We start from the raw sequence: 280,147 nt of genomic DNA, 5'->3' as shown, positions 1-280,147 counted from the left end.
AAAGCTCTGACAAAGTCTCGGAAAGCCCTGACTGCTGCAGTGATTCTTCCCCATCCTCGCCGTGGGGCTGGTTGAGAGGAGAGAAGGGGTGTATATACAGTACCTAGCAACACATTTTAATTGTTATTGTTGTAGCGATGAGACACTTGGGCATTTTGTACCACGATTTTGCTGTTACTCCGAGTATATGAGTCCACCCCTGCATGTGCAGTGTTTGTGTGCGACAGTCAGACCCTCTTTGTGTGGTTCCAATTAACCTGTGTTGCCTCTGGACCCAGCCCTGCAATCCTGGCTGGGAGGAACAGGCCCACTGGACTATGCTCTGGAACAAGAAGCACTCAGGCAGTCAGGAATGCGGCATCCTCTCCGTTGTGCGCCAGTTACACAGTGGAATAACAGCCGAGTAAGGGCAGGGAACCTTCTTTCACTCAGAAGGAAAATTGTATCCCTCAGCCCGCACTGGCTAGCTATTTATGTTCTCTATGCGATGTATGTGTGTGTCGGTTGTGATACCAGCTGTGACTTCTAGGACTGTAACACCAGAAGTAAAGTGACTTTACTGGCTAATCATTTCTCTTTGGAAGTGTATTGCGTATAGGTGTCTGACTGTAAAACCAACTCCCCTCCAAAGAGAGAGGGCATCTCGTAGCCTGGCTGTACACATGGAAGCTGAAAGCTGGTTGGGGTGTGTGTGTGTGTGAATACAGTTTCTGGTTCCCCCTCCCCCCCAATGTTATTTTCTTGATTATAAGAAGGGATCAAATTTTACCTCAGGGGGAGATTGGGGTGGTAGGCCCAGCCCTGAGCACAGGATGGGGCATACAGTGCACTAATCTGGAGTAAATGTGACTTGAACATCCGCCTGAGTCAGTTCCTCCTGGATTGCTCCTTGTTCCCAGGGGCAGCTATATATACTGCTCACCTAAGCCACCAGCAATCCTACTATATCCTCCCCCCTAGCCCCCCGCCCGTTGGCTGGGTTACTCTGGCCAGTAGGGGCCTGGAGCAGAAGCTCTGCCCACCTGCCCCCTGGAGGGAGTAAGTGGGCTGCACCCAGATCCAAACTCCATGTAGCCTGTGCAGGGGTGCAAGGATGTATAGGCATCAGTTACATATTGTAAACTCCTTGCAAAGTCTGAGTCTGGCCCTACATGATTAACTGAAAGGTCAGGGAAAGCCATGGCAGGGGGTGAAAATAACCCCTCTGGAACAGGCTCTCCAGCTGTAGACATCACTCCACTCCCTAGCCAATGCACCAGAACAGGGACTAGATATACACCGCAGATTCAGGACAAACCTAAGATGATGTATTTGGGGGCAGAGATTGAGCTCGTGTCACCTCCCAGCTTTCCTCCCTCCAATATTCTCCCCTCCACACTTAAATAAAAATCCCAATTGCTGACAGTTTTCCCCTCCACTTCTGTTCCCCAAAAGACTGGGATGCTGGCTCCTGGGGCTGGAGCCTGCTTCCCGTCCTGCTAGGTCACTCCTCAAGCAGCCCTATGGCAATCCACTCCTGGGATGGAATACAGAGCAAGCTACTAAGCAAGGTGAGTGACAGTGGAAGGATCTAGCTCGTAACTACAGAGATGAAGGGAAATTCCCCTTGTGAAACATTTACCACGGAGTCCAGCCTCTGCCCCAGTTCAGCTCCACAGCGAAGATTCCATTGCAATAAGACTCAGTGTGAACGGCTCGGAGAATGCTTCGAGCTATAGGTGAACTTGGTGCATTGAAATGAACTGAGGAGACAAAGAGTTGCGTGCCTCACTCCCATAAAAGTGATTTGGGCACCGATCACCCTTAAGCTCTTGGGAAGATACCAGGCGGAATGGTTATGACAGGCACCGGGCCACTCGCTTATGTTCATGAAGAATGGTGTGTGGGGGTGTGCATGGGAGGTGGGGGAAAACTGGAATTTTGTTCCTCTCTCTCCCCTCAACCCCTATCAAAAGCTGAATTTCCTGCCTGCCCAAAACTAGACTCCCATTCATTGTATTGTTGCTGAATTAGTCAAGAAGATAAACTGACAGGTGAGTGGTGGTTTAATAGCTACAGAATGCTGGGTGTCACAACCCTGGAGAATAAGAATGTCCAGTTATAATAATTAGGGCTGGAAGTTTGTCGTAGCATTGTTTAAACTGAAAAATCAGGGAGCAATCACGGTAAATGTAGGAAGAGTCCTGGGCTTAGTGACTGCTCTGTGATTTCTGATAAAAAAAGTGCCCTGATAAATGAGAGGGCACTGAGCACCCACAGCAACACCCTCTGGCCTGGTACCGCAACTCTCATCCTGGCTGGGTGAAGCGGCAGGGGGGAGGGTGCCTGGAGAGTGAGCAGAGTGGACAGAGTGTCATGTTTGGTGAGAGGAAGGAAGGCAGGTGTCTGTGCCAAATTTGAGTGAGCGGTGCTGCAACGCCACGCGGCAGGTCGCAACACCCAGAGCAATGAGTCAAGCCCAGCCCTGGGGGACACAGGAGCCACCATTGTCGGATGGACTCTCTCCAGCCCTCCTCCCCCACCCAGGACCTCCCCTCCACACTGGGCTGGTGACCCACCTAAAGCCTTCCTGCAGGAAGTCACAGACAAATGGAGAAATCATGGTATCCATGACTTTTTCTGCACTGTGACAAATCTGCTGCCCTAATAATGATGCCCCCTCCCCAAGAAAAGGAAGGGAGATAAAATCTCAGGCTTCAGCCACTCTAACTATTAGGATGAGACCCACATGCGGGGTGGTATGGTTATTATCCCACAGGTGCCTCATGTGGGCCTTCTTGCACCTTCTCCCGAAGCATCTGGCACTGGCAACTGTCAGGGGCAGGTTTCAGGGCTAGATAGACCTTGGATCTGATCCAGTCTGCCAGTTCCTAGGGTAGCTCCTAAAAAAGTATTGCATGAAACAAGAAAAATACAAATTCAACCAGTTTTGCTATAGATGATTTCATTAAAACTGCAGGAAATTCTGGTTTTTCAAAATAACTGGTTTTGGGCTGTTTTGGAGCAGCAGAATGTGCCTGAGATTTTCAAAAAAAAAGAAAATCCAACAAAAAATTCTGAGAACGTGTTTTTCCTATTAAACATTTTTCAACCAGCTCTAATCGTTAGAAAGATTATTGCAATTGGACCGATTTAGCACTGGGAATGCCATGACATTTCCCAAGGCTCACCAGCAAGTGAATGCTCAGAGAGCACTGGTTCTGGAAACCTGGATGACCCAAACACACAGAGTACAGACTGGTTTGAAATCTTTTCCTAAGAAGTTTTGAGCCTTGAGAACAAAGTTACTGGCCTTCAAGGAAAGAGATGCCCAAGGGGCCAGTTCTCTGCATCCTCGTTTATCAGCCTTCAAGTGCTCCCTACAGGGGAAGGGTTCAGCTGGCACACAGCATGTTAAATGGGTATGTTCATCTCTGAATGAAGCAAGGTATGGTGTAACGAGAGCACGTTTATGAACGTTAAGCAGGCCCACGCATGTCACTTGCAAGCAAGTGGTGCTAAGACTGCTTTTCGTCTACAAACTATTGTAACATTACAGTCATGGGGAAGCTCATCTGTTGGAAAAAGAGAGTGTGTGCCTGTGTGTGAAAGAGAGACATACTGTATTATCAGGGAAATGAATAGAGAATAGTTACTGCAATTGTAAATACATTGGCCTTCCTATGACTTATTAAAGAACAGCTAGCTCTGCAATCAGAGTGTGCTGATAATAAAGTCATGCTCTGCACCAATGCCTGTAAGAAGCCTTGAAGAGAATAAAGCCAGTGAAGTGAACCTACTGTCAAAATCGGTCTAAGCTACAAAGTCTGGATCAGAGCCAGATCTGAATGTCCGCAAGGTTCAGGAGAAGGTTGGTTGGTTCCATTACAAGCCAGCTATGAAATTTTGATCTGTCTTGTAAGTGCACCGAACTCTGGGGGCTCTTTGGACCCTAATATCATAGCAGGGGCATCTCTCCAGAGGTCCTATTCTTTCACCACACGACAAGCATGGCCCATTGGGTTCAAGTGGAGTTTGCTCTTTTTCCATGGTGGGGGAGAAGGGGGAAAAAAGCATTAGGAAATGGAGTGTTTCTACAGCATGCTTCCTTCCTATTCCCACTCCCTTACTCCACAAAATCTGCTTCTTTCAGACCATCACCATAAAAACAAAACAGGTAATCTGTGAGCATGCACCTGTGGGAAAGCACTTTGCATACACATTGATACATCACGTAATATTCCTGGGGCAGAGAGTACTACCTGCTAAAGACATGCATTTATTTAAACTAGAACAGGGGTGGGCAACCTATGGCACGCGTGCCAAAGGCAGCACATAAGCTGATTTTCAGTGGCAATCACACAGCCCGGGTCCTGGCCACCGGTCCAGGGGCCTCTGCCTTTTAATTTTAAAATTAAGCTTCTTAAACATTTTTAAAAACCTTATTTACTTTACATACAATAATAGTTTAGTTATATATTATAGACTTCTAGAAAGACCTTCTAAAAATGTTAAAATGTATTACTGGCATGCGAAACCTTAAATTAGAGTGAATAAATGAAAACCTCAGTGGTTTGAGCATTGGCCTGGTAAACCCAGGGTTGTGAGTTCAATCCTTGAAGGGGCCATTTAGGGATCTGGGGCAGATATTGGGGATTGGTCCTGCTTTGAGCAGGGGGTTGGACTAGATGATCTCCTGAGGTCCCTTCCACCCCTGATATTCTATGATCATATTCTATGATCAAAACTCGGCACGCCACTTCTGAAAGGTTGCCGACCCCTGAACTAGAATATATGTGCATTAGCTCTACAGGTTTCTTCCAGGCAGACTCATATATATGAAATCTGACAAGTCAGACACCTTTCTGCTTCAATCAGAAGGTGTTAACCCTTTGTAACAAGGCATAATCCAATAACTGTCCTGGGAAGCTCTTGCAAATCGAGCAATTATTAGAGCAGGCTGGTTTCATTGTGTCTTTGCAGCATTTCAGATGTTCTCATCCTATTCAAATATTTCTGTGTTGCAGTTCTTGAAAAATGTGGTTCGGGGGTGGGAAATTCTTGTTTAGGAAAAAAGGACAAAAATAAACTAACACACACCCAGGTATTTTATGCTCAAACAAGGCAATATTTGCTCATACCTGAGAGCAATGCATTGTTGCAAAGCTGTTTCTTTAACAATTGTTCTGTTGAAAGCCTTCTTTAGCATGGCAAACTTTATCCTACTGTGCAAGTGCATATTTGGCAGTGTTCATAGTGTACATATTTACAGAGGACAGGGTTAAATCCAAAATTGTAATTCTTCCTTTCCTTGATCGGATTGGTTATTTGAGATACAGAAGGGGCTACTTTGTATTTAGAGAGAAATGAAAAAGAAAGAAAGAAAGAAAGAAAACCTTGCTTCAGTTGTCCATTTTAGCATATCCTTTCCTTTTAATTCACTGTACTATTTTGGAAGTGACTGTGTTAGATACTGATTTGATACGTAACCATGTTGACTTCAAGTGTCTGGCCCCAGCAGTTATAACAGCTGGCTACTTATTGCTGAAAGACATGTGCGTTCTTCTTGGTGCTCAAAGTACTGGGTTCCAGTCTCCATTAACTGCTGAAGTATCTGCATGTAATGAAACATACATGCAGTGTGCTATTGTTTTAACAGCGGTGTGGATTTATTGGCTTGCATAAGTCAAAGTCCTTTAATTTATTAAATTTATAAACACCAGAAACGAATGGTCTAGAAACAGAGTAATACATGGAAATAATAAACAGACACCAACTGGAGGGTCCAAGTTCAGTTCTAAACTTGCTGGCTGGCAAATCAGGTCTACCCCTATGTGATGGGCAACCTAGGTTTTCAGTTTCACTCTGTTTACAAAAGCACAGATGTTCCAGCTTCTAAGTAAGTTGTGCACAAAGTGAGAATGAAGGAAGGAATACAAGGCCTAGTACCTGAGCCCAAATCATTTTGAAATGATTTGATTATGGGCCACAGGTAACATATCTCCAAGCACATAGTAAGTAACTGGATAAATTCATTGGGGTTAAGTCCATTAATGGCTATTAGCCAGGATGGGTAAGGAATGGTGTCCCTAGTCTCTGTCAGAGGGTGGAAATGGATGGCAGGAGAGAGATCACTTATGTTCTTATGTAGTCCCAGCCTTTTCATAGAATATCAGGGTTGGGAGGGACCTCAGGAGGACATCTAGTCCAACCCCCTGCTCAAAGCGGGACCAATCCCCAATTTTTGCCCCCGATCCCTAAATGGCCCCCTCAAGGATTGAGCTCACAACCCTGGGTTTAGCAGGCCAATGCTCAAACCACTGAGCTATCCCTTCAGCTTTTGCCATGGAACAGGAGTCAGAGTCCGGAGGCTGCAGGATACTAGATACCATTGGTGTTAAACTTGTACCACTCAAGTTGCAAATTCATCCTGAAACCTTCCACTGGGGACACGAGGAAGGTTAATTGGCTTGCTGAGCATCTACAGGCTGCTAGGACTGTTTTGTACCTAAGGCAAATGGCCTTCAAGCAACAACTAACCAAAGACAGGAGGGGAAACACACAGTGGAGTTCCAGTGCCTCCTAACCTTCAGGTACCTGTTTCTGGAACGGCGCCAAGTTAGAATACTGTACTTTGAAATGCCTGTCCCATTTTCCCCAGCCCATCACAGCTGCCTTAGCTTTAAGGGAGATTCTGTGCATTTCATGTATGAAGGATTAGATCCAATCATCCATCCTTGCCCTAAACTGAGTAGAGCATTCAGAGCCCACTGCACCACCAGGAGGAATTTAAGGTGCCCATAAGTGGAGCAAGAGTGGCATCTTCAGGACAGTGAGATGAACTATCCAGGATGGGAAGTTAACAGCTGGAAGGGCTCCCCCAAGAGCAGATTTCACACGTTCACTTCCTGCAGGAGCAGAGGAGTACTGTTAACATCACTTGTTCCTTTAGCTGGTGCTTGGAACATGTATGATCACATACAGTCTCAATTAGAAAACAAAACCAACACCTTCAAAAGAGGAGCCTGGGAACTTAAATTCATAACTCTGCTGGACACTAAAAACCGCAGACCTAACAGAGATGCTGGCTGTATGGCTTATTACAACAAATTTTTAACACTCCCTGCCTCTTACCACCCCCTTTGTCCTATGAATGCAGAGGTGTTAATTACCCACTTCATTTTAAGTGTTCTCCTGCAACATGGGTGCATCTATTATGTTTAATCTGGCCCACTTTGTATATAGCTGTGACACTAACTGGTTATCTTCTCCAGACCTGAAGAAGAGCTCTGTGAAGCTCGAAAGTTTGTCCCTTTCAGAAACAGAAGTTGGTCCAATAAAAGATATCACCTCACCTACCCTGGGACCCCATCCACGCTGCAAACAAATGTACTCCACAAACTCTGTCAGAGTCATTTTGAAAGGCTGAATGGAGTAAGACAAACTATCACAATTCGTTTTACATGTAGGGACAGAGTGTGCAGCTATTTTTTTTTATGCGACCATCATCTGACCCCATATTTAGGGCCTGATCCTGACTTGAGACACACAAACACCTTCATAGATTCATAGAACTGAAGGCTAGTAGGGACCATTTAGTCTCACCTCCTGTATATCACAGGCCATTAAATTTCACCTGTTACCCCTATATTGAGCCCAATAACTTGGTTTTGACTAAAACAGATCTTTCGTATTTCTACCTTGATGCTGGCAGAAATATTTTAAAAATGCATACAAGTACATATTATAAGGCAGTACTATGTGTTAATTAACTACGATTTAAAAACTCAATATAACCAGGTTTTAGATTGGATTTAGGCCTCCCCCTGCAATGGGGAAATACATACGTTGACTAAAAACCAAAGCAGACCAGTCTATTCGTACTGCGCAAGCTCCAAGTAGAATGGTAAAAAACGTCAACGAGCAGCATTTTAACTGATCAACGTTAGGCGCTATACGAAAGGAAGAGGTGGACTCCAGGCTCTCAGAGATGAATCTAAAAAGTCAAGGGAGACAGCCTTGTTGTAAAACAAACGCTTGTGAAAAAGTGGACGACGACTAAGCTTCGAGAACTCAGGGAGGGTGGGGTTTTTTTTTATTGTGGTGGATTATTGCTTTGTGGGAATCGGGGTCGAGGTTCCACGACGATGGGTGCGTTAGAAATGCAGGAAGAGCGGAGGGAGGAAAACAAGGGAGTGGGGGCATTTCTGGTATGAACAGGAAATCGGAGGAGTTCTTCCAGGTTTAAAATCTCTCTGTGACTTGCTCCATCCCGGGGCCCGGGAAGCACCCGCACAATGGCCCAGGGGGATGGGACAGGATAACGTCAGCCTCTCTGAGGGGGCCAGGACAGCAGATCCTGCCCCTTGCTCTGGCAGGAAAGGCTCTGTGGGAAGGCGATGGGGCTGGGGCTGGGGCTGGGGGGGGGAGGAGGTGAGCACCCCATGGACAGGGATGGTGACATGAGGGAGCCCTAGGGAAAGGGATGGGGGGCGGGGAAGTGAGGGTGCCCCTAAGGAAGGAGTTGGGGGAGGGGGGCGGGGCTCAATGGGGAGGGTGCCCTTGCCCCTCACAAAGATGGCGGCTCCTGAGGCAGATGAGCAATAACCGGAAGTCCCGCGAGCCCTCACAAAGATGGCGCCGAGCGATGCCTCCCCCCCCCCCGGTGCCCGGAAGTGTCGCTGCCGTCCCCCCTCGGACACGTCACGGGCAAAAGGACACGCCCCCGCCTCGCGAGACGGACGGTGGCCGCCCAGGGTCGCGCCCAAGATGGCGGCGGCGGCGGCGCCCGGGCTGCCGCGGGGCACGGAGGCGGCGGCGCTGTTCGAGACCCACACGGCGGCCGAGCTGCGCGAGGTGGAGCGGCGGCTGCGGGCGGGCATCGAGCAGAAGCGGGAGGAGCTGCGGCAGATGGTGGGGGAGCGCTACCGGGACCTCATCGAGGCGGCCGACACCATCGCCGAGATGCGCCTCAGCGCCGAGCACCTGCTGGGGGCGGTGCGGGGCCTGCAGCGCGGGGCGCCGGGGCCGCGGGGCGCCCGGGGGGCCCAGGTGAGCGAGGGGGCGGGGCCTGCGCCACCAGGTGAGCGAGGGGGCGGGGCCTGCGCCACCAGGTGAGCGAGGGGGCGGGGCCGGAACAAGCCGTGGTCGGGGCAGCCTTGGCCCAAGGGCCGGCCCCCGACCTATAGCCAGGCAGCGGGCGCCGGCTACACCCTAGCGTCACTGCTGGAGCCCCGCAAGGGCTAGGGGGTGCCCCTGCCCCACAGCCCCTCCTCCTCGTCGGCGGTCGGGGTTGTCCTTGTGAGACCCTGCTGCATCGCAGCGCCACTCCTGCCTGGTGGCCCCTGCACCAGCTCGGCCTTTTCCTTCCTGCCAGGGTGGATAGCACAGCCTGTGAGACGAGCTCCTGAGCTGGGCATTGCTGCGGTGGGGGTCGCGTTGTCAGTTTACCCAAAGCCTGGGTTGCAGGACTGAGTTCTGTCCGGCTTTCGCCTGTTAGGGGTCACGTCACGGAAACGTACAGGGACAAAGCTCGGGTAGCTTCTGAAGTTAGCAGAATTACTGCGGGGGACCGTTGTTGTTCCCTCGGCAGTGTGATTGTACCCACAGTCAAAGCCTCTCCTTTCACGCCCAGACTATGCGGCACTCGCAGGAGAAGTTCTATAGCACCGCAGCGCGGATCAAGCTGCTGCTGGAGATTCCGGAGAAGATCTGGAGTGCCATGGAGGCCTCTCAGTACTTACGTGCCACTCATCTCTACCTGCTCTGCTGCCATCTCCACAGCCTCCTGCAGCTGGATTCCTCCAGCTCCTGTTACAGTCCCATCCTGGCACGCTTCCCCATCCTTGTACGACAAGTGGCAGCAGCCAGCCACTTTAGGTAAGCAGCGTGGTGGTATTTGCAGGCCCGCCAGAGCCAGTTTGCAAATGCTGTCAGAGCATTGCACTGCCGTAATATATTAAACCTACTTGAAGGCCCGATACAAACATAGCCTCCTATCCTCTTTTTCCTAGAAGTAGGGATTATTGTTCCACAGCCACAAGAGCTGAGAGACAGAGGTGAAGCAGCTTACCCAACATCATACTGACTGCCACTGGCAGAACTGACAGTAGAACCCAGGAGTTTTGACTCCCAGTGCCGTTCTAGATTTCTCCTTCCTCATGGGAAGAAGTGTGGTGGTGGTGAATATTTTTTTCCTCCCCTATTTTCTCTCTCTTAAGAGAAGGGCTGAACATAGCTCCCTCTATGCTTGTCAGGCATCACTCTTGAAGGAATTGCATAAAGTGAGCTGTTGCCTTCCCACTAGCAGACGTGTTTCCATCCCCTGAGCAACTCAAGATGCAACAAACCTTTTATATGCAGGACAGTCCATTCCAGTTGGATGGCTGAATTAGCTTTGGCACCTTTGGCAGTTTCCTGGTAGAGGGTTATTACTTTGAAAGGTTCAAAATGCTGTGTACTAGAGTAAGAATGTAAGCAGTGTTAGTTTACCAAGCTGGCAGGATCATGGAATTTAAACCACCCTTTTAAGATTGCACTGTTCCACCTTATACTTTACAGCTACTGGGGTAGGAAGGGTTGATGAGGTCAGGTTCCAGGACTGAGCCAGACAATCAGCTGCCCTAGGTGCCTCATAGGTGACTCCTGTTGATTGCACCCATGGATATAAAAAAAAAAACCTGGGAACCTTCTGTTTCCCATAGGTTCTATTTAGTCTCTTGCTCAGCCAGGGCCATCTCCTACTTGCATCTCATGGGCAGGCAGGCTCTGCATCAGGCTGCAGCTCCGGAGTAAAGGGAGCCCAGCTGGCAGTCGAGGGAGGGATGTGGAGAGGATCCAGCTACGGGGAAAGCAGCGAGTGACGAACGGGGTGTGTGTGGAGAGGAGCGAGCAGGAGATGGCCTCGGGGGTCTCGTTGTCAGTAATTAGAAAGCTGGCAACCTTGTTCAACACCTGGTGACTGCATCTGACTTGTTTCTTTATTAGATCCACCATATTGCATGAAAGCAAATCGCTGCTAAAATGCCAGGCCGTTTCTGACCAAGCAGTGGCAGAGGCCTTATGTTCCATCATGCTTTTGGAGGACAGCTCTCCACGCCAAGCCCTGACAGACTTCCTGCTGGCCAGGAAGTCAGCTGTTCAGCAACTTCTGAACCAGCCACATCACGGTCAGTACAACTTGCTTCGCTCCTGAACTAATATTAAAGGAAGCTCTAAGGTCTCTTTCCCATCTCAAGAAAAGAGCAGAAACTGAGTGGAACGGGGTTTATCCTATTTTGTAGCCTTCATGGGAACTTTGTTGCATTGAATCAGGGTTAAGAGACAGCTAATTATTTCCCTTGGTCCTTTAAAAACAGTAGTGGCCAAACAGGATAGCTTGCAGGAGACTCCTTTATCACAAGATGGGGGGTGATTGGCTCAGAGGTACTTCTGTAGCTAACTGATCCATCACAATAACTCTGCTTTGTTGCATGTATTAGTTACCCCATGCTCAGTTGCTTATGTTAGGCCCATCTCCATTATCTATGGGAACAGATAGCTGGTATCTTCACTGTAAATACACAGCTGCCTTGGAAAACTTTGTCCTTTCTGACCAGCATTGTTCTTATTATGGGACTGCTTTAATGAGGAAGGTTAGGGCTGCTGCCTCTCAGTAAGAAATTTTTCTTTTTAGGTGCTGGAATAAAAGCTCAGGTGTGTTCATTGATGGAGTTGCTAACCACCACCTTGTACCAAGCTCATGCCCTGTTTTACACTCTGCCTGAAGGGGTGCCCTCAGATCCATCCCTGCCCTGCAGCTTGCTCTTTTCAATGCTGGAGAGCACAACAGGCCAGGATCCAGCAGGTGAGCAGCTTGCTCAGGCAATGAGGTTTGGGATTGGCTTCACTATCTAATGGTCATTTGTGCATATTCCTCATACAAATGGGGCTTAGTCAAGACCCCATTGAACCCACCCCACTCATGTGGCACAATTCTTCTAGGTAAAGGCATCAAAGTTTTGAAAGAGGAGATGCAGCTGAGCAGCTGGTTCAAATATCTACCACTGTCCATTATAGAGTTCCAGCCAACCCTCCGAACCCTGGCACATCCAATTAGCCAGGACTACCTGAGAGACACTCTTCAGAAGTGGATTAACATGTGAGTGTATAGCGGGAGCTTCTTTTAAGGGATGGATTAGGACAGTACTTGTTCTGTCACTGTATTCCTCCTCTAGTGAAAGGGAGTGAGGCGCCATCGGACACCACTAGATCCCTCTAGCAGCATAGAGGGCTTCTGCAGCACCTAAGCAGCTCTACAGCAAGCCTTGGCCGGGGGTCATAAAATGGAGCCAAGTCTACTCACCTGCCTGTTATACCCATAGAAGCGTATCAGGACACCCTTGTCTGCCACAGAAATGCTGAGATAAGGGATGATATAGACTAAAAGCTTTCTTGAAAGCCAGGTTGTTCAATACATCAATAAGGCAGCAGATTATAACCAGACCACTTCCCTGCAATGCTGAGTGATCTGTGTCTAGTGTTCCTGCAGTATTACAGAAAATTAAAGTCTCCCAAATTCTTATTCAAGTAGAAAAATGCCTCTAGGTCCTTACCTGTACTCTTCAGTTTTTCTTTCCTGGGGTTGTTCTCATTCCAGCATCTCTTTTTTCTTACTGCTATCCTCCTGAGATTGTGCAAGAGAGCTGGCAGAGCCTACATTATAAAGGTCCCAGCTCCTCCCCTTTCCCAGCATGCCTTGCTAAGAGGAGAGTAACAGTCTGGCCTCCCTTTCCTTATGTAGTGGCTCAGTCAGCCCCATGTGACTCTGCCCTCTACCTATGAAATGCATGAAAGTGTAATCAAATGGTAGCTATTAGCTGCAGTCAAACTGAAGTCTGAAGCCTTCTTTGGTTGAGAGGAATTCCTACCCCCAAATGTCTCCCTGCCTGGCTGCCCCATTTTATTCTCCAAAGAGCACCTCCGTCAAGGGCCCACGTGCTAGGTTGGCTAGAGGGGAATTGTTGCAGAGTAATGTGATGGTCTTTGCCCAACACTGGTACAGCACTCCTTGCCTGTGGTCCAGGGCACTGAGATACATGGGCTGGGACCCTGTAGGAGAGCATGATGTGCTGCTAGTAGTTCCTGGGGAAGATATAACATGTGGGTTAACGTGGCCAGGAATGCAAGTGGCTGGATCACTGAGAGGTGGCAGGTAAACTTCCTAGGTCATTCTCAGCTGGGCCAGAGGCCTCCTTGCTGCATCCTTTCACACAGCAATAAGAATCCCTTTGTAGTCCAGCCTAGAACAGTAAAGTAAAAGTTCTTTGCTGCATTGCCTGGAGCTGTGATATGAGGGAATGGGACTGAAATGAATATTGCTTTCAGGTGTAATGAAGATATCAAATCTGGGCTCATCACTCTGCTGGGCTATGTGAAGAGCTTGAAAGGCCTAGCCGGCATCCGTGACGCTGTGTGGGAGCTGCTCACTGGTGAGTCCATGAGCCAGAACTGGGACACAGTGTGTCACCGACTCTTGGACAAGCCCATCTCCTTCTGGGAGGACTTGCTGCGGCAGCTTTTCTTGGACAGGTTACAGGTGAGATGCTGTCGGGGCTTAACCAGGCTGACTTTGGAAGTGTTTAAGTGCTGTCTGCTTCCCTAGCCTGGCAGTCTCAGCAGAGAACAGGTCATGAGGGGCATACATTAGGTGGGGGGGTAATGTTCCCTCTAATTTTTTGACAGGCCATGTGCCCAAAAAATTTCTTCTGTGTACAGTTTTGTGCGCATGGTGCTTCACTGTGGGTGCAGGGTTTAGGATCTGTGTGTGTGCGCGCACACATGCACAGCGTAGAGGGAACAGTGGGGGGAGGCGGGGGGGAGGCTGGTGCTGCATGGGGAAGCTTGCACAGCTGCTCCCCTTGCGGTACTGTTTGGGGAGAGAGGTCTTTGCTCTCCAGGGCCATCCACAGTACCTTTCAGCAGCCATAGAGGCACTCTTAAAATGGGTGATGGGGCAGTCACTGAGACCTGAGAAAGGAAAGTTCTCTTTTCCAGACCCTGACGAAGGAAGGATTTGACTCCATCTCCAGCAGTTCGAAACAGCTTCTTATCTTAGCTCTACAGGAGCTTGAAGTCAAGTCCAGTACCTCCGCCCCCAGTAAGCACATCCAGTTTGAACACAACATGGCTTTGTTTCTGTGGTCAGAGAGCCCCAGCGACCTGCCTTCTGATGCTGCCTGGGTCAACGTGGCAAACCGCAGCCAATTTGCAAAGAGTGGCCTCTCTATGAAGGCTCAGGCTCTCACTCCCTGTGTGCAGAGCTTCTGTTCTGCCTTGGATACCAAACTGAAGGCCAAACTGGATGACCTTCTGTCCTACCTTCCTTCTGACTCTTCCAAACCCAAAGAGATATTGGGTATGCAGTCCAGGAACTCTGCTTTTGATAGATATGCTGATATTGGCACCGTAGAAGAGCTGCTCCGTGATCACTGCATTACCTGCATTCAGTACGTCTTGGGCTGTGTTAGAGAAGAGCTGCAGAGTGCTGAGGACAAGCTGAAAGGAGACACAGACGCTCTGAATGATGCCAAACTTAATACCGTCCTCTTCATGGCAAGACTTTGTCAGTCACTAGGTGAACTGTGTCCTCACCTGAAGCAGTGCATTCTGGGTAAATCAGGCAGCACAGAGAATGTAATGAGGGAGACCCGGTCTTTTAAAAAGCTGGGGAAAGGGAAAATCCAGGAGGTGAATCCCCTGCAGGCCAAGTGGCAGGAAGTGAAAGAACAACTCCTGCAACAGAGCCTTTTTGCATATCAGATTTGGACTTCAACTGTTTTAAAAGTAAGTAGCCAGTTTTCTTTGGACACATTCCTTTCCTATTTAGGTTTCTCTTTCACTGCTGCCCACAGCCACCACTGTGCTTGTAGTTCTAGTTCTTCAGAGACTTTCCATTCATTAGAACACTGCCACTACAAGAATTAGGTACCTAATCAATTTCCAATGAATAAGGCTGAGCTATGGCTCTGAAATAGTCACTCTCTGAGGTGCCAGATCCCCTTGGTGTGACGCTCTTAAAGACAAATGGAAAATACTTCGCCCACCTCAGTCTCCTCAGCAGATTCACTAAATGAAAAACACAAGGGAGCCATAAATAGACTGCCTGACCCCTAGTACCTGCATTGGCCTGTTACTGAATATTTGTATTTTTCCCTTCTAGGTCCTGGTTCACAGTTTCACCAAAACTTTGCTGCTAGATACAGCTGGCTCTATCTTAGCTACAGCCACCAACTGGGATGAAATTGAAATTCAGGAGGAGACAGAAACGGGAAGCAGCGTAACATCAAAGATCCGACTCCCTGTACAGGTGTGAGCTATGTCCTCTGGGTGAATGGAGGGAAATCTTTCGGGAGGCCAAAAGCTGCTTGTTAAATAGTCAGTAAACCTGCATTTCACTCTAGGAGGTTTCACTGAATTCTGTCCTATCTTATGAAATCTTCCTGCACTCACGGTCACATATCCAAGTCTTAGGGGGCAACTTTAAGATCTTAGGATTTCTGCCAAAGAATACGTATGCAGTGTTGTTGCTCTCTGTCTCAAGATATGAGAGAGAGCTTTTATTGAACCAACTTCTGTTGGTTAGAGACTTTTGCACTTCCACAGAGCTCTTCTTCCTGTCTGTCCTATAGAATGTGAATGTAAATACGCTGTAAGGGATAAGCCCCAGCCAGCCACTGGCTAACATTCCCTCTCTCACTAAAAGCAGTCCCTAAAGTCCATGTTGCTGACTTGGTGCTGTACCCAGAATGGTTGGTGTATAACACTGTTACCACATCACCTGTATCCCAACTTTTTGGCTTTATTACTAATTTGCAGTACCTTTCATTGTGTGCTGAGTAATGCTTAAGGAGAACAGTCCCTGCCCTGAGATGCTTCCACTGTAGAGATAGTCAGGGAAAGGGGAATTAAAAAAGGCAGCTTATAATGTACAAATCAATAAGATTCCTTAAAGGCAGTGCAGCAGAAGTGAGTTTAAGACAAACTCAAAGGTGGACTAGGATGAGCTGTAGGAAAGAAGGCAAGGTGGTGATTGTATAAATCTGACAAACAAGTGGATGAGATTGGGCAGCATTAGTGGAGCAGTAGGGACAGGGGTAGGAAAGTTGGGAGAAACAAAGCTATGTAGACTTTTGAAGGTGGTGACAAGCAGCTTAAACTTGATGCAATATTGGCTGGTAAGTCAACTGAGGGATTGAAGAAAGGGAGGAGTTACATGATCAGACAGGCAAGAAAGAGGAGTTTAGCAGCAGCATTTTATATAGACTGAAGGAAGTGGATGTGTGAGAGAGACATTGGGGTGAAGAGGGAAGATACTGCAGTAAGCAAGGCAGGCTATACTGAGGCCTGAACAAGAGGCAGGGCTGGGTGGGGGAAAAGCAAAGGATAGAATGAAGGAAGTAGCATCAAGTTTTGGAATATCTTGCAAGTGTGGGGTAAGGGAAAAGGAGGAGTAAAAAAATACCCCTCAGATTGTAAGCCTGAGTGACTGGGAGGATGGTGTTGTGAACAGTGATAGAAAAAGTGGGAAGACAAGTTCAGTTTTTGTCTGTATTCAATTTAAGATCTGTCTTAGTACAGTGATGGAAGCCAGACAAGTACTTATCTGAGCACCTTATAACCTTTAATGTATTTAATCTCGATGCCTATGAGGACATCAGACAATTGAAATGTGGGATTGGATAGGAGACAGGCCAGTGGTAGAAAGAGATTTGTGAGTTATCAGCAATACAGATGGTGGCTAAAACTAATGGAAAGAGCAAAGGGAAAGCCCTGGGGAACCCCCACCAAAAAACACAGAGGAGAAAAGATAGTATCTCAGAACCCTGCTGAGGATAAGATGTCAGGAAGGAGGGGTTGAGCTGCAGCTCTAGGATGAGGATAGAGTAGAAGCCTGGAGGTTTGACCAGGAAGAGGTAACTGAAGACCAAAATGAAACCAGTTTCAGTAGAGTGGAAAAAAGTTAGAAGCCCATCTGGAAGGAAGATTAGGCAGACCTAGAGGAGGGAAAATCAGTACGTTGGTCGTAGATTGCATATTTCCTGATTTTAGAATAGAAGGGATGATAGCCCCATCTGCCTTTCCAGCTAACAGATGGTTCTGAAGATAGTGGAGACCAGGACATGCTTCATGGAGGGGAAAGATCCAGAGGATGATGAGGGAAAGGGTATGTCGAGAGTCAGTAAGGGTAAGGAGGTAGGATAGGATGGGAGCACTGAGGCAGGGTTCTGTGAGGGGAGAAGGCAAGAGACCAAGGTTGGTGATGAGGAAGGAGAAGATACCAGGAGAAACCCAGAATTCACATAACCTCTCTCATTCACCTTGATAATGCCAACATCCCATACAGAAAGGTCAGGAACATATCAGCTTGGTGTCATGTGTGTGGTTTTTCCCCCCCCAACAGCCATCCTGGTATGTTCAATGCCTCCTATTCAGCTTGTGTCAAGAAGTCAATCGGGTTGGAGGTCACGCTCTACCAAAGCGTACCTTGCAGCTGCTGCTGAAGACCTGCCTGGCGGAAGTGCTGGGTGGCTATGAGAAGCTTGTTGAAGAGAAGCAGGAGAAGGTATGCAGCTGGGATTTTGTTCTACACCCTGGATTTATGGTTGTACTAAAAGCTGTCTGCAAGTGCAGTCACGATTATAGTCTGTCTTTCCTGCTGATCAGGAAACCCCAAAAATTCATCCCTGAGAAGCCCCTAGAAATTTAAGCATGTTTTATGGGACATAGCCTGGGACTGGGATCCAGCTCAATGCGAAATCTCTACACTCCGGTGCCTCAGTTTCCCCACCTGCAGTTATCATCCAAGCCTTCCTTTCATGGGTTTTGAGACTGTAAAGTGCTGTAAGACCTTGAGAGCCTGTGCAGGAAAGGGAAGTAGCCGCTTGCATGCTCTAGTGACAATGCTCTATTTCTTCCACCTGTCTGCCTGGATTGCCAGCAAAGGCCTCTGAAAGGGAAACAGAGCTTTTTAAGGCCCTACTTTCCCATTAGCATGATGCTAAGAGAGATGGCTGCAGTTCCAGGAGAGCCATGGTGTTACTACAGTAATAGACTAGACAGGAGATCTTCTTCATATTCAATTTTAGAAACTGAAGTGAATGCTTTTTGTCCAATACACGTGTCAGAACATACTTAAGTCTTTTCTTCTGCTTCGGGAGATGCTTGGCATGACTGGTTTGGTCATTTCTTTTCAATGTGGCTTTGCTAATGTGTCCAGAAGCCTTTAAAAGAGTTAGGGCTAAGACGTTCATGGCACTTCACAAATGAGACCGTGTCTGCCCTGAGGAGCATACAATATGAGTCAACATACAAAGAGGATGTGACAAGCAGATGTGGCATAGGATAGTTAACTGAACTGTCGGACTTAAGCCTGCTGCTGATTGGTCTGAGTATTTTGTGTGTTCTGTCTTGAAAAAAACCTTTGGAAACCATTATTATAAAAAGAAAAGGAGTACTTGTGGCACCTTAGAGACTAACAAATTTATTAGAGCATAAGCTTTCGTGAGCTACAGCTCACTTCGGAAGTGAGCTGTAGCTCACGAAAGCTTATGCTCTAATAAATTTGTTAGTCTCTAAGGTGCCACAAGTACTCCTTTTCTTTTTGCGAATACAGACTAACACGGCTGCTACTCTGAAACCCATTATTATAAAGAGAATGTTGAAACGTACCCTTCTGCCTTCCTTACAGAAGGAAGGCACATTCCCAATGACTCAGAACAGGGCGTTGCAGGTGCTCTATGATCTGCGTTATTTGAATATAGTCCTAACGGCTAAGAGTGAGGAAGCAAAAACCAGCAGGAGCAAGCAGGACTCCAGGTACAGTGCACTGCCAGCGTTCTAAGCCAAGCATCAGAAAGGCCGTTCAGGGTCTGAAGCAAGTTCAGTCCAGTTCTGACATCCTACTTCCTCACACACAATCACAACTTAAAGGCAGTCTAAACAGAAAGTGGCTTATTCAGCCTTGCTCTATGACAGAAGCCACCTACAGAAGTTCTTCAGGGAAAGCTAGAAGCCCTACAGGGCAACCTATGGGACATTGGTATGTCTGCCATTATCCATCATCTTTTCACCAACTCTTAAGCACAGTCTAAAAATGTCAGAGTGGGATGAGGGTGGGGTATTGGAGCTGAGCCAGGACAACCAGTCTCCTCCACGGGGGTAGACCTGGTATAGCTAACTGATGCCTCCAGAGAACTCTTCTGCCTGGTCATGGAACTAGTCTTGAAGAACCTTACTTCTAGAAATCACACCTGTTTAGCAACAGGTTTGTGAAGCCGAAGAACAGGGAGCACAAATCCCACTCAGCCACTTGGCTCCCGCTCTGAGTGTTCTGTAAATAGGAACGGAAAAGCCTTCAAAGTTCCACTAAAGTACATTCCCCTCTTCCCTGTCACAGATAAGTGTTGACACAGTAGGAGGCTAATTAAATGCAAGTTTTCCTTCTGTCACAACAAACTGGGGAAGCCCCTTGTGACACTGAAAACTGCTGCTCCTCTGATGCATGCTGCCTGCTTGTACTCAGACACAGGTCAGCTGCGAGGGGAGCAGCTCAGTTTCATGTAGGACCACTGCAATAGCAATTTCCACTTACCCCCATCATAAGCATATGTCCACCTTGTAATCTGCTTCTATTTAATACGAAGATCCGTAATGGCATCTTTTTGGCCTTGTTGCAGGATTGAGAAGGTGACAGACTTCCTAGAAGCCAACATCGATCCATTTGACTTGGATGTTTTCACTCCACATTTAAATAGCAGCCTTAACCGCCTGGTGCAACAAACCTCTGTAAGTTTAGGGGAAAGTAATTCCCTACTATAGAAGTAAATGTTGCAAAACCTGTTTGCTGCTTTATTCTACTGCAAAGTCATCAAGCAGGCTGATCATTTCCTCCCATTATGCAGTTCAACTGCAGCTAACTATTGGCCTGCACTCAGCATTGCAGATGGGATATTTAAAGTCAGCTGGAGCTAGGCATAGCTTGCTGAGCAAGTTCTCTATAACATGGTAGATACACACCCCTACTCAGATCTCTTCCTTCTGTAACCGAAAGGGAGAGTCATTAGAATTTGTGAAATACAAACTGCCACACAGACAGCCCCAGATTCTGCTACTATAGTAGCAGGCAGCTAGCTGAGGCATGGTCTATACTAGGAACTTATGTCAGTATAACTACATCACTCAGAGGTGTGGAGCGATGTAGTTAGTGCTATTTTTCACAGATCTTCTATCAACCTAGGTACTGCCTCTAGGGAAGGTGGAGTACCTATACAGACAGAAGCAGCTCTCCTTTTGCCAGAAGCTGGGAATAGGTGACAGGGGATGGATCACTTGATGATTACCTGTTCTGTTCATTCCCTTTGGGGCACCTGGCACTGGCCACTGTCGGAAGACAGGATACTGGGCTAGATGGACCTTTGGTCTGACCCAGTATGGCTGTTCTTAGTGAAAATACTACCTATAAGCGCTGCAGCTGCACCACTGTAGCCCTGTAAGTTAGAGAAGCCCTGATTAAAGGAAACAAATTTAAGAGGGCACGGGCAGACAAGTCAGCGGCCTTGAAATCCAAAAATTAAGTTAATGTTTGGGGAAAGAATTCAGCATTAAAGACAATTCTGTGTGTATTTGAGAGTTTCTATATACAGGCAAAAAGAAAAGGAGTACTAGTGGCACCTTAGACTAACAAATTTGTTTGAGCATTAGCTTTCATGAGCTACAGCTCACTTCATCTGTAACACAAAAGCTTATGCTCAAATAAATTTGTTTGAGTACTAGTGGCACCTTAGAGACTAACATTTATTTGAGCATAAGTTTGTGAGCTACAGCTCATGAAAGCTTATGCTCAAACAAATTTGTTAGTCTCTAAGGTGCCACTAGTACTTTCTTTTTGAGAATACAGACTAACACGGCTGCTACTCTGAAACCTGTATACAGGCAGGTGCTGCTTGTTACTTGAGCAGTTTCTGTGTTACAGAATCCTCAGCCACCTGAAAAAAAAAAATGGCATTTATTTCCTGTCTTCTAGGTCCTGTTTGGCTTACTCACTGGGGCAGAGAATCAGTATACCAATAGAAGCAATAATCTGAGCTCCCAGGAGCCTTACAATATCTTGCCATTAGCATCTAGTCAAATAAGGTAATTTGCTCAGTGATGCAGATATCACTTTTTAGAAAGCAAGTGTCTTGAACTGAACGGTATGACTGAATACATTTCCTTATTTCTCTCTCTAAGATTTGGACTTCTACCGCTTAGTATGTCAAGCTCTCGAAAGACTAAATCTGCTGTTAAAAACACAGAAAATCAGACTCAGGTTGGTGAAGTTGTTATAAACCATCCTAATCTTACCACATATCCCTACTGTTATCAGAGCAGGGAAGTAGCATTATAAATAAGGGTTCCAGGCTTGCTGAGACATTTAAAAAAAAAAAAAAAAAAAAAAAAAAAAAAAAAAAAAAATTGGTTCAGGGGTGCTTACGAAGGGAGAACAGGTTGAGTAAATATTTAAGTCAGCAACCCCTAGTAAGAGACAAGTGCTTTTCAAACAGTCTCAAGCAGGGCTGCTCTTAAAAATACTGTACAAATCCTAATCCTCACATTAGTTTTGCAAGTAATCACACCCTCCCCCCCCTTTTAAAAAAAAAAAAGCCAACAGAAAACCCGATTAGCTCATTTTCCTTAAGTGATTTGCTAAAGGCCAAAAGGAAGTCCAGAAGCACAAAATGCCAGACCTCTAGCCCCCAGCTGACAGACCATGTCAGTGCAGTGGTGACTTAAGTTTATGCAGTGACAACTTAAAATTTAGCTTCTTCATCTGTATTTAAGGGAAGTAGCAAGGCATGTTAAGCTGTTAAGGGATGCTATCTAACTATTTTATAAACTTCATTCCAGTGTGATGGTGACCTGTACTCCTGAAGAAATCTTGCTTGGGTATTTAAGCTTGTGTGCATTCTGAGTGGCTTGCTTCACCTACAACGGCATTTAGTGTTGTCCAGTTGCTCTGTATTAAATTTTATATTAACCTAAATTGTACACATTGATACCCGTTCCCCACTGTTTAAATGTCTATTTAGGCAGGACTCCTGGGTGGAGGACTGGGAGAGCCAAGGAAGACCAAGCCGCTACAGGAAGCGGTATTCTTAAATGCACTCATCCCTCCAAGTCATTACTGAACCCATACTCTACCATGGTGCAATAGGGCACAGTCCTGACTGATTTCATTCAATAAAGATCCACTTCTCTATTATAAGAATAGAGACATTTACCTAAATGGGGGCCAACCTATCACATTCTGCTCCTTCATGTAATTCAGGGGAGAACTTCTTGGCTTTAATTGTTTCAAAGAGCACACTTGTTTCAAAACTATTCAATTTTAGAAAAGTTATCTACCTCTTGCTCCCACGGTATCTAGTATAGTTTAGAAACAGTGTTTCTTCCATACCTGCCCCTGTGTGTTACTAGTTGTGGCTGCAGTGATGCATGTATATATAGTTTAATAGAAAGCCCCTTTTCTGAATTACTAGCAGATATGCTCTCCCCCTTTTCTCAGATCCCACTATGTAATAAATCATGTAAGATTGTGCAGAGTACTTAATCAAAAACTATTGGCTAGGTATAAAGACAGTGGTATTTTATCATTTCTAAAGCACAGGAGAAAATGGAGTTAGCCCCTTTCCTGGGCTAGTCAGTAAAAACAATCACATTTAAGCGATTCTTATAAATCTTTAGTTAACAACATACTGATCTAGTTTAAAAAGTTGCACAGGGAGAGAGGGAAGCTCTATGATGCCAGAACCTAGAACCCCTCTCTAGTACTAGAAATCTAGGGTAGACAAGGCTTTTTAGGCTGAGTAATCCTGTATATGTAGCCAGAGAGGCAGGGGTTCAGGTTGGACTTAGTTCCTACTCAATTACATATAGTTCTTAATTCTCTTACCCTACCATGCCTCCCTGCAGCTGCTAACAACTGGCTGTATGTGGAATCAATGTAAGAAGCACTATAGCAGTCACTGATCCTCTTTTTTTTTTTTTTAAACAAAAACAAAACAGGTTCCACCTCCTTCAGTCATAAGAGCAGAAGAGGAAACATTCCGCCCCGGTTCCTTGTTCAGACAGCTTGCAACAGAGGAGGAAGACACAGCTGCACCATCCCTGTTCAAACTGGGTTGGCTCTCTAGCATGACCAAGTGATCTAATAAAAAGATGAAACACTTAAGTTTGCCTGCACATTCATTTCCATTCAGAACACACTCTCCCAGGCCTGTACTGGCTAAACTGTTCAGCATTAGTTACTAAGAAAATAAGACAGCATGCTCTTATCCCTTTCCCCTAGCCACAGTATATTTGTTATACTATTGTTTAAACTAGAAGTAGGTCAAGATATTGCAGCGTGACTGCTGAAGTAAAAAAATTAACAAAATGCACTTACCCTTCCTTCTCCCCCCTCACAGTTTTATCAGGTAAAGCTAGGTAAGGGAAGAAGAAAAGTTAATTCATATAACCTCAACACCTTCTGGAGTGTTGAAATCAGCTTTCCTTTTTACTGTGCATCTCAGAGTGGCATGGCAGAGCATGCTTTCTGAACATACCCAATGCTACCTGTCTCTCAAGTGGTTATACTGCTGAAGTTCTTTTCATAGCTTGAATTTCAGCTGTTTAAGTTTTCTTCCTAGTTCTAGAGAAGGATTTTCTTGTATGTCTTACTGCTGTGTGAAAGACTAAACAAGGTAAAGTTTAGCACGCCCACTAAACTACATGAGATGTTCTCCAGTCTTCCAGGTACAGTAATACTCAGTGATGCTTGTAACACTAGACATTTTCAGTGAATGTCCTTTTAATTACTTTCAACCTTTGCAAATAATGCTTGACCATGGAAACTTGTTCACTAGTTTATTGAAATTAAAAAAGATTTATAAAACTGAAGATGAACGTTTGAAAGGACTTTACATAAAGCAACAGCTGCTAACAAATAGATTAGGCAGTCAATCTGAATTGGACTCATTATGCACGCCTATAATACCGATGTGGGTTCCTCAGACTCATCGTACATGTATTTGATACCAACCCCAAAAAATAATCCTATAAAAATTGCTTCAAAGCCCCTTTTGCATTGCAATAGTGCAGCAAACCACAAGTAAACAATTTCCTGTTAACCTGTTATTTCAAATATAGACTGAAAAGGCAACAGGCGTTTTGTGCAATTTCATTTTAACAAACTTTAAGTTGAAATATCAAATCTACACAGTGCTGTCCCTTCACAGAAGGCAAGGAACTGCTGGTTCATCATGTAGGAGGGCGGCCACGGTTCTGTAAGCTGTGAAAGTGTGCCTCCTTCAGGATCTGGTTGATGTGGAAATAAGGACCTTGACTTAGTGCAGACTGCTCATGGAAGGATGGGGGGGTGATGGGACTGGATGCTGCAATTATCTGGTTTAAGCTGGTTTCTGGACCACTTCCTCTGTCAGGGCTGTTGATGCTACTGCTACTGCAACTGCTGCTGCTATCACTGCTGGAGGACTATGAAACAAAGAAAAGGTTAACAGGAAGGTAATATTTACATTTTTCTCCTATGCATATTTATACAGCTTGATTAAGAAAGAATTCTCAATATCTCCCTCTCACAGTTTCATGGTTCACGTGTAGTCCAATGGACATTTCAGGAAGTAAATCCACTGAATGCCAAGAAGGCACATTCAGTTGCTTTAGTGACTGTCAGACCAATGAGAAATTTCAGGAAGCCCAGGTGATGTGCAATTGTGTCCACTAACCACTAGGGCTATTTGACCCAACTTATTAGAAAACCACAGGTTAACAGTTCTTTGTAATCAGGTGGTCAGACTTCAAGTGAATTTTAATAAAAATTTTGGTCTTTTAAGAACTAGAAAAGAATGAACAGGATTTTAGTAAATTTCATACTTCTCTAGAGCTAGGTGAAAAGTTGCATAAAATTCCCCCTTTTCCCAGGTGTCAAAATTTGGTTTGAAACAAGTTCAGAACAGCTATGCATATCACACGAAGCACATATGAAGTGAAACACCCAAAGTGACGTGAGACTTGGGGAAAAAAAATGCAACAGGGTATTCAGTATACTTGTAGCACATTTCCACTATGTATTTGCAAGTTAGATTTCAGTCCTGGTTCTTAGTTTTCTGCAACATAATGCACTTTACAGTGCAGTATTGCAGTGAGGAAGTTACCCACATATCTATGTTAGCCTCAAGGCTACTAAGCAGCAAGCCCACTAAATCACTTTCACATGCAGAAAGTAAGACAGAACTCATGATTTAGCTTGCATAAGATGACAGTGTTTTTCTTTAAACCAGATTAAAATGTATAAACGCTTTTAATGGTCATGACACCAATAAAGTGTTGTCAGTATTCCACACACAAAGTGTATTTTCTGCGTTTCAAGAGACATCAAGTGGTTTAGGCTAAACAAGTTTAAGGATAGCTAATATTTTCATGGATTTGCTTTAGTTGCAGTTAAACACAGTTTCCTGTTTTGTTATTCTCATGCATTGTTCACAATATTGCAGCATTGTGCTAAGTGCTTAAGAATCAGAAAGTGAAAATATCTAATTTATCATCCACTCTGAATTAAATTTAACAAGTGAGCATTATAAATAGACTTTAAACATTCTTTAATCGAAAGGCATTGTTAGTAAATTCAAAAAAAAAATTTACATTTTAAAGAGTTTTTCCACCTGAAAATGTCCTTTGATCTTGGCGTACATTACTTTGATGAAAAGGAAAAGAAATGTTGGCAAATATATACATATTCCTGTAACAAGTCCATATTGTCCCCAACCCTTAGTTTAATTACAAGGCCACTTCAGATTTTTTTTATGAAGTACCATCATACAACTAATGTTTGTACTGTATAAATCAAGGTTTTTTTTGGTGGAATACCGTTTCTTTAGAACGGTCAGCAGCAATTTCAATGATCAGAGTCAAGCCCAATAAGATACATCTAGTGTGTGTTTGTACTCAAGGAGGTAAAGCCACATTGCATAACCTTGAGAGAGTCTACTACTGAAGAACAGCACACACTGTGGGGTTTACTCCAAGATCTGGAGCAATGCTTGCTCACAAATCTCAGACTGCAGCTTACATCATCAGCCAGAATTATCCAGGCTCATCAGGTTCACTAAGTAAGTAAGTGTTTGACATGGACTATGACACCAAACTATAAAGGCAGAGTGCATAACATTGATTTATACAATAGGTTATATTGCTTCCACCAGAACAGCAATGAATTCCACTTTGTTTTTGAGCCCAACTGTAACAGAAAAGCAAGAAAACACAGCTGAGGCTGACAGAATTGTTGAGTCTGAATTATGGGCATTTGAAATTAATGCAAGAGCACTGAGTGTTGGAATTAACCAGGTCAGCTAAAGAGAAAGATTTCAAACATACTCTGTTAAGAATGCAATGATCAGTCAATGCTGTATAAGTGACTGGCTATTTTTTCTACAGGTATTATACAAAGGCAGAGATTACACAAGAAGGGCATGTAGTGGCGACTAATCCACATTTGCTAAATCACCTTATTTTTCATAAACTACTTAACGCATAAAAAATAAACTGTGCACTTTTACACTCAGCAAGTTATGGCAGCCTTTGAGAGAAACCCACCGCACAGGACACTTTGTTTTCTTTTAGTCTGCTTTCCTTACAGTTTTTCGTTACAGGCACCTTCTGAAAATCAAGGTAAAAACTATGATCAGTACTTGGTAATAATCAATATTTAAATTTCAAGTCATAACAGAATACAATTTTTAGGGCCACTAGTACTTACTAAAGACGGTTTCCAGTATCTAAAAGCATTCTAATTTTAACTGTTAGGTGAAAATACAGCAGAACTTGTGTCCTGGGATGTGTTTCCTACTTCTAAGGCTGTTGACAGGTCTCTCCAGTCATCATATCATTCTCCATTTTTTTCTCTTTTCTTTTTTTAAAAATCAGATACAAAAGTCACTAGAATGTGAAGCTCTTTACTGCCCAAATCATATTAAAGACCTACCTTGTGATCAGGTTGTTGTAAATCAACAATTCCTTTATATATAGGACCATAATGAAGCAAATAATGTCCCTTATAAGATCACTGCTGAAATCATGATAATTATCTACACAACAACAGATGGCTATCAAATGCAAGATCAAAGAGAAGTATCTGGGGAAGGGTTACAAACATCTTCAAAATTCCTCTGTTATATCTATCCCATTTTATATATCAATACATATACCAAGTAGTTGTAATGCTTCAGTTTAGCAACAATTATAAAAAAGAAGTCAAACACAAATGATCAGTTAAGTGTTTTGGCTTTCTTTGCTGTTCTGTAAAGGAGAACCAAGCAATGCCTGAATCACAGAAACTGAAGCATATAGCCATTTAGACCAGCGTTTCTCAAAATGTGGACACCGTGGCCACAAGGAGCTTTTTGTGTGGCCACAGTCTCCTGGGTGGTGAGGAGCGTGGCCCTCACCCGGGGCCACAAATGTCAGAGGAGCAAGCAGCTGGTGTGAGTTCCTCACCTTCCCGGGGACGGTGGGGCTTGATCTTCAGCCAGGGGGTGGAAGGCTCCGGCCCTAGGCTCACACCTCTTCCACCCCCCCACCATCAACTCCAGCCCCAGGTTCCAGATGCCCCCATTGCCCCTTGCCCACGCTGCATTCTCGGCCCCAGGTTTCAGCCGCGCGCTCCGTCCCCCAGCTGTGTGGTGGAAGGTGCTGGCCCTGGGCACACCCGCCCCCTGCGTCCTCTGGCCCGGGTTCCCAGGATCACACCCCATCTCCCGCTGCCTCCCCCAGTCCAACCCCATCCAACCCCCCAGGCTCCTGCTACCTCCCTACCCATCTCCCCATCCAGGGCTTAATTTGTCCCCCAGGGCTGAATAAGTCTGTTACGAAAAATGATATTTGTTCTATTTGTTACAGAAACAGACTTACTAGCTAGCTAGTCTAAAAAATACAAAAGAAATAAGGTGCTTTACATGTTCTTCTCTTTCTTTTTTATTTGTTTCTCTTTGATTTAAGTCCAGTAAAGCAGTGGTTCTCAACCCGGGGTATGTGTACCCCTGGGGGTATGCAGAGGTCATCCAGGAGGTACATCTACATATTTGCCTAGTTTTACAAGAGGCTACATAAAAAGCACTCTAGTCAGTACAAACTAAAATTTCATACAGACCATGACTTGTTTATACTGCTCTATAAACTATACTGAAATGAAAGTATAATATTTATATTTCAATTTATTTATTTTATAATTCTATGGTAAAAATGAGAAAGCAAGCAATTTTTCAGCAATAGTGTGCTGTGACACTTGTATTTTACATCTGATTTTGTAAGCAAGTAGAAAAGGAGTACTTGTGGCTCCTTAGAGACTAACAAATTTATTTGAGCATAAGCTTTCGTGAGCTACAGCTCACTTCATCGGATGCATCGGGGGGCGGGGAATATCCTGCTAAACTTACTTTTCAGTTTTACTAATCTTTGATATTCTAATACTAGTAGGTATAGTCAAATATGTTTTCAATTTGAAAACATCCCTTTAAGTAAAATCAAGCTCTGTATGATGATTGGAAGACAGAAGTTAGATATGTCTTCAAACTGAAGGCAGGGGAGAAGAAGTCAGAATTACTTACTTACCATTTCACTTAAATACTTTGAGTGCATGTACTCAGAGGAAAAGCACTCCCTTCCCCTCCATTCTTACCAAGTTTAGAGTTACAACTCCCCTCTGCCCATCGGATGCATCCGATGAAGTGAGCTGTAGCTCACGAAAGCTTATACTCAAATAAATATGTTAGTCTCTAAGGTGCCACAAGTACTCCTTTTCTTTTTGGAAATACAGACTAACACGGCTGCTACTCTGAAACCTGTAAGCAAGTAGTTTAAGTGAGGTGAAACTTGGGAATATACAAGACAAATCAGACTTCTGAAAGAGGTACAGTAGTCTGGAAAGGCTGAGAGCCAATGCAGTAGAGACAGACAACTGTACATTATTTTTATGACTCTGCAAAAAAAACCAAAACCCAACATAAATAAATTACAATGATTTGGACAGGTATATGTGCATACTTATTTGTTTTTCCTTAAGTATTTTAGGAAAAATTGTCGGGGGTGGGGGAGGGTCTGATTTAGACCATCAGTCTCAGTCTTCTGAGACAAGTTTGGAAGTAGGACTAAGTAAATCATTTTGGGATCAGAATTAATAGCTGCAGATACCACAGTAACATTTGTGGGAGCTAGCCTAGCTGCAGTGCTTGGCAGAACCATGTTCAGATTCTCAGAGCAAGTATCAAAATAAATAATGTCACAACAGTAACCCACTCAGTCGTTGAAGCAATATTTCTGAAATCCAGGGTGTCCTGTCCTCAGCCTGACTAACCAATGACAGGAGGACCATTAGGAAATGGGGTTAACGAAGAAAAAGATTATTCAGGAAGGAAAAGCATAAGTCAGCCAAAATAATGAAGATCCCCATTCTTCCTCAGGAGAAAAAAGTTCTTATTGCTCCTCATTGATGATTCTGTTCCTCATTAAGGGTTCCATCCAACACCCCTATAAACCACTGAATTGGCCACTTGACACCAGGCAACTTATAAGATCAGCTACAGCACTGTGCAAATCCATATATGCTATAACAGACTATATAAGAGGTAAAAATACACGCATGTGCATCTGAAGGCAGGACCGACATTTCTAGTTTATAAACGGATATTTTTAAGCAAGACTAAGGATACAGAGCTAACTTTTAGCAAATGCAAAACCACAATCCTGAGCAGGACAGAAAACACGATGTCAAAGCATTCAGAGTGCCAGTGCAATAGCCAAGGTTTAACATTTGCAATATGCCCTAATACAGCTATTTTCTAAGGTGCATTTGCAGACTGAACTGTACTACAGAAACTTCAGCTCATCCTCTGAGTTAGCAGAGTCTAGGAGTGTTGTGCAAGTAGCATGCTCAGTTCTAGGAAAATGGAAGAACCCTACATCACTACTTAAATTTGCCAATCAGCTGCGCTTACAGATTGAAGAGACTCTTCCAACTTCTTCTGATGGAGGATTTTGTGTAGCTGGAGTCAACAGCATTGTCTATGTGAAAGGATAGTCCAACAGGATGGAACAGCAAAGATCCTTTGGACTGGATCTAGCTCACCTAGACAACTGAAGACAAATCTACTGGCCAAACATGAGGGCTACTTAAAGTCAGAAAAATCAATACCCTGTTTGAACGGCCACTAACAAAATCAAGTGATTTCTCTTCAGCTACAACAGTGGTTTTCAACCTGTGGTCCGCATACCCTTGGGGGTCAGCAGACTATGTCTAGGATTTCCAAAGGGGTCCACACCTCCATTTGACAATTTGTAGGGGTCTGCAAATGAAAAAATGTTGAAAGCCACTGATACACAGGAACCACCACCTTGATTTTTAAAACAGTATCTAAATTGCTGTCAAGTGACCCAAATAAACAAATGGGGGGGGGGGGGGGGAAAATCTTGCCAAACTTACTTTTTAGTTTTACTAATCTTTGATAGTCTAATATTAGTCGGTATAGTCAAATAGATTTTCAAATTGAAAACATCCCTTTAAGTAAATCAAGCTCTGTATGATGATCGGAAGACAGAAGTTAGATATGTCTTCAAACTGAAGGCAGGGGAGAAGAAGTCAGAATTACTTACTTACCATTTCACTTAAATACTTTGAGTGCATGCACTCAGAGGAAAAGCACTCCCTTCCATTCTTACGAAGTTTAGAGTTACAACTCCCCTCTGCCCCAAATTCAGTAGCCTGGAACTGTTCTGAAATTCCGTCAAGCAGAGGTCGCCTTGTTTTCATGGTGATTTGTCAGTTACAAAGCAGAGATGTTACATATGGTCAGCACCCTCAAAGTGATATAAATTAGAAGTATGTTCATGCACCATAAGTACAAGATTCAATTTCACAACTTGGCATGGGAAGTTCTTAGAGAGATACTGGAATAGTATTAATCTAATTTCATGGCATGCTTGATTCAGTGATCTAAAAATCTTGGTGAGACTAGGAGAAAGACAGAAAAGCCTGAAAATCAGGCTCTTGCATAAACTGCATGCATCAGAAGCAGAAATTGTGAAGTTTAGTTCATATGGGCAGAGGTATTTTTAACTCTACTGCCAAAGCTGCAAAGACTTGCAACGCAGGTGTATGTGTGAAATAGCAACTTCAATATTAGATTCAACAGTTTGATTTCACTGCTGGAATGGCAGGTAGAGAATCCACTCAAAGCTCATGTCTACGCTGTCTGTTTGCGGACAATTCTTAGAATCATAGCAGATAGCGACAGCAAACCTTTATTGCATCGTCTACTCTCTCTCTCTTCATGCCTACTACAAAATTATTCCCATCTATGTTTTTACTGTTTTGCCCAGTCTAATGTTACGTGTTCATACGACAAGCAAAGGTGCTTCAGCCACTCAATTATTCCCTGCCCCCGATATTTTTAAATTTAATTGTTCCTAATTCAAACCCTTGCTACACATTACATTCTTTCTCCTCCCTCCACAATGTTTGGTTCGTTCATAGCAGCTTGACACCCCTGCAGAAATGTTTCTGTTGGGTAAGTGATTCGATGTCAAATGGAAAGCAGATGTTTTGTGTACTGCTGTTATACCAAAGGGCAACCTAATCCCAGAAAGTCTTACTTCCAGAGAAAGAATAATCAAGAAAGCCCATGGCTTCTATGATGAACAGCTTGATTGTGTGGAAAAAGTTTAACAAAGTCATGGTCTGCCACACCAGCCACTCCTTTAAGGAGCAAGACTCATCAGTTTAAAATTATATAGTTTAGAACTATGACAATAAAATAAAGAACATTTTGCTTAAAATAACGTAGCACACAACTTTTTGTATGACCAAAATACAGCTTATACTTATTGAAATGCGTACCAAACCATTTTTTTTTTGCCATGACAAACAGCCAGGCTTAACAATAAGTGGTCTACACACAACCTCCCCCACACACAACATTGAACACATTTAGAAAATCATCTTATTACCATCCCAAACATGAAGGAGTCTCCTTCCTTTGCACACCTTTCCCAGTCCATTTACAGGAGAAAGTTACTGCAATTCAGAAATAGGCACACTAATTTCTCAGTAAAAAGAAAAGGAGGACTTTTGGCACCTTAGAGACTAACAAATGTATTTGAGCACAAGCTTTCGTGAGCTACAGCTCACTTCATCGGATGCATATACCTTCCTTGTGCGGATCTCAAAGTGCTATGAAAACAACTAATTTAAGATGCAATCCAATGCCCACTGAAATCAATGGAAGCCTTTCCACTGATTTCAGTGGGCATTGGGACCTCAATATTCACACTACCCCTGTGAGTTAGGCAACTATAAACAATGTTCTACTGATGGGGGAAACTGAGGAACAGAAAGGTTAAGAGGTTACCCAATGTCACACAGAAAACACATGGCAGAGGTAGGAGGAGAATCCAGCAAGCTAAAGTTCAAGTCCCATGTTAACCACAAAACTCTCTCAAAAAACTGAAATACTTGGCATCAATCAAGTACTTTGCAAACATTAAATGAGCGCTATTGCTTATTAAGAACACTGCGTAACGCTTACCAGGACAATAGAACCACTAGCATAGGGAACAGTGCTCATTAGTTCGATCACTTTTCAAATCATTTGTTACTAATTAGTATTAAAAAAAACAACGGAATTCGTAAGTAATGTGTACAGCCAGACAAAGCAACCACACGTTACTTGTTACTGAAGCCTTCGATTTGTCATCTTCCCGATTATGTTACATCTAATTTCAGACTGTAAACTCTTTTCTAGCTGTAAAGTACTTAGCTTACTTTGAAAATATATTTTTGCACAGCATCCAATAAAGTAAATTAGTAGTTATAAAACAATACACACACACAAAACCATTTAAATGAAAAATAACCAACCTCAATGGAAAACATGCTGATTTCCAAATTGTGTTAACAGAATCCAATACTTGAAGCGCAATTTTGTGCCAAGCCTCAGAATTTTATATACAAAATATGTAATGAAAAAAACTACCAAGTTTTACTTAGCTGTTTTCTATAAATGTGATTATACACACTGCAGTAATTATTCCAGCTTATAAAATTAAGTGAAATGTGTAATCTAATTGGAAAACATTTCACCTCAGTATCCCAAGAGTCCTGAAGGACTGCATTTCTGGTACTACGCTTTGTCTGTGGGATGTGGCCATCTTCTTCATTGCCATTCCGTCTCCTCTTCCTAAAGAAATTTATAGGGGAAAAAAGTAAAAAAAAGTCAGCAGCCCATTCACAATTTATTTTATTGACTACCTTATTTTGTAGTCAACCCCATGAATCTGTGACTGAACAAACAGCAAAAGCCATATACTATAAAAGTACTTATTGGATTCCTCAAGAAAACAACAACAACTGCTTATGACTTTTCATATTTTTCTTCAACTGCTCACCACAGAGCACTGGGAAATACATCTCCCTCTCTATGTAACCTGCTGGACGTTTTCAAGGCAGTCCAGGGGATTTGGACTCATCTTCCATTAAAATGAGAGAAAAATACATTTAAATTCTTTAGACTGCTTTTAAAGTCTTAGCCATGCATATAAGACACTTATCTAATACTCAGACATTTCTAAAAATGAGCCTGGTGTTTCTGAATGACATCCGACGACAAGGAAAGCAACAGGGGAAAGGATGGGGGTGACTAAGTTTTCAGTAGCTACCCAATTAAATTCATCTTGCTTATACAGATCCTGCAGTTAGACACCCATGACGACTTGCTTTATTCTCTCAACTCTGACAGCATTTGGAGTTAAATAAGGTTCCTGGTCAACATTTCTTTAAACACTGAATGAAAGCATCCCAACTGAGGCTTTGAAAAACATAACATTAAAGGCCAGTCCTGTTAGTCTCTCACTGTTTGGGATGGTTTTGCCATCCTCTTATGACATCATTGTTGCTTCATGATATTATGAAAACAAAACATAACAGCAACCAAGAGGTATTTAACATTTTAAGATGCTGCCATCTCTTTATAAATTGGCAAAACCTTAATATTAGTGGCACATAACTCTTTCCCATCATTTATACATTGATGATAGTACCCAGCAGGTAGTCAGAATCAGAGCCCCAACATGCTGGGTGTTGTACAAAATCTAGACAAAGCTATTCTAGCTTCTAGAAAACAATACACACCACATGATGGGCTTAAACAAAGCACTTATATTGGAATTTGTTTATAAGGACAGAATCTATACAAAAGCCAAGTTGTTATTTGGTCAGTACCAAATCACAAAATAATAGTGCAGCTTTATTTGTATTATTGTGGCACCTAAGAGCCCCCAGTCATGGAGCAGAAAGCCACTGAGCTACATGCTGTGCAAATAGTACAGAAATAGTCCCTGCCCCAAACAGCTTATGTTCCAAGTGTAAGACAAGAGATAGATACAGATGAACTAACAGGGGTGTAAAAGGAAGCCATGGGAAAAGACTGATCAGAACGATATGATGAGGTCTCAGCACACCAGCAGCCTAGCCCTTGTCAAGTTTTCTGTAGCACTGTGACAAAGGAAAGTTTTGAGGAGGGATCTGGAGAAGGATAATGAGGTTGCTTCATGGATATTTATGGGGAACTCCCCTCAAATATGAGAGGCAGCAGGGGAGAAAGGTGCTAACACATGGGTGATACAGGCTGGCATTGTGAGCCATCAGAGGTGGGAGTCAACATTATTACACTGAGTATAGGTAAAGTGGGACTGTGTAGTGAAGGGCCTTGGAAAGTAAAGACAAGTAGCTTTTTTGATATAATCAAGAAGAGGGAGCCAGTGGAGGGATAAGAGAGGAAAGACATGATGAAGGTGATGGGCTAGGAAAGTGACCTTTGCAGCACCATTCTGAAAGGATACAAGAACGGGGAAGATTGAATTTGTCAAGGCCAGAGGAAAGGATGTTGCAGTAATTGAGATGCGAGAAGTGCCGAGAGCCTGGACAAGATTTTTAGCTGTTTAGATGGATATAAAAGACTGTATTCTAGAGATGTTACGTGGAAGGAATCTGTAAGATTTAGACATAGTCTGGATTTGAGGACCTAGAGAGAGAGATCGGGGTGGGGATAACAACCAGGTTATCGGCAGGATGGTTTTGTTGTGCACAGTGAGCAAGCAAGCAAAGACATAGTAGAAAGGGCTTGGAGAAGGGGGAATGATTAAGAGCTGTTTCAGCCATGTTGAGCTGATCACTAGACATTCACTAGCTGTCAGAGAGAGACTGTGTAAGAGTACACTGCCCCCAGGCCCTGCTGTGAACTCCTCCACCCTTATGCTGCCCACCTAGGGTATGTCTACATTGCAATCAGACACCTGCGGCTGGCCTGTGTTAGCCGATTCAGACTCCTGGGACTAAAGGGCTGTTTAATTGCTGTGTAGACATCTCCCATGAGGCTCAGGCTGGACCAAGTGAGGCGGGAGGGTCCCAGAGCTCAGGATGCAGGTTGAGCCCAGCACCTACACAGCAATTAAACAGCTCCTTCATCTGAGCCCTCAAGCCTGAGTCAACTGCAGGCATCTGACTGCAATACAGACATGCCCGGGGGTGGGGTGGGGTGGGGGCAGCGTAAGGGTGAGGCAGTTCCCAGCAGGGCTTAGGGGCAGTGTAAATGGGGGACCAAGGCCAAGTGAAGGGGCAGGGGCCAAAAGCAATGTGCCCCCTCCCCACTGCCGCAATATTATCAGCTCTCCCCTCCCCCATGCGGTCCTGCCCCCCCCGCGCTGCCCAGGGGGACCCGCCCCCCCCGCGCTGCCCAGGGGGACCCTCCCCACCTTGGACCCCCCCCCGCGCTGCCCAGGGGGACCCTCCCCACCTTGGACCCCCCCCCGCGCTGCCCAGGGGGACCCTCCCCCCGAGGCCGGCCGCCCCCGCGCTCACCTCTGTCGCGCTCCCCGCTCGCTCGGCAGCGGCTGCCGGCAGCTCATGGCGGGGCTCCGGGGGGGGGCTGGGCTCAGAGGCGCGGGGTGTCTCCGGCCGGAGCCCAAACCACGGCCCCGTTGCCAAACCTAAGCCCCCGGCCCTCCTCAGCTCGCTCAGCCGCTTCCGGCGTCTCCGCCTCCTACGCAGGCGCAGTGGCCATACTCAGCCCCCCGCCCCCGCCCAGCTTTCATCTGCGCAGGCGCACTGCCCACAGTCGGACCTCCCCGCAGGCGCGCTGTCCCGTCCTCTCGGCACTGCCCTTCCTGCGCAGGCGCGAGCACCGCAGCTCTCCCGTCCTGCGTAGATACACTGACCTCGCCCCCACTGCCCTACGCAGCATTTCCGTACTGCGCATGCGCATTGGCTACGTGCCGCTTTTATGCGTGTGTCTAAAGGCCAGACTAGCGACCTGGTGCTCATGCGCATTCACCACAGCTGGTCCTTGAGGCTTCTGCGCATGCGCTGCACCTCCACCTAGCTGGGTAGGTGACCAGTGTCTTGCCTGTCTGGAAATGTTATTTTTATTGAATCGTAGATGGGAATTCCAGGCAGGAATCTGACTCCTCCCAGCGACTCAGCCAGGCTGGTACAGTAGCACAGTGTCAGAAAATGGTATTTAGTATCAGGCAGGATTGATGTCACCCCGCTGAGGGGGAGAAGAGGCCCCCTAATGCTTGCGTTGAGGGGGTCCGCGCAGCGGCGGAACGGGGAGGAGGACTTGTGGCACCTTAGAGACGAACAAATTTATTAGAGCAGAAGCTTTCGTGAGCTACAGCTCACTTCATCGGATGCATTGGGGAGGGAGATTAATGTGTGGGGGCCCTCGCAGGGCCTGTGCTGAGTCCCCCTTCAACAACAGCTTTATTGACACCCTCAGGCAAACAGCTCCCGCCGTGGACCCCCTTCAACAACAGCTTTATTGACACCCTCAGGCAAAACAGCCCCTTCATGGACCCCCTTCAACAACAGCTTTATTGACACCCTCAGGCAAACAGCCCCCCCATGGACCCCTTTCAACAACAGCTTTATTAACGCCCCTATGGGACACCTGTAACCAATGGCTTTATTCTGTTTCTTTTAGAGGCTGCGTCTGGTGCCCATCACCCTAGCCTCTGAGCATCTCCCATGCGAGATTTGAGACTGGCAAATGAGATAACAGCAAGGAGACTGGAGGGGTAGATATTGTCACTACCCTCCCCAGGGGAGGAACTCAAATCATCAGGATACCGGCCTGCCTCCCCTTCTTGTCCTATTTTTTCACATTGAAAAGCTGGTCACTAGCTGAACGCCTAGGTTCAGCAGCTGCTTTCAGCGTTACCCAACTCCTGATTGTATCCCACTTGTCATGGTGTTTTGCTTAAAGCCCCAGCTCCTGAACTCCCGATGCGCTCAGCTTTCATTGAAAAACAAAGATACGTTTCCAGCTCTTGCTTTTGCCTAGGAAAGCTGGAAAAGGTGATTCTCCCCCCAGCTCCAACCCCAGAAGGCAAATTAAAAAAACAACCAACCACCCCAACCCCCAAAATGTATTCTTTTTAAAATCTCATGACTTTTAGGCCAATCTCACAACGTGGGAGGGCTTTGGAGGGGCTCAAGTTTTTTTTGAACTCTTGTGGTTTCCTTTGTAACACGGATGCAGCAAACATCACAACCCGGGGGGATCGAGCCCCTGGTTGCTGTCACGTGGCAGGGTCACGCAAGCTTCAACAAGAGCTTTATTAACACCACCACGTGAGACAGCAGAGCCCCTCTCAGAGCAGGGGGCAGAGGGTGGATAGAGGAGCCAGGCACCACGCTCCAAGGGCTCGTGTTTCCCCCGGGAAATGCTGTTGCTGCAGCCTACAGGCTGCTGGAGCACAGGGCGGGAACTAAAGCTGCCCCCAATGCCACGTCCCCGCTGAGCAGGTAGGAATGAGAGCAGCTGGTCCTGCTGCAGGAGGAGGAGGAGGGATATTTTGGGAGCAGGGAGCTGCTTTCCCAGCCACAGAAGGGGAGGGAAGAGAGCTCAGCCATTCCCCCTCCCCCCCCCCCCCCGCTGCTGGTGATGGCTTATCTTAAGTGATCACTCTCCTTACAGTGTGTATGATAAACCCATTGTTTCATGTTCTCTGTGTGTGTATATCAATCTCCCCTCTGTATTTTCCACCGAATGCATCCGATGAAGTGAGCTGTAGCTCACGAAAGCTTATGCTCTAATAAATGTGTTAGTCTCTAAGGTGCCACAAGTCCTCCTTTTCTTTTTGCGAATACAGACTAACACGGCTGCTACTCTGAAACCAGCCAGGAGGTTGTGGCTCTCAGAGCGACTGTCACTGGGACAGAAGGCTGGAGTAGGGAGGTGTTTTTTATTTTCACAGATGGCTCACAGACAGATCAGGCAACACTCAGCCCTGCTTTCTTCTCCCCACTGCCCCCAGTGCGTTTATCGTTTCAGGGGGCTTAGGAGTCAGGAAAACATTGCTGCTTTTTTACTTTGAGGTTTTGTGCCTCTAACTGCTCGAGGAGGGGGAAGGGAAACACTTCAGCAGGAGCCCTCGGTCATTGCAAAACTCAATCTCCTTCCACCATGGCTGAGGGTTTTTTTTGGTTTTTTGGTTTTTTTTTTGTTTTGTTTTTTTTTTTTAGAAGGTGCAGAAATGGCAGCATGAATGAGTTATCCTGCTCAGGGACCCCTACCGTCACAAGTGCAAAGCTCACACATGGCTGAGGCGAGGATCAATCATTCAAGGTTTAATGCAGGACATAGGCAAGTGCCATGCTTAGTTAAGGACATGTTTTATGCATGGGACCCTGGCAAGTTGCATTACTGTATCTCCTCTCTGTTTTTTCCACCAAATGCATCCGATGAAGTGAGCTGTAGCTCACGAAAACTTATGCTCTAATAAATTTGTTAGTCTCTAAGGTGCCACAGGTACTCCTTTTCTTTTTGCGAATACAAACTAACGGCTGCTACTCTGAAACCTGTATAAGTCTTGCAATTTTGGCCAATCTAAGGCTTTTTCTACCTTTGTACCTCAATCTCACTCAGCCACTGTCTTTTTTACTTGGGAGTGTTTTTTTCTCTTCAATGGTGTGTGCTTTCCTTTCTGTTTACCTTGTCATACTAAACAGGATAAAATGTAACTTCCTCATGCTAACTAGTCCCTGTAGTGGCCTCATTTCCACTCCTACCTACCTTTCCTGAGCAGCATCTCACCCTAATTCCTATCACAGGAGCTGTTCTTGCTATGACACATGCTAGTAGATAATGCTTTTTATTTTTCTTTCCAGACAGAAAGATGGCAGATGTCCCCCCAGGAATGGAACTGTGTCCCTATTGTAGGAAGCCATTTAAGCGACTGAAGTCCCACCTACCACACTGTAAGATGGCAGGAGACACGAAAACTGCTTTTGACTTAGGCAATGTGGCCTCTCCTGACTTGAAAGCGTCTCATTCCAAGCCAGTTGGACTCTTGGCCACTGAGAAAAAAAGGGGACAAAGCAAAGAGAAGATCACAATCCCAGACAATAGCTCTGAAAGAGAAAGTAAGAAAAAATCCTTTGACACAATAGGGAACAAAGCAGAAAGGAAATTAAACCCCTTACAAATAGGGAGTACGGCTGGATCAGAAATAGCTAGCAACTTGCCTGCAGAAAAGCTAGGTAAAAATACAAAGTGGCAAATTAAACTGACTTCTGAAAAGACACACAGAGATGCAGGAATGACAGTAGTTCAAGAAGAGGCCAGAATGCACATGAATGCGGCAGAGAAGAGGACTTCAAAAGCAAAGCAGTTACCCACCAAACAGAAAAGCAGAAGTAAAAATACTACTCACGATGAAAATTCAGCACCTGGTGGCATTTTGGAGCTTTCTTCTTTGAATAAGGATGGAAAATCTGCTTCAAAGTTTCCTAATGACCCAATAAAATCTTCTGCAAAACAGAAACAAAGGAAAGTAGCGTCTCCAACACAGGAGGTGGCTGGTTCTCTGGATTTACCCACTTGTGATCTTGAAAGTACTCCTAGGGCAGCTATTGAGGGAGTGAAAGTAGTTATTGAGAAACATCGTGTCAAAGTGCTAAGAGGTAGGAATGAATCCAAAATTCAGGGCACTCTGGCAGACAGTGCTACCACACGTAATTGTACGACCCAGGGATGGTATCCGGAAATGCTGGCTCCAGACTGCTCTGAAAGCCATGCAGACATAGTCCAGTCTGACCATTGGAAGAACAGGAACGGTACAGGGGCCATGAACACAAATGCTTTTAGTCTGGAGGTTGCAGAAAGTAATACCTTGAGTGGAGAGAGAGAAAAAGGCAATTGTTTAACTGCAACTGAAATGCACGAACTCAGCGATCCTGGCAAGGCTGACTGCAGAAAGAGCCCTCATGGTCTCATTCCGCTGGACAGAGTGGCTAAAAGCGAGACAGAAGAGAAGCAGTTTTACTTAAATGGTGATGTGGATTCTAAGGCCTCTTTCTCTGCTTCCCTCACCAAGAAGTCTCACCCGTCAGTGAGAGAGACTCTCAGAGGAGCCAGTGAAGGAATAGCCAGCAACTACCTTGCCTGTGTGCAACAGTTTCTGGTGGATGAAAAGCAGATTGCCTTACTTTCCGAGTCTGTTCTGAATACAGGGAGAAGAGACAATGAGCTGGCTTTGAAACAACACTTGTGCGACACCTCTGAAAACCAACCTACTTGCCTCTTCCAATTGTCTGGCAGGAACATACAGGCAAGATCTATTGGACTGGAGTGGTTTCCAGAATTGTATCCTAGTTATCAGAGGCTGAGCATGTTTCCAGGGAGACCTCTCCAGAGGGACGCAGAGATCAAGATGAAGATAAAGCCTGGTTTCTTGGAAGGACCGCAAGGTAAAAGGAGGCTTTCAATCACCACTTGTGAGATGTACTGCATTGCGACCACTGATGGGCTACATCCATTATATAAAATCAGGATTCGGTCGGGGGGAACTTATTGGTTGACTGTTCTTTAAGTGAGCACTCATTTACAAGCTTTTCTCCTGGGACCATAACTGCATTCACTAGGAATAGCATGGCTTTCCATGGAAAAGTAAGGTTGCTTCCCTTAATGTGGGCATTGTTTTTCTAGGCAGGACACACATCTCAGTACAGCATAAGATCTCTCCAGTCCAAGGGGAAGGGATGTATGTTTTTCCTCCCTGAAAGTAGCAGGGAAAGCCGCATTATTGGAATAATTTTGAACTATGCTAGAGAACAGTCCGTGCGTAGAGTACAGTATGCAGACTGTGGTGGTTGTGGGCAAAATATCCAGCCCTGTTTTCCCACCTGACTTTTGTGACTATTTTGTAGCTCCCCTCGTAGAAAGATGTCTGATGGATGTAAAGCTCAGGGAGCTGCCTGCCTGGCTGGCAGCTTGCGACTTCTCTCCAAAGGGACTGCTCGGAGCAGTGCAGAAAGGTGAGCCTGGGTCACTTGCTTCTTCTCTGTATGTTAACTTGGCTGGAGCCTAGTCTAAAAAAAACCAGCAGTATGTTGATGTGAGAGACAAGAGGAGTTATTTGCCATGAGTTATCTTAATGTAAAAGGGAAGTGGCTTGATTGATCCAACCATTTGGCTTTTAAAATTATAGTAGTCTATCAGCCCTAATTTGAGATGAATAACCAAGCTGGCCCTGTTTCTATTTCAACAGCCTGGAGCAGTTACTACAACAAATACATCGACGTAAAGAAGGGTGGAGCTGCTGGAATCTCCATGTTGTTGGCTGGATATTGCATCCTCAGCTATGGCTGGAGATACGAGCATCTGAGTAAGGTTTTCTTTTTGGCATGTGTCTCTTCCAAGCAAATCCTTCTTTTGTTTTAGAGGGGAAAAAAAATCTCTTCATTAGCCAAGTGATTTCAGGATTATGAACACTAATACTGGAGCTCTCTGTCAGGCAACTGACAGGAGCTATCCATTATTTATGGATTTTAAAGCTTTCGGGGGGGAAAGCAAAAGCTGACATGGTGGTGAACATTAGCCTAGGCTGGTTGGTGGTTTCATGCCCTGTGATTAATACCCTGCACAATAGGAACCAAGCATGTTACAGAGGCAGTGGTCTCATTCCCCAGCTGGTAGAAGGGAATACCCTACGTTAGTCAGCTGGTCTATGAAGGGAGTGATGGGCTCTGAAGAAAGTGATAACTGTTCCTACCTGTCCAGAAGGCTGGTGACGATGGTGCTGGCTTCGAGGGACTGAGAACATACTGCATTCCCTTCCCCCTTGGGAAATACATAGTTTATCTTGCATACTCTCCTGTTTCAGGTAGTTTCTAGGACAGGGCTTTCCTCACACTGCTGAATTTAAGCAACTTCCCGTCATGCATCTGTTTTTGCAAGAGCTGCTGTAGGACTCTGAGTTAAAGGTTAACGTTGTAAAACGCTTTGAAGACCAAACGCCTTAAGTTATTTAAAAACGTAATTTCCAGCCACCATCCCCTTTCAGTCATACAGCTCGTCAAAAAGGCCAGTGCCTGCTGCACAAATCCCCATCTCAGCACCTTCCTGTACTGCATTGAGCAACGTGACTACACAGCTGTCTCGTGTTTGTTCACTCATCCTCTCCCCTGCGGGAGAAGCATGTGCAGTGAAGTATCTTGGTTTGGTAGGATAATGGGAGGTGGGGATTGTGTTAATATACATGTGTTTATGTTGGGGAAAGCTCAAAGAAGCGCGCTTTGCACTTGGGCTGGGCACATGCACAGATACATGGAAACATCTAACCCCTTGAGCTTGATGTGTAGGAATACTCTTATTGCTACTAGCTGGGTGTAATTAGGATTTAAACCTCTTCATTCCTGCCACTGTGTTCTCCTCCCTTCCTCTTTGAACTATCATGCTTCAACTGTCTGGCATAGCAGAGTCAACCTGCAGGAGACCATTATGGTAAACCAAAAAGATCAGTTAAACCCCACTCCAATAAAGCAGCTTAGACATTTATGGTCATTTGAATAGCTAGGAGGACTTTAAACACTACCAGAGAAACATTACTATTTTACACTGGGGTAACATATTGTAGCGTTAACTTTGTATTTCTCACTCTGTAAAGAACAAGATCGCTGGCGCAGGTATCACTGAGGAAGGCATCACTGCATTCAAGGACCAGAGACAGAAAATACCAGACTGCTGCGTGAGAATCAGGCATAGATCGTACGATCTGCATTCGAACACAACACAAGGGATTGCAGGACAGCTCTCTCGTCTGTTGTAATCAACAACATTAATTTATTGCTAAAGGGAATGCTTTTTATTTACCCTCGTGTACCATTGTACTATTAGCCAGAGGGGGTAGGGGCACATTCTGCATAGACTGACAGTTTCCTTAGAGCACTAACAGGAAATTTGAGTTGATGTTTAGTATCTAAGCAGCAAGAGCTGGATTATAGAACAGAAATGGGAGGATCAAAACCCAATAGCTACTGCTTTTAGCCCGTATCAAACCTGAATCTGGTTCCATATGTTCTAGGCCCATGAGCACAGCTCTGGGAAGGGGGAGAATTACAGGCTCTTGCTTCCAGCTGTTTTAAATTTGAATTTCAGGTTCCAGTGTAAATATTTGGCAGAGGGTCCCAGCCAATAAGAGGAAGAGCAGTAGTTTGGAGGGACTAGTTGCTCCCATCCCCCAATTCAATTGTAAAACAAGGGGCCTGTTATGGATGCTTGGAGGGGGGAAGTATTTTAACCCCTGGTCCCATTCCAAGTCCCCCATCGCATCGATGCAGATCAGTGTTAAGCAAGGCATGCTGTTTGTCACTGGGCTTCATGAAAGTGTAAGGGAATAGGGTTAGGCCCAGATTTCACGCTCTGCAAAGCCTGGCTTGTTTAAGAATAATGATGTTGGCAAGTCAAGCATTGTACAAGCTAAGACAGATCTGGTCTGGAGAGTTACAAACCGGTAGTTTGACAGCGTAGAAATCAGAGTAGGAAAAAGCCATTCTCCACCACACTTCGCCTACCCCGTGCAATGCAAAGATGGCATCCACACGGCCCGGTTTCTCCTTTGTACATAACATGCTGGCCTGTCAAGGGCTGCTTCAGTAATGACCTGTAAAGAGGCACTAAAGCGAAGCAGGAGTAACATTAGCACTGCAGCATCCTATTGCTGGCAGAGGACAAGCCATAGTATTTAGTATTCAGGCTGCCCTTTGGGTAGGCATCACCCTTCTAGAACAAACAAGAGCGAGTGATTGGAATAGTGTTGATTCTAGCCTCCTTGAGCTGGCTAAGATTTTGTTTCCTCTCCAGGACAGAGGGCTTGTAAAAGTGTAATGCAATCATGAGAGGTAGAAGAACTGTTGGCAAAAAGCTTTATTACAAATAAGTTACAGAAGCATTCAAAAAACTCCTCCCCTTTGGAAGAAGAACAAGAGTAAAACCACATTTCACCAAGAAATGACTGTCCCCTGCAATAAGTTTCCAGTGTATTCTAACTCTGACTTTGTACTATGTGTTCTCTTAAAATGCGATACTTATCACATCTTCCACTGGAGGCTTAATTGCAAAGCAGCTAACGAGCCTTAACACCTCTCTGAGGTAGTTTAGCCCCATTTTACAGATGGGGAAACTGAGGTGCACAGCTATTAAGTGACTTGCCCAAGGTCACACGTCAAGTCGGAGTCAGTGATGAAACCCAGTTCTGGTACCCAGCCTGTACTCTAGCCACTCCAAACTACAGAAAAGTCAGCTTCCTTCTCAATTTCTTAGAAAAGCCTTTGACAGAAAGTTACATGAAATTTTCAAGGGAGACCATCTCAGGTACACGGAGAGGGAATAACTTTGATTTTGCCTTGAGTACAAGGCATCCTGCCAAGTGTGATGAACTGTAGTTTAGAAGCCACCAGCTACTCTTTCAACTTCACTCCTGCTGAAACACTTCCTTATCCCTGCATGCACCAGTCTCCTGAATATTAACCAGAATCCAGACCGACTGTTCTACTGTGCCTTTTAAAAAACATGTTGTAGTATTGGCATGATTATCAGTGTCTGACACACCAGGCTGAGAGCTGAGCCACCTGCCAACCCAGCAGCATGGGGTCAGAAAATAAACATCCAATTTACAGTTACATTAGAGCAACTGCATTTCCCCCCCTTCCTGTTCTCTTAGCAAAGAGCTGCAAAAAACTGTATGGAGCAGGATGGCTCTGACTGGGCTCTACAGTGAAAGAAATCAGCTACCCTGATTGGCCTCCTGTTGATACTATATCACAACACAGCATCTTCCTCTGGATTTTCTTCCCGGAACACTCGCAAATCATTTCCCCAGTTGGATTCCTAGCCGACTCTTGCTGCATTTGTTGGCATAGTGACCCTTATCTCCACACTGCAAGGGAAACAAATAGGAGGACATTGACTTTGTGTAGCCCCTATGAGCAAGATCAACCCAGTACAGCAGACAGCCGTTGTCCATGATGGAGATTTAAAACAAAAACTACCCCCCCCCCCCACAACTTGTCCTGGCGTAAGAGATGAAGATAGTGGCTTGGTATGATCTGGCATGGCTCTTCTTATGCAGGAATGCTGACAGCCCAGCCTGAGCCACTCTTGCATAAATTAATTCCTGCTCCCCGGCGGTAGGATTGATAGTCTGTCCCATGTGTGCCATGAGCGGGTCACTGAGGCACTCAATGTACTGACCAAAAGAACGTACACACTATTGACAAAAGTCCCCTCAGTGGCATTAGTGTCCCATCCTGCCTCCTCGCTCCTATAGCACTGCAGTCTAAGAATATTTTGACTTTAAAGACAACTGCCCCCTTCCTGCCAATCCAGATCCCCCCAGTCCTATGGGCTGCATGAGAAAACGGTTGAGAAACCCAGGAGAACAGAGAAGTCTGAGGAGCATGTGATGACAAGGGGCTAGTGGGCTGAGAACTGCTGCAAATCAGTAAACCCAAGTGATTTTTAAGTTGAAGTAGAACATTGTTCTATCCACTGAGGAACAGCAGTGGGGTGGGAACACCTTAGAATTCACTGGTCCCTCAACGGCAGTAGCCTAAGGAATAAGGCCACAAGTCTTACTCCAAGTACTGACGTCTCTGTTCGGGGGGGTGGGGGGGATCACTAGTTGCAATATAAAGAGTTTCCCAGCCAACCAGCTCCAGACGCTCACCTTGAAGCATGTGACCTGCCCAAGGGGCCGGAGCATTCCATAGGGGTAGCCACCAGCCTCAGGTGCCGCCTTCCTCTGGCATTGGGCAGCCCTAGCCCCAGGCTGACGAGAAAGCAACAGGACTTCCGGGGCCTGCTGCTCGTGAACGCTCTTGCTATCAGCAGCCTGGGATGGCAGCAGCAGTCCCTGAAGAACACAAGAGGAATCAGTCAAGCGAGGTGGAATCAAGGCAGGACCGGGACCACTTGGAGCACGGATACAGGGCAGGAGCATTCAGGGTGTCAAAGCAGGATTTCCAGCCTTGGCAACTGGTGTTTTTGTCAATGTTTTTTCCCTCTTAAAGACCCAGCTGCTGGAGTCATGCTATTACCCAAGATCTCAACTTTCATGGTCATGAATGGCAGTGAGTTGCCACTCTGGATGACAATGGATAGTCGCTGGGACAGAGAGAGCGCGAATGACTCGATAGCTGGGTCGCGAGAGCACGCACGTTCCTGTTCCAATGACTGACTATTTGTAAGAAGCGCCACAGCTTCAACAAGGGAGATTGAGAAAGACCCTTCTCCAGAATATCCCTGAGCCCAGTGGCTGTGACACTGGCCTGTGATATGGGAGACCCAGTTCAAATCCCAGCCCCACATCAGCTGGAGGGGGGGTATTGATCACAGGTCTCCCATATCTTAGCAGAGCGCCCTACCCTCCAGGCTAAAGGTTACAAGGGGTCGGCACCACCTCCCAACCCCACAATGTTTTGGGAATGTAGTCCTTGGGCTTCTGCAAAAATTCCCAACATTTAAGTGACAAATTTGGGTTCAGTTTCACCCTTACTGAAACATTTCAATTTTTTTGGTTCACCCCAAACTTTTCAGGGAACTTGACATGAATTTGTGAATAGTTTCGGTTCGACAGAAACAGGATTTTGGGGGAAAACAAGCAAGTCGCTGGGGAAAAAAAAATTATATATATATATATATATATATATATATATATATATATATATATATATATATATATATTCATTCCACCCAGGTCTCCTTGGGAGAAGAGCGCTTTGGCGCCTTTCCATGCCTTACCTGGGAGAGATCCGAGTTACACAGCATCAGGTCTGCCTTGGGGCTATTGCAGGTGTGGAAAAGAAAGGCAGTTAGCTCCTTTGAAATACTCATCTATCCAAACCTTAACTGCAGGCCTCTGCTCCCTTTCAAGGGAAGAGACTGTCTCAGGGCTAAGGTTGACAGAGGCCTCTAGTTGAAAACCGGCGCTTTCCAGTTATATCAAGCAATAGATTTGATAAAGGCTGGCACAGGACTGGCAGGTACTATGCTAACCTCTGCCATATGCAGCTCTGCTGGGCTTGGCCGGGATGTGTTGTGCAGACCTGGGTTTAAGTTTCAGAGGGCGTGAATGCTGGTGGGAGGCGAAGGGCAGAAAGGATGCCAGCCACAGAGGGTTGGCGTTCCCAGAAGTTATATTTCTAGGATGCATGCTCCTTTCTACAGTCACTTGCCCTGTCCAGCAGATGGCACCGGGATCACAGAACAGACTTGGCAGGGGGTGCCTGGGGAATCACCAAGTTTTAAGAAGCCACAAATCAAGTTGCTTTGCAGAGAGGAAGGTCGCGCCCAGGCTGGGGCTCAGCTCATCTATCTCAGTCAGAGACAGACTGACAGCCCACTCTCTGGGCTTTGGTAGAGAGCTGTCCATGGCCGTGCAGGCCAGAGACCCCCACAAGGCCTTGCCAAGGTCACGTCCACTCTCCTACCCCTCCAGATACGTACTGCATGAATTTGCATTTGGGTCCTTCGGGGCAGAAGCCAGCTAAGTAGTTGACACACATCACCCTCCTGGTGTGTTTGTATTTACACAGAGGACCTGCCACATACGCACATCCAAAGAGGGAGAGATTTCAGTCAGCCTAGAAATCTACCCATGGCTACAAATTGGGCTGGGTCAGTGGTGGGCACCCGTTCACTTAGTTACCGAGTGCAAGGTATTCACCCTGTTTGCAGAACCCTCTGTCATACCAGGGACAGTCTTTAATTCTGGACGCTGGATCAATGTGAAGGAAGGGGCACTCTCTATTGCTGCACTCGCCTGGAGAGAATATTTATGGAGATGAAAGATTTTTAGCAACCCTGTTGTACGCTTGCCCCTTGAGATGAGAGCAGGCAAAGATCTCCCACCCCTTCAGGCACTCCCTGCTTGCAAAGTACCACAACAGCAGCAGTTTATACAGCACCAAAGTTCTTCAGTGCTGCGCACACAGTGCCACTGAGAGGCAGCCACTTCTGGGCTGGAATGCAGCCCCCAGCTAGCAGAGACCGTGCTGCACAATAAGAAGGGGAGAGGAGGTTTTTGGCCACAGACACTGGGCCGAACCTCAGCTCTTTGGAAAACGGGCGCATGTTCACACAAAGCTAACAGGACTCTGGACCTTAAAGTCCCAAGGCAGAGACACCCTTCTTCCCGCCCCCCAGCAAAAGCATGAAGGGTCAAGTCAGTACTGACACAGCATCGAACTTGAGGTGACCGGAGGGCAGGGGGGGGAAGAGGGTCCAGGTGCTCCCTACCTGATGCTCAGAACACTTCCCTCCTTCTCGGGCTCCTTTCTGGAGCTCACACCCTGAACAAGAACAGGTCCCTCTGGGGTGCAGCACTTTGCTCTGCTAGAGGGGCCTCCACCTGCACGGGTGCATTGACATCAGGGCCAAGCCCCCTGAACCTGGCCCACGGAACCGACGTTAACATTAAACGCCTGGCTGAGAAATGCACCTCGCAAAGGGACTGGCTCTGCTGCGCTGGGGGTAGCTGGCTCAGGGCAGGGTATGGCTGGCAGGGAATTCCCATACCTCCTGGCGAAACGGGAACCCGCTGCAGAACAGGGGCTGGCTCCTCGGCAGAGACAAGCAAGGAATCCAGAGGGCAGTTCTCTTAAAGACAGCAGGTGGCACTAGCTTACCATTCTCAAGCATACCTAGAATTCGGGCATTGGGGTGGGTTAGAACTCAGTAAGGTCAGCCAGGGCCGGAATGTGCTTTCACCAGGGCAGTTCACCCACTACCACTGCCCTAGAGAGGCCCCATTACCCACCCGTGCTGGCAGAGCTAACATGGGCCCCAGACAGGACAAGAATTGGCTCAGATGGAGTCGGGAGCGTCTGAACATCTGCTGGTAGCTGCACACCCCCGCCTTGCCCCAGACAAATCTGGATCTGCTAGAGCTCTCCTAACCCCACCCCGAAACTGCCAGGCCTCCGCTCGGATCCCAGCACCTACCAAACTTGGAGTAGAAATAACACTCCGGCATCTTGGTCATGTCGTACTCGTGCAAGAACTCGCACTGGTCTCCCCGCTTGCACAGCCCCCGCAGCCAGTGCTTACACACCACCGTCTTCTCACCGCGGATGTGCCGGAAAGGACACATCAGGCCTAGACACAGAGCAGAGCAGACACCTTGGTCCCTGCCTTGCCCAGAAGAACCCACTCCCCACACCTCCCGCAGAGTCACCCTGTCCTGCTCCCAGGACAGCCAGGCTATATTCCTCCTCCGAAGCCTGGTGCTACTGCTTCTTACTCAGCCCGAGCTCTCATCATCACTCCTTGGGAGAGGATCCCCCTGCCCGCTCCGGCATCCCAGCAGCGAGCAGCCAGGGCTGTCCCTGGCACAGCTGACAGCACAAGAATCCTGTTCTTCGCAGGGTTTCACCAACTTCGCCGGCATCTCCAGACACAGGATAGAGAGACGCTCCCTCGCTCTTCAACTCCTGGAGGTGGAGCACAAGGCTCTGGTGGAACCCAGGAATCGCACTCCGCTGAGCTCACTTCTCTGATGCTCCGAATTCCCTGCCTAGGGGCTTCTGTACCACCCCCATCAGCGTTGTACCTGTGCATCCTCCCAGCATCCTTGGGAGGTCAGGGAAGGGCATTAGCCCCAGGCACAGATTGGGGCCGGGGGATGACACGGGCACAGAGAGCAGGAGTGACAGAAACAGAACCCAGACCTCTGGAGCAGCAGCCAGTGTCTTGGTCACAGCTGGGAAGTGCCCCTTCCTCCTCGCCAGCACCCATGGAGAGGGACTGTCCTGCCTGTGCACTCTGTCAGGGCCAACCCCGGTCTGGAGGGGCCCCCCTCAGTCAAGGAGAGGTAGTGTTGGGCTCCAAGCAGCTCATTCACTCTGGGCCATGGCTGCCAAGATGGCTGGCAAGGGGCCAGCTAATGCCAGCTGTGATGGCTGTTTTCATGGCGATGGCCCTCGCCCGCTGGCGGTCGGGCCGAGATCCACCAACCCCTAGGACGCTGGCCATTGAGCAGGGGGCAATCCCCAGGGGCTAGTGCTGGAATCTCTAGGGATCTGGAGAGGAAAGGCTCCCTGTCAGGCTACCGATCCCCGAAATAACAGCATCCCTACTTCCCCTGGATGGACGCTCCCAGGCTCCCCATTACTCACCCTTCGCACACAGTCCTCGGAGGAAGAACTCACACACAGACGCCCCTGACTCTGGAAGGGGAGAGGCAGTTATGGGGGGTGGGTGTTTTGCCCACTTGTAACCACCCACAGGACACCACAATCCCAGGGCATTGCCTGCTGCTCTGCAGAGATAGGACCCCTGGGCTGGGCCAAACACATCAACTAGGATGGGGAACTCTTCCATCTATCCCCATTCAAGTCTCTCTGGGATCTTGGGGTGGGCCCATCACCATGGTATCTGTGTGCCAGTCACTGCTAGTGTCCCCACCTGCAGAGAGGCTGGATGTCAGGGGGCTCCTTCTCTGCTCACCACGCCCCACGCAGCCCTCGTCCCCGTGCTCCAAGCCCCACGGCCCTGCCAATGCCAGCACTCCTCCCTGAGCCCCTCGCCAGCCCTAGGCTGGGCAAATCCTACCAAGCCTCTCTGCATTGCGAGCCAGAGCCCTCTCTGGGCCTAGCAAAGGGGGCTGGCTGGAGGGGAGTGAGATGCTCCAGGAAGCTGGGAGCATGAACATAGAGCTGGGGAAGGACTTGGGGTAGGGCTATCAGGCCCCACAGCTGGGAAGCAGCAAGTCCCATCCCAACTTACTGTCCATGCCTGGGAAGGGCAGGAGCAGGGCCCCTCGCTGGTGCGCCACATCCCGCTCTAAATTGAACATGAGCTTCTCCACCCCAGCAATGAGCTCCTGCATCTCCTCCCAGTCAGCAGGACTCGGGAGATACCCCCAGCCAAGCCCCAGGCCCAGAGTGAAGCCAGGCCAGCCTTCCCCCTGTGCCTCAGGCAGGCTGAAGAGCCCCAGCTGAGGAATGGGATTGAAGAAGGGGCCAGCTACAAATTCCCTCCCTCCCATATCTGCCCTTCCCCTCCTTCCTACTGCTTGCTCAGAGTTAACAGCCTGGGTGCTGCAACCCCTCTGCGGCCTTCCTCCCCAGCACCTCCCATCACCCCCCTTCTCCGATCCAGCTAGGAAACCGGGCTGAGCCCCCATCTGCTCCCAGCTCCCTGTCCCTGCTGAGCCCCCAGGAATCTGCATCCCCTTCTCTGGCAGCAAACAGAGGGACCTGGGGAAGGAGGCCACAGTTTGGAGGGAGCAACTCCCAGCATCTGGTCTCAATTTGCAGCTGTAATTGAGTGGGACTGCGCCCCAGCTGTAGGGAAATCATCCCTGGGCCCTAAGCAACCCTGCCGTATTAACCCCCCCACATTGCTCTCTGCACAGCCATCTGCTTTTACTGCGTTAGCCTCCAGCCCTGGCTCTGCCTGGAGACCAGCTGGCCAGCATCTCCCCCAAGAAACCGCAGGGTCCCCCTGAGCGCTTTGCATTAACTCTTTCACTGCCCGGGCTCCGTGCTGCACAGAGCTTAGCTGTGGGGCATTAAGAGATTCCAAAGCTCAGTCATTGGGTGGGGGCTTGGCTGCTGGATTCTTTCAGGGGCCAGTTCTTGCAGAGCCCATCTGTAGAGCCGCCTGGGTCCAGGTCCAGGGAGCAAGGAACAGGCCTACCTGGTTACTATCGCATCACCTGATAGCAGCTTTTGTGGTGAGCTGGTGACTTGTTACTGAACCCACCCAATCTGGATCTGGCTCCAAACTTTGTGGGGCAGAGCCACCTCTGTTTCTGGCGTGTGTTATAACAGCCAAACACTCTCATCTCGCCAGAACTTGTATTAGTTATTACTTGGGTCATGTGCGAGCCCAGGAGCTGCAGTCGTGCCAGGGCCCTGTTGCACGTGGTGCTGTCCAAACACCACACTGCAAGATGGCCCCTACCCACTGACACTTAAAAAGTGCCATGAGCCTATGTCACTACTGCGCCCACGAGCGCCCAAGCTGCAAGGTGGTACGGCTGCCTCCCCTGCCCCAAAACTCAGGAGGGCAGCGACCTGCCACCCAGCACTGTGTGTATTGAGGGCTTCTCAGTGCAGCCTGGCTAGACCCAGCTCGAGCGCTGCTGAGCCCTGGGAAGCTCGTGCCTGGCTTCTGAGCAGGCCTGGGCACCACCTTGCTAATATGGGCATCATCCAAGCGATACCAAGGCCTGAGGCAGAATCCAGCTGTCAGCTCCAGGCAGGGATGGAGGTACCAGCGTCTCCCCAGCCCAATACAGCCCTGCCCATGTCGCCTCTTCTGTACAGAGCCTGATGGCCATGGCCTATGCCATGTGGCACCTGCTCCCGCTTTGTCCTGTGCCAGACAAGTGGCTGAATGACCAATGAGGTGCTGGCATGGATATTAACCCTCCCACCATGCCCTGACAGAGGCTTTCATCTGTGTGGGCATCTCAGCCTCCACCGCCATATTCCCGGCACTCCTGCTGGCACCGGGCACGGCAGCCCTGTGTGCTCATGCCAGCGCCTCCCTCTCCGGAGCTGAGCACAGGGCTCTCACCGCTGCCTGCTCAGCCAGCCGTGGTGCGCGTTCTGCCCTGTCAGCGCGAGGCAAGTGGGTGCTCTCGAACGGGCCGCTGAAGGTGACAGGCGTCGGAACAATAGCGGGCAGCCGCTTGATGTTTGAAGGGGGTCGCGTGGCGGGCGCCTTGGTGCTGCTCCCGCTCCACCCCCAAAGCGAGGGGCATCTGGCTTCCCGTGCTCAGGCTCGAGGCAATGCAGCAGCTCTGGGGCGGGCTAGCCACAGGAACAGAGGGCAGAGTGGCTGGGTTCCCCTATCCTGATCCCGCATGCGGTGAGAGCCTCATTAAGATACAGAAGGAGACAGAGCGAGTCCAGCCGGGTGGCAGGAGAACAAAGGGGGACATTCACTTCAGAAATGCATGGCCCTCTTTGCCTGGGATACCTGGGCCCTAATACTGCAAGTGGCGCCAGTCCACAAGGTGGATTGGGGGGAGCAGACCCCGCTTCCTCGAGCACTCAAAGCCAGACAGTATGGTCCCTGGGGAACGGATCCCCCCCTCCCATCCCATTAGGAGCCCAACATAATGACACTGGGAGCCTGTTTTTCAGAGGCATGCCCCCCTCCCCCCCCGCAGCTCCTACTGACTTGGCCAGAGTTGTGGCCTCCCCACGCTTGTGGAAAGCATGCTTTGCCTAGGTGACCAGGCCCAGCGGCTACAGGCCAGGGGCAGAAGGGCTGAGATCTTGCTTCTCTCCAAAGAGTAACTGTGAGCGAACCTGGCACACATGGCACCATTCGGGGAGTGCGCAGAGCACAGGAGACAGGGCCAAAGGAAGATATTCTGTGGTTATTGGGATGGCCAGGTCTCCAGTATGCAGTGGTGGTAGGGCTTACAGCCACTGTAGGCAGCAGCCCCTACAGGGCTGTGATGAAGTGGGAATTTGCTGTAAGAGTTTTATGATGCCTATGTGTGCCTCAGTTTCCCCTATATTTTACCTGGCTACTCAGTGTTTGCTCTCTGGGCATGCCTAGCTGTCTGAGGCAGGATGAGTCATTAAAGGCCAAGGCCAACCCCACATCAATGGAGAGTCTGAAAATGGCAACTCCCACCACCGGGACATTGACACCTCGCAGCCAACACCCCAGAGGGAGCTGGATTTCCCCACGTCTCAGCAGGGAAGCTGGGCAAAATCCCCCAGCTCACAAACAAAAGGAGGCAGAGGTGTGAGTGTAAGAGCTGGCACCTGGAAGCAGTCCGGGCTCTCACCTGGGAGCGGATCCAGGAGATCAGACTGAGACAGAGAGAGCCTGAACAACGGGGCTAGGCTTTAACCTTCAGTTCTCTGGGCTGACCTAAGGACCTCCTAGCCTGTGTGCCAGCTGACTAATAAACCCCACTCTGTGAGTGTCCCTGCTAACCCTTGGTGAGGTGCATTGATCCCTGCAGCACAGCCATATCGCTGCTAAACAGAGCTCACATGGTGTGAACCAGGAGAGCGGGAGCCCCACGGGAGGCAGGCCTCGCCTGAAGGAGGAGTGAGACCCCTTGGGAATCCTCCAAGAGACTGTTCCAAAGCCGGAGGTGTAGCCCCACTCCTGTGGATCTGTGACAAGAGCGACGTGATCACTTATGCAAACCCCTACCCGGTGCTGGGGTAAACACTTGCCCCACCTCAGCGCCTGCTCCTCTCTGCCCTTCCCCAACACACCAACCCCAACTCCCACCTCTAGCTTTGCCTGATCTTGCAAAGCCACCAGGTGATCCATCTCCCTGACCAACTCTGCTGAGGCCAGCCTGCTTTTCCCCACACGTGGACCTCCACCCATGCATCAAAGGGCCCATTCGCCCCCATAGGCTGTTGGGGAGCGAACCTGGCCAGCTGCCATGGTGGGGTCCAGCTCTGGGGCTCTGGAAAGTGAAAGGCAGCCTCGAGGAAGGTCTGAGGGAGACACTGCACCCACAAACTCACAAGCCTGCCCCTAGGGTGCTGAGGTTTTAGAAGACATTGTTGTCCGGCTCTGGCAGGGAACCGAGCTGCCACAGACTGTCAGGCTGGGGCAGAGACGTTGGCAAAGGGATCAGGACGTGAGGTCGTAGGAGGAAGCTATGAGCGAGGAGGGCTTCCTCACCTGCATGGAGCTCCAGAGAAAGGGCTGCAGCATCGCCTGGGGATTTAAGGGAGGCTGGGATGGGAGTGTGGAGCAGGGAGGCAGTTTCATTGGGGTGGGGCAGCCTCTTTCTGTCCCGACTAGCTCCGTGGGGCTAAGCAGGGAGAGACCTGAACCAACCCCCTGGATCCAGAGCCACCCGGCTGGCGGCTGCTCCAGATTCTGCAGCTTTGCCCTAGCTCCATTTGCGCCGGCTGGGGCAGTAAGGGGGCCTGGGCTGGGTAGGAGCAGGGTCCCCTTTTCATACACGCCATTCATGAACACATTCCAGGCTACCCCAAGGCGACATGAAACCTCCCCAGTGAGGTACAGCAAGACCCTGGGCCTTTAAGAAACAACAAAGGGCTAACCTAGCATGGAGCCCGGGCCAGCTGCCGATGTTCTTTCCTCCCCAGAACAATAGGCCAATGTCCCAGCCCAGCGCTCCCATTGTATGGGCTGCTGCCTTGTGCAGAGATCCTGCCTTGTGCTTGAGTGCATTTCCCTCACCCTAGCCCCTTACCCGCCCTGGCTCCTTGGAGGGTTGGGTCCAGGCCTCCGATCCTGCCACCCCCCCCCCTTTCACGCTCACCCATTGCACATCGCCCCTTGTGGTTTGGTCTTTCTCTGGCCTCTCGCCTGCTTTATAAAGTGAGGCTTGTACAGAACAGGCTGAATTTCTATGTTGGGACAGACCAACAGCTCCGCTGTGCCCCCAGAGTGGCCATATCTCCCCCATCTCAGACCTGGTATCTCTCCCCACCCAGCAGCCTTGCCAATGCCCCTCAGTCCTGACCCACAGTCCCCTGCTACTCCACCCCCAGACTTCCCCCCCCCCCCCCCCACACACACCGCTCTTACAATGCCCCTCACCCCCTGGCTCCGGTAGGGCACCTCAGTCAGCACTTGCCCCACGCAGCGCCTGCTCCTCTCTGCCCTTCCCCAACACACCAACTCCCACCTCTAGCTTTGCCTGATCTTGCAAAGCCACCAGGTGATCCATCTCCCTGTCCAACTCTGCTGAGGCCAACCTGCTTTTCCCCACACGTGGACCTCCACCCATGCATCAAAGGGCCCATTCACCCCCGTAGGCTGTTGGGGAGCGAACCTGGCCAGCTGCCATGGTGGGGTCCAGCTCTGGGGCTCTGCTCTGTGGCTGGGCCCAGGGCCCGAACTCCATGCTGGGAGAGGCGCGGGAAGCAGATAAACAGCCTTGCGGGGTTGAAGGTTATGAAATCAGCAGCTGACGTCCAAACACTGGCTGTGTTGTGCACAGGTCCAGCTTCCCTGAAAGAGTTTCTTTATGCGCCGAGGCCAAGCGCGCCTCGGGGAGGGACAACGAGGCCGGAGCCTGCGAAGCAGCATCTGCAGCTAGAGCCATCTTGGGCCAGTTTCCCCTTTGGCTGGTCTCTGGTGCTCTGGAGCAGCCCCAGGCTCAGACGCTGCAGCACCAGGAATGCGCTTACAGCAGGGCTGGTTGCAGCAGACATGCCAGGCACTGGTCTGGAAGGGGCGTGGGGGTAGGTGGCAGAGGCTAGCAGACAGCACAACCTGAAAGGCCGAGAGATACATGCCGCAGGGGCAGGAGTGCTACTGGCACGGAGAGTCACTGCACAGCACTTGCATCTGAGCAAGCTGGCGTTTCTTTCCTGGAGTCCCACAGCTCTTGCCCCTGCCAGCTGCAGGCTCCAGGTTCTGCGTGGCAGCCTCATGCCTCAGATTAGCAGGGATGGGGATGGAACACGCTCAACCCTCAGGAGCCAACGCCTCATGCCCCCCCCCCATCCTCCCAGTGCAGGCCACGTTGCTGCACCCAGACTTGGCACTCCCCCTCCCACTCCATTGCAGAGAGGAGCACAGCGGGAGACTACCCCCATGGGCACAGGAGAGCCCTTGCAGTGGTCCCAAGCACAGCGGGGGGCAGCGGCAACGTAAGAGTTTCCAGGGGGGTATCAGAAAAGCCTCGCAGAGGCAGAGGGACCCTTATCTGGCTCCAGGCGGTGCCAAGTCCTGCTAGAGTCCCATGTTACAAAAAGGCAACCAGGACCCATCACTGGGTACAGGGCAGCGCTTGAAGCTCATAGAGGCCACGTGGTGCTGCCAGGGGCCACCTCCCTGGAGGGCCATGGTTCAGAGGCTGGCACCTGGCAGAGGGGTGGTTAAGAGCAAGGCTAGGCTCACCGTGTGATGCCAGAGGGAAGTGCCATGGATCATCGTCTGCTGGCTAGTCGGGTCTTTGCTTCCCCAGCTCCATTCTTCTGTTAGCCAGCTGATTTCTCCCACTTGTACCTGCCCCATAGTGGCACTGCTGATCCCCTTTCCCCTTCAAACATACGGCCATAATCCCTTGGAAAGGGAGTCCGAGCCAGAGGCCGAGGCAGGGTTCAGTTGGCTGGGCTGATCTCCTGCCAGGAGGAGAAATCCCCAGAAGGAGCGATTAACCTGGTGGATTTCTCTCACCTCTCCTTCCACAGGGCAAGAGACCTCTGCACTCCAGCAGAGGAAGGTGCAACGCTTCGAGCAGGGTGGGTGGATTTGCTGGGCAGCCCTGGGGACGTTACCAGTAGGCATGGGAGCAGCTCCTGGTTACTCACCCTCGGTCTCTGCCCTCCATGCTAACCCCACCCTCCCCTGCCAGACAGAGGTTATGGTGGCACCAGAGGTCTCTGCCGCTTGATCAGGGGGACAGCCCCTGCAGCTAGGCCAAGTAGGGGCAGGGGCCAGGCTAGGAGAAGACATTTTCACCGTCATAGCAGAGGTGAGGCCTCAGAAACCGGGACAGGGAAGAGTCTCTGGAGTGTGAGAGACAACACGCCCCCAGCCGGCATCAAAGACCCCCAAGGAGGCAGGCACTGCTTTCACTACCTGTTTAATTCTGTTCTGCATTTTACATACATCATAAAAAAAAAACCTCCTCCATTCACCTGCACCGTACAGCTCCGAGCACATGGGACAGAGCCCCGGTCACAAGGCAAGGCCTCACCACGCCCCAGGGCACCCAGCTGCTGCTTTCAACCTGGGGGGGGGGGGGAAGAGGAGATCTAGCGCAAAACATTTAAAAAGAAAATAAGTTAGAAAAGGTCCAAGTTAGTGTTTTATTGCTACCCGCGAGTGTGCGAAGTGCGGAAGGCAGGGCAGGGCCGGACCCAGGGGACGAGGACACATCTCTTCAGCGTGGTGCTGACAGCCCCGTGTCCTAGGTAGGATGGTTCCCACCACCAGTCAGGCCGCACCTAGCAGCTCTTGGGCTCAGGAGTGTCTGCCCATGGGACATCTCCCTGGGGAGGAGACCGGGCAGAGGAAAGCGAGTCTGCGTCTCCTGTACACGCTGCCCATTCCAGACCGCTGGGCTTCAGGAGGCTGTGCCAGTGCTCCAAACCCATTGTGCCCACGTGTGCAGACTGGCTCCTATGGCTCGGAGCCAGACGTTATCCCCCTCAGCTTTCTCCCTGCCCCTCTGTTCCATTCCTGCCAGAGGGCAGCTGGGTCTCACCCCACCAACAGTGGGCTGCAGCTGCCTCCGGGCATCCCATCCGCTCAGCGGCGGAGGAAGGGCACTGAGGGGTTGGGGTTGAGGGCAGGCCAGGGGCCAGCGATAGGATAACTGCGGGGGCAGCCAACATTTCTGCCCCAGTCCTGTTAATCCGGATAGCAGGGGCTAAGAGGATTCCCCAGGAGGCACCTCCAGCTCCTTCCACCGTAACCCTCCACACACACCAGGTAACAGCACCATAGTCATGGGTCCCGCTAGTAGCATGCCAGCCTCTGTTACAGCTCTGCGTTGTACCGTGGCAAAGGGAAGAGGGGGCATGGCTGGCATCGCAGTGCCAGAGACATGATGCTGTGGCAGGGGCAGGAGAGGGTTTCTCAAGAGGAACCCATCTGAGAGGAGGTCTGGGTCCAATATGTGGGAGCAGAGTGGCAGGCTGCAGGGAGCCCATGTGCGTGAAGGTGCCGCAACATAGGACACTTAAAAAAAAGAAGAAAAAAAGATACAAGAGTAAAAAATCCCTTCCCCTGCCTCTGGAGCTGCAGGCCCACCCAGTGCTCTGCCCAAAGAGAAGTACCGTCAATTGCAGGCTCAGAAACTGCTGGCTTTCCAATGCCATTTCGCTCTACAATATGCAGAAGTCTAAACTCTTGAACCAAGTACTTGCAGACTGGAATTTCCCCTCGTCCGCAGTTAAAAAGAGTTACAAGTACAAATCAGGGACCAATAAAAACACAAGGGGGAAAATATATATTACTAAGGGCACTGGGGCTGTAAGCCTTGTCCTTGTAACTTGACTCTGTATTGCTTGATGTGGGCAGTAGATCAAGTTAATATCCAAAGTCCAATGGAAATGAAAAGTATGTTTCCCCCTTGCAGTACACACTGGAGTTTTCTTCTGGGAAAGGAATTGTCTCCAGACTGGCTAGTGGGCTCTTCCCCTCTCCCGACTGCTGTTCTTCCCCGGCTCGCAGAGATCGACAGCCTTACAGGAAGAGGTTGTTCGACGTAATACTATGACTTTATACCCAAGTTTCTCGCTCTCCCACAGCGACCTCAAAATAGCAAAAACTAACCTCAACATCATCTATCTTCCTGTTTCACAGGTTCACCCAGTCCCTGGAGTGATGTCAAAGAGGAGCTGAGGGGAATCTGGCCACAGCCCGGGGGGGAAGGGGAAAGGATTTAAGAGTTAAGTGTCTCCCGGTGCCATTTCTTCTGACATTGTCAGTTTCAGGTTATCCCTTCTTGTGCCCAAGCTTCCGCAAGTTACCAGACCCGTTGGATCAGCCACCTTCCTACACTCGGATCTCGTCGTCCTCCTCATCCACGAAGGAGAACTCTTTGTCATGCTGTTTGGGGGGGCCGTGCCGGGCGCCATCCGGGATCCCGTAGCTCTGTCTTTCGGGAGATGGGCGGCGCTCCTCCTGCCCCTGTGCCGTGCAGCTAGAAACCGAACTGCTGTCCCTGCGGCCCTGGCTCCGGACAGAGTCCAGGCTGTAGGCCACGGCCCTGCTCTCATCCTGGCAGGCTGGCGCCATCAGCAGGGAATCTGGCAGGGGCTTCCCTTCCTGGTTGAGCCGGTGAGCTGCAGGTACCCGGGTAGGGCCTCCATCCCGTTGGGGCTCCTCAGGTACCATGGCGCCCAAGTCTTTGTCCTGGTCCCATTGGTCTTTATCCATGATGCTCAGGACGTCCCCCAGCATGGAGGGCCCCAGGTCGATGTGGAAGGACATGATGGACTCGGCGTGCTTCATGCCATAGCTGCTCTTTGGCACCACGACGGGCAAATCCATCAGGTCCCCAAAATCGCGCTCGTCCAGGCCGGGGCTCTGAGGCCGGTTGCCTGAACCGTTGGGGCGCGGCTTCTCCTCCGGGGCAGCTGCCTCCTCTGGGGCCTTCTTGACAGGGCTCGAGGAAAGGCTCTTGGGCAGCTTCCCGGCGCTTTTGTCGGCCTCCTTCTCGGTGAGCTGAGGCAGGGAGACAGCATTCTTCACGAAGATGGCCGAGTCTCGCAGGGAGCCCAGCATGTCCCGCCGGTCGCCGCGCGTCACCGACTGCGACCGCTTGCTGCTGCGGAACTTGCGGGACAGCAGGCTGGGCTTGGAGGAGCCCAGCTCCTCAGGGGACTCCGGCTCGCCGGCCTTGCTGTTGAGGAAGGAGGTGTCCCCGAAGGCGTCCCCTGCTCTGCCCACGTGCATGGTGTGGCGGAAGTCACCCAGCGGGGCGCTGATCATCTCAGCCGTCAGATCCGCCCGCGAGCGCCGCTTGGAGTGGGCCGAGTTGGAGACGAGCTGCTTCAGGATCGGCATTGTCCCAGCAAGGGGGGCTGGGCTAGGCAGTGAGGTCTCGCTGTCCTCCTCCGCAGCAGTCACCTAGAGCAGAGAGAGAGAGAGAGGACGCAGGTTAGCCTGGAGGAGCCAGACGGCAGGTTATGCTGCCCCACTGGCGCCATACAGTCAGCGGGGAGAGCCGCTCCTTGGAGCGCTCCCCACAGGAGCCATGGCTACCGTGTCCCACTCCCTGCACCACTGAAAGCGCTGGCCGCTCTACAGAGTATTTCCCCCCGCCCCCACAACCCTGAGCAGCTTCTCCCTTGTCAGGCCAGCCCCCAGCCCTGTTTCCTGCTCGGCCCCCTGGGGCCGGGAAACGTGCATTCGCTGCTGGAATGCGCTGGCCCCGAGCCGCTCAGCTCAGCTCCTGCAACAGTGAATTTGAGAGTCTCTCCCCTGCCCCCTCCCTGCAAACAGGCCTCCCCCACCTCTAAAATCTCCCCCCCGGCTGATACAGGGGGGCCTGGCTTAGTCCAGACTGCAGTCCCCCACCACCAGGCCCCCTTCCTTCCCATCCTGGTGTCGGAGGACAGAGACCGAGCGGGTATGGGAGGGGGAATTGCACCCACCAACAAAGTTAGCCCCAAGCAACCGATTCTGCAGACAGTGCTGGCTGGGTGAGGAATCCAGGGCAGGTCAGCTGGGCCACAGGAACCAGAGGCTCAGGGGGATGATGTTATCACCAGCAGTGGGTGCTGCTTTGGACAGGCTGTCCCTGCCCCTGAGAGCGGTCAGCGACATGAGTTTTATCCACCAGTTTTCCAGCCTGGCAGATTCCCCCAGCGTTGGAGCTGGCAGCAGCTGCCGTTAATCACGTTCCAGCTCGTTCTCGGACCCTGCCCTGCAGCGTCGCTTGGATACAGGGTTTGTCTCCACTTCCTGGGCTAAACGGCCATGGACTGATGTGGCCTGCCGAGAAGCCACCACGCCCCACCCCCGAGCAGTGGGCTCCCTGCCTCTGTCAGTTCACTGAGGGTGCTGGGATCGGGGTAAAGTTTCCATCATAATTATTGGGGGTAGGGTGAAAGACAGTCATGCTGCACCCCACGGCACAAGAGAGGCTGCCCACAATACAGGAAAGTCACAGCTACCCGGAGCTAGAGTTGGTTAACATTCAGCGGCTGTGTGAACCATCCTCACCCTGCACCAGAGAGGAATGTGAGCACCAGAGAAACTGAGGCAGTGAACCCAAGGAGGGGTTTTGAGGAAGTCAGAAACAAGAGCCCAGTGTGCTCCGCAGAACTGGCCGGTCAGGATGGTTCACCCCACTGTGGTCCTGCGCCTCTTACCACGGGCGGGTGGCAAGGTGGCGGCTTTGTTCAAAGCCACATGGAGAAAATGCTTTGGATTTTTCTCACGTAAAGCAAGCGGCGAGCAGCGGACGCTGGGAGGAATTGGAAACAGACGGCAGGAAGTGCATGAGGAGGGCTGGAAAATGCCGAGAGGCCCCGCGAGCTCAGGGCTGCGCCACGCAGCTAGGAGAAAGCCAGTTGCCTTCAATTGGAGGGAAAGGGGCTCAGAGCTTCTGGGACCTCTGGAGAACTGGTAGAAGGGATCCCTCCAGCTCCCCATGCTGCCATCTTGGGGCTCGTCACACCAGGGCTGGAAGGCCGCGTGCAGCCACCACATCGAATGGGAATTATCCAGAACACAGTTCTTAGCCTTTTCCATCCCCGCCCCCGCAACGAGCTGGGAGCTAGCCCAGAACCCCGCTTCCTGCTATACATGGAGGGGGCTCTGGCTGGCTGGCTGGCAAGGACAAACGGCTCAGGATCAGAGACTGACCGGCATAGGCGTGTCTACCCTAGGAAGTCACCCCATTGCACTAGCACGGGTTCAGCTCCACCAGGGGGAGCACTTAGTGCAGACAGGGTTTAACCCCCAGGATCTAGGTTTGCTCTGAGCCTCACCAGCCATGGCTTCCCCTGGTTGAGCTGCCGTGGCAGGAGCATTCCCAGCAGAGACTGGTGCAGACCCAGCCCGAGATTCTCAGCCCTGGGCTAACTGCAGCCCCACACGGACAGAGGCTGGGGAGCAGGATGATGGCGGAGCAGCATTTGCAGCGTCGCAGGAGAGAAACTGGCCCCACAGGAGGCCAGAGCTCCCTTGCTGGTTCCCAAGGGCTCAGAGCAGCATGACCTGGGACCTATCTCCCCAGGTGCCTTGGTAGCAAGGGACAAAGGACACGTTTCCTTTCCACCCAGCCCCAGGGGTCTCTAGAGCCGCTGAAGGAGCTGGGCAGCCACGACAGGCCAATCACCGCCCCCCGCCCCCAGGCCGGGGTATTCAGCATGACGAGCCATGTGGAGTGGGGCAGAAAGAGACCATCCGAGCTGCCCCAGCATCTGCGATGCAGGGGGAGCTATCCTGGCTCCGGCTCCCAGCTGAGTGGGCTTCTGTCCACCGGCCTCCCCCATCCCACTGCATTTGGCCGCATGCACTGGATTCCTTGGCGCTCCGACGCAGAGCAGCCTAGCAGCCAGCGTCGGTGGAAGGGGGATCCCCTGGGTCAGAGTTGGCTTCGCTGGGCTCTGTGTGGGGCTGCACCGGCTTCCACAGCCCTATTGAGAGACCGAACCACCCCAGCGGTGATATAGCTCCGTGCCAGCTCCTCATTTCAAGGGCCCCTGCACTATGCTGTATCCTCACAGCCTGATTATCTAGGCAGATGCTGGTGGCGGAGGTTGGCTGGGAGCACAGGGTCTCGGACAATGTTCTGCCCGGTCAGTCTGTGCATGAAGCATCCAGGACTGGAAAGGCTGAAGGTGGGATCGAGGGGCGCTGGCAGAACTGCAGATGGGGGCAGATTGCACAGTTCTCCCTCCTGCCCCATCACTGCCGAGTCATGCTACCTAGAGACTGTTTAAGCACATCCCAGGGGCTTGGGGCGATTCCCTGGCCAGGGAGCTGGGACTTTCCTGAGAAGGGTTGGTGATAAGGCCTCCGCGGGGGGCGGGGGGGTGCGCCTGCATCAGCAGAAGTGGAAGCTTTCCCCACTGCGGGCTGGCGGACTGAGATCACATGCCGCCCCATGGCTTGTACAGAGGTAGCAGTTTTGGCTCGGGAGGGGACGGGACAGGAGAGGACGGGAGGCAGGTGCTGCTGCAGTGCAGAGAGAAGCACGTCGTGACTGGAACGCAGATGGGCCTCAGAGAGAAAGGGAGACATATACATGCATATACACAAGGCAGCCCCACGTCCCTCTGTTCGGCTTCGATTCAACCATCCCATAGCTGATTTGAAAACCTCCCTCCCCATCTTAGGGGCACCCAGTGATACCCATCCCCAGTTAAAGGGACAGACCCTCTGTCCCCATCACCCCTAGCTCACCAGGGTGTCGAGATGGTCTCCTAGTGTTTCTGGCTTTCCAGTGCTCCCGCCACATGCCAATACCACTCACGGCCATGGCACCAGCGCGCCAAGATGCCCGCCCTTTGTACCCTCCAAGCCCCTCCTCAAACACTTAGCAAGACCCGCGGCTCAGGACACAATGCGAGGTCACCAGAAGCCAGAAAGCAGCACGTGGGAGCTGGACTGAAGGACTGGGCCAGAAGTCTATGCAGCTGGGTTCCCCTTCCCCGCCCCCCCCACTCTCCCTCCAGGGGCCCGTCTGTTAGAGCAGCGCGGGAATCGAGCTGTAGACATCCCAGAGGCTGCGGCTGCTGGGACTCTGGCTAGAAAGGTGCAGCCAGAAGCTTTGGCAGACCCCCCCCCCCCCGCCTGCTGTTTTGGTTGCTATGGGAAAAAGGTTCCTTTCTCTCTACCCCTGGGGGTGGGGGTGGGGAATTAAGGGCACAAGCTGCCCTGGCCCACATGAGAGGACACAGGATGCATCAGAGGCTTGTTTCCGCTTGCTGATCGGCTGTCCTGGTAGCCTTTAGCACACATGTAGCCTAGCGTTTGGCACACATCCCCCCCGCCCCCTTGGAACAGACTCGCAGACTCTGAATGTTTCATTTAGGAGCAATAACTAGTCCAGAGACACCAACCCCGTACTGCAGGAAGCATACGCAGGGCGTCTGGCTCCACTGACCCTTTGCCTGGGTCTGCGGGGAGAGGAGAGCAGGAAGAGTGAGAAAATGCGTCCTCCACGCCCCACAACCCCAGCTCACGCAAAGCCACTGTACCATTTCTACGAGTGGCACCTCCTTAGAGTCCCACTGGCCTGCCGAAGGCCGTAGGGCTGCCCGCCCCACGGGGAAGGGAGCCACGCTCCAGTCACCAGAGGGTCACCAGCACTCAGCAGAAGGTGGCCGTCTTGTGTGCCCATCTCCATGCCCCTTCACGCGAGGCAGTTCTCCCTGCTCTCTGCAGTGCTCTGCCTTTCTTCCCCACCTCTGCAGCATTAACCCTGCCCCCTTACCAGCCTCAGATTCCCAGCCCCACGGCATCCCAGCCTGCGACTCTGCAAACACAGTCCAGACCCCAAACTTTCCCCTCCAGACCCTGGGGCAGAGTCGGCGCTGCCCGGCTCAGCCGCAGGGAAAGGACAGAGCTGCCTCATGTTCACCCCCAGAGCAGGGGCTTGGCAGAGCAGTGCAGGAACCTGCACAAGTACCAGACTCCGAGGTGGCTAGGACTCTGGTTAGGAAGATGGGGTGTGTCCGCCCCCCCCCCGGCCAGCCCAGCCAGCTGTGGAGCAGCTCTTCCAACAGCCGGAGTTCAGGACCCCTTCGGCCTCCTGGCACGTAGTGGCTCCAGCTCTCACGTGCTCCAAGCAGTTCTAAGGAATGGGGAGATCAGCAATGGGGTACGGAGCCTTTTGCTGCCAGGCAGCCGGTTCAGATTTAGCCCAGCTCAGCCGTGCCCCCGGGCAGAGACAAGATGACTCTGCAGGGGCTAATGGGATACAAGTTGGGAGCTTCAGAACAGCTCTCTGCAGCGAAGCAATGACACCACCTGCCCAAGGGTCCTCTCAAAGCTGGCGGTGATCAGCCCTCTGCTCGCGAGTCTCAGCAGAAGACCAAGGACTGGCCGTGACATGGGAATGCCACTGCCTTCTGGCTAATACGCAGGGTCCCTCCAGGCCAGATCTTACCCACAACCACAGGGTGTCATGGGGAAGTCGCTCCCCATGCTGTGCTGGAGAACATCAGCAACCAGAAACATGCTCTTTTGGTTGAGGCACCAGGTGAGGATGGGTTGGGTTCAGTTCTTGACTCCACTACTGACTTCCTGTGTACCTTGGGCAAGTCTCTTCACCTCTCTGGGACTCCCTCCCCACCCAGGAAACAGGGAAAATGAGACAGCCCATCTTCAATCCATTGTCTAGAGGGACAGCACCAAAGCCTTGTCTAAACAGACAACTGGAAAAGCTCTTTGGGACCTGGATGGTCTCTCACTTGTGCAGCACCCAGCACAACGGATCTGTGATTTCAGTTGTTGCCTCTGGGGTAGGAATCAATCTTCCGGGCTTTCAGTCCAACCCGTTCTCCACACTCTGAATAACGGGATATACAAGAACTGGCCTGTGCTCGGATGGTCCCCAGAAGCCTGCCCCGGCCTGCACCATTGCAAGTTCCCCTGCTTTCCCCCCACAGATACAGGGTATGTCTACACTGCAATCAAACACCCGCGACTGGCCTGGAACTCAGGCTGCGGGGCTATAAAATGGTAGTGTAGATATTTGCACTCTGCGGGGCTCTGGGATCCTCCCCAGCCTGAGCCCCCAAGTCAGCCGACACAGACCAGCGGAGGGTGTTTTATAGCAGTGTAGACATCCCCAAAGACATACCCTGCGTGCTCCTCTATTGCTCAGTCGGAGCAGGGCAGACTTCCTGCTTTGCAATCACTTCCATCTCGCCGCTCTTGCTTCACAGAGGGTACAAGGCTCAAACTGTTCTCCGGTTTCTAACCCAATTAAACAATAACCTGTTAGACAATCTCTCCCTACAGCGCCAAGTACTTGGGCACACAGCTCTTCTGAGCAAGGCTGCAACTCCTCCCGCTCCCCAGCGTCCTTTGAAAGGTTACAGAAAATTAGCTACATGGAACATGCCAACTGCCTGCCCCTCCCAGGCCACGCAGAGGAATCAATCCATCAGCCACTTCCAGTACTTGCGTGTCCCCCATTGGTACAGCGTCTGAGCACCACACAAACTGACCTATCGATCCTCAAAACACAGGTTTAGGTTCCTCATCTGACCCTGCGTAACACAGGCCAGGGACCTGCCCCGTAATCCTTCCTAGAGCACACCTTTTAGGAAAAGCACCACCCTCGTGAGAGAGGCCAGTGCTATATTATCTTCATTTTACAAATGGGGAGCTGAGACATGGACGTTCCCTTCATCTCTTTACACAGCAAGCGAGTCTCGGAGCCCGGATCAATTGACTCAGGCTCGTGGGGCTCACCCCACAGGGCTAAAAATATGTCGATGCTCTGGCTAGCGCCTGGGCTCTGAGACCTTCCCCTCTTGCTGGGGTTCAGAGCCCAGGCTGCAACCTGAACCCAAAACATTGACACTGCTCTTTTGAGCCCTGTTTCAGTCAGCTGACCCGGGCTCTGAGACTCACGTCTGGGTTTTAGGCACCGTGTAGACAGACCCTAAGTGACTTGCCAAGGAGGCTTGTGGTAGAGCAGAGATTTGAACACCAGGCTCTCAAGGTGCTGTGCGTGGTATCTGAGAAAATACTCCATATTCTGATTTCAGTTTCTTGGTTCCTATGCCTCACTGTACAGATTCAAATACTACAGAGTCTGTTACTGGACACTGGACTGTGAGCATTTAGTGGCTGAGGAAGGGAATGGGAGCCAGGACTCCTGGGTTCCACTCAGTTGGTGGCTGGGTTGAAGTGCAAGTTGGCACTTCACTTTAATTTCTCTCTCTCTCTCTGTCTCACACACAATTAGCTTGCACACTTCTCCTTTTGGTGTCAGTTTCCTACCCATAAATTAGGTTTAATGTACCCGTGCAGGGTAAAGTCTAACCAATTTCCCCCTGGCTGGTGTGTCCGATTTCCTTATCTGTCACTAACATCTCCTTGGACTGAAAACCAAGCCTGCTTTTTTCGATCCTTCTCCAGCCAGGAGTTACAAGTAATGGAAAAATCGTCTCGTCAGTTTCTAATCAGTTTCACTGCCAGGTTCTCATGCCCTAGCTCATTGCTGCATGCAGGGAGAGGATTACACACTCACCCACACATCTTTTTCCTTATTTCATTTCTATTGGCCTTCGGTTTCATACAAGACATGGAAACCCCCCCAGGCCAGCTCCCCAGCTGGTATATGTCGATGAGAATCCACTGATTTAAGGCAGCTGGGGACCTGGCCCTAACAGCTAACTATGAGGGCAAGTTTGCTTCTTTAGCATTCCTATGAGACTTTGAAAGCCTCGGCTAAGAGGCAGCAGGAGACTCAAGTGTTACTGATGTTACTGAGTAGCTTTGTCCTCCTCCAGAGGCCTCCACGCTGCTAGGGGCCCAGAACAAGCCATTGCCTTCCTCCTTCTAGCTAGCAGGAAAGGGGCGAATTCTTAGGGCCTTCTCTCTCCTCTGGCAAGCTTCGCTCTAGAGACCATTGTGTAACATGGAGCGGAGAGGGGATGATTTCGCAGAGTGGGTGACTGTAGGGAGCTCTTCTGCATGCTTCCACAGCTCTCTGTCTGCAGCCGAGGCGCTGGGCTTGCCTATGCCGGGAAGAGGGGGAAGAGCCCCTTTCTCTGCTTCTTATTCAGTGAGGAAGGAGACAAGACCCCGTGACATTCCCGCTGCCGCTTTTATAAAAGCAGAAAACCAGCCCAGAGAAGCTTAACAGCCGCCAACTAATAATCTGCTGAGAAAGCGCAAGTGTAACCCGAGACGAAGTTAAAGACGCAGAGCCTGTGTCCAGGGGCAGGCGGCTCCAACTGCCCTCCCAGAGCACAGCCTCGCCAAAAACCAAAACTAGTGCCGAAAACCCATTTCAGAGGGTGGGCGGCTTGTCTGCACTGGTGTAACAAGGGGGAGGTCAGAGGGGAGCAGAGATCAGTCACCTGATCAGTCAATTACCCCTTTTCCTCCCCCAACTCAGGCCTGCTAAATTTGCTGTCTAGATCAGGGGTTCTCAACCTTTTTTCTTTCCGAGGCCCCCCCCAACATGCTATAAAAACTCCCCGGCCCAGCTGTGCCACAACACCTGGTTTTCTACAGATAAAAGCCAGGGCTGGTTTTAGGAGGTAACAAGCAGGGCAATTGCCCAGGGCCCCATGCCACAGGGAGCCCCATGAAGCTAAACTGCTCAGGCTTCAGATTCAGCCCTGGGTGGTGGGGCTCAGGCTTTCTGCCCTGGGCCTCAGTGAGTCTAACGTGGATCCTGCTTGGCAGACCTCCTGAAACCTGATCAAAGCACCCCAGGGGGCCTCAGACCCCTAGCTGAGAACTGCTGCTCTAGGTGGTTTAGGAACTTGGATTGCAAGCTCCTTGGGGCAGGAACCATCTGTTCGTTACGAATCCATTCTCCATTACACACACCTTGTGGCCTTTTACACCAGTGCAGCACTTCACACCGGTGCGAGCAGCTACAGGAGGTGCTGGGTGAGAGACTGTTCAGCCAATAAGTCCGTACAGCACCTGGCACTATCGGTCAGAGTCTGCAGCAGAACAAGGATTGGAACCCAGGAGCTCCGAAATCCCAACCCCTGGTCCGTGCCATGCTGCCTTGCTTCCGCCCCATAGAGCTGCACAGATGGCAGGCTGTCACATGGGGGCATGCAGGAGTGACAAGCCGGAAGTCAATAGCAATCAAGGGCCTTGACTCCGGGCTTTCCTGACGCACTAACTTAAGCTGGCTCTGACTCGCCCCGTCACCATGACTCGCACTCTTTGCCATCCCTACCAAGGCTGGCTGGCTTGAAACTAGAGCTGCCAGCTTTTGCTCCGTGTTTTGGTTCACAAGGCAGCGCCCTGAAGCTGGGAGATTGCAGGAGGTTCTACCCCACCCCCCCTGCTTCCGTCAGACTCACTGGAGCATGGGCTGGGCTGCACAGTGAGAGTCCTATCTGAAACCTGGTAGAGGGAAAGAGAGTCCAAGAGATGATCAGCTCTCTACTAGCCAACAAGAATCTCTGCTCACCCCCGCCTTACCCCTTTACAGCGCGTCTGCACACATGACCTTAACACCCAAGCAAAGAGCCACCTCCGACCCAGAGCTACCAACACAGAATAGCTGCAGGTGGAGAGTTGCATAATCATTTTATCTCACTGCAGACAGAAGCTGCAATCCTGGACTACCCTTTGCCAAGCAGGCCCCATCCCTGAGACAGAGGCTTATCCTCCAGCCATCAGTGCAAAGACATGGGCGAAGCCCAAGACATCCATGCGGAAGAGCGAAAGGAGACAGTTTTGCCCCCTCCCTTGGAGGTACCGGTGTAGGACTGACAGACTAGACTTTCAAACAGCTGATATGTCAAACCATCTATCCATTTATCAGAAGCATCTGCAGTACCTATTGCAAAGCGGGTGAAAAATATCAGGCAGAGGAAATTAGATTCCTATCCAGAGTGTTTGACCAGAGGGAGACAGGGATCTTGGGCTCTTGCCAGCATAATTTTCCACGCAGACAGACACAATTAGCCTGTGGAACTCACTGCCACAAGATATCACCAACCTGAAGAGCTTAGCAGGATTTCCAAAAGAACTGGGCAGTTCTTTGGATGACAAGGATATCCAGATGCATCCGATGAAGTGAGCTGTAGCTCATGAAAAGCTTATGCTCTATATAAATTTGTTAGTCTCTAAGGTGCCACAAGTACTCCTTTTCTTTTTAAGGATATCCAGAGTTGTATTAAGTACTAACAAAGACAATAGGAGATAGGAAAGGCTATAAACATTCATGCTTCAGGGGATGAACCAGCCTCTAATTAGTGCGGGGAGGGGATCAGGAGGAAACATTCCCTGGGGCAAGGTTATCCCTTACCTGTCTTGATTCCCTCTGAAATAGCAGATACTGGCCAGTGTCTTTCACAAGATACTGGACTAGACAGGCGGCTGCTCCGCTCCAGCCTTACCATTCCTGCGTCCCCATATTGTGGCTGTGGGGGGGTGAGGAGCGAGCAGCCAGATTTCTCAGAGCCCATTCAAGACCAAGACAAGACAATTTATGTGTTGGGAGACTGAAGGCAGTTCAGAGATATCTCACCAGGGAGCTGGTTAACCAGCTCACCAGCCCTAGAACAAACACACAGAACAATGGGACCCGGAATGCAGCAATCAGCAGAAATCACTCACATCAACTGAAGCCCTTTTAAAGGGCTCTCAACCTGGATACAATACAGTCAGGAGGGTCATTAGAGGATTCACCTGAGTTACAGAACCGCCTTGCCCCAGCCTGTTAGCAGAGGGCATGCAGCTTGCAGGTACTGCCTAGCAGCAGGGAAGGCAGGTCATTGCTCCCCTTCACAGACATAGGCTGATTGGAGCTGCTGTGGCCAAAAGGTGGCAAACCCCAGCTCTGCTCCCAAGTAGAATCCAGTTTGGATTCCATCAAGACCCAGACTGGTTTGCCAATTGCTCGCCACATAAAGCATGGCCCGGGCACTGCTTGCTGAGAGCCATCCCAGGGCAAGGGCTCCGCTGGGGGTAAGTCAGGCTCCGTGCCAGCCTCTGACACAGAGGCACACACCTTCCGACTGGGGGCCCAAGAGGGAGGCACTGAATCATTTTCACCCTGGACCTCACCTGGAGTCAAGTCATGGTGCTAGCAAGAACAAAGATAGAGCACCAAACATGGCCCCGCCTCATGGCCTAGTGGACCGGGCACTAGACTAGAACTCAGGAGACCTGGGTGCAGGTCCCAGCTCTGCCCCTCCTTTGCTGGCAGACCTAGGACAAGTCACAGCCCTCCCTGTGTCTCCGTTTCCCTACCTGTAAAACAGGGAGAACGTGGGCTTGGAGATTTAGGGATGAAGAGGGCTATCAGATGCAGCTACATCCACGTTTTCACATGGGGGCAGATGTCTAACCCAGACAGGGGCGAAGCTGCCGTTCATTCCCATTTCTCATGCTGCTGGCAGCTAAGGCCCTGCGCTGGACTGAGCTGCCGAGCGCAGAGCAGATACTGCCCCAGAGCTCTCCGCAGCTTGGCAGAGCGCCAGGTTCAGAGCCTCCCCACCATGGAAGTCAGTGCACTCACTACGTCCCCTGGAGAGACATGGAGCCAGAGAGGAGCCTGAGCCTCGAAGCTCAGCTCCAGCCCCCTGAACTCAGAGTGCTCAGGCTGAAGTCTCGATCGAAGCTCTGGCACAGCTCTAATGAAGACAATAGGCTGCAGACACCTTCACCTAGCCCCCTTCTCGCCCTGCATCAGTTCAGAGCACAGCACGGGCCAGGGGATGTTGCCAGACAACCCAACATCACCAGTCCCAAGCATTCCCAGGAGGGGCCAATATGTCACAGGGTGAAAGGTATCTCGAAGGCGCCTTTAACCAGACACTGCAGCCAACTCTCAGCATTGTCGCACCCTGGCCCCTCACTCAGTTATTCACAACTGATCCCGCAAAGATGCTCCCCAGAATCCCTTGCACTGGTTCCCACCTCCCTTTCCATGGCAAGATGCTCCTGGCCCCCCAGCTGGCAAGCAAGCCAAGTTGTGACCTCCACGTCTAGCTTGAGGCAGGCTCACACCCATGCACGGGGGCAGAGATCAAAGCCTGCTTCTCGCAGCAGGAGAAAGCGGAGAGGGCAGGTGGGATGGAGAGAGGGTGTGATTCCTTGGCCCCCTATTTAGTCAGTTACACACACCCAGAGCACATTTAAACACATCAGATATTCCTGGAGGATAGGTCCATCAATGGCTATTAGCCACAATGGGCAGGGACGCAACCCTATGCTCTGGGTGTCCCTCGCCTCTATTTGCCAGAAGCTGGGAAGAGGACAACAGGGGATGGATCACTTGATTATTGCCTGTTCTGTTCCTTCCCTCTGGGGCACCTGGCATCGGCTGCTGTTGGAAGACAGGATGCTGGGCTAGATGGGCCATTGGTCCGACGCACAATGGCCACCCTTACCCCTCTGCACAGCTCTAAGAGATGGTACTCCTGGCATAGCCATGGAAAAATCAAGCTCAGACTAGGAGCAAGCTGGTAACCCACCTCCCTCTGCCAGCTGCGGGGTCCCCACCAATTAAGAGCTGCTGTGGGCCCCATGGTGACAGAGGCCCAAGTGGTAGCTAGCCAGACCAGGCACTGACACCGCAAAGGCAGTGTTCTCCCAGCATCTATTTTGAACCCTTCTGGCATCCCAAGAGGGGCCAGCTAAATAATGCATGGTGGCTGGGGCTGCCCCAGCTGACAGGCCGCAGAGCAGTTAAAGAAAGCCAGGCTAAGAGGTGGAGGCCAAACGCCCAGCACTGCAAAGATCAGATGTATTTTCAGAAATGTTCACCGCTCAAGGCAAAGCCTGGCTACACCACAACCAGCCAGTGTGTGTTAAAATACAGCTCGCCCCGTCCACACTAGGAGGGGTTAGCCCATTTGCTAAAATGACACCTGTTTAGCCTAGCGCTAACAGGCCCTGGGAGTTAGTGGGCACCTGGGGTTACAGTCTCACAGCTCAGCGACCACAGGAGCAGCAAACCCTGGGCCCAGCGGTTTGTTTTGCAAGAGCCTGGGGAACTCAGAGCCACTCCAGAGTCAGCAACAAAGTTAGCCAGAATCACTCAGAGTCAGGGAAACCAACCCATCTCGCTGCCCACCTCCCCAAGTCTGCCAAAATCCCCAGCCACAGCCTCTCTCCTCCGGAGCTTGGCAGGGCTGCTGGAAGAGGTAACCTAGCAGGGCCTGCAGCTCTTTGTTCCATCGCCTTGCACTCCGCAAGTCGCCCAGGGCCCCCAGTGAGGAGCAGCCCCTTCTCACGGCCCCTCTGGGCACTGGTGTGGGGGGTGGTGGGGGGGATGCACAGTGGCCATTGTTTGGCCAGTGAGGACAAGGGGGACGGGGTGGGGGATAAGAAGAGAAGAGGAATCAAGGCTGATCTGGCAAGGCTGGGCACAGGGCTGCCACAGCCTGCAAGGGGCCCCTGGCACCTCTCTCTCCTCCTAGCCCAGGAAATCCCTCCCTGCAGCCTGTCTCTGCCACAGCCCCGCCGGGGCATCCCGGGGCGATGGGGCAGGGGCAGGGCGCGCACAGACCCATCGGGGCTGCGCGCATTTCGGTGCCTGCCCCCAGTGAGAGCCCGGGCCCACACAAACAGCGCCCCCCCACCCCCCAGCGAGGGAAAGCCCCTCCCCAAGCGCAGCGCTTGGGTCTCAGCCACCGCCTGCCCGAGCGCCGGTTCCACTGAGCCGCCCCCCTTCTCCAGCGGGGCCCCCCCCCGCGATCCAGGCACCTACTTTCCTCCCCGCGGAGGCGCCCCGAGCAGCCCCCTCCTCTGCGCGAGTTTCTCGGGGGCAAGGCGCCGCGGGCCCCTTCCTCGGCCGGGGGCTCGCCCCTCTCCCGGCGCACGGACACCGGGGCGCGCCGTTCACCGGCCGCCGCCCGCCCGCGCCCCGCTCCCCTGCACGGTGCCCGGCGCACAAGCCAGAAGAGCCGCCGTACAACCCCCGGCCACTCCCCACCCTCCCGGCTCGGGCGCTCGCCTGGCGTTAAAGACACAGGCCGATCCGGACAAAACAGCCCAGCTCTGGAAACTACCTGGGACAACCCCCCCGGCGCGCTCCCGGATCCCCCTGCCCGCTGGCTGAGGCCCAAACCCGGCAGCGCAGGGGGCGGGGGGACCTGCATGGGTTGGCGTGTGCCGGGGAAGGGGGGGACACGGGTGCATCCTTTGCCGATGCACGAAAAGAAAGAAGAGCCGCCACGGTTTGCAATCGCGGCTCTTTGCAGGCCAGGCTCCGGGAAGCACGTTCAGCCTGGAGCTGCGTCCCCTGGTTCTGGGCAAGGGCCAGCGGCTCTTAGTTTGTTAGCGTTGACTTTGGAGGGGGCGGGGCGGGATCAAGGTCCCTTTCATTACAAGAGATGGGGGGGGGGCGGACTCCGCACCGGTTCCCGAGGAGAACCGGCTTGGACCATCTCCCAGCCCTCCCCAAGGCGAGCCCCGCTCTGCAGGAACCGCCTGGAAGCTCCACAGTGACACCTTTGCCCAGCAAAAGGCGGCCCCGCCCCGCTGCTTCCCCCCGCCGCCAAAAAAAAATCTAGTTTCCCTTGACGCCGCTGAGCACAGAGCAGCGATGGGGAAAAATTCCCCGCGCCCCAACCCCCGCTGCAGCCAGCCAGCGCCCCTCCCACGCCGCGCTCCGAAGGGGCTCCACGCCGCTGGTTTCTCTCCAAGCCCCAAGCCTGGGCATCCCCCACTCGGTGTGTGACTCGCCCCGCGGGGGCTGCGCCGGCCGGGTACCTACCTCGTCACCAGCCGCTGCCCGTCTCGCAGCCCGGCTTGTTCCCGCGGCCCCCGCTCTCTCAGTGCTCTGCGCTCCCCTCCCGTGTCTCCATCCCAGGGCCCTCGCCAGGCTCGTTCCTTCTCTGCCTTGAAAACGGAGCATCCCGGCGCTCCCCACGCAGCCGGGGCTGATGTCATTGCTCGGCCCGGGCCAATGGGGCTCGGCGGCGTCGCAGGGGCAGCCCCACTCTGCTCCATTCAAACCGCGACTGGCTCTGCCTCTGACTCTCGGCTCCATGTGGCAGGCGGGGGCCGCGGGAGGCCACCTCGTCCGTGGGAGCCGGGTTGCCCAATGCTGGAGCGTCCCGCGTCGTGATCAGCCGGATCTGAAACCGGGCTGAGTGCGGGGCAGACAGGGCTATACGTGCCGGTTAGTCAAGTGCTTTCCCAGCAGCTGGGCGAGGCAAACCTGTCTAACGCCCCCGAGAACAAAGAGACACGGTTACTAATGCCGTGGGTCTCAAGCAGGGGGCCGTCTGCAGCCCCCTGGGGAGCCACCAGCAGGTTTCGGGGGTCCACTAAGCATGGCTGGCTAGGGCCGGGGCAGAAAGACCTGCCACTGGGGACTACAGCCCGGGCCCCCAACCGGGGCTGAAGGCAAAGCAGCTTCACGGTGCCCCCTGCAGCAGTGTGGGCCCCTGGGCAATAGCCCTGCTTGCTCCCCCTTAACAGGGGCCCTGGCTTTTATATGCAGAAAACCAGGTGTTGTGGCAGAGTTGGACGGATGAGTTTTTATAGCATGTTGGGGAGGCCTCAGAAAGAAGAAGGTTGAGAACCCCGGCCCTAATGATTTGTGGGTTCCCCTCTCTGTTAACCCCACGGCTGTCTCAGGGCTGGCAGCGAGTGTCTTTGGTTATGAGGTGTATATGTCCCTATTTTTATTGCACCAGTGCTCAGGGCCTTGTGGCTCCAGCACAGCACTGGGAGACAGGACACCTGGGTTCTTCTTTGCTAGACTGCAACAGAGTTGGTGTGTGACTGCGGGCACGTCCCGTGGGGGGGAAGCAGTATTGTCAGGCTCACCAAAAATCACAAGATTGGCTTTAAAATCATGAGATTATGTAAAAACAATAGATGTAAAGTTCTTTTTTTATTGGCCTTCTTTTTGAGCCTTTTGGGTGCACTGGGGTCACATCTGGAAGCTTTCTCCACAGTCACGAGAGCTAGAAACTTACTTTTCCTTTAAGAATGAAGGTTGGAATCATCACATCTCCACTTGACTCCAGGAGCTGGGGATTCAAGGAAACAATAATTATCATGAGGCTTATGACACATTACAGCTTGGAGCAAGCCCCCCAACCTGGGTGACAGAAACTTGCCGGTTCTGCTGGAGCTAGCGCTCTAAAAACAGTGGCGTGGGTTGTGGCATAGGCTGGCCGCCCGAGGACTGACCCAGGGGGTCGGATGAGCTTGTACTCATCCGGCCTGCACTGTTCACATCACTGTGCTTGAGCTAGCACGTCTGTCTGCCTCTGCTGGGAAGCAAGCTGCCAGCTTTACTGTAGACACCCCCTCAGTTTCTCCGTCTGTAAAATGGGCCTAAAGATATGCATTGCGCTCTTCACTGCGGGGCGTTGTGAGCTGTTATTCGCTCGCCAGGCACATTGGGAACTTCAAGTGGAAAGAGCTATGAGAAAATACTGTCATTGCAAAGCTGCATGTGACTGGGGAAGTTCTGAGTCATGGGGGAGGAATAGCTCAGTGGTTTGAGCATTGGCCTGCTAAACCCAGGGTTGTGAGTTCAATCCTAGAGGGGGCCATTTAGGGATCTGGGGCAAACACTGGGGATGGGTCCTGCTTTGAGCAGCAGGTTGGACTAGATGACCTCCTAAGGTCCCTTCCAACCCTGAAATTCTATGTTTCAGGGTTAGGGCAAAGCTCTTACGGATTAGGATGAGACCTTCATGGGGGCAGATGATTGCACAACTGCCTGCCCTTCCTCCGAGGCCTCTGGTGGTGACGACTGAGATGGGTGGCCCATGGGTCTGCTCCAGTCTGGCAGGTCCTTTGTTTTTAAGTGTCCATGCAGGCAAATGCAGCAAAAGCTGATCTGCACCCAGCAGGAGCTCACATGTAGCCTTGGATGCTGACTGCAGTGCTGTAGTGTAGACGCTGTAGTGCCGTAGTGTAGACACTGAGCTGCTGTAGTGCTGCAATGTAGACACTTTCTGCATCAGTGGAAAGGGTTTTTTCTGTCACTATAGTTAACCCACCTCTCTGCGAAGCAGTAGCTAGGTGGACGGAAGAATTCTTCCACCAACCGAGCTGAGTCTACACCGGGGGTTAGGTCGATCTAACTGTAGTGCTCAGGGCCTGAGCAGCATAGCTAGTTCCATCTAACTTTTAAGTGTAGCCCCCAGGTCCGGGCGCAGAGAAGTTAAGTGGCTTGCCTGTGGACATACAGCAAGTCACTGGCGGGGATTAGAATGCTCTCAGACCTGTGCTCTGTCCTCTAACTCAGTTGCCTCTCAGACATCAGCATTGTCCTCTGAGATTGCAGAAGGAATTCTTTCATTTTCACCCAGACGGCAGCCACTGGAGGTTTGCAAAAGCAAACTCAGTTTAATGTCTCATCTACTAGATCCATTTATTACTGATGGTGGCTCCTCTGTCTCTGGGGAACTAGCTCGTTATTACTGAGCCATCCCGTTTTTCAGACGGGCACGGGAACAAAGCATTGCACAAACGGTGCCTGGCTGGGATTTGCAGACAAGGAATCCATCAGACCTCATGGACCGCAGGATACGCACCTGCCTTGAGGCTGTTCTTGGCTGGGTGTTGCATGTAGTGAGTGCCTATGGCGAAGGGTCGAGCATTCTCAAAGCACTTTGCAAAGGAGGGATATATCCTATTATCCCCATTTTACAGCTAAGGAGACTGAGGCAGAGGAAAGCTGAAGTGACGTGCCCAAGGGGAAAGGCTGAACCAGTGGCAGAGCTAGGACTGGGCCCCACCTTGGCTAAATGCTAGCCAGGGGTTCTTCCCACTACCCCAAGCTGGTTCCCTAGCCATTGGCTGATAAATAACCATTTGTATACACAATGCTAACTGCATTTAACTCTACCCCCGCAGCCCAATGCTGCTGCTTTGCAGGGGGCTGGCAGGAGAGTGTTTGCGTGAGACAGCCCAGTCAGGAGGAATTAGAATCAATGGCTGGAGCTGGGCTGGTGGGGAGACAGCTGACATTAGGCTGCAGCCAGAGGGGCAGCTGGACTTTGCAGGCGTGCGACACGCGGGCACCCACTGACCTCGAAAACCTGCCAGTCAGCACCGGGCGCTCCCCACCTGCCTCAGCTGTGCTCTGGCTCCAGGATGCACAGAGCCTCCTGGACCCAGCCTGCGGGGTTTGTCCGTGGGCACTGGCATTTCCAGGCTCAGGAGCAGGGGTGTGGGTGGGGCGAGCTGAATCAATAACAACCCCCTCCCCCCCCGAAGTCCATTGCTGGGTTTCTTTCATGGCTTCTCAGAACACTCTTAAAAGAGGCGGCCAGAAACCAATTAAACGGCCCTTGCTCACAAGGCCAAAGAGAATGTGCCAGGCCATGACAGCAGCCGCTGCCCCCCCCATTCCTCCAAGAACTGTAATTGAGCGTGTGAGACAATGGCATGCCAGGCTTGTCTCACTAGATTGTCTTCGGGGCACTAGAGACCTTTTCAGAACGGCAAGGCTGAGAGAGGTGGCTTCCCATCAAGCCCTCATGGGAAATCCAGAATGAACCAGGTTTGGTTTACATATGAGCATAAGCATTGCCAGACTAGATCAGCCCCTTAGGCCATCTAGCTCAGCAGCCTGGCTCGCCACCAGGGACCAGATGCTCCAGGGGAAGGTTCAAGGAACCCTGCAGAAGGCAGATGTGGAAAAATCTGGCTCCCCATGAAGGCCTCAGCCTAATCCCTAATGGAGATGGGTTTAAACCCTGGAACATGAGGAGCTTTTAATCTCCCTTCTAACTTTCTTTTGTTCACATGCATCATTACAACTCTGGCTGTCCTTGTTATCCACATGAATGTCCAATCTGTCTTTGAAGCTTGCTAAATTCTTGGCCTCAGTGACATCCTGTGGCAGAGAGTTCCACAGGCTAATCACACGCTGGGCCAAAAGCAGTTCCTGTGCCTAGTTTTGAATTTGCCACCTTTTGAGTTCATTGCCTGTCCCCTGCTCCCTTCTCCGCCTGGGTGGGCTTTTCTTGTTTAGTCTTTCAAATGGGGGAGTGAATTCCATGGTGGTGGTGACGGACGAGTGGTGCTGATTTCAAAGCTTTGTTGGGGCACCTCCCTGCTCGTCACACCTGAGGAAAAGTATCCAAGCTCCAGGGAATGATGTACAGACTCAGCCATGTAGGTAACTATCAACGGCCCTTCAGATATTACCACATGTGACTAATTAAAAGTTGTTCAAGGATTGAGGGGAAATCAATGGATTTAACCCTGCTGGCTGGGACGGCAGTTTAGAGGATGTCCCTTTGTTGTGTGTGGGCACGTGTGGGCACTGGAATGATGTGCACATGTTGGACACATAGAACCCTCACCCATCCCTGCCTTCACCGGTAGCATGAAGCAACGAGTCTGACTGTGATGCCAGGGTGCAAACTCAGCCACCTAAATTCCATATAGAGCCATATGCCTGCCAAGACACCGAGCTGGCTCCAATGTCTGCTCTGGGGGGATGAGTGTGGGTGGCCGGAGAAGGAGGGCAGGGGTCTGAAAGCTACAGTCCAGTGTTGTGTGAGGACCAGGCTCCTTCAGGGGCGCAGCCTAGTGGGGAGCTGACTAAATAGCCCGTGAGCAGCGGAGGGCAAAGCAGAGGGGGGCCGGGCAGCGGTGGGCTTTACCCAAGTCCCACTGCGCGGTTTCTCTGTGAACTGCAGGGTTGGTCACAGCTGTACGTGGCCTGGCAGCTCCAGCCAGTCGGGGTGGCATTCTGACAGGGGGCACGAGCTGGGCCTGCTGGAACCCCTGTGGAAAAGCCTTGGGGCTAAGCCCACAGGGGTGTAAATGGTGTGGGTCGCTCAGAAAACGGGAGGGATGGCGCAAACCGAGTCTGACTTACACGTGGCGGGCCCTCCTGCCACTACACGTCTACCCTGCCTGTCGCTCATTGGGTTCGATTCCTAGCTCACCGGGTTCCCTTTAGGCCTTAAAGTGGCTGTGACCATCCCTCTGAAAGTCTCCCCTGCCCCCCCCAGTGCTGGAGGCTTCCCCAGGTGGTGAAGGGCAGGCACTAGGGCCCTGCTTCTCCCTCGTGGCGCAGGAGACGGACTGGGGCCATGCCGGGTGTGGCCAGACTGCACTGCCCTATGGCTAGTCTCTGATTCCCAGGAGATCTTGGGCAGCAGAGGCTGAGCATACATTAGAGCAGCCCTGAAACTGCTCTAAGTAACAGCCTGGTGAGGCTGGTCCCCAAACAGAGGGACCCGAGCCACCTCTGTCCACATCCTCAAGAGGAGGACAAGCCTCACTGAGAATCACGGCCCTTGTTGTACACAGACCTGTTCAGGTTGCCAAGCTACATTCACCCCCTCCTAGCGCTGGGCAGGAATTGCACTGTTTGTCTCCCACAAAAGCAAAACTAGTGCAAGTGATTCTGCTTGCACTCCAGGAAAGTGCAAGGGATGCTGACCTGTAACTCTTGCCCACACGTGTGTGACTGCAGGATGTGGTCTCAGGGACCTGTTTGCTTTGGGCAGCCTGTGGAAAAGCAGGTTAGGATACTTGGTGCTGTCTGGCATTGAGGGCGTGACCTATATTGAAGGGGCTGATCCCAGTAGCCAGGGAACACGCCCCACCCTTGCTATTGTATTCGCGGCACAAGGCTCCGGTCTTTGACATAGTCATTTGCACCAAAGTCAAGTTCTGCTCTTGAAAACTTGCAAATGTCACCAAGAATTCATGGCGGGCCGCCAGCAGCGGGAGCCGCCGCAGGGCCCAGTCCCACGGGCTCTGAAGACTGGGTCACGCCTGTCATGGCTGGCAAGGTGCTGGGGCTCCAACGCAGGGCCGGCGCTTGTGCAGCTGGAGGGAGCTATCGGAGGTTCCTTCTGACACGATGCGATGTGACGTGACGTGGTCGGTGGCGCAGGGTGGGAGGCTCGAAGGAACAGACATCCTCCTTAGATCTGGTACAGCAGGGCAAAACCAGGCAGGAGATAACCCCACTGCTCCTTAGCCGGCGTAGGAGACCTTGGCTTCACATCCCCCCTGGTCTGGGTAGTGCCAGCTCAAGATCTGATGTGGGTTCCTTTGTCCAGGCTGCTTCCTGGAGGCCCACTGGGGCCAGGGGCCAGACTGTATCAGGGCAGCCCTGGGACAAGTGAGGAGCAAGATGACCCCGCCCTGGATTCTGCACCAGTGCAGGGATGCATCGCACCGAATCTAAAGCATCCCTGGGAATCGCAAAGCCCTTTATCAACTGCCTCGTGGCAGAGCAGTAACCGTTGGGGTCCTGGCCCGTGGGCAGAACCCAGGCCGCCGGAGTTTTGCCGCTGGCCTCAGTGGGATGCGGGTTTGGCTGCCAGTCCAGAAGGAAGGCTGGGGTTGAGGTTTGCATGCATGGAGCATCGGTTCTACCTACCGCAGAACTGGGCAGGACAATACACACAGCGCGGTCCCAGCCAGGGCAAGCGGCTGCTCGGTGCCTCCTGCACAGATGCTCTCCCGCCCAGTTGCCAAGACAGGGCGCATGGCCTGGGAAATAGCCCCTGCATGGGCCAGGGCAGCCCAGGGGCAATTAAAGCAGCCTGGAGCTGTCAAGCCACTTTTGACCCACCCAGCTTTGCAGTGAGCACAGCTCAGACAGAGCAGAGGATCCTGTTGCCTGGGATCTGGGTGACTGGTTCACAAGCCCCGAGTACTGCGGGAAGGGGAGCCCTGGCCTTTTCCTTAGAGGCGCGAGGGCTGACCTCTTGGCATTGGGGTAAGGTAGCAGCAGGGGGCCAGGGCTCTGGTCTGCCAGGATGGCTCCCTTCCCGAGCTCTGCCTGCAAAATTGCTCCTCTTCCCCTCTTGTCTGGTTTGCAAACTGCTGATAAGCGGCTGTGTTTTGCCCTTGGGAGAAGCTCAAGTCATAACAGTGCAAAACTCTGGAGGCCTGTCAAGGCCCGTTTGGTCCCCACGCTGATCCAAGGAGACAGTTCGCTCTCCCCTGTTACTCCTTGGTACACATGGGCTGTTGAGTGTGTCTGCAAAGCTCAGTACCTGGCAGCCAATGCCAAGGCAAGTGACATGATAAGACACGTCCTGGTGAATTCACGGTGGCCATGTGGGGGTTGTTTGGAGGGGAGTTGTATAAACCTTGCACCCCCCCAGCCGCCTCCCTGTTTCTCAGCAGCCCCGGGTGCAGCAGGCACTCCCCTCCAGCATGCAGTGCTTGCACAGGCATGGGAGGTGTCTTGTCTCAGTGCCAGACACGGGGCACTAGCAATCAGCCCATCACCTGATGGGGAAGAAGGGTCAAAACAAACCCTGCTGTTGCCAGTTGCACCTGAGCAGGTGGGGGAAGCACTCTGAGGACAGATGGAGCCGCTGGGCCTCACACTTATGGAATGCCACACCAGGGCTGCTCGCCGGGCCAAAGCCAACAGGAGCCCATCCGTTGAGCGCACAGGGCTCTGCATCGGGCCTGCCCCTGCAGGTCAGCACCCACCTGGGACGAGTCGCTCTCATTGCTAAAAGAAAAGGAGGACTTGTGGCACCTTAGAGACTAACCAATTTATTTGAGCATAAGCTTTCGTGAGCTACAGCTCACTTCATCGGATGCATGTAGCTGTAGCTCACGAAAGCTTATGCTCAAATAAATTGGTTAGTCTTTAAGGTGCCACAAGTCCTCCTTTTCTTTTTGCGGATACAGACTAACATGGCTGCTGCTCTGAAACCTCTCATTGCTAAGTACAGCTACTGCCAGCCGGGAGCCCCAGGAACAGCTTTTGGTCATTCGTGGGCATGGTGCTGGAGGAACCAACAGCAATTCCTTCCTTCAGCCAAGTGCCGAGCCATCCCCCGCCCTCAGCTCCGGCAGCTCAAATCACTGAGCCGGGGTGGACACGGTCCCGATTCCTTCTGAGCCACGTGGACAGGCAGTGCCTCACGCCCCATCCCCCCAACGCAGGCCCCGGGGTGGAGTCGGCGAACACTGCGCTTTCATTCTGAGTACACGGCCTTTCGTCTGGAGCTTGGCCTGCCACATACACTAGTGAGTTTGCAGTCCCACGACGGGCACCAGCCAAAGGTGAACTAACACCAGCCACTTAGGGTTAAATAAAAGATAAAGCTTCCTGATGGAGGGGTTGGACAGACACTAAAGCCAATGCTGACGCTGACCCAGGGATCACAACGCCTTTGTGCAGAAATCATCTCCGTATCCGGCTGAGCAGCGATGGCACCATTGCAGGGAGCGGCGGTCGCTCTCTGCCCTGGGACAATGCCACTGCGAAGCACTGACAAGGTCTTATGCTCCAGCCAATGATACAATTCTGCATGTGTGGGTGGGCGCAGATACCCTATGAACACAATCTGGACCAACAGGGACTTTCTGTCAGGTTTTCCCCTCGCCCTGTACTTTCCCAGAGGTCGTCAGCACCAGCAAAGAGCGAAATTCAACACAGAGGTACCACTACTGAGCCAGTCCTGCTAGCGGCAATGAGCTGCCTGTGGCATTTGGACTGGGCACTGCTCCCAAATTCAGCTGCTCTGCTCCAGGCTCTCCCGGCAGAACAGCTGGGCTGGGGGTCTCTGTGCGCCGCTCATTTGGGGTGAGGTCCTGCCCAAGGCGTTGAGCAGCACATAGGCCTTGGTCCAGCTCTCTGCATGGGCTGGATGTCATCCGGGTAGCAGAAACAGCTTAGTGGTAATGGGCTGGGGCCTGTCAAGTGACTGCGTTTGCAGCTGGGCTCTTGCCGTATGTGCAGTGCAAAGAGCCATCAAAGCAGCAAAACCTCCCTGGAGAATCGGGCTTCACCCAGAGCTGAAAAGCAGCCTCCGGAGCCCCTGAAAGGGCCTGGGGGTGGCTCGTTCACCAGGTGACCTGGGCTGGGATGCGGGGTGGAGAGAGCTGATGAAGGGCCACTCCAGATGCGTTGCTGTGGAAATGGCAGATGCTCAGTGCAGTGGCTACAAGACTGGCACTCGGAGGGGGAGGCCTGGGAGGTGTCTTGCACTGGCCTTGGCATTGCATTTCTCCCGCCGTTCTGCTCACCCCCCAAGCGCTTCATAGAAGGGTTAAATCCAGGGGTGGCGCCAACCTGGATGCTCAGTCGCCCAGGCCTGGGGCTGTCATTTGGAAGCAGGGAGTGGAAGGAGACTTGTGGTGCCCTGAATCCCAGTCCAGCTGCAAACGCACCCCCGCCTGACAGTTCATAAAGGGGATCTGCGCTGAGGCAACTTCTGCAACCAGTTCCAGGCCTCCCCATCCTCAGGCAGGGTCATTGATCTCACCCAGACCCTTCTGGGCCCCCTCCAGGCCCATGCTTTCCCATGACTTTGCTCATGACTCACGACAGTTCTGGCCACACCTGAGCTAAAGCCCCTTTCCCCCCTTCACACGCCACCTGCTAGTGTGCATTACATTGGACCATGGGTGGGTCCTGGCGAGAGCCCTCGCGTGATGAGTCCTCATTTACAGTTACTTTTTGTGAGCTAGCCATTAACCAGCTTCTGACCCACTGCTGGGAAAAGGACGCCCACCGTGGGCCACGCACCCTCCCTCTCTCTCTGTGGTTTTCCTTCTGTCAGTCCCGTCCGCGGCTGACGGCTCTGGTCATGCAGATTTTAGGACTGGTGTCACAGCTGCACAGGAAAGGTTCTCCCACTCTGACCTCACCACACAAATGCGGGGAGCATGAGTTCAGCCCCGGGCGAGCCTGAGCCGCTACCCAGGCAAAGTCCCGCACTGACTTCCGCAGGCTTCGGGTCCTTCTGCTCTTTGTCTGGATGCAGAGCAACCTCCCCCATTCACCCCACAAGGAACCAGCCCCGCTATTAATGGGTTTGGAATCTGCAAATTAAACTCCCAGCTGGCCCCCTGAGGATTCTTGATTACCTATTTCCTGGCTCTGGGCTAATCCCAAATCACACCTTGGCCTGCAAGCCAGGGTCAGTGTCCTTAGTGTATTAGAAGGTGCCGATTAAATCCTGGGCTCAAGGGAAGCAGCCAGCACTTGCCCTGTCCGTGGTGGTGATCAGAGGGGATGAGGATTTAGCTACCTTACAATGAGGGGGGCTATGGGTTTGACTATCCAGTGATGCTTCTTTCCTGCATAGCTGTGATCCCGGGGAGGTAGAGATGTCGTGACAGGGTATCTTTACACCACAGCTACATAGGGTAGATGCTTCCTACAGTGACAGAAGGGGTTTTCCCTGGCTGTAGTTAATGAAACTCTCTCCAAGGCGTTCTCTATCGACCTTGCCGCACCCACACGGGGTTAGGGTGCCCTACCTATCCCACGCAGGGGGAGACATTTTCCACATTTTCCGCATTTTCCTGCGCGGTGTAACCAGCGCGAATTCATCTTTAGGTGTAGGCCAGGCCTCACTGTGGGACCTTAGACACCTCTCTCAACTTTTGTAGGCCGCACGTCTCCCCCCTGCCAGGCAGGGATAAGACCTCGGTCTGCATTGTAGGAGGGCTGAGCTTTGTTAAGCTCCACCCGTGGGAGCTCTAGTGTAGCCAAGGCTTTGGGGGACACAGGTATTTTAGCCCCGGTGCTGTCTAGCCCTACCCTGACTGCTCAGACAGCACTGAAGAGCTGATTTCTGTCCAGCACTTTCCCAGGATTACCCGTTTCTCAGCCACCTTCACAGAAACCATCGCTCCTTCTCCGCACATCTGAACGCGGGAGAGAGAGACCCCGTGGGCCACAACTACTTAGCCACATCACCCTCCCTTGCAGGAATACGCCTGCAAAAGGGACCAGCGGCTGGTCCCAGCTCCATCCCTTTCTCAAGTTCTGCAGGGTACAGGGTTATTCCAGAGTGCGTCTCTCTATTTTTGGGGGAGAGAAATAAACCAAATAACTATTCCAGTGCTTTTGATTCTTTATTAAAGGGACCCCACGCACAAGGTTCAATCCTCCGCCAACCAGACTGGGCAGAGATGTGCAAATACGGGCGAGAGCAGGTGGGGCGTCACGGATGGAGCTACATCAGCATGGTGACAGCTCCGGACCCCCTCTGCAGAAGGACGGGGACACAGCGGGGGACAGCTGGATCCTCCAGCTTGCACTGTACACCCGCACGGAAGGAATACGGCTGAGGAGTTTGGGATCCAGCTGATGAGTAGGCACTATTTTTTTTTGCTATTTGTGTTTTGCGATGCTGGAAACAACCACCACCACCGATCCCCCTCATCTTGATTCTGGCCCCCTCCCCTCGCATCCCCCACCAAACCTGGGCACTAAACCAGAACGCAAAATCAAGGCTGCAGCTGCCAATCCATCATGCCAGCAGAGCCCTGCCCCCCGCCCCCTCTGTTCTGCTGGAGTTAAAGGGGCGGCCCCGGTCCCAAGCCAGGGGGAGAGGACCACAATGTGGGTGGAGTGTACATCTCACCCCGCAACCATCCCGAGGCTCAGGGAATTTTCCTTCCCCCCCTCCAGGATGGGGCCAAGGAAGGAAGAAATGAATTGCTGCCCCAAAGCGAATGTCAGTGCCGATAAGCGATGCCCCCGTGCTGAGCTGCCCCGTGGCGCAGTTTGGCCGCAGAGGACCCCTCCCCTGTGGGCAGCGCTTCTCACCAGGGATAGGGGGGCTGGGAGGGGGATGTCTCCTCCAGAAGGATTCAAGTAAATTGATCACAACTCCAGCGTCCCTGTCCCTCCAAAATCCACTCTCCACTCCCCCATCCCGCCCCAATGCCACAAACCAAACGGCGGCGTACGGGCTTTGTGTTTTGGTCTGTCACTTTTCCACACTCTGACACGGTGCAGCACGGGGAGACAGGAAAGGAGACTGGCAGAGGAGGGACCAGCGAGCTGAGCGGGCAGCCTGGCAAAGCGGGTCCCATGTCCAGCATGTGGGCCATCATTGGGCACATCCGCAGCCCACCGGGAAGCAAGGGCCCGAGGGCATGATTGCCACCTAACGCTGAGCAGAAGAGCCGCACCGTTCCCAACCCATGTCAGGCTCTGCGGTGCTGGGCCGAGGACACCCTTGGTCGCTGGCGTGGGTTCGCTGCTTGAAGTCTTGTGCGACCACACTGGCCAACGGCATTTCCACGCCCCGCTCCTGCGGACGCTGCGGGTTGCCACTAGCTGGCTGGCCACTCAGGGGTCACACAAAGAAAGCTTTGGCCAAAAAGGGGTGGGTTTGTCCTGCCAACAAAGGTCCTTGAGGAAACCCGCCTGCAAGGAGCCAGCGCCGTGCGGAGACCCCAGCGTCGGCCGGGAGCCCACCAGCTGCTGTCCTTTCCCCTGTGACTTTCCTCTCCGTGCCTCAGCCTCAAAGAGAAGAGAAGGCCCCTCCAGACGGACTCGCGGTCCTGCAAACTTTTGCAAAGGTCCTTTCAAGGGTTCCTCTTCTACAGGGCTCCATGCGCCTCTGGAAGCAGCAAATGATTAGAATTCGAACTGGGTCCGCGTGTCTCTCCCTGGACGGCGCTGGGCTCACCCTGCCGGGGTGTCTCCTTCGCCTCGGAAAAAATAACTCTGGACGTAAACGTGGGTTTGGGATTTTTCGTCCTTTTTCGCTTTTCTTTATTTCTTTTGAAACCATCAAACAAAAGAAGAAAATCCCGCTATGGGGGCTCGAGAGCCCGGAGCCAGGTTGCTGGGGGGGCGGTACAGGGTGCTCTGTTGGCTGGGGGGGTTGACGGGTGTCTGGGGGGTTGGAGTCCTACTGACTTTGGGCCGGAAGAGGCTGCCTTGCTGGGTACTGGTGCTGTTGGACAAGGGGCAGTGGTCGGGGTCGCCGGAATCGCTCTCCGTGTAGCTGTAGGCCGGGGCCCGGGAGATGCCCTTCTGCTGGCGCCGCCAGGAGTTGTAGTAGGTCGGGTCGCTGATGTAGTGGTTGACGAAGGAGTGGGCCTTCTGGTGGTTCTGATCCACTTCGTACTCGCTGTCGCTCCCCTGAAGAGACAGAGCGCTGGGTTACGACAGGTCTGGCTGTGCCTGGCCGCAGTACTCAGCCAGCCCGACAGCACATGCCCGCAAGGACACGGTGCTAGGAGAAGCAGCTGAGGGGGCACCCGCTGGCCAGTGCCACCAGCAGCCCACTGGGCACTGGACTTGTGAGAGGCATCTTGGAAACCGTGACCCTACACGACATCAGAGCAAGAGGCCTGCACCTGTCTCCTTCACCACCGCACCCATCCTGCAGGCAGGGCAGGGGGTTGGCAAGTGGCCAGCAGCCCCTCCCTGTGTATCCACTGAGCTCAGGGAACTGGAATCTCCTGTACACTGGTGTGAGCCTAGAGTGATTCCATGGAACCACACTGGAGTAAGGGAGGGTCAGAATTGGGCCCTGGGGGAAGCTGGTGATAGAGCACGACCAGACCCAGCACTTGTCCCAGCCTTCCCCGTCCCTTCCCCGATGACCAGACCCGGACCCCGTCAAAGCTCGGCGTCCCTTCCCTGATGACCAGACCCGGACCCCGTCAAAGCTCGGCATCCCTTCCCCGATGACCAGACCCGGACTCTGGCCTGACCTGGCATCCCTTCCCCGATGACCAGACCTGGACCCCATCCTGGCCTGGCATCCCTTCCCCGATGACCAGACCCAGACCCCGTCCTGGCCTGGCGTCCCTTCCCCGATGACCAGACCAGGACCCCGCCCTGGCAGCGCTGACCCTACGTGCCGTCTCTGGGAACAGCCAGAGTTATTTTTGTCAGAGGGCACAGCGGGGAGGACGGGGGAAGAAGAGAGAGCTCAGGCAGAGGCTGGGTTGGCTCACGTCCCTCCTTTCAACTCGCCCTCTGCTTTCCATAATTGAATTCAGCTTCCCCCTTCTCCAAGGCACAATGGCCCCATTCATCAGGAAGCTCAGGCCGGCCAGGAAAGCAATCAAGTGACAGCTTTCAGCTAGCTCAGCTCTGAACAGCTCCTCAAAGACACTCAACCGTGATAATGCAAAGGGGGGTTAACTTGGATTTGCCTCCACTTTGCAGGCAAAGGAAAGGCCAGGCGAGGCCCAGGACTATGGGGCAGCTGGGGGGTTGCTGAAGATCTGCAAAGTCCTGGAGAGCAGAAAGCCCTGCCTGTTCCCCTCCGTGGCTCTGAGACACAAGCCTGAACCAGGCTCAGGTGATGGGAGTGGGCACTGAATTCCCAGCTGTGCCACAAATGCCCTGAGTAAGCGTCACTGCACCTGTTGGGGCCCCAGCTCTCCAGCAGGAATAATAACCCAGCCTTTGTCTTCTCTGCTCTGAGTGTGAGGCCCTCTCCATGAGGGCTACCCAGTGCATGGAACAAGGGGGTCCTGATCTCTGGGGGCACCTGCAGAAGCTCCTGTCGTGGGGCTACACAGGCAGGCTTAGTACTCATGCAGCACCCACGTTTCCACCCCCTCGGGCTCCCTCTGGCCCTTCCCAGCACTCTGCCACAGCTTGGCCGTGCAGCTACAGTCCTCCAAGGTGTAGGGAGGAAAGAGCCGGTCGGTCGGGTTCTCAGAGCCAGCTGGGCCAGATGCTCACTCCCAGCACTCCGGTAGCGTAAAGGAGCCATGGGTGCAAGTGAAATGGCAAAGGGATCTTGGTGTAAAAGAAACGCAGGTGTTATGAGCCAGAGTCAGATCTCAGCTACACCCGGAACGTCTCCTCCCAACTCAGAGGGGATTTGCCCAGCTGCAACTGACAGAAGGATCTGGCCTGTCACCTTTGCCCACTGCTCCGTGCGTGTACCATAATCCTGCTCTGAGGCTCAGGTTATTCCCTCGGTGCGCTCAGCAGTGGCCACTCCCAAGCGAGGGTCCTGCAGGGCAGGAAGAACCAGTGCACCAGGAAGTCGAGTGGCTCAGCTGAGACAGTTGCTGAAGTGGGATTAGCAGTCAAGGGTCCCCCGGCCCGCTGCTCAGCCCCACATGGCCGGCGCGAGGTGCTGCATGACCACTCGACCGTCTCCGAGGTGCTGTCACAGCCCAGGGGCTAATGAGAGCGCAGAGCAACAGGGTCTGTTTTGGCCTCGCCATCACTCACAGTCTTCCAGATGGAGCGGAGATTCCAGGCAGCCATTTGAATCTCAGCCCCCAGGGCCACTGCAGGAGAGGGGCTCGTTTAGGCAGGCCTCGTTAAGGGCCAGTCCCAGCACAGCTGCAGCATCTGCACCTGGAAATGCACGGTCGGCCGGGAGAAACTGGGTTCCATAATGGAGGGTCCTGGGGGAATACGTGGTTTCCTGGGATCTCTCTCTAGCCCCATCCTGTTCTCAGGCATGTCGCTGCCGAGGGTCTCCCTGAACCTTGGCCTGGACCCTGAGGCCACTGCTTACTGCTCTACATGGCCCAAAGAGGGGTTGTGTCAGACAGGGACACAGGCTTCCCTGGGGTCCTGGAGCAGCTGTTCCCTTTGCGGGGAGCTGGGCAAAACACCCGACAGCTCACGGCGTGGTCAAGGCAGTGCAGGGTAGCAAGCTGGGGTTTGATACCGGCGTGGAGGGAGCCTGTGGTGCGGGCCTGTTTCCACTGTCCCTAGGTATATTCAGCATCTGGCAGTTACCGCAGCTCAGATTCCAGCCTCCTGGATCTGCGCTCAACTCCCCACTGTGCAAACGCCCGGCTCCCCGCTCCGACACCAGGAAAGCCAGGGTCCCATTGTGCCCTGGCCATGCTGGTCTCTGCGGGGAAGCCTGCTAGGGTTCTGGCTGAGCAGTAAAGCAGGGGCATGCTGGTGCATCGGGGACAGGCCAAAGCCTCCGACCCCCGCCCATGTGCTGTGCCAGCTGGGGCAGAACAAACAGTCCCGGGGCACTAGCCAGGGGACAGGAGTTTTGTGTCTGTCAGGCCCAGCTGAGATGCTAAACCACAACCCTGGGTGCTCTGGGGGTGACCCATGCCCATGGTGCTGCCCAGTGTGCATGGCAGGCAGCCTGCCTGCAAACAGGGAAAGAGCCTTTGGTGTTGCAAGCCCCACGGCGGAAACCCTGGGCAGCAATGGGGATTCTACCAGGAATTAGTCGGGGGGTGGGGAACTGTATCATTCCTCCCTTTCCCAGCATGCACTGGAACACACTCCTGTTCCTGATCCCCTTTACTGGGTGCAGGGAGGTGATGAGGACAAGGGGATGCAGCTGACAGAGGGGACAGGAATTGTGGGGGATGATGGGGGCAGCCAGCCTGGGGATCCCAGGCATGGGGTGCAATTTTCCTACCCAGGGGGCAATAGCTGAATGGGGTGGGGAGGCCTAGCTGACCCCTGCCTCCAACCCCTTGAGCCGCAGATGCCTCTCACCCTCTAGCCAGGCCCTGCCGTGAGCACGTGTTGTCCCCCAGCCCTGCCAAGCTGAGAGCCCTGGCCTTGGCGGGCCGCCCCTCACCTGCGAGTCGGAGATCTCGGAGGGCTTCTCCGTCAGGCTGCTGCTCTCGGCCGGGATGAGGTCGTTGTACTTGGTGACGTCCTCGTCGGAGTAATGCAAGCTCCCGGGGCTGGGCCGTGGCGGGGACCTCGGCAGGGACACGGAAGATCTATGTTTCGTTTGGAAAGGGAGAACTCTGGCGCTGGAGATGATTTCCCGGGCCCCGCTTGGGCAGACCAGCCACAGCCACCCCTGCAGGCCCCACCTGAGCCCATTGACACCCGCCCCCATGATCTCTGGGTGCTAGCAGGGCTGCTCAGAGCATCAGCCGTGAGGCTGGCACCCCAACCGTCCCCACTGCAGTCTGCTAGCCATTAACCAGTGGGGTCCCGGCGGCTCCGGCTTCCTCTGCTTTCCTCTCCTGCCAAGCAATCCTGTGGGATGCCTATGGGCTTTGCTTCGGCACAGCTGGTGTCCCAGTTCCCAGGTGCTTCAGAGCAATGCCAGCCCCGGCCCGCCTACAATAGCCATGGGTGAGGGGCGAGCAGCGGCAGCCCCACTGGAGCCGATGGCTTTAGGTGGAGGGCCCGATCCGGAGGCACGTCCAACCCCTTTGTTGCTCCGGGCTTCACATCCTCGCCCAGAACCATCTGCGGGTGCAGATGGTGTTGGGGAGTGTCCGGCAGGTACTCACACACCAGTAAGCTGGCCAGTGGGGCACAGTGGGGGCGGGGGCCTGGCCCCAGATCTCTGGCTGGGCACACAAAGCCCTGGGCCCTGGCAGCTGGTACCTGGTGTAGATGCCGTTCTTCCTGCAGAAGGAGTTCTTGACGGAGAGGCGCCGGTTGTTGAGCTCCAAGGCAGGGAAGCTGCCCTCGTCCAGACTAACCATCTCGCCGTGGCTCAGTGCGTTTGCCTTGGAGTTGTTCCCTGTCGGGGCGGGAGGGGAGCCATCAGCTGGGGCAGCGCCGAGCCCCATGGGAAACCCGCACATCACACACCCGGCTACGGGACCAACTCAGACTCCTGGGCCAACCCTCCCAGACCTGCCGTGGGGAGCGGCCTGCTCCCTGGGACAGGCCTGGAGACGAGCAATGGGATTTGGAAGGGAAGCCCCCCCAGAATTTGAAGGAGAAAGGGGGAGCAGGCAGGTGGTTCCCCAGGCCAATGACCCCCCACCTCTCTCCGTAGATGCGTGGGCATAGGAAAACCTCCCAGCTCAGCCAGCGGGCACCACGCCCAGCATGCTCAGTGGCTATAAAGGGGTAGGGCAGCCTTCACCCATCCCATCTCATCACTCAGTCTGGTCTACGCCAGTGCCAGCCACAGCTTCGAACTGGGCTGGGAGGGCTCAGGGACGAGCTCACCCCCCGCTCTCCAGCCAGCCCTCGGATCCCAGGGCTGCGGCGCCTCTGCGGGGCTGGCTCAAGGCCAGGGTGCTGCTCTTCACAGGTCCCCAGCGTGGCCAGGGGGCACGGGTTATGCAGAGCTCCCCGTGCCAGCCCACCCCCTGGGCAGCTGGAGGTGTGAGGAGCGGGCCGCATGGCTGGTGCTCTGCTGGAAGTTGATCTCAGCTCTGTGTCTGGCCAGCCCTGCTCGCCACGCTGCGGAGCGTGGTAAAATCCTGCCCGGCATGCAATCTGCTCAGTGCCCAGGCCCTCTGGCACGCTACGCCCAGCGGTGGGGGAGCAGGCCCTGGGCAAATCAGGGCTGAGCATCAGGAGATATGCGTCCCAGCTCTGCCAGCAGCTTACTGGGCAAATCACCACCTGCTTGTGACTCAGTTTCCCTATCTCTAAAACAGAGATACTGATGCTTCCTGATCTCCTGCATGGGTTAACTCTTTAATGTCTATAAAGTGCTTTGAGATCCCTGAAGAGCAAGTGCTGGGGTTGGGCACAGGGTTCCTCTGCAAACAGCTGCACAAGCTGCCTGGCCCTGGTCCCTTAGGGCCCCACTGCTCCCTGCCGTCCAGCCAGGGTGGGCGTTTCCTGGTGCAGAGCTGCCATCGGACACTGGCACCGGCAGGGCGAATGGTGTGGTGGCATTTCACACCCTCGATGCCCAGGTGGGAGCAATGACCCAGCAGCAGGGGGGCAGAGAATTTGGCCCCTGGGCTTCTAACTCCTGGCCCCACGAACCCAGGCACCAGCACTAGAGGCTCTGGGGGCAACTCGCCTCAGGAGTCCAGGCTCCCAGTGCCAGGTGTCTCTCCTTTGCTCTGCTACACAAGTGTATTGACTTAGCAGGGCGGGCGGCATTAGCCCCACAATCTGAGCCCTTCATTTGGCTAAGAAAACAGAGCCGCATTTACAAACCCCCGTGACCTTTCCTGCCGCTGGCAGCTCACAATGAGAGAAGCCGTTTGTTTGATCGTTAGCTCCCAGGAACATGAACACGGCCAGTGAGGCACTTTTCTAACCCGCATCTGTGGCAGAGCAGGGGTGGGATGGGCCGGTTGTGCTGGGGGGACGGTTCTGGTGTCGCTCCTCTCCTGTCAGCAGAGCAGCTGCAAGTGGCAGAAGGCGACAAGGTCTCACCCGCAGGCCAGGGCAGTGAAGGGAAAGGCTCCCAGTGATCAGGCTGCTGGGTGGAGCTTTTGGGGCAACTTCCCAGTGCTGGGGGGCCAGGGCAGGCACCATGCCCTGCCCGGGAATGCCAGTGCACACCCCGACACTGGCTCCCCTGGGTTTGGAGTCACCAACTGAGCCACGTCCCGCTCTAACACCAGAGTTAGGGGGTGCAGGGAGGTATGTGAACCATAATAACTAGGGCAAAAGCTGATGGAGACCCCTGGCCCTCCACTGGTATATCCAGGCACACCTCCAGCAGAGCGGCGCTGGTCTACCCCAGCCACGCGGCCAGGCCCTCTGGCTCCACAGCCACATGGGGTGCAAGCTGCAGGCAGGGAAGGCGAAACACAATCTCCCGTATCCAGGCACGGCTCTCGGGTTCTCAGCACTGCACCTCTGTCTTTGAGACCGGGGCAGCTGGGAGCCAGCCCCCCCTGGTTCCCAGCACCTTGCCCCCAGCTGGGTGAGTCTGGGGGCTGCTCCTCCCACACCACAGCCTCTGTGGCACCACGTTCCCCCTAGGCCGGGCTGGGCAGCCCCGCTGGGCGCTCACCTGCGTCTGACTTCTTGGCATACTTTTTGCTCTGCCCGCGGATGATGAGGACGAAGACCAGCAGGAGGATGAAGATGAGCCCGACCAAGGCGATGACCACCAGGAACCACCACTCCTCGTAGAAGGGGTTGGCTTTCTGGGCTGGAAGGCAGCCGTAGAGAGCAGGGTGAGTCTCCCACCCGCCCTGCCGGCTCACATACTGGGGCCTGTCCTGGGTGCTAGCGGGGCTTGGAGCTTGTTTGTGTGTTGGGATGGGACCTGACTCATCCCAGAGACTCTTCCTCTGCTCCCGGGGAACCCCAATAGACTTGCAAACAACGAACCTGTTGAACTGGGGGGCTGGGATAGCAGGGGGCTGGGAGGGGGAGTGAGGGGCCCTGGCAGAGCTGGGGGGGGAGCCCAGGGCTGGGCTGGCAGGGGCGATGGGTGGGGAGTGAGGGGCATGGGCAGTGTCTGTGGGGAAGGAAGGGGAATCACAGTATGGGGACTGCCAGGTGTCCTGGCCGTATCTGTCCATTTTCAGGCACCCGAGTGGAACTGCCAAGAGTTTTCTTGTTTCCAAGGAAGCCGGTGCCCATGCGCATGGAGAGATCACCCCCTTCCCAGGAGGGGCTGCTCCAGTGCCCTTTAACTCAGCCCCCACCTCCTCCGCTGAGCTCCCCTCCAGTCCCGGCCCCTGTCCCCAGTGCGCTGACTGCATCTGCTGCCCCCCAGCTCCTCTGTTGCTGGTTTCCCCAAGTGCCTGATCCCCTCCCCTCCTGGCCCCCCAGCCTGGGGGCAGGGGAAACGGGCTTCAGGGAGGGGGGTACATTAGATGGGACAGGGTGAACGAGGTGGTCCCTGCCTCCCTGTGGCACGAACCCTCCTTCCTGGCACAGTAGCCCCACAGACAGGCCAGGAGAGCAGCCTGGGGCACGTCCCTCCCAGCCCCAGCACCTGAGACGGAGGGGGAGGGTGCACTGGGTGTCCCGTAGCCGTAGTCGTTGACGGCGATGACCCGGAAGTCATAGCTGACCCCCTGCTTCAGGATGTCCATGCTGAAGGTGTAGGAGGTCACCTCCCTGGGGATGTCCTTGATAAGGATGTCCCACAGCCCCTCGTCTGGAAGGGAGAAGAGGCGCTCAGCTTGGTGAGGGGAGGGAGTGGCCCTATAAAGCCAGGGGTGGGTGCATGGGTGGGGGGCAGAGGGCAGCAAGTTCCTTGCCCCAAGTGATGGGTGCAAAGGTCCTGGCTGAACGGCACACATGGCATGAGGGTCTGGAGTCAGCACCTTTGGGTGGCATGGGTCCTCTGAGCTAACAGGGAATCGCCATCTGCTGCAGCAGCACCAGGGCTTGTACCTCCCTGGGTCTTCAGCCACCAGAGGGTCGCCTGATTGTAACCGGCTGTTCCATTGCAGTGCACGCTGGGCTTCCCCCGTGCTCTGTGCATCTGGCCCTCCTTCCCCGCGCGCTCTGGGAGGCTGGCCCTCCTTCCCCCGGTGCTCCGTGCAGCCGGCTCTCCTTCCCCCCATGCTCTGGGAGGCTGGCCCTCCTTCCCCCCGTGCCCTGTGCATCTGGCCCTGCTTACCCCGTGCTCTGTGTGGCCGGCTCTCCTTCCCCCACGCTCTGTGCGGCGAGGGGTCCCACAGCGCGCTGCCCCACTCCCCCACCGGCCGCTCTGCGTGCGTGTCTGGTGTGTGTGTGGTGCCGGTGGGGTTACAAAAGCAGGGTTGCCCTGGCCGCGGTTCTGCCAGGCGAAGGGGCTGGGGAACCCGGGTACAACCCAGTAGAACCTGCCTGGCGTAACCCCGTTTGGTCCCACACTGTAGAAAGGCCCCATGTAGGTTAGCATGGGTTACCTCAGCCTCCCTGCCCGGCGTCTGCCCACACCACCCACCGCAGCAACCTCTCAAGCCCTGGGGAGGCACCGTCTGGAGTGGAAGGTGCTCGGGGGTGCCCATAGGGCCTGGTCCTGCGGTGGGCCCCAGGGGCCCAGGTGCCTTGCTAGGCCACCAGCGCGTGTCCTGCCCTGCAGGGATGGCAGCCGTGGGGCAGAGCTGGGCCTTGCGTTCCTGCCAGGCCAGTGGCGGGCGGAGTGAGAGGTGGGGGACTGCAGGGGGAGGGGGCACGTATGGTACCTGAGGGCCGGGCCTCGATGACGGATCGGGTGATGGGCCCCTTGCCGGGATCCCCGTTCGCCCAGTGGATAGTGATGGCTGAGCCATACCGGGAGATGAAGGGCTCGCCTGGCGGCCCGGGGGCACCTGACAAACCACAACAAAACACAGTGTCACAGGGAGAAAAACCACAACCTTCCCCTAACATCGCTGGGGGGGAGCCCAGCCCCCTGCCCTCCTCTCTTCTCAGCCCCCTCTGGCTCCAACCCCCACGTCCAACCCCGACTGCCCATGGGGCCCTTCGGGTGAATCCTTCCTGCTGCTGAGATCTGTGCTCGCTGGAATCCTGGGGGACCCTCCCCCCATCACAAAGCCACCCCCTGCGTCCGAGAGGCAGCGTGAGCCTGTGCGGCAGTGCCGTACCTTCCCCCGGCCCCGTGGTGATATTGGCCTCGATCTCGGGCCCGTAGGCGAAGGTTTTGGCCTGGATCCGGAACCTGTACGTTACGCCCTCTGCCAGGTCCTTCACCTTCATCCACAGGGGGCTGTTCCCCTTCACGTCCACCGTCACGATCTTACTCACGCCTGGGGGGCAGAGGGCACAGATGTGGCCTGCAGAAATCCCGGCACCCACCCCTACCTCACAGTGCCAGGATCTGGCGTTGGGGAAGAGAGCTGCAAGTCTGAGTGTGGCCAAACCAACCCCGTCCGGTGTGAAATCCAGGCCTGAACCCATCTCGATCTGGCCTGTGTGGGGCAGGTACTCCCTGCAGCACAATTCTGGAGTAGCCGGGCTGGTGTGTCTGCTCTGGGGACTGGATCCCAGGTCTCCTGCACTGTAGCACAGGCTGTCTCTGTTAACACCCACCTACACGGCCCAGCGAGTCCCATGTCCTGCCCCCAGTACCCTGTTGGGGCTGCTTTGCAGGAAGCACATAATGCCCCCTGCTAGCTGGCACAGCACGAGCAAGGAGAGCCTTCCTGACCCCGCGGGATCAGCACATGCGCTGAAGCATGCCCTTTGCTTGGCAGAACCCCAGGCCCCTCTGTGCTGTGGGCAGCAAGCCGGGTTTGCAGGATCAAACGACAATCTGCATGGCGCAAAAAGGAGTTCATGGTTCAAAAGAGAAGCCCCCCGCCACTCCCTGGGGTCACTGCGGTCCTCCTCCAGAGCCCTTGCTTCACAGCCCTTCCTCTGAACCCGACTCTCAGAAGCCCAGGTGGCAGCAGGGAACACTGAGCAGCCATTGTCCCCCCGGCCACCCCACCCGCGCGCTTCGCTGCGTTCTCAGGCTCTCTCCTGCCCACTCTGGACGGCTCATCAGCCGCTCGGGGAGAAAGGGGGAGCCAACGCTCCCCCTCTTTTGTCTGTTGCTCTGGACGTAACAGCTCAGGCAGGGGAGCTGGGGTGGTGGCAAGCGGTGGGCCGGGCTACCGGGGGCACTGAAGAGAGAGGGGGAGGGAGGCGCTAGACTCCAGCACCAGCTGTGGTGCTGCCCCCTTTGAAGACGTGATGAAGGATCATTAGAGTCGGCTGCACCGGGATGTTTTGGCCCCGTGAGAATTCTCCAAGCCCTTTGCACAGTGACCTATGGGACAAACCCAGAGTTGCCCCGGCCTCACTGCCCTGCAGCCACCTCTGGGGAGGAACACGGGAAAGGTTTTAAAGTGAACAGCAACAGAAGAGAACGGCACAAGCGGGAGTTGGGCCGGGACGCTGGGCTGGTCCCCAAAGCCTAGTGATGAGTGGCAGGTGGCCACAGAGAGATTCTACCCCATGCTGCTCAGCACATCCGCCTGGCCTGGGGTAAATTTAATCCTTCCCCAGAAACAGATTTTCCTGCCACCCAAGCTCCTTTACCAGCTTTGCTTCCCAGCCCCCCAGGGAGCAGTGGCCCCGACCCCCCATCACACCCCGCCCCCCCGCAACCAATGGCCCTGCCGTACCTCCACCCCCCTGCCCATTGAGCCCAGGACCCTTACCGTCCACAGGCGTGCAGGGCTCATAGACCAGCCTGTACCCTTCCAGGATGCCGTTGGGCAGCAGAGGTGGCTCCCAGGAGACGTTCACCGAGGTGGTGGTCAGCTCGCTGAACCTGATGGTGCTGGGGGCGCTGGGGGCTGCATGGAGAAAGCAGAGGGGCTTTGCAGACTTCCCCCGGGCGAGGGCGGAGATCGTGGATCCCACTGGCCCCCCTCGCTCCTCTGCCAGCTCGTCCTGGGGTTTGCTGGGCGGGGCGGTTGGTGAGCGAGGCCGTGGGAAAGGGATGGATTCAGTCACACTATGTCAGCATTAATGGGTGTGTGTCTGTGACCTGCCCGAATTCCCCCCTCCCGGCAAGTCCTCCTGAGCAGGTGTGGGAAGCAGACAGGCAGTCCCTCGGAGCTGGGGGTGGGGGGGGTGGGCCTGGAGACTGTGTGAGTTTGTGTCTTGTGTTTGAAAGACTTTGTCCAAGTTTGGGTTACCTGGAAAGACACACTGGACTGGGGCTGGGGCCTAGAGGGCCAGCATGCGCCTGAGGACTCACTAAACGGGACCCTGGGAGGGGGTCACTTGAGGGACTTTTGGACCAAATGAGTTCTTAGAGGGCCCTTAAGAGGGGGGACACTGAGGCAGGGCGCGATGGAGCGACCTTGGGCCATGAGGGGGCATTCAGGAGGTGGCTGCCCGTGGTACAGCGAGTTAGCTGAGAACTCCAAAATCATCCCGCCAGTGCCAACTCCCCTGTAACACCCTCCTTGCGGGGCTGGACTCTTCAGGACCCCCCTCTTCCCACTGCAACTCCAGAAAAGAGCGAGAGAGCCAAGTGCTCCAGACCCGATCGGAAACAACTGCTGGGCCCCTCTCTGCTTCTCGTCTGCAGAGCTACGCAGCCCCCGCGTGTCTGGGCTGTGTCTCCTCCTGACACCAGCGCGCCTCTGGTTTCCCTGAGGACCAGCTCCCTGCCAAGACACCTCGCATGTCTGGGTTATTTTGGGGAAATGCTGACGCATTACCTCTCGGGCGGGCGGGAGGAAGAAGGGGTTAATGCCCCTGTTGCCCTTTTGCCCGGGGGTCAAGGAGAACAAGGCGTTGTTGCACCGTCCTCAAAGCCCGCCCAGTAGAGCGTCTCCGGGACTTGGTCCCTGAGGCCCCCCCCAAAAGGCTGAGAGGGGGGGCCTGCCCCAGCGGGGAGCCCCGCAGCTACCTGGGCAGATCTAGTACAAAGAACTGGGGCAATTGTTTTCAGCCTCCTCCTTGGTGCTGTGCCAAGAACAAGCCCAAGGCTGTGACGAGAGGATGGCTCCGAAACCGCGCCTACGGGTGACGGGCTGGAACCCCAGGGCCAGCTCCTGCACGGGCATCAGCTGGGGCAGCACTGTTGGTGGCAGTGGGGTACCAGGGCCAGGCACGGCTGTGGATCTGGCCCGGTTCCCATACGCTGGCTCTGTACCTGGAGTACTTGGATGCAGGGGCTGGTTTACTTCTTTAATGGGAAGGGAGGGTGTTGGGAGCTTCAGCAGCCAGGCGTCCCCACAGCATTGCTAACTGCAGAGCCCCGCCCCCGCCTGGCTTCACTCCCAGGCCAAGGCCAAAAGTAGGACGAGTCTGTCAGGTCTCAACCTAGAAGAGCCTCATCTGCAAATAGCTCTGAACCACCCCCCAGGAGCACAACTCGGCTCAGCGGCCAGCCTCTGCTCAGGACAGGACCAGAACACAGAGGGATGTGGTGGCAGCACACAGGGCTTGGCAGAGCTGGGCGGGGGGAGTCCAGGGCTGGGATAAGGCAGGGCAGGAGGGGCTGCAGGTTGGGATGGAGCATGTGGGCTGCCGTGCGATCCCTCCTGATTCACAGCCCCATCAGGGAAAGGAGGATGGACCCAGTGTCCCCAGGCACGGCAAGGAGCCCACCTGCCTGCTGCGTCCTGCCCCCGACGAGGGCGCTGCGGGGCCCATCCCCAGCAGCGTTGAAGGCCGAGACGGTGATCAGGTATGAGGTGTATCCCGTGAGGTTCTTCAGCTTGGCCCCATTCTCGGGCAGGAAGAGTGTCTTCACCCGCTCCGTGCCATTCTGGCGCTGGGCCTCCCAGAAATAGATCTGCAGGGGGTGGGGGTGACGGGGAAGAAGGGGGCTGGGGTAAGGCCAGGCCCAATGCTGGCAGGGGCCTGACATAGCTGCTAGCCCCGCTGATCTCCAGGTACCCCCTTCACAGTCTGCTCCCGGCACTGACCACCCAGGGCTGGGGCTCCCCCCACACAGACTCAGCTTCCCCCAGATCCAGCCCGCCTGGCTTCTCCTTCTGCAGAGCAGCACCGGGAAACGGACCCCACTGCTGGCCCCTTGGCGGAGCGACTGGGCGGTGGCTGCTCTGTGGTGGAGGAGACGTAGGGCCATTTATATTTAAGGTCCCCTGATCCCCAAGAAAGACCCCGCCCCATCTTTCAGTGGGACACAGTCAGACACGCTCCAGAAGGAGGAAAGCTCCTGGGCCTTGCCTACCCTACAGTGGTGTAGCCAGGCCAGTGCCCTCTCCTAGGGCTGGTCCTAACAGGAAACGCACCCGCTTGGCACAGGGAAGGGGGCAGAGGAGTTCAACTAATTTCTCGAAACCTCTGTGAGGGGATATCGACTGCGGGTCAAAAGCAGCTTTTCTGGGTTTAGCTTAAATGCCTCCTGATCAGTTTCAGCCAAGCACCACCGGGCTGCTCTCAAAGTGAAGCGAGTGTGTCCACATGGGGCTTGCACCGGTTTCATTAAGTCCCATTTTCAGCCCCTCGAAGTTAAAAGCCTGCAGTGTCTGGGTCTGGCCAATTGCAGGTTCTAGAACCAGCAAAGCTCCAGAGGCGTCTCCACTCCAGAAGCCCCCAGAAGCCCCTCTCGGTTCCAAAGGGCCCAGCCAAACACAGGCCGGGAGCACAGAAGATGCACGCCCGTCTCTGGCTCTGAGTCGGAGAAGGGGCTTTCCTGTGTCCAGAGGAAAGGGGGAGCAGGGTGCGTCGGCTCCAGGCCACGCTAGATGGAAAACGTGACCCACATCCCTTGGCTTAGCTAGGTCACAACCCGGAGAATCAAACGCGGGCTGAGGTCACCCTTGGGCGGTGCCCAAATATCCAGGGAGAGGCTGTACGGTCCCAGCAATCCTGCCCCAGCCCCACTTCCCTGAGAACTGCAAAGCCACTGCCCAGAACTGGCCCTCTGCAGCACACCCCATGGCCTGGGCATGGGTCCATTCTGCCCCCGCCCGCTGCCCCAGTATCCCGCAGCGGAACACCCCCACCAAACTACAGCGAGCGTCCGCTCAGGGGCACAGGCCAACCCCAGCCCTACAGGGGATGCAATGGGGTGGCCGGCCAAGCTGCAGGCTCCCACCACCAGGCTGTGGGGCAAAGAAGTCCAGCCCGTGTGGAAATGCCAGGGCCCTGCCCAAATCCCAGCTGTGCCCTGCTGCAAGGAGTGCCCAGACCCCGGCGGTGGCCCGGAGAACAGGGCTGGTGCGGGATTGGAAGTGAAACCGCGCCACCTGCTGAGCACACTGGGAACTGCGCACAGGTGTGTGTGTGTGTGTGTGTGTGTGTGTACGTACGTACAAGTGCCATGCCCGCTGCCTCAGGCACTGGGGTGGAAGAACCCGCGATGGCTGGGCACTGCAGCTGCAGGGTGGCAACAGACTGAGCAGTGAGGGGTGGTGGCTACAGCCCCCGTTCCCATTCCCTTGCAAACCCGATGCCACGGACCAATGGGCATTAGCCCTCCTGGCTATGATGGCGTTGGATCAAACAGGTTCACGGTGCTTTGTACTCCTGGAGCGCCTTCTACCTGAGCATCTCCCAGCCCCGACCAGTTAAACTCAGTCCCTCCTTCACACACCTGGCTCAGTGCTCTGTTGGCATCAGAGGGAAACCGAGGCACGGAAGGGTTGCTGAGCTGGTGTTGAGAGGGTAGCCAATGGGAGCTCTGGGTGCCCAGCTCCCCTCAGCGATGTGCCCCTTGGGGAGCCGGGGCAGTGGGAGGCGGGCTCCTGAGCGCTGTGCGGATTGTAACAGCCAGTGGGAGATGGGGGGCCAGTACCTTATAGCCCTGGATGTCTCCGTTCTGCGCCTCCAGGGGGGGCGGCTCCCACGTGACGTCCAGCTGGGTGGCTGTGGTGGTCTGAACGGCCACGTTCTGTGGCGGGGCGGTGGGCACTACAGAAGGAGAGTGAGTGGGGTGAGAGCGCCCGAGCCCCCCGGCACTCCTGTCCCCCGGCATGGTGGCTGGGGTGCGGCGGGAGAGGGGGACATCTGATCGCACCCTCTCCCTGCAGACACCGGGGGGTCTCTCCGAGTCCTGCAGCCGCTGTGCTGCCATCCATGGGCCACGGCCACCAGATCCCAGCCCTTCGCCTGCTCACATGGTGTCCTGCTACTGGCTGGCGGCTGGGGAGCAGGGCAGGCCGCGGGCACAGGCTGGCTCCTGGCGGGGAAGCGCAGCCCCGGCTGCCGATAGGGAACAGCAACAGCTACCCGCTCTGGGAGAGACTCCCTTAGCTCAGCTGGGCAGGGCCTGTGAATTCCCTGGCGAGCGCTGGATGCAGCCAAGGGACGGGGCGGCCCTAGTGACCAACGGGGGAGCTCGAAGCCTGCCCAGAAGCAGAGATGCCCACACAGCCCTGACTCACCCGCCTCGCCCACGAAGACCTCCTGGGGGGGGCTGGAGGGCCCCTCGCCCGCGGCATTGTACACACTCATGCGGATCTCGTAACGCCTGTGTTTGCTCAGATCTGCAGGGAGTGAGAGGAGGGGAAGTGGGTGCCAGGAAGAGCCGGACAGGGGCCCATCCACAGGGCCAGGAGCACTGGTGTTTCACCTCCCTCCCATTAACCCCTTCTCTGCCCCCTCGGGGCTAGGCCGGGCGGTGGGGATGTCCTGCCCTGCCGTGATACCCCAGCCGCAGGGGGCAGCTCTGCCGGAACGTCTGCCCCTCCCCCAGGTACGATGGGGAGCAGCGAAGTGACTAATGGTCGCCTGTAGGTGCCCAGCTAATACCCCGGGCACCCTGCGCTTTCTGGAATGCGGAGGGGGCGGGGAAGTCAGGAGGGGAGCGACACGCAGACGGACAGAGACGAGCCCCGAAGCAGAGAGCGGAGACTTACTGTCCAGTTCGTGGTGAGTGAGGCCGGCTCTGGTCAGGTTCCGCACGGCGTACCCTGCTGCGGGCGTTGAGAGGGAGCGCAGGGGAGAGCGGTCAGTGGGGTTAGTCACACACAGACAGAATAAGCAAGACGGATGCCCCGCAGACCTGGGAGTGGCGGGACGGCTGCCAGGGCTAGCGCAGGGGGCAGCGTTGGTTAGCGGGGAGGGAGAAGAAACCCCGTGGAGCTTCACTGCTGCCACCAGGGGTTCAGAGGAGCCAGAGCTGGGGACGCCCCGGGAGTGACAAGACTGGCTGTGCCCTGCCGTGTGTGTACATCCTGGGGACTGCCCTCAGACTGCTTCCTGCCTCCCTGGCCCTGGCATGCCCCGGCTCTGCCCCTCAGCCTCAGCTCCTCTGAAGGGAGTCCTGTCTGGCATTGGCATTAGCCCTGCGGGCAGTGCCAGCCTGCCTGCTGCCCACCTAGCCTCTGCCCTACCATCCCACTCCCCTTCTCCACTACCAGGGCATGGGCTGCAGCCCTCCCCAGTGGTGCGTTCCTCTGCGTAGCAGCCTGGGCATTAACCGGTGCCAGCAGGGAGCGCATAGCACAGTGCCAGTGTCGGCACCATGATCAGAGATGACTGACAGTCCTCAGCAGAGCAACCCTGGGAATTGAGGGTCAGGGCTCCCCTCAGGGTGGCTTCAGCATAGTCTGGGGAGGCCCTCAGCCCCTGGCCAACTCCCCTAGTCCCTGGTTAAGCGTACAAGAGACTTCGCAAACAGGGAAAAGGAAAAAAAAGCACCAGGTCAAATTTCGGGCTCTCCCCAGCTAACCAATGTCCCTCTCAAGCCGTGAGCTCCTGATCTCATAGCCCTCTCCAGATCCCCCCGCCCAGCAGAGAGCAGCCCCCCGCCCCGCCCCCCCCTTGGCATAAACACTCACACCACCAGCCATGTCACCCCCCGGAGGCGCAGGGCTCAGCCCTGCAGGGTGACGCTGCCCCAAACCCCGCGGGAGAAGAGCGGGACACGCTGGCCCAGGACAGCTCCCGGAGCTCAGATCGGTGTGCTGGAGGCTCTGGGGCCGGCCGGCTGGTGTCCACACACAGAGCACTCGGGGAGGCTGCAAGGCAGGGTACGGGGCGGGGCTGAGCATCACGGAGAGCCCCATGGGGTGGGGTGAGAGGAATCCCCCCCACGACGTCCCTTCCCCACCCGTCTGCGTTCCCAGGGGACCGAATAAAGGCACTCACAGGTGAGCTCCGTCCACTTGGCACCGGGGCTGCTGACGCTGCGTGTGGTGAAGCCGCGCAGCCCATCATAGACCAGTTCCCGGTAGCGGATCCGGAAACCCAGCAGGATCCCGTTGATCTTGTCCTCGGTGGGGGGCTGCACGGGGGGGACAGGAGCCAAGAGGCGGGAGCAGTCAGCGGGAGGGAGCCCATGGAGACTGTGCATGGCATTGCCCGCCCCCGGAACCTGTGCTGCCCTCACGCCTCTGTGGGATTTCCCCCTTTGCTCGCTGCCTCCCACTGCGCCCTGCTGCAAGGAGGCTCCCTACGGCCAGGGAGGGCTCAGGGGTCCTTGCAGAGCCCAGCCCTGGGGTAAGGAGGGATCTAACATGAGAGGCGCAAGGTGCCTTAGCCGCGCTCCCAGCCCCTGCAGGTCCCCGGAGCCCTGAGCCCCCTGGGGAGCAGCAGTACCCACTGGGGCCAGCCTGTGTCCGGCCCCTCTCTGTGGCAGGCACTCGGCGCCCCGGATGCCGGGGTCCGACTAGACCAGCAGCGGCATGCGGGAGCTTTGGAGTGGATGCAGCACCGGGTGGCACAGCCACACTAGAGAGAGCCGTGCGGACAGGAACGGTGGGCGAGGGGATCCGCAGTGCCGAGGGGACATGGCTCCCAGGCCCTCTCGGGGCTCGGGAAAGTGAGTCAAGCCGCTGTCTTACAGAGACGGGCGGGGGCAGCGCAGAGCCGCACGGTACCTGCCAGCGGATCAGGACGGAAGTGGTGGTGTGAGGCGTGACCGAGAGGATGGTGGGGGCTTCCTCTGGGGCTGGAGGGAGAAGAAACATAGGTGAGATGCTGAGAGGCACAAGGGTCCCTCCCCCTGGCCGGGAGAACAGGTGCTGGCTGGCTCCAGACTCCGGCTCCCTCCCTCCCTGCGCAGCTCAGGCGGTCGGAGCCTTCCACAGGGTCGCTGGTTTGACTCCCCGCCACAATGGGAGAGGTGAGCCAATGGGCCCACGTGACCAACCCCCACCTTGCACCAAGGAGTGCCAGCTGGCGGCTGGCTGACCACTGGACGGGCCCCAGGGAACAAGGCCACCTCGTTCCACAGACGAGGCTCCAGCCTGGAGTGTGCTGGGAGCTGTGACCCAGCGTGTGCTGCACCCTGCCACTGAAGAGACGAGGCCGGCACCGGGCGCCCTGCAGCTCTGTGCGCCGCGTCTCCCATGCCTGCCCGGGGCCGGGGCCAAGCCCAGCTGGCAACAGGGCACCAGCCCAGACCCGCGGGGAAGGGGCACTGACCGGCCTGCAAGGTGGTGAGTGACTCTGATTCCTGGCTGTATTCGCTGTCCCCGATGTCGTTGGTCGCCTTGACGCGGAACTTGTAGGAGGTGAAGGGCTTCAACCTGGGCCAGGAGCACACGGGAGGGAAAGGGGATGGGTGTGAGGCACAGCTGGGGGGCTGCAGGGCAGGGGTTCAGTGCCTTCCAGTGGAGGCAGGATATGAAATGGAGCAGTCTTACTTTGGCCAGGGCATGGGGGGGATGAGATCAGCCCCACAAAAGCCATTCTCCTCATTTCAGGTGGGGAAACTGAGGCACAGAGCAGTGCCTAAGGTTGGTAGCAGAGCTGGGAATAAAAGCCAGATCTCCTGACTCCCAGTCCAGTGCCCCTAGGCCACGTTGCCTCTCGCCGGACCCACCCTGCCACAGACCCTACCGGGCCTTGCCCACTTCGAAGGCCCCCGCCTCACCTGTCCACAACGAAGGAGGTGGCGTTGTGGCTGACGGAGGCGGAGTGCAGTGTCCACTCGCCAGCCGGCAGCTCGCGGGTCTGCACGGTGTAGTACCGGACCGGGGAGAGGCCATCGCTGCCCGGCTCCCAGCACAAGAGCACACTGGAGGCCTTCACATCCTCCTGCTGCACCACAGGCTTGCTGGGGGGCTGCGGGCGGTCTGAGGAAGGGGAGAGGGGTGTGAGGGCTCGGCCGGAAGGCCCAGCAAGGCTGCGCCTGGCCCTGTTCCCCCCTCAGGCAGGCCCTGGGTTCCACGCCCGTGCTGGCTTGGAGCAGTGCCCCCCCCCGCTCAGGGAGAGCGTCCCCCCGCCCTGGCATGGTTACCTCTCTTCTCGGTGGTCACCACCAGTGCCTCGGCGGCCTCGCCCCAGCCTTTGCGGGTCTGCGCCGTGATCCGGAAGAGGTAGGTCGACTCTGGCTGCAGGCCGGCGGCCGTGTACTGGCGGGCGCTGGGGTTGAGCACCTCCACGGTGGCAGCGTTGGCGCTGGTGGTGTTCAGGCGGTGGGTGATCTGGTACGCTGCGGAGAAGGGGGACGGAGGCGGGTCAGCAAGCGTTGGGGCAAGGCTGCCCCCCACCCCGGCCTGCAAGGGGGCAGAAAGGCTGCTCCAGGAGAGGCAGGGGGAGGCACAAACGAGCCAGTCGTGAGCGCCTGGGCCCAGCTCCCCCCGCAGGGTCCGGCCCTAGGGCCTGCCAGGCGTGGGAGGCGCTGGGCTGGCTCCCCTGTCTCAGCCTGGGCGAGATGTTCACAAATGTCCATGTCTGTCCTGCAGCAGGAAGATGGGTGCCCTTGCCCAGCCCATCTCGGTGCCAGGCAGGGCTGGGCTCGGGCTGCCACCCAGCGAGAAGAGGCGGGGATTCTGTTTCCCTCGGGTGGCTGATGGGGCTCGCCAGCTCTGTGATTTATCAGGGGAGCAGCTTGGGCGCATCCAGGGACCCAGGGACCGAGGCGGCTGGCTCCTGCCTGGTGCAGAGGAGCCCTGAGTGGCGGAGTAGCTGCTACAGCAGCCGCCATTCCCCCAGCAGGAACATGCTATGCACGTGAACATGCACTGGTGGGCGACTTCCTGCAGAGGCCCCCAGCATGTCTCTCCCACCTGCAGGGCTCAGCTCAGCGGCATCCCCCGGCCCCAGCCCTGCCGCTCACACACAGCTGCACGCCCGCGGAACAACCGCCAGCACAGCGAGTGGTCACACCCTCCCGCTGCCCAGCATCCTGAGCACGGCCCCCTCCCAGCATTCCCGGGACCGCTACCCACATGCCAGGGCGCTCGGAGAAGCGCTTACCTAGAATGATGCCGTTAGGCGCGGCTGGGGGCTGCCAGATCAGCCGGACTGAAGTGGTCCTCACTTCTGGGAAGAGGATGCCCACCGGGGGCCCGGGCACTGGGGCAGGACGAGAGCAGAGGGCGCGCTAGGTGATGGGCAAACAGGCTCAGAGCCCTCGGCCGGAGCAAATGGGGAATGGAGCCCGTCCCAGCCCAGCGGCTGGGGGAGCCCGCTGGCCAAGCCCTGAAGCTCGTGGCCGCTGGGCCTCCATCACAGAACTCTGCCAGGGGCACCTGGGTGCAAATGCCCCACAGGGCACCTGGGGTGACTGGGGAACGGGGCTTCCCCTCCTTTGGGAGCCGTCCCGCTGAAAACTGCCAACAACCTGTGTGAGACTGATGGAGCAGGGTGTGCAGAAAGACTCCCACATGCACACGCATGTACTTAGGGACAGAGACACACCCCCTTAGAGACAAACACCGACCCGCCCTCCACACCTTTAGGGACACTCTCCCCACACACCAACACACACTCTTAGGGACACGCACTGCACCCCACCCCACCCCCACAGCCTCTTTAGGGGCACACACCAACACTCACCCTGCTAGGAAATCCCCCCCATCCGTACACACCCCCTTAGGGGCATGCACACTCCCTCCTCAGCAAACCCTGGGGGCACACACAAGCACAAACACACACATGCATGCATGGGGGCACACCCGAGCGTTTGTGCACTCCCCCGGGGGCCCAGATGCACTCTCAGGAATGCAGACAGGGCGAAGTGCTCTCTCCTGCCCTGTTACGTCCCCATGTTGTATTTCTGGGGCTGGCACCCCCACCCCTGCCCGTGCAGGGGCCAGAGCCCTCCCAGAACGGGCAGACAGAGGGGGAGACTGTCCGCACTGAGTGTGACAGAGGGCTGATCAGAGGCTGTTTTCTCCTCATCCCAGCGTGACGGGGGCCCTCGTTTGCGCCTGGCCTCACCCCGCGTGCCACCCGCTGCAAGCGCCGCCCCGTCCAAGGCCCCTGTCAGCGGGAATGGGCGGGGAAGGAGGGGCGCCTACCGTCATCCAGAGTTCTCTCCAGGATGGGTGGGGAGCTGGGCGCGCCGTCTCCGATCCGGGTGAAAGCCAGCACGCGGATCTCGTACAGCACGTACTTGCCCAGGCCCGCGAGCTGGGCACTGCGGGAGGCGTTCCCCTCCGCCGGCCAGAACCGAGCCCGCGCATCCGAGTCCTTCTCCTTGTACACGACCTGGAACACAGCCCACGTGAAACCGACGGAGCCAGCACCACACGCCCCGGGGCTGCCCTGCTGTGCCAGCCGAACCCACTTCCCAAGCTGAATGGGGCCCCGCAACAGCCTCTCATTTCACAACCCCATGTAGGTCACCAGGGGACAGAGCACCATGCCGCGTGCAGGGCAGCCCGTCCCCAAGGAAAAGCCATGGCAGGAGCATTGACAGGCATGTTTCGGGGAGCCCAGGAGTGGAATAGCCACAGGCCACAGGACTGGGGGAGCAGGGGTTGCGGGTCGGGATTGAGGGGACCAGCAGAGCTGGTGGGGGGCAGCCCAGGGCTGGCATAGCAGGGGGGCTGTGGATCGGGATTGAGGGACAGAGCTGGTGGGGGGAGCCCAGGGCTGCGTCGCAGGGGGCTGTGGGGGGGGGTTGAGGGGCAGAGCGGGTGGGGGGGAGCTCAGGGGTGCATTGCAGGGGGTTGTGGATCAGGATTGAGGGGCAGGGGCACAGTTGGGGGGGGAACCCAGGGCTACGTTGCAGGGGGCTATGGGTGGGTTTGAGGGGCAGAGCTGGTGGGGGGAGCCCAGGGCTGTGTCGCAGGGGGCTGTGGGGGGGGGTTGAGGGGCAGAGCGGGTGGGGGGGAGCTCAGGGGTGCATTGCAGGGGGTTGTGGATCAGGATTGAGGGGCAGGGGCACAGCTGGGGGGGAGCCCAGGGCTGCATCGCAGGGGGGTGTGGGTGGGGCTGAGGGGCACCGGCCCAGCTCTTGAGGGGGCTGCTGCGTCCGAACGAGCGATCACATGGGCTGACACCCACCTTGTAGCCCAGGATGAGCCCGTTGCGATCCGCCTCGGGGATCTCGTTCCATCGGACCAGCATGCTGCTGGAGGTGGTGGCCAGCGCGGACACGTTGGTGGGGCCGGACGAGGGGACTGGCGAGGGGAGAAGAAAGTGAGATCAGAAGCTGGCCCAGCTGCTGCCCGTGGCAGTGGGGCCGGGAGCCGGGCAGGGCACACCCAGGCTGGGGGTCTGATGGGCACTGCAAGCTCAGGGGCAGCTGGGCATAAGACAGGGATCTCTCCGCCAGCCCAGAGGTGGGGCAGGCCCCAGACCCGGCGTGGGGAGCGGCAGGTACCTGACTCCCTGGTGCGTCCCAGCACGACGTGGCTCCAGGGCCCGGCCCCGATGGCGTTGAAGGCCTGGACCTGCACGCGGTACTCGGTCCACTCCTCCAGGTCCTCGATGGTGAACTCCCGCTCCACCCGGTCGTGGATCACGTGCACCACCGTCCTGCCCCGCCCGTCCGCCCGCGTGTACCGCAGCTTGTAGCCCACCGACTCCGGGTTCCCGTTGTACTCCAGCTCCGGGAGCGGCTGGGGGAGGGGGTGACACTCAGCACCAGCCGCCCTGACCCCCCCCGCTAACAAATGGACCCTCCCCCACACCCAGCACTGCCCCCCAAACCCACGTACCCTCCCCCCATGCCTAGCACAGCCCCCCAAACCCACGTATCCTCCACCCACGCCCAGCACAGCCCCCCGCTAACCCGCGTACCCTCCCCCCACGCCCAGCATAGCCCCCCAAACCCACGTACCCTCCCCCACACCCAGCCCAGCCGCCGCTAACCCACGTACCCTCCCCCACACCCAGCACAGCCCCCAAACCCACGTATCCTCCACCCACGCCCAGCCCAGCCCCCGCTAACCCGTGTACCCTCCCCCACGCCCAGCACAACCCCTGCTAACCCACGTACCCTCCCCCCACGCCAGCCCAGCCCCCGCTAACCCGCGTACCCTCCCCCACACCCAGCACAACCCCTGCTAACCCACGTACCCTCCCCCCACGCCAGCCCAGCCCCCGCTAACCCGCGTACCCTCCCCCCACGCCCAGCATAGCCCCTCAAACCCATGTATCTTCCACCCACACCCAGCCCAGCCCCCGCTAACCCACGTACCCTCCCCCACACCCAGCACAGCCCCCCAAACCCATGTACCCTCCCCCACACCCAGCACAGCCCCCAAACCCACGTATCCTCCACCCACGCCCAGCACAGCCCCCCGCTAACCCGCGTACCCTCCCCCCACGCCCAGCATAGCCCCCCAAACCCACGTACCCTCCCCCACACCCAGCACAACCCCTGCTAACCCACGTACCCTCCCCCCACACCCAGCACAGCCCCCGCTAACCCGCGTACCCTCCCCCCACGCCAGCCCAGCCCCCGCTAACCCGCGTACCCTCCCCCCACGCCCAGCATAGCCCCCCAAACCCACGTACCCTCCCCCACACCCAGCCCAGCCGCCGCTAACCCACGTACCCTCCCCCACACCCAGCACAGCCCCCAAACCCACGTACCCTCCCCCACACCCAGCACAGCCCCCAAACCCACGTACCCTCCCCCACGCCCAGCCCAGCCCCCGCTAACCCGTGTACCCTCCCCCACGCCCAGCACAACCCCTGCTAACCCACGTACCCTCCCCCCACGCCAGCCCAGCCCCCGCTAACCCGCGTACCCTCCCCCACACCCAGCACAACCCCTGCTAACCCACGTACCCTCCCCCCACGCCAGCCCAGCCCCCGCTAACCCGCGTACCCTCCCCCCACGCCCAGCATAGCCCCTCAAACCCATGTATCTTCCACCCACACCCAGCCCAGCCCCCGCTAACCCACGTACCCTCCCCCACACCCAGCACAGCCCCCCAAACCCATGTACCCTCCCCCACACCCAGCACAGCCCCCAAACCCACGTATCCTCCACCCACGCCCAGCCCAGCCCCCGCTAACCCGTGTACCCTCCCCCACGCCCAGCACAACCCCTGCTAACCCACGTACCCTCCCCCCACGCCAGCCCAGCCCCCGCTAACCCACGTACCCTCCCCCCACGCCCAGCATAGCCCCCCAAACCCACGTACCCTCCCCCACACCCAGCACAACCCCTGCTAACCCACGTACCCTCCCCCCACACCCAGCACAGCCCCCGCTAACCCGCGTACCCTCCCCCCACGCCAGCCCAGCCCCCGCTAACCCGCGTACCCTCCCCCCACGCCCAGCATAGCCCCCCAAACCCACGTACCCTCCCCCACACCCAGCCCAGCCGCCGCTAACCCACGTACCCTCCCCCACACCCAGCACAGCCCCCAAACCCACGTACCCTCCCCCACACCCAGCACAGCCCCCAAACCCACGTATCCTCCACCCACGCCCAGCCCAGCCCCCGCTAACCCGTGTACCCTCCCCCACGCCCAGCACAACCCCTGCTAACCCACGTACCCTCCCCCCACGCCAGCCCAGCCCCCGCTAACCCGCGTACCCTCCCCCACACCCAGCACAACCCCTGCTAACCCACGTACCCTCCCCCCACGCCAGCCCAGCCCCCGCTAACCCGCGTACCCTCCCCCCACGCCCAGCATAGCCCCTCAAACCCATGTATCTTCCACCCACACCCAGCCCAGCCCCCGCTAACCCACGTACCCTCCCCCACACCCAGCACAGCCCCCCAAACCCACGTACCCTCCCCCACACCCAGCACAGCCCCCAAACCCACGTATCCTCCACCCACGCCCAGCACAGCCCCCGCTAACCCGTGTACCCTCCCCCACGCCCAGCACAACCCCTGCTAACCCACGTACCCTCCCCCCACGCCAGCCCAGCCCCCGCTAACCCGCGTACCCTCCCCCCACGCCCAGCATAGCCCCCCAAACCCACGTACCCTCCCCCACACCCAGCACAACCCCTGCTAACCCACGTACCCTCCCCCCACACCCAGCACAGCCCCCGCTAACCCGCGTACCCTCCCCCCACGCCAGCCCAGCCCCCGCTAACCCGCGTACCCTCCCCCCACGCCCAGCATAGCCCCCCAAACCCACGTACCCTCCCCCACACCCAGCCCAGCCGCCGCTAACCCACGTACCCTCCCCCACACCCAGCACAGCCCCCAAACCCACGTACCCTCCCCCACACCCAGCACAGCCCCCAAACCCACGTATCCTCCACCCACGCCCAGCCCAGCCCCCGCTAACCCGTGTACCCTCCCCCACGCCCAGCACAACCCCTGCTAACCCACGTACCCTCCCCCCACACCAGCCCAGCCCCCGCTAACCCGCGTACCCTCCCCCACACCCAGCACAACCCCTGCTAACCCACGTACCCTCCCCCCACGCCAGCCCAGCCCCCGCTAACCCGCGTACCCTCCCCCCACGCCCAGCATAGCCCCTCAAACCCATGTATCTTCCACCCACACCCAGCCCAGCCCCCGCTAACCCACGTACCCTCCCCCACACCCAGCACAGCCCCCCAAACCCACGTACCCTTCCCCACACCCAGCACAGCCCCCAAACCCACGTATCCTCCACCCACGCCCAGCACAGCCCCCCGCTAACCCGCGTACCCTCCCCCCACGCCCAGCATAGCCCCCCAAAACCCACGTACCCTCCCCCACACCCAGCACAACCCCTGCTAACCCATGTACCCTCCCCCCACACCCAGCACAGCCCCCGCTAACCCGCGTACCCTCCCCCCACGCCAGCCCAGCCCCCGCTAACCCGCGTACCCTCCCCCCACGCCCAGCATAGCCCCCCAAACCCACGTACCCTCCCCCACACCCAGCACAACCCCTGCTAACCCACGTACCCTCCCCCCACACCCAGCACAGCCCCCACTAACCCGCGTACCCTCCCCCCACGCCAGCCCAGCCCCCGCTAACCCACGTACCCTCCCCCACACCCAGCACAGCCCCATAAACCCACGTACCCTCCCCCCACGCCCAGCACAGCCCCCCGCTAACCCGCGTACCCTCCCCCCACGCCCAGCATAGCCCCCCAAACGGACGTACCCTCCCCCACACTCAGCACAGCCCCTGCTAATCCACGTACCCTCTGCCCACACCCACCACAGCCCCCACTAACCCTGATACCCTCCCCCCACACCCACCACAGCCCCCTGCTAACCCACATACCCTCCCCCCACGCCCAGCACAGCCCCCTGCTAACGTACCCTCCCCCACACCCAGCACAGCCCCTCACTAACCCCATTCATCCAGGTTCATCCCCTTGCCAAACTAACCTGTGTGCAGGTCCCCCCAAGCACACAAAGGTCTATTAGCCTCCCCCGCATTGCAATGCACAGCCAGGCTGCTCCCCCGCACCCCACAGGAAGACAGTGGCTAATGCTGCATTAAACACGGCTGCAGCCCCCAGATCCTGTGACTGCCATTTTCTCTCTGCTTCATTCCCGGCTCCCGACCCAAGGGAGCGCCCTAGGCAGTGCCCATCCGGGCAGGGGGTGGGCACCGGCCTGGGGTTTCTTGGCCGTGCCGCATTGTCGCTTACCATCCAGCGCAACCACAGGCTGGTCTCGCTGGCCGTCCGCAGGGTGACGTTGGCGGGCGCCACGTCCGGGGGAGCCTGCAGGGTCTGCATCCTTCTGGAGGGCACGCTGGGCGGGCTGGTGCCCACGATGTTCACCTGCCGCAGGCGGAAGCTGTGCGGAGCGGAGCCGAGTCACCGTGGGCAGAGAGGGGACTCAGGAGGGCTGCGGGCACCCCCCCATTCCCTTCCCAAGGGCAACAGGGCATGGACTACAATACAACCCCCATTCCCTGTCAGCACATAGCTCAGGGCGTCCCCACCGGCAACGCTGCACCCATGCTATGCTCTGGCGGACACTAGGGGGTACTGATGCTGGGGAGAGGTTCAACCGCACCTGGGACCCAGAGCCCCCCTCCCTGATGTTCTGCTGGGTGCATGGTGCTAGGGGAAGAGAGGCTCTGCCCAGCCCCTCTGGGGTACCTGTCTTTGGGAGAGGAAAGCCTGGGGCCCGATGGGCTGAGAAGACCCATTAGGGCCAGGCCCCCATGCCACCCACGGTGGGTGCCAGCTGTCTGCAGGGCAAGGAGGGGGGTGGTAGCAGCCTTGGCACTTGCCAGGCGCCGGTCCCCAGCACCCACCTGTAGTACATGTAGGGGTGGAGGTTGGGCACCTCCATGGAGCGGGCGTCGGGGTCGTTGGCCAGCTGGTGAATGAGCTCCCACTCCTCGTTCTCGCCGATCTGACCCACCTGTGGACAAGGGGGTGGCGTGAGGGGCGGTGGTGCTGCCTGTGCCACACGTGGGCCTGTCAGCGCAGTGTCCCAGCCCCAGAGCCCCTACGCGCAAGGTGCTGTACAACCCCTCAATAGGCCTGGGCTCCCCGGCTCCTTCACCTCCCCCCCCCAGAGACCCCCTCACCTGAGCTTCCACCAGCCAGCGGGAAATGGAGGTCTTCCCGTCGTAGCCCGGCCTGAACTGGAGCGTCACGGAGCGCGGGCCGATGTTGGAGATGCCCAGATTGGTCGGTGCGCCGGGGAGCTCTGTGGGGAGAGGAGAGGATGGGAGGGGACGACCTGTTGCGGGAGCCGAGGGGCAAGTGCGGCCGGCCTTCCCCCTCCCATCCTGGGCACCCCGCCCACAGCAGCAGCGAGGGGAGATGGCAGGGGAGAACAGCACAGCCGCCAGAGCATCACGCGCACGCCCTGGCAGCGATAGGGGCAGAGTCATCCCCAGCACGAGTGGCCGGGGCTGGCTGACGGCTGCTAAGGCCTGAAGAGCCAGCTCCTGCTCTGTGCCGTCCTTGCTGCAGACCCGCTCCCAGCGCATTCTTCATGGGGTGCCCTTGACCCAGGGCCCGCTCGTCCTCTGCCGGAAGCCAGCAGGAGTGCGGTGACGGGAGCAGAAGGGGGCTGGGAGCCGGGTTTACCTGGAGGCACCCCAGAGGAGATGGTGGATGAGGACACCTGGCCCTGCCCCTTGGACGTCATGGCGGCCACCTCGATGGTGTAGGTGGTGAGGGCGGTGAGGCCGGTGACGCGGTACTCCAGGGTGACGTTGGGCAGGTAGTGCGTCACCCGCGTGTTGGTGCGGTTGTACTCCTCCCAGGAGATCCGGTAGCCTGCAAAACACAACCCAGCCACATGGACACATGGGTGTCACGCTTTACGCTCCATTGCGGGAAACTTCCCCGCCCCCTTGGGAGGGAGACTCCCTTCAACTTGCCCGCACCCCTCCCCAGGCCACCGCGTGGACCCCAGCCAATGTAGTGTCACCCCCCATGCTTTGCCGGCAGAGGGGCCTCACTTCACAGATCTCCCCAGTAGCCTGACAGCCCGGTGCAAGGGGCCACTAGCCAGAGGCCGAAGGGTGCACAGACAGCTCCTCGAGCCAACGCTGGTCCCTTCTGCCCCAGACCTCTCGCTTACCAACCCCTCTGCAGTTCGGGCACAAGGAGTGGGATGTTCAAGCCGCCTGGGGGGTTGGGAAGGTCCCACCCGACGGCTCCTGCCCTGAATTCTCCATCAAGCGTTTGCCATGGAGCCGGTTCTCCACCATCGTCCATAGCAACATCCGCCCGGTGTGGCGGGCACTGCCCCGGCCACGCCAGCATCTCCTTGGCACTCTGTGATGTGGAGGGAGCCAGATGTGGCTGGGAGACTGGGGCCGAGGGGAGCGGGGTGGAAATGGGGTAACTGAAGCACCCCAGGAGAACAGCAGCAGCTGCAAGGACGTTAGGCCCCCACCATGCAGGAAGGAAGGCGTTGGGGGCTGGGGAGACAGGACTGTCCCATGGCACAGAGTGTGTTCCCGGCTGCGGCCTTGGGCAGCACCAGGCTGTCTCTGTTTGGAAGCATGGAGCTGTGCTGATCGTGCTGGGCCTGCAGCTCAACTGGGCCGGGGGAGAGTCTGGTGAGCAGCCCTCCGGGAGCTCCTTACCGGTCAGGATGCCGTTCTTCTCCAGGGGCTCCTGCCAGCTGACCTTCAGCGACGTGTCCAGGATGTCGCTGAAGCTGAGGTGCCCCACGGGGCCAGGCACTGCCCAAAAAACCCCAACGCCAAGAGTTAGAACGGAGCAAGCAGCGCACATCTCAGCACCCGCTTAGCAGCCCGGCCGAGGTGAGCCGGGGTCTCCCCAGGGCGCTGGCCAGTGAAAGCGAGTGGTGAGCTGGAGTGAGTGGGGGTCCCCCAAGGTATTCCCCATGGTGAGCTGGAACGAGCAGGGGTCTCCCCGGGGTACCCCCCGTGGTGAGCTGGAACGAGCGGGGGTCTCTCCGGGGTACCCCCCGTGGTGAGCTGGAGCGAGTGGGGGGTCTCCCCGGGGTACCCCCCGTGGTGAGCTGGAACGAGCGGGGTTCTCCCCGGGGTATCCCCCGTGGTGAGCTGGAGCGAGCGGGGGTCTCCCCGGGGTATCCTCTGTGGTGAGCTGGAGCGAGCGGGGGTTTCCCCAGGGTATCCCCCATGGTGAGTAGGGGGAGGTTCTAGGGCCCAGGTCCCTGGCTCTGCAGGAGCCTCTGGGAGCTGGGCTGCCCGCCCCACCCTATGTCCCAAGGGAATGCAAGGCCTCCCCGTACCGTCCTCGCGGGTGCGCACCAGCTGCAGCGGGCTGCGCGGGCCATCCCCCGGTGTGGTGAAGCACACCACTGAGGTGAAGTACTCTGTGAACTTCTTCAGGCCTCCAATATAGCCCACATGGATGCTGTCCTGGAAGTTGGGCCTCACCGTCACCACTGTCACCTCCTCCTCCTGCTCCGGCTCCCACGCGATCAGCTAGGGGTGCAAAACAACAGTGTCCTGGCCCCGTGTGGGGGTGAGAACCAGCCCTCAGCCCACAGCTGCCCCTTCAGTAGTCTCTCCTCCCAAAGGACGGGTCATGAGTGATGGAAACGCCCGGGGTGTCCACTGATCATAGAGGGACGCCAAGAAGCCAGCAGGAAGGGCTGCCCATGTGGGGGCTCCACAAGCAGTTCCAGCTAGCTAGCAGGGTGTATGGGGGGGATTTCAAGGCCAGAGGGGACCATTCTGGGCATCGAGTCTTTCTGACCTCCTCTGTAACACAGGCCAGACACCCTCGCCCAGCGATCCCCACGTTAAGCTCAATCATTTGTGCCTGACTAGCACAGTATCTTTTGGTCTGCATTCAAAGACACTGAGTGATGGAGAATTTACAACCTCCCTTGGTAACCTGCTCCATACTTAATTAGACAGAAGGGAAGGTGTGCCAAGAGTAGACAGAGCCAGATGGTGATAGATAAGCTAAGGACTTGTTAATCTCCTTTCAGCTGTTGCAGAGTCCTGACCTTGGCAGCAATGGTCAGGCAATAGGAGTTTGTTTCTGATGAGTCCGTTTCTAGCTAGTGTGACTTTTGGGGTATAAGATCCTGGATCTCCTCTGAACTCAGCTCACTCCCCCAGCTTGATCCTGCATTTGGCCATGACACTGGAGTCTGGCTTTCACGGGGCGCTGTCAGACAGGCCAGAAGAGATGTGGGGAGGGGGAATGGAGCGACTTTGCAATATCAGTGGAAAGGTTCCCAGCGTTGGGTTTAGCTGGCCCCCAAACACTGCAGCACCCGGCTCTGGCAGGAGACTCAACCAGGGCAAGGGGCCCGACTATTTTCAGTGCCCAGGCTCAGCGAAGGGCAAAACATAAAACAGACCAGAAAACAGGGAAAAGGTAAATCTGATGCTTAAAACTAGGTTGTGGTCAACAATCAAAGGAGTTGTTAGCAACACAGGCCGTGTTGGGGGTGGGTGGGTGGGTTATTTTTAATATATGATTTTTAACTTTTAATAAAGAACATTTTTAAAACAGCCTAATTATTATGATTATTTGCTATGGCAGGTGCTCTACAAACACAGAACAAAGAGATGACCACTGTCCCAGAGATCGGGCAATCTCTGAGCGCTTAACAAACTTCGCAGGCTCCTGGCCACCAGCCAATAAGTTGAACTCTGAGGTGCTTGTGAACTGGACACCCACTGCCTTTTCACTCACAAGCCATGGGGGATGGCTTTGCTTTCCCCAAGGGAACAGAGATTTCCTTTGGGGAGGGGGGCGTCTCCCCACACGTCTCTTCAAGACAATGCAAACCCGCCAACGCATCTCCAAATCAAAGCTTTTCATTCAGAGACTCTCATTTATTCGGAGTTGATTAAACATCAATTAATGGTGCAAAGCAAACACTCGATGAGTTTTAATAAGCGTTTGTATTTATCCATACAAAACAACAGACAGCTGATGCTTTGTGATTAACTCCCCCAATAACAATGCACAATAGCCTGCTTTCCTATGGAGTTACATTTAGAAGGGACGTCTAGGCATTAAATTGGGACCGTGGAAGATAGCCTATAGCAAATTAATTAGATACTAATTAGGCCCCAAAATACTAAGTGGCATTTAATAAGTATGTTAAATATCCTGCTTACTCTGGTTATCTCGTTTGTTGGCAATTAAATTCCTGAACTTCTTTGCAGTAGATTAAGAAACAAGTATAATATTTTAATTCAATGTAATTAATGAAAATTTGAATTAATTACAATTTGGAATTAATTACAGAGCATCGGAGGCTGAGCTCCTGTGTAAGTGTTAAATCTTAGGAAATATTATTTTAATAGTCAGTTAGACTCAATTAGAAGACCTGCTTTTGGGGGGGGGGGTTTAAATGCAAAGGGAAGCTATTTTTGTTAAGGATCTGGGAAGCAGACACAGGAAAGACTTTTCCTCGGAAAGAGGTTTAGAAAGTTTGAGGCCAGGAGTGTGAAATGAGGGTTTAAGCAAAGATGTGGACGATTTTATTCACATTGCCGGCTCGCCCCCTGATGGAGAATCCAAGACGGTGGCGCAGTTCAGAGCAAAGATGGATTAGCGTCTCCTAGTACAGCCCTGAATGTCTGCAACACACGGGCGCAGTGTGTCCTGCCCACCCTGTAGCAGCTGGCTCACATTGAGGATAATAAGCCTACTACTGCTGCCAGCTAGTGGAGTTATTCTGTTAGCTCAGTGGGAGAGGTTGGTGCTGGAGGACCCAGGTCCAAGCCCGAGTGATGACCCATGGAGAGGGAGATGCTGTTTCACTCTCACTCCAGGGAGGTAAGGAAATGAGACATGGACCAGCTGTAGCTAAGTGCGAATGCGTGAGAAGAAAGGAATGTATTGGCCGTGGGACTGAGCTGAGAGTGCTCAGCACCCCCTAGGATCAGGGCCTTCTTCCACGCTGGGTTTCCTACCCCCAGCTTTGCTCAGGCTGATGAGGCCCGTACTGCTGGTGGGTGTCTCAAGGAGCGGGTGCCATCCTGTGCCTTGTGTTAGATTTGCAGCTGGGGAGCCCTCTCCTCCCCCGTCTCCCCCTTACCTTGTATCCCTGGTTGATGCCATTTATGAACTGGGGGCTGGGCGGGTTCCAGGTGAAGCGGATGGTGGTGGCGTTGGTGGCCTCGGCCTGTACGTTGCCCGGGGGCACGGTGGGAACTGCAGGACGGGAGGACAGGCTCAGCATGGGGGCGGGGACACTGTGCGGGATGGAGGTGCTGCTGGACATGGGGCTTGCAGTCAGGGGCACTGGCAGCGGCAGCATCTCTCTGGTCAGCCAGCCTCTCTCCCAGCCACGGCACCAGGACACCCCCCGTGAGCTCTGAAACGTCCCTGGGAACGGAGGCACCGCAGAGCCCAGCTCTGCTCCTGCCCCAACCGCAGGGCAGGTTTGCTTGGGGGGCGGGGGCGGGATGCTGCCTGGGGCAGATACTGGCCAGGCCCCTCCAGGGACCCAACAGCATGGCTGCCCAAGCCGCCTGGCAAATGCTGCTTTGCAGGGCGGTGATCTGGGTTCGGAGCCCACTGCTGATCTCCTGGCCCCCAGAAGCTTGTGAGCTGAGGCCGGGCTCATGAACCCCCCAAGGCTCAGTACCCCTCAGCCCTTCCCTGCGCAGACTGGGCCAGCGGAGACCCAGCCCCTTCCCCCCGGAGCTGGGCAAAGCCCCCCCCTCCTCGCCCACCTCCCTGCAGGGTCCACTCGGTCACCCTGGCGCTGTAGACCCCCAGGCCGGCGCTGTTGTACGCCGCCACCTCGATCTCGTAGTTGGTCCAGATGATGAGATCCTCCAGGAGCAGGTTGTTGACCTCGGCGTTGGTGATGTTCTTGAACTGATAGCCGACGGGCAGGCCGGCCAGGCAGAACCTGGGGGCAAGGGGAGGGCAAGTCAGGCCAGCAGGCAGCCGGGTCCCTTCTGGGACCTAGGCAGATGCCATGCTGGGGACCGGCCGGGTGGGGAGGGCCGGCTCCCCACCCCAGTGGCCTACCTGATGAGGTAGCCTTTCAAGATGCCATTCTGGTGGCTCTCGGGAGGCGGCTGCCACTGGATCATGATGGACTGGTTGGTCCTGCCGCTGGCGATGACGTTCTGCGGGGGCGCGGTGGGGGGCTCCTCCGGCAGGGACACCCTGGGAGGGGAGGCAGTGAAGGTAGGGAGTGAGACCCCCCCGCCCTGCCCTGGCCAGCTCCTGGGCTACGCAGGAGGCCACCTGGACCCACCTTACCTCTCGGTGTCCTTGCTGAACTGCCCTTTGCCCACATCATTGGCAGCGCAGAGGCGGAATTGGTAGGAGCGAGCGGGCACCAGGCCTTGCACCACCACGGAGGTCGCCTCGGGGTCAATGCTGGCCATGAGGGTGGTCCAGGGGGCGTCTGTGGGGCAGAGAGGGGAGGGGTGGAGCGGAGAGCCAGCACGGGGCTGGGGGGCAAACACGGTCCTTTCAGTCGCCAATAGGCCCCATCTCCGCTCCCTGGCCTGGTGCCCACTGCTGTCAGGGGTCCCTGGCTGGCTCCCGGCTGTCAGGGAGCCATTCTCCACGATGCGCTGCAAGCAAAGCCTCTGGGGTGTGGAGGGTGAACTCGCCTGCAGGGGAGAGCCCCAGGCCCTGTCCTGATGGCGTGCGGTTGGTTAGTGCCACAAACCAGGGAGCTGTGTATGGCCATTGCATGCACACTTGTAGCTGGACTTCCCCCTGCCCTTCGCAGGTTCCCTCTTGGGGAGCCCAGTTGGGCGGGCCAGGCCCACTCACCCCTGTGCCCGCTCCCCAGCCCCAGCGCCCTGCTCCCAGTGCCCTACAGCGGGGTGGAAGTGACAGATGCCTTACTGTTCTCGGAGACCTCGAGGATGTAGTGCAGCAAGGGGCTGTTCCCGTCAAAGGGCTTGGCCCACGTCAGGTTGATAGCGCGCTTCTCCAGTGGGCTCAGCACGGCCGCCGGGTTCTCCGGGGCATGGGGGAGCTGCCTGGAGGGGGAGAAGAAACCAGCGTTGGAAATAGTGGGACGGCTTCAGAGGGGACGGTGCCCTGGGCGGGGGTGTGTCGAAGTGGGACTGTTCTTAATGTTTCCTCTGAATACTGTAGGGGTGCCTCAGTTTCCTCTATACATTTCTTAAGTCTCTAGGTGGTGAGATAAGGGGGTGTAATTGTTGCAGAGCAAAGGGCCAGTGTACATAAATGGCTGACTCTCTGTCTCCTGGCCACTGATGGCCTGGGCCCTTCCCCCCTGCAAGGTGAGAGCTAAAGGGTTGGAGAACAAAGGAATCCGGTGACCTACAGGCCCCAGAAAGAGACAAAGCCCAGAGAAGGAGGAGCTGGACAGTGAGTCAGTTTGGGCAGGCTGGGGACGAGGAGTGAAGTGCAGACGGGGTTGTCTGACTCACTGCCCCCCCATATTGGACCTGGCTGAGGGGTCCTGTTCTCTGCACCTACAAGCTCTGGTTTAGACCATGTTCCTGTCGTCTAATAAACCTTCTGTGTTACTGGCTGGCTGAGACTCACGTCCGACTGTAAAGTTGGGGGGCAGGACCCTCTGGCTTCCCCAGGACCCCGCCTGGGCAGACTCGCTGTGGGAAGCGCATGGAGGGGCAGAGGATGCTGAATGCTCCGAGGTCAGACCCAGGAAGGTGGAAGTCGTGTGAGCTGTTTGCCCCGGGGACAGTCTGCTCAAAGAAAAGAGACTTCCCCAGAGTCCTGCCTGGCTTCGTAGGGAGCAGTTCAGAGCATCGCCCTGGGGACTCCATGACAGGGGGGCAGGCAGGGAGGAGGTGGGGCAGGGAGCTGAGGGCATTTGGGGCAGGTCACAGGAGCTCATCCACGTGGGATCTGGCATCGCGAGGACAAGCCTGCCTGTATTGCTGGGCTGCCATGGCACAGGGTGCTGGAGCCTGTGGGCCTGCAGGGTGCCCAGGTTAGATGCATCACAAGGGAGAAGGGGATGCTGTGGCAGGAGGAGGCAGGGTATTTGCGCAGGGGGGATGCCATAGAAGGTACGCTGTGGCTGGAGGGGACCCCGTGGCAGGAGGAGGCAGGGTGTGTGGGCAGGGGGGAGGGGAAGATGCCATGGCAGGAAGCCAGGAGGGCGCCTAGGTGGGAGGACGAGCCCCAGCAGTGTTCCTGTCTCAGGCCAGCAGCCTCCCTCACCTGACACGCAGGTGGGCGCTGCGGGAGTCGTTGCCCCCAGCGGAGAGGACTCGGCAGGTGTAGGTGCCGATGTCCCCAGACCAGGTCTGGGAGATGTGCAGGGTGCCCTCCTCGTCCAGCCGGAGCCGTGGGATGCCGTCCATGCTCACAGGCGCGCCGTCCTTCTCCCAAAGATACCTGCCGCAAGGCCACCACAGGCTTCAGGGCTGTAGCTGGGAATGGAACCCAGGCATCCTGACCCCAGCCCCCCTGTGGCAACCACCAGACCCCACTCCCCTCCAACAGTTGGGGGAGAACCCAGGTGTTCCAGCCCCCACATAACCCCCAGACCCAGCCCTGTCTCTCTGTAACGCGGCAATGTTCCTTGCTCTGAAGGAGTCGTACTGGCCCCTCAGCGGGACGCGCCACGTGGGCTGCCCTGTGCACGCTGGCTGCCCCGTGCACGCTGGCTTCGCTCAGAGCAATCCCCCAGCCTGGGTCTCAGCCTCCAGGTGGGGTGGGGAGGGTGGCATGGGCATGGCCCAGCTCACAGCCTCTCAGGCGCTGTACCCAGGTCGGGCACCGGGTGGCGGTGCAGGGCTGCAATGCCGTGGCTCAGGAAGCTGGGGCGGGGGACACCCGAGATGGCTAGGGGAGCTCCCTCAGCAAGGCAGGATTTATCCCCCCATCAGATACTCAACCGGAGCCATGGGAGCGGATCTCTCAGGGCTGGGGGCTCCGGCTCTGTGGGGAGGGTCCCCTGGCTCCCACCTGCCCAGCACTCAGGGGATGGGGGGGGGGGTTAGTTCACCCACTGCATCTGTGCCCTGCCTGGGGGAATGGGGAAGTCCTTGCTCACCCCCACCCAGCGGGAGCAGGACTGGGACCCCAAACGCCCAGCCAGGGACCTTTGGGCAGGGCTGGGACCCCGAACTCCCTGGCAGGGAGCTCCGGGAGCAGGGTTGGGAGCTGGGGTTCCCAGGACGGTTCCCTGCTAAGCCAAGGCCACGTACCTGACGGTCACACTGGGGTCGTGGGTGACGCCACAGCTCATTGAGGCTTTGGTTCCCTTGATGACACTCTGGTCCTGAGGGGGGGTGGTGATGCGGGTGCGGGCTGGGGAACAGACACATAGTGAGCAGCTGCCTCTGCCAACTGGGGGGCCAGCCCAGGCAAGGCTCTCTCTGGGGCGGAGGGCAGGAGAGAGCATCACAGCTTGGCCAGGGAGGGTCGTGCGCCGCCCTGCCATGCCAGGGGCCTGGGGTCGAGCTCCACGTAATCCTCACAATGGGGCCAGCAGGGGGCACTGGGGAAACCGGACCCAGGGGTGAGAGCTGTGCAGCGCTGGTGCGGGAGATGTCGGTTTGGGTCTGGTGGGGGACAGATGGGGCGGGGGCCAGCAGAGGAGGAACGGCCTTACCCCATACAACGAGGTCCGCAGAAGCCTCGTTCACCCCACGGGAGTTGGTGGCCAAGCAGGTGTAGCTGCCGGCGTCGGTGATGTGCGTGGGGCTGACGAGGAGGCTGCCCGACTCCAGCAGGGTGAAGCGTGGCAGCTGCACTGAGCCGCTGGCCAGGATCCGCTCCCCTGTGGGGAGAGGGGAGAGCCCCGTCATCCGCGGGAAGCGATGGCCAGGGACAGCCCGGCACCCGTAAGCCAGCCCAGCGCCGTGCTCCTGAGCCAGATGGGGAAGGAGCTGGAGGGTCAATGGCTTGTGCTCCCAGCCTGGACACCTGCCTGAGAACCAGCCCACTCACAAGTAACGTGAGTTTGCAGAGTCCTGCAGGGCTGGGAGAACAGGGGGGGCTGCGGATTGAGGGGCATCGACAGAGCAGGGCAGAGTCCATCACACCTGCTCTGAGGCAAGCTCTCAGCCCCTCAATCTCATGCTTACCGAGCCGACCCCCTGGCCTGGCCTGGAAATGCCAGCAGGAAACACTGTCTGTCTCCCAGGCACTCAGCCGGGGGCGGGCGGCGTGGGCTTTGCCCCGGACAAGGAGTGAGAACCTCCTCACAAGGAGCGTTGCGGCCTTAAGAGCCGGCGCCCAGTGGGTTTTGACAGGGCAGTGACGGGGGCCTGTGGGGGAAGCAGTGTAACCGGAGGTGTCCTCTCAGAGGGGGTGGCACGTCGGGAATAGGGTAAGATGCTGCTCCTGGAAGGGGGACATGCCGGGGGCGCGGCAGCAAAGGGACCCGGCCTGGCTGCCACGTGCCCAATGTTATGGGGCAGGCAGGGCATCGCCCAGGGAGTGAGAGCCCAGGTGAGTCCCCCACTGCCTTCTGGCTCAGGTGCATGGCACAGAGCTTTGGGAGCTGCCAGCTGCAATGAACTGGGGCAACACCCACTGCCTTCCCCCCAACTCCTTCCCCCATCTCCAACCAGGGGGCAGGAGGAACCAGAACGTTGCCCCTAGCCCCGAGCTCCTGCCCAGGTTACACCACTAGACCAATGCCCACTGCACCCCCCAGCACACGGGATGCTGATGCGAACCACCGTCTGCGCTGGCTTGGCATTAACTCTCTGACTGCTCCCCCCATCTGAACGGGGGCCCAGCCTCAGCAGTGGGGTGGGGACCAGGTGAAAGGGGGGCGCTGTTCTTGGCAGCAGGAAGGTTGGACGGTTGGGAGAAGGGCCAGGTGCCAGCTGGGAGGTGAAGGAGGGGTCTGCAGAGGGATGGGGGGCACATGATGCATGGGGCAGCAGGAGGGCTCTGCCATAGGCTCTGCCTGGGTGGCGGTTGGGGTGCCCGCAGCTCTGGGCCCTACAAGGACCCCAGGTGACTGTGCCCAGAGACGCAGCCCTGGGACGTGGCCCATCCTCCCCGTGGCCCCCTTTACCTTTCTGCCAGGTGATGGCCGGCCTTGGTGCCCCTGAGGTCTCGCAGCTGAGAACCACGGACATGCCATCAATCACAGTGCTGTCCAGGGGGCCCTTGGTGATGTTGGGAGCGATGCCTGAGCAGAGGAGACACAGAGAAGCCTGTGAAGCGGCTCCCATGGGCCAGCTCCGGGGTGACCCAGCGGCTACCACCAGGCTGCGGCAGCCCCTAGCCCGCTCAGGCTCTCAGCACCTCATCCTTGGGCTGACCCATGCCAGGGGCTTGGGATCCATTCCCACCCCGAGCACCCTCCGGTGCCCAGAGAGAGGCCTCACGCTCCCATGGCTTGTGCTCTCGCAGTTGTCCAGCACCCTCCTTCCCCTCGATGCTGCACAAGGGGCCGGGCAACACTGCCCAGCATGGGACTGGCAGTGAAAGGGCACCAGGGGTTCTCAGTGGCACCGTGCTCAGGGCTGGCACTGCTCCTTTTATCCTTAGGCAGCAACTCCCGCGCCCTATGCTGAGGCATTGGGGTCAGCACTGCCTACTGGGGATCCCCACAGCACAGCACCCCCCAGCGCCACGCTGGGGCATTGGGGTCAGCACTGCCTACTGGGGATTCCCACTCCACTCCCCACAGCACAGGCCCGCCAGCTCCGCACAGGGGTCAGCACTGACTGCCCGGGAGAGTCACCCACCCCACGCCCTGCAAAGCCTAGCTAGATACTCTCTGGAGGTCTCCCAGCGAGGGGCAGCCTTGGCTCGTCCCTGCTGGGCTCCCAGCCTGTGGCACACCCGAGGGGCTGGTGCCAGGCACCGACAGGCCCAGGAGCCGAGAGTCCTGGGCCCACTGCTGGGTGCTATTCCCTGGCCTGCGGGGCTGAGAGCTGGCACCTACTGGTCACTGCCAGGTACGTGGAGGTCTGCACCTCGCCGGCGGCGTTGCGGGCAAAGCACTGGAACATGCCGGTGTCATCGGGCACCAGCCCGCTGATCTGCAAGCTCCCGTCGCCCAGCAGCCGGAACCGTGAGAGCTTCTCCACGTGCACCAGGGCCGCGTCCTTGTACCAGGCCATGGCTGGCGGCGGGACGCCTGCAACCCAAAGCCCGCCCCCGAGAGGCAGCGTTAGACACAAGCAGCCCCGGCTCTGGGCAGCAGCAGTGGGGGGGAGACACGTTACCTTTGGCCTGGCAAGGGATGGTCACCACCTTCTCCATCTCGGCCGTGACGTGCCTCTCCGGTTCCTGGATAAACTGGGGCGGCTCTGCAACGAGACCCCCAGAGGTGGAGGCAAGAACAACTGGAGCAGCCCGCTCCTCTTTCCCCTGTCATTGGATGGAGTAGCCAGCCGGGGGCACCCCCAGGGCCTGGCTCTGATGGGCCCCAGCCGCAGGAGGGTGCTGGAGGCAGCCGAGGGCCTGCGGGGGGCCCCACCCCCTTGCTGTGCAGCCCTGGGGAGCGCACCCAAGAGGCAGAGAGAGCCAGGCAGCCCTCAACTCCCAGCCCGGGCATTGATGCACTCCTCCCCATCGGCCCCTGGCACTGAGAGCCTGGAACGGGCAAAGGCAGGAGCCTGGCCAGGCTGCCACAGCTCCTCCAGCGCCTGCAGGCTGTATGGTGATCCGGTGCCGAGGTCTCCCCAGACTCGCTGCACTTGGGCCTCAGGCCTGGGCTGCCAGAGAGCTGGGCCCTTACCCAGCACGGCGAGGAAGGCCCCCTCGGCCACGGCGGGCACGCTGCTGCTGCGCAGCACGGCCTCGCACTCGTAGTACCCACTGTCGCCCAGCGTGGGGTTGAGGATGGTGAGCCGGCGGTTGTAGTCGCTGAGCCCGCTGGACAGCGGCTCCCCGTCCTTCTTCCAGACGATGTGCAGCTTCATCAGCGGCCTGGGGGGTGAGGAAATCATGGGAGAGCTGCCCCGGACACAGCCTCTGCCCCCCGCCCACCCCAGGCAGCGGTGCCATTGGACCCCCCTGAGTGCCTGCAACCGGAGCCTCCCAGCCCGCAGGGGAACAGGGACCCAGGCATCTAGGGGGAGGGAGGTTTCAGAGCAGCTCTGGGCCAGGGATCAGGTCCCGCTATGTTTGCAGGGCTCAGCGGAAGGGGACCCCGAACCCTAGGGGAGTCTCTGGCCACAACCACAGCAGGATACCTGCCCATGTCACTGGGCTATCTCCCACCCCACAGCAGGAGGTGGGTTCGGAGCTGGTCTTGACCTGCAGCATTCCCCTCTGCACTGCATCCCTCGAGCCCTCTCCTGGTACAGTGGCTCTGGGGCACTGTTGCTATGCCAGGAACCCCACCCCACACCTAGAGGAGCCTGCTCAGGATCTGCCCCAAGGGACAGCCCTGGATAGGCCTCAGACGAGAGTTCAGCCCCAGGGACCTTGGGGGGCAGCTACCCACCTGGCGTTGGCCACGCACTCCATGGTCACTTCCGAGGTGCCGGCCACAACACTGGTGTTCCTGGGCGGGATGATGATGGTGGGAGCGATGGGATCGGCCGGGCCACCAACATCTAAGGGGAGCCAAGGTGGCAGAGCAGGCTGTTAGAAAGCGCCCGGCTCCTCGGCCGACGGGCCTCGCGGGGAGCGGCCATGCACCACCACGGAGCACCAGCGAGCTGGCATGAGTCGAGGGAGAGGGGGCTGTGCTTTCAGTGGCTGGGAACGGGCAGCAGGTGAGTCAGTGCTCTGGCAAGCCTGTCAGAGCCCCTCAGTCCTGCCTCGGAGACCTCCCCAGGCTCAGCATGGCTCCGCTCTGCCCCACACCAACTCCCGGCTCAGTGCACGCTGGCACCCACCTGCTCTCCATCACGGCCTGGCCCACCAGCTGCCCAGACATGGGGGTCCCATGCCCAGATGGTCAGGGATGCCAAGGGTGCTTAGCTGAGTGCCTGGCCATCCCCTTTGGGCAAGGGTTCAGGGGGTTCTGTAACCCACCCTCCCGCATGGTCCCTACAAGCCCTGGAGGGCGTTGGGCATCCATCCCCCGCCCCCTGCTATGGTCCTCCTGGGGTAATCTCGGCAGTCCGGCTTCGGTAGAGAAGGAGGGAGTGGGGAAGTGTAGAAGGCAAAATAATTGCAATGATAAAAAACCCTCGTGTAGGTGCTGTAAAAAAGGGATCGGCGTGAAAGCTGCTGATCTAGCTGAATCCATAAACAGGGCCTCGGCGTTGTTTATTTACATGGCGGGACGCATCATGGCAGCACTGTGGATTAATGGCATGCCAGGCCGAGCCGGGCAGATAAAGCCCAACAAGGAAAGCCATAAAGCAGCCGCAGAGCACACAGCAGGAGGGAGAGAGCAAAGGGATGAGATTGCGCGGGAGCTTTGTACCAAGTCAGGGCTTTTCCGTGGGATAGGTCACTCGGCGGCAGGGACCACGCTGGTCAGGGAGGGCCCTGGCCAGGTGAGGTCAAAGGGGAACCCAGTGCTCATCACAAAACCACCATGTCACTCGACACAACTGGCAGGACAGGCCCTGGCCTAGGGACGCTGGGGCTGTGAGGCGGGATTGAGGGGCACCGGCACAGCCATTGGGAAGCAGAGCCCAGGACCATGCACAGTTGGGTGGAGCTGCAGGGCAGAGCCAAGATGCAGGAGAACAGCTGCACCAGTGCATGGGGAGTCCCTGCCCCATGCAGAGCTCCAGCCCCTGCCAATAGCCCCACATGCGTGGGCAGGAAATGTTGGTGTCATGAGAACCGCTCAAAATGCCCACAGGGGAGGGGAGGCTCACTTGCAAAGAAATCCAGCCCTTTCTGAAAGGCAGCGCTACCCTGAGCGGCTCCTATCCGCTCCCATCTCCAGGGACAGGGCAGGGGATGTGCAGGGAGGAGGCCAGAGAACCTGTGGCGGAGGGAGGGCGTACGGGGAGGGGGCTGGGCTGGTGATATAATTAGCGCCTGCCGGCTCCTGCAGCACGGCCCAAAGAGCCGAAATAAATTTCAAGGAGGCTGAGCTGTTAAGTCAGCAGAAGTTGGAGTCTCCAAAGAGATTTACTGCAAATTAAATTTGGGCCTGAGCCAACGGGAGTGCCAGGAAGCGGGGCCAGAAAGTCAGATGCACAGAGACAGCCCTGTTAAATGCCCTGAAGACACTGGGGTTGTGGGGGGTGAGGGGGTGGGCATCTCCTGGGTGGGGAGGGATGGGATGGGACGAGGCCCTGACAGAGCCAGGAGAGCTATTTGCAGGGAACAATTCCCTCAAAGAATGTAGGGAGCGAGCTGCAACCCCCCACCCCCATCCATGAAATGCCCTGGTACAGCTTCTGCGGCCAGCTGCTCCCTCCTCCCCAGCACCAGACAGCACTACAGAGCCAGTGTCACCATTTAGGCTTCCCTGCTCCCTGGGCGTTCTGGTTAACACCAGACGGAGCATGGGGGCCCATCACCCTCCTCTTGAGAGAGTGCACACACGTCCGCCTGTGCACACACACTGCACCGAGTCTCGATGTTGCGGATCCAACCCAGTGCCAACACTCCACTAGGGTGACCAGATGTCTTGATTTTATAGGGACAGTCCCGATATTTGGGGCTTTTTCTTACATAGGTGCCAATTACCCCCCACCCCATCCTGATTTTTCACACTTGCAATCCGGTCACCCCTACACCCCGCCCCCTGGATCTGGCCCTGGGATTCATGCACCAGGTGGTGCAGAGCCAGCAGGGCACTTATTCTTTCCCTGCGCTTCCTGGATTCTTCCTCTGAGGAACAAGCCCCAGCTCCTCTGAGGAACAGCCTCCGGAAGCTCCGGCCAGCTCCCTTTACACCCCCCCGGAGCCCAGCACTTACTGTCCACGGTGAGCGTGATGGGCTGGCTGGTCTTGTTATCCCCGTTCTTGTCATTCACGGCCTGCACGTAGTACCGGCCTGCGTCGGGCGCCACCGTCGATAGGATGACCAGGGTGTTCTCCAGCGTGATTGCGCTGGCAGGACAAGTGCAGAAGAGACAGCGTGAGAGGAGTGAACCCGCCAAGGGGAGCAAGGGTGTGGGAGGGGGCAGCCCTCAATTTCAGGGATCTTTGGTCCAGGGCCAGTTTCAGGCTGGTCTCTGGACAGGGTTCCCTGCGGACATTCGTATCCAGAGCTGGTGGGGAAGGCAGCTCAGAGCTTAGCTCAGATTCGGTTCACACTCTCCCATTGCGGGTTTCGCTCAGAGGGTAAAATACTACTGCAGGTGCCGAGCACAGTGCAGGAAGCCTCAAATTAACGAGCCCACAAAACCCTTAATCTCGGACAATGAGCAGAATTCACACAATTGATCACGCCTGTCTTTATGTTACCCAGTGCCTAAGCATTGAGGGAGGGGCCGACAGATTAGACAGTTGCCAATTAATAAGCTTTTCTTTTCTTTTCTTTTTTTACCCAATGATCTAATCTGCTGGAAACATAAAATGGCCTGAGGAATATATTTTGCCATTAAATACAAGATAAAGGAGTTTTATCTCCTCCATCCTGCTTTGCAAATAGAAAAGAGACCGGTTCAATTCCCACATAATGTGGGTTACAAATTCAATTCCATCTCGCTGCAGCTGTCAGCACGCAATACTGCTGCCACCACTGTGAGTGTGTGTCCCCCTGTAGTTGTGTGTGTATGTGTGACTGCATGGGAGTGTCTGCCTGGGTGTGTATCTCTGGTCCGGAGACATGGTACAAGTGTGTGTACACTGCATAAGTATTTATATATACACACACGGGAGTGTGAAACACATACCGGGAGCATGTGACTCCTCTAGCAGCTGGTCTGCATAGGAAGTTACAAGCCTACTACAGCTGCCAGTGAGTGGAGGTTCTCATTTAGCTAAAGCAGCAGACATTCAGGCTTTTAGGACTTCAGAGTTCAAACTCCAGTGATGCCTCGAGCAGAGGGGCCGTTACCCATGCCTACGTGTGTGTGTGTATAGAATATGTCTACCTGTGTGCCCCATATGTGTGTCCAGAACGATTACATGTGTGCATGGCTGTAGCGTGTATTATTGGTATGTACATTTACACACGCCATGTACGTGCTCATGGCCAAGGCTGTGCACCGCCTCGCTATTACCCGTGTGTGTGTGTGCGTTAGGTAGGTGAGCACACAAGCGGAGAGGAGGCTGGTGTGGGAGCTCTCTTTCCTCAGGACTAACCCAGGGGAGAATGCGTGTCTCACTAGGAATGTATCTGTCGGCGTGGAGAGAGGGAGCCACTTTTTCCGGCAGAGTATTCCAGCTCGCATGAGTGCCAGCGCTTTCCCTCACCCATTTCCTCTGGCTCCTGCTTTTTTTTTTTTAAATTAATTTTCTCAACGATAAAAAAACCATTAGTTTGTCAAGGCTATCACTGGATCCTAATGTGATGCGCCCACGACATCTGTTAAACATCCTTAATGCTAGTTTAACAAGGACAAATCCAGTCTAGTTCCTTTCGCTTTCTCCCATTAGGTGAGCATGGCAGGGTTTGGATGAATTCTCTCCAATAAACAGCTCTGCTAATGTCTCTGCCTCCCTGCAGTCGGGTTGGCGGGAGGGGGGATCGGGACGTCTGACACACATCTGAAAGGCTGTGAGAGAAATCCGAGATGCCCTTCTGCAGCCTCAAAATATTGATGGTCCAGGAAACAGTACTTTGCCTGATCTCGAAGCAGCCTGACCCACAATTTAGCACAATCCAGGGATGCAAGTACACCCCCATATGGCTCCATCCCCCAGCTGTGGCCCCACCTCTCCTTGAGGTGCCAGCAGGTTTCAGAATTAAGATGAATGAGGCATCTTGGAGCTATTGTTTCAGGCTCTCTGCAGACTCAGGCAACCAATAGTTACGCTTGGTTTACATTTTCAAACTTTTCTTTGCATGCATGACAGCTAGAAATATATAGATGTTCTTCATCGTGCGACTCCAGGAGCTGTGGCCCAGGCCTACGATATCCACACTTTAAACCAGCCCTGGGCCCAAGCAACCTTGTCATGCAAGACAAGCTCACTGCACCATGGTGACACCGGTGTCACATGCTGGGAGGGAGCGGCACGTCATGGCATAGCAGCAGCAGCATGTCTCAAGGCTGAGAAGCCGCATGACAATGGGGTGGCAGCCCTGAATAATCTGGGCGTCATGTTAACAGCTGTGCCCACCGAGCTGGTGAGAAGTGTGACCCCACAAAATCCCGGAATAAGTGGCAGCCCTAGACTGACCAGCCTGGATCAATTCTTTCACCTTGGGGCTGTTGGAGAGAGCTTGGGGCCAACTCTTTCTTTGCACTCAGGGTCAGCTGGGATGGCAGCACTTCATAGCCATCAGAGCTGGGAATCCCACCCGGCTGTGGAAGACTGCTGGGCCCTGATGCATGCTGGGATGGGCTATCCCGAAGGCAGGAGACCTCAGCTCTGGGGCCCAGTAAGCAGGTACCCAGGACTGGGGGTTTGCATAGTGCTGGGAACCCAATCGCTACAGAGACCTTTGAGGTCAAAAGGGACGTGGCTCCCCTTCCCTCTGCTAGGCTCACCCTCGGCACACCTGGAAGAACCAGCATTCCACAGGTCTGTCAGCAGGGGGTGCTCTTTGCTCTGAAATACTTTCTGAGCAATACCCTGATGCACCAGCAGGAGGTGCTGCCCCTGTTGGGTTATTAGTGTCCTGGTTCCGTTTCCCTGGAGAGTTCATTCCCTTTGCCGTATTTCCTGGCTCCCGCTGGCACGCCGCGTGGCTGTGTGGGGGTGCCGTGATGGATCTAAGAACAGACTACAAAGCCCTCTGGAATCCCGGGGAAGAAAGGGGCTCTAGGGATGTAATGACAATGATAATAAATACTTTGCACTGATACTGCTTGGCCGTGACTGTATGGAACAGCCCAGTGCCTCAGGCGACTGGCTGCTACCTCGGAGGCGACTCCATTGAAAGGAAAGTAACCCTTCACGTGGTTGACAATTTAAAATGGAAAGCGTCAGTTAGTCTGTGTCCTGCACGCAAACCATGCAAGACAGAGTGTCAGCTGCTCTCAGGCCTGGTCTTTGCCACGAGCTCCAGTGCTCAAGGCTGTGAAACATTTCACGCCCTGCACGCCGTAGTTAGGTGGACGGAAGTATTCTTCCATCAGCTGAGCCATCACCGCTTGGGAGAGCTGGGTGAACGACACTGACGGAAACCCCTAGGAAGGGTCTACGCTACATCAACAGCGCTGCAGCTGTGCCGCTGTAGTGTAGACGTACCCTTGGACCAAGTGCTGCTCCGCTGGTGGGTCACGGGGTGTGTGCACGCGCGTTTCTGGTGTAGCCCGCTCCACGCACCAGTGTATCGAGATTGGAGGTAAAACGATAACACTGAATCTCCTGCAGAGAGTGGCACAGTGCAGGTGCTGTCTGGAAGTGCAGAAGGGGCTGGGGGCACCAGGGAAGCAGCTGGGGGCCAAGGCCTTAAGATGCCAAGGGGACAGAAGGCCGGTAAGGGGTGGGGGAGATGAGGGGAAGGTAAATGAGGAGAATCCTCTGTGTTTTGGATGCGAGCTGTCACCATAAGCAGCTCCATCACTGCCAGCCTGCGTTAAATAAATGAAGGGCTGCGTTTCCTCGTTACCCATTGTTGCCATGGGTACATTTCCTCCCTCTCCCTGCTCTCCTAGACAGGATTCTGTAGTTAGTTAGTCGAGCTCCTGCAGCCGCCTGATAATTTTATTAGAGGACAAAAGCAAATCAATCCCAAATAAATAAACGAATAAACAAACCCACCCCCGGCTGCTCCCTGCTTGTCCTGGCATGGGCAGGACACAGCCAGTGGGTTGATAAGCGACTGCTAATCACCAGGCAGGGGGCGGGAAGCTGAATTTCCCGGTCAGATAGTGGGCTCCCAGGGCTGGTGGCTACATGCCACCCCGGCCTGCCTCTGCCAGCCTGACAGCATTCATCAGATCCGTATCTCCGCCCCACAGACACCAGCCGATTCGCTCTCCAGGACCCCTTTGAACTCCACCTTGAATATTAATCTGCTGTAACTGCCAGAAGCAGGGTGACGGAGCGGGCGTTTTATTGAATCAGCGCGCAGCGCCTGGGGAGGAGTCGGGGGGCTGGTTTGTGGGCTGGTAGGCAGGCTGGCTCCCCAGAGGGCTGTTCGCCAGGGGAGGACACGCAGGAGTGCAGACTCCCTCAGGGGAAGGTGCAGTACAGGGCCCCTGGGGCCAAAGGGGATGTGCTCAGGGCTTTTCTCTGTCTCCTGACGTGCAGCAGGCGCTTGGCAGGCAGAGGGGTGAAGCTAGGGGGCATACGGGGAAGAGGAGAGAGAAGCTGGTGCATGGACATGTGCAAGAGGAAGGCTTGGTGTTTCCCTCCACACCGCCGTCCCAGTGTGCTCGGAACGCTACTCCTGCCCCCAGCGTGCCCTGGGGGGCTGCCGGGGGGCGCAGTAGGGTGCAGAGTGAGTGCTGCCCTGGTGCCAGTCGTGCCCTTCCGGACCCGGCTGGATTGCTGCCCCGGGGACCGCGCTCAGTACTGCCGTGTGGGCGGCCTGAGAGGAAGTCACCTTGTGCAGTCAGGGTGGGCTTGCCTTGCTCAGTAGGGGGTTATTTAGTTAGAGGACCCCCTGCCAGCGTAGGCCACAACAACCCCCCACAGGCAGCAGGCCCCAAACCTTCACCCCGTCCCATTCCAGCCGGTGCTGTTGGGCCACCAGGGCAACTGTCTTTGGCCTCCCTAGAGACAGCGGCTCCTCCCCGCCCCACCCCGCCCACAGGCGTCCCTCCAGGGCTGGGAGTAGGACTCACATGCGGCTGCTGGGGGGGATTTTCCGGCCGTCCCGGAACCAGGTGACCTGGGGCTGCGGGAAGCTGGCGATGCGCGGGGCATGGATGACGGCCGCTTCACCATGGGACACGCTCTGGTGCGTCTCACTCTCCTCGAAGCTGCCCATGTCTGGAAAACAAAGAGAGACAAAGGTGTCAGGGCCGGCAGGGAGCCGGCAAGGGGATCTCGGAGCCCAGCGCCGGAGCGTGGGCCAAGGAGGGAACTGTCTGTGTCCGTCTCCTGGCCACCGCATGGGCCTGCCGCTCACCCCCATCCCGAGCAGGGCCAACGTGGCTGTCCTGGCTGCCCATGCTGCCTGGGCCAGCACCAGCCTCACTGCTCAGCTGCCATGCCTGGCTCCGAAGGACACGGGCAGCTCTTTGTCTCCCGCTCATGGCAGGACTAGGCTCTCCTTCGCTGCAATGCCGACACATGGTTCAGCTGCGGGCGTGCAGAGATCACAGCCCAACCAGTCCTGCCTCACTGTCTCCTGGTGCCTCTCCCGTCCGCATCCATCCCTCATCTCATGTCTTTGACTGTGACTGGAAAGGCTTTGGGGCAGAGACCGTCCTTTTGTTCTGGGTTTGTACAGCGCCCGGCACACTGGGGGCCTGTTCCCAGGCGCCACAAAGAAATAGCATTTTGGGGTGACCCACAGATGGCTGTGAACCCCCTCCTGCCTCCACACAAACAGACCTGGTGCTTCACCCCAAGCGACAGAGGCTCATGCTTCGAGGTGGTGAGTTCAGTACCTGAGGACGACCCCCCCGTGCTTCATTCAGCCTGCCCACTGAGCACACCTTGGGGAGCGGAGGGCAGGGCGAGCTGAGGAAATGCAGTCACACCCATTCAAGTCTCCACACCCTCCGTGGATAACCCCCTACCCCTTCAACACATGGGGGAAGTCCACAGGGCTGAATGCATTAGAGAAGCAGGAGGAACCACTATTTATATCCACTCTTGGATATTAGGAAACACTGTTTCACGAGGAGGGTGGTGAAGCACGGGAACGGGTTCCCTAGGGAGGTGGTGGAATCGCCATCCTTATCGGTTTTTAAGGTCAGGCTTGACAAAGCCCTGGCTGGGATGATTTAGCTGGGGTTGGCCCTGCTTTGAGCAGGGGGTTGGACTAAATGAGCTCCTAGATGAGCTTCCAACCCTAATCTTCTAGGATAGGCTAGCTGTGTGGATGGTTCGAGCCGACTCATGACCGTGGCACTGCGGGCAAGGTCAGAGTCTCACTCTGCCGTCTTACTGCTCAGCCACGTGCACCCTGGAAATGTATTGCGGTTTCAAAAAATAGGAGTAAACGGAGTAAACTAGGGTGTGTGAGGAAGAGGGGAGGGAGGGGAGATATTTTATTGACTTCCCTTAATTGCTGTAATTAAAAACATGTAAAGAATCTTTTTTTAACGACTTCACCATTATCATTAGTTGTTAGCGCAGCTGCCTTATTAATTTCTCATTAACTTCTTGATTTATCAACACTCTTCGGGAATGGGGTTCGTGGGGATCTGGCTGGGACCAGCTCTGGGGGTGATACTGGAGTGGGGTGGGCTCCCATTCAAATGACCAGAGGAGAAAGCCAGTCCCTCAGCACTGGAGTGAAATCACCGCTGGGCAGGGGGCCAAGACAATACCTAGGGCACTGCTTGAGCCCCGCTTTGACCCACACGATTAAGTGCCACTACTGCAGCCCACACCGGGAACGGTCCCAGTCCAGACACAGAGCCACCAAACTCATTGCACCAAGGCCTGGGCCATTTTCAAACTAAGCTGCAAAGGCCCCGTTACTGATCAGCTGGATTGTACCATTCTGTCACTGCTTGGCTCTGCTCGGAGACTTTAATGCTAGATGAGATAATGAGACACAAGTGGGGGCTTGCTCAGACAGATTCCTCAGCTCATTACAACGGCCCGGAAATCCCTTGCACTGCAGAGGATGGGCCGAGTTTCTGAGGAATCCAGGAGAGCTCACCTGGGTGTGCCGGTACTTTTTGATTCATAGATTTGTAAGGCTCAAATGGCACATGGGGACCATCTAATGTGTCCTCTTACATCACAGAACACCCCCACCCCCATGATTCCAGCATGCAGCCCTCACCTTCTGGCTGAGCGAGAGCGTGTCTTTGAGAAAGAGTCTTGATTTAAAGACTTCATGTCCCCCATTTCCCTAGCTATCCTGTCGCAGCGGTGAATTGCCTTCCCTGCAAACAGTGTGCGCCTTACTTCCAACCTGTTCTCGCACCGGCTCCCAGCCAGAGCCTGCTAGGCCTGTTGCTGTGGCTTTTTCGCCACTTTTTTCAATGACGGCAACGAGCGGTTCCGTTATCAAACAAAAGGATAGACGAGCGTTTGCATCTTCAGATCGAGCAGCTGAGAATCCCACTGGGGCACCTCGGGCAGGGCGAAAGCCCTTGCTGGATGTGTCAGGGACGACGACTGAGGAAACCTCGTCCTGCCTTTTAATATTTCACCTTGAAAATGTGTTGCCTGTAACATGCTTGTTAGACCTCCACCTGCTCTGCGCTGCCTTGACAACCCGCTTAGCCACACACTGGGCTGGGGCGAGTGTAGGGAGCTGGTTCGTCTCGCACGCAGAGCCCAGCTGCGCTAGGCGCTGTGCTTAGCCATTGCAGGAGACTGTCCCTCAAAATCTAAACAGACAACAGGGCCTGGAGAGAGGAAGTGACTCGCCCAGGGGCACACAGGGAGGCTGTGGCAGGGCTAGGCCCTGAACCCAGATCTCTGGAGTCGTAGCTCAGAGGCCCCCTTTTCGTTCTAGCAGAACTTTGCTCCTAGGTTAAGGCTGAGCCTGTTAGAAGCTGTAATTTGCCCCCCTGCCAGCTCTGCCGGGCGGGACCAGGGGAGGCTGCCGCGCAGACAGGGCTCTGAGCAGGGGCAGGTGACCCGATGGTGAATCATGGGGCCTCTGCCCAAAGCAGGGGCCAGCACATCGCTGTTACACGGCCCGCTGGCGATGGCACCCGTTCCCAGGCTGTGCTAGTGCCCAGCGGGCACAGGGCCCCATTCACAGAGGCGGCTGGGAGTGCGCAGGCCTGCTCAGGTGGCTGCGGTGGCTCTGATTGCAGCGCTGCGGGGTTCACCCCTGAAGGATGTAGGTCCGCCGTGGGAGGGGGGGGCACGTAGCCCATCCCAAGAGGCCTCAGGCCTGCGCGGGAACGGTCCTGGGAGAACCAGACAGAAGGGAGGAAGACAGAAAAGCCTCGGGGTGGCGGGGGGAATGACAAACACTCAAGGACAAGAATCCACCCTGTGCTCCAGCCTTCCCCTCCCGCCCCCAGCTGGCTGAGTAGCTGTCGGATGAGAGGCAGCTCAGTTAATTAGAACGAGTTGCCTGGCTTTTCCCTTCGTTACTGCTGAGAACCGGTCCTGGCCCGAGGCTTTCATCCTAGCGCCGAATAAAGGGGATCCAAAGAGCCCGGGCACCGCGGGACAGCAAGCCCCCCAGCCAACCAGGCTCCTGTCATCCCTGTATTACCAGCTCCCTGCCGCTGTGGTGTTCGACCTCATGGTTGGGGCACCCCCCTGCCTGCCTCAACAGTGCCGTGCCCAGCGAGGATCCCCCTTCTGCCCGCTTCCTGCCAGCCTAGGGCTACCCCTCCCTTTTCAAACGCTTCCCAGCCAATTCTGCCTCTGCCCCTCTCCCGTGCTGAGCGGCGGGGAGCTAGGTCAGCCAGCCCTGGGCGCACGGCTGGCTCTGGGTCCCTGCCTTCCACATGCCCCACGTGAACCCCCAAAACAACCACCCCTTTGCCCGAGAGGGGCCGTCCCAGCCTCCTGAGCTTGGTGCCCGCCTCAGGGCCTGATCCTGCCAGCCTCGTCTCTTTACACTGTCGGCCCTTCAGGGCAGGGCCCGTCTCTCAGCAGGTGTCTGTGCAGCGCCTGGCAAAAGGTGCTGGGAAGCAACGCAGCCAGGGGTGGGCCCCGACCCAGACGGGGACCCACCCCTGGCCGCGTTGCTTCCCAGCCCCACGCTCCTTGGCCCCGTTGCTCCAGTTCTTCCCCCTCTCTCTGACGGACGAGATTCGCCAGCTCCACGTGGCTCGGCAGGAGCCATCCCGCGCCTCATGCCAGCCTGAAATCCATCATCTTCCTTCCAGCCTTTCTCGCTCTTTAGGGCGCCTGCAGATGCCTCACTGCTGATTTATGCGGGTGGCTCGCCCCACACCAGCGTTTGCATTTGCTTTCCATAATGATTATAAACGCTGTTTACTTTGGGTGCCAGTCGAAGGCTACGCAGAGGAACAGATTTCTCTCGCTCCTGGGTGAATTCTACTTCTGAGTGAAGCCTGCACGATGCCAGCTTGAGATAGGAGTGGGGCAAGCTGCCCCTGCCCCAGCTCTGCCAAAATACCCCAGTCCTGACCCACAGCCCCTCCTGCTCTTCCAGTTTGGCCCTGCACCCCCCAGTTCTGTCAATACTCCCTTTGTGCTGAACCAAAGCCCCCGGCTTTCCCAGCCCTGGGCTCCCCACCCCCAGCTCTGCCAGTGACCCTCAATCCTGACCTGTAGCCTCCAGCTATCCCAGCCCTAGGATCCTCACCCCACAGCTCTGCAGTGACCCCCAATTCCAATCTGCAGCTATCCCAGTCTTGGAAACCTCTCACAACTCTTCCAACATGCCCGACTCATGGCCTGGTTGCAGCTAATTTCAAGCCCAGCAGTGTGTCTGAATGGCTCAAATGATTCCTTCCAGCGTGTATTGTCTTGCGGTGAATTCCATCTACCATCCTGCCGCCCGTTCCCTTCGCTTCATTAGGCCCTTCTGAAGTTCTTCACGCTCTCTCTCGTGTCCTGCACATTTTGTCACCTCGCTGTTCCCCCCCTTTTCCAGCCAGTGCCAAGATGCTCCCGTCCGTGAACCTTTAGTGTGTCGAAAACGGAGCTCCAATTCCGACCCTTTTGCTGCTGGTCTCTTAGCCAGAGTCTGAGTCAGCGTCTCTTAAGACGAGTGGAATTCACTCGGGGGAGTTACACCTGGCGAGGAATTTATCCCGAGGTCACCACTGCTCACAAAGGGCTCTGCCCATGCGAAGGCAGCATCACCAGACACAAGAATGGAAGGTCCTTGGGGCAGGGCCTCTTTACTGTTCTCTGTTCATATGACACCTAGAGCAGAGGGGCCCCGGCCTCGGTCAGGCGCTACCATCATAACCAGAATTAAGAACAATGACATCTCTCCGCCGTGGGCCGTGAAGGTCGTTTGGACCCTGGTGGGCTCTTCAGGGCACTCCAACTCCGGGGACGAAAACTCACCCACCAACGGAGACAAGAAGGAGAGTGCAACTTACATGCCACCTGGACTTCTGTCTGCCTTTGCAAGAGGGCCCCCATCCGATTGCGGACGATGCAGCGGTAGACGCCGGCATGGGTGCGGTCCAGTGATGTGATCATGTACCTAGAGGGAGAGAGGGAGAGGTGACTAAATAGATACAGACACCCAACTGATTAGGTACGCTGGGAGGCCAACCACAATCTGTCGCGTCAGCCAAGAGACTAACCGAGTTCCTACTACCTTTACATCTCTCTGTGCAGCTCCACAATGATCTAGGTCCTTAGTTATTGATGTGCCTCGCTGCAGTCACCCATCAGGTGCCCGTTACTTCTCCAAAGCCAGACCACAGATGTCCCAACCCGCGAAAAAAGCTGGAGGGGTGAGGGAGGGGAGGGAAAAAGAGAATGCCCCCCCCTTGCTGGCAGCCAATGGTATTACAGGAACACAGCCTGCAGGATATATTTGCATGTTTTACCCATGATGCTTTGTGGAGCATAGCTCCATCAGTGGCTATTAGCCAAGATGCCCAGAGACACAAGCCTGTACTGCAGAGGTGACCCTAAACCTCTGACTGCGAGACGCTGGGACTGACCCATCCCCTTGTTGCCCAGTCAATAAATTGCCCTGTTCTGTTCTTTCCTTCAGAAGCACCTGGCACTGGGCATTGTCAGAAGACAGAAAATTGGGTTAGATCAGTGGTTCCCAACCCGTGAACAGCTTTCACGAAAATATCAAATCTCGCGAACCTCCTCCTGAAAATGAATATTGCCAGGGATTTTCTCCCTTACCTGAGCATAAACTATAGAAGCAGTGATCTTGGAAATAATTTGTTTTGGTTTTTTTTGACACACTTGTCACACACTATTTATTATTACATTATTATTGATCATTACATTATTAATTTTATTACATTATGCAAATGGCAACACTCTTCCAAGATCTCACTTTTGTAGCTCATATCACTTCGATTAAGCCTCCTACATGTTTCATCCAGGAGTACCAGCATGAAGGTATTTAAGAAGCCAACCCAAATAAAGAGTTCCTCCCACAAGCATTTGGGTCTTGAGCAGTCCAGGCAAACAATGCACGACTACAACAAAGCTTAAACTTGTTCTGCCAGGAAGTCATGGTCCTGGGGCTTGAGCTGCAGGGCCCTGGCGCCTAGGGTCCCTACGGACGGCTCTGTCTGCCATTACAGAATTTTTTTTCCCCTGATACATTTCGCGAACCCCAGTTTGGGAACCCCTGGGCTAGATGGATCCTTGGTCTGACCCAACATAGGCATCATCTTTATGAGTTGCTGACCCCTGCTCTGCCCCCAAGGGCACCCTGCCCTCACTCCTCCCTCTCCCCCCCAGTGCCTCCTGCACACTGCTGAACAGCTGATCTGCAGCTGGCGGGAAGCGCTGGGAGGGAGCATCCACTATTTTTCCCTGTGGGTGCTCCGCCCCCGGAGCACCCAAGGAGTCAGTGCCTATGTGACCCAATATGGCCTTTCTTATGGGCTTCACAGCCACATGGCTGCCCTTGCTCTAATGCATACCCTAACGCATGCCTTTAAAAAGCAACCAGGCCAAGTGTGGGATGGGAGAACCCTCTTACTGCGGTGACATCGGCACCCTGGTGCAGGAATCGGCACTCCTCACAGTACAGGACACAACGCAGACAAGCGTCGCGTACGTATTTCTGCCAGGAAACACGAGCAGTGTTCATCAGCTGCCCCACTGCCCGTGTCCGCCTGTGGCGGGGATAGGAGGCGATTCACATGATGGAGAGGCAGCAGGCTGTCAAAGGTAGAGACGTCTGGAGGGGCTGTCCCAGAACTCCTGACCTTTGCTTGCAGCCTCTGAGCTTCACAGAGGCCAAACGAATTCCCAACAAAGCGCTGCTCTGAGTCACTGGCACCCGGCTGCACAGCTCTGACCCCCAGCAAGGACCCAGAGACCTTCAGGTCTATTCTGGGCCTTGGGGAAACAAAGCATCCTTGGCCCTGCTGACTCCACGAGGGAAGGGGAGCGGGCTGAGGGCTCCTTCCCCCACATTCTGGACTGCAGCCTTTAATGCATGTGCTTTTCCCTTTCGCTGCTGTGCTGTTACTGGCCACACCATCCCCACACCTGCTGCTCAGCGCAGCGGGGGAGTCTGGTGCTTGTGTGGGCCCCTTGCCTGGGGGATCCCCGCCCAGGTCTGGGGCCAATGCTGGGAGCTGTTTCCGTGGGTCAATGCATCACACTTGACCTCCAGGCATTGGCTTAAAGTGAAGCAAAGTCCCAGGGGCTGTCTCTGAAAACAACCCTGTTCTGCCCCCTTTCCAAGGGGGCCCCAAGTAAGAAAGTGGCTGTAAAGGGTTGAGCCGTGCCTTTAGCTAGGCGCTCTTCAGAGTCTTTCTTGGCTTATTTTATTACACTTTTACACTCGACTGGCCAGAGTTTATGCTCCTTTCTCTTTCCCCCATCAGGATTCGACTTCCTACTTTTAAAGGAGGATTTTTTGCCTCTAGCCACCTCTTTTACTCTGCTGCTGAGCCCTGGAGGCATTTTTTGACCCCCTGACTCTTCCTTTTTTATTTGGGGTCCATATTTCATTTGAGCCTCTATTATGGTGTTTTGAAATAGTCTCCATGCAGCTTGCAGGCATTTCACTCTGGTGACTGCTCCTGTTTATTGCCATCTAATTAGTTTCCTCATTTCCGTGTTGTTCCCTGTTTGGAAGTGAAATGCTACAGCGGTGGGTCTCTTTGGCATTTCCCCCCCACAAGGCTGTTAAATTTAGCACATTCTGGTCACTATTATCAAGCAGTTCAACTGCATTCACCTCTTGGACCAGAGCCGGTGTGACACTTAGCACTAAATGAAGAACTGCCTCCCGCCTTGTGGGTTCCAGGACTAGCGGCTCCAAGGAACAGAATTTTTATTTCTGCGTCCCGCCCTTTGACTTGATGTGTCTTTCACATACAGTGCCAATCCCCCAGCAGCACGACCTACTCTGCCCTTCCTGTCCCTTTTGTACCCTGGTATTACTGCGTCCCATGGATTATCCTCGTTCCCCCAATTTTCCACAAGGCCTCATTTCATGCCAGGCACCCTACCTCATCCATCTTAGTATTTCTACTCTAGCATTTCGACATGCTGTCTGCAGCCAAAGATTCCTGTACGAATGTAGCTCCAGCCCCTCGGCTAAGGCAGCCAGGAGAAACAACCCCCTAGTGGCCCAAGACCCAAACCAAACACTGCAGGAACCCCAGAAGAGCCAAATTCTGCTTGGCCAGTGGTGTTCTCCCTTTCCTGCCCATGTCCGGGACTAGAGGGAGGTTACAGGACCCCATGGTCAATGCTAGCTTTGCAGTCAGAGCATTGCTCTGAGCACAGCAAGCCCATTGCAGCTCAAAGAGAAGCGAGCCATGAGTCAGCGTGGCCATTCCTGGGGCCGGTCCAGCTCCCTGGCATGACACAAAGGGAACCCAGGAGTGCTCAAGAGCAGCAAGCAGCTTCCCCTGGGGATGGGGAACATGGAGCAGCCTGGCTTCCCAGCTCCAGCTCTCAACAGGAGACAAGCTCTGCCAGCCTGGGGCAACAGGCAACTTCTCCAGCTCAAGCAGGGACGCTGCCAGGCATCGCTCAGACAAACTAGCTCTAGTCCCTGAAACCCCACTGCCTCCTGCCGGCGGCCTCCGGCAAACTCTGCCATTTGCCTGCTCCTCGGCCGAGCCGCTGTGCCGCCCCCTCTCGAAATGCCCTCATGGCTCACTCCAGCCCACCCAGTTTGTGCCAGCGTGACTCCAGTGCCTGGAGAGACAGGATGCAGCCTCAGCCACTCCCAGGAGAGGGCCCACTGAGGCTGCCTGGAGAGCAGGGCCGGCCAGCCTGGCAAGGTCACCCAGCCCGGCGTGGTTCTGATTAGTCTGGATTCAGCTACACGCCAAGCCTCTTATCATCACCGCCACCCGTGGCTGCTGCGCTTATCTCTCCCTCTCTAGCCTCAGAAGATTATTAGGAGATAAGGAAAATAAATGTACATTGGCTCGTTTCGGCGCCCTTGGGCACCAGCGCTTACCTCCTCCATCCTAGCCAGGCCCCACTCACCCCAGCTTGGAATGAGGCGCCAATTCCCTGTGTATTTAACACTCATCCTCCCGTATTTAATCATGTGGGGATTACAGGGGCCCCGACCACAATCAGGGCCCCATGGCGCACAGTCTCTGCCCCAAAGCGTTCACAGTCTAGACCAGGCAGGAGGAAGACAGGGATGCCCAGAAAGGGGGAGCGATTTGCCCAAGTCACGCAGCAGGGTGCGAACCTAGGAACAGAATCCAGCTCAGCAGTGTCCCAGGCTAGCAGCCTGCCTACTAGACAACACTGCCCCTTAGATTCAGCTTCCTGAGCTTGCAGGGTAAAGCAGCACCTCACTGCTGGAAGGCATGAGTGGCAGCCGGGGCATTAACCTCGGGGCCTCCTCTGGACTATTTTTCTTCAGAACAGAGGGAAACCGGAGACGGAGAGGAGTAAATAAATAAGGGAACCCAAGCCTCCCCCGTGAAATCCAATCAAGTTCCGCAGGCTGCTTTGATTCGGCTGCGTTTTTTCCTTTTGATACACAGTTTAAATTAAACTTTAATAACGAGAGACTAACGGATAGCCACTGCCTGACAGACTAGAACCCCCTGCCCAGCCGCTGAGGGCGTCAGCACTGCCAGTGCCCCCCATCGACACCTCCCACCGGGTCAGCTGGCACCCAGACAAGAGCTCAAATAGAGTCTCTCTCCCCCGGTGCTGCCGCACATGGAATTTAATCTGCCCCACGCGGTGACTGCAGAACAGGAGCCGGGAGCCTTTGATGCAGCAAAGGGGAAGAGGGCGATAAAGGTTTAGGTCCAAGACCCCACAGAGATCTGGGGGAGCAGCAGCGGCAGTGCTCTGCCGTGCCAGGGCTCCGATGCCAAGCGGGCGGCAGCTAATGGGAGTCAATGAAGTGGCTGTTTCACCCCAAGGAACCTCTCAGGGGGCCTGAGATAACCTAGATGTGCCCTGAGCCACCCCTGGGTGCATCAGTGAGTTGATAGCTGGGAAAGGTAGTCGTATCGTGGGGACGTGCTGTGCAAAGCTTCCCCGACCTGCTCCATCTTTGATGATGCCCCTTGATCACAAGTGGCAAAATACCTCCCTGCCCCCTGTTCCACACCTGGGCTTCAGACATACCCAGCTCTGCCAGTGCACCTCAATCCTGACCCGCAGCCCCCAGCTATGCCAGCTCTGGGCTCCCCACACACCCAGCTCTGCCAGTGCACCTCAATCCTGACCCGCAGCCCCCAGCTATGCCAGCTCTGGGCTCCCCACACACCCAGCTCTGCCAGTGCACCTCAATCCTGACCCGCAGCCCCCAGCTGTGCCAGCTCTGGGCTCCAGATACACCCAGCTCTGCCAGGGCACCTCAATCCTGACCCGCAGCCCCCAGCTATGCCAGCTCTGGGCTCCCCACACACCCAGCTCTGCCAGTGCACCTCAATCCTGACCCGCAGCCCCCAGCTATGCCAGCTCTGGGCTCCCCACACACCCAGCTCTGCCAGTGCACCTCAATCCTGACCCGCAGCCCCCAGCTATGCCAGCTCTGGGCTCCCCACACACCCAGCTCTGCCAGTGCACCTCAATCCTGACCCGCAGCCCCCAGCTGTGCCAGCTCTGGGCTCCAGATACACCCAGCTCTGCCAGGGCACCTCAATCCTGACCCGCAGCCCCCAGCTATGCCAGCTCTGGGCTCCCCACACACCCAGCTCTGCCAGTGCACCTCAATCCTGACCCGCAGCCCCCAGCTGTGCCAGCTCTGGGCTCCAGATACACCCAGCTCTGCCAGGGCACCTCAATCCCGGCCCGCAGCCCCCAGCTATGCCAGCTCTGGGCTCCCCACACACCCAGCTCTGCCAGGGCACCTCAATCCCAGCCCGCAGCCCCCAGCTATGCCAGCTCTGGGCTCCCCACACACCCAGCTCTACCAGTGCACCTCAATCCCGACCCGCAGCCCCCAGCTATGCCAGCTCTGGGCTCCAGACACACCCAGCTCTACCAGTGCACCTCAATCCCGACCTGCAGCCCCCAGCTATGCCAGCTCTGGGCTCCAGATACACCCAGCTCTGCCAGTGCACCTCAATCCCGACCCGCAGCCCCCAGCTATGCCAGCTCTGGGCTCCAGACACACCCAGCTCTGCCAGGGCACCTCAATCCTGACCCGCAGCCCCCAGCTATGCCAGCTCTGGGCTCCCCACATACCCAGCTCTGCCAGGGCACCTCAATCCCGACCCCCAGCCCCCAGCTATGCCAGCTCTGGGCTCCCCACACACCCAGCTCTGCCAGTGCACCTCAATCCTGACCTGCAGCCCCCAGCTATGCCAGCTTTGGGCTCCCCACACACCCAGCTCTGCAGATGCACCTCATTCCTACCCTGCAGCGCCTCCTGATATTCCATTTGTGCACTGCACCCTCTTCACGTGCGCATCTCTGCCAACGCACCTCCTCCTCCCCAACGTGAAGCCCACCCCTGAAACTCAGTCGGCTCTGCCGATGCCCCTGAATCCCAGCCCCGGCCACCACACTGAACTGTGCTATAGGACACAGGAGGCCTTCTGCTCAGGGGCACGCTCACTGCTGAGATCTAGCAAACTCATGTCACTCATCACCACAGCCTAGATGACCCCTTGGTCTCTCCATAATGACTGAGAAGCCTGGAGGACCCCAGGGCTGCCATGGGCTATGAATGCTGGGCCATCTTTCTGTCCACGCTGCTTGACTGCCCTGGCCTTGGGAGCTAGCAGGGGATTTGCAGAGACAAGAAGAGCACTGTCCAAGTGTGTCTGAGAGAAGGATCCTTGCGTATTTCAATCCCCTGCCGGCTCACAAGAACAGAGCAGACAGGCAGACTGGAGCCAGGGACAGGCGCATGCCGGCCTGGTGTGCATGACTGTAAGCAGGCCCTGTGCCCTGAGAGCTGCTCAGCAGAGAGACAAGAGCTAATCGGCATGGCTTGCCAGGCCTCTTCTTAAAAACAGGGCACCGCTGTTCCGAGAGCAGCCGTGCGAGCCACCAGCGTGTGCAAGCCACCACTGTGCTGAAATTCCACCGGGTTCCCGACCAGCCCCTAGGTGGCAGCGTAGGACCCCTGTTGGGCCACGAAACCGTTTCCTAAGGGCTCGGCTCTGGCTCTCCAGCACAATGGACAGGCCAGGTGCCACCAGCGTCCTGCCAGCTCTCCCCCTGCCCCGCTTTCCACCGGTGGCCAAGCACGCCCGGAGTTCGGAGCCCCAGCTTGGCTGGGCTCGTTAGCCCGAGCAGCCGCGACTCCGTGGCAGCCGTCGCTGTCACCGGCTCTTCGGGCGCTTTGGGCCAGAGGGAGCACCGCCAGGCCCCTGCATTCCTGCAGCATCTCCCTCTCCGCAGCACACAGCTGTCGCCCCCCACCCCCGGATGATCACAGTGCTCCCGGCTGGGCCAGTCCCAGCATGCCTCTGGTGGCAGCCGCCCAATGCAGCCACCTCTGGGGTGGAGGGTGTTAACCCACTGGCACACATCGCGCTGCACAGGAGCGAGCTGAGCCTGAGGACTTGTCAGCCCAGCCCCCGGCTGACAGGTTATGAGCTCAGCTGGGTGGCGGTAGGACCAGGCTGGCTGAGTGATCGCTCCTGCCCCTGCCCCGTTCCTGTCCCAGTCGCTCCTGACCCCTCGCTCCCGACTCTTGCTCCAGCCATTAGGCCTGCCTTGCCCACGCCTCACTCAGGACGTCACTGTTCTCCCGCCTAGGTGGGGCTGTGGGTGAGGGTCATCGGGGAGTGCATCCCCCTCCCAGCCCTGGATCTCCTGCTGTGCTGAACGGGGGGCAGATGGCTCGCTAAGGGGGAGCTGCTGATCCTGCCCCCCTGCCTGGCCTTGTCTCTGCCTCACGTTTTGTCACGATTTGGAGAGCGAGTGGCATCCAGGAGAAAAGCAGGCGAGCCCAAGTCCCCCCAGCCCTGTCCCCTGCTGTCTGGGCCAGTGGCCAGCAGTCCCTTGGGCACTGTGTAACTGCCCCCATCCTCCGCTTCCCCCCAACGAGAGCCAGCTGTCATTGGCCACTGCTGGAAACATCTGACCAAGCTGCCCTGGGCAGGGAGCTGGTGGAACAGGGCCGGGGGGCAGGACGAGCCCCAGGGGGGCAAATGCCCTTGGCCCCGGCAGGTGTTTGTAGTGTGACGGTGCCCAGCAGTCCCCCAGAAGGCCTGTGTGCCCCACTGGGGTCCAGAGCCAGGGCTGGGCTCTGAGCATCGCCGGGGCCAGGGCACGAGAGAAGAGCTGGGTGGAGCCTCTCCTGCCTGACGCCAGCCTCGGGGAGATCAGAACTGGGCCCCACCAGCGAGGGCTTCCCTACTTCCCTGCCTGAGCACCCGGCTTCAGAGCAAAGCTTCCTGGAGTGGGTCTGGTGCCTGCCCTCTGGGGCGGGCACAGCCGGGCTGGCAGTGGCATTCAAAAGACAAAGAGGTGCCAGTATAAAAGAACCGGCTGAGCCCTGTGGCCTGTGCCTGACCCTGCAGGGAGCAGGCCCGGTGCCCTGTGGGAGAGCGTCCTTCAGTGTCGCGCCCGATATCGACCAAGATCCTGACTGGCTTTCAATGAGAGATTTCAATTCCGCCGAGCTGTCAGGAGCCGATGCGGACACCAGAACTAATGGGCAGACTCTCCTTGCACTGTCCTCGGTAATAAATCTCACCCGCACCCCCAGCGACGGCGTAGAGACACACACTTGCTCAAACACACATGCAGACACGGACATGCACACACATGTATGTGCATACACCGGGGCCCAGAAACACACACACCAAGGCCTAGCACACCCCAGAACAGACCCAGGCGTGTTTTCTTACACAGGTGCACGCACATGCACACCCATGCCCACGCATGCACATGCACACAAACACAGCTATGTGCTCACTCGTCTGGAGCTCTGTGGACCTGGACCCCATGCACCTCTCACTCCGTCCCCATGGGAAGCAATGGGAGGTCACGGCCCGGCAGGGCTGACGCACAGGCCAGCAGCGCCGGGGGGAGAAATGCACCCCAGGGACCTGTGCGTGTGGCTTGGCAGACTCGGTGCTGTCCCCCTGCTGAGTCACACACAGGCAGCTGGGCCAGACAAGAGTGAGGCTGGCGGGGGGAGGGCGAAAGGGGCAGGGTGTTGCGGCTGGCCCAGGTCTGCAGAGGACGCTACGCCCTGGTGGAAATTAAACAGGGTGGCCAGGGATTTGCAGCCACCCCAGACCAATGACACACCCTGCTGGGACGGCAGGGAGCTGGTCGTGGGAGCGAGACCATGGCCCACTCGCAGCCTGGTGCTGAGACGGCCACATGCATGAGCTGGGCACAGAGGGAGCTGGCAAGACTGGTGTGATGCAGGGGCAATGATACACAAGGGCACGGGGGCAGCCAGGCAACCCCAGGGGTGTCAGCCGCCCCCACGTGCACTCCTCATCTGGGGAACGCAGCGAGTTCCCATGGGACCAGCGTCCTGCTCAGAGATGCAGAAGGGCTGGCAACCCTCTGGGCTTCTCTCTGCCCTACGTCTGGCTGGCATTGGCATCATGTCTACTTCAAACTGAGCTCCCACCGGGCTCCAATCTGCGAGCGCTGCGTCCGTCTGGAATTGACCAATCAGTCAGAAATGGCCCATGCCCCCACCCATGAGCAAGTGAGCAATGCTCATTGGGGCGGAGCGCACACTCCACCTGCACCTCACCGCAGTGGGACTGTGAACCCCCCTGGGCACAGCATATGGGAGAGACAGTGAGCGTGTGATACCGCACTCGCACGCCGACTTGCAGAGAGCAAAGGGCGGGAAAGCTCATGGGGACTCGGCCGCTGCATTCCCGACTCCGACACTGTCTCACTGTGTGACCTGGGGCCATGTCCTCGCGCTGTGCCTCAGTTTCCCATCTGTAAAAGGGGGATGAGAATATGCCCTGTTGCCTTAAGCAGACTGTGCAGGGCTCAGAGCATGCAAAGTGCTCGGTAAATAAACAGGAAGGGCTGAGTACCACATGTGCTTCCTGAATTGCTTTGTATTTATTTGCTGGCTCACCCAGAGAATCAGATCACATTTGGCGTGTGGGTAACCCTCACTTGTTTGATCCCCAGCAGCGCCCATTACATGATACCTGGCCTTGCATCATGCCTGGTGCATATGCAGCCTGTTCACAGAAGTGCCCTCTGTGTAGGCACAAGCATGTGCCTGCGTGTGCACTGCACACAGCCATGTCTGTGTGCAGATGCATTCTGCTTGATGAGTGTACGACATGTCTGAGTGTAAATGCACAGACAGACACAAAACTCTTACGATGCTTCACCCCACCGAGTTTGTACTGTGTGCTGGGTGTGTCAGATTGGTCCGCCAACCCCCGGGGAGCCAGGGCTAGAGACTTATTTGAATTCAACCTCCCCGCTCACACCCCTGCTGGTGTTTTCTATCACATGAGCAGTGTGTCAGTGTCTCGGGCTGCCAGGCTCCTTGCCTGGATTCTCCAGCTCTGGGGAGTGCATCAAACATCTCGGAGCCGTCTCCTTGGGCCTGCCAGGGGAGAATGAAGAGATCCTGCGCTAGGTCCGTGACGCAAGACACCCCTGCAGACCCAATTAATGGGCCTTTTCTCCTTGCCACCAGAGGCAAAGGGGCCGTTGAGGAGCCAGCCTGTTTTGCACACCTGAATGGATGGAAATCGCCAAGAGAAAGGAAACAAGTTACTCAGCACAGCTTGGCCTGCAGTTATTAACCAAATCAGAGGAGAGACTTTGTTCTCCACTGCTGGCCTTCCGTAAAGGCTTTTATCTACATTGGCTTTAATTTTGTTTCCTTTCTGATCTCCCTTGGCATTCAGAGGATCGTTACTGAGTGCAGGCGCTCGCCTGACAAAGGGCCGGGGCTGCCTTCACGGGGGACGGGAATTAATTGGGGATCACAATGCAGTGGTGGGCAGCTCTGCAATCATTAAGCAGGAAGTTTTATTTATGGTATAAACCCTCAGGAGTGTTTGGCACTGAAACCAGCCCCGTTGTGGCACGGCCTGTCCTCTGTCACAGCCTGGTTTGTTGCTGCCACGCTGCTCACAGGCACTGGGCTGGGGCAAACCGGTTTGTTATTGTAGGGTCACTCACAAGGGTCGGAAGAAACGCGCTGGTTTGTTATAGTAGGGTCACTCACAAGGGTGGGGAGAAACGCGCTGATTTCTTATTATACGGTCACTCACAAGGATGGGGATATATACACTGGTTTGTTATTGTAGGGTCACTTACCAGGGCGGGGACACACACTGGTTTGTTATTGGAAGGTTGCCCATACGTGCCAGGCTGCTGGCATTGATTTTCCGAGCTTTTCAGTGATAGAGAGAACGTTGTTTCTGGGGGTAATCCATGCCTACAGACATGAATGGTCTGGGCTGTGCAAACAATACCGATGACCGAGAGTTAGAAGGAAAAGCCAAGCCAGACTTCCAGGCCGAGGGTTCAGGAAGGGAGCTCAGCCCAGGGAGAGAGAGGTTATGCAGGTGACTTCGTGGCTTTTCTGAAGCACCAGGCCAGAGGCCCTGAGAGCTGCAGTGTTAATGTGACATGGCGATGGCCAAGTGACAGCGTGACACTGAACCCTCCCCATCTGTCTATCCATCTAGCCTTATGTGATCTAGCTCTGCGTAAACCCGGCACCACTTGACACCCTGATGGAGAACGGCTTAATTAAATCCCCTCATATGTCCATCAGAGACAGCTAATAGGCCTGAAAGCTCAGTGGCTTTCCAAGCCCCTGGAGCTCCCGGGGGTCAATAACGCTGTTTTAAATCCCATTGACCATGGGCTAAACCAAATCAATCCACCCAGTAGATCTTTTCTTCCAGGCCTGGGAGAATGACTCTGCATCCAATGCTGGGGCAGCAAAGGCCAAGGGGCAGAGAAAAGGAACGGCCCCTGAGCTGCCCCAGGAAATCCATCTCCCAAAGCCCTTCCCCTTCAAAAGGGGTTTGGAAATGGGGTCACCAACACCTGCTCCCCTGGGCGAACCTGCTGGCAAAACAGCCCCTTCTGCCCAGGGGAGGAGACACGTGCGGATTTCTAGGCTCATCTGCTCCGTTGGTTCAGGTGGGAGATGCCCTTGTGGGCTACTTCCCCAACCCTCTCCTCCCATGAAGATGAAACAATGAGAAACTGTGGCTAGCACTTCCCTCTGTGGCAGCAAATCCGATGCAAAGGTATCTGGGCTATTTTTGGGGGCGGCCGCCAAGACATCACCCCGAAGCTCATGTCAAGCTTTATCATCGTAGGGTCACTCACGAGGGCTGGGCTGCAAGTGCCGGTTTGTTATTGTACGGCACGGCTGCTTACGAACCCTGGGATGCTAACACTCCCTTTGTTATCGTAGGGTTGCCCAGGATTGTGCAGGCTGGTTTGTTATTGTAGGGATGTTTAATGGCTCATGCCGCTGATTTATTTTGGGGGGTGAGGGGACATCGCAGCTGAAGCGTTTGCTCTAGCAAATTAAAAACCAGAACGCAGCAAGGTCCATGTGACACTTTCAACACAAGCCACGGTAAGCAGCAGCTCAATAGATTTGGGATCTCAGAGCCTTGCCACAGCCCCTTTGATTAACATACTGTATAACGACTAATTAATTCTACAGGGGGACGTGTACGAGAATCGTTATTGTGTGATCGGGACATGGCAAGAGAGCATTCATTAAAACACACTTAGCGAGATTTACCAACTCCCCACTTGCAGAGAGCCGTGGCCAGCCCCAGCAGAGGGGCCTCACTCAATATGTTTTTAACCATCCCCCCGGTATTTAATCAGCTCATGTTAACGGCATTATTGAATCTCAATTAGCTCCTGACTGGAAAAAGCTGCATTTTGACACATGAGGCCAGAGCCATCCTTGGCGGTGCCCTGCCAAAGAGGCATTTTGCTGTGGTCAGGGGAATTTCAGTAACTCCGGTGGCCTTGTAAATCGCCAGCTCAATTGGTCCGGCTAGAACAATAAGCTGTTTAATAATTTATGCACATGCATTAATCTGCTGGCTTCCTACGGCGCGCAAGGGGCGGAGAGCCCAGCCACGTCGGGCCGGAGAGAGGCACGAACAACAAGACGGCTATTCATGTTTCAGTATCTAAGAGGGACAGAGCCAAGGTCAGGGCAGGAGGCCGGGAACATGTCCTACTTTCCTCTGCCACTGGGGTGAGTGCCTTCCTGGACTGCTGCTCCAAACTCACGAATAGACCCTGGATCTGTAACCCCAGCTCTTCCACGGACACCTCCCCTCCCCAGTAACCAATCAACACGCACAGCTTGGCTACCCTACAATAACACACGCAGCCCCGCCCTCCAGAGCAACCCTACAATAACATACCAACCTAGGTAGGCCAGGGCTCATGAGAAAACCGAAAATCAAAAAAATGTCTCTTTCCAAATATAATCGAGAAACACCCCCCTAGGGCTTCTCATGATATTGGCCTTTTCAGTGTTTTTTAAACTTTGTTCCTCTTCTACAGAAACAAAAAGAAAAGGAGTACTTGTGGCACCTTAGAGACTAATAAATTTATTTGAGCATAACATAAACAAATAAATCGATGGGGACACTGCGCTGCATGGACCCTCCCACCAGCAAATGGGGCAAGAACTCAGAGCCCCCTGCTCCAGAATAACGCACCCCAGCTATGTGAATTAAAGAAAAGTCTCCCCTACCTCGGAGTGGCACAGGGCCTGTCACACACAGTAGAGTGGTCCCGATTGCCCCCAGTACAGGGCACTGGCACATACACACACGCTGCACTGAGCAGAGCTTTAAAACAAAACGACATCCAGAAAGTGCAAGAAAAGCAGCCTCCAATAGGGAGGGGGTGGGGACTCACCACGTGAGTGGGGAGCGCCAGCTGGAGAAGTGACTGCAAACCCACTGCTTTTCCAATCCATCCCCAATCCCTGGCCAAGGGAGGGCAGGCGGTGCCACCTGGCTCACTGGAAAGTGGGTCCCCACAGGCAGGGCAAAGCCGTATGGACAGGGCACGTCACGGGTTCCCCACCCTTCACCTTCCTCCTCACCGCTCTGTTTTAAATGTAAAGTTCACTGAACTTTCAAGAACCTTGCAGGGTTTGGGATGCATCTGATTTTTAACTGGCTGCATTTTCCTCATCCCTGTGGTCAATTCCGATCCGACAGTCAATCCCTGAGCTCTTCGCTCAGCTCAGATCCCCACAGCTAGTGTCCATTTACTTGTAAGGCGTGAGGAAGGAGCCCAGAAACCAAATTGGGATTCTGTTCTCTGATTTTAGCAGCCGATTCTTGCTCTCGCTTGCGTCAGCTTCGCACTGGTGCAAAACCACTGACTTGGGCGGAGCTGCTCCAGAGTGAAACCAGTGGGAGCGAGAGCAGAACCAGGCCTGTTTTCTTCCCAGCTTCCTCTGAAAAGGTATTACAAGAGCCAAAACGACAATCCTGTGCCAGAAAGAGAACTCGCAGGCATCTGGCCCAAGCGAGGCGATGTGTGGGCTGTGGCATAGCAAAGGAAACCCAAACCAGAGGCTTGTGGGGAATTAGTCATGAAAAAATGTTTTGGGGGGTGAGTGATGTGTCTGACGAAGCTAATATGCAAGCCAAGGAGCTAATTAAATTTTCCTAGTCTCCACGCTTCTGGCAGAGGGCTTCTGGGCTCTTGGGAAGACATGGGAAATCCTCTGGATGGGCGCTGGAGTCCTGCAGCAGATGTGGAGGGGAGAAGGGATGGAAGCGGAATGAGAATTTATTTAATAGAGGGAGAGGGGCATGTGTGTGAGAGTCCGTCTGTCCATATTCTAATATATGCGCGATGTAATTTCAGAAGGAAGCAGGACTCAATGCAAACCCCAATACGACAATCTCATGTGATAAATTACCAGCCCTAACCAATCTGCATGTTAAATTTCTTGCACGAGAAATAAATATCGTCAATCCGCCAGAGAAGCTCTTTCCTTCAGAGGGTTTCATTAAAGACATCGCACGGCCTGATTTGCATGTTATGATTCCATGTATGAAAAGAGCTCAGACTCCGGAGAACCCAAAGAAGAGCCACACGCTGGAGAGAGAAACCGCGGAAAAATTTCTTAGCCCCGAGCCATAAGAGTGTCTGCGCACGGGGCTGGGGTAGAGAGAGCGCAGCACACACTAGGCAAAATCTTTCCAACTTCTCGGCCTCAAACTCTCCGGAGATGCTGCGTTAAGCTGCCTTCTCCTTAAGGAAGGATGAAACCCTCCTCTGAGCAGTTTAGCTTTTCCCTGAGAGCCTCCCCAGGCTTTTTCCAGACAGATGCACCAGGCAGGTAAAAGGGGAGGGTGGGAGCTGATCTGCAGAGACTGGTGCACAGATGCAAGCTAACCAGCACAGTGATCTTCTGTATCCTTGCAGCGCCCTGCAGGCCTGCTATCGGAGCCACAAGGAACTAGTGAGCCCAGCACGCTTCACGGGGGAAGCTCGCCAGCTCTGCGCCAGGCTGATGCAAACCCAGGGCTGCGCGAGGAGGAAGGGACCCCTGAGCTGCATCCTTCCTCCTCGCCCTGCTTGGCACCTCCACAAGCCGCCCCCCTTTGCGTGCTGGGCCCTGACTCATGCAGGGAAGAAAAGGGGGGTTGCTATGGAAACGCGGTGCAAAACTGGGAGACAGGTTCTTTTCTTTAAGAAGAAAAAAAAGTGAACTTATTAGTCTTAAATGCCATAATGACTGAAAGGCAGTGCAGGACCCCTTGTTGGGCTAATCAGCCTTTGTGCCCCCGCTCCTTCCTACTCCACTGCCAGGGGTAGGACCCCAGCACTTCGCAGGGCCACCCCTGCTCTTTTCAATCGGCTTGAGGGCTCGGTGTATGTGGGGGGGAGGGACTCCAGGGCAGTTGCACTCATGATGGGCTGCCCGCGACAGCACCCAGATCCGGTGCAAGGTGGGAAACGAAAGCAACGGAGTAGACGCCAGGCTGGGGGGCATGGCGCTTGCTTTGGGAATTAGCGACGCCTCGTTTGGCAACAGCAACTGGAGCCCAGGCTGTCCCCATGCCAAGGCAAGGAGACCCCAGCGCTGCAGCCAGCTGGCCAAGGGCTTTCTGGGAACCACCGTCCGCCGGCTCCTTGCGCTGAGCCTCGGCAGACAGGCTGCCACTTCCTCAGACGCTCCCTGCTCTTGGCAAAGGCAGAATCTGTCTTGCCGGGGGGCAGCACGGATGGGGTGTAGGCAGGGGCGGATGTAGCCTCCAGATTCAAAGGGTGCACCGGGGTCACAGCCCTCTCCTCTGGGGTCTCAGCCCTCTCTCCCCATGGGGATGGGGGGACTCTGCCCTGTGTGTGGCCAAGGGCTGCTTTCCTGTCTGAGGAGAGAGAGAGAGAGAGGAGATTGCTGGAGCAGTTAAATGGGAGACAGAGACAGGATACCGGGGTTCCTGGGCCAGCCCTGCCACTGCCTCACTCTGCGAAGCTGGGCAAAGCCGTTCTCCTCTCCGTGTTCCACAGAGAGCCTTGGGGCAAAGCTATTCTAGCCGAGAGGGTGGGTGCAAAGGTTAACAAGACGCCAACCCAAATCCAGAACTCCCATCTCGCAGTCCAGGCATTTCCCACTGGGCAGGCAGCTGGCACCTTGGACACCCCAGTTTCACAGGGGCAGGCTGCCAGCTCTTTGGGGGCAGGGACTGGCTTTCTGGCCTGTGTTTGTACTGCACCTAGCGCAACAGTGTCCTGGCTCGGTCTTGGGGCGACACAGACAATAATCAATGTCTAATCTCATCAACTCTTAGGCTATCAGCCAAAGGCTAACGTGCTGGCTGCATCTCTGCTGACCCAGCCGGGCCTCCCGGGGCAAACGCCTGGATGGAGAGAGAGGATCGAGCGACAGAGTGACCAAGCCAGGAGTCAGCCGGTACTTCTCTTCTCCAGCTGTACCGGGGCTGCTACCAGGCGACAATACCCCAAAATGCTTCCTTCCTGGGCAGGTGCCAGGACGGGAGGATCAAGGCACAGAGATTACTCAGCTGGCTTGGTAATCGGGCTGCCCTTGTGCCACTTTAAACAACTACAAATCAAACTGGGCACTAGTTCAGAGCCCTGGCAATGGAACCGATCAGATAGTGAATAGCTATAAATGGCCAGCGCTCACCCCACCCTGTTGCTGTCTGCCGCCTTTCAGGTGATCCTCTGGGGTCTGCTGTCAACACCTGTTGTGTCTCCTCTGAAACTAAGTGCTTCGGGGCAGAGACCTTGACTGGTGTTAGGCTTGTATCGGGCCCAGAGTAACAGGTCCCTGGGCCCAGCTCCTCAATGGAATTTCGGTGCCTAACTTCCCTTGAAATCAAGGTGCCTAAATACCTTTGGGGTCTGGGTCCTGCCCTCTTAGCGCTACCACAATACAAATAAATAATCATGTTGTGCATTTCGAAAGCACCTTCCACCCAGCGGCACCAATTTGCTTAACGAGTGTATTAAGCCCCACACCCTCCCACTGGAACCCCTTAACAAGAGGGGAAACTGAGAGCGCAGAGGAAAGTCAGGGACTTGCAGAGCCAGGATGAGAACCCAGGAGTCCCCTGTATTAAGTATTATAACAGCAGACTCTACAATCCAATTACCTTTCTCCCGATGTACCTGAAGGGAAAACACTCTCTCCAGCCGCGGCAGAATACACTGTTAATTGTGAAATAACTTCACTGGTAAAGCAATTGATCCGAGCAGAAACCCCGGCTAGTGAAGAGAAGCACTAAAGATGATAAACAATTTTGACCCGCGTAATTACTTTTTTCCACCCTGAAACTGGTATTTGCTGAACAACAGTGAGTGATTTTCCTGTTACGAGGGCTGCACAGTGCAGTAATTGTGCCATTAGGAGCGAGCTATTGGCAGGGCTGGCTGAGCTCGGCTCCGGAGAAAGGGGAAAGAAAGCCGCAGCATTGGGTTTCAGGTCACATTTCAGCATCGCTGCTAAGCCCCAAAGCATCCCAGTGGGAGTGACCGGCTGGCAGCCGTACGGTGCATGCTGCTTGACTTACGGTCTCAGGCGCTGCACATAGCCGGAGCACGTTGAACAGGCCAGGTAGAGCATATTGCTATGCAGGCTAGCTCTGCCCAGGCGGGCTGCCTGATCAGTCCAATGCTGAAAGTAACGCCCACACAGCTACACGACTCTGGCTCGTCGCTAGGCCCCTGGCAAGCCAAGGGGTGCAGCCACCCAGGGGATGTTGGAAAGAGGCTGCCGGCCTGGCTTGGCGCTTGATTTTGTAACCTGTAATGACGTGGCGGTGGGTTGCCCCTCCATTCGCCATGCCCCCCTGATGTGATGCAGAGACGCAGGCAGCTCCACATCCTTCGCCCCGGTGCTGGGACAAGCTGCCCAAGCAAACCCACTGCAATGACCCAGCCATGCTGGGGCCCAGGGCAGTGAAGGAGAAGGTGGGTTTCCTGGGGGCGCACACGGGGGGCCTGCCTTGTTCCTTTTGCACCAGGGCCTGCAGCACAGACGGATGGCGGGTGCGAGCTCTGCCAAGCCTAAACCGGCAGCAAAGAACGAAACTGCTGGAGCACGGGGGAGCGAGACGCTCTGCAAGGCCCAGCGGCAGCTCCATGGCACCGATCCGCTCGCCCGCTGGAGAGGTGCCCATGGCTGCACCCCAGCGCAACCCTCCCAAGGGTCAGAGAAAGGCGAGAGCCCTTGGCATAAAGGGATCTCCCAGCCCTGCCCCTGCATCCAAGCCAGCCCTGCCGTCCCCAAGGACAAGTCCATTTCTAAACTCGTTAACGGCTAATTACTACCGCCCCTCTGGCTGGTGCCGTGCCACCTACATCTCTATTAACCTTCATTTATGCCCATCACAACTAATTCTGGCTCTTCTGCATCCTCACCAGCAGCCCCCCACTTCCAGACAAGAGGCCCAGACCCTCGCCTCAATGGCATCCATCTCCACGGAGACTCAGGCGGCACCAAGCTGCCGAGGGCCGGCTGGCCCCGAGCGGCTGGAGAAGAGGGTTTGAGTCAGGCAGTGATTTGCTTCTTTAGCTGCAGATCAGCGGGTTGGCTTGTTTGCCTTTCCCCGTAGCACGTGGTTGTTTTCTCTCACAAGCCTCTGGCTGGAAGCTGGATTGGGGAATCTGGAGCCTTCTCAAAAAATGGCCACCTGTGCACCCAAGAGACAACCGTGACCGTCACACTTATATGAAACCTTTCAGCCAATGATCTCAAAGCACTTCAGCAATATGGGCCCTGCTCCAATATTACAGATGGAGAAACTGAGGCCCAGAGCTAGGCGGTGACTCTCCCTTGGCCACCCGATGAGTCAGTGGCAGACCTGGAAATAGAACCCAGAAGTCCCGACTACCAGTCCTTTAATTACTAAACCACGCTTCTTCCCAGAGCCAGCAAGCAGACTTCCAGCGCCCCACTACTCTAACCACTAGCCCCCACTGCCCAGCCCAGTGGGAATAGAACCGAGGAGTCTGGACTCAAGGTCTCCTATGCTAATCAGGAGGCAAGGCTGCCTGTAGTAAACCCAACCCACCCACTCTCGGCACCGGGACACGACAGTGGTGGATGCTGCAGGGTGCATTTGAGGTGGCCTTGTCTCCGTGACCTCAGCACCTCCTTTGCAGTCTCTCCTCCCCAGACTGTGCATGCCACCCCCTCCCTCCCCATTCTTACTGGAGTTCTCACAATCCAATTTAATGGTTGACATTTTGCATATTCCCACAGCAATGGGGAGCACGTTTTGCTCCTGGCCTGAGAGTGCCTCAGCTAATCTTGGCCCCTCTTCGGGCTCCCCATTCCTCATCGCCAATGGGAGATCTAACGTAACTCTCATCAAGTCATGAACTATGCCACCCGCCGGGCTTAATGAATCCTATTTTCACCGACACCTCTGGCCTGGAAACGGAGGGGTTTCCGCACGCTGGCCAGTCCAGCCTATCCCCTGGAGCACTGAGAGCCTTGATGTCATGTGGGGCCAAATCTAGCCATGGGATAAAGGACGCATCAAATTCAGTGGCCTGGCACTTGCTTACACTAGGCCTGCAAGCCCCATGTGCTGAGACACGGGCGAGCAGCTCCCCTGGCTCAGAACACCAGACGACCAGCTGGCGGGGGTCAGGAAAGGTCCTCTCCCCTGGACACGCTGACCCACCAGTCGAAGGTGGCATTGATAGGACTGACCACGTGCATCTCAGGCTGGGGCAGCAGCATGGTCCAGCAGAAAGGGCAGAGGAGACCTGGTTCCTAACTCCAGGCTCTGTTGCTGACTTGAGACTCGTTGTTGGGTGCCCAGGCCTCAGTTTCTGCCGTGGTTAACTGAGGAGAGGGAAGCCTGTGGGGAGCCGCAGAGGTACGGCTAGTTATTCGAGCGACGATGATCATTTTCACCTTGCATCAGGTGCTTGTTTTCCAATGTGTCCAGGTCACCAAGGGGCAAGACCGTTGGCTTGACATCCTCAGCTCAGCCCTGCTCTTCTGACACCTAAAACCTGGGAATCCCGGCCACAGCCCTGTGAAATCCAGAAAACGTTCCCATCACTCCAAGGGCTCATGGGCCGATGCAGCCAGGGAGAGATGGGGCCGTAACTGAAGGGGTTAATCCCCACTGACCCTCTTGGGAGTTGGACCCTGGCAGCCAGAGAGTCCTTGGAGAAGTGGCTACGTCAGCTGCCCTGCCTTTCCACGCTGGACAAGTGACTGGCTGCCGTTTGGCAAAGTGGAAAGGTTTCCTTCCTCCAGCAGCTTAGAGGCACTCTCTCTCCGGAGCCCAGCTGGTGCAAGCAGGCTGAGAAACTTGGACAAGGCCCTGGAGAAGGTCTAATCTTTACTGTTTGTCCCACACACACTTTCCTTTCCCTCCCTCCCACCCTGGCATCACATCTCCCCCTCCCATCCCCAGCCACAGGCTAGGCAAAAACCCATTTTCATTTTTGTACCCTTTCGATGGATAACAGTGACGTTTATTCTTAAGCAGGTTTTTTTTTTAATTTTTATCAATGTAAATTTTCACAGTTGTGGAAAAATATGGGTTGGGGGTGTCAGACAATGGGGGAGCTGGGCAATTATTTAATGACAGTAGACTTGAGATTCAAAAAGTGAAAGGTCTCTAACAGTGGTTTTCAACCTGGGTCCACAGACTATGTCTAACATTCCCCAAAGGGGTCTGCATCTTCATTGGAAATTTTTTTAGGGGTTCGCAAATGAGAAAAGGTTGAAAACCACTGCTCTGTAACCCTGAAAACACAATCTGTCATCGTCCCGTGTCAGAACACACAAAGGAAGTAGCTTTAAATCCAACTCAAATGAGTTCTCAAGCAGCATTTGCCTTACTTTGCCTAGTTGTAAATTTCACTTCTCCTTGATGGACCTATTGGTTTTTGGTGAAACGGACATTTCCTGACATCCCGCTACCCTTCCAAGCCTCCCTAGCCACGTGACCCTTTCCCACGGGGAAAGGCCTCGATTCCCCCTCCCCATGCCACTAACAAAGATAGGACGCCGCCAGCTTGGTTCTCAGCAGAGGCAGCCCATATCAAAATGCCCCGCAGCACCTACGCTGGCCAGCGGGGGCGCTGCGGATGAGGGGGCAGTGAGCCGCTCTGCGCCCCGGTTTTGCACAATGCGGCTGTTGTGGGACTTTCCAAGCGGACGAGAAGAGCCCCCTTGACATACTGCCCCACACCATAACACGTTAACCAGGAGCCTGTTTTCTGTCTTCTCCTTTAAGAGCTGCAATGGCTGGCTCCTTTCCAGGCTGGTCCGTGTGCATGCCACAATCCCAGCTTCAGCACCTGTCACATGAATAAATAAACCCACCTTGGAAACGCCGCCACAGCAGCTGCCAGATAAGCTGTCGGTCGGCCTCCACCTCAGCGCTTCTCTCGCTGCCCTGTTTCACTGGCTTCCCGCATTGCTCACCACACTGAGCCCCAGCCACCGCAGGGACCCAGAGATCCACCCCGCCCGCAGCACTGCCAGCTTTTCTGTTGCCTCCCGGACGTTTCAGCATCGAAGGAGAGTTTATAGAAACCCACAGGTGGCAGAGCAGCAAACCCAGCCCGATTCTAGCTCCCAGCTCTAGCACTCTGTGTGGGAGTCCACACCCTGGTTGGGACGCTCATCTCGCTCCCCACTCCAACAGTGCCCTCAAGTCCCCATCTTGGTGCTTCCCCCAACCTGTCAGTCTCCTGAGTCGGCTGTGCTAAGCGTCCTGGTGGGTTTGCCCCAGCTAACCGCTGGGAGGATGGGGGGGCCGTGTGTGTGTGTGTGTGTGTGTCTGTCTCTTGGGCCTGCGGGTTGTCGGAAGCCTGAATGGGAGCATTTGCACCCACAGATCCCTAGCTCCCTTGAACTGGCAGCTGTGTTCCCATGACTGGTTGCAGTGTAGGGGGCTCTCAAGAACCCTGGGCTCTGCTGCCCTGGACAGACCCCCCCCCCCCCGCTCCATGGAGCTGCTGCGGGCATAACTGTGGTGCCTCTGTCCCAATTTGGGGCGCAAGAGCTGGGGTGGGTGGGTCTGTTCTCACAGCAGGGGTCAGGGAAGCCTGAGGCGTGTGACGGGCTGCGTGTGAAACACCCACACATTGTGCTGGTTCTTCCTCACCTACCCGGCCCCCACTCCACTGGGCAGCACCAGCTTCACTCTCACCCTCTCACTGGCAATTTGTTCTATGCTTGTTGGCTTAGTGAGTGACACCCCCCTCCCCTGCCCTGCCCCAGAGAGTCACTGCAAGCCAAGTCTGGAGGGTCTTATACTCACTGCAGGATTGTGGCTAAGGCACTGGGCCGGTATATGGGAGTTCTGGGTTCAATAGCCAGCTGCCTCTGTGACTGCAGGCAAGACCCTTTTTCAGCTCTGTACCTCAGTTTCCCTATCTATAACATGGGGAAAATGATACTTGCCCAGCTCCAGGGGCTTATGTAAAGACAAATTCATTAATGATGGTGCGGTGCCCAGATGCGATGGTGATAGGAGCCGCAGAGACATTGTTCACTCAGGCAAATGCTCCAAGAGGTTAGCTGGAGCGCAGAGCCCAGGAATGGGCCCTTGGTGCAGTGCGACGGGGTGTGACTCTGGCTTTCCCAGAGCTCGCTGCCTGTCGGGGCACAGCAGGGAGGGGTAATTTGACTCTTAGCTTGGCATTTTTCCTTGCAACCCCAGAATTTCAACTGGAAAAATAAACCTCAAAGCAAAAGCCCACCCCAGCCGCCCTGCGCAAGGTGCCCCCTCAGTCTGCCTGCGGAGTGCTCCCACGGACACGCCAGGGAGCTCAGCAAACCTTCCCACATGCCAGGTCCTGCTTTCAGCCTTGCAAGAAAAGCGAATGGCTCCAGACAGCTCCAGAAGTCAGATCCCAGCCGGTGCAGCGAGGGCAGAGACTGGCATTCCTGAGCCCTCTGCTCCCACCCCCTCGGCTAACACAAAACAAAGTTACTTCCCTTCATAGCGTGGGCCCAGCAGCCAACAATGGGGCCCTCAAGGCGACTGTCAGGGAGGGGATTTCACACGCGGCCTATTGTCTGCGTTCCCAGGGTCCTGGACCACTTAGGAGTTGCTATGGCAACGAGAAGCTTTTGGATTTGATTACTTGAAATGGGGAACGGCTCATCTAGGGCTGAATTATTGATTAAAATAGAGAGGATGACACACACAGAGGAGAGGTGCCCAGCTTGATTTAAAGGTGAGCCTCGAGTGGCTGTGACTCTGGGCCAAATGCTTTTCTTTGTGATTCCTCCCACCCGCCACGCGAGCCGGGGAGCTGAGAATAAAGCTGACGATGGGTCCTGGGGTCGGCGGGAGGGGCTATCTTCGCCGGGCTGGAGGGGGTGGCATTGCCAAATGCGGCGAAAGCTATCGATAATGGTCAAAGCACGGGACAACGTGAAGATGGCAAGCGCCGGCTAAGTACACAGCACTGTCATATTAGCACACGGCGCTTTTCATCTTCAAAGCGCTCCGCCCGGTGTTAATGAATTAACAGACCAGGGTGCATGCCGCACCCAGATCTCACCGACCCAAATCAGTACCCAGCCCCTGCCTCCGTTTGCTGTAGCCACATGGGCAGGGGCTGTCTTTGTGTTACATGTGTGTCTGGCGCCTGGAGAAGCCACCAGGCAGATGCCCTGGCCCGCGTGCTCTCCTGCCAGAGGCCCCAGTCCCTTTTCTTCCAGGCCTCAGCTCTGGATCTTCCAATCAAACAGCGTGACATAAATTCAACAGGTCAATCCGATCCTCTCCCCCGACCAAGGGTCTTCTGCAGGAGCCGGCTCCTCGCCAGAATTACCCCACGCTGGCTGCCTGCCTGCCTGTCAAAGGCCTCGCTGCTTCCTTCTCCTTCCTAGCCTGCTCCCTGCAGGATCACTCTTTGCAGGCCACCTGCCTGAGCTGGCTAGAAACCCGGTCCCAGTGGCTCGTGCAGGATCTACCGACTTGCTGCAGTTCTGCTGGGCTCCTGCTGGCTTTTATGAGGACCAGGTGATCTTCAAGTTATCACCGGGTCCTTGGCCTCCCAGCCTCAGTGGGCGGCAGCTGATCAGTCCCAGGTGGGGTCAGCCTGGGACAGCCTAGCACAGTGAGGGCCCCATCCCTACCCGCGGCTTCCAGGTGCTACTGCACTATAATATTGCAACATCCAGTGGGTTTCCCCATGCCCCCCCGTCCCGCACTCACTCCCTGGGAACATCTCGGCCAAGGGGCGGTGCTGGTCCAGGGCAGAGGGAGTCCACAGCCAAACTGTTCCTGGGAAACAGGTTTTAAACCCTCCTGGGAAAGCAGGGTCCTCAGCAGCCCCGGCAGGCTCCGGTTCCTGCCCATTCCCCCTTGACCAACATGCAGGCCTCTCCAGACCGTGCCCTGGGTGTGCTGCCTGCCAGCAGCGTCACCTTGGCCTCTGCCCGCCGTGCAGTCCGCATGCCGCTCTGCCGGAGCTCTCCCTCCCGATGCCAGCCTGCTCAAATCCGCTTCCCCACACGCGGCAAGGCAGCCCTTGGCATGCTCAGCAGCGTGTGCCGACACAGGGGCACCACACGCACGGCTCCTTCCCTCCCACCCAGATGGACCAGGGGCCGGGCCTGAGGAACTTCGAGGGGAGGGAGCCACGTCATTTGCCTAAAATGCGGCTGATACCAGCTGCTCTCATCTCCTGCAGAGGGGCAGCCAGCTGAGACTACAAGTCCCAGCATGCAATACTCCCCCTTAATCCCTTGTGCTGGGCCAAGATGGAGCACTGAATGCTGGGACCTGTAGTCTCGCCAGGCCGCACTCCACGTTCAAGGGGATGGCAGCCACAGATTGCATTGGCCTGGACATGGCCTGCAGGCTGCACCGTGGCCACCTCGTCCCTGTCAATCCTGAGTCCCTGCTCAGCCACCTCCCAAAAGCCCCTGCCACAGTGTTGATGGGGCGTCCCCCAAGGCAGCAGGTGGGCAGACTGACCCCAACGGGCACAAGCCAGAGACTAGACTGTAGCGTCTGGGAGAAGGGGGTGAATCTGGGAATTAACTGGCAATTCCCATAGGCCTCTTGGACACCCATGGCCAGCGCAGGGCAGTTGCCCACGCCCCAGGAAAACCACCGCCGGCACCTGCCACCCTCGCTGCCCACCGGGACACTTAGCAAGGGACAGGAGCTTGGAGAACAAAGGGGGACAGATGTCTCCTGCCACTCTTCACTTTTTCCTCAGCCCTGGCCCCTTAGCCGCTCTCCAGTGCCTTGGATGTGGGGGCTGGTGCATCCCGGCACATCCTGGGGGCCCTGCCTGCTCCTCGATCGCTGATCAGCCTATGGGGGCGGACGGCTGGCGACACTGTTAGCGATTTCCTGCCCTCGGGTAGATTGGACCCAGGGATGTGGGGAGAGGGCAACGTCACGTCATCTTGGCTCTGAGCTTGTCCCTGCATCCCACCTCCCCAGCAAGCCACCTCCTCTGTGTGCCCAGACCCCGGGGGAACTTGTCTGCTTTACAGGACACTTGTGTGCCTTTACCTGGGGTCTCCCAGCGCTTGGGATGCCCCGGCCAGCTCCCCTCGCTCCACCCCACAACAGCCTGAGCAGAAGAAACAGTCGAGACGTGCAAGCCTCCCCAGCACCTTTGCTGCGGCTGCTTTGGACGGGAAAGGTCCCGGCAGTTCCCCACCGGGGCATGGCAGGGCGGGCGCGGGGGCTCGCTCACCTGTATTCCAGAGAGAACTTGGTCAGCTCCTTGTTGTTGTGAAGCCATTTGAACTCCAGGGGCCAGCTGCCCTCAGCCATGCAGGTCAGGACCAAGCGGTTCCCTTCCAGGTGGACCTGACTCCGGACCGGCTCCGTTTTGAAATATGGCGAAACATCATCTAGAAAGAGAGGCAAAGGGGGCAAAATGAAACCCACTGGATCCCCAGAGCACCCCACGGGGCCCCCATCCCCTCTCACGGTGCATGCACCTCCCCATGGTACCCACGGCATTGCAGGCGCCAGCCGCCAGGCTGAACGGCAACTGGTAGGAGTCACCCTCCTCCCAAGGCTGGCCTCAGCCCCGTCAGGTGGGCACAAGCCAGCCCAGCTGCCTCCCTGAGCCACTAGCAGGTGCCTCCGTTGACACCAGCAGAGCCGCTCTGCGGGGAGGTGGGGGCAGCACTGCTGGGCATTGGGCCCTGGGCTGGCTTGAGACTGAGGCCTCCTCTTTGCTCATTCAGCCTGCACAGTCAGAGCCCCATTGTCCTGGGCAGGAGGACACAAGGATTACCGGGGGGGACTGAGGCCCTGGGAGGTGAAGAGCCTTGCCCGGGGCACACCGGGACTCAGTGGCAGAGAAGAAGTTGATCTCTTGACTCCCAGCCCAGTGCTGTACCCAAGGCCACTTTCCCTCTCCCAGGGCTGCCAGGCACAGGGGCAGCACTTCTCCAGTGATCCCCTGTGCCGTCCCAGGACCCCATGACACACCTTGGCCAGTCTCATTCCTGCATTACAGCTGGGAAAACCAAGGGCAGGTGGCCCAGTTCAGGGACAGAGCTGGGATGAGAACCCAGGAGTCCTGTTCAAACCATCAGAGCAATCTCCCTCCCTCAACGGGGGTAAATCCCAGGAACCTGGACTCTCAATCCCATGCCCTAACCCGCCTCCCAGCCCCCTGCTCTAACCTCCCTTGTCACCACGCTAACCAGCCCAGCCCACTGTTGCCAGAACAGGGGGCAGCTCGTTATGCCAGAGCTGGGAGGGGGGCAGGACTGGGAGAAGTGGGGGTTGGGTTTCCACAGAGAAAACCCCCTCAACGGAGCTGCTGGGGGTCTACCCCAATGTCCCTCCACTGGCTGACAGTGCCGCGGTCTGGCCGGGCTGGTGGCTGAGAGACGGAGCCAATTCTCTCCTCTGCATACGTGGGATGGAGCTGTCAGGACTCCTACCAAAAAAAGCCAGTGCAGCCCCCGAGACCTGCCTGGGCTGGGCCTCACTGAGGCAATTTCAGCCCCAGCCTTGCTCTCTGGAAGCACCCCCGTCGCCAACCTGACCCCTCCTGCTCAGCAGGGTAGAGGCCCTGGCACATGTCTGGGTGTGGGAGGAGGTTTGGAAAGGGGCTGGGGTGGGTGGGGGCGAAAGGCACGGGGGGATGGAGAAGGAGCAAGAGAGAGGGGAGGAGTAAGGGGACTTTGAAGGGTTTCAGAGTAGCAGCCGTGTTAGTCTGTATTCGCAAAAAGAAAAGGAGTACTTGTGGCATAGAGACTAACAAATTTATTAGAGCATAAGCTTTCGTGAGCTACAGCTCACTTCATCGGATGCATTTTAAAATTAAATTGCATTAAAATGCATCCGATGAAGTGAGCTGTAGCTCACGAAAGCTTATGCTCTAATAAATTTGTTAGTCTCTAAAGTGCCACAAGTACTCCTTTTCTTTCTTTGAAGGGTTTGTTCTTTCCAGCCACCTGGTGCTTAAAAGAGCCCTGCCAAGGCTGAGATGAGACCTGGGGACGTCTTTGCCCCGGGGAAGATTTCTCCTGCGCTGACAGTGGCGGCTTCCATGCTATGGCCGGGGAGATAATGAGGCTTTGGTGCCAGGGGATCTCAGAGCCCTTTGCAAACTTCCTCCCCACCCCGCCAGGCAGGGCAGGAGCTGTACCCGTTTCCCAGCACAGGGGAACCCCTAGGACATCACCCACAGTCACACAAGGGGGGTATGGAATCCAGGTGTCCCAGGCCCCCAGACACATGCTCAGGCTGTGAAACCAAGCGCTCTCTATCCTAGGATATGTCGGGGGCACACGGCAATAAACAGTATCCAGTGAATATCTGCCTGGCCACTAGCCATCACCCTGACACCACTACCCCTCGCATTCAGCACCCCGCCTTCCACTGGCCATCAACCAGACTCCACTACCCCTTGCATTCGGCACCCCGCCTTCCACTGGCCATCAACCAGACACCACTACCTCTCGCATTCGGCACCCCGCCTTCCACTGGCCATCAACCAGACACCACTACCCCTCGCATTCGGCACCCCGCCTTCCACTGGCCATCAACCAGACACCACTACCCCTCGCATTCGGCACCCCGCCTTCCACTGGCCGTCAACCAGACTCCACTACCCCTCGCATTCGGCACCCCGCCTTCCACTGGCCATCAACCAGACACCACTACCCCTCGCATTCGGCACCCCGCCTTCCACTGGCCATCAACCAGACACCACTACCCCTCGCATTCGGCACCCCGCCTTCCACTGGCCATCAACCAGACACCACTACCTCTCGCATTCGGCACCCCGCCTTCCACTGGCCATCAACCAGACACCACTACCCCTCGCATTCGGCACCCCGCCTTCCACTGGCCATCAACCAGACACCACTACCCCTCTCATTTGGTGCTTCCCCATCCTCTGGCTGTCCGCCGGACACTCCCCGCTCGCATTCGGCACCTCCTCTCCCATTGGCTTTCACCCATGTGACACCGGCAGACCAAGCACCAGCTCATGCCAAGGTCCTCACGTCTCAATTGGACACTGACAGATCTGGCCCTGGAATCCGCCGGGCCTGCTGGCAGGTTAATATTGATCAAACCAGTATTAGAATGCGAAGGAAGCGTTCAGACGCTGTCAAATGCTTGTGAGCATCTGCCTGAATTAACCTCACTGGCAGCGTCTGTGCTCCGTACTGCAGTGTAATGTTTGAGCAGGCGTAACGTGAGCCTCTGCGACCGGCTGAATGACTCTACAGGGGAGGGACATTCATTAGGGAGAGGCATTGTTCTTCGAGGGAAATTGTTCCGCCCCTCCCAAAAGAGGAGCCCCGTCAATGCCAGACAGGCTCTGGGTCCATCTGACAAGTGGAAACTCCCCACGTCTGGATTGGGGAGGAACCAATGAAAGGACCAAAGACTCTTATCGTTGCTCTCCTCCCTAGGAAGATGAGTCTTACCAGTGGACTCCTCGCGGCACATGCCAGGAGGGGTAAAAAACCCAGACCAAAGGAACTGAGGATCTTTGTGGTGATTGGACTCGGGGTGGGGGTGGGGGGGGAGGTGTTTCTAGGCATGGTTGAGGTAGCCCTAAAGGACAAATCAAGCTTGCTTCTCTGGCAGGGTTCTGGTGTCTCCTGGAACGCAGGACACTGTGAGGGCCTTTAGAGCAGTGGTTCTCAACCAGGATTATGCATACCCCTGGGGGTACGCAGCAGCCTTCCAGGGCATGCAACAACTCATCTAGCTATTTGCCTCGTTTGACAACAGGCTACATAAAACGCACTAGTGCAGTCGGTACAAACTAAAATTTCATCCAACGACTTGTTTATACTGCTCTATAGACTGTACACGGAAATGGAAGGGCAGTATTTATATTCCACTGGATTTATTTTATAATTCTATGGTAAAAAGGAGAAGGGAAGTGATTTGTCAGTAACAGTGTGGCTGTGACACTTTTGTGTTTTTATGTCTGATTTTCTAAGCAAGTAGTTTTGAAGTGAAATGAAACTTGGTGGTACACAAGACTAATCAGACTCCGGAAAGGGTGACGGGAGTCTGGAAATGTTGAGAGCCGCTGCTCCAGAGGGCTTCCACTCAATTCCTATCCCACCCTATCACTCTCCAGCAGGTCACCCTGTGTAAGCAGCTTTCCTGACACAAGCCAATTCGTGCTTCCATTAGCCCGGCCTGAGCCAACACAGCTAGAGGAGAGTGAGCTGGGCACCCTTCCTCCTTGTGCAGGAGTGAAATCACCAGCCATGCTGATCCAGCACCATTAAGGACTTCCTGCTTTCAAACACAAACTGCGCCAATTAGATCTGGGAATAGTGGAAAGAATCTTGGGACACCTAGGAAATCACAGCAGTTATTCCACTGCCGGTGGAACATCCTGGCATGAGTGGGGACAGAATTTGGATCTTGCCACCTGAGCTAAAGGAGAATCCCCATTAGTGATTAACAGTACAAGTTCTATGAAACACAACTGAGCAGTTCTGATCCATTCACTAGAGCGCAGCAGTCTCACAGACACAGCTAGATCCATTACAAGATGAAGCCCCTACACCCCCGCAGTCACTCTTTAAACCAGGGGTGGCTGGCATGGGCCTACATTAATCTGGTTACCCCGAGAAGCCACCCCCAGTAATCACACAGCTCAGAAACCTCCCTTCACCTCTCCCCTCCAAGCCATTTTTGTAACCATATCGACAAAAGCTTAGTCCGTCTAGGGCTTATTTAAGCTGCTTTGTTTCCTTTATTCCCCACTCCCTTTGCAGTGGCTCAGATGGTGCTGGACTTTTAACACTGGGGGCTGGGGAGTTGCAGGCTGAGCGAGAGAAGAAGAAACAGTCACTCCTCTCTGGTTTTATTTGCTAAGGAACCTCTAAATTGAAACACACAGCTCCATTTTCAGTTTAACAAATGGAAGCCCTTATACTTCAAAGGCACAATCATATTCCCCAGCAGCCTTCAAGTGCACTTTGAATTGCAGTTTTATTTTATTTACTTATTTACGCGGGGGGGGGGGGGGGAGGAGAGAAAATAAACACGGCGCACAAAACCTGCTGCCCTGAGTTCTTGTCATCAGTAGTTTGTTTGATGACAATAGTGGCCCTGGCCCCCCGGGATTGAACGCCCCTTCCCCGCTGGGGGCCCGCTTCACAGCAAACAACAGGGTGGGGGCAGGACGGGGTGCACATGGAACTAAAAGGCTCTCAGCTTCTTTCATGCGGGGCAGTTCGGTCGTAGGTGGGCATTTGGATTTCCTGGCTTCTCTTGTCTGCGGACCAAACTCAGGACTGTCAGCATAAAGGCGGCAGAATGTCTCTGGTGAGCCAAAGGTGTCGGGCTCTCACCCCAGGGCAGGCAAGCGCCATGGTTCCCCCCATGCCCAGAGGACAGTGGTCACAAGCCCCGCTCACAGGACAGCAGGGACGCTATGGCTGCCCCAGCACAGACAGGGGAAGCTAGTCTGAATACATGCTAGCTGGCCATGGACTGGGTTGAATGCACCCAGGTAACAGGAGATTTATTCCCTAGTCTAGATTTGCCTTCTCTGGCCTTCAAGACTGCCAAGCAGCGTGCAGCTGCTACCAGGTGCATTGTGATGACTGGAAAGTGCTTTGAAACCCAGGGACAAAGGACACCGCCCAGAGTCCCTGGCCCAGATCACTCCAAAGACAGCAAAGCCCCAGCTGCACCAAGGAACAGGCTAATAATGAACAGGACTGGTGTGTTTTGGTGCGCCCTGCACGGCAGCAAGGGGTCTGAGCTCCCTCTCGTGCTCCATCCTCTTGGGGGTTTCAAATTCACCCCTAAACATATCCTCTGCCGCCGGACTGTCTGCCCCCAGAGTGTCCAGTGCTGACTAATCTTCCTTGAAAAAGAAAAGCAAAAGAAGAAAGAAAGAGAAAAAGCCTTCATCTCCGAAAAAGCCTTCAATTCACCCCCGCCCCCCCCCCCGGGCATAAGTCAAGCTCTTTAGCTTAAGCAAAACTGCTAAGTCTTGAGAACTGAGAGGAAAACAATAAATTGATGCCAATCTACACTACAAATGCCCTCCGTCTGCTATCCGGCAGCATTCCTAACAGTGGAGGGGGATCAGAGGCATGCCCCCCTTGGCAGAGAGTGGGATAAACGCATCTCGGGGGGTATGAAAGGCACTCGCGCCCATTCGGCTGGCTGAAATGCGCCAGCTGGAGCTGGCTGCTCTGACAGGCTGGCTCCCAAACAAAAGGGAAGGAAATAAACATGACAGACACCGTCCCTCAACACCCACCCCCGCTTTCATTTCTGGAGGTGCTATCTCAGAACCGAGTAGCCATTTGTGGTTTGTGACCTGCTATGGCCATGGCTAGCAGAGACAGCCAACCTGCAAAGAAACTGCTATGAAAAGTTGGCTCTGCAAACAGGGATGTGACTGACCACAGAACAGGCTGTATAGAATAATAACGAGTAGCAGCAATACCTGGCCCCAACACAGCCACTTGCACTGGCGCGTCTCAATGCATTTGTCCCACAAGCCCCCCACACGTGGAAATCCCATGGCATTCAGTGGGGAAACTAGGCACTGAGGAGTTTGCCCCTGGATCGCACCCAAAGGAAAGCAAGTAGCATTAGCCCTATTTCACAGATGGGAAAACTGAGGCATAGAGCAGGGATGTGACTTGCCTAAGGTCACCCAGTGAATCAGTGGCATTGCTGGGACTAGAACCCAGGTCCCCTTCATGAGCTAACTGACAAAGTCCCACCACGCTGCAGCCTCACAAACTCCATGTGACAGCTCGCTGGGGAGGCTGTGTCCTGGAGAAGTCAGGAGAGCTGGGGAAACTGGTCCTCCATGACAACTTGGCGAGCTGCTTCACTGGCATCCTGGGTCTCACCTCCCAGATGGGACGAGCCGGGGAAGGAACTGTCAGCTGCTGGTGTACCCAGAGCCGGTCTCTGGATGAGTGGCCTCTCAGGCTGCTCTGCTCCCGGTCCCACCTCACCCTTCAGCCCCTCGGCGGCAGTATTTGGGCCTGGAGCACGTCCTGCATTCACTCCCGGGAAAGGAGATGGTGCCGGAGAGCTGAGATCCTGACGCTCTCCGGCCCTGCCCAGAGCAAGTCTATGAGAGGCAACCCGGTGTGATCTCAGGGGCAGCGCCTGCCTCCCCACGGCCCGACGCTATTGGTCAGGAGGGGTCAGGGCCACGCAGCGGAGCCTCACGCTCTCACCCAAGCAGGTGGGTCGCTCCAGCTTGGGCAGTGCACGTGGTCCTGCTCATCCAACATGCATGCTGCCGAGAGGAAGACCCAGCCCCACCCCACCCACAGCTAAAAGATCGGCCCCTCCAGTTATCACGGAGTCCCCGGGCGATGCTCTGAACTGCTCCCTATGAAGCCAGGCAGGACTCTAGTGAAGTCTCCTATCTGTGAGCAGACTGCAGAGCAAAAAGCTCACACGGCTTCCACCTTCCTGGGTCTGACCTCGGAGCATTCAGCATCCTCTGCCCCTCTGTGCGCTTCCCACAGCGAGTCCGCCCAGGCGGGGTCCTGGGGAAGCCAGAGGGTCCTGCCCCCCAACTCCACAGTCAGACGTGACTCTCAGCCAGCCAGTAAAACAGAAGGTTTATTAGACCGGAACATGGTCTAAACCAGAGCTTGTAGGTACAAAGAACAGGACCCCTCAGCTGGGTCCATTTTGGGAGGCAGTGAGCCAGACAACCCCGTCTGCACTTCACTCCTCGTCCCCAGACAGCCCCAAACTGACTCACCCTCCAGCCCCTCCTCCTCTGGGCTTTGTCCCTTTCCCGGGACAGGAGGTCACCTGTTTCCTTTGTTCTCCAACCCTTCCCCTCTCACCTTGCAGCGGGCAAGGGCCCAGGCCACCAGTGGCAGGAGACAGCATGTTGACCATTTATGTACACTGGCCCTTTGCTCTGCAACAATTATACCCCCTTATCCCACCACCTAGAGACTTAAAAAATGCATAGGGGAAACTGAGGCACTCCTACAGTATTCAGAGGAAACATTAAGAACAGTCCCACTTTGTCACAACAATCTATTGTCTAGTGCTTGTCAGATAGCAGGGCTCCTGTCCCGTCCCCTGCAGACCCTGTTCCACCGCTGGGCTTATCTAACTGTCAGGGAGCCTTCCCTGATTGCCTCCTCATCTCATCCCCACCAGGGGCACCCCGTTCACACCCTAGGTAGATTTCTCCCCTGTCAATGGCACCAACACCCCTTCCCGATCACTCCAGGGCTCGTCTTCCCTGCAGATTTAACTCCTGTTGTTGCCGCAGTCATCCTGTCCACACACTCCTGTCTCCAATGCCTCCTCCCAGTTCCCCCAGGGCTGTATTTTCTTGCCCTACTTCCAGGCTGGAAGTCACCTACCAATTCCCGTTGGCCAGTTCAGCATGCAAAGCTCCCTTTCAGACAGGGCCTAACCTAGAGCTCTGCCCCACACCTCAGCCTGCAGCCAATCCCTGCGATTGGCCCATTTCAGACCTACAGCCGGCTGTCAGTCGGCGACAATGAATTGGTGTCTGAGCCAATCTGGATTCATTTGGGACACAGTTCAGCCACCCTGTTCACAGCGGGTGTAGCCTTGTTCTGCAAACAGCGCAGCTGACTCCAGTACAATGGCAAGGCTCCGCTCAGCGTGCCGAACACAATCAGAATCTGGCCTTCTCCCAGCAGACCTGCCGGATGCTCTGCTAAAATCCAAATATACTGCACCATCTGCTTGCCCGTCCCTCGTTAATCTGCTGCCGGGCTGGTGCTAACACAGCACCCTCCAGTAGCATCAATGAGCATTTCTGGTTAGAACTGAGACCCCTGCTAGCTGCGCTAGCCAGGTAACTCTGCACCTGGTTTCAACACAGGTAGAAAGCCCCCCAAATCTGGTCCTCTGGGGGACAGGGTCTGGCAGGAGAAAGCAGAATTAGTCAGCTCGGGTCCTAGCCACCCCCTAGAGGTGTCAGCCTAGCCGTTCCCCCCACACCTCCTCTCACGCAGCCGGTCTATAGCCCTGCACCTGTCCTGGCTGCCCCCTGGGAGAGCAGGAGAGGGGCTGGGTGCAGGGTGGCAGTTACACTGAATGACCCCCCCGACACACTCTCTCCCCACTGAAGCCGTTACCCCAGGCAGGCGACCCAGCGGCCCCTCCGCTCTCCAGACGAAGCAGTTAATCAAAGCCGATTCCAGGCCTGTTCCCAGGGCAGCCGGGTGATTGTGAGGCTGGGAGCGAGGTGGGAGGGGAAGACTGGACCAAGGGGGGCGGCAGCTCTGAAATGAGCAAGGCCCAAATGGGCTGGTTACAGATGAATGGCGAACCGGATCAGCAGGAGAAAACCCAGGAGGTGGGGGCGGGTGTGTGGGGAGGAGGGATACAGGTTGCAGGGAGGCGGGTCTGCATGGGGAGAGAATTACAGGCACTGCCGCTGGCCCTGTGCTCAGCCTGCTCCAAGCCTGGTGGCGGGGGGCAGGCTGGGCTTGGGGGCTCCCCCTGAGGGGCGAAAGGCCACCGCCTGGAAAGTGTGGACAGTACAGGCCAGGGAGCGCACTCGGTCTCTGGGGATGGGCAGAGCCCCGTGGCCCGCAGCCCAAGTCTCCTTTTCTGGCTGCTACAGGATCCAGCCCCAGTCACGACAGGGTGGGGTGGGCCAGGCTTTATTTGCGGATGGGCTGAGACAAGCCCCTCCCACCCCAGAAGGCATCAGCAGCCAGGGGCCAGGCTCCAGCATTCCCAGCCCCCCAAGTCTAAGGCGCAGGCCACTAGCAGCAGATGGACTTCGAGCAATGGAAGAGCTCTGGGGCTGGTCCGAGACACTCGAGGGCTGAGTGGGCCTGGCATCTTCAGGGCACCCAGGCAGCCCCTCCCTGCGCCAAGCCGAGATCTCACTCCAGGTGTGGGGGGCACGGAGCGATTGTCTCCCCAGTTGGTCCCGCGGCAGTCTGCACACCTCCGAATCTGATCACAAACAGCAAACTCTCTTCTTGCAGCTTTGAAGCCCCTCCGCCATCTGTTGTGTGTTAAAGGGTGAAACGCAGCGCAAAGGTGGAGAAGTGGCGTGTAATTCTGCTACTGATCATGCCATAGGTATGTGCTCGTGAAGGTCATGGCAGCCTTTTTACAGCTAGTTAGTTCTGTGTTCCCCCACCCTAGCCCCATTTGCCGAGAGCCCACCAGCAAGCAGCGGGGACTTCAGCAACACTGGGAACTCATCCCGGCTCTGGGCCGAGACTGGGAGGGGACAGTGGAATACTGGGAGACACAGATCTGAAAAGCTTAATCTCTCTAACAGCACAGATCCGAATTCCTCACTCAACACTGAAACGCAGCCACCTTTGGGGTGGGGTGCAGCAGCCATTTAATCGCCACACCGCAACTCTGCACAGAGATTGCTCATGCAGCTCTGAAATGCAGCCACCTCTGGGGTGGGACACAGCAGCTATTTAACCGCCACACGGCAACACTGCACAGAGATTGCTCATGCAGCGCTGAAATGCAGCCACCTCTGGGGTGGGGTGCAGCTGCCATTTAACCACCACACCGCAACACTACACAGAGATTGCTCATGCAGCGCTGAAATGCAGCCAGCTTTGGACAGAGTCCGCACAGCTCTTCCAAGTTCTGGGCGAGTTCCTCAAGGTTTCTCTGCATTTCTGGCACCCCAAATGTCCCATGACGTCTTTCATAGGAGTGCGGGAGTTTCCCCAGCCCGGCTTTCTGGTCTTCATGGTGTTGTGCTGTGCATTGGCAGTTGCCACCCTCCACCCCAGAGGTGGCTGCAGTTGAGTGGTGTGGGCACAGTGTGACCTGAAACCCTTATTATCCTCCCTCAGACGCTCTCCTCGTTTGCATGCTGAGGGCATCCTCCTGCCTGAGGATTTCCTTGCTCCTTCCCCCCTGGAGTCCTCCAGCCCCCCTCCGCGATGAGGAGGATGGTTGCTGTGGAAATGATGAGGAGACAGCTGGTGGGAATAGCGGGGGGGGGGGCTTGGATTTCAGGTGGGGCTGGGAGAGGAAGCAGCAGGAGCCGAGGGAACCTGAGGCCTGCAGCAAGGCCCTAAGTGACTGAGGAGGAGAAGGCAGGCTGCTTGCAAGATCAACCCACTCCCAGCCCGCCCCCGCCGGCCATCTCCCCTCACAGTTCCTGCTCCGGCACCTGCCGAAACCGAGCCAGACTCCCCTGGAGTTCCCGGGGAGCATGTTCAGCACCAACAGCCTGAGTTTGACTGCGGCAGTCTCCTCGCCTCCCCCTGAATGCCAGGGCAGCTCGGGAGGGGTGCAGGCGGCAGGGCCGTGTCGGTGTCCACTGCCCCGCTCCGCTCAGCCCATCACCGGCTGGAGGTTCCTGACCAGGGGAACAGGCCTGCCAACTAAGGCTCTGGCTTAGGATTGCCGGGTTCAGCTCCTGACTCTGCCACTGCCTCCCTGTGTGCCCTGGGGCACATCACTTCGTCTCTGGGCCCACCGTAAGGCCACTGATCCCTCCTTTGAGGCAGTCGCTCAATTACCGGGTGTCCATCCAGCACCTAGCACAACGGGGCTTCGATCTAAGCTGCAGCCTCGAGGTGCTGTTGCAATTCAAACAATGAATAATAATAAATGGAGGCCGATTTGGTGCCCCAGCTTTCCTACAAACCCTCGTTTTCTGCCTCGCCGCCACAGCGTTTGGAACCCGGCGCCCTGGAGTGACGTCGTTAACATCCCGGCTGAGAAAGGAGCCTGCGGACGAACACTGTCTAGCTCATTAATGGGAAGCCGGAACAGAAAAGTCTTAATAAAACAAAAATAAACCAATCCCACAAGTGAGCAACGAGAGACAGCGCAGGCTGGGTGTGAGCAAGAGGAGCACTCTGAGGTGCAGCTCTGTAATTCAGGTATCATCAATTTAGTTACTGAAATGGAATAAAAGCGAGATCTGAGGCCGGGAGATTTCTGGGCCTCCAATTTACATGCAGCAAAGTTCTTTCCCTGGAAATTATCTATGTAGATTCTTTTTTGTTGCCCCTAGACATGAGCGCGAGCTCCTGGAGTTTGATGGCAGAGTGTGTGGATTTTTGCACTCAGTTGGCTCAATTTGAAAAGGAGGAGATGGAGGGGGGAGAAATACAAAATTACTCCGAGATGCTCATGGAGGAGAGAGAAGAAAACCTGGCTTGGTAACGGAGAGATGATGGGAGGGAACACGCGGGGGTGAGCGAAGGAGGATCTCTGTTGGTTCGGGCACTAACCGGGGTCTAGGAAGAGCTGGGTTCAATTCCCTGCTCTCACATCTCCCTGTGTCACCTTGAACAAATCGCATTACAGCTCTGTGCCTCAGTTTCCCATCAGTGCAATGGGGATAACAGCAGTGCTCTTGTGCACAGCCAGAGTGTGCGACAGGCACAAGGGTCCGGGAGCCGCCCTGTAGCCTGCAGAGGCCCCAGCAGAGTGGGAAGCACCGTGGTACAAATCATGAGTCACATAGTGCAGCTACTGCCTGTGCCTGCCTGGGAGGGATACCCAGGGGGTGAAGGCTGCTAGGAGTGGAGGGACGGGGAGCCAGGCAGAGAGTTTCACCTCTCGGTCGCTGGTTCGAGTCCTGCCCAGACGGGTTGGGATGGGGAGGTTATCGCGGGCCGACGGGAAGGCTCAGAGTGGTCAGGAGAACGGAAAGCTTGACGCAGTGGTGATGGGCTCAGTAGAAGTGGTTGATACATGCATCGGTAGACAGGTGTGTATGGAGACACACCAATCTCCCCCCGCTGTATTCAGCACTGCATTTACCGGCCCTTCGCACCTCCTGCTCCCCAGCCAGCCGGTCGCTAGGTCCCCCGCAGAGCAGCCCCTGGCCCCGAGCAGCATTAATGGTAACTGACGGTGCCATTATGTAGCAGGTGCGCAGCCGCGGGATGATTGGCACTTTGACAGGCGGGGACGTGAGTGGCTCAGGTGTGATTGATGAGCCGAGTGTATCAACAGGCCATTTCTAATTCACTCCTCGATACCGGCTCCTTTCCCAGGAGCAGCCTTGTTTTGTTCCCCGCTGCACCCTGCTGCTTCTTCCCATCCCCAACCCTCCCAGTGACACCTGACGCTGTCGCCTACAGATCTGACACAGGGAGGACGCTGGGTAAGAGGGGGAGGGCGCTGGTCAGAGCTGGGGAGTCTTTGGGGGCCCGCTGCAGGGTGATGCTCTGCCCCCTCTGACACAGGAGCAGCAGCTGCCTTGCTGGGCATCCTGGAAGGGCAGCGTCTGCACCACCTGCTCCCCTGGCCCTCAGCCTCCCTACCTGCACTGGCCCCCTATGGGGCTCCAGCCCCTGGCGGGTGAACCCCATTGGTGGGAGATGGATGTTGAGCTAAGGATCCCGCGCAGGAGTGGGCGAGGGTGAGGGCAAGACAGAGGACTGTTCCCACCTGGCAGGTGGCTCAAAGGACACTCCCCCCCGCCCCGCCCAAACAGCTGCAGCTCCCGTGGTGGGTGCCCGAGAGGGAGCGCCCTGGTTCTGCAATCGTGTTGAGGCAGCGGCTAAAAGGTGCCGACCGGATGTGCATTCGCGTAGCCCCGCGCTCCCCGTGCACGGCCACAGCGCACCCACGGGCCACACTTGACACACAAGCCCTGGGGCTCCTGCTGACGTCCATGGGGGCTGAGGCAGCTCAGGGCATTGCCAAATCCGGGCCGCCAACACGCGCACACACGTGTGTGCATACATGCACACACACGCACCCCAGCAGGTGGAGGGTTAGGGCAGATCTCCACCAGCAAAAGCCAGGCAGACATCGCCCACACTAGGCCCACGCTGGAGACACCCATCAGTGTCTTCCCCTAGGACGGACAGAGCCAGGGAGGCCATGCGCTAAGCCAGCTAGGTAAGTGGCACTGGCAGGGCTCTGCCCCTTTCACTCGAGTCCCTGGGCCTGGCAGAGGCAGCCCCGCCACTGATGGGTTATTATCGCTTCGCCCCCATCTGCTGGGATTGTTTACATGCCACTGGCTAATTAGAGACTAATGAGCTGGTGCAGGAATTCACCACTTTCCAAACCCAGGCGGTGGCGAGGAGGGAGAGCTGGCGCTCAGAACATCTGCATACCAGCTCCCGGCTGGGGCGGGGTCTGCGCCACTCAGCAGGGGAGTGGGGTGCATTGGGGGCGGGGGCCCAGTGATTCCTGGCACCCAACAGACAGGGGCTACCGGAGCTCTCCCACCCCCTTTGACACCCACACAGTGTTAGGACAGGCACACAGACAGACACAGCCCTGGTGCTGCGATACCAGTCCTGGCCAGCAGGCCCCCGCTACACTGGTCCTGGCCTCACACAGTGCCCCTGAACCCCGACCCGCAGCCCCCTGCCAACCCAGCCCCAGATTCCACCCCCCAGCTCTGCCGGTGCCCCTCAACCCCGACCCGCAGGCCCCTGCTAACCCAGCCCTGGCTCCTCCTCGCCCAGTTTGCCAGTGCAGATCAGGATGGCAGAGGTGTGTATCGAGACTCCAGTGGAAGCTGGCCACTACTGGCATATTCCTGGTCCAATTAGCCATGGATGCTTTTCACACGGCTGGTGCAGATTAGCATCAGCGGCTGCTCTCAGGTCATGGCCACTGCAAAGCCGCTGCTTTGCACTCAGGGAAAACCAGCCAGCCAGTGAGAGCCTCTCCGTCCCAACCAGCAGGAACGCTCAGCTGCACAAGCCAGACTGCCCGAGTGGACGGGGACACTAAGGGGGGCATGGAAACCCAGTGAAAAGAGCAGAAGGAATGCGCCGGGGCTGGGAGAGAGAAGAGCCCTCCCTCACTGCTGCCCCTTTCATGCCATTAATCCCTCTTAATGGGATAAAAATCTTTGCCCCTGCACTTTATTTACACAACAGGCATTAGGAGCCATGCTCTGGACCAGCGCTTTGTGCATTAGCATGGGGGGGGGGGAGTTTATATAGGTCAGGGGAACGCTTCACTGCCCCTGAGCCCTGCGCCGACGGGGAGTAATGGAGCCTAATTCCCGGCCGTAATGGGGCAGCTTTGCAGATAAACCCCGCGAGAGAGCCCCTCGCCCTGCCCCAGGAAAATCCCCTTTTATGGACGCTGCCTTCTAAGCCCTGAGAAACCAAACCTGAACCCCTGCCAGGGCTCCACTCAGGTCGAGGGAGGCTGTTAGCGAGGGAGATGAAACCGAGGGGCAGCAAAGGAGATCTTAAATCTGTCGATTCGACTGCGTGTCCTTTGCAGCCCCCCGCCCCCAGGTGCTTTCAGCCGGCGAGGACGGGTTATTGATTAGGCGCCTTTCACCATCGGCCGGCTCAGCTGGAGAAGGGGAGGGGCCTGGCGTAATCTGTAATGAGAGGTGCTGGGGCACAAGCAATTTTCCCACTTTCATAGCTGATGCGGTAAAGCCAGAGGCAAAGCTCAGCCCTGGTGAGCCTGGGCACCAGTTAAGCTCTGGGAGGGGAGCAGGGGCCACGCCCGGAGGAGCGCTAAGAGCTGGTGTCCTGCGGGCCCGCGGGCGTGGCACAGGAGGGGAGGAAAGGGCAGAGGCCCCACACAAACGGGCAGGGGGCTGTGAGGCAGCTTGGCAGTGCCGGGCAAAGCCAGCGAGAGAGACACCGAATCCCCCTTCGCCTGCTTGGCTGCTCCGGGCCTGCTGGCCGTGCTGACAAGCCGCGGGACGGGGTGCAGGGACGCCTTGGGCCGACAGGGCGCGGCCCCGAGCAGTGAGCCGATGCAAGCCGCAAAGCATGGCCAGGAGCCCGGCTGGCCAGCGCCAGCTCCAGCTCCCCCTGACTGTGCTCAACTCTGGTTACGGGGGCAGCTCACCCCCTGCTGGGGCAGCCACTGCAAGGTTCCCAGAGCTGGAGGGGGCTGAGGACACAGTCTCTGTCCTGCAGCCTCCCCTGGCCCCAACTCCAGCCAGGCTCAGCTGACGGCGCTGTCTGGCTAATGCACACGGATGCCGCTGCGTCTCTGGGCTCTCGTCCCCGGGCATCGATCTTGCTCGCTCCACACCGGGCCTCTCCGCCAGCGTGACTCTGGTTTCCATTCCCCACTGGCTAGGCTGACTCGGTGGGGGCAGAGATGCGCATGACCCCCCAGCGGGCAGCGTGGCTGGGTTTGCTTCAGCTCCAACGACAGGTAGTAGCTTGGCCCTGGGAACAGTGGAGATTTTTTCACTTGTGCCCTTGTACGCAGGGGGCTCCAGCACAAAGGCTGGGCCTCTGCAGTTCCTGGCCCAGCGCCGCCCACCAGATCACGTGCCCATCTCATCAAGCTGCCAGGTCTTTGGGGCAGGGCCGGTCTGTGCAGCCCCTGGCACAATGGGGCCCTGATTTCTGCTGGGCCTCTCCATCTGACCCCTCAGCTCTGCAGGCTGGGGCTAACCCGGGGCCTGTTTACTCTGCTCTGCTGTTTTCAGCAAGATGTTCGGGAAGCAAAGAGCGACTCCGGCTTTTGGAACAGGAGGGCGAGGAGAGGGGAGGCGGGCGGGCGGGCGGGGCCAGACCGATGGAGGAGGGCAGCTAAGGGGCCTCTCAGACCAACACCCCAGGGCTCTCCTGGAGGGGGGGCAAGGAACCAACAGGAGTCGAGGAGCGTGCACGGAGGGCACAGGAAGCAAAGAGCCCCCTTGCGCCTGCACTCATGGGCGGGCAGCAGGGGTTGCAGGCTGACAGGTAACCCAACAAAACAGTGCCGGGCTTGGCACGGCCCCTGGCACGTGGAGTGCCAGGCTGGTGCTGGCCGGCCAAAGTGCTTGCGCAGGTGCTATCAGCAGAGAGGAGGCAAGGGAGACGGAGGGGAACCCTCCAAGGTACCCTCCCTGCCTGCCTCACACTCCCCTGTGCCCCCCTCACTGCATGTCCCCTGCCAGCCCCCAGGTTGGAGCCGGGGCAGGGGGGGTGCCCTCTCAGCAGAGCTGTGTGCGGGGCATCTTTGTTCTAGAGGCAAACCGACCTGATAAACCCACAGCTCAGCTGGAGCCCCTCATTCCCGACCCGCAGCCCCTCCTGCTATTCCAGCCCGGGGCTCCACGCAGAGGGGGATTTGGCTCCATCCCCAGCTTTACGCAGGAACGCGGCAGAGGCTGGGATGGGCTCAGCCAGCCCCTCATGCTGTGTCTGTATCGATGTCTCTGTGGCTGCCGTTAATCTTCCTGCAGCTGTTGGGAGCTGCATGCCACTGAGCCGGGGACCCGCGGGCAGCTGCAGGGTCTGACCCAGAGCTGCCTGGAAAGGGCAGCAAGCCCGGGAGACAGAGGTGAAGCCAGACACGGGCGGAGCAAGCACCCAGGAGAGGGGGGCATGAGAGAGGCTTGGGCGGTGTGGGAAGATGGGGCATGCAGCGGGCACGTCCCGACGGAGGGGGCTCTGCTCTGTACGGACACGGGCAAGGCAGTGTCAGGAAGACCAGCCCCCACGGCCACAAAGCCCCTTTGGGCTGCTCCAGCCTCAATCCAAACCAACGTTGCCTTGGAACCTTTTTCGAGGGACATTAACTTTGTTCTAGAGGCAAACCGACCTGACAAACCCACAGCTCGGCAGGAGCCCGTCACTCCCGACCCAGAGCCCCTCCTGCTATTCCAGCCCGGGGCTCCCCGCATCCCGGGCCTGCTGATGCACCTCGTTCCTAACACCCGCCCCCTGCACTATTCCAGTTCTGGGATGCCCCACACAGCTCTACTGAGAGGGCACCCCCCCGGTCCCGGCTCCAACCTTGAGCTGTATCCAACGGTGTCAAACCGAGTGGCAATTTCACGCCATGGGCAACTGGAATCCGCAATGAGATCCACCAGATTCATTTCCCCTCCTGGGCTCAAGCCAGAGGGGAGGGCTGGGAGCTGCCCCCAGGGTGCTGCTGAGGGAAAGCTGAAGGAGCCAGCTGAAGAATTCCCACTGCAAAGCGAGTGCTGGCACAGTGAGACATGGCCAGTCATTATTTGCTCCAGGACCTGGAGAGACTCAGACGCGTTCCAGATAATTGAGAGATGCTTTTCTAGCCAGAGGGTCCGCTGCAGGCTAGGGGACAACACTCCCCGCTTGGTTCTGCTAAAGCACCAGGTGGGGCAGGGAATCTGGCTGTGGCTGGAGGGCTGTCCCCAGGCGGTCAAAGGTCAATCCCGAATTCATTAGCTTGCATCTACTCATGCGAGTGAGCGAGAGTTATCGCAACACTTAAGGATTCTCTCAGCTGCTGCCATCCCTCCTGGCAAGCTATGCTTATTAAGTTACACAGAGACCAGACAGGAAGCATAGGACAGGGATAGCAGCTAGGATGCCTGGGTTCCAGTCCTGGCTTTGCTGCTGCATTGATGTGTGCAAGTCTGTGATGAAGTGGGATTGTTCTTAATGTTTCCTCTGAATACTGTAGGGGTGCCTCACTTTCCCCTATGCATTTCTTAAGTCTCTAGGTGGTGGGATAAGGGGGTGTAGTTGTTGCAGAGCACAGGGCCAGTGTAGATAAATGGCCGACACGCTGTCTCCTGGCCACTGATGGCCTGGGCCCTTCCCCCCTGCAAGGTGAGAGCTAAAGGGGTTGGAGAACAAAGGAATTTGGTGCCCTCCTGTCCTGGGAAAGGGACAAAGCCCAGAGGAGGAGGGGCTGGAGGGTGAGTCAGTTTGGGGCTGGCTGGGGACGAGGAGTGAAGTGCAGACGGGGTTGTCTGGCTCACTGCTCCCCAAAATGGACCCAGCTGAGGAATCCTGTTCTTTGTACCTACAAGCTCTGTTTTAGACCGTGTTCCTGTCATCTAATAAACCTCTGTTTTACTGGCTGGCTGAGAGTCACGTCTGACTGTGGAGTTGGGGGGCAGGACCCTCTGGCTTGCCTAGGACCCTGCCTGGGCAGACTGGCTGTGGGAAGCGCACGGAGGGGCAGAGGATGCTGAATGCTCCGAGGTCAGACCCAGGAAGGTGGAAGCTGTGTGAGCTTTTTGCCCTGAAGACAGTCTGCGGTGCCACAAGTACTCCTTTTCTTTTTGCTCACAGAAAGGAGACCTCACAAGAGTCCTGCCTGGCTTCGTAGGGAGCAGTTCAGAGCATCGCCTGGGGATTCTGTGACAGCGTCACAGGCCCGCCGTGCCTCAGTTTCCCCCACTGCATAACCAGGAGGATGTGGGGGGGAGGGAGGATGATCAGCTAACGCCCAGAAACTGTTTGTCTCAGGATTGGAGGTGCCCCTTTGTGTTCGATTCCTCCCAGGGTTACCAGGAGGAAACAGAAGCAAATAGGTGTGAGGGTCCCTAGGAAGCACCAACACAAATCCAGCGAGCCAGAGACCCCAGGCCAAGCACAACACTCACCCAGTCAGAGACAGGGCGAAGCTGCGTGGATCCGGTCAGCGCTACCACCACCACCACCACCGCTGGGATTTCCCCGCCAGCCCCCCCTGAGCAGGGAACGAGTCCCAGAAGCTACTGGCGAGCTGCTCAGAGAGGGCGAATGTGCAACCATCTCAGTCTGTGCACAATCCAACAGCATCAGCGACCACAGCTCTTTACCACCGTATTCTTACCAGCAGCAGCTGAGAGCCGGCCCCAGCGTGCTGGGTGCTGCACAGACACACAATAGCCGAGATCGGGGCCCCATCGGGCCAGACGCGGCCCCGGGTATGTCCAAACTTCAGTTTAACACCCCCGCTGGCCTGTATCAGCTGACCAGGCTCACAGGCCCGGGCTGTGGGGCTATAAAACCCATGTAGACATTTGGGCTCGGGCTGGAGCTGGGGCTCTGATCATTTTCCCAGACCAATGCCTCCCCACCCCACGGAGAAAGCCCGTCTCGGTGAGGCTGGTTCCCCTGCCGCAGCCCAGGGAATGGCCCCTTGCTCCTGTGCTCTGCTCCTGCAGGCCAGGAGGATGGAGGAGCAGCTGCTGCCCCCTTGCTGACCCCAGCCCCCCCTCTGGGCTCTGCCCTTCCTGGCGGGTATGGTCAGCAAGCAGAGACCAGCTCTGGTCCCTGCTCTGGCCCTCGGGGGCCCACGGGGGAGGCCGGGTTGCAGCCAGATAGCTTGGCCCATGGGTGCACTGAACACACACCAGGTCTGACAGGCGACTGCCTGTCTGCAGCCAGGGCAGTGAGTGGCTGGTCTCAGAACAGCCAGGCCCACCCCAGGCCAGGCCCCTTCCCTGCCAGCGTGGAAAGGGGCGGGTGTGGGCGTCAGCAAGGCAGCATGGCCCGGAGGAGGGGAACTCCGGCCTTTATGCAGATGATCCGTGAGCACAGGTGAATCCCTGCCCCTCTGTGCCTCCATTTCCCCTGGGAACAATGGGGAGAGTGGCCCTGGCTCCCAGCACTGGGTAGCGTTCACTATTGCTGTTCCCCGCTGCAGACCAGGAGCATGGGGCTGGGACACTGCACGGGAGGCAATGAGGTTGGGGTTGCTGACCCATCACTGGGCTCTACTCCTGCTTCAGTGTGTGACCCTGGGGGAAGGTGCCACCCTGCTCTGTGCCTCAGTTCCCCCCCCCCCAATGTAAAACAGGTTTCCATACAGCCCACCTCCTGCGGCGGGAAGGGGAATCATTCAAGTGCAAGGCCCTGCAGGATTATCCTCCCCCCGGCTGCCCAGGTTAGGTAGATTTATAGGAAGCGAAGCAGCCTGGCGCCTGCTTCCCACTAATTGATATTAATCAGGCTAAGAAACAGCTGGAATAGCGAGCGCAGCCTGTGCCGGAGCTCTGCTAATCGCTCAGCCGCTGCCCCTGCCATCTCCCAGTGTTCCCCAAGCAGTCTCCAAAGGGGGTGGCTGCCTGGACTTTTCAGTCTCATTTCAGTTGGGATTCACGGGTCCTGACTGCGCAAAGCCCAGCTCTCCCCAGCTGACGCTGGTTCCGGTGCGTCCCTTTGCTAACGTTCCTCTTTGCAAAGGGGGTTGTATACCCGTCAGGAGCACACGCACACACACGGGGGGTGTCCACTAGGGACCTGCACCAACCTGACTGCTGCAAAGCACTTTTTACACTGGTGAAAATACTGGAGGGGGAGAGGGTGTTGCATGAAGGCAGCTAAGCCAGTGCAGAGCAACTCTTCACATAACCTGGTCGGCGCCTCTGGGCTGACGTCCTGCCCAGCTCTCTCCCTGGACCCCTGCTGTAATGGGACACCAGCTGCCCCCGGGGTGGGGGGAGACAGGAGCCAGTGACTGTCTGCAGGCAACTGCCCCGGCTGCTATTGGGATAAGTGGGGAAAGTCTCATGTTAGATCTGTGCCCACCAAGTCGTGTGGATTTAGGCAGGTCTCACTGTCTAGCTAGCGCCCCTCCACTTGCTTCTACTGGGCCTGCTCCCCCCACTCTGACCAGCAGGAGGCAGCGCTAGGACCCGCTTGAAAAGGATGGAGTTTGGAGAAGATAACATCTCTCAGAAAGGGTCAGGCGCCGACCCCCACAGAGCTATCAGACATCCTGGGGTTAGATAAGCAGCAATAGACCCAGCACAAAGATGCAGAACTATTCCACTGACTCATCCTGCCAGCCAGACCAGGTGGGCCCTATCAGCTCCAGCCCTGGAGCATCGCTCTGACGCAAAGGGAGCTACCGGCGGAGATAGAGGAGATGCTGCAAGGAGAACCCCTAGACAAGAATAGAGTCCAAACCGTTATCCACTGCAATGTCTGTCAGGAAGACGTATTACAAGGCCAAGACCTGCTCCCATGCGGGATGGGTTCCCCCAATCCTGCTAAGGCCGCTGGAAACACTGAACAGAAAAACAGCAAGAGGTTGCTCTGAGTAACGTGGAGAACAGCAGCAGAGAGACAGTGCGTACGCTGGGTTGCTGGCTGAGGGGACAGGGGTTAGCATCTCTGGGAGCTCTCTTCTGCTGGCAGAGTGACTTACAGCCCAGCCAGAGAGCCCCCCTTACCCTCCAAACAGGGCTGCTCCTGGCAGCGGCTCAGCTCTGACAAGCAGCTCTGGCATTCTCCTCAGCTGAGAGTTTTTAAATCCGCTTGCGTGTGGGGCGAAGAAAGAGAGAGGATAATCAGGGAGGCGTTGGTGACAAGCGTGATCTCTATCTGTATCAGCTCCATAAACGGCTCACTGCAGCCCTGTCTACACACACGCTCATTACACGGACACAATCATTACATGCACACACACACGCTCATTACACACATGCACATGCACACTCATTACATGCACACACACGGACATGCTCATTACACACACATGCTCACTACATGCACAAACGTGCTCGTTACACACATGCACATGCTCATTACACAAATGCGTGCACATGCATACGCTCATTGCATGCACACACATGGACACACTCATACATGCACATGCTCATTACACACACATACTCACTACATGCATGTACACACTCGGGCTCATTACACACACATGCATACATGTACTCATTACACACATGCACACACTCATTACACACATATGCTCATTACACACACACACCCCGAGAGAGAGATAGGCTCATTACACATACACACACACACACACACGCATGCACACACTCATTACAGTGACTCCAGCACAATAAACCACTTCAGCAAGGGACAAAAATACCCCACCTCCAGCCCATGCCGAAGAGCGAAATGCAGCAAGCAGCCGGTGGGGCTCATGGGAACGAATGGACACCAGCACTGATCCCCTCGCTCTGGCTCAGGCTCACACCGAGTGCGCCTGCTGCAGCCTTTATGGAGCCCGCCTGGGCACACCAGCCAACACGTTGTGGGGCGCAGTCCCCGTGGACAGATGCCTCAGTGCTTGAGCTGGTATAGATGGGGCAGATTCTCTCCTGGCTGAGCTGCAGGCCTGAGAGCCAGGATGTCTGGAGTCTATCCCCAGCTCTGCAACTGCCCTGCTGGGTGACCTTGGGCAAGTCACTTAAAGCTCTGCCCGTGCCTCAATTTCCCCAGCGGTAAAATGAATGATAACAACCAGCATGGGGAGGGACGAATGATAAAATGAAAGATAACAACCACGGGTGGGGAGGGATGTTCCGGGAGGGAACAAGGTGGATCCACGGGCATTTCTCATCTCCAGGCTCCTATTAGGTGGTTTCACTAGATGTGCCTAAGGTGCGGGGGGGGGGGGGGGAGCATTGGGCGCAGTGGGAGGCAACTCTTGACTCTTGGAGCATTCGCCCCCTGGCTGCTGCCAGCACCAGGGCAGTGGCTGGAGCCGGCTGACACTCCCAGCCCGTGGGCAGCCAGTCCTGTGCCCAGAACCCCCGCGACGCTTCCACTGGTTTTGCAGAGCCGTCCCTGGTGTTTGGCATTTGCTCTCGGCCAGCGGGCCGGGGAGGCCAGGTTCAGTATAACAGCTGCTGGCTCTGCAATGCCCCTGCCCGGGGCGGGCATTGCGCTCTCTCCCAGCACGCAGAAGGGAGCAGATTGTGCTTGCTGGAGGCTTTCCCAGGTGCATGCGGTCAGGGCACCATCCCAGCTGGGCATGCAGCTGCCTTGACAAGTCTGGGATCCCGCTGACCTCGGATCAGCTCTGACAGGAGCTTCAGCGAGAGGAGAGGAGAGGAGGGGAGGGGAGGGGAGGGGAGGGGAGAGGCACGCCGCAATGACAAGAGGAAAATGTGACAGTGGTAAATACCATGCACACGCCTGCCCTCCACCCCTGTCAAAGAAGCCCCTTGCTTGGGGGGGCTAGGCATGCCCCTAGCTGCCTTCCCAGCCCATGGAGCTGAAGGAGGGGAGGGTGCAGGTCCGGGGGAGATACAATGTGCCCATCTCTTTCAGAGGATCTCAAAGCACTTTGTGGACATCGGCCCAGTCCCGCCATGGCCCCTCCTCACCACTCCACTAGAGCCAGCGTCACGCATTCACATTGGCACAGCAGAGGGAGGGGCCTCATCAGGGAGAGTCCGGATCATTATGTGCCCAGGGGAGAGGGTATAGTCTCCATTTTACTGGAGGGAAACTAAGGCAGAGAGCAGGCATGAGCCGGGGAGTGAAGAGTTCACAGGATCCTTGAGAAGAGACCCCAGGAATCTGGGCACCCAGACCTCTCCTCCAGCTACTAGGCCACACTGCTCCCTTGCTGACAGCGAGAGAAGTGTCTTCGTCACATTACAGCAGTTCACATGCCTAGAGCTGAGACACACGAGGGGGGCTCTGCACAAGCTCCCCACCTCCACCTTCACCTCCCCCAGCTGCTGTAACACAGCCTGTCTGCGGCTCTGCTGCCATGATGGCAGTTCCTTCCTGACCCCGGCTTCTGCCCTGAAGCATGCGGATCCATAACAAACACTGGCGGCAGCTGAGCTGGCCCGGCTGCAGATGCTCCCCTCACCCCCCTTGCAAATAGCCAGTGACTGCTTTGCAATTGGACCAGGCTCCTGGCCTCCATCACACTTGCAGCAGGAAGTTCCATGAGTGATTTATATAACCCCCTACTCATCCCAACCCAGCAATCACAGAAAAGCGTCCCTGCAAGAAACCGCACAAACACGGTCTTTCGGGGTTGTTTCCCTCCTGCTCAGGAGCAGCTGAGCCTCAGAGCAGACCCAGCCCTGCCACACAAAACAGAGCCAGAAAAGCCACATTCTTCCCCCAGAGCAACCCCCAAAGCTGGCAGAAAGGTTTGGAGCCGGGCCTCCCAGAGCTCGGAGATTCAGCGTCTCACCTTCTGACCCTTCAGTGAGGCAAAAAGGGCAAAGAAAAGCAAATTCCCTCCTTTCCCCTGTGCACGAGGGGCCATTAAATCTGCCCTGGCACGGCGCCTACGAGCATGGGCTACCCCCCGCGAAAGGCCCAAGGTATGCACCCCTGGGCATTACCAGCAAGCGCAGCATCTGGAACATCTGTCCCACAAGGAACAGCGCAGCTCAGGCTAAAAGCCTGCGTTCTATTTATACCAGTGCTCCTATCCAGGGAGATGGTTAAAAGCCAAAACGACTCCAATGCCAGCAAAGCGGTCGTAATTGCAAGCAGACGGGGACGGGGGAGGAGAACCAAGTCTTGGGAGTGGATCTTTCTGAGGTCTCTCCTCCCAGGGCTCTCAGCTGCCTTCCACCATCCCTTCCCCAGCCAGGGTTGGGTGGGCCGGTCTCCCTCCGGGGGCCAGGCCCGTCTCCCTCCGGTGGGGCAGGCCCCTCTGCTCAGAGCCGGCTGGGTCTCAAGGTGCCGATCACGTGAGGGACAGCAGGATGCAGCGAGGTAATGGTGCTAGCCCAGCAACAGCGCAGCGCCCCAGCAGCTGGAGAACACGTGGACGCAATGAAAACTCGGGGGGTAATTGGACCATAAAGCCTCAGCCTGTTAAATCAATAGTGCAGGCCCGCTAACGTATCAATTCCCTCCCAAGAGCTAGCAGCCAGGGGCTCCCCCAGCAGGAATTTACAGTGCAAGCCGCATGGAATGATCAACACGCCCCATCCAGGACCTCATCCCAGGGCTGAGCTGGGGGGGGTCACAGCTGGGATAGCGGGGGGCTGTGGGTCGGGAATGAGGGGCACCAGCAGAGCTGGGGGGGGGAACCCAAGGCTGGGATAGCAGGGTGGGGTGCAGTCTGGATTGAGGGGCACAGCCAGGAGCCAAAGATCCCAGAACACTTGCTGGGTCCGTGGCAATTTCCCCCCTCCCCATCCTGTTGTGCAGGGTGCAATTTGCTCACTTGGCTGCCACCTGCTCACTGCGTGTCTGGGCAGGGGTGTTGGCCTGGTTTGTTCAGGAGGCGATGTAAGGGATTGTGACTAGGAGAAGGAGTGGGGATGGGGGCTCTGGATGGGATTTGGCTGGGCAGCCGGAATCCAGCTCACGGTGCCCAGTGCCAGCGGAACCCTGGACTTGAGAGGCAAAAAGGGGAGGCCAGATTTCCTGACGCCACTTGTTCTGGCAGTGGGCAGGGCCCTCTCCTCAGTCCCCTGGATCTGGACCAAGACCAGGACAGCAGCTCCCCAGCAGCTGAGCAAACACCTGTGAGCAAGGAAACCGCATGCAAAAAATTCCATCTAAATCCCACTGGGGGCGAGGCTCCCGGCCACTGTCCCAGCAAGCTCCGCCGGGCCTGAGAGCATGGCTGGCCCCTGGTCCAAGGCTCCTCCAAATCTCCACGCTCCCAGTCTGGGGGAGACTCTCTGCATCCATCGCTGGGGCTCACTGCAGCCTGGGCCGCCCCCTGCCATGGCCTTTGCCACCGGGCTTTGGCAGCTCCCCAGTGGCCCTTGAGTTGCAGGCTCCCTCCAGCAGCACCAGTGCACCAGCACCTGAGCTGCGGCGTGTTTGCAGGGGCCCAAGGCAACTCTTCTCCTTCTGTATAGCCCCATCCAATCACAGACCTCCAGCTTCCCAGCATGCACCACGCTGGTGTGGGCTACATGCCAGGGAGAGGGAGGGAGGTGTGCCTGGTTGCTGAGCTCGCTGCATGGCATTGCCCACAGGGAGCTGAGGAGCCCCTTGCCAATGGGCACTGGGGGCAGAGGGGCGCCATCACCTGCAGGGTCCGCGTGTGCGTGTGTCACACAACCCCCCCGTCTCCTATAGAGTCACCGCTTCTCAGGTCAGACGGGACCATCCAGTCTGACCTGCACAGCACAGACCAAGGACACCCCTGAATTAAGTCCTGGCTGAACCAGAGCAGAGCTTATAGAAAAACATCCAATCGCCATGTAAAAGCTGCCCAGGATGGAAAATCCACCATGACCCTCAGTCGATTGGATGGCCACTGCCATCATGTTCCCCCCAGCACTAGTCTGAATGTGTCTAGCTTCAGCGGCCAGCCACTGGACGGCGTGAGACCTTCCTCGGCTTGACGGAAGAGCCCGTTATTCTGTATTCATTCCCCATGTCGGTACTTCCAGACTGGGATCCAGTCCCTTGTGAACTGTCTCTTTGTTAAACCAAATACATTGAGCTCCTTGGGTCTGTCCCTGTAGGGCAGGTTTTCTAACCCTTTAACCCTTGGCTCTTCTTCAACCCCTCTCCAATGTATCAGCGTCGAGAATTGTGGGCCCCAGAACTGCACATGGGATTCCATCCGCTGTCTCGCCAGAGCCACATCCAGAGGTGAAAGAACCTCTCCGCCCCTACCCGAGATTGCCCCGTTGACGCATCAGCCAAGGATCACATTAGTCCGTTTGGCCACAGCGCCATACCTGGAGCTCTCGTTCATCTGATTATCCACCATGATCCCCAAATCGTTTCCAGCGTCCCCGCTTCCCAGGAAAGAATCCCTCATCCTGTCTGCACGGCCTGTGCTCTCTGTTCCCAGACAGATACATTTCCATGTAGCCGTATTGCAACACACATTGTTTGCCTGTGCCCAGGTTACCAAGTGATGCAGATCGCTCTGTCTCTGATCTGGCCGCTGCATTATTTCCCACTCCCCCATGTTTGTGTCGTCTACCAACTTTATCAGGAATGATTTTAGGTTTTCTTCCAGGTTAACCGGGGTTGAGCCACAGTGTGTCACAGAGATGCCCCCATCCCCCGCCCCCGTCGGGGCAGGCACGTCAGCATAACACAGACCCACATGTGCCACAGGGTAAGGGTGGAACAAACAGGTCGCTCATTCATAGTCACTCCATTCTTCCCTTCCCTCCCCAGCCCAGCGCACAATGGATTTGCCACCCTGTCCGGTCTCACACACACACTACCAGCTCCGATACCTTTGGCCTCCAGCCATTTTGCTGAGGGCTGGATCGAGGTTTTGGCTCGGAGCAGGGGCAGGCAGCTTTGAGCCTGTGATGTGTCTGCAATGCACGATCAAAACTGCATTTTGCTCCGGATCAGGCAAGGATTCCTCCAGCTGGGCCAGCCCCCTTTCCCTGCCAACTTGAGGATCAAGCCCCTCCGCGCTGGGGAGAATCCACCAGAGAGGGAACCGGGCTAGCGCCGCATCCAACAGCAGCTAACATGAGCAAAGCCAGGAAAGTGCAGCTCAGACAGCAAGCGCAGCCTACATCTCACAGCTGGGTCCCACCAGCCGTCGCCCTGCCCAGGGTTGGCCTTCCACGTCAGTGGAACCCCCTCTCTTGGGATGCTCGCTCCTGCCTGTTGGAAGGGGATGGTCTGCATGGTGCACGGAGCCGGAAAAGCAAGCTAGATTTTTTGCCCACTGCACCTTTAAATCTCTAAGCAGCCACTTTGGCCTCAAAAATGCCACAGCCTGTGACAGAGGAGACACCCACACTGCGCTCTCTCCACAGACACTTTATTTCTGTTCTTTCTTGGGGATGATTTTCTTTAAGACTCTTTGGAAGGGGGAGCTGGAGAAGGGAGCCAACGAGGAGGAGGAGGGGGGCAAAGGCGCGAAAATCCCGTGTGACCATTGACCACCATCTGCCACATGGACAGACAAGATGCCCAACGGCCACCATCCATCCCCAGCGCCATCCAGCCAAGTAGCCCACACAGCGGCTATGTTGGTCTTCCCGCCTCACCCCCATTTCTTCTCTCCCTCATCAGGTATCAAGTTAAGTCGCTTTGGCATCAAAATATCATCAGAGCCACACAGCTTGGAGAGAGATTAAAAACCAATAAAGAGCGAGCGAAATCCTCCGCTATAATTACCAGCCCTTAGCCGCCAGCAGTGAGAGCAACGGAGGGAAAAAAAAAGAACTGCACTAAAATTTTAATAGAAACCACTGCATTTAATTTAACGACACATTTTTTTCAATTACTAGAATAATTGTTTTATTCATAAATTGAGTTTCCATAAAGAGGGTCATTTGCCTTTGTTTTTATTATTCATTTGTGCAACATATTCGAGCCATCACTCCCTGGCGCTGAGGCAACTTCGAGGAGAGGGGATGCGCATCTGGAGAAACAGGCAGCGCCGGCACAGCGAGCATGGGGAGAGGAGGCGTGCGCAGGCACGCACACACGCATATATGCCGGGGTGGGGTTTATGGGCATATGTGTGCATGGACGCACAGACGTGTCTATGAGCATGTACACATGCATGCCCACAGGCAGCTGGAGGGGGTGTCACACGCATGCATAGATCTATATATGCACGCACACACATCTGCCGAGGAATTAAAGGGTTAAGCCCTTTGGCCTCCACCGAGAGCAGGGTTCGAATCCTGTTTCAGATCCCACATTTCTCAGCCCCTTCTCCCCGCAGGGCTCCCGTTCGCACCAGAGTGCCTGCATCTCCCTAAGCAGAGCCCGAGGGCACAGCCTGGGGGGTGGCAGTTCAGATCTCAGTCCAGCCCCACAGCTCAGGAGTCTGCTGAGCCTCCTCTTCCCTCCACTCCAGCGGGAGCCTCCCTGGAAAATGGATGTCGCACCAGCGCCCCTCCCCCAGATCGCCCCCTGCTGGGCCCTCCGCAGGACAACCAGGTGCTAACCTCATGCTGGGAAGGGGCAGGTTGCAGAATCCAAAAGGGGGGAGTCCTGGAAAAGCCCCTCAGACTCCCAGACACCCGCAGCCCACATCAGAAGGGAGAGCCTAGCTCCTCCCGCCCATGTCGCGAGGGGATTGGCTGCACACAACAGCGTCGTGGCGAGTCTCTGCCACGCTGCTGCCCGTGGCCACAAAGGGGGTGCACGCCCCGTGCTCCCAGAGTTCCCCCCAGGGCGCCGCAGGCTCTGCGCGCTCCCAAAGCTGACCTGGGGCCGTCCTTGGGCGGCATGGGATCCGGGGGTCTGGGAGGACTTGGCATGTTCCTGGCCCGAGCCCTTTCTGCGGCCTGGAGAACAGTCTCACCCCAAACGTGCTTCCCCTTGGCAAAGCCCGTCCCAGCAGTGTCTGTTCCCCTCTCCCCGCCCCCTTCTCCGAAGCCTTATTTAGCCAGCTGGAGTTGTTCCAAGTAACAATACTGCCCCTCTTCTAAAAATAGCTCGGCAGCCGGCGCTAGGCATACGGGGGCCTGCTCCCAGATGTGACCTTGCTTGGCCGGGCTGCCGGGTTCACAACTGCACGCTTGTTTCCTTGCCCCAGGCGAGCCGAGCGCCCGCCAAGTGCGGATAATCCAGCCCCTCTGGCTGGAGAGCTGAGCCAAACCTCACTTCCTGAGCCTTAACTCAGCTCCCAAAGCAAAGCTCCCCTTCCTGCCCCCCTCCTCTATGCATTCGGGAGTGTGTAACAGCCATGCTACTGCCGGTATGCATGCACACATGCGTGCAGGCTTGTCAGAAGTTATTTAACAAAACCCCCACATTTAAACCAACTAGTCAAGTCATTTGGTCCTTTGGAAAAACCCAGGCAAGGGCCATCGAACCTCAGTGCCCGAGAAGGGATGGGCAGGAAGGATCGGCTTTGCTCCCCTTTCTAGTCCATGGACTGCATTGTCCAAATGGCACAATTAACCTGTGGAACTCGCTGCCACTGGATACCGTGGAGGCTGAGAGCTTTGAGGAGCTGGATATCACTACCCCCCTTGCTCAGGAATTCCTGTGGCCCCATTGCTGTAGCACTGAGCACCTCACCATCTGTAACGTGTTTATCCTTGCAACCCCTGCACGGCAGGCCAGTGGTCTGATGGGGAGCTGAGGCCCAGGGGAAATAAATGACCTACCAGGGGACATCTGTGTCAAAGCAAGGAATAAGAAAAGGGGTACTTGTGGCACATTAGAGACTAACAAATTTATTTGAGCATAAGCTTTCGTGAGCTACAACATGCATCCGATGAAGTGAGCTGTAGCTCACGAAAGCTTATGCTCAAATAAATTTGTTAGTCTCTAAGGTGCCACAAGTACTCCTTTTCTTTTTGCAAATACAGACTAACACGGCAGCTACTCTGAAAGCAAGGAATGGCACTCTGGTCTCCAGAGCCACGGGCTAGAGCCCTCACCCACTACACCGGCCTTTGCACAGGCAGCTAGGATGGGGGTACGGGCAGCGAGAACGGCCAGAGAGACACAGGGTAAAAATAACAACCAGGAAAGAGAAAAACCTCATGCTTCAGGGCACGAGCCAGCCAGGAAAAGAAGGGGTCAGGAAAGTGTCCCTGGGGCAGGTGATCCAAATTCTCGCACCTGCTCCCGAAGCAGCCAGCTGAAACGGACTGTCGGAGCCTAGATGGATCCCCAGCCTGACCCATTTCAGCCGAGTCTGGGAGCTGAACCAGGTGTCCCTGGGAGAACAGCAAGTCCAGGATTCAGAGAGCATGCATAGACCCCCCCACCCCCAGCCCGAGCCCCTGCTGGCTCTGCCGCACAGCATAGCAGAGGAGGTTACCACACCAGGCTCTTCCAGGTCACCCCTCCCGTCACCTCGCAGGTGCCCAGAGAGCCAGAGAGTGAAGGTGCCAGCGGAGGAGATAAGGTCAGGGACCGGAGCGTGTTCAGCTGTGTCATTGCTCTGGGGCCAGCAGAGCCCTGCACTGTGCAAGTTACATTTGCTGCTTGGTAAATGTCAGCGTGCAGTTAGGAGCCATTAATTTTTCATCAGCTGTTGGTCGAGTAATCGCGCTGATTAAATGGCACATGTCCGTGTGTGTGTGTGTGTGTGTGTGTGTGTGTGTACACACGGCTACAGGCCATGGCAAGGAGTGTGTGTGTGTGTGTTTGCAATCCTGGTGGCTGTGGAGTAAAGCTGGGAACCGCTGGCCTACGCTCCCCGTCCCCTCGCCCGCCCAGCCTGCAGGGCCCATCTGTCACCGCGGTGTCAGTCCTGGGGCGATGCCCCAGAACCTGACCGGGTTATTTCAGCCTCGGTCTCCTATCGATTTATTGAGTCTTCTGCAATGATTTTGCTGACGCCTGTCGGCCTAAAACTTGGGAAAAGGGAGGAAAGAACCAAAAAGCTCTTTTCTAGCACATTTCAAGAGCCCTGCCAGAATTTTCATCTCCCCAGCCCAGAGCCTGCAGCCTGGCTTTATGTGGCACATTTCAATGGCAAATCCTTTATCCGAGCCCATGCGCTGCAGAATCCGCCCCCCTCAGTACCGGAAAATTTTCTGGCTTTTTTGAGTACAAGACAATATTGTTCCAGACATCTCCAGCCTCCTCTGATAGCAAAGGAAATCTCTCCCCTGCCCCCACTTACGGCTCCTTCCGCTTCTGCACCATGCAAAGGGAGAAGTTTTCCTAAAACACTTGCCTGCGGAGTTTGTCACTGACAAGGCGGCAGGGGGAAGAACAGAACCACTCTGGCCAAGTCTTTCCCCTGCTCTTCCCAGAAGGTGGGCTGCCCGAGGACAGGTGGAGGGAACGAGCAAAACTTTTACTTACCCAGTTCTACTGACGCCCTTTAATCTAGTCTGCAGCACCCCTGTTATTCCAGTTCTGGGCTCCTCCAGACTCCAACAGCTGTACTGGTGCCCCTCAATCCCGACGGGCAGCCCCCACTATCCCAGCCCTGACCTTCCCCCAGCTCTGCCAATAGCCCTCAATCCTGACCTGCCATCTTCTGCTTTCCCAGTTGTGAGACCTGCCTCAGCTCTGCCTGCAGCCCCCTGCTATCCCAACCCTGAGATCCCCCCAGCTCTGCCAGTGCCCCTCAATCCTAACCTGCAGCCTTCTGCTATCCCAGTCGTGAGACACCCCCCCCAGCTCTCCCAGTGCCCCTCACTCCCAACCCGCACCCCCCTGCTATCTCAGGCCTGGGTTCTCCTCTCCCATAGCTCTGCTGACACCCCTCGATTCTGACCAATAGCCCCCCTACTCTTCAAGCCTTGCCCCTCAGTCCTTCTCCAGGCCTCGTCTCCCCCTGTAGCTCTAGTGCCAGTGCTGCCCCGTCAACAGAAGCAAAGTGGGAGTTTTACATGGGTCACCACTGTATCGCCTCCCCCACCTCAGAGCTGCCCCGTCTACACTAGCCTTTTGCTGCTAACTAGCGTAGACGGGACCCGTCAGGCCATGCAATCAGAGCTCATCCTGACCCCGAGCTTCCTTCTCCTTGCACAGCTGGAGAGCCAAAGACTGGCTGGAAAACCAAGACTTGTCAGCAATATCTGTTTGAAAAGGGTTGTTTTGTCCCCCTCTTCCCGTAGTCCACGAGTGGCAAATCGCAAAGTGAAAGCTCCTTTTACTCCTCTCTAATCTTCCTCGGTCACACAAAACGCCACCGGCAAAACCAAACCTCGGCAAATATTTGCTAAAGAAAAAAATGTAGCTGGAGGGAAGGAACTTGTTTATTTTTTATGCATTTGTTAAAGCAACGAACATTAAAGAAAACTTCGCCGTGCAGAAGCCTCAGTTCAAAGATCCAGCGGGGAAAACGCTTTGCACTTGGGGCCGGCACCGGCACCCTGCCTACACAGAGTCGGCATTAGGCTCAAACGTTCGGCGCGCTTGCTGTGGGAGAGGTCGTTATTTTAGAGATGTTTTTGGGGTGAATGTAAGGCTAGTGACGGGGACAGCCCCTCTCCCCCGCCCTGGTTCTGCCATGCACCCCACGGCCTGCCAGCTGTCAAAGTCCTGGGACCTTACACGGCTTTGCCAATGCACCTTAGCTCTGACTGACAGCAGCTATTGCTGTGTCTACACCGACTCCCGGCTGTACCCGACAGTGCTGCCAATGCACCTCGCTCCGGATCGACTGAAGGGATCGGGGGGCAGGGGCGGAGGGGCGGACCTGAGGGGTCTTCCAGGGGGACGCCCAGAACACGACATTTATAGAGCGGGGGAGGGGTAATGAGAGCAAATCTTGGGGGGCAGGGACCCCTGGATTCCTCTTTGCAGACCACAGGAACTGACCTCAGTGCCCTGTCTCTGCCCTCCAGCTGCCTGTGACACATCTCTGCTCAGCAAGCCGGGCACAGGCAGGGCCATAGGAGGGCACTGCCACGCTGGGCAAAGAAGGATTTCGAGCCATTTGCAGTTGGGCGCAGAAAGGCAGGGCCAGTGTCCCTGTTACAGATGGGGACCGAGGCCCAGGAATTATTGGCCGGGTTCTCCAGAGAGCCCAGCTCCCAGTTAGTCACCAAAATAAGTGACCTGTCCAAGTTCACTCAGGAACTGACCCCAAATCTCCTGACTCCCAGCCCAGTGCCTTCCCCCCTCAACCCTATCGCGGAGGGACGTGCTCAGACCCCTGGGCTTCTCTGGTGATGATCTACCCAGCCAGCGAGGGGCTCGTGCGTGGTACAAGCCTGGCCCATAGGAGCTGCACTGCGACCTAGCAACTCCCTTCCCAGTGACCATGCGTCAGAGGGGCTGGCACCCCGCGGGCAGGGACGGAGGGGGATGCAGGGTAAGAGCCCACATGCCCCAGCCCTGCTGGAGTTCTCTCTCCTGAGCGGTGCCAAGGCTGAGTTGCCCCGGCAGGAAGTCTAAGCCCCAGCCATGGCCTCAAACTCCAGCTTCCCGCCTGCCTCCGGGGCCATTAGTTCTGTGCAGAGCATTCAGAGAGCTCAGGCAATTCCAGGGGCCGTGCCAGCCGTGCTCCTAGCAGCCAAGCGTAGTGCTCACGCAGGCGCTTCGGCCACTCCTTATCCCCCTCAGACCCATCGGGAGGTCAATGCCAGCGGCCACGGAAAACATGGCCAATCCTACGATAACAAAGCGGGTCCCGCGGCCCCGGCCAACGCTACAACAACAAACCAGGGCCCGCGGCCCCCGGCCAACCCTACGATAACGAACCGGGGCCCACGGCCAACCCTACGATAACAAACTGGGGCCCGCGGCCAACCCTACGATAACAAACTGGGGCCCGCGGCCACCGGCCAACCCTACGATTACAAACCGGGGCCCGCGGCCCACGCAGCACTACGACACCAGCCAGGCGGTCCAGGCAACGGACCGAGAAGAATAAAACAGAGAGAGCTCTCCTGGGGCCGCCGTGTGCAGGGAGTACGCTGTCCATCCACACACGACTGTCCAGGGCTGAGGTGTAAGTGCCCTGTAAAAGCATTAGAGCAATGGGCAGGCTGGTGGGCAGAGAAGGTCCTGCCATCACAGTGCTAAGCAGGGTGGCACCGAGCTCAGGTCGACGCTGGCTCAGCCGTGCCGCAGCCTCTGAGCGGGGAGGGTGAGGAGCATCCCTGCTGGCATGAGTCTCAGTGGGGTGAGTCCCCTGCAGAGCCAGGCTGCCCCCCACCCTTGGGGCTAGCACGGAAGAGGAGTCTTTCTCCCTCCCCTCACTGGCATCTGTGCCAAGGGTCTTCATTAGCGCTGCTCTGGCTCTGCCTGCTGCTCTCAAAGCGCTTCCTGGGCGAGAGGAGGCAGGATTCATTTGCATAGCTCACTCTGCCTTGATTGATCCCGTTGGAACCATGCAGCCGAGGTTGAAAGAACCTCACTCTGCCACCCTCTTAGCCCGGCTGTGGATTGACAGCGCCGGATTCCACCCTGCTGCGAGTGACCGGGAGCTGGGGCACAGGGGTGGGGAGAGATCCGGTCTCACCCGCACCTTGCTCAGACCCACGTGCTCTGGGCCCAGCCACGCAGGAGACCCGGCCCTGGCCTCTCCTCCCCGCATGAGGCACGGACATGGCCGCAAAGGCGCAGCTTGCAGGAGAAGGAAAGAGGAAACGTGCCGTGCCATAGTCTGCCCCCTGCACTCTCACTAGATGGGCCATATCTACCAGTATGGGACCACTGCTGGTGTAGTAGTTCACTAGTGAGTGTGTGTTACAGGTCCCAGCCATGCCCGATCCATAGAGAGGAGCCTGTCACAGCCCCACCTAGACCGCAGGTCCAGGTGCCCCATCCCCCATGAGATTTTTGCTCTGTAACGCCTGCCCTTCTCCGCTCCTCTCCCCTCGGCAGGGGATGACAGCAGGCGGCAGGAGTTGGTGCTATCTCTGCAGCGTTGGCAGCAGCTGGCGCCGCCGGCTGGTACAGTTACCCACGTTGCTCTCACTAATGGACACACGCTGGCAGCCGGGCATTGGACGTGACAGGGGGGCGGGGGGTTTGAAGAACTCAGGGGCTGCAGGTCAGGATTGAGGGGCATCGGCAGAGCTGGGGGGTGGGCTGCGGGTCAGGGTTGAGGTGCATCAGCAGTGTCGCATATGTGGGCAGTTTGCCCAGGGCCGGGCTGCACTGTGCCCTGTTTGGAACCACATCAGCAGACCCGCTTCCTCTCATGGCTACAAGCCACCAAAGCCAAAAAAACAGCCGGAGCTAGTGTCATGGAGTCCCCGGGTGATGCTCTGGAACTGCTCCCTACGAAGCCAGGCAGGACTCGGGGGAAGTCTCCTCTCTGGGAGCAGCCTGTCTGCAGGACACACAGCTCACCCGGCTCCCCCCTTCCTGGGTCTGACCTCGGAGCATTCAGCATCCTCTGCCCCTCCGGGCGCTTCCCACAGCCAGTCCGCCCAGGCCGGGTCCTGGGGAAGCCAGAGGGTCCTGCCCCCCAACTCCGCAGTCAGACGTGACTCTCAGCCAGCCAGTAACACAGAAGGTTTATTAGACGACAGGAACATGGTCTAAACCAGAGCTTGTAGGTGCAGAGAACAGGACCCCTCAGCTGGCTCCATTTTGGGGGGCAGTGAACCAGACAACCCCGTCTGCACTTCACTCCATGTCCCCAACCAGCCTCAAACTGAAACTCTCTCCAGCCCCCCTTCCTCTGGGCTTTGTCCCTTTCCCGGGTCCGGAGGTCACCGGTTCCTTTGTTCTCCAACCCTTTAGCTCTCACCTTGCAGGGGGGAAGGGCCCAGGCCATCAGGAAACAAGGTGTCGGCCATTCTCTGTGTCCAGACCCCTGCACACACCTGCCCTCTAGGGCTCTGCAACGATCACACACCCTTATCCCACCCCCTAGATACTTAAGAACTGCCTAGGGGAAACTGAGGCACCCCCACAATATTCAGAGGAAACATTAAGAACAGTCCCGCTTCGTCACAGCTGGATCTGAGCTAGTTTTCTGAGTTTCAGAGTAGCAGCCCTGTTAGTCTGTATTCGCAAAAAGAAAAGGATGAAGTGAACTGTAGCTCATGAAAGCTTATGCTCAAATAAATTTGTTAGTCTCTAAGGTGCCACAAGTCCTCCTTTTCAGTTTTCTGAGTGACAGCTCAGGAGCCCTGTCCACTGAGTCAGGGCTGATCCGAACCAGCACTAGGCACACGGGTCAGAGCGTCCCTGTGTCCAGCAGCCCGGACCCCCCATGCACCGGCGGCACCGAACCAGCACAGACACCAAAGAGGGACTCGCTCGCGACCTCGGCGTGCGAGGCCATCCCTGTAGCCAGGGAGACAGGCAGGGGCCAAGCGGAGACAGAGCCTCGGCAGGAACTCGGCTTTCATCCCAAGACAAAAGGCGGCAGCTCTTCTGAGGAAGGCGCCTGCTTTGAAGTGGGAAGCTGCTGCGCTGAATAGACTCATACCCGGCCCTTTCATTCCTCCGCAGCTCGCTCCCCCTCACAACGGCGCTGCTCTCTGGTCAGGGGGAAACATCAGGTCTCCGCATCCCAAGCAGCAGGTCCCTCTCCCAGACACTGGCCCTGGCAGGCGGTGCTGGGCGGTACGACTCGGCCAAGCCATGCGGGGGCACCGCTGCCAGGAACCCACCCACGGGGACTCGGCGGCAAACCCTTTCCAGGCGCCGGGGAGAGCACGGGCCCTGCAGCCCTTAGCTGCGGTTCTCTGGCCTCGCCCCACGTTCGCAGGGCTCGGCACAAGGACGGAGAGCCCTTTTCGCCCCCGCAGAGCCCCTTGGCCCCTGCTGGACCCTCCCCACCTGGCGCGGCAGGGTGGGTGGGTGACAGAGCTGAGGGCAGAGCCGGCCCGTCTGTCTCTGACTCAGTTCTCAGCAGTCACAGTGGAGTTCACAGGGTTCCTCCCTCAGCAGGGAGACGCAGCTTTGCCCAGGCCCCCCCGCCACAAACCAAGCTCCCCTCCAAAGGGACCGGCGTGGCTTTCTACCTCCCTGGCTCGCTGGGCTAGGACTTCTTGGACCGAGACCAAACCATCCACCTGCCCTTCCTCGAGTTCCTTCAGCCTCAGCTGCTCTCGTGTCCACGCAGCGGGGCCGACGCTGGCTCCATCACTTCTCGCCATGTGTTCTCGATGACCTTTCATGGCTCACCGGAGGCTCCCCGCTGCTCCACCGCTCCGGAGTTAGGTCATCAAGAACCCCAGCAAACAAATGAAGTGACCTGAGTGCCAGGCATCACGCCTCCTCCTGCCCCGGGCGTGGGGGATACGCACGGGTGAGTTCCTAGCACAATCAGAGTCATGAGCCCCTGGGTCTCACACAGTCCCTTGCATGTCAACGTTTGCCAAGGAGACCCCAGCGCCGTGGCTGGCAAGGGGGTTGAAACACTCCAGCGAGCACCAAACACAAACACAGAAAGCCCCCTGGACGCAAGCCTCTCGCCATGCACAAGAGGCATGTGGTGTATTGGCGATACCCTGCTGCAGGAGCTGCTCCCAGGCTTGGAGCTTCTCCCAAGGGGACCCAATTCCCTCTCTAATTTACTCCTGATTCTCCCCTAGCTGCAGGCACCGGCAGCGGTGGAGGGAAAGGATGCAGCAACTCCAGGCCGGAGCTAGCAATGCTGGGCCAGTGCAGAGGTGAGATGGGGAAATGCAAACACTTACAGAGGGCGATGTTACAGAGAGGGGGAGTCATGCACACAGGCTGGGAGGCACTTCACAGCGTCAGGGCTTCGTTTCCAACCCGAGCCAGGATGCGAAGGTGACGCCTGCAGCCATGGCTTTGGGACAGGTCCCCATTGAGATGTGGCTTTCAGGCACAGCTCTTTGGCTGCAGTGCTCATAGGAATGTGGCCTTTCTCATTACCAGCAGCGCTGAAGGACAGACAGAAGAAAGGTCCTTGTTCCCGCACCGGGGTAGGAAGGAGACAGTGGGTTCTCCTCCTCCCATGACGGGCTAGCAGGGTTTGTCAGGTGGGCAGCTCTCCCACTGCCTGCTTCAAGATAAAAGGTCTGATCTGTTCAGATTCTTATACCTCCCCCATTCATCCCAGTGTCGCCTGGCTGGTCTCCTTGACATGAGGAAACTTCTGGCCTGGCCCAGTTTGGTCTGGAACACAAAGGGCCATGCTGACACTGGACTGAGGTGTCAACTACTTGAAAAATCAATCGGAGTTACGACCACATTCTGCAGCCCGGCAGGCGCTGGCCGGTGAGGGGGGGTTCCAATACGGACACACGCCCTTCTGCCACGGGGAGAGAGCAAACCACACGGGATGAGGTGCAGTCCCATCACTTACTGCGCGGCTGGAAGGTGCTCAGAGCCCAGGGTGACGAGCAGGAGGGAAGAACTTAAAGGACAGATGGGCTGAGCAGAATTCACCGGTTATTTTTTAAATAATTGTGACGGACAATATCGATGGTTATTTTTAAGCATGTTTTCTAAATGTATCTATTGAAATTGTCATAGTTGTGGGAAGCTATGGGAGGGAGGGTCAGGAAATGGGGGGAGCGGGACAATTATTTAAGGACAGTAGATGCTGAGATTCAAAAATGAAAGCTTAATAACTCCTAAAACACGAACTGTCCATGTCACACCAGAGCATAGAAAGTAACCAGCCTTAACCGAGATTCCGGTTCTCCAGCAGCACTTACTTTGCCTGCTGCCTCTCTCCATCACCGATGGAAATATTTTCCCACCGGTTAGCGTCCAGTGAAATCAACTCTTGCCGATACATACCGATAAAACTCTGATCCCGCCCCGCCTAGTGGGATAATGAAGCAGCTGGCATGTGGGCACAGATGGCCAGTTCCACCCCCCGCCCACAGTAGCAAGGGTCAGTTAGTCGGTAGGAGAGCAGCACAGTGGGAACGGCCTCCAGAAAGGAGATGCCAGGAGCCCTTCTCCTAGGAGCAGTCATGCTCTGAGGAGCACAGTGGACTCATTAATCCCTACGGCACATCAGAGCCCTCTGAGCTACTCGCTCAATAAGTGCAGCCATTCCCTGGCGGCTGATCTCTGGAGGCTCAGCCAGCCCACCACGGGTGGGCTGCTGGATGCAGACTGCAGGCCCTCTGTGCTAGGACTACAGGCGGGCAGGACTCCTCGCCCCTCCCAAGGGAGGCCGAGCTCTACTAAGCCCGCTCAGGCATAGCAAAAAGCAGCTATGGAGACAGCATGAGGGGAGAGCTCAGGGGAAGCCAGGGGTCCAGACCCAGGCTCATCCTGAGACCGTGCCAGGGAAGGCAGGAATGTTACGGGACAAATCAAACCCCAGACGCCAAAGAAGGGGAGAAGGTGCGTTCATCAACGGGCCAATGCACCTGCTAAAGGCCGGCGGGTTTGTGAGAGCCAAGGAACGACCATGCGGCTGGGATGGGCACTGGCCAGGGGATGTGCGTGCAGAGATTGCTGCCTGCCGCTGGGGAGCGGAACGATCCCCTCACACCAGAACAGCGCGGCAGAGTCACTGGAGCCGCTGGAAGATAAGCCACCAGGCATAATGGGCATGGCAGAGCCAGGCAACAATAGCTTATTCAGTCGGATTATCGGGCTAATCTTGGACCGGGGCCCAGGACCTATGATCTGCTCCCCTCCCCTTTGGAAAGGTAACTCTCCAGCCAAGAAGGAAACAAGAATCCTCACCCGCCTGGCCCTCCACTGGCAAGTCACCCAAGTGCCACAGGAGGTCTCATGGCTCCAATGACCATTCCTGCCCCAGCCAGCGGGCCCCGGGCTGGCACAGGTGCAGTCAATCACTTCCGGGCTGGCACGACCAGCGATATATATACACATTAAAAGTCATCAGTCATTAGTGCAATCCTGCTGACAGGGAGCTTGCATCTGTCCCCAGCGACCCAATGAAACTACTAGAGCCCAATGATCCGGGTGTTGCAGATGGGAGGAGCCCTGGACTGGGATTCAGGAGATCTGGGTTCTGTTCCTGTCTCTGCCACTTGCCAGCTGGGTGACGTTAGGCCAGTCACTCCCCCAGTCTGAGCGTTGGTCTGGTCTATTCAGAGTGCAAACTCTGTGCAGCACTTGGTGCAAGGGGGCCTGATCTCCCATCTGTTGCTGTGACCTCCTCCAGTTCTCTGGACGGCGGATGTGCGCCCTGGACCTCTCACTTACCGTACACAGAATACACCCTGGGTTTTCAAATCCCAGGCCCCAGCCCAGCCCTCCATCCAGCACAGCAGGGGTTAAAGCATCCACAATCCAGCTGGGGCAGGCCTAGGTGCAAGCCCACAACCAAAGTGCCAAGTGTCTCCTCTTGGGTCTGGAGGCAGGACACCATGTGGACAAGTCCCCCAGGCAGGGCCATGTATTGCTTTGGGACAGCTTTAGAAGACACTAGGCCAGAGCAGTGCGGGTGGGCTGCCGGTGGCACAAGGGAGCATTGAAAGCTCAACTCCCCCTTGCCAGGAATGGGCTGGGGGGAGAGGGACATGTGGCCTCTGGACCCAGCATGGTTAGCCCAGGAAGGGAGCCTGGGCTGCCAGACAGCTCTGCCGTGGCCAGCTCTCTCTAATGCCCCATCTCCTCCCCCGCATCCCTGCGTCCCGCTCCACCCACAACAGGACAAAAAGCACAATTAAAACCTAATCAGCCAAGGAAACCCAGGGCTCCTTCTGCTCTGCGCGCTCCGGCCCCCACTCTGCCCGTGTCTCTTCGACTAACGAAAAGGCAGATAATTGCAGATGTGTCCATTAATCTTTGTAACTGACTTTGCTCCATTCTCTTCCCCCATCCCCCGGCTCGCCTTCCTGCCCCCGCTGAGACAAAGAGCTTTCAAACTCCTTCTGGCTATTAATTAAAAACAACCTCTCTGTTATCATGAGTGTACTTGCCATAAATTAATAGCGGCCTTCTTAATCAAATCTTATCTTCTCTCCGCGCTCTGAACACACAGTGCAGGAGTTGGCTTTGCAGCCCGCCGGGCTGTGAAATGTAATTTCCAATGCTCCAATAGACTTCATGGTTCCCCCCACCACACACACACCTTTCCTAAGCAGCATCAGAGAGGTAGCCGTGTTAGTCTGGATCTGTAAAAGCGGCAAAGAGTCCTGTGGCACCTTATAGACCATCAGATGTATTGGAGCATGAGCTTTCGTGGGTGAATACCACGACGAAGGGCCGCTTTTTCCTAACCAGGATTCCCAGCCTCTCAATCAATAACATCCCCTCCCCCTCCTGGAGCGCTGGTATTTTGGGGGCTTTGCCTGGGGTGGTTTCGTGCATATTTGGCGGCTGCGAAACAAGACGTGGAGGACAGAGCAGTCCGCGCACAGCCCCAGAAGCGACTCCCCAAACGCATGCTCCATTTCTCAGCCACTTACCTCGTTTAGACACAGCCTCTGTGGAGGGCTCTAATATTTTTGCATTATTTAAAAAGTACAGCGGAGCGGGGAGGCTTGTATCTCAGCACGGTGCAAGTTTCCAGGAAAAGTTCCAGGAACTTTCCATTCCTCTGTTAGCTCCCAAGTCCTCCCCACTCTGTCTCTCCCACAGGCGTATGGCAACCTTAACCCACGGCCGGGGCATGAAACCTCCCATGGGCCCAGCCCAGAAAGGGCACGCTTCAGGGGCCGTGTCGGAACCGGGGCCACTCCGCTGAGTGCATCCAAGGTGCTAGGCTGGCAACCCAAGAGACTGAACGTCAGTATAGGCACACGGTGGGTTTCCCCCTGGGTCCTGGCTGGGAGTTTAGATTTCCAGCTCTTTGGGGAAGGCACTATCGTGTCCATTCAGCACCCTTTACAACAGGGCCCCGATCCCAGCGGGAGCGACCGGGCACCTCTGTACCACAAATCACTTGGGACAGAGCCCAGCGTAGTCCATGCAGAGCAGGATCCAACGGGAACCAAAGTCCCGGGGGAATCTTCTCACTTAGCTCAGCAGGCTCTGGCCTCTGCTAGGCTGCCGAGGAACTTTCACCCCGTTACAGCCCCGCTCGCTGTTCCTCCACCTGCTGCAGCTTTCCACGCCTCGCTGGGGGCAGGCAGGTGCTGGGACCGGGGGTGAAGGGGCAGGCGCCTGAGAGCAAAGCAGCCATGGGGTCTCTCCTGAGTCCATTGAGGATCCTCAAGCAAGGAGAATCTGGGCAGGGATGGGCGACTTGCAGGAGGGAGGGAGGGATACAAGGACAGCTTGTGGGTAGTACCACCCCCGAAGCGTGGGATGGTGAATAGGGGCTGTGCTAGGCTAGGACACTATCCCCCCAACACAGCTCCAGGGCCAAGCTTCCCCTCCCTCTGCCCGCGACAGAGAACCAGGTCAGGGGGTGGGTCTCACTGATCTGGCCCCCCAGGAGGCTGTGTGCCAGGCACAGGCCCGGAAGAGAGGTACCGAGAGGCAGGGCTCCCCCAGAGTGTGGAAGGGGGAGGGGGTCACACGCATGAGAGAAGCCGAGGGACGACTGCAGGCGCGGCTCCGGGAAGAGGTTTTCTCGGCTTGACCCAGAGAGCTTCTAAAGCAGCGTGAAACACGTCCTGGAAGCCCGAGAGCACTGATGGAAGCTCCCATTAGCCCTGGAAGTGCTCCGCAGTCTGGAAAGCTGGGGGGAGGAGGGTGCCATGTGGGGGGTAGAACGAGGCCCCCATACAGCCAGGCTCTGCTGTTCATTCAGGCACATGGCTAGTGCCCTGTGCCACGGGGCAGCTGCTCTCTGTCCTTGCTGGGGCCAGACTGCTCCATCTGCCTCTCTCCCAGCACTGCCAGCATAGGCAGTCCTGCTGACAAGACTGGCCTGGCGTGTCAGAGAAGCTGTTTGCTGGGAACAAGAGGGTGGAAGGAGATTCCCACCCCTGGGAGGGCGAGAACGCCCCCAGTCTCAACACAGAAAGGGGGCAGGGGATGATCCATCTGCCAGCTCGACCCCTCTCCGGTTCCTGGAGCCCTGTGCAACGGGTGTCCTTGCCCCCTGTGGACACACAACCTGAGCAGGAGCCTGGAGAGGCGGCGGGGCTAAGTGAGCATCTGGCCATGAGCTTTGGGGCAGCTGGGCCCTCATTCCCGCACACATAATGATGGGGGTCCCCAAGCCCCTGCCCCTCCCGCAGCCCAGCCCACAGTCATCGCCCTTCTCTGACACTGGGCCCCTGACAAAGGCCAGCTCAAACCCCAGCCTCCCACTCGGAGCGTCTCTTGCTCAACCTTCGAGCCCTGCCTCATGGGTGGTGAGCCAGGCAGCTCTGCAGACCCTGTCCCGGAGCAGGGAGGGCACGGGCAGGCAAGAACCGGGCTGTAAGAGCCCCAGGTGCTGTGGGGCTGCTCGGAGTGGTTTGATCTCGGCCCCTCGTGGGTGCCGTTAGCCACAGTGCCAGCATCTGGCACTGCCTGTTCCCGCAGCTGTCCTTCTTGGCACCCAAATCTCTGAGACTCTGCAACATCCTTTCCTGCCCCATCCCCTTTTGCTTAGCAGTTACTGATGCAGAAGAGGATTCAGTGAGCCCCGGGCATAGGACACAGTCCCTGCCCACCCCATCCACAGACCCAGCTTCCACCACCTCACCATCCAAGCCACCTCCCCCAGCCCGCAGCACAGCCAGCTTTCAAAGGTTCATGTGCAAAGGGACTCTAAGCAAACATTTTTTCCTCCCCTTCATAGCACGCACTGCCTGGTGACAGAACGGGGTAATTAATCATAACTGCAGGTGCGCATCTGGCATGCATCTGGCACCAGTGTCCGGGGGGGACGGGCAGGCATGATCTTGCCACAAACAGAGGTAGGCAGGGAAGCCTGCAATGCTGCGGACGTGACAAGGGAAAAGTTACAGACCTTGCAAATGGAAGCATGCAAAAAGTACTGTGTATATTCACACGCATGCACTCACACACTGAGCACACCTAGAAATCTGCACACCACAGTGCACCTGAAACAATCCAAAGTCACGAGCATTGAGCAATTTGCTTTGGTTTTGGTGACACACACAATTGTGCAAATAAAGGATGCTTGAAAAACCTCTTACGTCTCAGGTAAAACATTCAAAAGTGCTTAAGCGTTACCAAGGGATTTAGGGGCCTAGTGAGATTTACAGAAGCAAATACATAGGTTAGGCACCCAACTCCCATTGAAAGCAATTTAGGTTCCCAATTCACCTAGACACTTTTGAAAATGTTGGCCCTCCCTCTTGCTCTGCTCCTCTCCTCTAGCCAGCACCGGCTTGCTGCTGGTGTCTTGTCCAATCTGGTTCTGTGATGACTGGCCGTCCCCAGAGGCCTCGCTGGAGACGACAGCCCATGCTAGAAGGGACATGAAGGAGTCATGCAGAGTCTTTCCTGGCTTCCCTCTCTGGGCACCAGCATGGTTGTGAAATCATTTGTCAGAATCAGAGGTCGGGGCCCATCACACTGGGTGCTGCATGGAACAAGAGTCCCTGCCCCGAAGAGCTCCTGGTCTGAACAGATGAGAAAGATCCCAGGTAGGAGAAAACAAGTGCTGTCACCCCCATTACAAACTGGATACCCTAACCCGGTGCCTCAACCCCTCTTCCCTTCTGACTATCACCACCAGACACGCAATCCCATTGCCACACCTGCCCTCTCTCACTCACTTCTGCTCCATTTGCGGGTCAGGTAGGAACCACAATGCACCCACACTGTAGGTCCTACAGAAACAATGAATAGAGGTGGGGTGTGTTTATTCATCTTTAAGAGAAACTGCAAACCAAAACATGACGATGGACTCAGAGATGCTTCCGGATTGCCATTTCTTTGCCACGCTGGGGCTGGGAATTATAACCCTTGCTTGGAAACCCTTCCCATGCTGTGAATTTTCCTATTTGCCCCACCTCCTCCTGCATTCCTAGTTTATCCGATGTGAACACAGTGGGTTTGGGGTCTGGTCCTCTCTTTAAGTGCCAAGGTCAGACGGAGGAATGTTGTAAGCAGCAGCGTGCTGTAGCAGAGACAGCGGGGGGAGCCCACATCTTGGGGCTGGGGATGTTTTATTTTAACTGGGCCACACCAAAAAGGAGCCGTTTATTCTCAGCGAGCGCAAAGCACAGTTAAGAGGGTTTTCAAGAGACAGAGCAACATAGAGATCTCCCCTCACTCAGTGAGATCACAACAGGCTCTAAAAATAAACCCATTTCCCTCCCCCCACCAGGGCCTGAAGGTACCGTCTAGGTCAGACCCGAGCTACCTTGCTTTTACAGGTTTCAGAGTAGCAGCCGTGTTAGTCTGTATTCGCAAAAAGAAAAGGAGTACTTGTGGCACCTTAGAGACTAACAAATTTATTAGAGCATAAGCTTTCGTGAGCTACAGCTCACTTCATCGGATGCATTATGAAGTGAGCTGTAGCTCACGAAAGCTTATGCTCTAATAAATTTGTTAGTCTCTAAGGTGCCACAAGTACTCTTCTTCTTGCTTTTACAGATGCACGAGCATCTAGAAGTGCCAGTGACCAGGAGAGATGCTAAATCCCCCCAAGTTATTACTGTGATGAAGTGGGACTGTTCTTAATGTTTCCTCTGAATATTGTGGGGGTGCCTCAGTTTCCCCTGTGCAGTTCTTAAGTATCTAGGGGGTGGGATAAGGGTGGATGATCGTTGCAGAGCCCTAGCGAGCAGGTGTGTGTAGGGGTCTGGACACAGAGAATGGCCGACACCCTGTTTCCTGGCAACTGATGGCCTGGGTCTTCCCCCCTGCAAGGTGAGAGTTAAAGGGTTGGAGAACAAAGGAATCCGATGACCTCCTGGCCCGGAAAAGGGACAAAGCCCAGAGGAGGGGGGGCTGGAGAGAGTTTCAGTTTGGGGCTGGTTGGGGACATGGAGTGAAGTGCAGACGGGGTTGTCTGGCTCACTGGCCCCCAAAATGGATCCAGCTGAGGGGTCCTGTTCTCTGCATCTACAAGCTCTGTGTTAGATCATGTTCCTGTCATCTAATAAACCTTCTGTGTTACTGGCTGGCTGAGACTCACGTCTGACTGTGAAGTTGGGGGGCAGGACCCTCTGGCTTCCCCAGGACCCCGCTTGGGCGGACTCACTGTGGGAAGCGCACGGAGGGGCAGAGGATGCTGAATGCTCCGAGGTCAGACCCAAGAAGGTGGAAGCCATGTGGGCTGTTTGCCCTGGGGTCAGTCTGCTCACAGAGAGACTTCCCCAGAGTCCTGCCTGGCTTCGTAGGGAGCAGTTCCAGAGCATCACCCCAGAGCATCGCCCCGGGGACTCCATGACAATTACCCCCCCCCGCCACCCCGTACCAGGGCAAACAGATGCTATTGACAGAGCTGCTCCTGTTTTGCACCATGACTTGCAGCCTTGCAGGAGGGGCAGATCTCTTCTGAGGGTGCTCTCCACCACCCGCCTTCCAGCTGCATTTCAAACCCTCCTCCCCCAACATCATTCCGGTCTCAAGGTTACAGTACAGGCAGCCCCAATCCTAATCACTGGGTTGCACAATAAAACCTTCCGCTGAACAGCCCCTGCGGCCAACAAGAGGACTAATCCGAAAAGCAAGCATGAACGGTAGGCTGAGTCAGCTGCCCGTGCCGGCTAACCTGCATCGACTTTCCCCTGCGCACTCCATTATTCCCATGAAGCTCAGCTAGGACCCCCGTGCCCTCTAGCCATCTGCCAGTGCCAGCGCACCACACGCGTACCTGGCTTACTGAAATGGATCTGTCTGCAACCTGACAGGCTCACGCTGAGACCCGTCCAACGGCAGGTTTATTGCAGCATGGCAGCCCAGGGCTCTGCCAAGGTTAAGAGGAGTGAGGCGGTGCAGCAAGGGAGTGTTGGTTCAGAGCTCACCGCCCACCCAGACAGGAACAGTCTGAGTGGGGAACAGTTTGCTCCCACCCATCCCTCTTAGCTCTGTTTGTGACTGGTCTCATGCCACCAGCAAATAACTATTTGGTGGGGCGCCCAGCTGGGCAGCATCCAGCTGCTGGAGCTTCGGTGGCCCGTTATCCTGACAGGACACTCGCTGGCTACTGTAAAACACTTGGGAAAGGCAGGGCTCATTGTAAGGTGCTCCAGCCACCTTGTGCCCCTCCCTGCGGCGGCATGTTGTATTCACTGGTTCTCTCTTCCAGCTTGTCTACAGGAGACACCCGCAGGGGTTTAACCGATGGAACTAGTCAGGTGCAAGGCACTGTGTGGACGCTCTGCCTTCGCTCTCAGCCAGGCTGATCTGGAGTCGATTCGGACCCACAAGAACAACTTCCACACGGGTTGACGCTGCCTGAACCCAATCAGATTCAAAACCTGCTGAAGTGAAACAGACGCAACTTTCTCATATAAACAAGGTCTATTCTTAGCTGGTCAGAGCTGCTTGGGGCCTGGGCCAGCTTTCCAGAGGGGGCATATGTATGCGTGCGTGTGGGTGCAGGGGGTGTACAGTGCAATGCAAATAATAAACAGGGAGACAAGCCCAGCCATTCATATGGGATAATGTGTCTGGCTGTGAAACATAGTTTCTCTCTCTGCACACAAACCCCCAAGCTGGCTAAAGGATGACCCGATTCCTTCCCTCCAAAGAGAATGATTGTCCCTGTGACTTCGCAGAACACTTGGTCTCTCTCTCAGCTGCTCACAGCACGGGGTGTGCGTGCACAGAATATGCCCAGCTGCTCACAGCAGCACCCCCATTTCAGCCACAGCCCCCCCTCTCTGCTGAAGAGGTGGGACAGCTGAATGCTCACCACGAAGTGGGAGAGGGGGGAGGAAAAAAAAGAGGGAAGCATGTCTAGTGGTTAGAGCAGGGCAGGACTGGGGAGAAAGGTGGCTGGGAAACAGGACTTCTGGATTCTAAACCGCTGACTCACTGGGGCAAGTCACTTAGCCCCACTCTCTGCCTCAGTTTCCCCACCTGTAAGCAGATGTGAGGCTCAGTGTTTGTATCACACACATGCAGGGCTGACCAAATTTGCCAAACGTAGAGGTGTAGACAGCAAACAACCCTTTGAAGAGCACCGCAGCTGTCCCAGACTTAGGAGAGTGACTACAGGCCCACCACTTCAGTGAGGATCAGTCACGGTCTCGGTGGGTGCGGGGCAGGTGGATGAAACCCTATGGAAGCAGGTGTGCGTGATACAGCACTGCTAACCCAGATCAGGGCCCCCACCTCGCCAGGTGCTGCACAAACAAAGCAAGAGGCAGCCTCTGTCCCACAGAGCTCCCTGTCCAAACACACAATGGCAGAGGGTGGGGACCCGTTTTACAGCCAGGGCCCAGGCAGGTCCCGCAGGGAATCAAACCCCAATCTCCGGCCCCTTAACCCTCACCCTCTCCCGCTGCGGGACAGCGAGGGCTGCTGGGGGAGCCAGGGCTGCAGCTATAGGCAGCAGAGCTGCTCCCAGCAGGGCCCCCGCAGGAGCATATGGTGCTGAAGCTGCTTCCCCCACAGCCACTCACATGTCTCCCGCTGATGAGATTGGGTTTCTCACACATAATTGGATTGCGCAGGGGCGTTAACTGGATTAGGCAGGAGGCTTCCAAGAGACACACTGGGCACGTCTACACTGCAGTGAAACCCCTGCGGCTGGCCTGGAGCCGCTGAATCGGGCAGGGGCTGAGGGGCTAGCAGACAGCAGTGCAGCTCCTCGGGCTGGGACCCCACGAAGGAGGAGGGGGCCAGAGCCCCCGGTCCCTCCGAGCCCCAGTATCTGCCCTGCAGTTTTATAGCCTCGAGCCAGCCGAGGTGCGTTGGCCGCGGGGGTTTTAGTGCAGCGCAGACCCAAAGCGGCCAGTAAGTAGCACGCAGCCTCCTGCCCACGTGAGGCTGGCAGAGCTGGCTTTTAAACTGAGCTCTCAACCTAAGCCCCTGAAAAGGTGACGCTGCTTGGCTACCTCTCCCATCGGGTGCTGGAGGATTTGACAGCTGTGGCAAAGGGGGCCACTGCACAGCTCACTTGTCCCCCCCCCAGCTACAGACCTCAGGGCACGGGTATGACCCGCAGGTCACCACAGTGCCAGACGCCAGCTTGGAACCCCTTCAAACACTACACAAGGGGGTACAGGCTGCCGGGACTTGGTGCAGCTGCCTCTGGGGTGGGGCACACACAGCCCGCCTCGACGCCGTCGCATGGCCCAGTGCTCACAGGGCTGCTGGGTAGTAAAGCCCCATTTAAGTAACTAGCCGGTTTGCAGGAAGTGAGAGCAGTGAGCCTTCTCTGCTCCCAGAGCCACTGCGGCGAGACCTGGCCAAGGTGACAGCCTGGCCCTGCTGTCTCAGCTACCAGCACATCGCACATAGCACATCACACCCCAGCTAGGGCCCAAAGGAAGCCGCGTACTTTCCCACAGCATTCTGGCATTGACGGTTCATTAACACAAGAGCCTGTGGTGAAAAGGCCGGACAGCAGCCTAACTAGGGCGGGACGTGGAGGATCGAACCCCCTATTAGCTGGTGAAGCCCCATTCCTAACCCTGCCAGCAACGAGGGCATTGGAAAGCGATGGGCTGGTCTCGTTCCATAGATGGTAACTGTGTCTGGGCCAAAATCGGGGCAGGCAGAGGGGCGGTAAGTTGTCAGGCCATGGGGCGGGTGGGAGGGGGTGCACTGTCCCACTGTGGGCCCTGGCGACAGACTCCTGGAACGCGGGCTGAGCCAGACATTTTCCATGTTTCCTTGTATTACCCTGCTATATATCCATAGCTCCCGCCGGGAAAGGCCAGCTGCTCCTGGGCTGGAGCCTGTCAGTGCCATTTGCGGGAGGTGCCAGCCTACAGTTGTGACAGGGGACGGCTAGGCAGAAGTGACCCGGCCCCCACAAAACAAAAACCCCAAAGGTTTGTGAACGGCCAGAAAAAGCTTGCTTTGGTCTGGCTGGGCTCAGGTCCCAACTCCGTCTCCAAATGGTGCCAGCCCCTCCAGCCCAGGCTCCCGGCGTGTTTGGCACTGCTCAGGGGCTCTGCGATGCTAAGGTCTAGCATGGGCCAGCCTTCACGCCACCCCGGGGAGCTGGGCATAAGCCCGGCTGTACAGAATCAGGCACAGAGGGGAAAGCCACTTGGCCAAGGGGAAGAGAGCCAGGAACGGAACCCAGGAGTCCTGACCCCTAGGCCTCTGCTCTGGCCACTAGCCCGTGCCCCCCTCCCCCCCCACTGAAACGGCTGCGCTGGCAGCGAAAGCCCACGAGCCCACCCTCAGAGAGGTCCCTCATGCAAGCCACAGGGGTCTGGCTGCCGCACTGAGCTGCACAGCCATGGCCAGACAGAGTCCGAACGCATCAGCTGCCCAGTGGGAACGCACAGGGGACACGATCCAGGGAGATGCTGGAGTTTGGGAGTGGGGGGTGAGAATGGCTGCAGCATCTAGGGTTGCCATGGTGACTGCCCAGGAGGAAACTGAGGTCCCCAGAAATCTCCAGGCCCAAGCTCCTGCCAGCTGCCACGGAGGCTCATGCCGGGGGGGAGGGAAGCGTCTCGGGCTGGCCTGGATACCCCAGCACGAGCACCTGGCTTTGTAGCTGGCCGATGGGCAGTGCAGGAGCCAGAAAAGCCAGCACAGCAGGGCTGGGGCAGGGTCCCGCGACCTTGGGGAGCTGGGACCCAGGTGCACAGCCCCTTGGGCTGCATCGCTCCTTCTCCCAGAGGCTCTGGGGAGCAGAAGCCTCATCCCCTGGTGAGGTGTGAACCACCTGGGGCGAGCCAGGGGCAGGGCACCCACGAAGGGGGCCAGAGGCAGTCACAGGGGGTGCGAAACTCCTGTCGTTTCACAGCTGCTTCCCTCCCCCACCCACCCCAGCTGCACTGTCCTGGCTTCATTCCCCCGGCACCCCCTGCCAAGGACAGCAGGTGTGGGCGCTATAACGGAGCCAGGCTCTGCGCTGCCCCCCTTGCAGGGAGATGCTCCCCACCCAGGGAGAGCAGAGGGCTCTGCTGGCACTGGCTCCATGCACTGGGCTCAGGGCGGACTCGTTCTGCACCGCCCCTTCCCTCCACGTGTGCCCAGTGGAACGGCTGCACGGGGTCCCCTGCCCGCGCCGGGCTCGGATAGCTGTAGCGCTCCCAGGCTGACACCGGCCCTGCCCGTGACCGTGGCTGCTTTCACTGTTGGGGCTCGCTTCGCACACCCAAAAACATAGCCCTCCCCCCACCCCCCCAGCCATGGTCTCCCTCCCCTGCTGCGTCACAGCCCCCAGCTTGGGTCTTGAGCAGGCTGTGTCCCCCCCTCCCCGTTCACGGCAGGCTGTAAGGGGCCGCAGGGCGCTCCCTGAATCTCCCTGCACTGCGTGAGAAGGACCTACGGAGGCTGCAGGGCCCGACGCACCTGGGGTTTGCGCTTCCCATCCCGAAAGAGACTGAGCAGCATTGGTCTAAGGTGCCAACGTCACCGCCGGTAGCTCTGGGGGGCGCAGGAGGCTGCCCGGTGTTGCAGACGGGGACTGCGGAGGGTGCAGGCCGCGCCGCTGTTGAGTGCACGGCGTGAACACATTCATCAGCTACTTTTAGCTACTCCTCTAGCTTGTTCACAGCCCCGTAAAATTCATAGCGCAGGGAAAGGCCGGCTCCCACCCCGCCTCCGGGGCTCAGCGTTTGCTGCACCACGAATGCTCCAGCCACTCACCGAGCGGTGCCCATTCAATGCCCCGCTGGAGGTGCGCTCTCTGCAGGGGCTGAGCGAGCTGCCGGCCGGAGAGCACTTCCCTATCGGCCCCCAGCCACATCACTAGTCCTTCCTTGGCTCCTTAAGTGCAGCGGCCCCCAGGGCCCCACGTGCGGGGCAGAGGCAGGGGCTGCACTGGTTTGCAGCGAGAAGCATTAAATTATGCCCCAAGTGCCCGGGGGGAGGCCAAAGCCACCAGTTATCCACGGCCCTGTCCAGCCCTGTAAACCCCGAGCAGTTATGCCAGAATAAATCCAGAGTTGCTCCATGAAAGTTGGCACATTTACGCCAGGGCAGGATCTGGCTCCTACCATCCAAACCCTGGGGCCAGAGCTTCCCTGGGGGAAGGATTACGGTGGCTACAGCCATGCCGGCAACAACCCCTTTGCCCACTAGCCCAGCCTTGCTGGGTCGTACGGGTCCTTTCCCCTTCCCCTCCTGCATCCGGCTTTGGGCCTGGATTATTTATTTATTTTTTTTAATTAACTGCTGTTTCCATAACAAATGCTCTGGCTTCTCCTGCCTTCCAATAGCCCTGGGGCTGGATTGTTAACGAGGATTTTAATTTGTTAATTAAAAGCAGACTGCCTTCATAACAAGATCCTCTGCCACAACTCGCCTCTGCGAGGGGGCAGCAAGCTAGTGCCAGCATGGCCCAGAAGACGGGGGGGACGCGGACACAGAGGCTGGGGGCCCCACAAGAGTGGGTCCACATCCAACAGAACTGGCTCAAGCTGCAGAAGGAGCCAGAGCCTGGCTCTTCCAGCAGTTTCGGTGAATATGGGCCAGAGGGCCAGGAGGCTCCAGCATTAAAGGCCGTTGAACAGGAGAGGCTGATCCCAGAGGCAAACAGCTCCATCTTCCCTGGCAGCAGTGGCTCCAGGCATTAAACCACAGGCTGCACCTCCCGTCTCTGTGGGCTTGTGCCTGCCAGCCCTGCGGCTATCTGGCTATGCCCTAAATCCTTGGAGAGGCGATGGGCATGTGGGTGGCGCAAGGCCTCAGTGTTGCGAGACTCCAGCCCGGTGCATTGCAGGCCCAGCCCCTCTGCCGCCCCCTCCACAGGAGGGTCATGGAGCTCCGCTGTGACTGACCCTCACAGCCCCCAGGGAAGCGGAGAACAGACGGGGCGGGCGGGGGACGGACGTGCCGCGGGCCGGCAGGGCGTCGGATCAGAGGCAGCATTAGAACTCCGGGGCTCCAACGTCCCAGCCTGGCGCTCGAGCTCACCTCTCTCAGCCTCGCACATGGCAGCAGGGCTGGGGGCTGTGCGCATCTCGGCTCTCAGGGCAGGGCGGGCGGAGGCCAGGCTCAGCCGGCTCCCGTTCACTTTGCTCTGCTGCATGGAGGTTGCCGTGCACACGGCGCCCAGGAACTCAAAGCCACCCTCCCTTTCCGGGGCCCCTCTCTGACCCCCCTGCTCCTTCACCCTACAGCTGCAAGTGGCGACTGAGGCTGCCAAACCCAGGGATCTAACTCCCCGGAGCTGCCCTCTTCCAACACAGCAGGTCTGGGGCCGCGCAGGGATTGGAGCCCACTGCGCAGGCAGCAGCGGGGCTGGGAACGCCGACTCGCAGGGCCATGGGGCCCCCAACGACCCCTCACTCCCTGGAGTCAGTGCTCCATCAGGGAACAGGAGCACGCTGCCAAACGCGGCTGGCCTGGGGTGGGCCATTCAGGGGATCCGAGTTTATCCCAAGGTGGAGCAGGCGTCTGTGTTTTTGCCACCGGGATGGGAGGCAGGAAGGGGGCTGAGTGTGTAGAGCCAAAGCTACAACCGCTTTGTAGCTGGGAGAGGAGGCTCGGTCCCGGCTGGGGAACAGAGTTGCTTTCAGCCAGGCGGCCTGTTGACACAAGCTGGGGAAAACAAGCATTTCTGTCTCGGACGGAGGCTCGGCTGCAGAAACGCCATCCCCGCCCAGCCGTGGAAAAACCAATATTTTCCCCCAGAAGAAACGCACATGCATGCACATTGGCACCTTTGTTCAGCCCCGACTGCCAGGGGAGCCGGGAGCCAGCACTGCCCTCCTCGTACAGGACGCTCCGGCTCGCACCGAGCTGGGGTGGGGGGCCAGCATGGCACATGCCCAGTGGGATTTTTAAAAACCCCGGCTGCAGCCGGGGGTGCCAAGCGCTCCCGGGATGGCAAAGCAGGAGAATGAACCCGGCCGCAGGCGAGAGAGAGAGAGAGAGAGAGAGGGCCTCTGATGAATCCCTGCCACACAGACACCCAATGCTTGGAGGCTGCAGAGCCAGGAAGGAATAGCCTCTCTCTGTCTGACCCTGTCCACCCTTCATAACGCTCCCCAGCTCCCAGACTTCAGTGCAATAGCAGAGAGGATCAGTTGCTCTGTGTGCAATGCCACTGGGGGGTTGGAAAGTGCTGGGATCCAGCCCCCGACAAACCCAGCCCAGAGCACTTTGGTTCACAGCTGCAAGGCCATCAGCAGGTCAACCGGCCGCGGAGGTGAGCAGAGGGCAACGTGCTGGAAAGGCACCAGCGGCAAGGGCAGCAGGGTCGCTTACCTGGGAGCAGCCAGGTGCGTGGGCCCCCATCGGAAGCAGGCTCCTGGGCACCCCCCTTTCACCATGAAAAGGGCAACCCGCTCCCCTGCTTTTTGTTTGGAGAATCCCAGAGCCATCGTGGGATCCGAGCAGTGGTGTGCGAGGGGTTGCAGCACGGTGGGGTGAGGAGGGGAGGTCTGCACCTAGAGACCAGACCCCAGCCAAACACTGAATCTTCATTTGCTCATGCAGTTTCTCCTAGCCTCCTCCAGAGCTCCCGCACCCCTTCTCCTCACCAACCAGCCCCCCCCCCCGCCCCCTTGCCGCCCCCAAGGGCCGCTGATATTACAGTCGACATTTTCGGCAAATTCACTTGTCAGCCTGCATCAGCGCACGGGGCTGAGAACGGCTGCCCACTCCATCGGCTGGCCAGCCGTCCCACCCAATCAATCAGCCCTGACACCAGCTGGGCAGCGGAGAAAACCAGGGGACACGACAAACACGGACACTGTGCTCCGGGGGCCGACCAGCGGTGGCTGGCCTGGGACAGGCGGTGTTTATAGATCGACGGGGTCTCACTGTTGCTGAGCCCTTCCCGGACCCGCCAACCCTCCCACGAACCCGGCACATGCATTTCTCAGTGCTGCCTCTCGTCACACTGCAGGTCTTGCAAAGGGAGGAGAGATGGGAAATGACCACTCCCTGGAGAAGTGTGGGGCAGGGGAGGGAGGGGGCAGGAGACGGAGTCACTGCCAGCCCCCCCAGTCAATAACAGGGTGTAAAGCATTGTGTGTATGGCCCCTAAGGAGAGTCACAACGGCCCAGCAGTCAGAGCACCAAGAGCCCTGGGCTCACCTCTCTGCTCTGCCAGGCGCCCGGTGCAACCAGGTCACTCACGGCTTGGCTACACGCGCACTCGCTGGAGAGCTCAGCTAAGTTAGCTGAAGGTGTGAAGCTGAAGCGCGCTAACCCTGTGTGGCCACTGACATTGCAAGCTGGCCTGACTTTCCTGGAGTTTCATTTCACTCAGGCCGTGTCCCTGTGGAGACAGCTCTTAGTTGCTCCATGCCTCAGTTTCCCCGATGCCCAGGGCCGTGTGTGAGGATTGCTCCATTGCACTGTGAGGTGCTCAGAGACTACGGTGATGAGGGCCATGTAAGGACTCTGCCTGAGCCCAGGGGCGGTTGCGACAACCCCATATGCCCTGTCAAACCCAAGGTTCTTCCTCCACAAGCTGAGCTCGGGGCTCCGAGCCACCATCCATCCCCTGGGGGCAGGCTCCACCGCGGAAGGACAAACAATGGGTTTGCAGAAAGCGTGCAGCATGGGCACCGGAGATGATGGGTGCTGCAGCCACCCCGCTCGGTTCCCCAGTCTCTCTCTGGGCTGCCTCTGGATACGCCAGGACACAGCTCAACTGTGTCTTCAGGCAGCAGCTGGTGAACCTGAGCTCCCGGGTTAGCACCCCTGCGCCCAGATTAGGGCTGCAAATTAACAGGCTCAGATCCACAGGGCCAGAGGCCAGGACGCTGACCCCGATCTTGCAGGCAGGGCTCAGTCGGCGAGTCTGACGGCCCAGCGCCAGAGCTGTTCCCCTCCCCAGCTGGCGGGGACGGAGCTGTGATTTCACAGCTCAGCTTCATGGATGCACCTGGGTTAAAAATAGCGCCCTGACCTGCTGCCACCTTGCCTTCATCACAGTCTGATAGATGGGCACCAGGCAGCAGAGAGAGGGGCCGAGCTGGGGGAAGGAGGACAGCGAGGGGACAAAGAGGCTGCAAAGAGATGCAGAGTTTAGAGGAATTTAGTAAGGCAGCTTCCAGCTTCCGGTGCAAGGCACAAGCAGCCCCTAAACCCTGCTCAACGCCTCCAGCCTTGGACTCTCCTACCTCTCATGCAAAACCCACTGCCCTGTGGGGTGAAGGAGGGCAGAGGTGGAGTCCCCATTTCCTCAGCCCTGTCACCGCGCACCGAGGCCCTGCCTGGGCTGGGTCTGAGTCTGCAGAGTTCACAAGGGGGACAGGGCTCCCCCAAGAGCCGCTGGTGTATAGAGGTGGGGGGGCACCAGATTCCTCACTGTGATTTAAGCCCAGCCTGGATTAACATTCACTTCCCCTCTGTGTACCCAGGCGCTCAGCCAGGAGCCAAGATGCAGCCCAGGCAGGGGCCAGCCGCCCCCCCTTTGCTCTCAATCACTTGGCGGCTCCGGCTATCAGCCCAAAATGCCTTCAAACTTCTTCAGAGGCTGCCAAATCCTTCAGACTCTGCGATTACCCGTCCTCTCCGTATCTGGGTCACTCGCTGGCTCCGTGACTCAGAGCAGTGACTCGGTGCAATGAAGGTTCTGCCAGAGTGGGGGGGAAGGCAATGGGACCGGCTAATTTCCCCAGGAATGACTTTAAGGGCTAGGGGCGGGCGGGGGGGAGCACTCCAGCTCAGGGGGCGTGGGGGTAGGAATGGCTGGGGCAAGTCTCTGGTCTGTGTTTACAGGAGGTCAGACTGTGATCACCAGGGTCCCTTCCGGCCTTGGACTCTCATGGCTCCAGCTCGGGTTCCTAGAGACCCACGAGTTCTCTCATTCTTCAGTGCTAGGGGAGCACCATGTACACATGTGAAAGAGTAACCTATGGCACACAGCCCATCTCTGCCCGCTCCTCTGAACGGCAGCTCAGCTCGGCGGCCTCCTCCCCAGCTCTTCTCCCGGCCCCCTTCTGCAGCCAAGAACCAGGAAACTTGGGCCCGCGGCCTTTGCCAAGATACGCGCCCCCCTGCCCTAGCAACGGAGAGGGCACCGCTGTGCCCAGGGCGCCGACCTTCCCCCTGCCGGCTCCTCTCGCTCTGCTCCTGGCGCTGCGCCCGCGGAGCTGCACCGGCGTGGAGAGGGGTGGGGGTCAGGCGCACGAGGTTCAGCTGTGACTCCCTCAGCTCCTGCGGGATGAACTCTGCCCGGACGCCCAGGAGGGTGAAGAGTGGCCTTGCATCGGACAATCTGGGTAGCACAATCCCGCCACGACAGTCCCCGGCCAGCTAGAGCAGGGGTTCTCAACCAGGGGTACACGTATGCCCGGGTGCACACAGAGGTGTCCCAGGGGGGACGTAACTCATCTAGATATTTGCCTAGTTTTACAACAGACTACATAAAAAGCGCTAGTGAAGTCAGTACCAGCTAAAATTTCATACAATGACTGGTTTATACTGCTCTGCCTACTACACACTGACATGTCAGTACGGTGTTTGTATTCCACTGGATTTATTTTATAATTCTCTGGTAGAAAGGAGAAAGTCAGCGATTTCACAGTAACAATGAGGCGGTGACACTTTTGTATTTTTGTGTCTGATTTTGTAAGCAAGTAGTTTTGAAGTGAGGTGAAACTTGGGGATATGCAAGACAAATCAGAGTCTGGAAAGGTTGAGAGCCGCTGAGCTAGCCTCAGTGTAGCATGCGCCTGCTCACACCAGGCTGGATTCGGCCCGCCGGGTCTGTGCTCCGGTTCACTAGGACACGTGGCACTGGCTAGGGCGATGCCTCAGACCCGACCCACATGGGCTCTGCAGCAGGGCAGTGGAAGCTTGTTGCCATGTGGGAATTGCTCAGGCCCCAGGTTGGGCCACAAAAATCTGTTCCCCGCCAGGAGCCCTTAGCCTGGGGGCATACACTGCTCCTGCCTGGTCGGGCACAGGGATCTCTTGGTGCCTTTTCCATGGATGATAAGGATCTACTGTGATCATCCAATCTGACCACCCGCAGGCCATGGGACAGCGCCGATGGGTCCCCTTGGGAGAGGGCACTGTTGGAGAGACTCCAGAAGCCTCCAGCTCATGGATAACGGGCGAGAGCGGCACAACCCAGAGCTGACAGCGCCTTGGGAACTGGTGACCCACACGGCTCCCCAACAGAGGGGCACAGGAGCCCGGCACTTCAGAGAGGCCAACGCACAACTGCATGGGCCACCCAGGGGCGCTTCTTGAAACACTGGGGGAGGGGAGGGGCCAAGGGAAGCAGAGGGGAGCCCTCGAGGCGACTGTGTAACCCCAGCCCTGATGCCCCTCTCCCAAATTACGTTCAGGGAGCCTGCGGGCTGGCGTATCACCCCACAGCCCTGGAGCTGGGAGGCGCCAAGGGTCTGGAAGGAGAGACTGAAGCCTCCCTCTCTGTGGATGTGCAAGGAGCAGTGGGGGAACCCTTGTTGCTCCAGGGGATGGAGATGTGGCTGGAGCTGAATGGGGAGGCAAGCGAATGTCACACTGAAATACCAGCAGAGTCCATCACTGCCTCTCCCTGTGCACGAGGAGCAGCACCCTGGCTGCAGTCAAACCGCTCATGTTTATTTCTCTGGCCTATGTTAAAAATAAATGCCCCGGGGTGGGGGGGGGGGAGAGCGCAGCACCCGACTGTCCATCTGACGCTTGTTCAAGGTGACAGGGGATCCTCCCGGCAGTGCCCAGCGCCGGGGCTCTAACAGCCTCAGCAGAAGAAAGGTCACGTCGCCTGCGATAAGCTTTGCTGGGTACATGCTCCGTGCAGAGAGCACGAGCCCTTGCAGACGGTTGGCGCCCCATTATGTACACACATATGTACGCGGTGTGTCCAACCCCGGACACAGGGAGCCGCCTGGGGTTCTGGGCTGGTCTCCTGCCTCCCGTAGCTCATCTCCTCCTCCCCAAGGGGTTACACCACGGGGTCAGTGGGACACACAGCTCTTTCTCTATTAGGAGCAGACACTGTGGTGCAGCAAATAGTGCACCGGGATGGGAGTCAGGACACCTGAACTACTTCCCGGTCTCTGCCATTTACCTGCTGGGTGACCTTTGGCAAGTCACTTATCTACAGGATGGAATAGTGGGCATAAGGAGACAGAGAAGGGAGGAGTCTTGCTTCCCCCGAGCCAGCATTATGAAGTGTGTCGAGGTAGATGGATGGAAAGCTCCAGTGTTATTAAATGCCGACACTGCATCCCCCCGGAGCAGCATGCCAGGCATGGCTCACATGGACCAGTGTTGGAGCTGAGATGAACGGATGCTCGCCGTTCCCCCCGCGAGATCGCACATGGAAGCGGCAGAGGTCCGCAGGAGCGTTCTGCAGACAAGAACCATTTCTGTTCTGCCACCAAATCGCAACAAAACGGCATTGCGGCACAGAAAATACACCAACCCTGGCTCGTCACATGGGGCCCAAGCACCCAGCTTTTTAGCCCAAAGGAATTGCCAACACCTTGTAGGCTCCCCACATACTCACAAGGCCCAATTCCCCACTCACACATGCTCCTGTGTGGGGGAAAACCCAGCACAAAACTTTGTTGGAAGCTTTTGAACGCTTTGCAGCCCACAAGGCAATCCAGTTCTCTGCCAGCCAAACCCAGGGACTGGCGCTGAATTAATGGGCTTAGGGAGTGGGGTCTTTAACAATGATTTCCTTTCTCCAAAAGGTTAGTCAGTCATTGCAGTTCTAGTTGTTTTAAACAACACAACCACAATTATATAGTCTGACTACAAATCCTTTCCATGCTCAGTTTCCCTCTCCTTGTTCTTGTCATGCCATCACTGCACTAGTTTGCCAATCAGACTCCAACAGGTTAGCCAGATAATATCAAAAATTGAGTTGAATGATTGCATTTATTTATACCAAATGATAGATTTTTAAGGCCAGCCGGGCTTGCTGTGAGCACTTACTCTGACCTCCTGGCCAGAGAATTTAGCCCAGTGATTTCTGCATCGAGCCCATATCCTGTGAGTGAGCTAGAGCACGTCACCTAATCTAGACATAAAGACTCCAAGTGATGGACAATCCACCACTCCCTTTGGTGATTCCTTCCTGTGGTTAATTGCCCTCACTTAAAATATTACACCTTCGGTCTAAGCTTAAATTATTTAGCTTCAGCCTCTAGCCCCTGTATTTCATTCTTCCTTTAAACCGATCAGCCCCGCTTTCTACATGATCAACAAGCAAAATTTAAAACGGCTCACGTCTAATTTCTCCCCTTTACACTACCCTCACCGTCTAGGCACACACCTGGATACACAATACAGGCAGGCGCAGGCAGGGCGCTAATATTACCCATCAGGCACTGGGAGGGGGGAAATTTCCCAACAGCAGAGTTCTGAATTAAACATGCTGCCTAATGAGTTGATTTTATTAGTTTGCGAATGCACTGAGAACTTATTATCAAAACAAACATCAATTCATTTCACCAACCCCCACTCCCCACATCTCAACAGCATTGCAGCTGTAAATTAACTAAGTGTGACTCAATCCCTCCTACCGCAGCCCCCCCCCTTCTCCCAGCATCTTTGCTCTTCTGCAGTTTACAAAATCAATAGGCGCTACAGGTCCCCTCTTGAAGTTTACTCCTCACCATGCTGCGTTGCTAAAGTAACCGATGCCTGAGCAGCAAACCCCAGGCCCTTTGCAAGCAGGAGGAGAAGGCAGAGCCTCTCTCTGCTGCTCCTCTCCTTGGAGGGCTTGTCCTGGGCTCCCAAGCCAAGCAGGAAGAGTGCTGGAGCTGACGTGGTCCAGGCTACAAGGTCTGGCTAAGTACCTTATGTGCGGGGCGCAAGAGGGACTCTAAGTGGGATCAGCAGCTGCCTGGCACTCCCATGCAAGCTACTAAATTCAGAGGAGACCCAAGGTCAAGTTTTCCAACTGCCTCTGAAGTTCTGGGGAGTCTGGATGTGGGGTTCAGAGCTGGGCCCATCTCTGGGGGGTGAAGTGCTCCCCTGAGTATAGGATCGGCCATTTGCAAGAGAAATGCTTCTTCAGAATAACTTTAGCAAGCCCCTCCCACAGGAGTGCCCCCATGCATTGCCACCATCCTCCCACTCTGGGCCAGGGCCGGGAGAAACGCCCCTGCCTGTCAGCTGGAGAGGCAGTCACGTCCCTTACTTCACTCCCCTGGAAGGTGCTCACTACCAGCTGTAGTGGTGCGGGGGGACTAAGGACCTACACAGAACAGAAGGAACCACTCCCGGAAACACCAGAGGCTGCTCCCTCACTCCCCCAGAGTAACCCAGCTTGCAATCCCCACAACGCGCCCAGCCCCGGCCGCACTCAGCCATCTGCCTACATGGCAATGCGCCGCAAAGCAGCCCTCTATCCCTACTCTAGACGGGGTGGCCCGGGCTGGAATGAGGCTGTCCAGACACTGGCGAAATTCCTGGGTGGATGGGTTGGGTTGTCTGTTTGCAGAGGAAAAGCTGATTGCAGCAAGATGGCTAAGGGAGGAAACACAGGGGCCCTATGGCCAGCAGGAGCATCCCGAGCTCATGGCAGTACATCAGCCTCCCTGCCCCCACCCTTGCCCTTCCATATCGAATTGGGGGGTTGAGAAGTTAAGCGGGAAGCCAGCGGGACAGCGGGTGCATTGTGATTCTCTGCAGACTAGTCTCTCTTTGGAAAGGATGGGCTAATCCCACTTTATCCCCCTTCATGACTGTCAGCTGTTTTCAGGCATTCAGGATGAGGGTTTCTGAAATCAGAGCTATTGTGTCCACCCCTGACCTCTGCTCCCCCCCCCCCCCACCGTGTCAGTCAATAGCACCGGCAGGGAACGGCCGGTTTAAATCCCCCTGGAATGGCATTCCTGCCCACCCCTGCGTCACTAAGGCATACCTCGCCGAGGCCCCAGGCGTTGGGGGTTACGCCTACAGCAGTGCATGCCAAGGGCCCTGGGACGAAGTGAGTTTCCATGCGCATGAGGTCCTAAGCCACTTAGCTCCTTGGAACAAGAGCAGTGGCTGGTGGGACCTGTCTTCTCCATGGGTTACACAGCCATATTAGAGCTGGTGGAGTGCTCAACTCTGCTCCCCTCTCTGCCTGTCGGGTGCCCCCACCCACTGCCAGGCTAGGCAAAGCTGAGGCTCCCTATGCTGTTCGTAACTGGTCATTCGTAACCCAGCTTCTCCGGATCTTGCATCACACAAAGTCCCTCTTCTAGAAGTACCCCAGCCCCTTCGGCCCTGCAACCGTGGGCTCCTGTCCCAGTGCACCAGCCCAGCTCCTGCCAGCACTGAAAGGAGTCACATGGGCGCAGTGGGCCCGGTTATGGGTGGGACTCTTGCACACAGCCAGGCTTATTTGCCCCCGTCCCACCCCGGTCAGCACTGCAGTCACAGGCCATGCGGCTCATACCTTGCACAAGAGGGAATCGGACACAAAGAATCCAGATCTCGCCCCACAGCGATGGGAAGGGGAGAGGGAGGAGGGGGACTGACTAGCCATGGATAGAGTGCGGGGAATGGCTCCGGGAGACTGAACCAGACCCTTGGGGCCCCCAGCCCAGCTCCCGGCAGACAGGAATCTACACCCTAGAGCTGCCACTAGTGGGTCCCCTTGCTGGTTAGTGGAGAGGCCAAGGACTGGGGACCCCTCTCCCGCCCCCAAAGGGGGGCGGCGTAGGGGATCTGCTCGGTGATTAAACCCAGCCAGTTTGCCCCAAGAGCTGTCAGCCGGCCCCTCTCCCCAGCGCTACATCGACAGGGCCGTAGCAGTGCTGGGGGAATGGAATTGACAGCGAGCAGAGAGAAACGCGGGCTGGAGCCGAAAGCTCGGCTGCAGGTTTGAAATCCGACGCATCATTCTGCTTCAGAAGCCCCAGCCTTGGTGAAAAAGGGAAAGCCAGGCCTGAAAAGATACGCATGGGGTGGGATGGGGGAGTCAAAGACAACCATGAATAGAGCACTCAGCCATTGTGCAGAGCAGCGAACGCTTCCCAGACACCTAATTAATCCTCCCCGCCAGGCAGCCGTTGTCTCCAGGGCTGCGCTCAGGGAGCAGGACAGAGGGGTTAAGAGATGAGGCTGAGGCCATGGAGGGAGTGTCAGCGCTGGGATTCGCACCCACGTGCCCCTGATTGCAAGGCCCTGCTAAAGTCTCTCCGCCGGGGGATGAGGACCCTCCCGGGGGTCTATGTACACGGCCCACACAAACAATGCCCCAGGCCTCAGCTCCACCAAACCAGGGCACAACTCGACTTGTTTAGACTTGCGTTTTAGGAGGCGTTACATTGAGGTAGCTAGCAGGATGCATCCTTTACATGCTAGTCAGGATAAAGCCAGGGCATCTTGGGCGGAACCTGGGAGGGCCACAGACTAGAGATTTTCAGCCAGTAGCATGATTCATAGGTCAGCGTCCCTTCGGAAATGCCAGCGCCTGCAGCTTCCACGCTGGAGCTGCATGGAGAGGCACGGTAGGACACCGGGGTTCACGAGACGTTAATGTCCAAGTTGAGGGGGCTTCTTCAGGGGAACATGGGGACATAACCTAGTCCTCGGAATGGCAGGTGGGTAGGGATGGGCGGGCGAGGGTCACTCACTGCACGGCCCTAGCTATCGAGTTCTGTGGGTCAGGAAGCCATGTGGAAGGCAGTGGCCCAAATGGTCACACTGATGACCCAGACCTAGAGATCGAGCCAGACTTCGAGCTCAGCTTCTCTCATTTTGGGGCATCTCTCTTCAAGCTGCCCCTAAGAAAAGCAGGAGCAGCTTTGGGGTGTTTGCAAATCTAAAGCCAGGGGAGGTTTGGATTTGGGAGCTAGGTGGAAGAAAGTAGTGTCTCTCTGCTCTCCATTTCCAGGCAAGCTCTACTGGTCCCCTGCAGAAAGGCGACAGCTGGCTGATCCTGTTCAGGAGGCCAGCCCCCCACGTGGGAGAGAGAAACCAGGGGAAAAAGTTCCCACTGCAATGAACGAGCCAATTTATTCACCCGTCCCACCCAGGATTGGGCCTGTCACCAAAACGCGGCCAGAAACGACAGTCTCGCAAGTGTCTCCTTCAGTTAGCACCAGCTATATTTCATAGATGCATCATGTAGATGTTGCTTTCCTCAAGCCCTTACCCCCCTTCTCCTCTTCCTTCGCCTAGCAGAGTTAAACGTCCCACGGAATACCCGCACGTTAGACAGGAAACCTACACACAAACCCCCACCAAAAAGCCAACAGTTAAGGGCTCTAAAAATAGCGCTCCACTCCAGCAACTTGTTCTGAGTCATGAATAAACAAATGCGCTGGACGCTCTGCCTCCCCCCTGCTGCTCGGGCCTCTCCTAGCTGGCAGGAGAAGCTGGGACCTGGGACCCAGCTGATTTGCAGCCCCATTGGCTCACCAGCATCTAGCCTGGTTCTCCTCCTCCAGCTCCAGGCACAGGTGCCACACACCTGGCACGAGGCCCAGCTCCTATCTGCCAAGGCAGCAGAACCGCATGCCCATCGCCAGCAGTGCGCATTGCTGCCCCAGGACAGACGGAACCAGCTTAGGAAAGCGCTGAAGCGCCCGCCAAAGGGTCGCATTCCCCCGTTTCCCTGGAAGGGGGCACCATGCCCTACAGTAACAGAGTTGGTCCCATCCCGAGCTGCCCATGCTTAGGGAGGAGCCAAAGAACATCCACCTACAGGGCAACAGGTGGCATCTGGATGAACTCACTGCAGACACACACCAGCTTCTGTCCCCAGCTCACAGGCTCCAGCTCCGCTGCAAAAGGGCCGTGCGCTGGAAGGGCATTTGGGGTGCTGGCATGCAAAGGAAACACCCAGCATTGGAGCTGGCATTGGACGCGGGGTAATGTTTGCCCAGGCGGTCTGTGCAGCCCGAACTCCTGGGCCCGTCAGGTGCCCCAGGCTCCGCAGACCCCTGGTCTAGTCCCGCGGATCCTTCCCAAGCCAGGCAGACTCAGATCCAGAGGTACTGCTTATGCAGGGAGCCCCAGTACCACAGTGCAGTAGGTGGCGAGGGAAGAGAAGGTCCCGCATCAGATGGCTTGCTGAAATAACACAGGCAGCAGACTTCAGCGCATCCTGCCTGCATTACCTGGCATTGCTGTGCCCAGGTCTCAGACAACGGCAGTCCAGACACAGCAGTGGGCTGGAAGGGGGCCCAGCGAGCCGCTTTGCCTCCAGATGCTTCATGCATCATAAACATTCTGGAGAAAAGCTCTTCCAGGAGCCAACGGCAGCATTGCCCATTGCCCTCCGCAGCTGGGAAAACCCCCTTTGCCACAGTCACTAGCAAAGCCGTATATCTCCGGCCAAGTGCCCGGGGCACGGAGGGGAACAGGCCAACTTTTCTGAACCCAAAACCCAGCAACACATGTGGAATGGGGAGTTCTGCCCACACGTGAGTCAGGGCAAGCGCTCAAGGTTAGAGGAGGGAGGGCTCTCTCAGGTAGTCACCTCACCGAGCGCCGTAAAAGGCAATTAGCAATCGTAGCTAAAATTAGATCAATGACTTCCTGCCGCTAATGGTCGAAACCGTCAAGGTTTCCTTCCCTTCCCCGGCTCCGAGAAACACAGCATTTTCACATTAGGGCTGGGAATGATTTATGAGACAGAACTGAACAAGAAGCACACACTTGTGCATGCTCGCACACACACAGAGCGGCCGAGCAGCTCAGACTAAACCCGATCAGCCTTCATGAAGGAGGCCGTACACAGCCATTGCTTCGAGATCACAGCCAGGTGCCCCCCATGCTCCTGCAGGCAGCATCGAGTGGAAGAGGACACATGGTCCAGCTGCTGAAGTTGTGGTTCAGGCATCAGGACACCTGGGTCCCGTTCCCAACTCTGGCACTGACTTGAGGGGTGGCTTTGGGCAAGGTGCTTCTCCTCGGTGCCTCAGTTTTCCTCCTGCATAAATGAGAGGAGCTACGGTTACGGGGACTGGTGCTTGCAGCTCCAGAAGCAGACATGCTCATCTCACTGGAGGAATGCTCTTGTTTAACCCTTTCAGGTCTGACCTGATGTTTTTGTGACCTGGAGAATAAAAGCCATGGAGCGGCCGAGGGGAAACTCCCTGGGGCTCCAGAGGGCGGGAATGGCTCCCCCAGCTCCTCCTCCATTGACAGCACTTCCCATGCAACTGATGAGCTCATCCTGCTGTGGGTCACTGAGCACTATCCCCCGCTGGGAGCTCCCTACTCTGTCCAACCCCTTCCTCTCTCCAGCTTCTCTTCTGGCTTTGCTGGGGCCACCTCGGCCAGCCAGAGCTTGGTGCATCACACGGGCTCTTGGCCCGCTTGCCAGGCCTGCGGGGTGGTTTGGGGGGATTCGGGGTTGCTGGGTGGACATTCTGAAGCATTCTAGCAAGCCCCAATCCGTTGCGTTTCTCTACGCGTCCCCACACTTCTCCCCTTGCTCTGCCACCGAGACTGCTTGTACAGGGGAGAAAAAACAAAGAGAGACAAGACCTCTGCTCTTCAAAACTACAATCTGATCTAGCTGCTTGTTTCTGCCCTTGACGTCATCATCCCGTTTGTGACATCACTCCTGGTAGCCATGGGGATGATGCCAAGGTGCCAGCGGGGTGCGGGGGAGTGCATGGGGAGAGGAGTTTTATTTAGCCTGGGCAATTTGGGCTTCAGAGCCAGCAGGCCCCTGAAGAGCTGGGGGGAGAACTGGCAGCCGCAATCCGCTCCGGCGTCCCCAAGTCCAGGGGAATCCAGCAACCCCTGTGTTTTCAGAGTACTGTGACGAATTTCACACACACCTTGCCCTGGGCATTTGGGTGCCCAGCTGCCAGCACCAAGGTGGTGTTTGCCAAGGGCTCCTCAGGCTTTGCCCAGCTGGGGGCTGCATCGGCTGCTTGCCAGGAGGTGGCACCTGGCCGACAAACAAATGAGTGCAGATTGCAGCTGCCCTCGCTCTGAGCAGTGGCTGGAGGAGACGGCAGTTGCCACCACGCAATTCTCTCTCTCGATCAGAGTGGCCCCCAGTGGAGACCCTATAGTCTCCTGTGTAGCAAAGACGAGGCAGCCCCCTGGGTGCTGGGCTCACCCAGCTGGGGGCTGGTTCTCCTGGCCTCAGCAGTCACCACGGGCCAGAGGGAGCAGGGCAACGGCAGGTGGGCTGCAGCTGAGCGCCCTGCGGCGCTGAAGCCCGCCCACCAGAAAGCCAGGCAGTGCCACAGCACGGGAATCCCAACACCAGTCTCTGGGCAGGCCTGGGAGCCGGAGTCCAGGCCCAGTCAGCTGCCTCCACCCCAGCAGAGAGGTTTGCTCCCAGCTCCTGGGTACCCTCCTGCGGCTAATTCCAGGTGCTCGTGGCCAGCTGTTTCGACCCAGAGAGAGCACAAGAAAGGCCAGCCTGTGCGGGGACAACACACCAGCTGCTGCTGCTGCTGTCACGTCTGTGGCCCCCCCACCCTTGCCTCCCCCCAGCCCCAGTTCCCAGGATCAGGTTACCGAGTTCCCAGCCAACTCGGTCCCCAGCCAGGACTTTGGCAGCAGTAGCATTCCTGAGGGTCCCGGGAGGAGGCTGCCCAACTGGCTGGAGACAGGTGGCCCACAGCAGGCTGCTGAAAGAGGGGCCGGGAAGGAATGCAAAGCATTCACCGGCTCTGCTCCCAGCCACATGGCGGGATGGGGCAGCTTTGGGGCTGCAAAGCGATGCTCTGACAGCTTCTTCCACTCGGTACCGAGGCCTTTCCTGCCTGCTGCCGACCCGGGGGCTCTGGGGAAGTAGCTCATGGTGCTCAGGAGATGCCCCCTCCTCAGACTGTCCAGCCACCCCAGAAGCAGCAGTGCCCAAGTCCTCCTTCCCCCTAAGGACAAGAGGGCCAGTAGAGGAAGGCGGAAGGGGAACCCCTTGTCTCTCAAAAAGGCAGAGAATTTAACCCAAGCGAGGCAGCACTCCCAGCCTCCCCTCGGACCCAGCACAGGGTCATATGGACACAGGAGTCAGCTCCACTGGCCGGCACGTGACTCCAGGAGCCAGCCTGGAGGACGAGGCCACGAGTCGTCTGATGCCAGGGCTGCAGTCAGAGCGCCCGCCCATTAGCCTCGTGCGCTGGGAGCCAAGCAGCACCGGAGCTCTGCGGGCATGCCGCTTAATTACCCACCTGGAGAAACCTGCTGGAAAACAAACCGCCTCCCTGCAGGGCACCCTGGAGCACAGACCGCCAGCAGCAGGGTGACTCGCTGTCCGTGCGCAGCATCGACCCATCCGTTATCCTGCTTCCTACGGCACGCTTGGCACGCTCCAGCGGGGCTGGGGCGGCTCCTCTCTGGTGCTGGCTCTGTCTGAGATGGGCTCCTGTGTTTGGACGCAGGGCTCTGGTTCGGTCCCAGCGCCAGGCTGAACGGATGGGTTTCTGCCCTATGCCCAGCAGACAGGCAGACACTGGCATCTTTTGTCCATGCCTGGATTCCCCAGACGGCATGCCCCTTCACCGGGGCGAAAAGGCATGAAGGAATGCCAAATATGTCCGGCTGGATGGACCAGAGCCTGGCTAGCAGCACCGTCCTTGGGCCATGCAATGAGACCAGCTGACGAGCCCGAGAACCCTGCCGCCCAAAGCAGCGTCCCCTAGAGGCCGAGCCGCAGATCCTGCATTCAACCAGCACAAGGTTTTGAGTTGTATTGCTTTGGTGAGCATTCTGCTCAGAAGTCTGGCCCCCACTCCCAGGGAAAGTCAAAGCCATTTCTCCCCTAGGCCTGAGCCTAAGGAGCCTAGAGAGACAGAGGCCACCCTGGGAGGAATCCACAAAAGATGCTTGGCAGAACAGCCCTTGTACGTCTTGCAGCCCACGTTGGTAGGAGTCCCAAGTCAGCCTGGCCTCCTCCCTCCTGTCCCCAGGCAAGGTGCATCTCTCCCAGGAGAGGTTTCCCTGCCTGCCTCAGGGAGCTGCTGTCCGGCTGGAGGCTTGAGAGATCCCATCGTGCTTTCCAAAGACAGCAGGCCAAAACCCTCCTTTTGCATCCCCTTCCCGAAGCAGCAGGCAGCGCACAAGAGCTGAGCCTGTATTTGCCCGTGCAGCTGGTGTCCAACCCGGCAAAGTGGCAAGTGCCCTGCGAGAGCCAGACAGGAAGCGCTATGCACTTGGGAGACAAGCTCTAATCCCCTGCTCTGAACTCCCTGTCAAGTTTCCAATGGGCCCCCAAGAGCAGCCCCCGCTTTGTCCCTCTCACTCCTCCGCCACCTCCGCCCACCCGCCTGTCACATTCCCTTGGCTTCCTCTCTCTGCTGCAGAACCCCAGGAAAAGGGAGCAAAGTGCACCCAGCCCGGGGGGGAAGGGAGTTTGTGGCAGCGCGGCAGCTCCCTTTCGTGGCTGATTTCTCTTCATTAGTCCAATCACATCAACACTGACAGCGGCATATTTATTATGGTCCCAGCCCTGACTGTTTTCCACCCAGCAACGTGCAACTCGATAACGAGCTTAGAGGGCAGCTATGCTAATGAGTGGTCTTCCTGCAGCCCGTTCCGATAGCTCCATGCTCTGAGTAGGGAGCTGGTATCTTGCTGGCCAAGAGCTTCGGAACAGCAGTGGGCTGCTCTCCGAGGGTGCGTGCACGGTGCAGCCAGGGGAACAAAGGCATCGACTGTTTCACTAGCCCATTTGGGACCGATCAGCTGAAAGAGGATTTCACTTCTGCATAGTTCGGGCTTTGGGTCTGGCATATGCAGCATAACCCACCACATGTGAGGCCTGCCCTCTGGATTCCAAGATCGATTCAAACGGAACACCCCATGCTGCTGAGAAACTTTAAAGGCAGCCCAAAAGCCACTGTTTATGTAGGACCTATGGCATGCCCTGTCCTGCTCCCACAGGGTCGAACGGAGAGCAAGCACAAGTCCCCCCATCTTATTTCCCTGCCAGTGAAAATCCACGCAGGTTCCTTGCTTCCAGCAGGCTCTTACTCCAGTCGAGTGTCTCTTTGGTCCCCGATCTACAGGCAAACGCCAAAACAATGGGGCTGCATGACCAGCTTTTGATTTAAAAATATAGGGAAGCCAAGAGGTTTCATCAACTCCAGGCGAGCGACCCCAGGACTCCCGGCTACCAAGTTCGATTCCGATGTGCATATTCCTCCTACACGCCAGGACGCATCTGCCCCTTGCTCCTTTGTTTTGAAACATTCATAGATACTAAGGTCAGAAGGGACCATTCTGATCATCTAGTCCCACCTCCGGCACAGCGCAGGCCACAGAATCTCACCCACCCACTCCTACGAAAAACCTCACCTATGTCTGAGCTATTGAAGTCCTTAAATCATGGTTTAAAGACTTCAAGGAGCAGAGAAGCCTCTCTCAAGTCACCCATGCCCCATGCTACAGAGGAAGGCGAAAAACCTCCAGGGCCCCTCCAATCTGCCGTGGAGGAAAATTCCTTCCCAACCCCAAATATGGCAATCAGCTAAACCCTGAGCATATGGGCAAGATTCACCAGCCAGATACCCAGGAAAGAATTTTCTGTAGTAACTCAGGTCCCATCCATCTAATATCCCATCTCAGGGGATTAGTCCTATTTACCCTGAATATTTAAAGATCAATTACTTACCAAAATCACATTATCCCATCATACCATCTCCTCCATAAACTTATCAAGTAGAATCTTAAAACCAGATAGATCTTTTGCCGCCACTGCTTCCCTTGGAAGGCTATTCCAAAACTTCACTCCTCTGATGGTTAGAAACCTTTGTCTAATTTCAAGTCTAAACTTCCTGGTGGCCAGTTTATACCCATTTGTTCTTGTGTCCACATTGGTGCTGAGCTGAAATAATTCCTCTCCCTCTCCTGTATTTATCCCTCTGATATATTTATAGAGAGCAATCATATCTCCCCTCAACCTTCTTTTAGTTAGGCTAAACAAGCCAAGCTCCTTAAGTCTCCTTTCATAAGACAAGTTTTCCATTCCTCGGATCATCCTAGTAGCCCTTCTCTGTACCTGCTCCAGTTTGAATTCATCCTTTTTAAACATGGGAGACCAGAACTGCACACAGTATTCTAGGTGAGGTCTCACCAGTGCCTTGTATAACGGTACTAAAACCTCCTTATCCCTACTGGAAATGCCTCTCCTGATGCATCCCAAAACCACATTAGCTTTTTTCACAGCCATATCACATTGGCAGCTCATCCTGTGATCAACCAATACTCCAAGGTCCTTCTCCTCTTCCGTTACTTCTAATTGATGCGTCCCCAACTTATAACTAAAATTCTTATTAATCCCTAAATGCATAACCTTACACTCCTCACTATTAAATTTCATCCTATTACTATTACTCCAGTTTACAAGGTCATCCAGATCCTCCTGTATAATATCCCGATCCTTCTCCGAATTGGCAATACCTCCCAGCTTTGTATCATCTGCAAACTTTATTAGCACACTCCCACTTTTTGTGCCAAGGTCAGTAGTAAAAATATTAAATCAGATTGGTCCCAAAACCGATCCCTGAGGAACTCCACTGGTAACCTCCCTCCAACCTGACAGTTCTCCTTTCAGTAGGACCCGTTGCAGTCTCCCCTTTAACCAATTCCTTATCCACCTTTTGATGTTCATATTGATCCCCATCTTCTCCAATTTAACTAATAATTCCCCATGTGGCATGGTATCAAATGCCTTACTGAAATCTAGGTAAATTAGATCCACTGCATTTCCTTTATCTAAAAAATCTGTTACTTTTTCAAAAAAGGAGATTAGGTTGGTTTGGCACGATCTACCTTTTGTAAAACCATGTTGTATTTTGTCCCATTTACCATTGACTTCAATGTCCTTAACTAATTTCTCCTTCAAAATTTTTTCCAGGACCTTGCATACTACAGATGTCAAACTAACTGGCCTGTAGTTACCCGGATCACTTTTTTTTCCCTTTCTTAAAAATAGGAACTATATTAGCAATTCTCCAATCATTCGGTACTACTCCTGAGTTTACAGATTCATTAAAAATTCTTGCTAATGGGCTTGCAATGTCAGGTGCCAATTCCTTTAATATTCTTGGATGAAGATTATCTGGGCCCCCCGATTTAGTCCCATTAAGCTGTTAGAAGCGAAACTCAACCTCAGATATGGTAATATCTGCCTCCATATCCTCATTCCCATTTGTCATGCTACCATTATCCCTAAGATCCTCTTTAGCCTTATTAAAGAGTGAGGCAAAGTATTTGTTTAGATATTGGGCCATGCCTAGATTATATTTAACCTCCACTCCATCCTCAGTGTTTAGCAGCCCCACTTCTTCTTTCTTAGTTTTCTTCTTATTTATATGGCTATAGAACCTTTTACTATTGGTTTTAATTCCCTTTGCAAGGTCCAACTCTACTCCACTTTTAGCCTGTCTCACTTTATCCCTACACGTTCTGACCTCAATTAGGTAGCTTTCCTTGCTGATCTCTCCTATCTTCCACTCCCTGTATGCTTTCTGCTTCTTCTTAATCACCTCTCTAAGATGCTTGCTCATCCAGCTTGGTCTACAACTCCTTCCTATGAATTTTTTCCCCTTTCTTGGGATACAGGCTTCCGATAGCTTCTGCAGCTTTGATTTAAAGTAATCCCAGGCCTCCTCTACCTTTAGATCCATAAGTTCTTCAGTCCAATCCACTTCCCTAACTAATTTCCTTAATTTTTGAAAGTCAGCCCTTTTGAAATCAAAAACTCTAGTTGCAGATTTATTTTTGTTAATCCTTCCGTTTAGTTTGAACTGAATTAGCTCATGATCACTTGAGCCAAGGTTGTCCCCTACAACCATTTCTTCTATGAGGTCCTCGCTACTCACCAAAATTAAATCTAAAATGGCATCCCCTCTAGTCGGTTCAGCAACTACTTGATGAAGGAATCCATCAGCTATCGCATCTAGGAAAATCTGAGCCCTATTATTATTACTAGCACTGGTCCTCCAGTCTATATCTGGGAAGTTAAAGTCTCCCATGATCACGCAGTTTCCATTAATATTTACTTTATTAAAAATATTAAAAAGGGCTCTATCCATATCCAAATTAGATCCCGGAGGTCTATAGCACACCCCAAGCACTATCGTAGGAGAGGCTTTACTAGTTATCTTCCCCAATGTAATTTTTGCCCAGACGGACTCTGTCTTATCCATTGCATCGCTTCTTATTTCTTTACATTCTACCTCATCATTGATATACAATGCTACTCCACCACCTTTACCTTTGTTTCTGTCTTTCCTAAACAGCACATCCCCTTCAATACCTGTAGTCCAGTCATGACTACTATTCCACCATGTTTCTGTTATCCCTATAATATCTGGTTTCACTTCCTGCACCAGTAGCTCTAGTTCCTCCATTTTTTTACCTAGGCTCCTCGCATTGGTGTACAAACATCATTCCTTGGCGTGCAGCAAGAAAAAACACAATCGCCCTCTTTGGTGGGATCAGGGCCATGCTGGCCCCTCTAGAAACGGGCCGAGGAGGAGACACAAACATTTAGGGGAAGAATTACTCTCTCTTAAAGCAATGGCTCAGAATAGGCTATAGAGGGCCCTGCAACTTACAAGGCTAACCGCAGCACTGGGGCAAGCTCATCTGGCTGTATTTGGAGGGCCACGCACACAAAAGCTCGCTGCATTCAGAGTGCGAACAACAGAGGGTCACTCTGGCAACTTGCAAAGAGCCCAAGGGTCCAGGCCTACCTGGACTGGTGCTGAGCAGAGCCAGCCCGCAGCACTATCCTTCTCAGTGCCAAGCGGCAGCACTGGGCCTCTACAAATCCCACCGTGCAATGCTGCCTGGCCTCTGGGCTCGAGAGCGGGCGCTGCAGGCTGGGACTTGCGGTCTCCGTGGGCTGCACCTCCACGCCAGGAGAGCGTGTCAGGGCAAGGTCAGCCAGCAGCTGTTTTAAGCAGTGGGCGCGGTAGGAACTAGCCCTCCACCCTGGCGCAAGGTGCACAGGCCAGACTCCTTCGGTGCATTGCCCAGGGGCGCTGGCTGGGGGGGGAAGAGATGGGAGGTACTTCCCATGACTCCTTAGATACAGGCATCACCCTCCAGCCCCGCTGCAGCTGGGCCCTCTCAGCTTCCACGCAGTCACAGGGGGCTGCCTGAACAGCAGCTGCAGCTGGGCTGTGACACCTCACACAGCACGCCCCTCTGGCATGCTTGGATCCTCCAGATGTTACGTACCAGAGCGCCCGCAGGCCACCTCGGCAGCAGGGCGTCAACCGCCAGGAAGGCACCGCACCGTCTGCGGTGTCACACTGATCTCAGGACTCCCGCAGGGCTCTCGTTCCTGCCCCAGACCGGCCCCAGCCTCAATTCCGAGGTCAGAGCTCAGACAGCCCAACCCCCGGTCGCCCCAGCCACCGAAAAGGGGTGCAAAACCAGCGGCAGGACTGAAGCCCCTTCACAACGCCTTTCAGGCTTGCACGTGGCCCGCAGACGCCCGGCCTGCCTCAAGAGCCAGCTGCATCTCCTCCTCGGGACTCTAATCTGGCCCTACCATCAGGCCGGCTGCTTGGCAGAAAGGCTCTTGCCAGGAACAAGCTAGAGAGCAACCTGTGCAAACACAGATCCGCGAGCTGAAAGCAGCCGCGCGCTGCCCTCGGCCACCGTTAATTTAGCCCATTTGCTGTCAAGTCCCGAGAGTTTTCCCCCGGAGTTCAAAAGGAGCCCCAGTGCAGACGAGTGGCTGGGTTTTATTGTGAGCACTGAAAGGCCTCTCGCCTGTCCTGCTAACCCCTCACGGCTGTAGCAACAAGCCTGCGTGTCAGGCAAGCTGATCCCATCTCCCATTCAAAGCCAGAGCTTCCACACTTGACGTTTCCTTGCTAGAAGGCCTCCACCACTTCCCTTAGCCCACCGCTCCAGCCGCCCAGTCCCAAGTGAGAGCTGAACTGCGCACACCCCACCAGAGGCCCAGCTCCCATCCACCGGACCACCAGGGAACACCCTACAGAGCCGTACAAAGTCAGGAGCTTAGTCCCAGGGCTTTGGAGGGCCGAACAGCTCACCAAGAAAGGTGGCTCCTAAACACGGATGTTGTGACCAAGCAGCTTCATCGTGGGCTTGCTCAGCTTGTCTCTAGCGGTCTGAGCCAGAACTCTTGGGTTCCCCTGCAGCCTCCAACGCCAGCGCTCCCAAGCTTCAGGAAAGTTCTGGGACGGCCACAGAATAGACCTGGAGAGGGCGGGGGAGCATTTCCACCCCACTTGCCCCATGTCATTTTAGTTTGAGAAAGACCTGAGACTGTTTGCAGCGATGTCTCCTTGTTCACCCAGCCCCCTCCCATCCAGAGTAGAGTGCACAGCGGTTCATAGCCACACGGCTATTGCCCATCTCTGAAACAGCTGGCCTTGGCTGGAAGCAGCATATGTTATAACAGCAAACTGCAGGAATGGGGATCCAGCTGCAGCATACAGGGAGGACTTCCAGGGATCGTGCACCCGATGCACCTGCCTTGCTGGGCTTCAGCCAGGGCTCCAGGTTAACACCGCTGACTCCAGACACTGTTCTGCTGAAGAGAGCAGCCACGGCCAGGCCTAGATTTCCATCTCATCTGAAAGGCAGCATCTCTGACAGCACAGCGCCACCCCCACTCGCTTGTCCTGTGGCAGACTGGGTTTTCCTGGAAGTCCCCGTCCCCCCCTCCCCCGCAGTCCGAGTCCTGACCCTGCTTAGTTTATGAGCTCTGAGAAGAGGAGGGCTGCAGGCTGTGCATTTACAGTCCAAAAAAAAACAAAAAAAAAAAAACAAAAACCCTATTAAATGACTCGCGAGGTCACGTCAATACTAATCGGCCACCATGGCTGCCTGCTGCTCAGCGGGGACGGACAGGAGCCGCGTGCTGGGAGGTGCATTAGAGTCTCTCTATAATCACTGCATCATTTCTCAGATATTTACACAGTGCCAGCCACCACAGGCTCGAGTCTCTCCAGAGTCTGATTCAAGTCTGCCAGGCCGGCCGCTCGGACGAGTTTAAACACTGGGCAGGAGAGCACTCCAAGCACAGGAGTGGGAGCCAGGACTCCTGGGCGCGCTGGGGGACTGTGAGCAGCTCGTTTTACCCCTCAGTTTGCCCATCGCTGGAGAAGGGCTCTTACTCCTCAGGGGCAGTGGGTTTGCAAAGGGCTGAGAAGAGGGAGGCTGCTAAGCATCGTGCCCAGCAGCTGTCTCATCGCGCCACCCTAGGGAAGCGCCGCCCACCGCCACATTCGCCCCGCAAGCTGCCACCCCCTCAAGCGGATGCCACTATCCTTCCCCACCTTCTATCCCCCCAGGTTAATTATGGGCATTTTTCTGGGGGTGCAAGCAGCCAGCCTTCAGGTCTCACCTCCTCTGAGGCTGATGGCCCCTCTCTCACGCCAGACCCTGCTCATGATCAGAGGTGGCCACCCACGTGCAGCGCCAGAGACAGTCCCCAGCCCGGGCTGGTGCTGAGGGGATGGTGTCGGTCAGGATTGGGGTGCGCTGGCAGAGGGGAGGGGGTCTTAATTTACAGCTCCCCTGACTCAAGCTGCCACCATCAGCCCCTTCCACCCACAGGGACCATGCCACACGTATACACGCGCCACACACACGCGACGGGGATTCGCTCACTTGGGAACCGCAGCTGCGAAGGGCACCTCCCTGGGACCCAAATCGTGATAAGCAATGATAAGCATGGTGCCCCTTTGCTTTGCAGGCATGGGCCTGCTAAGCTTCATGCCCCAAGGGGTGAGGGGTGGAGAATGTCCTCCATTTTTACAGGTGGGAAAACTGAGTCACAGAGGTGGGGCAGTGATTCACCCCAGGAAACTCTAGATCCAGCCAGCCCTGCTCAGCACCCCCCTGGCACCATGCCCAAGGTGCTTCCTTCGCCAGCATGGTGCCCACTAGGCCTTCATGCCCCCGCAGCAAGTTATCCCAAAGCGCTTGCCTGGTCAGTGCTCCTGCTACCTTCAGTGGGAACTCTGCCCTGTTGGTTTATGGCCTATGCACTTAGCTTTCCCAACACAGGCCATGCCCCTCCTGCGACCCCGGGCTGCTACGTACAGTGGTGGAACGTCAGATGATGATTACGCTTCTCTCGTTACAACTTGGGGGGACGGAGACCAAAAGAAGCAGAGAGAGACGCCCGCCTGAAGCAGCTCTACAAGGTTATAGACAATGGCCCCGTGTTCCCAGCCACACGAACAACCCCCCGGCTCTGCTCGAACCGAGCTCCCCCCCCAGAGTCATTAACAGGCTGCATTGCAGCCCATAATATTCCCTCCCCTTACGATTATTGTATCATCAAAATGTCATGGCCATTGCCAGCCACTAATGGCATTCTAAGCAGCATCAAATTTTAATCTTCCTGTCTTCTCCCTCACCCCGTTCTTCCCTGAAAGCCACTTTTCCTCCCCGTGCCACTTCGCACAAGGCCAGCAGCTCATGCGCCCGCCCACCTTAAATCAGATCCAGCGCTGCAAGGAGGGGGCCGCGATCCAGCGCAGAGCTCAGCAGTCAGCTGGGCCGGAGAGCCACTGGTGCAGAGCAGCCTCTGGCTGTCGTGGAGGCTGGATCGGTGAACGACGCAGCCGGCTGGGCCTCTCCAGGCCTGCCAGCTTGGTACCGTACCACTCTCCCCATGGCACTGAGGGGCCCAGATGGGCATCCCTTGTCAAAGACCCTTGGGGGAGGGGCGGGGCAGAGAGAAGCCCCAGGGGCACAAGAGGGCTCAGCCTACAGGAAATTGTACTCAGCAGCAGCGAAAAACCGATACGACGCGGGAGGGTGAGATCTCAGTGGGGAGCGAAGCCGAGGAAGGCTGCAAGCAGCAACCCCATCCCTGCCCGGGTGACAGAGGAGCCCGGCACTGATCGGGGGCAGCACCAGGAGTCAGGGGTGGGGGGCCACCCAGTCTTAGGGCAAAACCAGCCCCTTGCCTGAACTCAGCACGAGGGGCTGAGCCTAGTGCAGCTTGCAGGGAGTGCCGCTCTAGAGCCAGGAGGCAGCCGTGCGTGACAGCGCCTCTCCATGGGCACGGGAGGGACACCATGCCAGCAGGGAACGCAGCTCCTAGGCCAGGATAGGATGGGGCAGCATCCCCCACAAAGATCCACATCCAGCGGCTCAACAGTCTCCATTTCACGAGCAAACTGGCTGCATCGCAAACCCGCTGCTCAGCCCGGGACCATCAGCTGCCTCAGCTCAGGCAAGCCCAGGCACAGAACAGCACGGCAGGTCAGCACCAAGGCTTGCCGACAAAGCCAGGTACAGGGCCAGCTAGCCCAGCTCTAACTCACGGCATGCCTGGCCCCAGCTCCAAATTCACAGCACAGTTTGAGGGCAGCCCCTTCCCTGCAGCAGGGGAATTTCTCCCCTTCGGTGTGGTCCTAACCTGCCGGCCATTGCTGATCTTACACAGAGGAACCTGCCCGCCGGGAGGTCCCCTCATCCAGACAGCATGGCCGGTAGTGGACACTCTGGGGGGTGCCAGCACAGTAACTGGGCTGGGTGGGAGAACGTGGGGCAGGGAGGCGTTCGACGGAGACCGTTCTGCCTGCGACCCTGGCCTCGCAGCGGGCACAGCTGATTTTACCCAAATCACCCGACTAATTCATATTACTAAATTCCTAAGCCCCCATCTGCCTCTGGGTAGCAGGGGAAGGGGCCTCTCTCTCCCCTCCAGTTCAACTCCTGTAAAACAAGCCCACCCGGAGGGCGAGACCTCACAAGAGCCAGGAACCCTGGGTGGAGCCGGATGGCTAGACGGGGGTAGGGGAGGGGGCAGACCAGCAAACATGGGTGTGCAGAGTCATGGGATGGCCCAAAGCCCATGAATGCCAGAAGGTGCCTCAGCATCCGATCTAATAAGCCCCTTTGGCCTGGGGAGCTAGTCTGGTCCGTCCCTCCCGCTCAGTCCTGTGTGGAGCCCTAAATCTCCCAATCCCTTGCAGGCTCGACCACAGCACTTTAAAATCCCACCAGACTATCTTTGCCCTTGGGAGGGGTATCGCTGCTCCCTCCCCCCAGGACCGGGTGGGAGACAAGTCCCCATGCAGGGTTCATCCTTAGATCAGCGAGAGGGGGTCCGGCAGGGCTCCCTGCTGAATGGTGTCAGATGAAAAAGTTGAAATTTGCAAACAAAATTCCGCTCCCCCTTCGCTCTCCCCCTCCACCCACAAAAATCTTTTTTAGTGACATTTTGAAACATCTGATATCTTGCCAGGTTCTACTGCCCTGCCTGGCTGCAGAGCCCTGGCTGTTTTCGACCAGGTCACAAGGCTTAGCGCTAGCAGTTCCTTTTGAGTCCTGGACAAAAGAAACTCTTGGGCCAGGAAAGGCTGGACAAACCAAGGATCTGACACCCCCAAGGTGAAAGCATTCCCTAGACGGGGAGAATAGGGGGTCCATTTGTTGCAGAGCATCAGCGTGCCCGGAGCTGTACAAACACAACGAGACAGAGGCCTTGCCCCAGGGAACTTGCCATCACAGCTTCAATCCTGCAATGGAGCCTGGCACACAGTAGGGCTCCGATCACGGGGTCAGGGCCTAAGTCAAACTTGGAGCAGCCACAGGAGGAAGAGCAAATGCAGCCTACGCCCTTGTCTAGCACAGTTGAGTAAAGCCAGGCAGGCAAGGGGGATGGGGTGCAGAGGCCTTCCGTCCAGCACCCCGCTTCTTCAGATCTGTGACTGATTAGCCGGTGCCGAGTGCTGCATTCTGCTGGGTAATTAGCGAGAGGCCCTAATCAATAAGTTATTTTTTGCCGTGGGTAATTAATAATTACATGGCACAGCCAGGCTATAATTAAACTTTCATTCCCTCTTCCCCAGGTGTCAGGGTGTCTTTTGTTTTAGTGGCGGCCGGTAATAAACTCTTCACTGGGAGCTGGGACGGCAGAATCAGCTGCCAGTGCCGGGAAGCACCTCTGGGGCAGCAGCGATCCCTCTTTCAGCATTGGTGTGGTTTCACTTTTTCCTTCTTTTCCTCCTTTGCTCTCGCTCCATCGATCCGTCTTTCTTCAGCCGGCTGAATCGACCGTGCGCACACAAAAGCACACTGCTCGCTTCGGCTCAATAGGAACGTGCGGGGGCCACCCCACCCCCCCCAGGCTTCCCACACTTGGGCTGGGGGAGCTTTTGGGAGCACTGGGGGGCTGAAAGTCCCTGATACAGGTTGCAGTTGACGCACCCATCTTTGCCCCCCAGCCCCAGAGCATAGGGTGGAGGCACACAAAGAGCAACTCGCTATGCTGCTCGGTTATTCTCTTCCACTGTCACACGCTCTCAAATAGAATTTGGCGCCCAGACACAGCCCCGAAGGGCAAAGCCCTCGGGTTTCTGGGAGAACGGGTATGGGCTCCCCCACACACCACACATGATCTGGAGGGAGGCGCTTCCTTGCAGGGCGAGAAGTTCTGTCTCCACGACTCGTGTTCTCTGCCCATCAGGGACCCAGTTGCTGTCAGCTACTCACCAAGACAACCCAGCTTGCTACACAGGTGGATACAAAGCAGCCATCCACTGGGAACAACAGTCAGCTGCTACCGAGCTGGGCTGGATTGGACCACAGCTCCACTTCACTCCATCCCCAGGGCCCACACCTGTGATTCACCCACACAGCTCACATGGGCAGCACCAAGACTGGGAGCCCCAGGAGACTGACTAAAGATGCTATGCTCAGCCCCGGGGGTCACAGTCAAGGTAAGGGAGTGCAGGCAGGCGAGATTCAGCCAGGCACTCCCCAGAAGGGTGACAGTGGACATACAAGAGGAGCCGGCCCGGCATGCCTGAGGAACATGGCACTTTGCCACCAGAGACAAGCCGAAGCCGGAACCCCAGCTCCAAACCCCTTCCGCTGTGTTTTGGGGCGGAGGAGGGGGAAAGGGCAGCTGCTCAGAGCAGAGCGTCCTGCATGGTTTTGGGCCCGAGTCGGTGGGGAAGAGCAGTTTCCAGTTCAGACGCGGCTGGCATCGCGCAGGGTTTGGCTCAGCCGCGAGCTGAAGAGACAGACTGAGACCTTGTAGGGTTTCTCCCACTTGGGACCAAACTCTCATGATGGCTTGCAGGGCTTTTTAGTGGCTTCATACCCCAACGCAGCCTTGACTTAGCTCCAACCTCAACCTCCCCTGGATCCTACACTGCCTCTCTTAGCCGTGCAGCGTGCCCTTGTTGGCTCCAGCAGGACTCCTCCCAGCAGACCCCACTGGAAATCTGTATGCACCTTGGAGCTGCAGTCGCAGTCTCTGGGGCCCAAAGCCACCTTGGGAGTCTGCTCCAGCAGGTTTCCCTCTCCCCTTCCTCCAGCTACACTCCCAGTGCATTGCCCTATGCTTCTTTGCCAGCCTCTGGGGCTAGTAAGGTCGCTTTCACCCCTGGCAGCACTCCACTGCTCCATGGATGCTGTGAGGTTACCCTGTGCTCACAGCACGAAGGAGATGGCAAGTAACAAGTCTTTGCATCGGGGTACCACTATGCCCAGATCTATGCCAAGATCCCTGTGCAAGCCCCAAGTAACCCAGCTCCAACCACCTGCTAGTAAAAATCCAACCAGGTCGCAAAGGGCCAGCGTCACAAGAAAGCCCTGCACAGAAAGGCCATTGCTTCAGATTCCATGAGCGCTCCCCCACGTGGCCACAGCTCCTCGGTCACAGCTCAATGACCCAGCAGCTGCCCTGGTTAAGCGGAGGTATTTTGGACCATTACCAAAAGATTTTTAAAATAAGGACTGCCTAAGCCTCACTGCCAAATTCTCTCCCATCCCTCCCCCAATTGTTCTATTTCCTGAAGCTCACACATATTTATAATAACCAGTCTCATGGAATTAAATATGAAAAGTTCAATTCATTAAACAATAGGTTTGTTGGTAAAGGGAGGGAAAAAACAACAAACAAGCAACCACCCATCACCACTTTTGACCCAGTCCCATTTAAACAAGGCAAAACTATGCACCTAAACCAAACTTCACAGTCCCTACCTACTGAGCGCTCCAGAGCCCTTAAAACAAACAGGAGGCAAGTTCCTAATGCCAGGAAATAGTTCCAAATGCAACGAACAAACGCAGCAGTGGGGAAATCTGAAAGACAGAGATTCAAAGACAAGGAGAAGAGAAACTCAGAGAGAGAGTGAATCAATCAAAGAGACCTTCACAGCTTCCGACACAGGGACTGCCTGTATAATATACTGCCAGTTTATATGTTATGTTCTGAACTTAATTACTGAGAAATTATAGCGCTGGTGCTAAGGAGAGGCAGTGGATGGGGAGTTTGAAGCCAGGGGCAGAGAGGGCTTTGGCTCCATTTGCTGCTGAAAATGATGGCTATAAATTTAGAGGGAGAGTATATTATATCCTGGAATACTGCTCGTCTCAGGGGAGGGGTTCAGAGGCCTCCTTACCTACCCCCATCCCCTTCTACAGGCCAGATCCAGTGCAAATGACCTCCCCTTGTCAGAGATTTCCCAACCTATCTGATCACAAGGTCTCTCTGCACACCCAGCCCCCATAACCTGGGGAAAGGAAGGATGCTTAGTATGGCTACAGAGCCATTTAGAGTCAAGCAGTAATACACGATCTCAGGCAAATCTGCTACATGGATCAACATGCTTTAACACACATGGGCATCCATGTACCTTCCATGGATGTACAACTGCATACAACAGACACCTTCCTCCTTTCTACCCCTCCCTCCTGCCTATCTAGCTCAAGTCCCACAAGCACACAGCTGCTGGCACAAGGGCCTTCTCCTGTGCAGCTCCCACCGCCTGGACTAGCTGTCCCATAGCATGCTCTGCCTATAGATTCTCCCTCTCATTCGAAGCCTGGGCTGAAATCACACCATTTCCCACTTGCACCTGCAGAGAGAGAGAGAAAGAGAGAGAGACTCCCTAACTCTGACTGGGATGCAGGCAGCCCAGAAGATGCCACACAAATCCAGCATGCCTAGGCAGGAGATGAGTCCCAGAGTTAGCAACTTTAAACCCTGGTTTCAGAGTAGCAGCCGTGTTAGTCTGTATTCGCAAAAAGAAAAGGAGTACTTGTGGCACCTTAGAGACTAACAAATTTATTAGAGCATAAGCTTTCGTGAGCTACTGCAACCTAACATGGCTGTTGAGCAAGGAGATTCTGTACTTCCTCAAAGTCCTCATTAATGAAAGGACAAAAGGGCTGTGGTTCTCTCTGGCAGCAAAAGCCCGTTTCCCTTCAGCCCGGCCTTCCCAGCATCTAGGGTCTGGCATTGCTCTGTGCTCATGAACTCACACTTGGAGAACCAGGCAACTATTTCTACAGCCCATTCAGATGACAGAGGCAGCTGAAAATAGGCTCCACAGCACATAAGCATCCTGAAGGCGATTAGCTTATCAGAGGGGCTCCCACTGCCCTGCAGTATTAGCTCACTGAGCGCTGCCTTGAATCCCCTTTAAACTGCAGCTCTAATTTACTTACATTACTGCAGCTCAACAGGGAGGGGAGAGCAGGGGGGACGGACAGCGTAGGACCACATCGTGCAGGCTAGCCTTTTAAGCATACAAGCGTGCAGCTTCTCAGCAGCCAGTGGCAAGCTCAAGCCCCCAAACTCTGAATGGGGCCTCTGGAAGCAAGGGGTGGAAACGCATTCCAGGGCTGCCACCCCGTCTAATCCCAGTATGCACAGATGGTTAGTCTTAGCAGAAGCCTCATAGCATGGACACAGGAATTCAAGAGCGTGAAATAGGATGCAACAAAGGCAGTTGCCATCCACCTACCCAGCAAGATTATGTAGCATTTTACTGCACAACCCACCTCCCCCATTATAGGCATTTATAGCTCTGCCTTCTCCCACCTGATGCCTCCCTTCTGCCCCTGCAGGGTTTCCCTTAAGATTCAGCCTGCCCAACTGTCTGCACCTGCCGGTGCCACAGTTTTAGCTCAGCCATGGCGAATGTTTCTCTCTGAACAAGACTCTGCTATCAGGAGCTGCCAGTTCTCACCAGACCTTGGAAGAAAAGAATAAAGTTGCGTTGTCGTGCCCCCCCCCCTTTCACCCCCTACCTAAGGAACTGTAATAAGCTTCCAGGGTTCAGTTGGCCACATTCTCCTGCCTCTTGAATGTAAATCTCTCCTGACTGTATTGTTATCTTGAAAGGTCTTGAGATAGGAAGAGAGAGAGAGAGAGAGGAGTAAGGTGCTTGGGAGAGATACACACAGTGTAAAGCTGTTCCTAGTCATTTAAAGCAGCTGTTTGGATAACTAACCAAATATTCAATCCCTTTCCAAAAGAGCTTCTGAAACTTTCCAAGCAGTGAGCTCTGGGGAGGGAGAGAGGCAACACCCTTCCTTAGTGCATGGCAAGGGACTTCTTCAGTTCCACGTCAGACAATCAAATATTCAAGGATGCCTTTTTCGAGTGGCTTTTTCTCCAAGCGTGTAGCCCCCTGGAACACACAACTTTCTGATTCCAGCCACCGGCACTGGCTCTTTTAAGACATCAGACCAGGAGCCTGCTTTTCAGGTCATGGCTGGTGTAAACAGGGCTTCGCAAATCAACACTTTTCTACAAATCCAGATCCACATCCCCGCAGTTGGGAAAAAGAAAACTAGCCCTACACTGTTCACTGATTTCACACAGTTCACCACTGCATGCGACTGGAACTAGATGTCAGGGTAGCATGCAGCCCTGGAAAACGGCCTGTGCACGTCTGCATGGCATGTAAGCAATCAACTAAGGAAGCCAGCCACGCGAGACAAGGTGTGGAAAAGTGTGCATGGGGCAGGGTTTCGTGCCCCCCAAAGCCATCATCATATGGACAAGCTTTGCCTTACTCCTGCTGCTACCGCTATTAACACGCCCAGCTGTAACCAGCTAGAAACCTTATCTTCAGGCAACAGATTGGAGGACCTAGGGAGATGGAGGTCACAGTTTACAGTACAAAGCCAGATTGTTTAAACCATTCAAGGCCAGCATTCATCAGAAACCATTCCCCCCCTTCCTCCCCCACATAATTACTCTCCAGCAGGTGACCTTAACTCCTAAATAACACCAAGATTTTGGTGGACAGAAGGAATAAGGAGAGAGAAATCACAGGTTTCACATGTTGCCCTATTCCGCTCTCTTGCTTCCTCTCAGCTGTCTGCAGGAGCCCAAGTACGCTCAATTCCGCCCTACACAATCAAACACACACTACTTTTGACCAGGCCCAAGAGAGCAAGCCCAGAGCCCAGGGCTGGGACACAACATCCTGTCTGGAAAGGGCTCCTTGGCTCAACCTTACAAATGCTGCGCTGGGTTTTCATTTTTTGAGGGTTAGTCACAACCTGGCTGGCTAGCTCCGAGGCAGGCAGAAAGATCTGTCTCCCCCACGCCACCCTGGCCTTTATATTCAAGTTGGGTTTTCCTGGTTTTTTGTTTTTTTTTTTTTTAAAGTCTCTCTTTTCTCTTTTCCAAATCTTTGTGGCTCCAGTCTCAAGACTCTGCAGCCCCCACACGTCTCCTTTCCCATCCCTCTGAGCTCTGGATGTTTACCCCCACTCTCCATCACACAGACACAACTTTCCATGGCCAGCTGCTCCTCCTCTCCAGCAGCCAGGCGAGGTTTCCGCCTCCCTCCAGAACCAGCGCAGAACATTGTTTAAAACAAGCACCGGGACCAGACGCTGCCTGGACAAGAAACTCAAATGCCTGGGGAAAGGGGTACGGGGAGGGGACACCCCCAGAGAGTCAATCAACACATAAAAGAGACACCTCCAGAGAGCGGCTGAGCACAGGGCGGGCTGCGTGTCTCTGGAGCTTTCGGTAGCATCAAAGTCAATCCATAATTAAAAATAACGAACCGTGCAAATCCGGGCTCCGGTTTCCGGCGCGCTCCCAGGCTGCTCCATGCCCAGTGGGGGCTGGTCTGGGAAGGGCCCCCCTCCCCACCCCACCCCTTCGGGTCGTGCCCCCTCCGCTTTACCTTGAGCCCCGGCGCCTGGGGTCCCCTGGAGAGCGAGGAGGATGCAGAGCAGGGGCTGCCAGACGCCGCCCCCTGCCATGGTCCGCGGGGGGACGGGAAGGGAACTTTCCCCGACTTTTATAATCCTTTCCTCAGTCCGCGCCGCCGGCTCGGGCTGCTCCTCCTGCCCGTGCAAAGTCTCGCTGGCTGCGGCAGGCGGGCAGACGCGCCCCGTGGCGCCCCGAAAAACAGCCGCCGACCCCCGGGGGAAGATCTTAGGGGAAATCGCCCATCCGCGCTGCCCTCGGCCCGCAGCCGGCGCCGCCCCAGCCGCCGGGCGAGAAAAGGCTCCGCTCCCAGCTCCAGAGGGGGGTCTGGACACGTAGCCCTGCCTTGACTTATCCGCACGAGGTGCCGCCCTGGACCGGGGCTCAGCACCGCGGGGATCTCCCCCACCCCGGTTGCTCCAACGGGGGAAGCACAAGGGTCCCCCCCGCTTCGCAGGGCGCCCCAAGATGGCAAAGCCCGGAGCGGGGGGAGCCCCCACCACTGACGCGCGGGGGTGGCGGCCGTTTTATCCACTCCTGGCCCAATCCGCGCTCCGCATCCAGCCAGAAAAGTTTTGGGGGACGGAAGGGGGGGGCTGGGATCCGATTGGGGGCGCTGCCCCTTGCCCCCCTCCTTAAGCCCGCCAGCGGAGCGACCCCCATGGCCGGTGGCTTCGGGCTTTTCCTCCTGCCACCCGCGCTCCCGGAGAGGCGCCCGAGGGAAGGGAGGCAAGTGGGGGAGGCGGGCGCGCTCCGCCTCTGCCTGCCGCCGCCGGGGGTGCGCTGCTGCCCGGCTCCCGCCTCTCCGGCTCGCTCGCCCGGCCCCTCGCTTCTCCGGCGGGCTGCCGCCGCTCCTTTCACGGAGCCCAAGATCTGGCAGCGGCAGAGCCGCGAGCAGTGGGGGCAGTCTCAGCCGGGGGAGGCGGGGGAGACCGAGAGGCGCACAGCGCTACCCGGTGGCCAGCCGGGGTGAGCGCTTGGGAAGAGACTAAGGGGCCACCAGCGCGGGGAGCTCAGAGGGTCCCGCGGGCGGCGCTGCCTCCTCCCGGCCGGGCTTCCCGTTCCGCCCCAGCCCGGCTGCAGCGCCCCGGGGCCTGCGCGCCCAGCCCTGGTGCACAGCGCAGGGCTGAACCTTGTCCCGCCCATGGGGCAGGGCTGATAGCCCCGACGTTTAAAAAGGCTACTGACCGCGCCTGTACAGGGGGAGTTTTATCAGTCGCTGGTGCGGCTCGGCCATTAAAGAAACCAGGCGAGCCAACCTGCCGCACTCCTAGAAACAGCCTCAGCAACAGGATGCAGGGATTATGCTTTGAGCCTGCGCTAGTTTGCGATAACTTCTGTCCTTTCTTTTCCGATCTTCTTCGGCGCGTGTGGAGAGTTGCTGGGCTTTTTATAAAAACCCCTGTACTTAAAAAAAAAAAAATTAAGATTCACAATCAGACGGTGGAACTCACTGCTACTAGATTGTTAAGGAAGCCATCTGAAAAGGATTTAAAAGAATTAGACACACGTGAGTTAATCGCTTCAAATACTCCAGTGACTCAGGTCCCAGTCTTGCAATGGGCTCCGTGGTCCCTCCACAGCAGGATTGTGGGCCTTTGTCTGTAAACCCAGCGACTAGCTTATTTCATGTTTGTACAGCTCTGTGCACAGTGGATGTGACTGTGACTTCCGGGCACTTCTGTATTATAAGTAAGTAGTAGTCCATTACCAACAATGGTGACAACATTGTCACAATTCTCATCTAGAACTATGGGAAGGACTCTGAAGTCCGAACCCTGATGCACAGAGTCAGCCGGATGGAGGGATTGGGAAGTCCCTGTCCGTGACGGTTGACGATGCAGCTCTGTGGCACCTTTCAGGTGCAGCTTGGAGATGATTTTGCTGATTGCACTAACCCTCTGATCTTATCAGAGGCCACCAGTGAGTCCTGTTCTGAGCCGTTTGCTTGACTTCTTTGAGATTGACCCCAGCCCACTGGAGACTTCTCTTTGAAGTGCTTATACAGATGGCCCTTCTTTCTTTTGCCTGCCTCAGGTCCCCATACCAGATCTTTTTTTGGGAGGCGGTGGTCTTCAATTCTGACTACACGCCTGGTCCACCTGAGTTGTGCTCTCAATAGCATTTCCTCCATGCTGGCAGTGTTTGCTCTTTCAAGGACCTTAATATTGGCCACTCTGTCCTGCCAGCAAATGTGCATTATTGAGCAGAGAAATGCATGTGAAATTGCTCAAGCTGTTTAATGTGATGACTATAAAGAGTCCATGTCTCAGAACCGTACAGGAGAGATGTCAGGACCACTGCGTTGTAGATCTTCAATTTGGTAGAGAGAGGAATGTTGTGTTGGTTAAGGACTTCTGCTGGGAGTCGGCCAAAGTAAAGTATGGGATACTGGACTAGACTCTCTCCTATGCAGACACTGGGTTCTGTAACCAGGGGATAGCCTCTGGACCAAGGGCAGTGAGGCATTGCAGAACGCCCTGCAGATGTGAATTGGGCACTCTTCCACCATGAGGTACTGTCTGCACGACGCTGCCCTGCCATCACAGTGTGGGGAAGAAAGCAGGCCAAGCCTGTGCGCTGCTGTAAAACTCTGGTCAAGCCAGAGAGTTGCCTGTTGACCCTGACCAGGAACGATGATCAAATGGACTAGAAGGCAGGTTGCAACAATGGACTCCAGAATTGATTTGCTGTGTTCGACTCTCTCTCACCCATGCTTCCACTCTGGCAGCGCTGATCACCCACGCATGGTAGTAGCACTCTTGTCCAGGAGTGTGTGAGCGGCTGTAGCAAAGGCCGTTGGGAAATGAACCGTGGTGTCACACTTCGGAACACAGGAATGGAATTCCTCCCCTGAATGCGAGAAAGCACCGTGAGATGTTCTCTGTCTGAGAATGGGGCATAGATAATAAATTAGTTTCATCTGTCGCAGTTCTCCAAGCAGACGTAACAGCAACGGCATCTCGTTGAAGGTCCAGTGGAGGGATGGGTGCCAGGACATACAGACAGGAGGTCAGGGTATATTTCAAAAAGCCACTAATACAAGCGAGTCTCCTGGCTTTGCATAGATCCCCCTGCCAGGGGCGAGAAGGAGAGCTACAGTAGACAAAAATGAGAGCTCAGGTGCTTGAGGGACCTCTGCATTGGTCTGGTCTGGCAATTGTTACGGTATTAAGGAAGGAGGATAGCCTAGTGGTTGGGGATACTGCTACGAGAGACCTGTGATCCGTTCCCTGCTCCGACCCAGACTTCTTGCATGATCTCAGGTGAGCCACCTAGTCTCTCTGTGCAATGGAGAGAAGGGCCGGGCCCTACCAAACAGGGGTATTATGAGAAGAAATACATTACAGATTGGGAAGGCTCAGCTGCTGGTGATGAAGGCCGTAGAAGACAGAACTTACCTGGGTTTCTCTCTGGGTGACCAAAGCGACAAATACAGAGGAGGGTGAAAGGAAAAGGGAGTAGCTTGGGGAGAAACTCAATACTTGGGAGGAATTTAGAAGATCAGATTGGGTTGGGAATGTAGTTGTAAGGCATTCTTTTAAATAAGTGTATTGCTGCTCTACACATGAAACAAGTGTGTGTATTTCTTATACGCACAGATATATGTGTGTGTGTGTGTGTGTGTGTGGTGTGTGTGTGTATTGGTATGCATACATAATACCGTATGTGTGGTGTGTCTGTGTGCGTATAGCACATGCAAGTGGATAACAGAGTGAGATTTCAGAGTAGCAGCCGTGTTAGTCTGTATTCGCAAAAGAAAAAGAGTACGTGTGGCACCTTAGAGACTAACAAATTATTTGAGCATAAGCTTTCGTGAGCTACAGCTCACTCATCGAATGCAGTTTGAGAGAGTTTATATTAAATAATTGGGGCCAAATTTCACGGGGAGGGGAAATGGTCACGTGTTGAAATGACATCACCAGTAATAATCTCACCCAATGACCCTCTCCATTGGCCCTGATTAACCTCTTTGTTGGCATTTCCAGCAGAGGATGGGGATTGACCCATCCCAGTAGATTGTAATCCTGCCTCACACTAGAGGGGGACATTGTAAGGGTAAATCGAGGCACGGTGCCCAAGGAGATGCACTCTTATTGGAGCGACTAGCACTTGGTTTGGGCCCTGATCCAGAAAATACTTTCCTACATGCCTAACTTTAAGCCTATGGATAGTCCCATAATGAGCTACACACCAAGAGAACCACAATCACAAGCCTTGGCAGGATTGGGGCCTTGTTCTGCAAAGAATAGGGACTCCTGTCTGCCAGGCTATAAATTCATTGCCTTCCCCCGACCACAAAGGTTATATTTATTTATAGCAATTAGTCTTGCCATGGAGTAAGCCAGTTATTACCTCCATCTATAGCTTCCATCACCATAGTGCCTGGAAAGCCTGGACAAGTTTTGGATTTCATAGCAAACATTTCCTCCAGCCTTCCTCCGAAGAGGGAGCCGGCGTTATCCTCAGAGACCCCTGGAGCACTACATTTCCTAATCAGAGAGGCTGGAATGATGTCGTCATCACCCGCAGTGTCAGGAAAGCCAGCCCTGCAGACAGTGGGGGCAGCTCACTAAAGCTAGGGATTCAGGAGCTGACCATCCCCTTTTGAAATTATCAGACAGGATCAAGTGACCATGATTAACCCCCCGCCCGTTTGGTTTCAGTTGATGTCTGGGTTTGGTGCTGGTGACTAAAGCGATGGGGCTACGCAGAACCAGACACAGGTGCATACATGCTACTGTGACTCCTGCTGATAGCAAAGTGAAGCCTCCTGCGATCAAAGAACACAGCAGCTATGGGGCCTGGAACTGGGCACAAGCCTCGCCCCCCTGTCCCACAGCTCACCAGCTGTACTGCTGCAGCCCAGGCCTTTACCACCTGAGCTAGAGGAGTAACTCCACTAGCAGTAGTAGGACTGTTATCCTCTAGCAGACCAGCCACTAGAGGAGGACATAAACACTCTGCTAAGCTCACTACACAAGCTTTCCTAGGTCATTCTGCATAAGCCTTTCCAGGATCAAGGCCTTGTTCTGTGAAGAACAGGAACTCCTGTCTCCAGGGCTCTAATCCTCTCTCAGTACAAGTATTGGGCTCACCCCAGAACTCTGGAACCGCACCTGCCCAGAATCTTCACCTTCCAGGCCAGGCGTTGGGGCCATTATATGTTTAATTAACCTTTGAACTGGAACGGTTTGGACACACAAACCAGCTCCGATCGATGCTGCGTGGCTGCGTCACCTGCCCTGGCATGGGAACTGCACTGGAAGAGGAAAAAGCAGGCGTCCAATGTGCTGGTCAAGAGGCGCAGGTAGTTTTGGAGTGTTCTGTAACTTTCTGTAGAGATCTTCCCCTGGGTGAATCCCACAGGAGGCCTCTGCGCCCAGCAGCAGCAGCTCTACAAGAGAGGGATCTGCGTACATTCCCCCGGTCCCAGAGGAGTATCTGGATCCTGCGCACAGGCTCTCCGGGGCTAATGGCTTGGCTGGAAATGTAAGATCTTAAACCGGGGGAAGGAAAGCAGCCGTCTCCCTAATGACCAGTTAGCTCTTGTGTAACCCATGTGGCATGTGGCAAGGGGCTGACTGTACGCTATTTGCAGGTTTCAAAGCTGTTATTTTGCTCCTTGCTTGAAGAGGGCGCATCAAAGACAAACCCAAAATACTTGGCTGGGTTTGAATTAAAACTTCTCCCAGAAACCGAGGCAAGTTACAGAAAAGATGAAGGGTTTATCTGAAATGGAAAAATCTTCTTCAACATGCCAGACACTCTGGGATTTGCCAGCCTGTGATACTGGAGGGCAACACAGCAACAGAAATGGATTTCCTTTCCCCACACCTGAACTCCCAATCTTTCTGCTTTGAATACATCCCATTGTGCCCCTGCTATTTAGAACAGTGGTTCTCAACCAGGGGTCTGCTGGGGGTACACAGAGGTCTTTTAGGAGGTACATCAACTCATCTAGATATTTGCCTAGTTTAACAACATAAAAGCACTAGCAAAGTCAAAACAAGCTGAAATTTAATATAGACAATGACTTGTTTATACTGCTCTATATACTATACACTGAAATATAAGTACTATAGTTATATTCCAGTGGATTTATTTTATAATTAGATGGTAAAAAGGAGAAAGTCAGTGATTTTTCAGTAACAGTGGCTGTGACACTTTTGTAATTTTGTGTCTGATTTTGTAAGCAAGTAGTTTTGAAGTAAGGTGAAACTTGGGGATATGCAAGACAAATCAGCCTCCTGAAAGGGGAACAGTCATCTGGAAAGGTTGAGAGCCACTGATTTAGAACACCAGCATTCCCCAGACAGCCTGGCTCCCTGACATTCATAGGGATTGTGGTATCATGTCAGGTGGAAGAGAGACCAGCATAGGACTCCGAGAAACATGCTTTATATCATCTGTGTGATCTTGGATGTATAAACAGAGGAATCTCGAGTAGCTGCAGGGAGGTTCTATTACCCCTGTATTTGGCACCGGTGCGACCGCTGCTGGAATCCTGTGTCCAGTTCTGCTGTCTGCAATTTACAAGGGATGTTGATAAATTGGAAAGGGCTCAGAGAGCAGCCACGAGAAAACCTGCCTTGCAGTGATAGACTTAAGGAGCTCAATCTATTTAGCTTAACAAGGAGGAAGTTAAGGAGTGGCTCGAAGTACCTATACAGGAACTAGAAATGTGACAACAGAGCTCTCCTCAAGCTGGCAGACAAAGGTCTAATGGGCTCCCCAGCTGGAAGTTGAAGCTAGACAAATTCAGACTAGAACATAGGCATATATTTAGAAGCGAGGGTAATTGACCATTGGAACAATTTCTCTGGGACATAGGTGGATTTTCCATCACTGGATATTTTTAAGGCCAGATTCTAGATCTGCTCTGGTTCAAGACAGAAGGAATTCAGAGAAATCCTATGGCTGGCATTAGAGGGGAGGTCAGACTAGATGATCATAGTGGTTCCTTCTGGCCTAAAAAAGTATTAATCCCTTGTTTCAGATTCCCCAGCTCACAAGGCCTGTCGTAGACCAAATGGCGCCCCCCTCCCATTTGTCAAACTTTTGAATTTCTTACAGCACCCCCAGCCTGGTGCCCTCCAGGCAGTCTCTTGAGTCACCTGCCCCTTAATCCAGCCCTGGCTGCTCCTTGGGGCCAACCTCTCCTTCCAGTTCAGGAGGGCTAGACACGACAATGACCAGACTCACGTGTGCTGCTGCTGTCTAGGCAGACAGGGGTTGTCCCCCATGTCATATTTTTTAATGGGATCATTCCAATTTCTGTGCCATTCCGTCTCCTGAAAGCCTAGCTTTGCAGAGCATTCACTGGGACTTCCCCTCCAAAAAAAAAAAAAAAAGAGATATTGCAAGGCCTGCAAAACTTGCATCCCAGCCTTGCGATGCGATGGTGTTGGGATGCGAGGGGACAACGCGGTCACCCGGCGCACCTTAGCAGCGCACTAGGAGGTCAGATGCAACCCCAGACGCTTCCTCGTTTGCTCAGTCCCCAAGGCTCTGCCTTACCGTTGCTTGCAGCCCTGTGCTGCACCGGAGAGCTGAATCAGGGTCCCAGACACGGCATTGATAACTCCACGCGGCTTAAATTGAGGGAAATTATCCTGCTAGAGCCCGTCACTCCATCAGCCTGGCTTTCCCAGGCATGGGCACCCCCCACTTGCTCTCATTATGGTCACCATGAAATTAAACAGCGGGGGCACGTCTGGGGAGGGAAAAGGGACATAATTATACTTTGTCCTACACAAAGAAAGCAGCAGCTCATGACCCAGGTTTGGAAAAGTGCCTTTTGAAGGAAGCCCTAGAACGATACATTAAGGCCCTTTGCAGAGAACACTTTAACCTTGGAGCCCCAGGAGGCAAAAATCAAGCTCTGCTAAGATAAAACCAAATACACGCTTCGGTTTTATTTATTTATTTAGTCTTTCATTCAGCCTCTAGTTTCAAATAGAACAGGAGCTGGAACAACTTGTTCAGAGATGAACTGTATGCATGCACTAGCCTGCAGTTCATCGAGGCTCCAAACAGGGAAAGGTTTGGAAGCTATTGCCTGGCGCTAAGGTAGGGTAGGGTGCGTGGGGGAGTCAATAGATGCGAAATCTAAAATCCGTTCTCTCCGGCTCTCTCGCTCCCATGATGTGCTCTTGTGAAGCAATATTGAGCGTTACCGAGGGAGGGTTATTCTCTAGACGACGGCTGTTCCAGCTCTCCTATAGAAAGGCTGTGGTTAGCGGGTTTTTCATTGCACTGCTGCAGGGTGAAGCCCTCCAGCCACAATCAGGGGAAAGGCACCCGGGAAAAAAGACTCAGCTCATTTCCCAGCTCTGGCAGAGACTCCCAGTGTGACCTTGGGCAAATCACCCCAACTCTCAGGGCCTCAGCTCCACCCAGCTGTAAAAGGGGGAGAAGAAATCCAGTATCGCCGATCCCAAGGGTTCAGAAATCAGACGACGCCTCCAAAATCATGAGATGTTGAAAATATAAACAGTGTGGTTTTCTTTCCTTTGTTGTCTGGTTTGACCCTAAATGTGGGACCTGGTTCTGAGATCGTCCTCACAATCATGAGGGTGAGAAACTTACTTTTAAAAGAACACAATCTAAGATTCCAACCCCCACCCCCAAAGTCACAAGACTCTGGAGCTGGAGCTCAAAGAAATACAACAAATATCACAAGACAAGATAAATGACACAAACTGGCAACTTGTCTGTTTCATCTGAGAGCTCTCTGGGGGAGGGGCCATCTCCCCCTGTGTCCATGCAGCACCCAGCGCAATGGGGCCCTGATCTCACTTGAGGTCTCTAGATGCTACTACAATACAAATAATCAGATGAACCAAAACCCATGCTGATGCACATCGCACGGGGATCAGTTTCCCCAGCATGGAAGGGTGAAAGGTGGAGTGGACGCTTCTGGGATTAGAACCTGCGGTGTCCCTCACACTACAGGAGGGACTAGATTCTGTTGTGGTGAATGCAGAGGCATCCACTGAGGCTGCTGGAAACAGACGGACCCAGTGGCTCTCTCCAGCTCCCAGGCTGATGAACACAGCCTGGACTGCCCAGCGTGACTGCCCGTGGGCCCTGTCTTGGACCAAGCAGTCCTGCCGCTTTGGGGAGTCTGCCACAAGCAGTCACCCCACCCCACAGCCTTCTCCTCATGCCACTAACTGGTTTGGAGAACCTAGTTGTCAGTGTTCTATTTGAAGGGTCAGCCCCTTGAAAACCCATTTATTTGCCATTTTCCTCTGGCCCCACCCCTGAACGTTCTGGGAGTCATGAGCCAGTTTTCATTTTTTGGCTTCCTGCCAGCCACAGGCCTGAGCTACACCTGGGATTGGACACTCCAGCCCATGCACCTTTTGGATAATTCCTGAATTTCGGAATGGCGAAGGAAAGGAAAGAAACAGCCAGCCCAGCAGCCACTCCCAAGATTCCCCCCACCCCCGGGAACAGGCGCATGTACCCATTTGGGAACGATGGTGGCCATACTCTGAATTTCCTCTGACTGCATCGTTGCTCCTCCAAAGGGGACCCTCTAAACTAATTGTCCCAAAACAGAGGCTTATGCTAAATAATTGAGGGCTTAAAAGAAAACCAAATAAAGAAAACACAGAGAGGGAGAAAGAGAGAGAGAAGAACAACATGTTTTTAAATATCTTCTTTGGATACCAAGTTAAAGGCCAATTTCCTTTCCCTGGTCCAGAACTGCCCACCCCAGACAGATGCCCTGAAAGCTTCGGTGCCAATTAAGATCTACCTTCCACCCTGAAACGAGATTGATCCACGAGTAACTGAATTCTGCAGCCATCAGTGCCAGGCACAGGGGAGCTCAGCGGTTTAATCTTTCTCCAATAGCTAGAGCTAACAAGCTGGGGGGGGGGGGAAGAGAAACTACTTCAAGCCCACAGGATTATTCCTGGATCACCTGCTGGGGCAGGAGGTCACAGGAAGCAGTCTGTTAATGATTACAGCCCCACGGGGCATCATTTCAGAGGGCACTGGCTAGGGTCAGGCTGGCTCCTGGTCTCATCTCTAATAAGCAGGGCTGACAACAGGTGCTGGTTCAATACACATGCACTGTTTGTCTCATATCCCCCACTAGTGGCAGATCCTCAACGAGGATAACAGCCGACTGCTGCTGCCAGCCACTGGAGACATTCCTTTCGCTCAGGTGTTTAGGTGACTGTGCTAAAGGAGAGAGGTTTCAAACTCTGCCGATGACCCCCACGGGTGGTTATCACACCAGCAGCGTGCATGGTGCTGCACAGGACAGGAGCCGTGACGCAGATGGTACAGGAGACTTGATGCACTGAGAAACCCCGGGGAAGGAGCATCATTAAACAAGCAAAAGTGAGTGATCAGTTCCCTTCCCGGAGCATCAGAAAATTCAAAACCTGGAGGGACAACCAGATCCTGCAGCCCAGCCTCCCGTGTATCAGACCTTCCGCTGCCCTTACGCACTAAACCCAACAGCTGGAAGGAGACCAAGGTCTTGCAGCCCTGAGGAAACTGACCAGGCAGAGAACAGGCGGGGCTGAAGCTCACTAATGGACAAGGCCATGAAAATCGATTAAGTGAGATGAACCAGCCCCCAACCTGGGTCTCATGCAAGAGAGAAAGGTGACCTCTGCCCCCTCCCAAAGGCTACTGCCAGTCTGACCTGGGGGAAAAAATCCTTCCTGATCCCACACACGACAATCAGCTAGATCCTGGCATGGAACAAGAACCAACCAGCCAAGCACCAGAGAAAGAGAGAAAGCTCCGGTGCCACCTCCGAGCCCTGGGCCATCCCACGCACTGTGTCCCATCTCTGATGTATCAGTGAAGAGGAAAGTCTAGGAGAGACATGCATGAGGCAGAGAGGTGGCTTGGGACAGCAGGGTGGGGAGAACTGCCAGGCACAAGGGACAGTATGGGAAGCAGGCACAGACCTGAGCTGGGCACAGCATCTGGCTTTATAGGCCGTGCCCCCACCAGCAGAGATAGGAATCCGCCCTGCATTAGTAATGCTGCAAGAAAGGCCATGGCCAGGGAATTGTCTGGCCCATCTTCAGGGGTGCCTTTGAATCTGGGGCAGAGGCCTCCATAATTGGGAGCCCAACATGAGACATGTGGGGGCTGATTTCAGAGGGGCTGAGCCCTGGCAATGACTTCAGCTGGGTGTCGAGAGCATCCGTGCTTCCGGCAAGCTGGAGGTCCCCAGACAAGTGCCACTCAAGAACCCTGGCCTGATGGCTTGGCATTCTGCACCACCTGGTCCTGAACGCCCCAGGGCAGAAGCCACCCCAGCCCTACAGTCCTCCAGAGCTCGGACAGGCAATGGGTGTGTCCCCCATGGTGGGATGTAGGGAAGAAATGAGGGGCAGCGAGGCTAATGCGCCAGATCTCCTGGGGGCCCGGGCTGAGAGCAAGCAGCTAGACCTGGGCGTGGAGCTTCCAGGAACCTAGAACTTCCCCCCGATGCGATATAACAAGGAGATCTGGACACAGCATCCACTGCATCTATCAGGGCTGCTCCTTCGCCTTCCCCAGGTACTTGGGGGCGCCAGGGCTCCCGCCAATAGCTTGCAAAAGGCAACAGGCCATGTCTAACAATAGAGCTATCGATTCCCATTTCTGGCTCTGATCAAGATTTATTTATTATCCCTCCAGGTCAGCAGCAACCTTGGACTTGCCTCATTCGATAGCCCCTGGCAGGCCGATAGATCTCCTCGCTGACCTTTGCGCCCGTCAATAGCTGCTTATTGTTCAGCTCTTTCAATGTCAATGCATAGTCAGCCGAGGAGCAGGGAGACACGCATGCGCGCGCTAGCCCGATCCCTTCCTCAACAGAGGCTTGGCCCTGGAGGCCACGGTTTAAAACAATGATGCTCTTGGCAAGCAGGGAGTAATAAGCATGAAACTCAGAAAATGACTGAACTACGGCAGCAAAGACACTCGCAGCTCTTATGGGCACTGCTCGAGAGGACGCACCTGCACCCACGGCGACGCAACAGAACACAGGGTGGAGAGGAGGCATTTTGCGGGCTCCCTGTTGGTGGAACAGACCCTCCAGCAGGTGCAAGATCTCAATAAAACCAAACCTGCCTCCAGGCCTTTCAGAACAAGCTCCCTGGCATGGGAAGGAAGCTGGGAGCTAACATGCTGTGTGCCAGTGGCTGGGAAGTTAGGAGCGATCCAAGGGGACAATCGATTTTTCAGGCACACAAACCAAAACACATTCGAGTAGGCGGTACAGAGCCCACCATGGGCTGAACACCGTCCCGGCAGCCTGCAAGGGGCTCTGAGAGGAACTGATTGCAAGGAAAAAGAATACCAGACATTAATCCACCCAGTGATCCCCTCCCTGGGGAAGCAGGCAACAATAAGAGCATTTGCTACCGAACACACCCACCGTCCTCCCCCGAGTGCATTAGGCCCAGCCCTCCCCAAGGTCTGCTCTGCATCTCAGCGAGAAACACCCCACGCGGCCCCACAGGCTAAGCGAAGGCAGGGGGGCGCTCTCAGCTAGACCTTGGTGACGCAGACCAAGCGGGACGCACCCGGCTCGGGGCAATGGGGCTGGGCGTCCCGGAGGCCCCATGTGACCCTGGGACTGCTGTTCTCTCCTGGGAGTAGAGCCGCCTGGCTCCACAGGGTCTTTGACAATCACTGAGGTGGGCCGGTCTCCAAAGAGTTTTGCCACCAAAGGGAAGGGCAGGCTGGCTCCCTCACGCCTGGGACTCAAATACACCCCGAGTGCAAGTCAGTCACCTTGGGAAGAGACCAGATGGCACCGGAAGAGTCACACGGGCATACAAGCTCTCCCCCACCCCAAGCCGTGCCATCAGTAACTCAGCAGAGCTTTCAGGGCCAAAGCGTGCGCACCCCCAGCGAAGGGCGCTCGATAGACAGCCAGGCCCCAATCCTATGTGGGCAGCCCCTGTCCCCAAGCAGAGCCCCCCGACTGTACCAGAGTCCATCTGAGCAGAGCGGGACTTATAAAAACACAAGAGCGGCCACACTGGGTCAGACCAATGGCCCATCTAGTCCAGTATCCTGGCTTCTGACAGTGGCCAGTACCAGAGATTCAGAGGGAGTGGACAGAACAGGGCAATTATAGAGCAACCCATCGGTCTTCCCCTCCCAGCTTCTGGAAGTCAGAAGTTAGGGTCTCCCCAAGCATGGGGTTGCGGCCCTGGCCATCTTGGCTAAGAGCCATCGATAGACGTATCCTCCATGAACTGACCCGTTCCTCTTTGAACCTGGTTAAAGTTTTGACCAAGTGCCGCTGTCTGCCCTCTCTCCTTGCTCAGGGGTAGGAGAGATTACACTTCAGCGTTCGAGATTAAGTATCAGCAGATCTGCCTCTCCGTCATCCTGCCCTGCTCCGTGCGGCACATAGGCGAGCTTTGGGTTGTGTTCACCTATTGCTGTTGCCTAGAGGCCAATGCCAACCATGTGAAACCGGGTGGCGAAACCGGGCGGGGCAGCTCCAAACCGGACCACCGGGGGGAGCTATTCACTGGGGCTCCCTGGTGGGGGTGCACACGAAGGGGTGAGGGCAGCTAAAGCTGGCATGGGAACAACGAGAGAACGGGGGGATTCCTGGGGCTAGTGAGGGGAGGGAGGTGACTAGGCCATTAAATGGCACTGAAGGGGCAGGGGGAGCCCGTTTCAAGGGGCGCAGGGATACGGAGGCTGCAGGAGAAGCGGCTGCTTCAGTCAAAATTCTGATCAGCTTCCCAGGTGGCTGCTGGCAGGTCCGGCAGGGCCCCGGGCTGCAGGAAGGAGCCCCAGTTAGCACGGCAGCCCCGCATCCCTGGGGGAAAGAGGGTTTGGAAAGTACATGGAGCCCAGCGGGGGAAAGTGCTGGAGACGCGGAAGGCCTCATCTCTCGGGGCAGAAGTCTGTTCTCACTCCCGTCAGCCTCCAGTGTCTTTCCAGTAGGGGGCTCGGAGTCAGAAATCCTCCTTTGGAACATGGGCTCTCACGTGCCCTCGCTCGTACAACAACCTAAAGCGGCAGCTGCAGGATTACGAGCAGGGCCGATTTGTTATTATTATAAAAATACTTTTTGAACCCAGCACAAATTCTTCCAGATTCTGGCAAAAAATTCCTCCCAGCAGCTCCAAAAATCACAGACCCCCCTTGGCCTTCTCCTACCTGCCCCTGGAGACCAGTGTCTCCTTATTATGCTTGGAGGAAAAACCACCACCTCAGAATCAACCCCCAAGGCAAGCTGGGGTATCTCTTTGTTACTTGAACAATGGAAGAGTGACCCCTGGGGTAGTGACCTCTCTGCCCACCTGCTTGTGGCTCAGATGTCTCCCCTAAAGTTCTCTTCAGCCAACCCCAAGCATTCCACAATTCACAGTCCAGCCCCCAAAATTCCCAGCCTGGCATATTTCACTTGTTTCTGAGCTGTGTGCAAGCTTTTCTCTGCAATCACCAGGGCTGGAGAATTTGTTTTCCTTTTTTAAATAATGAAACTGAGATTCTCCCTTAATCTCAGGAGCTCGGGTTTTAAAAGAAGCCATCAACAAATATCACCACAGCCGGCAACCCCGAGCTTTGCCCAGCTACCGCCTCAGAGACCAACGCTCGGCTTTCTTCGAGCCAACCCCTGCAGCTGGATTTGTGGCAGCAAACAGGTTTTTTAAAAAGGGCCAAGTTCTCCCTCTAAGAGCCCCCTTTGATGCTGGGACAATGGGCTTTTTAGTTCTACCTGGGCCCAGCAGCAAGAGCAAATGGCTCCAATACGCCTTAGGAACACTTGCCAAAAGACACAAGCTTTTTTATAGCATCTCAGTATTTGTTGTTATAAAACCATATTTTTAACAAACTGTCCCACAGCAGCCTGGATTCAGCCCACGCCCGGGCATGGGGAGGGGAGAGCTGGCAGACAGCCTGGAAGGGAGGACTAAAGAGCAGTTTTAAGAAGTGGTGTGAATGGAAAAGACTCTCTTACCGGTTTCCAGCTGGGCACACCCACCTCCACATGGCTGCAGCTCCCTGCGGGCTGGGCCCAAGCCTCAGATCTGAAAGAAGGGCCCAGTTCAGAAAAGAAAACAGCCATTTCCCCCTGGAGCACATCCTGCCTGGTGCAGCTCCAGCTAACACCTCCACCCTCTGCAGAACAGCACAGGTGTGCTGGAGGCTGAGGTAATGAGCAGCACAGGTGTGCATTTGCAAACTTTCCTGCCAAGGCTTCCCTGAGTCTGGCTGGCCCCAGAGACTACAGCTGGCCTAGCTGGTCCCTGTGGGGCCATAGTGGCCTGCAGGGCAGGTTCTGCAAAACCAACAAGCCCTCTGCGGTTTTACAAAGTCTTGGTGGTTCTTTAAAATTCCGAAGGAACAGGCTCGTTGTCTGGCTTCCAACTTTCCCTTTAACGTTTGCTACACTACCGCAGCCTTGTGCGAGTGTCTGAGAGCTGGGATGTTACACGCTGTTCAGTCCTACTGGCATCAGTGGGGCTGGGGTGGTGTGTTGCCTATCTAGCACTTGACCACCCCCCAGGCTCTGCCCCTCTGATATTGGGGTGATTGTCAGGGGAAGGACTGACCCAAAATGACTAGAAACCTCAGTGACACCCACAAGTCTGCAGAATTCCCACCCCAAATGTTCAAAAATAATCACCAGCCCACACCCCCCCCCAATCCTGAGATTTGCTAACAAGTCCTGAGATTAAATAATAAATCAAGGTCTGGTTCTTTCGATATGTCTCCTGTGGATTTAGGGGTTGCATGTTCAAGCTTTTCTCCACAACCTCCAGGTCTAGAAATTTACTTCTTGTTTTTAAAGGAGAGTGGAGAGTCTCTCATCATCCCAGGGCTCCCGGAGCTGGGTCTTTAAGTAAATGCCAGCTCTTGCGAGACTACAGTAAAGTCACAAGAGTTGGCAACACGGGCTCTGCCCATTGCCTGTGCTGACCGAAATGCAAAAAGCAAACAGGATCAGTGGAAAAAGGGAAACAGGCAGTTTGAAGTTCTCCTGTTGCTCATAACTTTGGTTTTATTAGACAAATGGGGGATGGGAATTTGTCTCTTAGAAACGTGTCTTTGATCAGCATCCCCCTGAGCTGGTTTGGATTAGCCCGAGACCATTGCTATGGGCAAGGTTTCACCCAGAATGGCACCTTTAATCCCTCACTTCACCACCACGATGCACCTGACTTACCCGCGGCTGCCAGCATCATGGGGCGATTGCTCTACTCTCCCTGGCCTGGACCTCCTGGATCCCAACAGCCTGATGGGGAGGCAGGGCTGTTTGGCAGTACAGAGCACCCCATCCCCGCCTCCTGCCGTCCCTCACGCGTACACAGGGTGCTAAGTTCTGCTACCAGCTTTGGGCTACCGGGGCAGTGTGGCGAAGACATGTCAGAAGTCTCTACCGGAGCATAAATTGCCCCCGGCCCAGACGTAGCATGCCAGTTGTGCTTCGGCTGAGGAGGAGAAAGCAGGGCATACGGGAGACACCCGTGATATTTTCACACCAGCCCGCACCGAGTGGGCTTGTCTCTCCGCATCAGCGGTCACACAGCTTAGGAGGGGCATGGCCCCTCCCTCTGTAACAAACCTTGTGGATCAATACTTTATTTTTTTCCCAGTGGCCTAGAGGCCCCTGTGTTTCCTTGCACCATGCGTCGGGGCTGTGATTTGTTGGGATTCGAAAGCTGCAAAGAAATCCAGAAGTGGCCAGCAGTCCTTTCGCAAACACCTCTCAGCAACATCATCCGCACATGGGGAGAGTGATGGGAGATTGACCCAAGCAGCGTTATTCTCTTTGACAGAGATCAGCGCTCACTCTCCTTGCCAATTAAATTTGGGTCAGACATTTGCATGACTGTTAACTCCTGATCGGCCAGCGTGGGCAGGGTCTTCTCACACGGTTTGCACACAGCCTGGTCCCAGGACAAGATACTTCCCAGGGGGTGAAGGGGACTGGATGGCTCAGAGAATTAGGAAGGAGATAGAAGGGATTCAATGCAATGAGGCACCTAACTCACTTTGGCTGCTGTGAAACCCCAGCTCCGGAGCCTTCCACCTTTAAAGTCTATGTGGAAGGTGTTTGGTGGATCTCAGTCCAGACCCCAGTGGACCAGTGTCCACACCACATATACTAGCATCACAGACGAGAGCAGCCCGTGCAGCTCAGCCTGAGGCCTGAATTCACAGCAGATGGAAACAGGATCAATTCCTTGGAAGCCCATTTACAGCAAACACAGAGACTGAAATACACCCCCCTCCCCCCCGCCAGCCAGGCCCACTGAGGCAGAATGTATCCTGCTGGGGACTCAGGGGCATCAGCAGGCGGGGTGGGGGTGCCCAGGGCAGAGGTCAGATCAGAAATGAGGGGCACATGCAAAGCAATGACATATGGGAGAAGCTTGCTTAAAACCTGCCTGTGCGGTGCCGACAATCCTCTCACGAGTGAGTTCAATTCTTCGCTTACACAGAAGCAAAGGCCTGGGGAAGTGTGTGGTGGCTGTATGTGTGTGTGTTTGGGGGGAAGAGAGGGCGCTTTCCTTTGTTTGCAGAACTCCGTGTGTTTGTTTCTCCCATTATCTCGCTGTTAAAGCAAATCCGCAGGATTACTGCTCTTATTTGCCACGGTTCTGTATCTGCGGTTTCTGCCAGGGGCAGCCATAATGCCCTTGTTAACTGGGAGGCGGCATGTGCCCAAGGCCCCTGGGTACGATGCAATGTGTAATTCCAACGTTACTAGCCATGTGGCTACATGGCCCGCTGATGACCAGAGTGGGACGGAGGCCAGGGAAAAGCAAACCGCAGGTGGAAATCTCTGTGCGCAGACATGCCAACCAGCCCCTGCCCAGCTGCTAGCCAGACAGCGCTAATCCAGCAGACAGGACTGGCACTGGCTTTTATTTGTGTGATTTACAATCAGAGGGAGGGGAGCAGGGCAAATTCTTCCCTCCTAGCAAATTGCCCAAGGAAAATGGGCTTTTCAGAGGGTTGGCAAGGGACATGGCCGGCCAATCATCTCCCCCTTGGGCAAGAGCCTCACCGAGCCCACTTCTAATAGGAGATTTTGGCCAATAGATCCATGGATACCCTGGCCATGTCCCTGCCCCCAACATTTCTGCTACAGGGGGTTGGTGTCTTCACAGCGTTCAGCTCCATGGCAGTGAATGAATGCTGCCGGGCAACCCGAGACCCTGAGGTACTGGTTTTCAGTGGCTCAGCCCCTCTGAAAAAACAGGACTGCACCGGTTGTCTTGACTTGGGCTCCTGAAATACAGAGGCACCCAAACAATCAGTGGTCACTTCTGAAAATCTTGGCCTAGGTGACTTGTCCAAGGATGCCTTTCAACTCAGTGGCAGGGGCTGGGAACAGACTCCCTGCCTGCCTCGCACTGTCACTAGCTCAGGCCACTTTGCACGGAAAGGGGGCTGCAGAAGCACTGGGGGTCAGCTACGCTTGCTGCTGCCGATTGCTGTCCGTTTCTCTCCGCGGTGTAGGGACCACATCTGCCTCTCCTTGCTTACTGGACCAGATTCTCCACTGGTGGAAGTCAGCAGCGCTCCCACCGGCTTCCTTGGGGTGACACGGGTTTAGGGCAGTGGAGGATCAGGCCTGCTGAGGGTTGTCTACACTTGGAAAATACAATGGCACAGCTCCAGTTAGCTGCTTCAGTGTAGACACCCCCTACGCCAACAGGAGGGGCTCTCCCTTCGGCGTACATACTCCACCTCCCCGAGAGGCGGTAGCTAAGTCGATTGAAGAATTCTTCCGCTGACCTAGCGCTGTCTACATGGGGACTTCGGTTGGCTCGATGTCGCTCAGGGGGTGGATTTTTCACACCCTAAGCAACATAGCTGGGTTGACCTCACTTTGAGTGTAGACCTGGCCTGAGCAACGACTGGCACCTCTATGCTCTCTTAGCCTGGGCCTTGGGGAAGGCAGCGTGCCGGTGACCAGACCGCGCTGGTGGCAGCTTTACTGTCACTTTCCAGCCTCGGTCGCATCTGCTTCACACCTGCTTGCAGAGTTTTCATGTTGTTCCAGTGCGCCGAGCCTGAGCTCCGGCCGTGCTTTCCTCCCCTCCGTGCTGCGGTCACATGTATCTCACCTCCTGAGATTGTGCTTTTCAGAAATCGGGGGATACCAACGGCTGGGGTTCACACAATGCCGCATCGAGTGCTCGCTCCAGCGATGGGACTCTTGGCTATGTCCCTGACGGCGCAGAGAAATGGCAGCTTGCAGGAGCGATGGTGGAGGGCAGGTGCAGGGATGTGATCAGCAGGGGTCGTGGGCAGGCTCAGCCTTTGACTCCCGGGACGGATTTTAGCCAAGGAAAACAGCATGTTGCAAACAGCTGATCCACCTCCGGGGCCCGATTCTGTCAGGGTGTTGACGTGAATGAGCTGCAGGGACTTGGAAGTCCTGTCTCTCAAAGCAGGCTGCTCTGTAGGTGCTGGTAATGGGAGCCAGAGCGTGGCATGCTGGAATGTGGTTTATGGACCAGAGGGCATGGGGCCACCTGTTTCTGTTCCAGCAAGGGCCAGCGCAGCCCGCAGATCATTCATGCTCATCGGCAGCTGGGCCAGAATACAGCTGAACATTAGAGTTGCTTTTGCAGAGGCAGTAGGTCTAGCGGATAGGATACTGGGCGTGGCTCCGGTGACCAGAGTTACAATTCTTGCTCTGCCACTGACCTTCCAGGGACCGAGTATGCGTCACTTGCCCTCTCTGCGTCTCCATTTCCTCTCCCACCCTTTACAGCCTCGTTTATCCGAGAGCAGGGATGTCTCTCACTAGGTGTTTGTGCAGCACCAGCACAGGAGGTCCTCACTTCGCTGGAGTCTCTCGGTGCTCTCATCCTAGCCAAGGGTTAGGGGGATTCAAGTTCGGTTTAATGTGTCCCCCCCCTTTTTTTTTTTTGGTTCAGTGTTGTTGTTTCATATACATATTAATAATGCACTTTTATTTTCCATATCATCATTTCTTACCGGTGCAGCCCGGATGCAGGAGCTACAGAATTAAGTGATAAATAATAGTAATAATAGTAGAAAATAGTAAATAATATATTTACAGACTAAGAAAATAACAGGCAGAGTTTAAGCTCAGCGAGAAAATTCCAGCTCCCAGGACATCCTGCTGCAATACAGCAACCAAAGGCCAAATTGATCAATGTATTTAGCTACCTAAAGATGCAAAGAGAGCCTAAGTGAGTTAGGTGCCTTACCTGCTTAGGGTTCTGTCAAACCCCCTTGATAGCTTCAGGTGACCCTCAAATCCTAGCGACAGCATGTGGTTCTTGCGAGATTGAGCCAATTATCAGTGGTAGCCCTGCAACTGTTTTGCTGACTGCACACAGACATCAACTGTAGCTGGTGCCCTGACCCCAGCAAAGTCTGGATCTGGGAATATAGATGCCTCCCGAAATCTGGATCAGTCGCCATACCTTCTATTTGAACGGTCTACACGGATGATAATGGAGATGGGGTGGTGGGCTTGGTGTTCTGATAAGATTGGATTTGGTTTTGACAGGTGAACTGTTAATGCATGTGGAATATAGAGGGCCAGACAGAGGGCTTACCCCCAGAATAGATCTCAGGTACTTCCCGTGGTGAATTGCACCAGAACGCTTTTCATTTTTTAACTAGGAAAAAACAAAACCAGTAGTCGTTGATCTTTCTTTGAGTGTGGCGAGCCCCACAGAAAGACTGCTGCGTTACACTCTGGATAATGGATTCAGGATGGTTCCTGTGGAGTAATTATGTTCAATAAGAGTCTGTCAATACAATTTGCTGTCAATTGTCACTTTGTACAGTATCAAGCCTAATGGGTTCAGGTGTGTGGGGGAACGGATTGACGTAGAAAATGCTGATTCATAAAAATATAAGCAAAGCTAATGCAGGCTGTTTATCACCCAATTTAATTTCAGGCAGTTGTGTTTGTGCAATCCAATGTAGTGCTCCAGCCCGTGTTTGCTTAGTGAGTTTCATGCTGGTTAAATGTACCAGACAGACAGGGAGACTGGAATCTGCACAACTGATACAATACAGAAGCAGCGTGGGGCACTTTCCCCCACCCAGTCCTTTGTGAGATGGCCTTGAAGAGAAAGGAAAGGCTAGTGGTGAAGGATCTGGAGATCTGCGTTCAGTTCTTGGCTCTTCCTGTGTGACTTGGGGCAAGTCACCGCTCTGTGCCTCAGTTGCCCCATCTGTAAAATGAGGCTAAAAACCCTTTGTCTGTCTTATTCATGCAGATTGCAAACTCTTCAGGGCAGGGACTACCTGCCACTCTGCATGTGTGCAGCTCTTAGCACAATGGGGCCTTGATCTTGGTAGCCACTACTGTAATAAGACTAATAAATAGCCCCTCCCTGCCACTGCTATGCCTCCTCTCTGGGCTGGAGGAACCAGCACCAATCACCGGGGTGGCAAGAAGTTCCCATCTCCATATTCATCCTGTTCTGAGCCTATCGCGAAAGGGGACCAGTGACCACGGCCATGGGGTCAGCTGTCCACTGGCAGCCCTAATGGCCCCCCCTTCCCTCAGCTCATTCCATGTGGGCGCCTTAGGAATGAGTTCGTGGGTCACTAGGAATGGAGGGGGCATGGACGTTGTCTGGGAATGGGATGCTGGACGCCCGGGTTTCCCTATTTCCCCATTCTGCCGCTAGCTCGGTCTGGAGCGTGGTGCCAGCCGCGGTGGGTAGGACGGGGGGTACCGGACCGTCCCCCTGGACAGCCTGAGGAGCACTGGGTATTATTGTCACTGAGAGCAACCTGGGAAGCCACACTCTGTGCCAGCCCTGGTTGGTTCAGACAGCTGGGCCCATGGAGCATTCAGAATGAATCATAAATATTGTCTGATAATCAGCCGATCACTCCGATGACTCCGGAGCCTGCTGAGCTCCTCTCCAGAGCGCAGAGCCCAGCCATGTCAGATAAAACCCACTCAGATGCACCTGGGAGGAGGCAGTCTGGCTCAGGGGCCCTGTCCCTCCTAAGAGTATGGTTCTCGCCTCCATTAACACTGCGAGAAGCACAGCCTTTGCCTGAGCATAAAGCTAACGGGACTCCTGGGTCCTATTCCCAACTCATCCACCGATTCATTGTGGGGCCTTGGGCAACTCACTTTCCCCCTCCATGTCTCAGTTTCCCCACTCACCCACCGGGGCTAAAGACCAAAACACCTGGATGAAAATCCCGGCCCCAGGGTTATCATTATTGTTAGCACAGGTTCCATAATGCACTGGCTACAGGGGCGGAATCCGAGATGCCTCTGGGGCAAGTCTTGGTTTCCATGTATATTTCAGATCCACAGTTTGAAGCACTCCACCTGACATGGATTGGAGCAGAATCAGAGTCGTGCTTGAGGGCTGCCAACGGCTGCTGAGCTCAATCTTCAGGTGCAGGTGAGTTCTTCTGTGTGCATGCCAAGAAAGCAATAAAGGGGAACGATCCCAATGAGATGCAGGAGCGAGCAGAATTAGAGACACAGAGAGAGAGAGATTAAACACACATACAACAGGGCAGAGAGCTGGGGAAATTGACTTCCTTCTTCTTTTCCCATTATGCTTTGCAAGATGAAAAATACGTTACGCACCAGCCCACTCCCGGCGAGCGCAGTACTGCCTGATGGGGTGAGATTTAAAGAAGCGGGGGTACGCTTTGGAAAGGGTCCCACAGATGCCGGAACAAACACAGCTCAGGATGCTCGGAGCGAGACGGGGGAGATCCGTCTTCCTGATTGCAAGATAAAATGGTTACATTTCAGATAATTCCAGAGAGTAAATTTTTTGAGTCCCTATAAGCTAAAATCAATATTGGCACAACTGTGCGTCATTAAAAACGAAATGAACATGACAAAGCCAAACTGCTGCCTATTAAACAAATGAGTTTTCTATCCACACAGGCACAGCAGCTTATTAAATTCCGTATTACTGGCACATGGCATTTTATAAAGGGGTAAGAAATACGTCTTCTTCATACGCGGAGTGATGTGTGATAGAGGTTGTGGAAATCTGAGCCACAAGGGCAGCAACGGCCAATCGTTCTCTGCTTCAAAATGTGGGATATAAGGAATTCCCACTGGAATGAGTCAGGTCTGGCGGTGGGAGAGCAGGGTCCATGAGAAGGAAGAAGGTGATGGCTGGGTTTTCCTTGAGCTGGAAATCCTCTGGAGTGGCGTATGGAAGTGAAGTCCCCTGGACTCTGAGCGAGAGGAGATCTGGGCTCAGACCTCACATCAGGCCAGCCTCAGCTCCGTGGTGAGCTTTGCCCGCTCCCAGCTCTGGGGATGCTGGAGTCAGGATCTGAGCCTTGCAGCTGGAGCTCATCTCTAGAAATTCTGCACCTGGCGAGGGCTGCTGGGGACTCCCATACTCCCGCTGAACCCTCCTGACCTCAGCACTCGGGCCAGCCCCAGCTGGAGAAGCTCTTTCTTCATGGCAGCGCAGTGGCCCTGACCAAGCCCCACCTGGAAGTCCTGGGGCCGCATGCCATGGAAGAGCAGATCTTGGCCCAGCTTTCCTGCTGTCTGCTCAGCCTGCCGCGGAGCTGGCTGGGCTGCAGAGGCCACATGCCCAGCCCCACGGAGAATGGCGCAAAGGGCAATACCACTTACAGCAGCCCCAGCAGACAGACGTGGCTTTGATACAGGGCCATGCTCCTGTGCAGGGATGGGGCCTGGCACGGGGACAGGCAGAGGGGAACCACACCGGGGGTTACCAAGCAACAGATGAAGAACCCCGGGCTGGATCCGAAAACAACAACCCAATTCCGACAGTCATTGATGGGAAAACAGGGCTCCTGGATTCAATTCTACCACATCCCCTTCCCAACTGCCTCTCGTCTCCGCTTTAGATCGCCAGCTCTTTGGGGCGCGAGCTGTCTCTTTGTTCTGTGTCTGTGCAGCGCCGAGCATCCTGGAGCCCTGAGCCCTGACTGCTCCTCCTACACCCTATGGCAATAGCCATAATAAACAACAATAATAGGCAGCCCTACTGTCGCTGTCATTATTCATTATTCAGCTTGTGGCAGTGCCCGGAGGCCGCATTCAGAACTGAGCCCATTTTACGCATTGTGCAAGGCCCACATGTAGGAAGACACAGTCCCGGCCCCGAAGATCTCCCTGGCTCGGTCCATAAATGCCTGTGAAGCGCTCTGAGATGTGCAGAGGAAGGTGCTCAAGGCGTGATGTTACAATAGCACCATCATAAATGCCCAACAGCGCGGCGTGGGGCGTGTGCACATCCATTCTGTGCATGTACAGCTGTGTGCATTCAAAAGAACAGCAATCCTTCTCCACAGCATGTGCGCTTCCATCGAACCTCTCCAGTTCCCAGTTATTTATAGAGCACCTAGGAGATTCGCCTACAGTCTCCTGTCAAGCACACTGTGTACGCCTGCCTTCTAGACTGTGTTAACGACAGGGAGAGCAGCCCGCTCTTGTGCCGGCCGCGCAATGGGCTTGGGCGTTGTGACGAAGCGGGACTGTTCTTAATGTTTCCTCTGAATACTGTAGGGGTGCCTCAGTTTCCCCTATGCATTTCTTAAGTCTCTAGGTGGTGGGATAAGGGGGTGTAATCGTTGCAGAGCAAAGGGCCAGTGTACATAAATGGCTGATCTCTGTCTCCTGGCAACGGATGGCCTGGGCCCTTCCCCCCTGCAAGGTGAGAGCTAAAGTGTTGGAGAACAAAGGAATCCGGTGCCCTCCTGGCCCGGGAAAGGGACAAAGCCCAGAGGAGGGGGGGTTGGGGAGAGTTTCAGTTTGGGGCTGGTTGGGGACATGGAGTGAAGTGCAGACGGGGTTGTCTGGTTCACTGCCCCGCAAAATGGAGCCAGCTGAGGGGTCCTGTTCTCTGCACCTACAAGCTCTGGTTTAGACCATGTTCCTGTCGTCTAATAAACCTTCTGTGTTACTGGCTGGCTGAGAGTCACATCTGACTGCGGAGTTGGGGGGCAGGACCCTCTGGCTTCCCCAGGACCCCGCCTGGGCGGACTGGCTGTGGGAAGCGCATGGGGGGAAGAGGATGCTGAATGCTCCGAGGTCAGACCCAGGAAGGGGGGAGCCGGGTGAGCTGTGTGTCCTGCAGACAGGCTGCTCCCAGAAAGGAGACTTCCCCCGAGTCCTGCCTGGCTTCGTAGGGAGCAGTTCAGAGCATCGCCCGGGGACTCCGTGACAGGTGTCATTAACAGGGGCGCAGCTAGCCGTCCATTTACATGTACCCGCCGGAGGGTCCGGGAGCCCGTGCAGGAGGCTGGCAGGGGAGATGGCCACTGTTGCTAACAGCAATCTGCGCACAGGGAGCGCCCTGGACGTGGCCTTTGCCATCCCATAGATGAGGTGGGGGCAGTGTCCACATCTCTTACCAGCAGCCAGGGGCCCCAGGCCTTCAAGAAAGATAATGTGACCCTGCTCCGGCTCTCAGGACCCCAGCTGTACAGACTTCATGCGAATGATACAGCTTTATCCTGGAGATCAGAGATGGGAAAGGCTCCTTCGCGCACTCGCCCCAACCCAGGAATGGCAGGGCCCGCCCCGCAGCAGGCAGTATTCATTGCCTGGTCCAGTTCTGCCTGGCCCTAGCAATGGAGCTCCCACACCTTCCCTGGGAGGATCCAGAGCTGGCAGTCATGAAATGCCTCCTGATACTGAACCCATATGGTCCTGGTTCTCGCATCGCAGCCCGTTCCTCTCCCGCTGGGCTATGGCAGATGCACTCTCCTTGCAGCGCACACCCCTCCCTATGGCATCCGTTAGCTCTGACTCTGGCATCACAACATCTGTCTCTTCCTGGGACCAGGGACCTCCCAGGATGGGTTGGGAAACGGACTTCAAGCTGCTTCACATCTGGAAACCAGACCCCAGGCATTTCAGCCTCTTGGGCCCTCGCCGTCTGGCCTGAGGGGGGCTCTCCTTTGCTTGTTCATCTGTCATGACGCACTCTCGTGGCATGTGTCACACACCCACGCACCCTGTTATTTCCTTCTCCCTCGGGGCGATGGCGAGAGAAGTAGGCCCCAGGTCGGGGAAAGCAGAGCCAGAACTGCACTGAGTTATGGCTGAAACCACTCGCCTTCTTCTTGCCCCACGGCTGGCTCCCGAGCGCATCAGCTCAGCCCGGCTGGGCAAGGGATAACGACAGGATTCGCTGCGGCCGGGGAAGGGGCGCAGAGCTGGGCGGCCGGGGTGCTCTCCTTGATCTGCTTCCAAGGCTGGCCCTCTTTGACAATTATACCCGAACGGAGCCCTGCCTGGCACTGAATGCTGATCTGCAGGCTGTACCGATGTCGGATGAGCAGCATCTGGCTCCGTGGGACTAACCT

At 55.7% G+C, this 280,147-nt stretch overlaps 6 protein-coding genes across 26 annotated transcripts; 2 read left to right on the top strand and 4 right to left on the bottom strand.

The window, feature by feature from the left end:
* Window positions 1–8,674: 8,674 nt before the first annotated feature.
* COG1 (component of oligomeric golgi complex 1) lies at window positions 8,675–23,227 on the top strand. 4 transcript variants are annotated; one of them, XM_038371082.2, is made up of 15 exons: window positions 8,675–9,030; window positions 9,614–9,858; window positions 10,966–11,147; window positions 11,654–11,824; window positions 11,962–12,118; window positions 13,345–13,555; window positions 14,014–14,802; window positions 15,179–15,325; window positions 17,420–17,581; window positions 18,707–18,834; window positions 19,695–19,803; window positions 21,041–21,150; window positions 21,247–21,325; window positions 21,904–21,942; window positions 23,062–23,227. In XM_038371082.2, exons 1-14 carry the CDS (start codon window positions 8,749–8,751, stop codon window positions 21,925–21,927), a joined length of 2,796 nt encoding a protein of 931 aa, XP_038227010.1. In that variant the 5' UTR covers window positions 8,675–8,748; the 3' UTR covers window positions 21,928–21,942; window positions 23,062–23,227. The 4 variants fall into 4 exon arrangements, with proteins under 4 accessions (XP_038227010.1, XP_043352226.1, XP_038227009.1 ...); XM_043496291.1 differs by lacking the exon at window positions 21,904–21,942 and having other exon boundaries at window positions 18,710–18,834; XM_038371081.2 differs by lacking the exon at window positions 21,904–21,942.
* Window positions 23,228–23,887: 660 nt separating this feature from the next.
* FAM104A (family with sequence similarity 104 member A) lies at window positions 23,888–36,255 on the bottom strand. 3 transcript variants are annotated; one of them, XM_038371092.2, is made up of 4 exons: window positions 35,957–36,255; window positions 33,182–33,278; window positions 26,647–26,709; window positions 23,888–24,528 (listed from the first exon to the last, which is right to left on the bottom strand). In XM_038371092.2, the coding sequence occupies exons 1-4, from the start codon at window positions 36,001–36,003 to the stop codon at window positions 24,295–24,297; spliced, it is 441 nt and encodes a 146-aa protein (XP_038227020.1). In that variant the 5' UTR covers window positions 36,004–36,255; the 3' UTR covers window positions 23,888–24,294. The 3 variants fall into 3 exon arrangements, with proteins under 3 accessions (XP_038227020.1, XP_038227021.1, XP_038227022.1); XM_038371093.2 differs by having other exon boundaries at window positions 26,647–26,706; window positions 35,957–36,215; XM_038371094.2 differs by lacking the exon at window positions 26,647–26,709 and having other exon boundaries at window positions 35,957–36,212.
* Window positions 36,256–36,344: 89 nt separating this feature from the next.
* Window positions 36,345–44,426, top strand: C14H17orf80 (chromosome 14 C17orf80 homolog). Of its 4 annotated transcripts, XM_038371084.2 has the most exons (7): window positions 36,491–36,584; window positions 37,689–37,903; window positions 38,624–38,744; window positions 39,269–40,849; window positions 41,309–41,416; window positions 41,650–41,766; window positions 43,048–44,426. In XM_038371084.2, the coding sequence occupies exons 3-7, from the start codon at window positions 38,732–38,734 to the stop codon at window positions 43,074–43,076; spliced, it is 1,848 nt and encodes a 615-aa protein (XP_038227012.1). In that variant the 5' UTR covers window positions 36,491–36,584; window positions 37,689–37,903; window positions 38,624–38,731; the 3' UTR covers window positions 43,077–44,426. The 4 variants fall into 4 exon arrangements, with proteins under 4 accessions (XP_038227014.1, XP_043352229.1, XP_043352230.1 ...); XM_038371086.2 differs by lacking the exons at window positions 36,491–36,584; window positions 37,689–37,903; window positions 38,624–38,744 and adding an exon at window positions 36,345–36,480; XM_043496294.1 differs by lacking the exons at window positions 37,689–37,903; window positions 38,624–38,744 and having other exon boundaries at window positions 36,474–36,584.
* A 207-nt stretch (window positions 44,427–44,633) lies between these two features.
* CPSF4L (cleavage and polyadenylation specific factor 4 like) lies at window positions 44,634–51,733 on the bottom strand. 4 transcript variants are annotated; one of them, XM_038371088.2, is made up of 8 exons: window positions 51,165–51,733; window positions 50,555–50,605; window positions 49,383–49,535; window positions 48,106–48,201; window positions 47,886–47,979; window positions 47,181–47,223; window positions 46,108–46,293; window positions 44,634–45,318 (listed from the first exon to the last, which is right to left on the bottom strand). In XM_038371088.2, the coding sequence occupies exons 1-8, from the start codon at window positions 51,607–51,609 to the stop codon at window positions 45,250–45,252; spliced, it is 1,137 nt and encodes a 378-aa protein (XP_038227016.2). In that variant the 5' UTR covers window positions 51,610–51,733; the 3' UTR covers window positions 44,634–45,249. The 4 variants fall into 4 exon arrangements, with proteins under 4 accessions (XP_038227016.2, XP_038227015.2, XP_038227017.2 ...); XM_038371087.2 differs by having other exon boundaries at window positions 48,088–48,201; window positions 51,165–51,732; XM_038371089.2 differs by lacking the exon at window positions 48,106–48,201 and having other exon boundaries at window positions 51,165–51,732.
* A 6,195-nt stretch (window positions 51,734–57,928) lies between these two features.
* On the bottom strand, window positions 57,929–75,415 carry CDC42EP4 (CDC42 effector protein 4). Of its 5 annotated transcripts, none has more exons than XM_038371655.2 (2): window positions 75,211–75,415; window positions 57,929–60,941 (listed from the first exon to the last, which is right to left on the bottom strand). In XM_038371655.2, the coding sequence occupies exons 1-2, from the start codon at window positions 75,349–75,351 to the stop codon at window positions 59,865–59,867; spliced, it is 1,218 nt and encodes a 405-aa protein (XP_038227583.1). In that variant the 5' UTR covers window positions 75,352–75,415; the 3' UTR covers window positions 57,929–59,864. The 5 variants fall into 5 exon arrangements, with proteins under 5 accessions (XP_038227583.1, XP_038227586.1, XP_038227584.1 ...); XM_038371658.2 differs by lacking the exon at window positions 75,211–75,415 and adding an exon at window positions 74,203–74,407; XM_038371656.2 differs by lacking the exon at window positions 75,211–75,415 and adding an exon at window positions 70,883–71,088.
* A 10,849-nt stretch (window positions 75,416–86,264) lies between these two features.
* SDK2 (sidekick cell adhesion molecule 2) lies at window positions 86,265–254,682 on the bottom strand. Of its 6 annotated transcripts, none has more exons than XM_038372211.2 (45): window positions 253,824–254,682; window positions 167,814–167,973; window positions 141,644–141,750; window positions 136,310–136,457; window positions 131,377–131,510; window positions 128,986–129,097; window positions 128,275–128,465; window positions 127,760–127,843; window positions 127,477–127,671; window positions 126,598–126,714; window positions 125,179–125,346; window positions 124,772–124,874; window positions 123,780–123,956; window positions 122,466–122,602; window positions 121,866–122,013; window positions 121,629–121,769; window positions 121,325–121,506; window positions 120,685–120,800; window positions 117,904–118,099; window positions 117,269–117,367; window positions 116,259–116,450; window positions 115,751–115,872; window positions 115,472–115,581; window positions 114,855–115,005; window positions 110,666–110,903; window positions 110,347–110,462; window positions 109,356–109,545; window positions 108,310–108,408; window positions 107,348–107,542; window positions 106,982–107,183; window positions 106,531–106,634; window positions 105,984–106,054; window positions 105,253–105,388; window positions 104,019–104,075; window positions 103,545–103,646; window positions 102,956–103,071; window positions 100,798–100,984; window positions 98,889–99,026; window positions 97,329–97,490; window positions 96,927–97,052; window positions 95,744–95,908; window positions 94,808–94,948; window positions 92,473–92,611; window positions 91,703–91,850; window positions 86,265–88,302 (listed from the first exon to the last, which is right to left on the bottom strand). In XM_038372211.2, exons 1-45 carry the CDS (start codon window positions 253,900–253,902, stop codon window positions 87,949–87,951), a joined length of 6,555 nt encoding a protein of 2,184 aa, XP_038228139.1. In that variant the 5' UTR covers window positions 253,903–254,682; the 3' UTR covers window positions 86,265–87,948. The 6 variants fall into 6 exon arrangements, with proteins under 6 accessions (XP_038228139.1, XP_038228141.1, XP_038228140.1 ...); XM_038372213.2 differs by having other exon boundaries at window positions 91,703–91,829; XM_038372212.2 differs by having other exon boundaries at window positions 104,019–104,072.
* Window positions 254,683–280,147: the final 25,465 nt, after the last annotated feature.

The sequence above is a fragment of the Dermochelys coriacea genome, chromosome 14 (assembly GCF_009764565.3).
Source record: "Dermochelys coriacea isolate rDerCor1 chromosome 14, rDerCor1.pri.v4, whole genome shotgun sequence".
Taxonomy (NCBI): domain Eukaryota; kingdom Metazoa; phylum Chordata; order Testudines; family Dermochelyidae; genus Dermochelys; species Dermochelys coriacea.
This window is presented reverse-complemented; position numbering and strand designations above follow the sequence as displayed.

Excerpts from the sequence above, each read along its gene's own strand:
- CDC42EP4 (XM_038371655.2), bottom strand. The coding sequence starts at position 75,351 with ATGCTCCGTTTTCAAGGCAGAGAAGGAACGAGCCTGGCGAGGGCCCTG. Across the intron at positions 60,942-75,210 it reads GGGCAGCGGCTGGTGACGAG|GTGACTGCTGCGGAGGAGGA; the intron begins GTAGGTACCCGG and ends TCTCTGCTCTAG.
- FAM104A (XM_038371092.2), bottom strand. The coding sequence starts at position 36,003 with ATGAGCTGCCGGCAGCCGCTGCCGAGCGAGCGGGGAGCGCGACAGAG. Across the intron at positions 33,279-35,956 it reads GAGCGGGGAGCGCGACAGAG|GAAGAGGAGACGGAATGGCA; the intron begins GTGAGCGCGGGG and ends AAATTTCTTTAG. Across the intron at positions 24,529-26,646 it reads AAAACAAAGTGTCCTGTGCG|TCCTCCAGCAGTGATAGCAG; the intron begins GTGGGTTTCTCT and ends TTTGTTTCATAG.
- SDK2 (XM_038372211.2), bottom strand. The coding sequence starts at position 253,902 with ATGGCAGGGGGCGGCGTCTGGCAGCCCCTGCTCTGCATCCTCCTCGCT. Across the intron at positions 110,904-114,854 it reads GCCTGTGGTTGCGCTGGATG|CCGCTCCCGGAGCTGGAGTA; the intron begins GTAAGCGACAAT and ends CCCCTCCCCCAG. Across the intron at positions 104,076-105,252 it reads CAAGTGGACGGAGCTCACCT|CAGGGTACGCCGTGCGGAAC; the intron begins GTGAGTGCCTTT and ends CAACGCCCGCAG.
- C14H17orf80 (XM_038371084.2), top strand. Across the intron at positions 41,417-41,649 it reads GCTCGGAGCAGTGCAGAAAG|CCTGGAGCAGTTACTACAAC; the intron begins GTGAGCCTGGGT and ends CTATTTCAACAG. Across the intron at positions 41,767-43,047 it reads CTGGAGATACGAGCATCTGA|AACAAGATCGCTGGCGCAGG; the intron begins GTAAGGTTTTCT and ends CACTCTGTAAAG.
- COG1 (XM_038371081.2), top strand. The coding sequence starts at position 8,749 with ATGGCGGCGGCGGCGGCGCCCGGGCTGCCGCGGGGCACGGAGGCGGCG. Across the intron at positions 13,556-14,013 it reads TTTTCTTGGACAGGTTACAG|ACCCTGACGAAGGAAGGATT; the intron begins GTGAGATGCTGT and ends TCTCTTTTCCAG. Across the intron at positions 17,582-18,706 it reads TTGAAGAGAAGCAGGAGAAG|AAGGAAGGCACATTCCCAAT; the intron begins GTATGCAGCTGG and ends CCTTCCTTACAG.
- CPSF4L (XM_038371087.2), bottom strand. The coding sequence starts at position 51,609 with ATGCAGATTCCTGGGGGCTCAGCAGGGACAGGGAGCTGGGAGCAGATG. Across the intron at positions 48,202-49,382 it reads TTATTTCTACTCCAAGTTTG|GCGAGTGCAGCAATAGAGAG; the intron begins GTAGGTGCTGGG and ends TATTCTCTCCAG. Across the intron at positions 45,319-46,107 it reads GGCAGGTCACATGCTTCAAG|TGTGGAGATAAGGGTCACTA; the intron begins GTGAGCGTCTGG and ends TTTCCCTTGCAG.